This window comes from Triturus cristatus, chromosome 9, assembly GCF_964204655.1.
Source record: "Triturus cristatus chromosome 9, aTriCri1.1, whole genome shotgun sequence".
Lineage (NCBI taxonomy): Eukaryota > Metazoa > Chordata > Amphibia > Caudata > Salamandridae > Triturus > Triturus cristatus.
Genome location: NC_140592.1, coordinates 1292932301 through 1293220658, shown reverse-complemented (window position 1 = coordinate 1293220658; position 288358 = coordinate 1292932301). Strand labels below are relative to the sequence as shown.

Here is a 288358-nt window from a genome sequence, read left to right as displayed (position 1 = left end):
TAATGCGAATGCGGGGCGAGAACCCCAAACTGCTGCGATGGTCCATCTCGCTACAAGGGATGGACTTTGACGTCGAACACCGGCCCGGCAATGACCACGCCAACGCCGACGGCCTGTCCCGCTTCTTCCGCCTTGACGAGGAGAATCCCCAAGGAGATGGGTGACTCTCCATGCCTTCGGCTGGGGGGGACGCCTGTTGGACCCGGCCTCGTGGCGTGGTCCTTAACCCCCCTGGACTGTGGCCGTTCCCCGCCCCGGCCTTCACGGGCCACCCGTCTGAACTGCTCCAAGGCCCTTCACCTGGAACTGCACGTGGTCGCATGCTCCTCATGGCTCCGCCATCTTGTTGGCATCTACGTCACCCCGTACACCAGCCGGCGCGACCCCGCTCAACCCGGCCTCGACCCCAGCGAAGCCCCGACCTCGAGGCACCACGGACTGGCCAGGGGGTGCCGCAGGAACCATTCATCGCCCCCGGCGGAGGACGGTATCGTTGGGACCCCCAACTGTCCTCCCCTCTCGAGGTGTGATCGCCCTGCAAACTCCCATGGGCCTGGTGCCTCTCCTGCTGGGCGTCTGGCCACCTCCACCCGGCCACTCCGCCCCCTTGGGCGCAAGGGTCCGGACATCAAAGGGCTCCAGACCTATATCTGGGGCGACCCCACCACAGCTCGGCAGTTGTATCCCGGAGTCGAGAGCCCTGCTGATCGAATCGCGGCTGACCCTACGGAGAAGAACTCTTGTCGGAACCATCACGAGCCCTGCTGACTGCGTCGCGGCTCCCTCTTGTGAACCTTTCCTGAACCACCTGGAACATCGGAGCCCTGCAGACGCCGTCGCGGCCCCACCTCGCTGAGACCTTCCTCGGAGCCCTGCTGACGACGTCGCGGCTCGAGCTGAGCAGAAACCGTCTTGAGAGCCCTGCTGATTGAATCGCGGCTCTCCACGAACTGTACGCCAGAGCCCTGCTGACGCCGTCGCGGCTCGACCCCTCCGAGATCGGAGGTCCTCCAGCTTGAGGATAAGAACTGGGCCCCAGGTACCCTCGTACCACATTCCTGCCAAAGACTGTCCCGCTACCCCTACCCTTCCAAAGAGACATTGAGACTTTTGGTGGATCCCTCGATCCCTTCGTGTAAATATTGAACTCGTAACCTTTTATTGATGATAAAGAATTGCTTGTCTTGAGACAACCTCCTTGAGTCCGGTGTGGTGGTGTTACTGTGCTAGTACGTGATAGGAGAAGGATCTCTCAGGAGACTTCTCGGCAGCGCTCGGCTACTTCGTGCAGTGCGAGGGCCCCCCTTGGTGGTCTCACCGACTCCTCGGGGTCCGCCTTCCAACATTAGTTTGGTAATACTTAGAACTCTAAGAGTTCCTAGGAATTTGCCTGTGTTTTAAAACTTTTGCGTCTTCGATTATTACTTCGCTACTAAAGGAGATTTTTATGTGGTAAATTGTGATTCTCCCTCGTTTTTAAACTCCGCATAAAAGTCAGAGAAAGCCTTCTCCTGATTTCGAGCGAAGAGTCAGCAACTGCTAACAGGAGAATCACTACGTCTTTCCGAAAACCTCCCCTTCCAATAACCTTTAAACAACACAGAAAGGTTATTAGAAATATTGCCCAAAGTCCGAGCCCGGAGCTAGGCTGGGAAACCTTCGTGGCAGAAGCGACGCGTGAATAGCTGCGTACGCGTCTAAAACCGAGGTTTAGAATTATTTTCCCAATAACACTTTCGTTTTCAACGCGACGCGAGGACTCGCGCGCTCGCGTTTATCATTCTGCTAATTAACCCAGCACACTTCGTTTCAACAGTTATACTACCGTCTTCTTCCAATCGCAGTGCTGGAATGAATGCGCTCGTGATTAGATTTCCAAGAACGATTTCCTAAGAACGTTTGGGGTGACTTTATTCCTGTCGTAACGCTCGAATGAAGAGCGTCCACGTCAGACCTTTCTCAGAATCCCCAAAACGTAACCTTTTTAAACTCAGCTTAACTGACAGTAAATTGTTAGCTTTTACCTCAGACAATCATTACATTAATCTTTTTAACTCCAGGAAAGGAAATGCTTTTTGAGTTGGCAAATAGACAAATAAATTTTATAACTCAATGAATTCTTATTCTTAATTGATATTACTCAAAATAACCTGAATGTGAAGAGAAGTGTCATACACCGACGAAACTACCCCGCACATACGCAAGCTACCCTAGCTGACTAACACAACGCAGGAACTCTGATGTTCTTCCTTCAGCTTCTTCAGTGAAGTGCACAGTAGAATGTTGGCGCACACTTCACCAACTACCCTGAATCCTAAAAGACTAGACTGCTAACAGCAGAGTGCTGTAGCAGTATGTGCATGTTGGCAGCCATCTTGGAATTCCACCTATGCCAACATGCACCCCAACTCAATGGATTAGGACACCTTTGGTAGTTTTGTGAACAGGAGATAGAAGCCAGAACAGCGTTACTGGGAGGAAACCTCTTGTGGGTCCTGACAGTACCCCCTCCCAACGGGGTTTCCTCCAGACGCGGTTTGGTAGGGAATTTGGTATGAAAAGCTTTGATTAAACGAGGGGCATGGATATTAGTACTCTTTTCCCAGGAACGTTCATCAGGTCCATAACCCTGCCAATCAATGAGGTAGAAAAGTTCGTCATGTGCAATTGTAGAATCTAGGATTCGTTTAACTAGATACTCAGCCTCACCATTAACAGTCAAAGGGTCAGGAGGGGAGGTCCTGCGCAAACCTGGATGAATCGGTTTGAGGAGAGAAACATGAAAGACAGGATGGATTTTGCTAGTGTTAGGAAGGGACAATTGGTAGGTGACTGGATTTATAACCTTCGAGATTGGATAAGGTCCCATAAAACGAGGTTGAAATTTACGGGAACCTTTAAGTCCAAGATTTTTAGTACTCAACCAGACCAAATCCCCTACATGCAGTTCAGGTTGTTTTTTGCGTCTGCGATCAGCGAAGTATTTGTAACGATCATTCGCTTTAGACAAGGACTGAGTTACTGAGTGATGGATCTTAGTTACTTGACGATCAATATCCTGAGCAGCAGGAACCTCAACGTCATTAAAATTAGCATGAGAATTAGGATGTCTGCCTGAGTTTATGAAGAAAGGAGAAAGACCAGTGGAAACATCAGTAGCATTATAGTGAGCATATTCTGCAGTCCACAAATGATCAGGCCAGTCACCCTCCTCGTCTAACAAATACAGTCTGAGGTGCTGTTCTAGACGTTGGTTAGTGCGTTCAGTTTGGCCATCGGTTTCAGGATGGAAACTTGTGGAATACCGATGGTCAATATTAAGGCCTTTGACATAGGCTTGCCAGAAGCGAGATAGGAACTGGGAACCCCTGTCAGAAATAAGCACTCTAGGAATGCCATGCAGACGGATAACATGTTGGTTAAAGAGTTGAGATAATTGTTTAGCAGACGGAGTACCTTTGAAAGGTATATAATGGGCCATTTTACTAAAAGTGTCAACAACCACAAGAATGGTATCATACCCTTGGGACGAAGGCAGATCAACAATTAAGTCTAAAGAGACTGTGTGCCAAGGATATGGGGGAGTTGGCAGAGGTTGCAAGAGACCTTTGGGAGCCTGCCTGTCAGATTTTCCCCGTGCACAATTGTCACAACTCAGCACATATAGGCGGATGTCACGACACATGTGTGGCAACCAAAAATATTGTTTGAGTAAGTCTTCAGTCTTTAAAACACCCTTGTGTCCAGCCAACGGGTGGTCGTGACATTCCTGCAGAGCCTTAAGTTGAAGTTCTTTAGTGGGTAAATACAAGGTAGAGCCCACATAAGGAAGGCCATGGCGAATAGAGCGTTGTGAGTCTTCTGCCGCCCAGTGCTCCAGGTCAAGGTTAGTCGAAGATCGTCGAACCAGCTGCTCAAAGGGTGCTAAGGAAATGGTACCAATAAATTTTCCACCCGGAATAATTTGATGATTTTCCGCGACCACAGTTTGATTGTCTGTGTCAAGTCGAGAGAGGACATCAGCTTTCCCATTCTTTGATCCGGGACGAAACGTGATGACAAAGTCAAAATCAGCGAAATAGAGGGACCAGCGAAGCTGACGTGGAGTGAGGGTTCGAGCAGACCTTAGAAATTTTAAGTTGCGATGGTCAGTAAACACCGTCACAGTGTGTTTCGCCCCCATTAAATAATGCCTCCAGTTTTTGAATGCATCTTTGATCGCAAGGAGTTCCTTTTCCGTAATGGTATAGTTACATTCCGCAGGATTAAGCTTGCGGGACCGGTAGGCCACCGGATGCAATTGTCCAGTATCCTTGTGCCGCTGAGAAAGTATTCCTCCAATGGCGAGGTCAGATGCGTCCGTCTCGAGATAGAAAGGTTCGGAAGGATCTGCATGCAGCAATACTGGTGCTGTGGTGAAACTATGCTTCATCGACTGAAAGGCTGCCTCAGCTTCTTTGGACCAGTGAAAAGGGACTCCTTTCTTCAGAAGACGCGTCAAGGGAAGAATCTTGTGTGAAAATCCATGAATGAAACGTCTGTAAAAATTAGAGAAGCCAATAAAGCTTTGGACTTCTTAAATGCAGGTAGGGGACTTCCAGTCTGTGATTGCTTTCACCTTTTGCTCATCCATTCGGACTCCAACAGGAGATAGCACAAAACCCAGGAATTCCACCGTATCTGTATTGAAGAGACACTTCTCCAATTTCACATATAAGGAGTTCTCCCGTAATTTTTGTAAGACAGCTCTGACCAGGCTTCGATGCTCTTCTACCGTGTTAGAATAGATCAAGATGTCATCAATGTAGATGATAGCACAGCGGTCAATAAAATCACTTAAGACATCGTTGATGAAATATTGGTAGGCTGCTGGAGCGTTACAGAGACCATAAGGCATCACCAGGTATTCATAAAGGCCAAATTTGGTCCTGAACACAGTCTTCCACTCATCGCCTTCCCGGAGTCTAATCAAGTGGTACGCTCCTCTTAAATCAAGGCGAGTGTAAATTTTGGCTTCTTTAACTTGATCAATTAGTACCGAAATAAGAGGCAAAGGATAGCGATTCTTAACAGTTATCCTATTAATTGCCCTAAAGTCGATACAAGTCCTGAGATCGCCATCTTTTTTAGGTACGAAAAAAATGAGGGGATGAGACGGGAGACTGTGAGGGTCGGATAAATCAATTTTCCAAATGTTTTGTTAGGTATTCTTTCAAATGGATATTCTCCTTTTCGGTCAAGGTGTAAATCCTTCTACAAGGTAGATTAGCCCATGGTTCCAAGTCGATTTTACAGCCATAGGGCCTGTGAGGGGGTAAGACTTCTGCTTTAACTTCATCAAAAACATCTGCGAAGTCCTTGTAGTCATCTGGTATCGCGGTAGTATGAATCACGCACACAGAAACCCCACTAGCACACAATGGGGTGGCTGCACCAGGTACAGATGAATGCGCGAATCCATCGAAACAGTGGCTCGTGCAATAGTCTGAATTCAATTGAATTGTTCGGGCTCCCCAATCAATTAAAGGATTATGTTCCGTAAGCCATGGTAACCCTAAGATTAATTGAAATTGAGGAGCATCAATTAAGTTAAAGTGCAGAGTCTCTTGGTGTCGTTCAACAGTGGTCATGTTCACCAATTCTGTGTGACTCGTTATTGGCCCCGAAGTGAGATCAGTACCATCCACCGCTCTAACTCTCTCACTCTTTTCCTTCTTGATGGATTGCAGACCGATCAGAGTGGCAAACTTGTGGTCACAGAAATTACCGGTTGCCCCCGAATCCACCATCACTGATATTCCTGACAAAATTTTATTTCTGAACTTTAAGGTCACGGTCATCACTAAATGAGGAGAGGAGACTTGTAGCGTGTTTGCCAATTGATGATTTATTGGAGTCATTTTCAAATTCGCATCCACAGGTTCAACTCCACTAACCTGTGGTGCCTCTAGTTTCCCTTCTCCTTAGCTGGCAACTTAGGTCTCTTTAAGCAGTTTTTGACAAAATGCCCGCTTCCTCCGCAGTAGAGACACAATTTGTTCAGCCGTCATTTCTCTTTTTCTTCTTTAGAGAGGGGACCTCTAACTACCCCAATCTGCATAGGTTCTACTCCAGAGGAAGTCTCAACTGCTCGTGGGGATTCAGTCTGAACACGGTCAAAACGAGGAACACTCTGCCTAAATTCCTTCCTCCGTTCGCCTTTCTGTTCACTCTGCCGATAGTCAATCTCTAAGGTAAGATCCACTAAGGCCGAGATGTCCGTGGGGCGATTTGGGATTTGAGAGAGCGCGTCCTTTAGTCCCTCTCGCAACCCTCTGTAAAACACTGCCGCTCTTTTGTCCTCAGGCCAATTGGTTTCGACCACCAACTTGTTAAATTGGGCCAGATAGGCGACCAGTTCTCTGTTTCCCTGTTTTAATTCCAATAATTCATTATCGGAGGCTTGAGATGCAGTTCTCCTGTCAAAAATTCGAAGGAATTCTTGTTTGAAGTTGTCTAGATTGTATAGGACCGGATCATCCTTGGTTACCAACGGCATAGACCAAGAAGCAGCGTCGCCACTGAGATATGACAGGATGAATGCCACCCGGGACTGTGCATCGGGAAAAATCGTTGGGCGGCACATAAAGTGTAAGGAGTATTGTGTTAAAAAAAATTGAGCCTTATGGGGGTCTCCATTGAATCGTTATGGAAGGGCTAAGGGTATTACAGGGGACAGTGAATGGATTACTTGAGTTGGGGTGAAGGATGAAGAGCTAGGGTTTTGGCTCTGAGTTCCAAAAGACTCAGTTGGTTGGTTAGACCCAAAGGTTGGTGTTCCAGTTTTAAAGGTAATTAATTCTTGTCTCAAAATTTTATTTTCTTCTCTAACTGCCTCCAGATCCCTCTGTATACTCCCCAGAATCTCGCCTAAATTTTTTAAATCGATGCCTTCCGCCATTCTGCTCAGGTGCTTGCACCAACGTGGGCACTTCACTCTGTCAGGAACTCTAACTTGTAACCATTTAATTACACAGGAGCAGAACGACGATAGGTCCCAATGCCCTCCTCAGAACACTTCCTGTAAGGTTCTTTGATCCGTTCCAGGTAAGTTCCAAGGGGGGAAAGGGGTTGGGACGGAGAAGAGACAGCTCCAAAATCCGCCTGTAGCTTCTTCTTTTCTTCTTACAGGTCTGACAATAATTACATCAAAAAATTAGCACTTACTTTACACTTGTTACGAATCTTACTCCTTACTCTACATATATTCCTTATCTTACCAGAGGGACTTTGGATGCTTGCTACTCTTCTTACTTCTCTAATTCGTTATTTGCTTTGGAGAGAAGCCTTCACTCTACGCTCTTCTTGTTAAGGATCGTGCTGCTCAGGACTATTCTTTTATCCCTTACACAAGGTAAAAAATATCATTAATGTAAATTAATTTGCGTTTACAGAAAAAACAATGTCTTCCTGAACTCTCCTCAACTTACTGTGCAGGGCGTGAATGAGTTGGTGTATCTGGGTTCTGACTATTATGGGGAAACCCCTGAAATTCTTTTTTTCCAAAATTAACTGGTGGAGATTAAGCCTGGGCATAGTATTTTGCTTCGCTGACGGAGCATGCAAAGTTTGCACTACTACGCACTACGCAAAATGCACGTAGCACAGTGCAAAAACTATGCTACAACACGTAGCATAGCAGTAATAACAACAATACCCACATATGCTTTGCTAAAGCAATTTTACATGCTAGAAAGCATAACCAATTCACAAAAGTGAACTATGAATATAAAGGTTAGGCAATGAGAGAGGTGATGATTTTGGGGTCCCCCCCCCTAACCTAGGGTGAGGACCAAGCAGATACCTTGAACACAAAGAGCATATCATGCTGGTGAACGATTCCTTGGTGGTCCCTTCCTCCTAGGACCACCCCGAGCACAGTTATGGGCAAAAATACAGTCCCAACCAAAGGCCCTGCAAAGCATTATGGGACAAGATTAGCAGTGGGCAGTGAATATTATAGTGTCCAATATCAAAATAATTCTACAAAGAGCTGCAGTTCAACTAGTCGTTACTAGATGTCCCTCACGAGTCAAATGCAAAAGCATTGAAATTATTGTTACATCAAGCTGCAGTACCATTCGTCGTTACTAGATGTCGCTCACGAGTCAAATGCAATAGCATTGAAACCCTTTCATGAAGCTTTTGCATTTGACTCGTGTCGACTCCTGAGAGACCCCGTGTGGAGCAAAACTCCTCGAAAATTACCAGGGCCCGCTGAAGATCACTTGGGGCTTCGAAATGATCAATGTATCGTCCGCAAACATTAAAATAGGGATTTTTTCACCTAGTAGTGGTAGATTCCAAGCAATTCACTATTTCGTTAATATACAAAGAGAATAGAGTAGGTGACATGACGCAGCCCTGGCGCACACCTCTCTCTACTGGAAAACGACTGGTAACCATACCCTGGGCGCCCCATAGTATTTTAGCATAATTATCCTCATGCAATCTGATAATAAGTGTTAGCAGTTCAAGAAGCATCCCCAATACCTGCAAAATCACCCATAATTTAGAACGGGGAACAAGATCAAATGCTGACTTTAAATCGACAAAGGCGGCATACAACCTGCCTTTGCCCATGACCACCGTCTTCCAGTGCAACAGAATAAAACGAAACACCTGGTCGATGTTGCTAGTGTATGCCCGGAAGCCAGCCTGCAGGGGGGATAAAATGCTATGCTCATCTACCCATTCCTGGATTTTATTAATGATTAACCTCCCCATTGTCTTTTGCAAGGAATCTATTAAACTGATGGGCCTATAGTTACCTGGCTGAGATTTATCCCCCTTTTTGTAAACGGGGATAATTTCTGCCTCTTTCCACGAGTCAGGTACTGGCGTGCCTTTAGCAACAGCGTTAGCCAGCAACAAAATGTACCTACTCCATCTTATTTTATCATAAAGGAACATATCTGCAAAAACGCCATCTGGGCCAGGCGCTCTGCCTCCTACTACAAGTGCTACATTGACATTGGTACTACAAAAAGCCTTATCCGAATACAACAAGTAAATAGGGTCAACCGAGTTTAACTCAATGGGACTACAAGCGTATTGGGGTTTGAAATAATTGACCCAAGCTTCCTGCGTTACGTGATTTTGTGGCTGTTCCGGTTAGCCTCCTCTGTCCCACTTTACTATATTCCAAAATTACTTGCTATCACTTGAGGCACAAGCCTCCTTAAGCTCCTGCCATCTTTTCTCATCCCAAACTTGCTTGGCCTTTTTCTGGGTACTCCTATATCTCTGTCTAGCTACTCGCACTGCGGCGGGCTCGCCTACTTTAATAGCATTCCCTAATGATTCTCTAGCCTGTCTACATTCCTTGTTAAACCAGCGACAGACTTTCTGATTTATAACTTTTATATATCTACATTCTCTTGCGGGCCCAATTTCAGTCTTATAGCCTGGATGTCATTATTCCTAGTCGAGAGCTCCTCAATGATAATGCCTAATTCTTGCCGGATCCAAATTATCAGTCCCCCTGAAGGGCACCTTTTGCGCCTCTCACGGCTGGAATATGCTAGTTTAAATAACCTGCACAATGGTGTGGTGCCACTAGCCATGTTTCCTGAAAGAGGCAAATATCATAACAAAGTATGAAAGCATACCACTCGGGAGATGATCTCTTTGAACTCATCCCTGCAATGATCCACGATAATTGGGTTCCTCTTTGGAAAATATGACCGGGTGATAGTGGCTCATTTAAATTGTTAGGTGACATACAACTAGTCTCACGCTGGCTCTCTATCAAATGTGGAGTCATAATTATGGTCCTTGAGAACCTTGCAGACCCACCAACATCTCTACTTGGGAGATTAATAATTGAAGGACTATCCCTGGTGTTTATTGAGTCTCCAGTGTATTCTGGGCGTTCCTCTAAGTCAATCATTGCTCTCTAGTGTGGAGCATCCTGTCTGTCTAATGAATATCTGTCCGACGAGATGTCTAGGCTGACTACTCAGAGGAGATTGTCTAAATTGGATAGATGACAAATCGGGAGGGCAGGTTCAGAACTCGAGAGCAAAAAGATTTGACAAGATCCTCCCTTTTGAAAGTGAGCTCAATGCAATCTGCCTGATGAATGGGGGAAGTAAGCCTATGCGCCTTGATAATGTCCTCCCTGATCACAGAACGGCATCCCCTTACATGCCATATCCAGTGAATGGCTTTATTAGTTAGTGAATCCGCATTTTCTATGCCTTTGCTGGTGTCATACTTAGGAACATTCACCATGTAAATTCTATGCGTGTTAAGCGCCTTGTCAGCATTCTGTTCCCCCCGCCCAGTTAGGGTACTACACTGTGGAAGTTGAAATTGGGAGGACGAGTGTTTCTACCATGTAATAACTGGTCCCTTGTGGTTTCTCTGCTACAGTGATTAGAAGTACCTGGGTTCGAATAAGACACATGCTTAGGAATGGATGGTAGTGATGTGGGCTTTGAGGCTTGGCCACCTCGGGAAGCGGAGGACTGCCTTTGTGATTACCACCCTTGAAAAGGGCGGGCTTTTGCTCTCTCTAGATTAATAGATTTTCTAGGTAAGGAAGGATTGCTCGCCATGGGATTAGCACATTCTATACATGAGGACCCCCTGTTTCGATAAAAGTCTAACCAAAATGGTTAAGTCCTCAATCATTACTTTCATTGTCCCTATTTCAGACCTAAGCATGTGGACCAGGTGGATCACATCCTGGGAGTCTGTGTTGTGACTTGCGGCTACCCCTATAGTACTAGCTGGAGGTGACTCGGATGGCTGGGGCCTCTCTTCCTCCTCACTATTCGACAAGGCCGTAAACCTGTTTGTACATATAATTATGGGGTCAATATGTTGGAGATTATTACCAGCTGGACTAGGGGGACTAGTAAGGGGGTCGCCAGTTCTCCCTAAGCCCTGAGTTCCAGCTCTTGTCTTTCGCCTCGAGCTGCAATTTACAACAGGGAACAATTGGAAGGACACAAACACGCAGTACCTCAGCGTCCAAAGGGTTTTCCTAGAGTAGTCCAAACCCAGATGGCAGGTAAAAGAGGGGTGGCCCTGCCCTGCCTTTTCCTGTCAATGACGGGCAAGGACGGACCCACCCTTGACCCGTGCTGGTTTTGATAGCGCCTCCAGGTGATGCGGGCGGCTCCTGCCGCAAGTATTGCTGGTCCCAGTAGTGCCCCGATTCTGCTGGACTTCACAGGGCTGGCTGCTGGCAAGATGCGGGACCCAAGCTGCGGGGGACCGTGCTGGTTTTGAAGGCGCCTCCAGGAGCTTGCGGGTGACGCGGGTGGCTCCTGCCGCAAGTACTGCTGGTCCCAGTAGTGCCCCGACTCTGCTGGACTTCACAGGGCTGGCTGGTGGCAAGACGCGGGACCCGCGCTGCCAGGGACCACGCTGGTTTTGAAGGCGCCTCCAGGTGCTTGCGGTTGACGCGGGCGGCTCCTGCCACAAGTACTGCTGGTCCCAGTAGTGCCCCGACTGCTGGACTTCAGAGGGCAGGCTGGTGGCAAGACGTGGGACCCACGCTGCGGGGCACCGCTGTGGATTTGAAGGCACCTCCAGGCACTTGCGGGTGACACAGTTGGCTCCTGCAGCAAGTACTGCTGGTCCCAGTAGTGCCCCGACTCTGCCGGACTTCACCAGGCTGGCTGGTGGCAAGACACGGGACCCATGCTGGTTTTGAAGGCACCTCCAGGCGCTTGCGGGTGACGTGAGCAGCTACTGCCGCTAGTACTGCTGGTCCCAGTAGTGCCCCGACTCTGCTGGACTTCACAGGGCTGGCTGGTGGCAAGACGCGGGACCCGCGCTGCGGGAGACCGTACTAGTTTTGAAGGCACCTTCAGGCGCTTGCAGGTGACACGGACGGCTCCTGCCGCAAGCACTGCCGGTCCCAATAGTGCCCCGACTCTGCTGGACTTCACAGGGCTGGCTGGTGGCAAGACTCGGGACAGGGGCTATCAGGCTGTGCCTATATCCAAAAGGCCTAACATGAAAGAAGAAACTTACGCTACAACATGAATGGCCCCAGACTCTTGTGTGATGACCATGTCCTCCAACTACAATACAGACAAGGTTGAAAATTGAAATGAAATTGTGCAAGCTACTTAAGATGAATTATGAGTTTAAAGAGTACCGCATAAATTAATACATGATATACGGCCTACTTAGTCATGCAGTTTAGGTGTGATGTACCTTCAGTGTAAGAGACAATGTAAATTGAAGGAGATTCTAAGACCAACTGTGTAATTTACATGGTACCCACATTAGTATTTTGAGTAAATACATGGATTGCTAGAGGGAACCACCACAGAAGGGAAACTGGGAAAGTAACTGGGGAGGGTAGCAATGTAAAAGCAACCATATTCATGTTCCAGGCAATGTCCCTTGATCCCTAGAAAACCACACCTGGTACAAAAAGGACCCAATATACTCTTGTTGTGTATTAAACTGTCTAGAGAACTGTGCTGTCACAGGACAGGAGGTGGTTAACAAAAAAGTAGATATGTGATGATGGGCTTGATTCATGGAATGAAGACCATTTTAATTAACAATGATGATTTGGGATTCTTTGATAACTATATATGGAGGAAGTGTGCGTCATTGATGGGGTGTTAAATTGGGGAACCAACTTAAATCTGGCCATAGATTCGGTCCTTGAAAGATATAGCATGAGAGACCACAGAGCATTTGCTAGGAAACCAAAGGTCATTCTCTGACTATGTATTAGATGTTCTGTAGATGACAATGAACTCACAAGTGAGTCTATAGTCGCATTACACAGAGAGCGTCCCTTATCGACCAAAGCCTTATCTCTGTCTGGGCCTCAGGGTGAGTTCAAATGGACAGCTCTGCATCCTTTAGCTTTGCTGTGAGGATCCCTGTGAAATGGCAGCTGAGGCAGGAACTGTGATGGTCATGGCGATTCAAACCTGGTCCCATTACTGCTATGATTCCAAGGGCTTCACTCACTCGCTAGAGTACGCCAAGTCCTCGTGTGTTTCCGGGGGCCCAATCACTGAAGACCTTGGCCGGTGCAATATGGCATTGGACAAGCAGTGAATACCAAGAGTTCATGCTTCTGCCACGAGCTGCATGTGGCCATTAATGGGCTCCACACTCTGGAAGTGGTGTCATCCACCAGGCGTGATGTCATCCCAAGGCTAGTATAAAAAGACAACTGAAACAGGAACATTATTGCAACGTTTGAGGTTTGTTATTAGACCATGACTGCGCAGGTGACTTCTTGCCTCTAGTATTAATGAACTGTCATGATGTATATATCGAATTAAAGTGAAACAGCATTTACCTCAAGAACTAGATTTTTTGGTTTCTCTTAGAGTGAAGAGTGTTGTAGGAAGTGGTGGGCATTCGTGTCATCTCAGAGAATCATAACAGGCCTCAGAGAAACTCAATTCGGATTCGAAATGTATGACTAAGGGCTATCTTAATGTTATTAGGATACAATACAGCAAGAACCACAAATAGAATAAATTACAACTTTTATCAGAGGGACTTAGAACTCCTAAAAATGGTAGGAAGTTGTGTAACGAATTCTTGGAGGAAGCTTCTGAAGCACTGTAGGACAGTCCCACAGGCCCACTTACATTAGAATTAGAAAGCAGGTTAGCTGAAGTTTACCAAAGCGGCTGAACAGACATTTGACTGCTTGGCATCCGGTGCAACTCCAGAAAGTATGGGACTGTAGAGAGAGCAGTTGAAGCAATAGTGGAGTGACCAACCAGGCATGTAAGGTATGGCGAAGAAGACTTTATTTTCGATACAGATCTACTCAACAGCTTCCAGCCTCATCCTGGTTCCTACAGCCGCCAGCCAACTACTCTATATTCAGCATTCCAGAAGGTCTCCAACAATATTCCGCAGTACCATCTTTACAAAGGGAGAACACTTCTCCCTCCCTTCAACAAACCTGTGGAGAGATAACTGAGGCTACTTGTCATCGGCTGGTTCAGTATCCAGTAGTATACACATGATAGTCACTAAAATTAATGGGATAACCCGTATAAATGAGCACGCCTCCAGTGTCACATTCACCTATCTTCATGCCTGTAAAACTTCACTGGACTCACCCACCACTTCACAGTGCACAGCCATCTCACGACCATCTAAAGCATTTGAGGATTCACTTGCAACAAATTCACAAGCACCTTTGACGCGCTGACCTAAAGATGACCTCAGACTCACGTCACTTCTTCTGCCCCCTTCAGACTTTGGAAACTGAACTGAAATTGACTGCTCCACACTGACCTTTGGCACAATTTTCATTACCTCCAGTGCTGCAGCATCATTCATTTTTCCCATTTTAAATTGTGTGTACCACAGTAAAAAATTAGAAATGGCGGTTCGATTTATACAGTAAACACGTTTTACGCGGATTGTGTTGCTAACAAACACCCTAATACACTTGGCCGTCTTTTCTATACTTTTTGCTTACCGTGCATCTTTTTCCATAACACACTCTGAATATCCTTTCATAGCTGTTCCTAACATTGTAAATTCGCATCTTACGAGGGCACAAGTTGTTGGTGGGTTTCCTTCCAATTATTGAAAGGGACCCTCCATTTGGTGGAATGAGAATTCAGCAGCTGGGCTATACTAGACTGGGAGCTAAGTGCAGACTTGGAAACAATGGCAGCAATCAACCCCATTCCTTTATTGGAGGACTTGCAGAGTGATGCACCAAGGAGTCTTTTTGGCAAAAAGCAGGAAAGGGATTAATTTATAGCATAAGTTTCAATATATTTTGGATAAAAGCTGGGATTCATCTTTGCTTTCAGGAACGACGTGGGACTAACCAGTTGACTTTCTTGCCTTTCCCGGCCCAACAACTCGCCGGACCCGCTGCGCGGGTCCCGCAGCGTCCAGTGAACACCGTAAGAGCGCCTGGACGGGGTTGCCTTCACCGGGGTGAGCGCATCTGTACAGGGCTGCGAGCAGCAGGGGACTCCATTGCCCAGGAGTCCCTGCGAGCCCCATTGCCTACACCTGGGCTGCTCTCCCTGCACGACACGCCCCCCTGCATAGCTGTGATTAAAAGCAGAACACCAAGCTCCCATCCCTGGGATTCATCTTTGCTTTCAGGAACGACGTGGGACTAACCAGTTGACTTTCTTGCCTTTCCCGGCCCAACAACTCGCCGGACCCGCTGCGCGGGTCCCGCAGCGTCCAGTGAACACCGTAAGAGCGCCTGGACGGGGTTGCCTTCACCGGGGTGAGCGCATCTGTACAGGGCTGCGAGCAGCAGGGGACTCCATTGCCCAGGAGTCCCTGCGAGCCCCATTGCCTACACCTGGGCTGCTCTCCCTGCACGACACGCCCCCCTGCATAGCTGTGATTAAAAGCAGAACACCAAGCTCCCATCCCTGGGATTCATCTTTGCTTTCAGGAACGACGTGGGACTAACCAGTTGACTTTCTTGCCTTTCCCGGCCCAACAACTCGCCGGACCCGCTGCGCGGGTCCCGCAGCGTCCAGTGAACACCGTAAGAGCGCCTGGACGGGGTTGCCTTCACCGGGGTGAGCGCATCTGTACAGGGCTGCGAGCAGCAGGGGACTCCATTGCCCAGGAGTCCCTGCGAGCCCCATTGCCTACACCTGGGCTGCTCTCCCTGCACGACACGCCCCCCTGCATAGCTGTGATTAAAAGCAGAACACCAAGCTCCCATCCCTGGGATTCATCTTTGCTTTCAGGAACGACGTGGGACTAACCAGTTGACTTTCTTGCCTTTCCCGGCCCAACAACTCGCCGGACCCGCTGCGCGGGTCCCGCAGCGTCCAGTGAACACCGTAAGAGCGCCTGGACGGGGTTGCCTTCACCGGGGTGAGCGCATCTGTACAGGGCTGCGAGCAGCAGGGGACTCCATTGCCCAGGAGTCCCTGCGAGCCCCATTGCCTACACCTGGGCTGCTCTCCCTGCACGACACGCCCCCCTCACCTACCTAATTTCCAAACTTAAGCAGCCACTCATCCGCAGCGCGGGAGCGCGCGGGAGCGCCCGGGGCTAAGCCCGGGCAAAGGGCGGGCCGTCTAAGGCCGTCCAAGGATGTGCAGGGACGGGCCGGGCCCTTTCTCTTACTCTCGGGATTCGAGGACTCAAAGTATGTTTTAGTTATCAATGTGATAAGATGTTGAATGTAGTTATAATGTGTAATTGAAGTTTTAAACTTTTATCTAATTTATATTTTAAATTGTACACATTATTCCTTATTTTTAGTCTTATGATGTCCTCATCACTAAGAAAGGGTAGGCGGGTTACAGTAAAGTCAAGTAGTGTTAAAGCCACTGGAACCTTAGATGATTTTATCACCCGTGCCACGGGGATATTAGATAAGGAAATTGCTCTTACTGAAAAGCGTTTGTCTCTGGACTTAGTTACGGGGAAGCGTTCATCTTTGGGTCGGTTTGCATCTGTGGTCACTCCTGAAAAGAGCATAATAAACGACTTGGAAGCCAGCCCAGACTTAGCCGTTACTTCAGATAATCAAGAAATATCTATGGGCGATGTAGTGAACGGTCCAATAGAAGATTGTTCTGTATTGAGCAATATTGAGGATGGGATCCAACACCCTAATTTGACCCTGTCGGGCCCCATTTCCCTACAATCCAAAGCTTCGGCCTCTGTTCCAGAAGTCACAAAAACTAGTAAACGTAAAAGAGGGGGAGGTCACTTGAAGGGAAGGGTCATACGTATGGGAGACCCTGGTGATCTGACTCATTGCTGCCAAAACAACAACAACAAAGCTTTGTTAACACATATTGAGAAGCTGGTAAAAAATCTCTTGTTACCCCTTATTGAGAGAACACAAATAGTTAACCTAAAATTGGACCAATTAGAGCACTTAATATCAGTTAACACACATTCGCTGGAAATTTTGGCTAACAACAGCAAATTTCCACAGGCCCAGGGGAATTGTATTGAAATAAAGAAGGGGGCTCATAAAACCTCTATTCAAAAACCAAGTAATCCGCCCCAGCCTATTGCATCTGTTGATTCCCAGCGAACCCCTGTACGATCAGTCCCAACTAGACCTGCACTGGTGGCTGATGGGGACTCTCAGTCAATACCGATTATGGCTATAGCAGCAGCACCGAGCTCAATTACATCTAAGCCAGTAGCCTCATCTCAAGTTAAACAAACTCCACTGAGCGGCCCATTAGTTCTGGATGAAATGGCACCTCCAAGTAAACCAATATGTGTGAATATACCCCCCGAATCTGCACCTTTTATGGCCATCCTGACAGGTGTCCCGGTGGTCGCACCAAATAAACATGAATCAAATCAGGACCTATCAAATAAAGTCATATTCTGGCTCAACAACAATAGACCACTCCCCCCAGCCTCTAGTACAAAAATATTAAACGTACGAAGGGTCCCTTGGGTTGGCCCAAGCAAGAAGGATTTAGAGGGGGGTTGTATTCTAATTAATTTTAGGGACAGGTGGGTCAAGGACTTAATCTGTAACAAAGCAAGGTTTGCTAGAATGGGGGATATTCAATGTATAGGTCTTGAATATTTTTATCCCAACTTGCATCATCTTCCCCCTAACCCTCGCTTTCCTGGGTCGAGAGTGCAGGGTAATAATTACTCTGGATGGACTCAGATTAATACTATATCTCGACCCCCTCAAAATCATCCTGGTTTGTGGTTCCAGGGTGATGGATCTTTCATGGGGCCAACAAGTTTCAAAAATTTTGGGCAAACCCCCTATGACCAATCAAGAAGGAGATTCCAGGGGGAGGAATACCTAGGGTGGATGCCAAATAACAATATTCCATTAAGAAACCGATTTGACCCACTGGTGGGAATGGAGGGTTTAGATTGACCATTAGACAAGAAAAAGGAAAGCATTTTATCTACCACAGATTTGGTCATGGGGGAAAACGGGGGGATAAGGCAGGAGGATAACCAGGTGGTGGACGCTTTCGACCACAATGCTCAACCTAATATGCGTTCGGATAGTCAAACTGTTAGCAACTTAGCCTGTGAGCTAAACCCACCAATTACTGGGCCTGACCTGGAAACTCCAATAAAGTTTGTGGACAATAGCCTAGGGGAACCTGGGCTGTGTCTAATCTCATGGAATATTGCAGGTCTTGCGGGTAGAATGGAGGATGAAGCTTGGCTGGAGCATGTGGGTGGTCAGGATATCCTGTGCTTTCAGGAGACATGGAGCAGAGTGGGTGGGGAAATTGATGGTTTTCAATCTTTTAATGTTTTGGCGGTCCCATCACTAGCTGGGAGGGCAAGGGGTGGGTTAATGACAGCTCTATCCATCAAACTAAAGAACCTGATAACCTCAAAAATAGTGGATACTCCTTGGTACCAGTTGCTCTTGTTGGAAAATTTGTTCCCAGAGCCCGTGTTGTTAATTAATTGGTACCATAATGTCTTTGATAGAAATGATGTATCTACAATCCAGAGTTTGGAGGAAGCAATATGTAAGGCTCGTAGTGATCGAGCTTTATTAGTAGTTATTTGGGTTGGTGATTTTAATTGTACACTGTGCAAATTTGGTGGCTGCAATGTCTGTGGTATCAATGATCTAAATGAACAGCCCTTGATGCATTTTAAACACACGCCCCAGGGGGACGCTTTAAATAATATCATTATTCTAAATGACTTATGTATGGTAGAGCCCTGGGCTGCCCCAAATATATCGCCAATACCAACCTTTCAGGGAACAAGAGGTGCAATGAGTACTATTGATTTTGTATTTGTGTCTAGTAACTTTCTTCATTATGTTAATAGGCTTGAGGTAATCGCAAGTGCCGTAAGCGATCATAATCCTTTAATGCTATCCTTGAGTGCCCCTGCTAGTAGAAAACATTTGGTTTGGGAGCAACCCATAACATATAATAAAAATCAGGGAGTTACCATGAAGTGGGGGAAAATAAATGCTGAAGGCCTTGAGGTAGAGATTCTGAATGTTTGTAAAACTGAGATCGAATCATGCCTGTCTCTGACGTCTGATCCAGACAAGGTCATTGGGAGTTTTGAAAAATTATGTGGGCACGTGGCTGAGCACCTTAGAAAACCAGTGGGGAAAAAGAATTTAAGGTGTTTTAAATGGTTTGACTCCGCATGCTCTGCCTCACATAAATCCTTAAAAGCTGCCCTTACACAAAAACCAAGAAATAAGGAACTGATAAGATCGACCAGAAGGGCTTATAAAGAGGCCATCACAAAGAGGAAGCAGGAGTTGAAGAATCGAGCCTGGGACGATCTAGAGAAGGCCTCTGAGCTAAAAGATAGTAGGCTCTTCTGGGAAGTAGTAAATCGTCCCTTGTTTAAAAATGACACCAAAGAAAGTATACTGACGCAGATTACTGGTGAATCTTGGGAAGTTCACTTTGGTAAAATCTTTAATCCCAAAGCATTATTACTTTCGGATTTGTTGGATGATGTAGGGGATTTGGTGGTACCATCTTCAGCTTTGCTTCTTAGCTCTTCACTTACACTGGAAGAGGTTGAAGTAGCTTTGAGGAAGGGCATATCATTAAAAGCCCCGGGCCCTGATGCCGTCCCTTTAGACTTTTTTAAACATAATATTGAAGCTTGGGCACCTTTATTACTGAATGTTTTTAGGGCTGTTGTTCTTGGTCGCATCCCTGTATCGTGGAAGGTGGCAGTGGTGGTGCCGATTTTCAAGAAGGGCGATAGGTGTGATCCCCGATGCTATCGCCCTATATCCTTGATCGATGCATCATGTAAACTATTGGGGAGGGTTATTTTGGCCAGATTAGAAACATGGGCTGACTCTGTTGGTCTAATTGTGAACTCCCAGTATGGATTCAGAAGTGGGAAGGGGACAGTTGAGCAGTGCCTGAATTTGGCGCTAATTATTGGCAAGTACATGAAGGCAAGGAGTTCTGCAATTTACCTTGCCTTCATGGACTTGTCAAGCGCCTTTGACACTGTTTGTAGAAGCAGGCTGTGGCAGATGATGGACGATATGGGCTTCGAAGAACCCCTGGTGACACTTCTCCGCAGACTACACGCAGCAACGTCCGTGGCTATAAGATTTGGACCTGGGGGGGAAACAACTAAACCTATTCCCTCAACTGAGGGGGTGCGTCAAGGTTGCATTTTGGCGCCTTTCTTGTTCCTAGTATACACAAATGGACTAGAAAAGTACTTGTTGGACCACTGTTGTGATTTTCCGAAGGTAAACGGTAGGAGTATTCCTATACTCTCATATGCAGACGATACTGTTTTAATGACCCTCACTGGAAACAGTTTGCAGTTGTGCCTAGATGCCTTTAACACCTTCATGCTGGATCTTGACCTGAAGGTAAATTTTGGAAAATCTTTTGCAATGGTCTGTGGTCCTAAAGGAACAAAACCTAGAAAATTTGTGGTGAATCACTCTACTATTGAAAGGGTGGAGAATTTTAATTACCTTGGAAATCTTTTCAATAGCAAACTAAGTTGGGCTCCTTTAATGAAGGCTCGAGCCCAGAGTGCTACCCGCTCCATAGAAGGTCTTTTTCGCTTCTGTGGTAAGTTGGGTCAAAAACCTGTTGCGCACCTTAAAACTCTTTATATATCTAAATGTTTATCTGTGGCTACCTACGGGGCAGGAGTATGGGGGACCGAAAACCCCTCAGTGGTACAAGTGATGGAAAATAAATTCCTAAAACGGGTATTACTGATTCCATCGGGTTCATCGAATAGCTTCTGTCATAATGAAATGGGAATGACCAAAGTGACTGACATCATTCGTCTGTCACCCCTATTATTATGGGGCAAAATATGGTTATCTGACGATTTGCAGCTCTCGAGAGAAATTCTCTCAGACTGCTTGAGCCTGGATAATGCAAACAAGATCCCCTGGTTGTCATACGTCAGGGACATGTTGAATAAGATAGGTTTGGGTCATGTTTATGAAAATCCTGCAAACATCCAGGGAAACATAAAAACCCAAATTAAGTCAAATTACTGGAAGTTTTTAGGCTCACGGTGTCTGGGAGGCCCTATTGGCTATGTACCTAAGTTACAGCATCAATTTTATTTAACTTTTACAACTAATGTCCAATGGCGGTTTTATCTCACGAGGTTTAGGCTAAATACCCTCCATTTTCTTTTCGCCTTTCCTAAACAAGGGGGTTGGTGTGAGCAGCTACCCCCTTGTCCCTGTAATGACAGAGTTAGCCAAAGTACTATACATGTTGTCCTGTTTTGCTCCTTATATCAAGATCCTAGGATTAGATTTATTAAACCTGTCCTGAAGGGGCGGCAACCATGCACTTATAAAGAAGGCTATGATTATTTGCTGTCATTATCTTCTGTTGATACTTGCTGTGCCATGTTAAATTTTATAAGAGTTTCACTTCAGATTAGGAAACGCTATGGATAAATTAGCTGTAGAACTGTGCTTTGCCATTGGATTTGTATTTATGCTGTATGATGGATTTTTTTGAATTATAATTTTTATTTTATGGATGGATCACCTTATTTGTGTATTATGTTTTTTAACTTTGTGCTTTTATGATTCATTGTATGAATCGAATAAAGAGTTTTGAACCGAACCGATTAATTTATAGCATAAGTTTCAATATATTTTGGATAAAAGCCAAAGCATTTACTGTCAGTTCTGCAGACAAGTAGGTTGATGTTTTTCAATAGTACTTCACCCATCACACAGCCAAGCAGTATTGTTTCTTTGCAGAAGCAAATCATTGATTTATTATATGAAAATGACATGTTGGTCACTAAGGCTGCTTTCAGGTACTGATAGAGTGAGGAGCTCTCAGCTCATCCTACCCTGCATTGAGTACAGCAGGGGTAGGAGAGGGGTCTAGATGTGCTACAATGTGTTGACTATCATTGATGTAACTACCCAGGTGGTCAGTTTACTTGAAGATTTCAGACCCAAATGGAGCTGTGAACTCTTCTGCACTTCTCTGTGTCCAGGGTCCCCCATGCACAATGGGAGTAGGATGATTAGCAGTAGACGCGGGGAAAGAGAGACGCTGGATATCACCACTCTGACTCGTCACTCTGCTTGATGCGGACATTTACTGAGTCGTCGTAGACTCCTAAAAACAAGTTTGATATTTCCAATACCTTATCTTTGTATACATTAATCAAACACTTGCTTTAAAATATGATAGACAACCACAGTATTTCTATGCCTCAGACTCTCTGGGATGCGGGTGGAACTCTGAAAATCCTGGAAAATGAAACATAAAAGGTATCTATGTCATTGGTATTACTCAAGTTATCATAAACCTCACTCCCTTCTCACGTAAAGAAAACTACTTTTATTTAGTGAGTATATGCTCTTAGGTTCTGATATACATGTATTGTTAATATTTGAGCTGTAATGTAAACATTCATCACAATTATATAACGAGGTCAGAACCAAATTAATATTTTTTCTACGAATGTCCAACTACCTTCAATACAAATATGTGCATCATGAAATATCCACGGTCTTTAATGTATTGAGGATCCTTTCCATCGCTCAAATTCAAGTCTTATTCAAGATTTTGAACTCAAATGAGATCCACATGAACAATTGCAATTAAACAAAATAAAAAGGTATTATTATGTTATCTTTAAAATAACAAACTGTAAAACAATCCATTGCATTATATGAAAAAGTAGGCTTTGACAAGTTATTCAGTGCAAATGCAAGAAGTATTTAAAACATTTAAAAACTCGGATACAAAACATTTCAATAGGAGGAGAAAACAATAAAAGAAGTACTTTAACTGTCCCTGGGCTCAATATTTTAAAAGTAGAGGTCTCAAAAACCTACAGCAGTACAAAAACAGAGCAGGACAGATAAAAAGTACATGGCTCGAATCCTACACCTTTGTTGCAAAAGTTGCGTACATTTACTGATTTGAACCATTTTGTGGTAAACACTTTTAGGGCCAAAATATTTAAGCTGATGATCCAGAATCGTTTTACACCATAGTCCATATTCCAAGTCAGGTATTGTTGCAGTTTTCTCAAAAGAAAGGAATTCATTAACATTTCAAATATTTCTTTTTTAATGCACAATTCAACATCTAAACGTATACTTAAGTTAAGAGAGGCCTGCTTACGATAAGATTTTAAATGAGCTTCAGACAAAGAGCATATATATCTCTCGTTTAATTCAAGCCAGTTTAGAGCATGTTTAAAGTTCCTATAAAACAAGGAATTTTCTGTTTTTTATTTATCAAATCTCAATATGCATATAATTTCATGAATTCATATCACTTTTCAGGAGACGATAGCCCCGTCAAATCACTCCTCTCCGGCCTTGCATAAATGTACTTTTTAGTCCAAATTTTAACCCCATGGCTGAAGTGGCCACAAGAGTACTGAAATAACAAGCTTTCTTTAAGATCTGTCCTTGAATTTGATCTAAATATCCCATTTTGCCACATCAAATAATTTTAACGCATACAATAAATTGGTATTTTATCCCAGAAAATATATGGGCAAAATGTCTTTGCCCCGCTGCTTTCTAAAAGGCACTCAACCCCCAGCCTGTGATTTAGCCTTGCAGATGCTACTGCAAATATGTTCAACATCATTTAGGCAACTAGATATGATTTTCCCCCCAAAAATAAAAGACTTATTTTTTTTTCGTTACCCAGGTACCTGGCATAATTTGGGTAGTACATGGGCATACGGCCCTCGTTTGATTAACTCCAACGATATGGTGCGAGGAAGCCATAGGAGAGAGATGACAATGTCATAGAGAGAGAGAACGACAAAAGGGAAGCTCCAATCTTGGAAAATGATCCCTGTGGGGCCTGTAAAAAGACAAAATCTATATCCCTAAGGAACAAGTCCACCCATCAAAACGTAGTGAAGGCTCTTTACACCATCGTTGCCTTCTTTCAAAAGGAGGATGCTGGCATAGGTGGTAACAAGTCACAGCTGATGAAGCAGCAGGCTGCCCCAGCCTGCCTGGTTGTAAGGAGCCCCACAAAGTGCAGACAAGAGAAACATCAGCACTGCCAGCGGATGGTGAGAACTCTACTACTCTATACGGGGACTTTACATTACCTGATGTCAATGTAGAATTGATAAATAAAGTGGCAGAAGGGTGAGTCCTGCCTGCCACCCCCCTGCGGCCCTTCAGCAGCACCCCTGCGGAGATACTGTGAAGTGCTCCAGATACTTCAGCCACCCCTGAATTAGTTACAGGTTAATTCATCTTCCTGGTTTTATGTCCAATATTCTGAATCTCTCAAGTGCCTGCAAAGAATTCTGTCATCCATTCTCTACTTGTTAGAAACATCAGCTAAATGATTTAGGCGACACTCAAGATATTCTTTTAAAGATATTGCTGGAAGCCAAAGGAGAGGAGCTTGTCATAGACATTCAACCACCTCCCTTCTTTATGGCAGTATGCTGATTCGCTTTCTCTGAAAATGAATGTCTCCTAAAGCAAAGTTCTGTGCTTTTATGGTAAAAGATTATGTAACTACCCCAATTATGCCTGGTACCTGGGTAAGGAAAACTGGAGACAATTAAGTCTTATATTTTTTGGGGGAAAATCCTATCTAGTTGCCTAAATGATGTTGAATAATTGATAGGACAAAAAACTGAACTAAAGCTACGTCAAGGCCCCAACCGCTTTACAGGCCATTCACACACCTTTCATACATGATACACACAAGACCATTCACACCACCAGGCATGAAACCAACACATTACAACATTCACAAAAAGGGAAAAGGTACACCCTGCTTGAGAAAAACAGAAAAGACAAATATTTCTACACAACCACCTATTCTTCAAGCACACAGACATACTGGTTGGATTTGGAACGAGGGTGAGTGATGGTTCAGTTTATACAGCACCAATCCACGCACACCACCAGCCAAGCGCCAATCCACGCACACCTCCAGCCAGGTGCCACTCCACGCACACCACCAGCCAAACGCCAATCCACGCACACTGCCAGGCAAACACCAATCCACACACACCGCCTGCCAAGCGCCAGTCTACTCACCGCCAGCCAAGCGCCAGTCATCGCACACCGCCAGCCAAGCGCCAGTCCACGCACACCGTCATAAATTATTTTTCAAACAAGAAAGAAAACCCAAACCAATTGCAACTGGATACAAAACTATAACTACAAAAACAACAGCAGTAACTAAAGACATCATTCTATTGCCAAACGTGAAACTGAACAACGATATAAAACCATACAGACCAGGCAGTACACTATTAGACTCACGGTTGCTCCCAAAAACTCTTTTGAGTGTGATACAATCTGAAACATGAGGGCACACACAGGCCAGGATTAGAGGGACAATCGTCACAGTGCATACGAACACCTCTGCGCAAGCAGACTCTACATCTCTCACAGAGATTGGTTTTTTTTGGCGTGGGAGGAATTAAATCAGGAAAGTGGTGATCTTTCAATCTAGCCACATTCTCCACCACTCCAACTCTAGGAACACGTGCCTGTTCCACAACAACAAGGCTGCCTGTCACAGACTCCTGAAACTGTACAAAAGTCAACTTTGACGCAGGAGAACAATCCTTGTACACAACAAAAGTATTGGAAGTTGCTAAATTGAAGAGATGGATGGCCAACTTCTTATACCAAATGTAAGCCTTACGAATAGCAGTGTAAGGTTCCAACCTCTGATCTATTCTATCGACACCACCCATGTGCTGATTGTAGTCTACAATGCACACAGGTTTGCGCACTTCAGCAGCCTGACCCCAAACAGTCACAGGTGAAGTATTCTCATCATTCATTTTTTAGTCAGCATGTACACATCCCTCCTGTCCACAAATTTCACAGCTAGCAGTTCCTCACTACGCAGGGCACTGCACTGACCTCTGAAGCTTTTTGCAAACAAGCTCTTTTGGGTAACATTTACGGTTAGAGCAGATTGTGCCACAAGCAAAAGTGTCCACTTTGAACAATTCCTTAAACAATTGCACAGCAGTGTAGAAGCTATCAAGGTACAAATGGTGGCCTCTGTTAAACAGTCCACTAGCAAGATCCCACACAATTTTCTCAGAAACTCCAAAAGTGGACGGACAACCAGGGGGGTCAATAGTGGAAACCCTACCAGTGTATACCCGCAAATTATAGACATATCCTGTCCTACTCTCTGACAACATATACATCTTAATTCCATAACGTGCCCTCTTGCTAGGAATGTACTGCCTAAAAACCAAATAGCCCTTGAACAGGACCAAAGACTCATCAAGAGATATTTCTTTGCCTGGAGTATAGATCTCTGAAAATCGATATACAAAGTGATTAAGAACAGGCTGAATCTTAAAAAGACGATCACAGTCAGGGTTATCTTGTGGCAACGCCAAAGCATTATCAACAAAATGCAGCATCGGAAGCAAAAGTAAATACCGATCACGACTCATAATTGCAGGAAATATTGCCGTTGCCATCAAGGGACTGGTAGACCAATATGAAGCCAGGGATGGCTTCCTTATCAAGCCCATCAAAGAAGTTAAACCCAAAAACTTCTTCATCTCATCCAGATTAGTGGGAGTCCACTGGGTAGCTCTAGAGCGGGGCCTAAGTCTGGCACTGTTGTCCCTCAAAAACTGTTCAGCATACAAATTAGTCTGTTCAACAATCTCACCCAAAAATGCATCATCCGTTAACCACTGAAAAAACTGTAAAGGCAAAAAATGTTCACAATCCACTCCACACCCTGCATCACCACAAAAGGCAGGCAGCACCGGCTGCACCATGTTTGGATCAATCCAGAGTCCAGCACTTCCAGTAGGAAGCCTAGCAGCCTCAGGCTGCAATCCAGATGCCTCTTGCACCATCGGCACATCAGTGTCCTCCTCTAAAACAGGCACTTCATCCGCACTGAGAGTAGCTTCATCCGCACTGAGAGTAGGTTCATCGTCCGAGGATTCCATGTGGAGTGAAAACTCACTGCCTGAATCTTCCCCTCCCTCCTCTCCCTCAAACGCACTGTCAGTCTCATAATCCTGCTCAGTGGAAGATTCAAGCAGCATACCAACCACCTGCTGAGCAGTAATTCTCCGGCTAGCCATAATACTTACTAATAAAGGTAACTTGTAAAACAAGTCAACAACAACAAACCCTTTGTAAAAAAAGAAATAAACAAAATGTAGCTTTATCACAAAGACCTATATACTCCAATACTATATCACTCACTTGCCAGAAGCAGCTAGACTCACCACCACCTACTCTGCACCGACACAGTAAGGACCAACAGTATCCCACTAAAAAAGGAAAAAAAGAAAATTACACATAAGACAATGCAAAACACATCACAAAGAATTTCATGCACAAAACACTAACTAAATATGCTGCTATTATGACACCACTTACAAAAAATTCATCCATGCATGACAATAATACTCATTTGGAGTAAATACAACAAAAACAATTTTCTTACCAAAAAAATGCAAATAAGCAAAACTGCAGAACAACCACTGCCGAAACCGCAAACAGGAATCAAAAGCTTTACATTAGAATAAAAAGGAGAAAAAAAAACATTACAATCACATATGCAAATAATGCACCAGTCCCCACACAATCCACCAGCCAAGCAAACGGGTAGGTGGGCCTAAGGGTATAAATAAAATATTCACCCCCGTAAAAGGGAAGCAACCCTTGCCTAAGAGGCCACTCCCCATCACCAAACATTTAAAAACCCTGGTGTCTAGTGGCTTCTGCCACCTTTGAGGGCAGATGGGCATAAAAACATACTGCTGATCTGCCACCCAAAGAGGGCAGACATGGCCCCATTCATTCTCCCATAAAGGGGAGTGACCCTTGCCCAAGGGGCCGCTCCCCAACATAACAAAAAAAAATCCCTGAAGGCCTACTGGCCATATAAAAATAGAAATCCGCCGATCTGCCCCCCAGGGCGCAGAAATGGCCAAATTAATGCTCCCCGAAGGGGAGTGACCCTTGCCCAAGGGGCCACTCCCCACAAATTAATCCCTGGTGGTCTAGTGGGCAACTACATTAGAAAAATGGCGAGATCTGCCCCCTAGGGGGACGCAGACAGCCAAAAACATTGCCCCCTAGGGGGAGAGGCCCTTGCCCAAGGGGCCACTCCCCACAAAATATTACATGGTGGTCTAGTGGGCCACTAAATAAATAAATATCTGGAGATCTGCCCCCCCCCTGGGGGCAGACAGCCAAAAACAATGCCCCCAAGGGAAGCGACCCTTGCTCAAGGGGCCACTCCCCATAAATGTATCCCTGGTGGTCTAGTGGGCCACTTTAATTTAAAAATAATGGCACGGTCTGACCCCTAGGGGGGCAGACACAGCTAAAACATATTGCCCCCAAATAGGGGAGCGCCCGTTGCCTAAGGGGCCGCTCCCAGCCAACAGCTGATCAATTACCAATAAAGAAAAACAAAATCCCTGGTGTCTAGTGGGCATTCCTGATGCACGATCGCATGATCGTGCAACAGGAATGCTCAAAAGAGGCATCAGGGGAAAGGAAAACCCTTTCCTTTCCCCTGATGCCTCTTTTTTAAATTCCCCCCTCCCACGAGGAGAAACTCACCTCCTCTCCGAAGACGCGCTGGAAGCAAATGGCTTCCAGTGCGTTGGGAATCACCTAATGACGTCAGTACGCCTCGTGTGCTAATGTCATTAGATGATGTGGAGGGGGGAGGGGCGGGGGAGGCAGGGGAAGGGCTTCCCCTGCCATCCCCGGTGGGGGGCACCATAGAGGGCCACCCACTGGGGGAGCGCCAGTGCATCCCCCGTGGGTGGGTTCTAGGATGGCCGGGAGCCGTCCAACGCACACGCACACCGTGACGTCCGACAGCTCCCGGACATCCGGTGCACGGAAGGGGTTAAGAAAGGAAGGCAGCAGGGGCAAAGACAGCAGGGAATGGGAGGATGGAGGAGGCGTCCGTGGACCGTGGTGTCCTGGCTTACCCCAGGCTTCCACCTCAAATTACCCAAGACAGTTTGCAGCCTGTAACCTCAGGGCGGTAAAAGGAGCCAAAGAGCCAGTGGCTAATAGACTGCTATTACCTCTGGAGATGGCCTCGAGAACCGCAAAGTTCTCAGCGCTCCACTTATTTATTTATTTTTATTTATTTTTTAATATATGTTTATTAGTTTCAACAGGTACAGGAGCAGCTGATAAATGCAAATTTGGTACAGCATAATAGAATCAAACAAACCCACCGTAAACCTCCCCAGGCAGAGCGTGATCATAGGTCTAGTACATTCGGATGATACCTGTGCAATAGTAAACTGTCTTATGTAAGACAATAACAATGATGGCAATGGATAGGCGCTTACATGTAATCCGCTATTAACAACAGAGAAAGAGGCATAAAAGACCCAAGGTGACATGTAAGGACAGCATAAACCAGTTCAGCGGGCGGATACATCCACAAAATCCGTTGGTCTTCAGATGTACAGAGTGCAAACAATTCTAGAGACTCACAGCAGGTCTGGTCGGGACAGCAGATATGCTGTAAGCGGGGCCCAGAAGTCCTTGGGTCGAGAAGCGTCTGGTAACTCCTCCTGATAAATCAACAAATGGTCCCTGCAGTAGAGCAAGTCACAAAGCCATTTCTTTACCGTAGGAATTGTCTTAGCACCCCAGCATTGCGCAACAGCCCTCTTCGCAAATAAAGTGGAAACTGCAACAATTCGCCTATTACAGGGTTTAAGCCGTTTAACATAACCGAGTAAACATATTTCAGGAGTGCAGTGCACTGGTTCCAACACGACATCAGTAAGCATTTTCACCACAGCAGTCCAGAAAGCAAATACGCCCGCACACATCCATTCCATATGTAAGAAATCTGCATCCCCCATTCCACAGCGCACGCAGTTAGCAGTTCCCCGCCAGACCATACCTACAGAGTTGTGAAGGGGTGCAATATAATTGGTGTAGGAATTTGAAGTGAATAATTCTGAGATTGCAGTTAGCTGTAAGACGACCAGTAAGTTGGCAGCACGCCGTCCAGACCTTCGGTGCAAGAGTGGTACCCAACGCTGCCAGCCAGCGTAGACAAGAGGGGTGATCGCCCTGGTCCCGCTCACGTAAAGGAGCATTATAAAGTTTAGTGATTAACCCCTTACGCCCCTCTCCCGTCAGCATCGCCTGCAATGCCCGTAGAGTAGTGGGCTCGGCGGGGTATTCCGGATAAACCGCACGAATAGCCTGTCGGACTCTGACATATGTAAAGCCAAACATAAAGCCCAAATCCGTACCATTCTGCGCCTCCTGCAATGTTTTGAATTGACCATTTCTGTATAAATCACCCAACCGAGAGATACCCACTTTAGCCAACTCACGTAGGGCCGACGTCTCTCGTGTCGCAGAGATCTCAGGGTGTGAAGCTAGGGGTAGCAAGGGAGCGTATAAATAGGATAACTGGGCCCATTTTGCAAGCATTCGCCATGCCACGCCATGCACTGTACGTGGGCCGCCCGAGCCCCCCGACAAGATCGCCGCCTGCAGTGGCATTGGTAGGACAGCATCCGATTCAATAGCCACATGAGGCTGAAAGCGCTGGGGAAAATGCCAATAGTTACACAAACTGCGCCTGAGCGCACAGATGGTATCATCGAAGGTCGGGGGCCTCGAATCCGCCCCGGTCAAAGGGTTGTACCAGAAGGTCCCACCTGCAACGGTGTTTCTTACCGCCCCATACAAACGTCAGCAGTGACGACTGAAGAGTTCGAAACATTGGCACATTCAATTTTATAGGAATATTAACAAACAAGTAAAGCAGTTTGGGGAGAAAGGCCATTTTTACAACCGCTATCCTGTCTGCCAAGGAGAGGGGCAAATGTGCCCACCGCTCAGCCAGTTCAGTGATGTGCGTGACCGTGCGTCCATAGTTCTAAGATATAACCGTTTCCAGATCCCTGTTTAACCACACCCCGAGATACTTTACGGGATCGAACGTCCAGGTTAATGGATATTCCATCTCCACCTCTTTCGTGTGCGCCGTAAGGGAAACACCACAGATTTTGACCAGTTGATCAGAGACCTGAGAATCTCTCAAACTTTACATACTCCTTGAGCAGTGCAGGCAGGTACTCATCAGGTTCACAGACATAAAGTAACATTTTGTCCGCATAGAGGGAGACTACAAGTGGTCTCTGCCGAAACCGGAAGACAGCCGTAGTGTGTTTTTGACGCAATTTGCAGGCAAGGGGCTCAAGGCAAGCGAAAACAGCATAGGTGACAGGGGCCACCCCTGCCATATGCCTCTCCCAATGGAGAACAACGAAGACACCCACCCATTAACCCGAACACGGGCCACAGGGGAATCGTACAGTACCCTAAGCCATTGTAAGAAGAAAGGTGGGAAGCCCATCCTAGTCAACACCGTGAACATAAAAGACTATTGTAGGGAGTCAAAGGCCTTTGCTGCATCTAGCAGCACAGCAACTACTTGAAAGTCAGGATCAAAGTAGTGTAAGGTAGAGAAAACAGTGCGCAAATTGTGAGCCGTGGATCGCGCTGTGACAAACTCAGACTGGCCAGGCAGAACCAGAAGAGGGACCAGCGGTTTTATCCTAGTGGCGATCAGTTTTGCCAGAATCTTTGCTTCAATATTAATGATCGTGAGAGGCTGATAAGTCTCACACTGATTAGGGGCCTCGTCAGGTTTCAATAATGTAACAAGCAAAGCCTCCCGGAGGGAAGGTGGCAGCGTCCCCTTCTCATAGGCTTCCGCATATACTTCCAAAAGGCTAGGGGAAAGTTCTGATGCATAAGCCTTATAGAATTCGCTGGGCAGCCCGTCTATCCCCGCGGCCTTACAGGTCAGAAGGGACATTATGGCCTCTTCTTCATCAAACGGTTGCATAAGGTATTCGCAGTGTGAATTAGATAGCCACCCCAATGCAACATCGTCCAGGTATGCGTTGATCTCTACAGTTTGCGAAGAAGCCCTAGAGGCATAGAGACGGGTGTAAAACTGCAAGACGGTATTGCAGAGCTCTGTTGTCGAGTAGCGGGCTACCCCATCCTCGTCTAGTAGTTCTGTTATATGCTCCTGACTGCGCGGCTCTGTTAGGTTTTGCGCAAGGGTGCGACCAGGACGGCCTCCCTCGCCATAGTAGCGAGCAGTTCTCCTGCGGGAGCAATGCAATAGCTCCTGGTCAACCGTATTGTTATGTTCCGTGACAAGTTCCCGTATTGCAGCCAGTTTAGCAGTGGAAGGATCAGATTCATGCTCATGTTCTAATTTAGAGATATCAGATGCTAATCTTTTAATTCTCCTCCGAATATCACGCATCACGCCGGATTGGGCCCTAATGCAAATTCCTCGAATGGTCACTTTAAAAGCTTTCCATAACATCCCCACGCTATCCACCGATCCCTCGTTCTCTTTTTAAAAAGTTTTTAATCGCCTCAGCGATAGTCCGCCGGAATACTGGATCAGTAAGCTTAGAGGGCTGTAGTCTCCACACAAAGGGCGGTCTCTCACAGGTGGGAATCTGTAATTCAAGGAGTACAGGGGAATGGTCAGAAAGAGTACGGGCTTCCTGGGTCACCGCTACTGGCCAAGTACAAACTATCTCCGAAACAAGCCAAAAGTCTACCCGGGACCAGGACCCATGAACAGAAGACACAAAGGTACTCTATCGGCCAGCGGAGTGACGGCTATGCCAAACGTCATACAAATGACCTGCATCTAGCAGCCCCAACAGTACTTTTGCAGCTTGTTTAGGCCTCGTCTCACTGCTGCCAACTCTATCCAATATAGCGTCCAGACAAACGTTGAAATCATCTCCCAAAATGGTTGCAGCAGTAGGAAATGTAGAAATTCTACGCCACACATCGGAGTAGAAGGAGGGGTCATCCGTGTTAGGGCCGTACACATTCACCAGCAACATACTCGTGCCACCCAGTTGCCCATGCAGGATCACCACTCGTCCACATTCATCCGCGTCAGAGCGAATCACAGTAAATGGGACACCTTTTCTTTACCAGAGTCAGCACACTCCTAGAGTAGGTAGAGTAAGAAGACGCAACTCTGTCACCCGCCCAGCGTGCACCCACTTTCTTTGCTGAATCATTGGTTAGGTGAGTCTCTTGCAATAGGGCTATTTGCACTCCCATGCAATCTAGATAAGCAAATACTGATCTTATCTTTTTAGGTGTATTGAGCCCGCGTACATTCCAAGTAAGAAACTTAACTGTACTGTTCATAGTTTAAAACCATCAACTGAAACCCGAGTAATAAGACATGTAATACATGACCGAAGTACCACGGCCCACCAGATCAGCGGATGACCAGTCCAGCTATAATAATATTCTGCCTTCCCAAAGCAAACCCTCCCCGACCCCCCACCCACTTCAGCATCCCCAACTTTCCAAAGCCAACCCGATACAATACCACCCCCCCAACATACCCAAAAAAGACAGACCCCATTAGAACAACAACTCAATAGCGTGGTGTGGGGAACTTCCATACGGGGGTCTTCAGATTGCTACTACCCTCCCACTTCGTCGGAGGTGGCTGATCAGGTCTAGAATCTGTGTTACAATTTTCGTTCGAATACTAACACATAAGGCATCCCCAGCATACATCTAGGTGCCGATCACGATCCGGCAAAAACTGGGTACGAACCGTCGGACGGAGCATATTCTCCGTCCGACGCGTACCCGGTCGTCAAAATTTACAAACAAGGAATTACGATTCACACGGGAACACCATTTCCGTACGAATCGTAAAAAAGCCCGACCGAACAAAATAAACCTACAAATGCGATCCGGGAAAGCGCCGACCTGACGTCGGGACGCTCGCAGCCTGCCATTCACGAACCAGGAATTACGATTCGCACCGATGTCATCCCGCACGGTGAATATTTTCCGGCTGCCAAAAACTGCCGGGAAATCAGGACAACGCGAACAAGGACCACCAGTACGAGACGGACAGACAGGACGACGCGAACAAGGAGGACCAGTACGCGACAGGACGACGCGATCAAGGAGTACCAGTACGTGACGGACAGACAGGACGACGCGATCAAGGAAGACCAGTACGCGACAGACAGACAGGACGACGCGAACAAGGAGGACCCGTACGCGACGGACAGACATGGACCCGAACCTACGTGTCATCCCGGCCCTCATAGCAGTCGACCTCCTCTACAGGTTCCGACGCAGACGCCGCAGAAGGTCAGAATAACTAAGGGAGGGGGGAAAGTGGGGTGGGGGTGGCAGGACCAGGGCAGGCCACAAAACCCCCACCAAAGTCACACAGCACACATGCCCAGGACATACCTGACTCCCATGCCCTGGTCACTACGAGGGGGTGGGGGCGTGTCCAGCTAAGCCAGCGACCGCCACAACGGAAGTCCGACACGACGCGAACCGGCAACACAACCAGACAGGTACGTCCTGTACCCACGCCTGAAGAGCGTGGGTACGAGTCGTACCACGCCCACACCCACGTCACCCCAACAATGGAGGGACGGCTCGTACCGACGTGGCAAAGGCCTGGGTACGGGCCGCACAAGCATCACATAGCGTGGGGACGGATATGTACGGACCCTACCCCCACCCCGTATGCATGGAGCGTACCCCCACCCCAACAGTGTAAGTACGACACGTACCCCCACCCACGTACGTATGGAGCGTACCCCCACCCCAACAGTGTAAGTACGACCCGTACCCACACCCGCGTACGTATGGAGCGTACCCCCACCCCAACAGTGTAAGTACGACCCCTACCCCCACCCGCGTACGTATGGAGCGTACCCCCACCCCAACAGTGTAAGTACGACACGTACCCCCACCTCTAATGCATGGAGCGTACCCCCACCCAACAGTGTAAGTACGACATGTACCCCCACCCGTGTACGTATGGAGCGTACCCCCACCCCAACAGTGTAAGTACGACCCCTACCCCCACCCGCGTACGTATGGAGCGTACCCCCACCCCAACAGTGTAAGTACGACCCCTACCCCTACCCGCGTACGTATGGAGCGTACCCCACCCCAACAGTGTAAGTAAGACACGTACCCTCACCTTGAATGCATGGAGCATACCCCCACCCCAACAGTGTAAGTACGACCCGTACCCCCACCCGCGTACGTATGGAGCGTACCCCCACCCCAACAGTGTAAGTACGACCCGTACCCCCACCCGCATACGTATGGAGCATACCCCCACCCCAACAGTGTAAGTACGACCCCTACCCCCACCCGCGTACGTATGGAGCGTACCCCCACCCCAACAGTGTAAGTAAGACACGTACCCTCACCTCGAATGCATGGAGCGTACCCCCACCCCAACAGTGTAAGTACGACCCGTACCCCCACCCGCGTACGTATGGAGCGTACCCCCACCCCAACAGTGTAAGTACGACCCCTACCCCCACCCGCGTACGTATGGAGCGTACCCACATCCGTGCATGTCATGAGCGTACATATTGTGAAATTGGAGAGGTGGGTGCAGAGTCCTCCCAGCAGTGCCCTGAGACAGGAGGGGTGGGTGCAGAGTCCTCCCAGCAGTGCCCTGAGACAGGAGGGGTGGGTGCCTAACACTCCCAGCAGTGCCCTGAGACAGGAGGGGTGGGGGCCTATCACTCCCAGCAGTGCCCTGAGACAGGAGGGGTGGGGGCCTATCACTCCCAGCAGTGCCCTGAGACAGGAGGTGTGTGTGCAGAGTCCTCCCAGCAGTGCCCAGAGACAGGAGGGGTGGGTGCAGAGTCCTCCCAGCAGAGCCCTGAGACAGGAGGGGTGGGTGCAGAGTCCTCCCAGCAGTGCCCTGAGACAGGAGGGGTGGGTGCAGAGTCCTCCCACCAGTGCCCAGAGACAGGAGGGGTGGGTGCCTATCACTCCCAGCAGTGCCCAGTCACAGGAGGGGTGGGTGCAGAGTCCTCCCAGCAGAGCCCTGAGACAGGAGGGGTGGGTGCAGAGTCCTCCCAGCAGTGCCCTGAGACAGGAGGGGTGGGTGCAGAGTCCTCCCAGCAGTGCCCTGAGACAGGAGGGGTGGGTGCAGAGTCCTCCCAGCAGTGCCCTGAGACAGGAGGGGTGGGTGCCTAACACTCCCAGCAGTGCCCTGAGACAGGAGGGGTGGGGGCCTATCACTCCCAGCAGTGCCCTGAGACAGGAGGGGTGGGGGCCTATCACTTCCAGCAGTGCCCTGAGACAGGAGGGGTGTGTGCAGAGTCCTCCCAGCAGTGCCCAGAGACAGGAGGGGTGTGTGCAGAGTCCTCCCAGCAGTGCCCTGAGACAGGAGGGGTGGGTGCCTATCACTCCCAGCAGTGCCCAGTCACAGGAGGGGTGGGTGCAGAGTCCTCCCAGCAGTGCCCTGAGACAGGAGGGGTGGGTGCAGAGTCCTCCCAGCAGTGCCCTGAGACAGGAGGGGTGGGTGCAGAGTCCTCCCAGCAGTGCCCTGAGACAGGAGGGGTGTGTGCAGAGTCCTCCCAGCAGTGCCCTGAGACAGGAGTGGTGTGTGCAGAGTCCTCCCAGCAGTGCCCAGAGACAGGAGGGGTGGGTGCCTATCACTCCCAGCAGTGCCCAGTCACAGGAGGGGTGGGTGCAGAGTCCTCCCAGCAGAGCCCTGAGACAGATGGGGTGGGTGCAGAGTCCTCCCAGCAGTGCCCTGAGACAGGAGGGGTGTGTGCAGAGTCCTCCCAACAGTGCCCAGAGACAGGAGGGGTGGGTGCCTATTGTTAGACCCGGCCTCGTAGCATGGCTCTTCCTGTCCTCGCACTACCTAACCTGGTACCAGGGACCCCAAGCACACGGCCCAGCCGATCCTTCCCACCAGAACACACACACGCGACCTGGGCCTCCCCGTCCATGGCCTCTCTCCTTTCGGCCACCCTGGGCACGCGTGCCCACTTCGTGCACCAAGATGGCCGCCCGGCCCCAGCACAACCCGGGCCTAGAGGCGCCACTCCGGCTGGAGGACATCACGCTTCCAGGGGATGAGAGAGGGAGGAGCAGTTTCTATCGCACCTCTGAACTCCCCTGGGACGATGGGTTTCGATCGGCCCTCCGGCCTCCCTGAGGGCTGGCTCCACGCCTGCTGGGTGTCTGGGACTCCTCCCGACCCGGTCCTGAAAGGATCAAAAGACAATGGCAGGAAACCTCGACAAGCGACCCCCAGGTGACAAGACCCCTGCCTGCACAGACCCCGGACATCAAAGAGGGGTCGACCTATAACAAGGGGTGCTCTGGGACTGTCCGGCAGATTCGCCTTGGAACATCTGAGCCCTGCTGAGTGACTCGCGGCTCCCCGAAGATCGTAAGACCTCCGAACTGGTACCTGAACCTGCTGAGTGACTCGCGGCTCCCCGAAGAACGTAAGACCTCCGAACTTGTGCTTGAGCCCTGCTGAGTGACTCGCGGCTCCCTGAAGATCGTAAGACCTCCGAACTTGTGCTTGAGCCCTGCTGAGTGACTCGCGGCTCCCTGAAGATCGTAAGACCTCCGAACTTGTGCTTGAGCCTGCTGAGTGACTCGCGGCTCCCCCAGACTCTCTTTGGTCCCGCCGGACCCCACGACGACAGCATATCCCCCAGCTCGAGGATTGTGGGCTGTGCGCCGGGTACGCTCCTGCATTTGATCCATATCCCCCCAAAGACTGTCCCGCTACCTCCTACCCCCGCCAAGACTCTGTGAGCCCACGCTCTGCTTGTAAATATCTGCCTTGCTGATCATAAAGATCCTACCACTTCGATTTGATAAAGCTTGAATCCTAAGAACCCTCGGTGTGGTGTCTCTTTGTCGTGTGGTGCCAAGTGTACGATCCTAGATACGAGATTCCTCCCCTGCGGAATCTCCCGCCAGTGCCCGGCTACGATACTTTGAGGGTGGGTCTCAGGACAGTCAGGGCCCCCTCCGGGCTCCTCTGAGGTCGCCTTCTAACATTGGTGGAAAGCGACGGGATTAGGGCCCATAACCTAGAGATCGTACCGTGAACGACTGACACACTACCGACAAAGATGGCAGAAGGAAGCGCCATGAGCCCCGCAGAAACCAACACCAACAGGGTGTTCCAGGTCGAACAACTAGAAGAATACACGCACAAAGAACTGAAGCAATTCTGCAAAGAACTTAAAATCGCTACCACCGGTCTCAACACCAAAGAAGATTTGCAGAAAGCACTGAAAGCTTGGGTGGATGCCGGGGCCTCCCGCCCAGAAGGCGTGGGGGAGCGACACGACGAAACAGAACCCACCCAAGGCGAAAGCAGCAGCAATCAGGTGCGAGGCTTCGTGCCAGACGGGGGCCTTTCCCCGGAAGAGGTCGCAGACAGAGAGAGAAGTCGCAATCACGAACTCGAGTTAGCCAAACTCAAAATCGAAGGCGAACTGAAATTAGCGGAAAAAAAGCTAGCAGTAGAACAACTGCGCGTACAAGGCGAATTGGAAGAGAAGAAGCTCCAACGGGAGCACGAAGGAAGGAAGCTCCAACTAGAACACGAACGCAGCTTGAAGGAGATCGAGCTCAAAGCCAGAAACGAGGAAGCGAGGCCCCCGGGGAACCGAGAGGCGGCCTCCCCGGCGGAACAGAAGGTCCACATCCCCAAGGACGTGGTCAAAGAATATTATAAAAATGATGACATTCAACAATGGTTCAGGGCCTACGAGGTCGCCATGACCTCTCATCGGGTCCCGCAGAAGGACTGGGGGGCAGGGCTGTGGGGACGGTTTCTGAGCGAAGGAAGGGACACCCTGCTCGACCTACCCCTCTCCCTGCAGACCTCCTACAGCCACATGAAAGAGGCCCTCCTCACTAGGTACGGCCTCACCCCAGAGATGTACCGTCAGCGATTCCGGGACTGCAGGAAGATCCCGGGCACCACCTGGGTGGAGTATGTAAACTTTTTCAGTCGGGCCTTCGATGGGTGGATCAAGGGCAGCAAGGTCACCACCCTCGAGGAACTCACCGACCTCATGTTGTGGGAACACCTGGCGGCGAACTGCTTTGTGGAACTACGCCAGCATCTGCTCGACAGCAAACTCACCGATCCCCGGAAGCTGGCTGTGGAAGCAGACCGCTGGACCAACACCCGGGTCCCCCGGAGCATTGTAGGAGAATACCCCCGAGCCAGTCAGGGACCACCCCGCCAGAGAGGGGGAGGGAACCAGGGAGGGCAGAGAGAGTCCCAGTCGAGTCCCCCGAAGGCCCAACCTCCACCTTTCCCGGCGCCCCCCCCACCAGTCTCCGGACCCCCTGGGAGACGGGGGCACCGGGTAACCATCACTTGTTTCCGTTGTCAGAGGCCCGGGCACTACGCCAATGACCCGGAGTGCCCCATGGCCCCCCAGGTCCCCCTGCTGCAAACCCTGCTAGACAGATAGCCAACGTAGCCCTGGGGGAGGAGGCTGAGGACACCGGGGAGTGGGAACCCGCAGCTATGGCCCTAGTATCCCTGGGAGATAGAGAGATGGTCCCTGGTAGCCTCCTGCCCTCCAACACGAAGAAGTACGGGCAGCTCGTCAAGATCAATGGCCACCAAATAGAAGCCCTGCGAGACACCGGGGCCAGCATCACCGGTGTCCTCAGGCACTTAGTCCCCGAGGAGCAGATCCTACCCAACGTCTTTTGCCCCGTAATTTCCGCAGATAATAGAGAGAGTATGTGTCAGGTAGCCCTGGTGCCGTTTGAGTGGGGAGGGGTGATAGGTAAACTGAGGGTTGCCGTAAGAACCTCCCAGCCGGTCGACTGCCTCTTAGGGAACGACCTGGAGAGCTCTCCCTGGAAGTACGTCGAGCGCAAGGCCCACCTAGCTATGATGGGACTCCCCGAGTGGGTGTGCGCCACCACCTGATCTATGTCCGCCCGACTCACCCCCCTGGGGGAAGTCGAGGACCCCCCGACCGAGGGAGTCAGAGCAGTCCCCGCCGAGGGTCCTCCCGTCCCCCCATCGGGAGGGTCAGTCGCCAGCGACGAACCCTCACCGTCCGACACCACCCCGGTCCCCGAGTTAGGCGATCTGGCCGAATTGGCCCCGTGGCGCCACGAGGGCGGGCCCACCCGGGAGGAGTTCTGCCGGGAGCAAGCCACCTGTCCTTCCCTGGTCGGACTGCGGCACCAGGCCGAGGGCCAAGCCGCAGGCGACCAAACCGGAACGCACCGAGTCTATTGGGAGAATAACCTCTTGTACAGTGAGCAGAAGTCGGTGGAGCTAGGATCCGGCCGGGTGCTGGTGGTACCCCTACGCTTCCGAGACTTCCTCCTGGGCTTGGCCCACGACGTCCCCCTCGCCGGCCACCTGGGTCAAGACAAAACCTACAGCCGTCTCGTGACTCACTTTTACTGGCCTAGGATGAGAGTAGCTGTAGAAGCCCACTGCAAGTCCTGTCCTACGTGCCAAGCTAGTGGGAAGATTGGGGGGAAGCGCAAGGCTCCCCTCCAACCCTTCCCGGTCATCAGTACCCCATTCGAAAGAGTCGGAATCGACATCGTGGGGCCCCTGGATCCCCCCACCTCCCAAGGTCACCGTTTCATTCTGGTCCTAGTGGATCACGCCACCCGATACCCTGAGGCGATCCCCCTACGCACCGTCACGGCTCCCGTGGTGGGCCGAGCCCTGATGGGGATCTTTTCCCGGGTGGGTTTTTCCCGCGAGGTCGTGAGCGATCGCGGCACTAATTTTATCTCAAAATACATGACGTCCCTGTGGCAACAATGTGGGGTGTCCTATAAGTTCACCACCCCGTACCATCCCCAAGGGAACGGCCTAGTAGAAAGGTTTAACTGGACTCTGAAAGGGATGATCAACGGCCTAGAAGAACCCCTCTGGCGTAAGTGGGACGTCCTGCTCCCCTGCCTCCTGTTCGCTTACCGGGAAGTCCCACAGAAGTCCTTGGGGTTCAGCCCGTTTGAATTACTATATGGACACCCCGTCCGAGGTCCCCTCAGCTTGGTTAAGGAAGGGTGGGAGGCAGCACCCCAGTCCACCCCACGAGATGTGTTCCAATACGTTCTGGCCCTCCGGAACCAGACCAGGAAGTTCCGAGAGCTGGCCGAGGCCAACCTGGAGGCAAGCCAAGAAGAAATGAAGCGCTGGTACGACCAGAATGCCACTCTGGTCGAGTTCCAGCCGGGCCAGCAGGTATGGGTCATGGCCCCCGTGAAGCCTGGCGCCCTCCAGGACAAGTGGACCGGGCCCTTCAAAGTGATTGAGCGGAAGAGTCCAGTCACGTACTTGGTGGACGTCCAGTCGCCCCGGGATCCCCTGCGGGTCCTACACGTGAACCGCCTCAAGCCTCACTTCGTACGGACAGAACTGAGCCTCCTGCTGGCCACCGATGACGGGGCCGAAGATGAGTCCGATCCCCTCCCGGACCTCCTGTGTGTCAAGGAGAAGGATGGCTCCGTGGAAGGAGTGAACCTCTCCCCATCCCTCACTGACCAGCAACAAGCGGACTGTCGCCAGCTCCTAGGACAATTCTCCGACCTCTTCTCCCTGATCCCCCGAGTCACTGACTGGTGTGTCCATGACGTGGACACCGGGGACAGCCCGCCAGTAAGACACCGAGCCTACCGAGTCCCTGACCGAGTCCGGTCCTGCATTCAAGCTGAAGTCTCGAAGATGTTGACCCTGGGGGTGATCGAGCCATCCGATAGTCCCTGGGCCAGCCCCGTGGTCCTAGTTCCGAAGGCAGCGGCCCCCGGTGTCGCCCCCGAGCTCCGATTCTGCATGGACTACCGGGGGCTCAATGACGTCACCCGGGCCGATGCCCACCCCATCCCCCGAGCCGACGAGCTCATTGACCGACTCGGGGCGGCCCGGTTCCTCAGCACATTCGACCTCACCTGCGGATACTGGCAGATTGCGCTCACAGAGGAAGCCAAGGAGCGGTCCGCCTTCTCCACCTCAGATGGGCATTATCGCTTCCGCGTAGTGCCCTTCGGAATGAAAAATGCCCCGGCCACCTTCCAGCGACTGGTGAATAGGGTCCTGGCCGGGATGGAACAGTTCAGTGCGGCCTATCTAGACGACATCGCCGTTTTCAGTTCCGGATGGAGTGAGCACCTCCAGCACCTCCGGAGAGTGCTAACCGCCCTGCGCCAGGCAGGCCTCACAGTAAAAGCCAGCAAGTGCCAGATTGGGCAAGGATCAGTAGTCTACCTGGGGCACCAGGTCGGGAGCGGTCAGGTCTCCCCGCTACAGCCAAAGATCGACGCCATCCTAGCCTGGGAACCACCCACCACCCAAACGGAGGTCCGAGCCTTCCTGGGCCTCACTGGCTACTACCGAAGATTCATCCAGGGGTATGGCAGCCTGGTTGGCCCCCTCACCGAACTCACATCAAAAAAACAGCCCAAGAGGGTGCAGTGGACGACTGCCTGCCAGGAAGCGTTCGATGCCCTAAAGAAGGCCATGTGCACGGCCCCCGTCCTCCAGGCTCCCGACTACTCCAAGGAGTTTGTAGTCCAGACCGATGCCTCCGAGCATGGCATTGGAGCCGTCCTGTCTCAGGTGAATGACCAAGGCCTAGACCAGCCCATCGCCTTCCTCAGCCGGCGGCTGTTGCCCAGAGAACAGAGGTGGAGCACCATTGAGCGCGAAGCATTTGCCGTAGTCTGGGCCCTCAAGAAGCTGCGCCCTTACCTGTTTGGCACCCATTTCAAAGTACAAACCGACCATCGGCCCTTGCGATGGCTCATGCAGATGCGAGGAGAAAACCCCAAGCTACTGCGGTGGTCAATCTCCCTCCAGGGGATGGATTTCACCGTAGAACATCGCCCTGGTACGGACCACGCCAACGCTGACGGCCTCTCCCGGTTCTTCCGCCTCAGCGAAGAGAACCCCCCAAGATGATGGGTAGTTCTCTCCGGCTTTCAGCTGGGGGGGACGCGTGTTAGACCCGGCCTCGTAGCATGGACCTGTCCTCGCACTACCTAACCTGGTACCAGGGACCCCAAGCACACGGCCCAGCCGATCCTTCCCACCAGAACACACACACGCGACCCGGGCCTCCCCGTCCATGGCCTCTCTCCTTTCGGCCACCCCGGGCACGCGTGCCCACTTCGTGCACCAAGATGGCCGCCCGGCCCCAGCACAACCCGGGCCTAGAGGCGCCACTCCGGCTGGAGGACATCACGCTTCCAGGGGATGAGAGAGGGAGGAGCAGTTTCTATCGCACCTCTGAACTCCCCTGGGACGATGGGTTTCGATCGGCCCTCCGGCCTCCCTGAGGGCTGGCTCCATGCCTGCTGGGTGTCTGGGACTCCTCCCGACCCGGCCCTGAAAGGATCAAAAGACAATGGCAGGAAACCTCGACAAGCGACCCCCAGGTGACAAGACCCCTGCCTGCACAGACCCCGGACATCAAAGAGGGGTCGACCTATAACAAGGGGTGCTCTGGGACTGTCCGGCAGATTCGCCTTGGAACATCTGAGCCCTGCTGAGTGACTCGCGGCTCCCCGAAGATCGTAAGACCTCCGAACTGGTACCTGAGCCTGCTGAGTGACTCGCGGCTCCCCGAAGAACGTAAGACCTCCGAACTCGTGCTTGAGCCCTGCTGAGTGACTCGCGGCTCCCTGAAGATCGTAAGACCTCCGAACTTGTGCTTGAGCCCTGCTGAGTGACTCGCGGCTCCCTGAAGATCGTAAGACCTCCGAACTTGTGCTTGAGCCTGCTGAGTGACTCGCGGCTCCCCCAGACTCTCTTTGGTCCCGCCAGACCCCACGACGACAGCGTATCCCTCAGCTCGAGGATTGTGAGCTGTGCGCCGGGTACGCTCCTGCATTTGATCCATATCCCCCCAAAGACTGTCCCGCTACCTCCTACCCCCGCCAAGACTCTGTGAGCCCACGCTCTGCTTGTAAATATCTGCCTTGCTGATCATAAAGATCCTACCACTTCGATTTGATAAAGCTTGAATCCTAAGAACCCTCGGTGTGGTGTCTCTTTGTCGTGTGGTGCCAAGTGTACGATCCTAGATACGAGATTCCTCCCCTGCGGAATCTCCCGCCAGTGCCCGGCTACGATACTTTGAGGGTGGGTCTCAGGACAGTCAGGGCCCCCTCCGGGCTCCTCTGAGGTCGCCTTCTAACACCTATCACTCCCAGCAGTGCCCAGTCACAGGAGGGGTGGGTGCAGAGTCCTCCCAGCAGAGCCCTGAGACAGGAGGGGTGGGTGCTGAGTCCTCCCAGCAGTGCCCTGAGACAGGAGGGGTGGGTGCAGAGTCCTCCCAGCAGTGCCCTGAGACAGGAGGGGTGGGTGCAGAGTCCTCCCAGCAGTGCCCTGAGACAGGAGGGGTGGGTGCCTAACACTCCCAGCAGTGCCCTGAGACAGGAGGGGTGGGGGCCTATCACTCCCAGCAGTGCCCTGAGACAGGAGGGGTGGGGGCCTATCACTCCCAGCAGTGCCCTGAGACAGGAGGGGTGTGTGCAGAGTCCTCCCAGCAGTGCCCTGAGACAGGAGGGGTGGGTGCAGAGTCCTCCCAGCAGTGCCCTGAGACAGGAGGGGTGGGTGCCTAACACTCCCAGCAGTGCCCTGAGACAGGAGGGGTGGGGGCCTATCACTCCCAGCAGTGCCCTGAGACAGGAGGGGTGGGGGCCTATCACTCCCAGCAGTGCCCTGAGACAGGAGGGGTGTGTGCAGAGTCCTCCCAGCAGTGCCCAGAGACAGGAGGGGTGTGTGCAGAGTCCTCCCAGCAGTGCCCTGAGACAGGAGGGGTGGGTGCCTATCACTCCCAGCAGTGCCCAGTCACAGGAGGGGTGGGTGCAGAGTCCTCCCAGCAGTGCCCTGAGACAGGAGGGGTGGGTGCAGAGTCCTCCCAGCAGTGCCCTGAGACAGGAGGGGTGGGTGCAGAGTCCTCTCAGCAGTGCCCTGAGACAGGAGGGGTGTAACACATGTGTGTGAGGCTGGAAGTACACACATGCATACTGCCTACAAGGGAACATGTCCCCATGAACTCATGTCAACAGACTCCATACGCATGTACAGTGATCACCAAGGATGCCACGAATGTTGCAGGTGGAGACATGGCCCTGCATGCATGGCCAAAGTAGAAGGGCTCCGTCAGACACACAGCTCATGTAGACACAGCTCTGCGCTAAAGATTGGGAACACCCTGCAGGGAAGATATCAGGGTACACAGAGGGAGGAATACACCCTGGGACAATTGCACCATGCAGTAACCGCTTACATGAACAAAGAAAGTTAGCTAACACCTTGTGATGGCACACAGATCCCAGGGTCCCCCCAATGAGCAGCCCACAACTACATTTCCCACACACCCAACACATAAACACCACCCAAAACCATGTAGCAGCCCCACCAACACCAATACCAGCATAGCAGTAGTGTCAGAATGAAAAAAAAATAAAGCTTTATTCAGCATGATCACAGTGTCCGTGGATCGCAGGCAGTTAAATATTCACAAAGCCCATAGGGCAGTCAATAAGTCTCAGCTGGATGGGGGACACAGTGGGATGCGTGTCCCCTAGCTTGCCTGCACAGTTACATGCCGTCATCTTCCACAGGGGTGAGGGCATCAGGGGGGGGGGGAAGCACCAGGCACCGCAGGGACATCAGGGCAAAGGGTAGGCGTTGTGGGTGCAGGGATGGAGGACTCCACCACAGGGGGTGGGGCAGGGCCAAAGGCAGAGGCCAGGATGGCACTACACACCTTTGCAAGGTCCTCCAGGGATTCCCCTGCACCCGAAGGATCCACAGGCCCCAAGGAGGGGGGGGGTCAGAGGGATGGGTCGCAGCGCCACTGTGGGAGGGTGTAGACAGGGGGGGGGAATCAAGCACCCTGACCGGGGACCTCCTTGACCGCTTGCGGGGTGGTGTCACTGTGGGGCTCAGGGACAGAGCGGCCATGAAGGAGTCTTTGGGGGAGAGGTGGCCAGGAGAGCTGAGGGGAGGGGATTTGGAGGGAGTGGACTGGGTGGAATGCGGACTCCCACTCTGGCTGCCTGTCACACGTTTGCCCCCCGACTCAGTGGGTGTGCCTACCTCACCCTGTGTGTGCGTGTCAGGAGGAGTGCGGTGGACCTTCCCTGCTGGTGTGGTGCCTGTGTCTGTTGATGTGGGTGCATGCCGACGTCTGGGTGTACGTGGGACAGGCATGGGAGTGGGAAGTGTGGATGGGGCAGGGGTAGGTGGTGGGAGGTCGCACTGCAGGAGACCCACTGCTGCAGTCAGTGTTGAGTCTATCGACCGAAGCAAGCTGCGTTGGTCAGCCTGCGATGAATGAATGCCCTCCAAGTATGCCTCGATGTTGTTGAGGGTCTGGCCGTGGGCATGGAGGACATTAAGGATCGCAGCCTGACCAACCTGCAGCTGCCGCTGGATGTCCACAGACTCGGCATAGGCGGCAGCAGTGGAGACCGGGGCAGGGGGTGCGGTGCCTGGCATGAAGGAGACATGCGGTGACCGGGCACGCTGGGAAGGGACACGAGCAAGTGGGAGGCGGCTGATGGGAACGGAGGGGGTGGTACGAGGTGTTGTTCCGCTGTCAGCTGCTGGTGCAGCCTCCGCCCACTCGGAGACATCCTCCTCGGACCTGTCAGCTTCGTATTCTGACGTGCCAGTCGACAGGTCCTCGGCCACACTCTCCTCCGCCTCTGTCCCACTCGATGTGCCAGCCTCGATGTCACGGCTGGCACTGGTGCTCGGTCCCTCCGCCTGGTCTGTGTCCATGTCTCCCTCTGTGTCCCCCGACGATGCTGTGGGCAGGGTGGAGAGACAGAAAGTAATCAGACACCTGTACACATCTGTCACATGAGTCCAATCTACATAGGTTACATTGCATAGCCTCAAAAGGAAGATCCCTAACATCTACTAAACAAGGTACCGATGTAGGGCATGAAACACACAGTTGGTTGAGCCACCATGCCACTGAAATACCATGGAGAGCATGAGACAATAGCAAATTACAGGAAATGGAGTCTGACATAGCACCCAGGCCCTGGGGACAATCCAGCACTGCATCTGCACCACACAGCGTTGGCGAAAATAGGGATGACCTGGGACCATATCCATGAACTTGAGACACATGCTGCATAGGTAATGCTGAAAACATGCCCAACATGACTGGGTCACTGCACCTTGAGTGTATGTCCAGACAAACATCACACACTGCCCAGACCCAGCAAGTAGAAATCAGGATTTGACATATAGGCTTTGCCCGCCCCAACCACCCCCTACACGAGGCAAATAGTTGAGACACAGGTGGCACCAACATCTCATAGTCTGGGTGATAAACACAGGGGCAGGCAAAATGCAAGATTGGACGCCAGACACCCAAGGTGCGCCTGTACAAATAATGAGGTACCAGTGCCCATCCTCAGATGAGTATAACAAGACACACAGGCACTGGCAACTGTGAGTATGAAGAAGGACATTCAGGTCAGGCTGCACAGTGGACACCTGTACTAAATTTCACGTCTATATACATGGTGTCAGGGGACAATGGCACAGAGCACAACCTAAGCTGTAGACACTGAGAGTGTCCACGTTTTGGGATGACACATACAACACCGAGGAAAAGGTGCCCCAGGGGACAGTAGTGGCCACACAACTCCATGCTCCTGAATGGTAATGACTGCAACACACGCCACCATCCCTGCACTATACGTATCGCACACTCATGCACCGCATGTCACAGGCCACTACATAGGACATGCGCGCTGTAAGGCATGACACTTGAGAGACTAACTCCCATGTCTGGACTCAGCATCAGTGCCAACTGACATGGAACCCACATGCAGTGAACCGGACAGGGCACAGGCAAGGTCCCAAAACCAGTTACACACCACCCCCACACATGATGCTACAGGCATAGTTCTCGTGGACAAAGCGCCAGCCTACATTACCTTGTGAAGGAGTGACTACACACAGACCAGGGAACACATTGCAAGGAGGGGAAGGGTGGCAGGAGCGCAGCGCTATACTGGGGCAAACTGGATCTGCACAGCACCTTTAAACCCTGGCAGTGAATTCATGCTACTGTGCCCTTACAAATGCCGGTGACACACAACAAACACACATGTACCTACCCCCTTCCGGCTGCTGCATCTCCTGTAAGCGCCTCTCCAAGTCTGGAAAGACCACCGGCAGCACACGCCTGTGGAGGTGGCTCAGACGGCGGCGCCCGCGGTTCTTGTGGCTCTCAGGTGAGTCCCCCAGCAGGACCCGTGCAATCCTCCGTGTCCAGCACCGGATATCCTGCCAGCGTTTCCTCACCTGGGACAGGCTCCGCCTCCGACCATCCACACCCCTCACGGCACTGACGGCGGTCAGCCAGATCTGCTCCTTGGCAGTGGCGCCTACCTGTGAGGAAGAACAAGTGACACCACATCAATACACCAGCCACATGTCACAGAGAGACACATGAGAAAAAATTAGCTGGTTACAACAAGGCATGTCATGCAGCCAACGCATTGCACCTTTGTCATAGGGACATGATCCTCTGGGGAGGGAAGAAGCAGTACGTGCCATTGTAGGTACACAGGTGGAATGATGGCAATGTCACAATCAATGATCAAGGCTCACACTGTGCATCACACCCACCCCTCCTGTCTCAGGGCACTGCTGGGAGTGTTAGGCACCCACCCCTCCTGTCTCAGGGCAGTGCTGAGAGTGTTAGGCACCCACCCCTCCTGTCTCAGGGCACTGCTGGGAGTGTTAGGCACCCACCCTCCTGTCTCAGGGCAGTGCTGGGAGTGTTAGGCACACACCCCTCCTGTCTCAGGGCACTGCTGGGAGTGTTAGGCACCCACCCCTCCTGTCTCAGGGCAGTGCTGGGAGTGTTAGGCACCCACCCCTCCTGTCTCTGGGCACTGCTGGGAGTGTTAGGCACCCACCCCTCCTGTCTCAGGGCAGTGCTGGGAGTGTTAGGCACCCACCCCTCCTGTCTCAGGGCACTGCTGGGAGTGTTAGGCACCCACCCCTCCTGTCTCAGGGCAGTGCTGGGAGTGTTAGGCACACACCCCTCCTGTCTCAGGGCACTGCTGGGAGGACTCTGCACCCACCCCTCCTGTCTCAGGGCACTGCTGGGAGTGTTAGGCACACACCCCTCCTGTCTCAGGGCACTGCTGGGAGTGTTAGGCACACACCCCTCCTGTCTCAGGGCACTGCTGGGAGGACTCTGCACCCACCCCTCCTGTCTCAGGGCACTGCTGGGAGGACTCTGCACCCACCCCTCCTGTCTCAGGGCACTGCTGGGAGGACTCTGCACAGACACCTCCTGTGTCTGGCCAGCACCTCAAAGCAGTCACATGCCACAGGACACTGACGCCACCTCAGCAGAGTACACAGACACAGGACATTCACCTGCCATTGCCAAATGCAGATACAAACCTCACTGCACATGTGCCACTAGATCGGGGGGGCTCACAGGTGTGGGGCTGGCTCTGCACGTCAGACACACAGCACTGCCCCCTGCTCACATGAGATGTGCAGGGCATATCCAGGCCTCACGCATCTGGGGTGGTCCACTACACATATGCACCCACACAAATGACATTGGACTTACACACACAGATGTCCAGGGGACGAACACATCATGTGGACACTCTCAGCATAGGTACAGTGGACAAACACTCATCTGTAGGTACAGTCACCTGTCACACTGGGGTAACCACAGAATCACAGGAGGACTGTAGTAGCTCCATACCCTGGAGGATTAGACAGGCACAATGTGTAATGCCACATGCAGTGAATGTCACAGTAAACACAATGCAAGTGAGGAGAGCAGACATGCACCACAGCATGCTCTGGCTGGGAGACATCAGGCATCCCCCCCTGGGACCCCCCCTACAGTACATAGCATGTGTGTCACACCAGGACACAATGCCAGAAGTCACAGTCACAACAAAGGGACAGTCTGTGCCAGTGGCCTATGCACTCACCTGATACCCTGGTCGCCCATACAGAAGGGGGTACTGTGGGAGGATCACATCCAGCAATGCCAGGTTCTCCTCCAGGGTGAATGGCTGTGTCCTCTCCACAGCCCTTGACATGGTTCCAGGGAATCAGTAGCAGCAGCTGGGTCGACAAATTCAAAGATGTGCAGGCAAGTGCTCCCTCATGGGACCTTGCTGCCTTATATCTGCCTTTCTGCCCTGTCTCATGCACAGGAGTACAGAGTGATTGGTCACTCACATTTGCATCCTATGTTTCCACCAATCCCTTCAAACCTAGCAGTCTGTGTGTACTCTATCGGTTTCATTCTCCTGCATGATGTCAGCCCCCCAAACACATTGCAACAAAGTAGATTAATTCCAACTGACTTCTGCTGTGCACCTTGCAGAACAAATTCAAAATTTGAACTTGGTCTCCATGACAACCAGCATGCATGTAGGCCTTAATACTTGTCCCCTATGTAATTTGGAGCTTCACACACAGGTACGGTGCGTTCCGGGGCCCTAGGGCACCCCAAATGCATTGCAACGGCCCGTACACGCGTGCCTACGTTCACTATCACTATGGGTGTGCTTGCGTATGCGTACTCGTAGTGGTACGGGCCGTACACACGCCTGTACGCTCCCTATCACTATGGGTGGCCTCGCGTATGCGTACTCGTAGTGGTACGGGCCGTACACACGCCTGTACGTTCACTAACACTATGGGTGTTGTCGCGTATGCGTACTCGTAGTGATAGTGAACGTACAGGCGTGTGTACGGCCCGTACCACTATGGGTGGCCTCGCGTATGCGTACTCGTAGTGATAGTGAACGTACAGGCGTGTGTACGGCCCGTACCACTACGAGTACGCATACGCGAGGCCACCCATAGTGATAGGGAGCATACAGGCGTGTGTACGGCCCGTACCACTATGGGTGGCCTCGCGTATGCGTACTCGTAGTGATAGTGAACGTACAGGCGTGTGTACGGCCCGTACTACTATGGGTGGCCTCGCGTATGCGTACTCGTAGTGATAGTGAACGTACAGGCGTGTGTACGGCCCGTACCACTATGGGTGTTGTCGCGTATGCTTACTCGTAGTGATAGTGAACGTACAGGCGTGTGTACGGCCCGTACCACTATGGGTGTTCTTGCGTATGCGTACTCGTAGTGGTACGGCCCGTACACATGCCTGTACGCTCGCCATCACGATGGGTACACATACGGCAGCACTCCCATAGTGAAATGGTAACGTACACAGGCCCTCTTCGCAGCAGTACAGTGGTTTTCACACATCACAGTGGTGACAGGCGGCACACAGGTAGGGATAGGGCGGACATACTTGCCCATGGATGGACAGACTTGTCCATGGATGGACAGACTTGTCCATGGATGGACATACTTGTCCATTAGTTGACATCGAGGCATCGTCTGTGCATTACTACATGTGTGGGGCACAGGTGTGACGGCCTGTGATGTGGAACATGACCCCTGAGTCCAGATGTATGATGAGATGTGTACAGATGTACTGTGTGATGGTGCAATGTGTGCCAGGCATGCCCTTGACTCCTTTGACATGTGTGCATGTCGTACTGCACACTTGGGGTGAGCGTCACTGGCATGGCACGGACACCAACACACGGAAGTGTCCCCTGATGCCCGGTACAGGGGTTACCACACCTGACTTGTCACTACCCACGGTGCACAATGTGACTATGTCATGTATGTGTGGGGGCTTCCCATCAGGTTGATGTTGGAGCACCCTCAAAAGCTGCAGCCGTGGAGGAGGAGCCTAGCGCGCAACCAAGATGGCCGCGTAGGTGCGAGGCTCCCGAGGACCTCCGCAACCTCCCACGACTATCCTGAATTTATCCTGTCTCGGATGAGGGGAATGTGTTGGTGAGCCTGAGCTGAGGTGGCACCCGTTTCCCGTTGTCAAATCGGACCTCGGACACCGGAGTGAGCACCGATTGAAGTCTGCGGCCTTCTCCTCGCCAGACCCCGGATTTGCGCTGAGGGGTGACCCAGTGACAAAGTGAACAACAGCGGCGGGCCGGGCCTGGCGAGTCGCGCACCCCGCGCTTTCGCTTTCGCACCCCCTTGCAATCACTGCAGGGTTGGGTCGCGGGGCTCCTTGTGTTGGTGTGGTCTCGCTGGGAGACTTGGCCTGCCCGCTGGCTGTGACCCACCCCGCCGATCGGGGGTGGCCCCCCCCGGAGCTTGTGGCCCTGATTGCCTGCCCTTCACGACGTGACTGGTGCGACCGGGAGACTAGTGGCCATGGCCACCAAACAAGATGGAGACCGGGCAAAGACCAAGCCGACCCGGCGTGGCACCACCCATCAGGCCAACAGTATGGACCGCTATACCCTCCAGAAGGGATCTCCCGGCGGACCGCACAAATCCCCTGAGGACCCTCCTGATGCCCCGGACCTGCCCACGGATCTGACTCTGCGGGATGTCATGGGCGCCATTGCCGAGATGAAGGCCTCGGTAGGCCAGCGGTTCGACACACTGGCACAGAAGATCGACTCGGTACTCGTGGATGTTGGCCTGGTGAGGGCTGATCTTTCCAAGACCAACGACCGAGTTGATTCTTTGGCCCACACCGCATCGGGCCTTACTACTGATGTGGCGGCGCTACAAACAGAGGTGCGCCGGCTTAGTCAGGCGAGCGCGCTTATGGATCGGCGCCTGGAGGACTCCGAGAGTCGGGCCCGGAGAAACAACATCCGCATCATCGGAGTACCCGAGGGACGGGAGGAGGCGGCGGCGGACCTATTTGTGGAGGACCTGATCGCTACCCATCTCCAGCCACGGGGGCTGAGTAAATTCTTCGCGGTGGAGCGGGCCCACAGGGTTCCCGGGGGAAGGCCGAAGGTCGGAGCCCCTCCGCGGCCCCTCATTGCCCGGATTTTCAACTTTCGGGACAGAGACGCTATCCTGCAAGCCTCCAGACTGTTGGGGCCGGTTAAGCTTGACAACATGGAGGTGAACTTTTATCCGGATTTCACCCCAGCGGTCCAGAAGCAGAGACTGAGCTTCCAAGGCGTCAAGCGCCGTCTTCGGGACTTGAACCTTAAATACGCAATGCTCTTCCCAGCCAAGCTGCGAGTGGAGGTAGAGGGTCGCATGCACATTTTTGATCGCCCCGAAGCGGCCGGAGACTGGCTGGACACTCTGTCTGGGGATCGTGATCTGGGGGGCGGGGGGGGGCGGCGGGGGGAGACGGCACACTGGATCGGGACTGAGGGGGTGATGTTGGGCTTCACTCTGGACAAAAATGTTGCCACTCTCGATTAAGCATCTGTCTGTATAATTTCCCCTCCTATGGAGGTTGTGTGGGGTCCCTTGGGGGTTCTCCCTCCTCCTCTAGGGGACTTAGCTAGTTTTTATTATATATATGGGGCGACAGGCACACTGCACGTTGGGGGGGCTGTTCGGGCTCATGCAGGGGTGCAGGGAGGGGGGAGTTTTGTTGGGGTGGGTGGGTAGGGATGGGGGGGTGTTGTTCGTTTTCACCACAAGGCAAAAGTATCATTGTGCTAGCTCTATAGTGCTCTCGGGGGGACGAATGGTGGCTCTTGTCTATGATGGGGGGTAGGGAACTAACTCTTTTGTCCTGGAACGTGAATGGACTGGGGGACAGGATTAAACGTGGGGTGGTCCTGCAGTTTTTGAAGCGAATCTCGCCCGATGTAGTTTTTCTGCAGGAGACACACCTCATTGGCAACTCCTTCCGCGCCATGAATCGGCGTGGCTATCGCCTAGTGGCCCATTCGGGCTTTACGTCTGGCTCAAGGGGTGTGGGCATCATGGTTAAGAACTCGCTTCCGCTGGAGATTGATGAGGTGCTCCATGACGACAGGGGACGTTACGCGGTCTTGGTGGGAAGGATGGAGGGCAAAGTGGTGGTTTTTGTGTCAGTATACGTCCCACTGGGGCTGCAGTCGACTACCTTTGCGGACCTGGGGCGCCTCCTCCTTGGCCTTCCGGGGGGGATTCTGGTGGTGGGGGGGGATTTCAATGCGGTGGTTTCCGGGACTGTGGATCGTCACCCCCCTAGGGACCTCCCCCGGGCCCAAGCGTGGCTCTCTGGTCTATTGGACACTTTGGGATTGGTGGATTGCTGGCGTTTAAAACATCCCACGCAGTTACAGTATACCTTCCATTCGGGGGCCCATGGTAGTCTCTCACGACTAGATTATGTCCTGGTCCCGGCGGCCTATGTTGGGAGGGTGGGAGAGGTGCGCCATTTGGCACGGGGTATCTCAGACTATTCCCCGCTCCTGTTACACCTGGACCTTTTTCCGAGGGGTGAGGGTAGGGTGGTCCCGATCAATCCCTGGTACTTGCGCGACCCCACTATTCGCGCTGAATTGATTAAATCCCTCCAGCGCTACTTTGACGAGAATGTGGGGTCCGTGCCTTCGGCTGTCTCACTGTGGGAGGCATTCAAGACAGTACTACGAGGAGAGGCCCTGTCCCTCATTTCCCACACCCGGAGGCGCGAGCGGGAGGAGGTGACCCGGGTGGAAGCTGAGATAGCCGAGTTGGAGGGTAATCTAGAAAGTGGGGTGACGGATGCCGTATTGCATGTCCTCCAACTCAAGCAAGCGGCCTATAGGGCCCTCGTCACGGAGGCAGCCAGGGGCCTCAGTAGAGAGCAACAGGGGAGATTGTATGATGTGGGTGATAAGGCTGGTAAATTGATTGCGTGGCTGGACAAAAAGGAGAGAGCGAGTCGTGTAGTCCCGCTGATTGAGAAAACAGACGGTGTGTGTGTTACTGAGCCGGAAGAAATTGTCTCCTGCTTCGCGGACTATTTCCGTGGGGTGTATTCCCCGGTGTCTTCCTGCTCTGAAGAGGATTCCCGTACCCTGCTCAGGGATATCGCGCTGCCTTCCCTTTCGGAGGAGGACAGAGTGTCGTTGGACGCTGCTCCAACCTCCGACGAAATCGCCCTCGCCATACGTTCGGTCGCTTCCGGCAAGGCCATGGGTCCTAATGGTCTCCCCATCGAGTTGTACAAATTGAGACCGGATACGCTGGCACCACATCTCCGATCGATGTTCCTGGAGGCCCATTCGGTGGGCTCCCTCCCGCTGGACCAGCGTCTGGCTACAATCGTGGCTATCCACAAGGAGGGGAGACCTCGGGACCGGGTTACATCCTATCGGCCCATTTCGCTACTGAACGCGGAGCCTAAAATTCTCGCCAAGGTCCTGGCCAGTCGGCTGGTCGGCGTGGTGGGCGAACTGGTTCACCAGGATCAGTCCGGCTTTATTCCCCATCGTAACACAGCTCTTAACTTGCGGCGTTTGCATGGGGTGCTTGCACGTGTTCAGTACATACGGGAGCCGGCCATTTTGGCATCCCTGGACGCCACCATGGCGTTTGATACGCTTGAATGGCCATACATCTGGGCGATGCTTGCGAAGTTTGGCTTTGGCGCAGGGTTCATCAGTTGGGTCAAATTGCTGTATTCGGGCCCATTGGCGCAGGTGGTGGTGAACGGTAGAGTATCGGCTCCGTTTGAGCTGGGCCGGGGCACGCGGCAGGGCTACCCCTTATCGCCGCTCCTTTTTGCGCTTGCCTTGGAGCCCCTGGCAGAGTGGCTGCGGTGGGAGCCTTCCATCCGTGGTCTCCGTTGGACCCCCGAGCATGAGGACCACGTATCCCTATACGCCGATGACATCCTCTTGTACCTAGCTTCCCCACGTAACTCACTTATAGTACTGGTTGATGTTTTGCATTCATTTGGTCGTAACTCCGGCCTTGTCATCAACTGGGCTAAATCGTGCGTGTATGTTCTCTCTGGGGAGGCGCCCATTCTCCCGCGGGGCTGTCCGATCCAGATCGCCCCGCAGGGATTTCGGTACCTGGGTGTCTTCATTACTCTGGACCCGGAGGCCCGGTATGCCTCCCCCCCTCCAGCGCCTGAAGGAAGATGTCACGCGCTGGCGGCGCTTGCCGCTCTCGCCGCTCGGCCGGGCGGCATTGTTTAAGATGATGTCTCTGCCGCTCTTCCTCTATGCTTTGCAGAATACTATGGACCCCGTCCCAGCGCGCTACTTCCGTGAGGTGGAGAGTTTGCAGCGCCGCCTGTTCTGGGACGGGAGGCCGCGTATCGCCCTGGCGAAGCTGACGCTCCCATGGTATGACGGCGGGATTGCCCTCCCGGATATCAAACGATACTATTGGGCCTCCCAGCTGGCTGCGATTAATCACGGCCTGTATGGGCCCGCTTTAAACCCGGCATTCGAAATGGATAAGATGCTACTCCCGGGTGGGGACTATAATCGAGCACTCTACTCCAGCACGCCCAACGCTCGGCTGACCGGCCCCACGCGTGTCATGGTGCGAGTGTGGCACGCGGCTAATGTGGCGATGGGGTGGAAGGATCGTCTGACCCGGGCGTCACCACTATACGCGTCCGAGCAGTTGGGCTCCCTGTGGACCTCGAAGGGCTTCGAGAAGTGGGACATGATAGGCATTAGCAAGGTGGGGGATCTCTGGACGAGGGGAGGATTTAAAACGTTCGAGATGCTGCAGACGGAGTTCCACTTGCATGGCAGGGAGTACTTTCGGTATTTGCAGATTCGTCATGCACTGGGCTCCGTCTTCCCGGACGTTGCATCCATCCCGGAGTGTTCCCCCCTTGAGGATAGAGTGCTGGATGGACACGTTCCGGACAGCACGATCTCACTAATCTACAAAAAACTGATCAATGACCGCACGGGATTGCTGATTGCCCTTCGTGAGGCTTGGGTTGCCGATGGACTGGAGCTGGACGACGAGGACTGGACCTTTGCGGTGGCCTCCCCGAAAGAGGTGGCCATACCGGCCCGCCTTCGCTTCGTCCAGCTCAAGATACTCCACAGAGTCTACATGACGGGGCCGAGGCTTCTGCGTATGGGCTATGCTGTGGACGGGTTATGTAAGCGTGGGTGTGGCGCTTTGGGGACCTTTCTGCAAATATTGTGGGAATGCCCGGAGGTGGAGCGATTCTGGCGTGGTGTGCATGAGGTCCTGCGTGTGGTTACGCATGTGGTGCTGCTACCCGAAGCGAGGAGATGCCTGTTGAATGTGTGGGAACCTACCGACTACTCGGCGCCAGAGACGTGGTGGGTGACTCTGGGATATATGGTGGCCAAGCGTGATATTGCTCAACTGTGGGGATCTCAGAGGTCCCCGACTGTCTCGGCCTGGAAGGAACATATGGATTGGTGCATGTTTCGGGAAAAGGTGGTGTATGTTGCGAGAGGTAAGCCTGGGACATGGGTGAAAGTCTGGGGCCCCTGGAACGCCTACCGCGGGGGAATCTGTACTCCACCGTTATTGCCCGATCCGTCGCCTGCCCCATCCCCGTAGCCGACCCATCTTCCCTGTTCCGGGCATTGAGTTTTACCCAGCCCCAATCCTGATCTCTTCCCCTTCTTGCTACTCCTATGGATTGGTAGGGTCCCCCTCTCAGGGGAGCACGTGCTGCTATTTCTGATTGTAGAGTGCCTTGTGGTTTTTGTTTTTTCTGGTTGTTATTTCAGTTTAAAATGAAACCGTACAGTGGGGTCCGGATGGTGTGGCTATCAACGCTGCTAACTCCTGTGCATCTTCCTTAGCCGCAACGCGCGCTCTACAATGTGTATCATATGCTCCTTTTGTTTACTAGCGGCCGGCCGGAAGGTTGTAGGCCCATCTTTGTATATTTTTTGAGTTTTGTAATAAACGGTTTAAAAAAAAAAAAAAAAAAAAAAAAAAAAAGCTGCAGCCGTTGCAGCAACCAACATGTGTCTGTGTGTAGATTGACATTGCACACTGTTCCGCACACCATGCCACATGTGGTATCGGATGTGAGGTGCACATGTATGCATGGGACACGGAGTAGCGTGACAAGGACATGTCTGCATCCTCACAATGAATGTGTGCTGAGTCATGACATGTGCACCTTCATGGCAAGGTGTGTGGGCTGTCCTAGTGTGATGTCATGTGACCTGTGGCTCTAGTGTTCCGCTGCCAGTCTCTGCAATCGGCATCCTACTGCTGCTGATGTGTGGGCGTATGTCACTCCTGTCTTGCGTCTGGCTGTTCACTTGCACTGGGACACAGCTATTCCCATGGCGTGGCATGGGGAGGTTCTCAATCTCCGTGTGTAGCTGGCTCTTGGTAGGAGTGTCACCTTGCATCCATACGTGTCCTGGGCATGTAGCACATACCTGACTCCCTATGTAGCATATGTGTATTGACAGATTAACATGTGCTCAGTACATATGAATTGTTGTCGTAGTGCACTCACTCTTCCTTGTCACTTCCAAATTACTGCAGAGCGCCGCCTCTTGCCCGACCAATTCCGGACTTGGCTGCCATGCAGGAGAATGACAGCATCCGGCTCTACCGCTTCACCCAACCGTTGATTCTGGAGTTGACGGCGAGACTGGCACCACACCTGCAACCGCAGCACAGGTATCCTACGGCACTGACACCCCAGCTGAAGGTAATGGCTGCCCTACATTTTCTTGCCACGGGTACCTTTCAAAATACCATAGCTCATGTTGGTGGCATGTCCCAGAGCATGTTCTGCCGTGTGCTGCATGATTTCTTAGAGGCCATGTTGATTCACCTGGATCACTTCATCAAGTTCCCAACCCCTGAACAGATGACTGCGGTCAAGCGTGGATTCTATGCCCTGGGAGGGATGCCCCATGTCATTGGGTCCATAGATGAGACACATGTAGCTTTGGTACCACCACACGCACGGGAGGTGGCGTACCGCAATCGAAAGCACTACCACTCCATTAATGCCCTTGTGGTGTGTCAGGCCAACATGGTGATTTCACATGTCTGTGCTCGTTTTCCAGGATCAGCACACGATGCCTACATCATGAGGCGTAGCAGGATGCCTGAAATGATGATGCAGCTGCGCAACGAACGGGCATGTGTTGTTGGTGGGTACAGTCTGTCTGTCCTGTAATTTTGCATAACCTACCAGCACGACCGCTTCACCAGTTCTAACGATGTCCATGTGCTTCCCATGTAGGGGACGCTGGCTATCCCAACATGCCTTGGCTGCTCACACCTCTCCGCAACCCCATCACGCCGGCCCAGCTCCGCTACAACACCGCCCATGGCCGGACAAGGCGAGTGATCGAGAGGACGTTTGGCCTGCTGAAGAGCCGTTTCAGGTGCCTACACAAGACCGGCGGCGCACTCCCATATGCCCCGGCGAAGGTCTGCAAGATCTTCATGGTCTGCTGCATGCTGCACAACATGGCAGTTGAAAGAGCTGTGCCACTCATCCTGAATCAACATGACGAGGACCATCCACCCGTGGAGGACGAAGGGCTTGGCAATGGGGCTAGTGATGTGGAGGATGTGGAGCCGCAAGAGGACATCCGGACTCGGCTCATACGCGACTTCTTTGCTTAGTGGTGAGTACCAGTGTCTGAGTGTGCACGCATTGGTCCCCGTGTGCCATGTGTTGTGATGTGTGTGTCCACCTGCATGTATGGCACGTGACTCAGAGGTGTGTGTGGGTGTGTCACTGGAGTGATGGTGGCAGTGATGGTTGTATTTCCTCAGTCATAATTGTGACCTAGCATGTTGTCATCCATACATGTGTCGAGTAAATGCACATGCAAGTGGCTGTGCTTTTTGTGGCTGACTACTTGTGTGTCTCTCTTCCCCAGGTACTTGCGCATGCCGTCTGCTGCTTGCATTGTTGTGGCACTGCTATTCATCATGGACATGACATCGTGGGCTGACTCAGCGTTACAGGCACGGACACGTTTGGAAGTCTCCATAGGGTAAGGGATGCATCTGGGGTGTATTGGGTGTGGCAGTTGTTCACGATGTATGCACATTGCCCCGGTCGATGTTTGGTTCCTCTGCAGCCATGTAGCATCACCATGGGACACGACATGCAGCTGTGTACACCTGAATAGATGGTCTGCCTGGTTGACAGTCATCAGTGATGGGATAGGGGATTGTGATGATGGCATCAATGTGTGTGACACTGCCCTCGGACACGTACGGTTAGCATTGGCTTGACATGGTGTGGGACTTCCACATCAGCAGATCTATGGTGTATGGCAGGCTCTCCGTGAGCAGCTGTGGGTGTTCAGCTGTTAGCCGACGCTTGTGTGCCAGTTCCATGGCGAACACGCTTTTGTGCTGCAGAAGGGGGGTGCTAGTGTTGGACCCACATGTTACTCCACATGATGTGTTCATGTGTACTTCAAGTTGCCTCTGCAATCCCGAAAACATGACTAATAAAGGTGTCCCTATGCCTCCAAGGTGCCTCTTCTCAGTCAATGCGGTGTGTTGCCACGGTGCATCCAGCATGTCTGGCATGGTATTCCCTGATTGTGGCTATGTGTCAATGTGTCGAGTAGCAAGATGCAAGCTGTGTGTGTGGGCTGAGACTGTGTATTGGGCATGATGTCCATGACTGTGTGGGTATTGTGACATGTGCCATCCCCATGCATCCAACGTTGTCCAGGACCCCATTCTCTGCATCCACCGGACTCAAGCTTGCAGGACATGGTTCTGCCACCTGTCTACACATACCTGGAAGCCCCCCAGGACACTGGACTGGATCCCTGACCTCTGCGCATGACTGTTGCTATACTCAATGTGTCTGTCTGCACGGTTGTTCGGCCACCCCCTCAGCTGGTTGGGCCCATCACGGGTGTGTATGGTGCTCCATGTCTGTCTTGCCTAATACACTGTGACCCATGTGTCCTGTGCCAGACTCAGGCCCCAGGGTGTGGATGGTTGAAGACAAAAGATGACTCAGGCATGTTTAGACTTTACAAGACACATGTTAGGTAATAATGCAACCAGCAGGCATCTACTCTTCATAGTGTGATTTATTATTGGGGGGGGACGGGACAAAGTGAGGGGCTTTCCGGGAGTTTGGAATCCAAAGTTCTGTAGGGGAGTTGGTGTCCTTGCCATTTGAAATCCTCAGAGTCCATGCCACTGTCTTTGTCAACATTGGTCAGCCAGTGACCAGCAGGGCCATGTGGCAGAGAATGTCTCTTGATGCTGTGATGCTGTTGCTCCATTGGGCCAGGTGCCAGGCCAGGTGTCCTGGGAGTTGGTGATGTAGCGCCGACCCTCACGGTCCTTTCCGTGGACGACCCGGCCTCCTGCGGGGACCCTCAGCAGCAGGCCGTGACGACGTCTGGGATGCTCCATCGGATGTTTCCTCCTCCTCCTCCTGATCCCTCCCTGTGGGTGGTGATGTTCTCCGCCTTCTGGCACAGGGAGGGTCGGCCATGTTGTCGGCCATCCGACGGAGTGTATCGTGAATCCCCTGGAACACCGTCACTTGCTCAGCCTGTCTGTCCTCCATCCTCCGTTGGTGTTGCAGTAGACTGGCATGTTGCTGGGCCTGCTGGGTCTTGATCCCCTCGAGGATGGACACAACCTGGGCCATGCCCGTGGTGTCCTGCCGGTATGTGTCCATGATGTTACGGACATGGGCAAATACCGGTTCCCCAGCCAACTGGTCAGGCTCGCGCCTCCGCCGTCCTCCACTCCCACCACCCCTGCCCACTTGCACCTGGCCTGCCCTTGTGGGTACATCGGGTCTCCGGGACCCCTGAGGGGTGGCATTGGCGTTGTCACCTGCCTCCTCCTGGGTGCCCGGGACACCGTGTCCCTCCTGGCCAGCCTGGCTGCATTGTGGTGTTGGGGCAGGGATCCTGGGTGTCTCCTGGGATGTGGCAGGAGTGGGGGTGGTGGTTGGCCCAGTTGTACCTGACGCAGGTGCTGCAGGTGGTTGGACACCAGAGGGGCCAGGTCGGTCGGGGTCGTCCACAGAGTGGTGAGAGTGGTCGCTGCCGGTGGGATCGGGCTCCTGCAGATCCGGGTCCTGTGAGTCTTCCCCCCCAGTGTTGGGGGGTGAACCACGACGTTGACCTGTGTGTGAGAGAGACAATGTTAATTTTGGTGCATGCAACATCCATGTTTCATCTGTTTCAAAGTTGGGACATTTCCTCTTGGAATTTGGATCTGTTTTGCATTCCACTCACAGTGCACTTGTGCATGGGTGTGTCCCTTGGGCACCACTTTGGCCCCTTTAACTATGTGTGGCACGGTCTTACTTGCTGCGTCAAGTGTGACTGCAGTCAGCAGTGGAGTGGGCAGGTGTGGCGAGCCATGCATTGGCGCCTTCCGTGTAGCACTGTACATGTGCACATGGAGTGGATCCACACACTTATATGATCCAGGTAGCTGTCGTTGTGCTCGTGAACAGGTTGTGACATGGCCCTGTGTCTTGCCATGGTGAAGAGGGGGGGTTCTGGGACTGGCCACCCTTGTCTACATGCACGCAGTCTACCTGCTGACGAGCAGACATTCGCACACGCCACACGGCTGATTTGCTCTCCCTGTGTCTCGCTCCCTCTCTCTGTCCCCCTCTCCCTCCCTCTCTGTCCCCCTCTCCCTCCCTCTCTCTGTCCCCCTCTCCCTCCCTCTCTGTCCCCCTCTCCCTCCCTCCGTGTGTCAGCCTCCTCCCTCTGTCCGTCTCGCTCCCTCTCTGTCCCCCTCTCCCTCCCTCCGTGTGTCAGCCTCCTCCCTCTGTCCGTCTCCCTGTGTCTGGCTCCCTCTCTGTCCCCCTCTCCCTCCCTCCGTGTGTCAGCCTCCTCCCTCTGTCCGTCTCCCTGTGTCTCCCTCCCTCTCTGTCCCCCTCTCCCTCCCTCTCTGTCCCCCTCTCCCTCCCTCCCTGTGTCTCCCTCCCTCTCTGTCCCCCTCTCGCTCCCTCTCTGTCCCCCTCTCCCTCCCTCCATGTGTCAGCCTCCTCCCTCTGTCCGTCTCCCTGTGTCTCCCTCCCTCTCTGTCCCCCTCTCCCTCCCTCTCTGTCCCCCTCTCCCTCCCTCCCTGTGTCTCCCTCCCTCTCTGTCCCCCTCTCTCTCCCTCTCTGTCCCCCTCTCCCTCCCTCCGTGTGTCAGCCTCCTCCCTCTGTCCGTCTCCCTGTGTCTCCCTCCCTCTCTGTCCCCCTCTCCCTCCCTCTCTGTCCCCCTCTCCCTCCCTCCCTGTGTCTCCCTCCCTCTCTGTCCCCCTCTCCCTCCCTCTCTGTCCCCCTCTCCCTCCCTCCGTGTGTCAGCCTCCTCCCTCTGTCCGTCTCCCTCCCTCTCTGTCCCCCTCTCCCTCCCTCTGTGTGTCACCCTCTGTCACCTCAGCCCAGCTTCCTGGGCACACACTGTTAGCAGATCTTTGAGTGGCCCTTGGCTTGTTGATGTGAGTTTGTTTCTGATCTCCAGGCACCCATTGGGTGTGATGTGTGTCTGTGCGCTGCTGCTATGGTGGTGTGTGCTGCCACTCTTTCACAATGTTGGCTGTTCATTAGCTGCTGTCATGTGCAAAACAGTGCCTTCACCCCCATGTGTTGATGCAAGGCGTCCGCCATTTGCTGGCGAGTCTTTCCTGTGTGGGGACGCAGTGTTTGTCTGGCTGTGACCTGGGCCATATGGGCAGAGGGCATTGTTGTCTGCTTCTGAGTTGCACTATGTGATTTTTGGGGCCCACCCTCCCGCCATCCGGGTTACCGTGTCATGTGTTGGTGTCTTCTGTGGCCTGTGACTTGACATTGTCCAGCTGGGTGCATGGGGCATGGTGGCAGGAGTGGCATGTGCGTGCTCATGGAGTGTGGTTGAGTCATGCGATGGCTTGGGGTGGTTGCGTGCCTGTTAGTGATTTTGGTTGTGGATGCCGTTCCCCCCATGTGAGGTGCGTTGTTTGTGTACTCCTCCGCAGATCGTACCACCTGTTCTGGCATTCCTGCCTGGTCCTTCTGGTGTCTGCAACAGCATTCACAGCATCGACGATGGTCTGCCACATGGCTGTTTTAGCTGCCATGCTGGTGTTTCTGACCAATGTTCCAAAGAGCTGTGGCTCGACTCTGAGGATTTCATCGACAAGAACCTCCAACTCTTGGTTACTGAACTTTGGATTCTTGGTAGTGGGCACGGTGAGTGGTGTGGGTGTGGATGGTGGGGGTGTGTGTGGATGGTGGGGGGTGTGTGTGGATGGTTGTGGGTGTGTGGGTGTGGTTGTGCAGGTGTGTGTGTGTGTGAATGTGATGAGGGGGTGTTTGTGAAGGTGGTTGTGTGAAGGTGTGCAAGTGTAAGGTGTGGTGAAGCTTTTAGTAAGGTGCTGTAAGTTGTCTGTGGTGTCTGGCAGCAGTGAGTCTGTTGCAAAGGCTCATGGTTTGTGTGTGTGGGCCCTTTTTATTGGTCCATTGGTGGGTGTGGCTGTGTTTGAAGTTTGGGTGGGTGTGTTATAAGGAGTGGTGGTGTTTAGGGCCTCTGTTTGTTTTTGGCAGTTGCAGGTCAGTGAATGTGTGTTTTATGAGTGTTTGTTGGCCATGTTTAGTGGCTTTGTGCCATTCGAATAGTGTATTCTTGTGTTGTATTGTATTGTCCTGGTTGTGTACGTGCGTTTTGAGCGTGTGTACGGTGTGTAGATGGTCCATTTGGTTGTACGGTGCTGTCCTTGTGTGTGGCTTGGCACGACTCGTACATGCGGTTGTGATGTTGGGGCATGGGGTGCGCTTCGTACTTAGGAGGTTGTGGTGGGGGTGCGACTGGAACGTACTGGGGTGTACTTAGACGGTGGTACGACACGTACAAGGGTGGGGGTACGACTCGAACGTACTGGGGTGTACTTAGACGGTGGTACGACACGTAAACGGGTGGGGATACGACTGGAACGTACTGGGGTGTACTTAGACGGTGGTACGACACGTACAAGGGTGGGGGTACGACTCGAACGTACTGGGGTGTACTTAGACGGTGGTACGACACGTACACGGGTGGGGGTACGACTGGAACGTACTGGGGTGTACTTAGACGGTGGTACGACACGTACAAGGGTGGGGGTACGACTCGAACGTACTGGGGTGTACTTAGACGGTGGTACGACACGTACTGGGGTGGGGGTACGACTGGAACGTACTGGGGTGTGGGTACACGGGGGTGTGACACGTACAAGGGTGGGGGTATGACTGGAACGTACTGGGGTGTACTTAGACGGTGGTACGACACGTACACGGGTGAGGGTACGACTGGAACGTACTGGGGTGTACTTAGACGGTGGTACGACACGTACAAGGGTGGGGGTACGACTGGAACGTACTGGGGTGTGGGTACACGGGGGTGTGACACGTACAAGGGTGGGGGTACGACTGGAACGTACTGGGGTGTGGGTACACGGGGGTGTGACACGTACAGGGGTGGGGGTACGACTCGAACGTACTGGGGTGTGGGTACACGGGGGTGTGACACGTACAAGGGTGGGGGTACGACTCGAACGTACTGGGGTGTGGGTACACGGGGGTGTGACACGTACAAGGGTGGGGGTACGACTCGAACGTACTGGGGTGTACATACACGGGTGGGGGTTCGACACGTACACGGATGTACATACGGGGGTGTACATTAACGGGGTGTACGACTCGAACGTAAGGGTGCTGGGGGGAGTGTTTGGCGCGTATGCGGGCACATATCTCCATGGTTGCAATGGGAGTTCGGTGCGGACGGTGTTTTTACCATACGGTTGTGAGTTGGGACGCACGGGTAGGATCGTGATTCCTCGGTCGGACTTGACTTTTCACATTTGTACGGTAAATAGTCCGAGGACGTGTCGGACACATTTTCCGACCCGAGGACGTGTGGGAAATCATTCCCGATGCGGTTCGTATGGACTTTTTACCATGCGAATCGTGATTGCCAGTTCGTACGGCACTTGTACGATTCGTACGGTAAAAAGACCGGATACAAGTCGCACGGGGAATTTTTTTACCGGATCGTAATTGGCACCTTAGTGCATTAGAACTTGCCAGGCCCAGCAATATAAGTGGAAGTGCACATATACATCTACAAATAAGCAAGGCAACCATTAGAATAACTCTTAAAGCCAACACAATAAGTGCCCTCAGTAAATAATATCAATAGTCCTTCCCATGCTCAGCTTCGGCCCCGCGCCGGTGTCTCTTCAGTTGCTTGGCGTAGTTCATCGCTGCCTTAGGGGTGGAGAAAACTCTGAAATTCCCCTCTGACCCCACACGGAGTCACGCGGGATACAGCATGGCATAGGGAATGTTTTCGGATTGCAGAAATGTTTTGACTGCACCATACTCACGCCTCGCAGCCTGGACTGTGACAATAAAATCGGGAATGAAGGACAAGGTGTTCCGCTGATGGTACCTCTCTCCCTGGCCAATCGTAAGATAGTGACCTGGTCCCGGTAATTCAATAATCGTGCTATTATGGGACGAGGTGGGGCTCCGGGGACGGGGTGTGCCGTAAAAGAGCAGTGGGTGTGCTCCACGACAAACATGGAGGATAGGTGCTCGGAGCCAAATATTTCCGTGAGTAGGGTCTCAATGAAGTACTCCATTCTCACAGTGTTCGTCGACTCAGCCAGGCCCGTTCTGCGAATATTATTCCTCCTAGACCAGGCCTCCAAATCCTCGTTCTTGGCCTGTATGAGGGCCAGCACCCTCTCCATGTTAATGGCCTTGCTCGTTACCTCACCAAGACCATCCTCAGCATTAGAGACCCTCTGCTCCACCTCACCCATTCTCGCAGATTGTTTTCTAGTTGGGAGGACATATGATCCAGCCTATGATTTATAGTCGGCTTGCTTCCCTCTATAGCCTGGAGACTTCTGCATGGCCAGCAGCGTGGACTCCAGATTAGGTGGGCCGTCTCCCTGTCGATCAGCCTCAGAGTCAGAAGCCACTTTCTGTTGGGCCCTGCCCGATTTTGCGCCTCAAACATGAGGCGGGGCTGCAACTTATGCGGCTTCCCCATGGTAAGTGGTAGGGAGTACAAGATATCAACAACCACCCAGGAGTATTCCAAAGCAATGAGTTTTGAGTGAGTGGCTTGGTAATGTAATGCAGCTAGTGTATAACTATAGGTCATTTGCCATCAGACTTCCATACTCGCGCAATAAACACAGTGCTACACTCCTGAGACTTAGAGAGGACCCAACACCCACAGCAGGCTCAGATGCAGTCCTACCACAGTGCAGGGATTCCCCAGAGATCCAGTGGTGCAAGTTTCCAAGAGGCAGGTAGAAATAAAAATACTCAACACAATCCAGCCACAGGTTATTTACAGCGAGACCACCTCCAGACCCTTTAGAAATATCCTGCAATGCAGTTGCTCCCACTGTCTGGCCAAACGCACCACAACTGACAAGGCATAAGCAGCTGAAATAAGCACGCCAGTCCCCTAACAGGCCCCCAAGGGATATCAATAGGCAGTCTTTTGCACGCACATATCTGCAAGGAGGCGGCCAGGCTCTTGCAGTATCGTCACCCAGGCCCAGGAATATGGATAAATTAAGCTGATGAGGAAGCGGGGTGGTCATGGGGGCCTAGGTCCTAGAAGAGGTGAGCGCTGGGCCCCAAATTCCAATGCACTGCCTCAGAGCCAGTCAGCACAGCGGGACAAACCACTCCGCCATCAGGCGCCAGGCAGCATGTCACACGGGGCCCACACCACCAGGCCCACGATGCAGGGCGCCTCTTCCCATGGTAGTGCCGGCGAGAGGTGGAAGCACGCGTGAAGAACCGCACTCCAGCGGTCACGATCCGCCTCCTCTCTGCAGAATCCCAGCAGCTTCTTGTAACAGGCCGGGCGCCTTCAAGGTCCGTTGCTCAGCTTCGCCGAACACTCCGCAATTTCGATGCCAGGGTTGTCAGCATCGGGCAGTACGTTCACCAGCCGGGGCTCCGCAAACACAGTCCGCCCCCGTATCGCAGCGGGGCGGCGTTATGGCCCAGTTCACAACGGCACCCCAACGGCCGCCATTTTGCGCTCTCATCGTCAGGACCTGTCACAGCCGTTTTCAGCCGATTGCTGAGGCGCTGTCCAACTGCAAGGACTCCACTGCACACCGGGATGCCGCACTGTGCAGATCAGTAGGTTGTGATGCTAGGTTGCCCAGATTCCAAGCAGATATTGGGCGGATTAAGGATCAGCCGGGCAGAGCTGCACTAAGGCACAGCAATCTTGCCACGCGCCCTCTAGCGCCCCCCCATTTTATTTTATTTAATGCTATTATATGTTGCTTGAACGTTAAACGAAGGTGTCGGAGCTCTTTACAAAAGGACCAGTTAGATTACATAAGGACTTCAGAGTATACGTGTTACAAAAAAGATACAAACAGATGCAAACAGAAAAACTCTAAATTCACATAAGAATGGTAGTAAGTACAAAGGTCTACTACAGATACTAGTGGTTAGAGTTACATATATACATGATGCAAATTCACTCAAGATTACATTTTAAGAAGCGATCAGGGTTGGACAATTATGTATTATAGCTGGGAACAAAGAGACATTGGAATGTTGGAGCTCCGGGCATATACCAGCCATTATAAGCCCAGAGCTACTCCATTGTTTTCAATGGAGCTTCCAACATTCCAATGTTCTAATACATATTTACAGAGCATGAACTTCTTGCTGTGGTTCAGCCAGGCCTTCGGGTGCTGTTGCACTCACGGGCAGTGGTCTTGGGCCTGGAGGGATCCCCGAGCTGGTGATGGCCATACGGGTAGAAGGCCGGGTGGTGGTGTGCAGAGGCAGCGTGATTGGATCCCCGGGCTGATCTTGAGCTCGTGCTGGACTCCATCTGTGGGAAGGGGGAGGATGCTCAGGGCAGGTGGATCTGTTCCACAAAGTCAGGTCTCCCGCCGGGCTCAAGCACCCGGGACTTGCGTCCTCTTCTCAGCGTCCTCGTGCTCCTCTTTGCAAAAGGCTTTAAGGGCGTGGGGAGCCGGAGGAAAATTGTCTTCTATGGCCTCAGGGTCTCGGAGTGGCATGAACTCCATGTATCCTTGGCTCTCCTTCACCTCCGCGCTTGCACTGCTTGTGTCGCTCGGGGAACGATACTCGTAGTCTGGTACACTTCTTTCGACTCCAATATACGTAACTTCCTGTTTAATCAACCATGCGCGAAGTTCTTCTCCATGTTGCACAATAATTTCCTTTGCTCACATAACTTAGAATCCATTTGTGAAATATATAAGTTTAATGTCCTCTACATGGCTCTAAATAGCGTGTTTATCTGCCCTAAATCACAACTAACCATTTGAGCCCTTGGTCCCTTTTAAAAGATTTGCATAGTCTGCAGTTTTGTCCTTGCTTGTCCTGCACCAGTAGCAACTAGCGCAATCCCACCCTGGATTGGAACAACTAGTGCATGCTCTCATTCTTATCTTTTACAGCTACTGGGCTAGCAACGGTAGGCAAAATTCTGCCACACACAAGTTCAAGCCAGTAGTCGCTATGGTAGAGCATGGAACAAACTTAGGAGAACTTGCCTAAATAATCTCTCATCCTTGTCCCTACTAGCCATTGATGCAGGCGACTCAGCAGAGGAGAATTATCCTATCCTGGAGAAACATATTTTGGAACCCTTTGATTCAGTTATCCCTTTAAAGGAAATTAAATCTAATCGAAACCCTATGTACCATGGTATAATGCTTCTCCAAGACTGCTAAAAAAGCGTTGTAAAAAGTTAGGAAATGACGTATAGCCTATACAGAAGAGGGGAAAAGAGTCCTTAAGGATATCCTAAGTGAGTACAAACTAGACATTTTAAAGGTTAAAACAGAATTGTATGCCAATGCCATCTCAGCAGCCGCCAATAGCACAAAGAAGGTAAATTCACGGTAATTGGACTGAAAGCGTTCACTGTTGATATCTGCCTTTTAAGATAAGACCATGGCAGCACACCTAGGGTAAGAATCTCTAGGCTGGTTCACCAGTGAACATGTGACCTGTGCACATGTGTGAAACTACCATCTTGCACTGCTTGGTATATGCGCACAGAGGATTGGTACTAACCTGCAGTAGGTCTTATGATGTGAGTGGACATTCACAGAGTAGGTCTGTAGTGCTTACACCAAAGATTTGTGGTGATTACACTGTATTATACATTGTAGGTGAAATCTGCCCTAAGGTACAGTTTCGCTCTACTTTCGATCTACAGGGTCCAGCGAGGTATCAATCCAGGGATAAACACACACACTATTGTCAATTTACAGTCCCTAACAACTCACAAACACACTTTTTGGCACTTCAGAGTTGCAATATTTTTGTGGCTCAGCTGAGAACCAGATTCCAGGCCTTTGCCAGCCCTACTGAACCAAGCTAACTATGCTCCCAAGTAGATGGAACAAAGGCCTCCCCCCAAAAAAAAGAAATTAACAGTGCTTGACCTGGAAAGGGGTGGGGCGAATTCTGCATCTGATAATTAGCTTGTCTCACTGCACATGTTCTGGGACATCCCAGGCCCACTGGATCAAAGGAAGAGAGCCAGCTCTCTGGAGCCAATAAGGAAGGTCTCTCCTTTGATGTTTTGGTGGGAAGGGGTCAGGCAGCTGTGCCATCCAGGAGCAGTGTTGAGGCTCTCAGGGGAGCTGTTTCCATCCATCTCCCGGCAGCCTGTGCAACAACAAGTGCCCATGGGATTGCAAAGTGTAGATTCAGCCAGCCATATTGCCCACCGCCTGCTATGTCGGTGTGTGTGGACAGGGGAGAGGCACGCCAGTCTCTTGCCCCTTGTACGCAAGGAACACAGACAGGAGAGGGTGCACACCTCCTGCCTGTGGGCAGGCACAGAAGAGCTTGCTCCCACCGCGGCAAGAACAGAAAGCAACTTGCTGGTTCCCGTATGCTACCCGAAAGGTGTGTGAACGTATGTGAAGCTGGCTAGGGCCAAAGGAGCTGCTGTGCTCCCCATGCAACCTCCAAAATCTTCCCAAGCTGTTGGCTATTGTTGCCCTAGATGGAACAAGGGCACACAAAAACAACAAAACAATGCAGCACAAGGCAATATAAAGGCAAGCAGCAAAGCATCCTACCCTCCACATGTCATCAGCCCAAAATGAAAGATTAGGATGCCAGCTTATATACACCCCTGGAAAGAACCCTAGAAAGATCAAAGCGACTTATAACTCAGCCCTTCATGCTGCACTCTTCTCTCCACAACACCTCTGAAAGGTGCATAAGGACATCCAGGAGGCTGTGCCTGCCTAATGTGCCTAAGGAGTCAGAGGTTAATGCCCCGATTACTTACCGGTAATCTTCATTACTCCGTGTATAGTCTTCCTCGCCACATGACTAACAAAGTGAGCTTCAGCTCCACATCAGAACCCTCCAAAGCAAAAAAAGGTCAGCCTCCCATGCCTCCCATCCCTCCCCAATATGGCCGACCCAGTGAACCCATGACCTCTATAAGAGGCGGGCCGGCCCAACCCAACAGCCTGAAACTACCAAGCATAACCATGAAGCCGATAGCCAGACAGGGAGGGAGGGATGGGAACTCATGTGGCGAGGAAGACTATACTCGGAGTAATGAAGATTACCGGTAAGTAATCGGGGCATTACCTCCTCGTTAGTCTTCCTCGCCACATGACTAACAAAGTGAGCACATACCAAAGCCAAGTGGCTTCATGGAAACTCACAAGAAACCAACAGACCAGAAAGGGACCCCAACGGAAGAGGGAAACCCAAAAGGCCAGACGAGCGGAAGAACCACCCAAGAGAGGCAACCACGAGCAGGACGAACCAGCCCGGGACAGAAAGACAACGGGAAGCCCGAAGACCCGGACCCCCGAAACACGAAGTGCCGCCAAAAAAAACGAGCCCCCACCAAGATCGAAGGAGGACCGAGAAGAACGGCACCAGACCGCACGGAGCCAAAAGCAACCGCAAACAGGAGCCCGAACAGAAAGCAGCAAGCCCGGTCCAAACACCCGCCCAAAGCGAGAGGGGAGCAAAAGGAGAAACAGGCGAACCACCCCCAAACCCAGGACCGGAGGCAATCCAGGGCAGAAGCCAAGGAACCAGATGGAACCAACCCAGACCGGCAAGAGCTGCAAGAACAGACGGAGGGGCAGGAAGGAAAACCACACCCCACCCGAACAAAAAAAGGAAGGTCACCCAAACCCCACCAGCAAGGAGAGGCAGGCGGAACACGGACCACAGCCGACCAAAGGATCCCCGGAAGGAAGTGCCACAGCAACCAAGAGCCCCGGCCGGCGCGAGGCAAAACAGCCGGGCCGCAGGAAACCACAACGAAGCGACCCCCCCAACAAAGACACTGAAGCCCAAAACAGGAAGGCGAACACCCACCAGGGAACCTCCTGCACCAGAATCAGAAGGAAGGGATATGCAGAACGAACGAGCGAGAAAGCCCAGTGCAGGGGAGAAGCAAAACCACCCCCGCAACGTGCCCCAAGCAACAAACGAACCGACGAGGCGAGAACCCAGGAGTACACAGGGGAAGGCCACAGGCAGCAACCCATCAAAAGGTGAGAAAGACAGAGGAGTCGGGCGGAACGAGCCCGAGAAAAGCCAACCCCCGCAGGGAACAAGCCCGAGCCGGCAGGACCCAGTGCCCCAAAACCCGGGACAAAGAAGAAGAGGATCCAAACTGCGCAGGGAGCGCCAAACCGCGGCAGGAAACGAAACCCCAGACCCGAGCGAGCAGGTGCCCACAGAGGCACAACATGGACCACTGAGCAAAAAAAACACCCAGATCCAACCTCAGCAGAATCGGGACGCACCCAGGCGAGCCAGACCAACAGGCCAAAGAGCCCGCCCAGGTGGAAAGCCGCGAGCCCGGAGCAGAAGGCAGAAAAACACCAGCACCGGGGTTGCAAACCGGAAGAAACCGAGGCAAGCCCGCAAACCCCCCTGGAGAACGAGGCAGCGCACAAACCAACTAGGCGAGCAACGAGATGCCCCCGCGGGGCAGGGGCGAAAAACAAGCCAAGAATGGCCAACAGAAAGGCGCAACACCCGAACCAGTGCAGATAGGGAACCCAGCAAGCCCCACAGGCCGAAAAGGACGCCAACACCCGGGAAGGGGAGACCAGAACACAAAGACCACCGTCAACCGCACCGGCAGACCGGGCGGGGAAGGGAGCCCCCGGGGCAAGAGAAGGGACAGCCGAGAAAAAAACCCCAGAACACCCAGAACAACCAGACGGGGAGGACCCCCAAGAGACAGACCGGGCAACACCGGCCGACACCCAGGGTCAAGAAGCTCAAAACCCACCCAACGGAAGGACCTCACCAGGGCAGACAAAGCAGTCACGACCAGCCGGGGGGCCACAGAAAACCAGACAAAGGGGGATCGCCACCCAAGGGAGGATACAGCTACAGCACGCGGGACAGGACCCACACAGCCAGGAAGGCACGCCACCAGTGACCGGAGACCACGGGACACACGACAGGGCCGAACCCTGTCACGCAAACCCCACAGGACAGAGAACTGGGCCCGTATCCAATAGAAACCGAAGCAAACTACCCAGAGAAAAATATCACCAGGTAACACCAGGCACAACGAGCGCTCGGGAGCGCGTGGGGGAATACAACCGCGACCACAACCGGCAAAAGACCCCCCCCCAGAGCCCTCAGAAAGAGGCAGGAGAAGCGAACACGCACCACACACACCAGCCGAGAACCGTGACAACAGGACGAGGAGGGTGCAAGGGGCGCTGGCTGAGCCACAGAGTAGGAGGAGGAGGGGGGACACCCCCGGCCTAGCCCACGGCAAGCGCCAGACTCCAGGAGCCAAAGCCAAAGCTCACCAGGAGACTACAGAAGCAGGCCGAAAAGGAAGAACAGGAGCAAACAGGGGCTGCCCCCAACAGACCTGCAGGTGCCCACAACCCCCACAATCCCCAAACACGGAGAGCTTCTTGGTCGCAGATTCCGATCCATTTGAGGCCCCTACAAGAGACGCATGAGTCCCTAGAGCCACCAGCAACCAAACCACCCAGCCGTACCAGGACAGAAGCGGGAAGAGCCCGGGGCAATCAGCGAAAAACGCCTCACGAAGGGGACAGCACACAGCGAGCCCCCACATACGAGAAGAGCCAAAAAGTCCGCTTTTCAAACAGAGTCAAAGCCCCAGGGTCCGCTAGAGCAGGACCACCAACCTGAGACCCACCTACCCGCTACAGCAGGCACCACGCAACCGGAGAGACGTGCGCAGCAAAGGAAGGACCAGAGGCACCGTGAACACCTAATCATCAGGGGAAGTGCCTCAGACCCGAACCAACCAGGACTGAACAGGACAGACCCAGCACAACAGCAGAGAGCAGGCAGAGGAAAGGGGCACACAGGAAGGGAGGACCGCCGGACCAAAACCGGAAGCGAAGGCCGGGCAGGGGAAAACACACACCCCACCAGGCCAACCACACGGGAAGAAAAAGCGAAACAATGCCATTTTACCGCGGCTGCGGGACTCGAACCCCAGGCCTGTGAGAACCAGTACAACCACAGGAACAAGACGTACCAAAGAGGCATAGCTCCTGGCACACAAAGAGACGGAACCGTGAGCGCCGGCACCCAGACCGGAACCTAGTCCCCCAGCGACACGGGTGGCCAATGCAGACCCCCCAAAATAAAGGAGCGACGGCTCAAACCCAAAAAGCGCGGAAACCACCACTCCCCTCCAAGCAAAGTGCGAAACCGCACCGAAGGCACCAGAGCGTGCCACACGAGCACCAGGGAGAGACAGTGCCCAGGGGCACAAGACCACGAGCGACCCCGCCGAGACCCGAACACGGCACCCCAGTAACGAGGACGACCGTACCAGCAGCAGGCTACGAAAAGCTGGGAGGGAACGGAGACCTCGCACCAGCGCAGCCCAAAGTCTGGAGACGCCGGGGAATGAATCCGGGACCACAGATATGCCAAGCATGAGGAAGGAAACCCTGAATCAACGAAAGCATAGGAACTAGTGGCCATAGGAGACAGAGAAGTGAAGCACAAACAGACAGCGAACCCGACCTAAGGCGAAGATGCGCCGCACACGAGCACCGCATACACAATACAGCACACAGACAGGCACGGGGAGAACAAGAGAAGCGCCTAAAATCATAGGACCTGGACGCGTGTAAACAAATGAAGCGGACCATGATAGGAAGAGTACCACACTTCCACCAATAGCTCAAAGTGACACATAGGCACGAACCCCGGGATCCCGTACAGTGTAAGTCACTCCCCACATACTCGAACCGCAGGCCCATCACCAACAAACAACAAGCACACTCACCGGAGGAGGCATCCCCGCCGCCCAGCACAGCCATGAACTTGCGGAGCAACAGCATACCACCACGGCAGCCGGAAACAAGGCGGGCCGGCCAGCCGGAACCGCAGAACCGGAACGAACAGGCCCCGCCCCTCGGAACCAGCGAGGAACACACGCCGCCAATGGCCACAGGGGAAACAACTGTATGAAACACGGAGGTCTCGGGAAGAGAAACAGCACCCGCCGCGCAGTAGACCCCCGCAAACCAAAGGTAAGACGTGGAGACAGGGACAAGGGGGCGCGGCCAAGAAACTGGTAGCAACAAAACCGTCATCCGAAGGGATCCTCCAAGCCGCCAGTGATCACAGGCAATAGTACACCCCTGCAAGTCCCGGACCCTTGCCCCATAGACTTCCCGCCACCTCTAGCTCCTAAGAAAGAGGCGCTTGAGACCTGGATTCAAACACGCTCACTCAGCGCACGATCACGCCCAATCCCATAGCAGCCCAAAGAGGACAGAAGGCACAGGGAACGAGGAGCGAAACCCACGGGGCCTCATACAGAGGAAACGCCGGACCTGAAAGGCAGCGGCAAGCCGGGCAGGGGAACAAGGGAGAGTACGAGAAAGGTTGCACCGACCACAGTAATTGAGGTAGAGGGCATCACAACACCCGGTAGACTGTGCTCAGAGCAAGAGGTCAATACCTCAACCACCAGGTCAGAAAGACTCAATTCCCAACCGGATAAGCAGTGAGATCAGCCCGGAAAACGAAAGCACACCCCGCCCGCTGCCCCAAAGGAGACAGCGGGGCCCAAAACACAGAGCCCGCTAAAGCAGGGCATAAAGTAGAAATGGAGGGGGCGCAGGGAGCCCAAAAGCCTGCCCAGAGCCCGCTAGAGCAGAGCGTCGACCGGACAGCGCGCGGGCCAGAAGGTGGGGGAACCAGAGTGTGAGCCCGCTGGAGCAGGGCCTCCCCCCCCAGGGCTCCGGGACCTGCTGGAGCAGGACCTCAGCCCAACTTACCTGATCAGATGCTCTGGAGTAACTGCAGCGCAGAACTAAAAAAACAGGCTGTTGGGTTGGGCCGGCCCGCCTCTTATAGAGGTCATGGGTTCACTGGGTCGGCCATATTGGGGAGGGATGGGAGGCATGGGAGGCTGACCTTTTTTTGCTTTGGAGGGTTCTGATGTGGAGCTGAAGCTCACTTTGTTAGTCATGTGGCGAGGAAGACTAACGAGGAGGTAATGTGTTGTAAGCTGCCTGAGAACAGCTATGTCGTTGCTAGGTGAACTGCTTTGCAAGTGTCACTATCCCATAGGTACTCACAAACATTTTCCCAGGTGCCACAAAGAATGGTCTGTGGTGTGCCTGAGGGCCGCATTGATGTCAGGTGGGTAGGCGTAGGGATTTACAGTGAGGGTGGGTGGCGGCAGGGGAGGATAAGGTGGGAGTAGAGGAAGCAAAGCATGTACATGGGCTGGTCAGTGAGTCATGGAGCTACTTTGAAGGTTTCATTCAATATTGCCTCATAATTAAGCCCCAAGTCTCTAGAATAGTCATAGATTTGACAATACTTTGCAGGCTTCAAAAAATCTACCAGCCCACTCACAATTTTGAGTAAAATATTTAGCAGATCAAGCTATGTGTAGCACCTACTAGTCCTGTCTGGTGAGTAATCTGAGGCTGGAAAGGAACAGGTGTTCTGTTCACTCAAAAAGTGAAAGTGAATGAGCAATGAAGATGACATTAAATCTTGTTTTTATCCTCATACATTTGCTGTCTGTTCAAAGAAAGAGGTGAAATGTCCGTTTGCCTTTTAACTAAGTGCTGCTTGTAAAATGAGGTTTAATTTTCTCTCTTACTAGAGTTACATTTTTTTTCAGGTGAGCTGTCTGAAAATGTCAGTTATTTTCCTCTTTCACATTACATTTAAATAAATAGTCTGTAAATTAATATTAGAAATATTTCTAAATAGATCAGGAATTACAAAAACATTATTTTTGTAGTTAATAAGGTTGATGCAAACAAAGAGTTAAATAGCAGCAAAACAAACTTTTCTTGGTGATGTGCAATGACACATATTTGCAGAAACTCTATTTCCAAACATTATTGTTTGTACACTATATAGTTTTATTAGCAAAGCTGCATGTCAGTGGGAAAGTTTGTGGCCATTTCAATGTAAAATCTGCTGATTACAAATGACAGTGTGCTACCACGTAATCCTTTAGTTATGTATTTATTAAAAGTGATAGTTTTTAAACATGCTTTTAGAAACATTCCTGCCCCCACCCTGGTGAAAATGCTGTTGTTGGACCCGGCATCGTGGCGTGGTCCTGAACCCCCCTACTAGACCAAACGGGGGCCACCCCAACCCTTCGTGGCCCCCCGGATTGTACCCCGCTACCCGCACAAGCCTTCACGACGCGGCCCGCCCCGGCCTCAGTCCCAGCAAAGCCCCGACAACGAGGCACCAAGATCTGCCCAGGGGGGGTCGAGTGGCCACTCCACAGATCCCAGATGCTGATCGGATCGCGGCTGACCCTGCGGAGAAAGACTCATTGCCTGGACCTCGGGACTCGAGCCCTGCTGACTACGTTGCGGCTCCCCCCCTTTGCTGAGAAGAAGACCCTCACGGAACATCGGAGCCCTGCTGACGTCGTCGCGGCCCAACCTCGCTGAACTAACCATCGGAGCCCTGCTGACCTAGTCGCGGCCCACCTTCGCTGAACTAATCATCGGAGCCCTGCTGACCTCGTCGCGGCTCCCGGAACCTCCCCAGCTCGAGGATTGAGAACTGGCCGCCGAGTATCCCCGTACCAGGCCGGTACTGAGACTGTCCCGCTACCCATCCCTAAAAAGACCCTGAGACTCTTTCGGATCCCTCGATCCGCCTGTAAATATTGCCACTGAATCCTGCCGTTAATACTGATAAAGAGTTGTGAGAATCGATACTCTTGTTGAGTCCTGTGTGGTGGGGGGGTTGCTTGGCTGTTCCGATTAAAGGAGAAGGCCCTCGCCTAGGAGGCTTCTCAGCAGCGCTCGGCTACTTCCCTACGGAAAGGAGGCTCTCGGGGGCCCCCGGGGGTCGCCCTTCCAACATTTGGTGGTCAGCGGCGGGATCCGAGCCGGACGCAAATTGTACAGCGAGTAACTCACCCACCACCTACCCAGACACGGAGTAACCATGAGCAACCAAGAGACCACCCCAACCGCGGAGTTCCGACAAGAACGGTTAGAAGAATATACCCATAAGGAACTAAAACAGTTTTGTAAAGACAAAAGCATTTCGACCACCGGATTAAACTCAAAAGAGGACATGCAAAAAGCCCTAAGGGCCTGGGTAGAGTCCGAAGCAGCTTCGCCCCAAACCGAAGAAAACCCGGTACCAAACGTGCCCCTACAACCGACCGCAGCCCCAGTAAATGGGGGAAGAACCAGCATGGAGACCGGCCTCTCCCCGGAGGAGATACGAGAACGGGAGAGGGTCCGGACCCATGAGTTAGAGCTCGCCCGACTCCGCCTGGACGGCGAACTCCTACTGGCCGAAAAGAAACTGGCCCTAGAACAACTGCGGTTACAAGAAGAAATAGAGGAGAAAAAGCGGCACAGAGAACTGGAAGAGAGGAGGCTGACCCTCGAGCATGAGCGGAGCCTTAAAGAACTTGAACTTAAGTCCAAAAACGGAGAGACCGGCACCCCCAGAAACCAGGAACCTCCTCTGCCGGCCGAGGCAAAAGTACATATCCCCAAGGATGTCGTCAAAGAGTACTACAAGAACGACGACATCCAACAATGGTTCAAGGCCTACGAGGTGGCCATGACCGCCCATCGGGTACCCCGAAAAGATTGGGGTGCCGGCCTATGGGGACGGTTCCTCAGCGAAGGCCGGGACACCCTGCTGCAGCTCCCAGACGAGGTGATGACCTCGTATGACCACATGAAGGAGGCCCTGCTCACCCGCTATGGTCTAAGCGCCGAAATGTACCGCCAGCGCTTCCGGGACTAGAAGAAGCTCCTCGGTACCACCTGGGTGGAATATGTAGACTTTTTCAGCAGAGCCCTGGAAGGGTGGATCAAGGGCAGCAAAGTCACCTCCTACGGACAGCTGTTCGACCTCATTGTATGAGAACACCTCTCCAACAACTGTTTCATCGAGCTGAGACAACACCTCCTCGACAGTAAGCTGACCGAGCCACGGAAGCTTGCCGCCGAGGCCGATCGATGGGTGAACACCCGGGTCCCTCGGAACTCGATGAGTGAGTACCCACGGAACGCCCCGGGGCCCCCCCGGCAGCGCGGCGGAGGAGGAGGATCGAACAGGAACAGAGAATTTCCAGCAGGGCCACCCCGGAGCCCTCCTCGGGGACCGGCCCCAAACCACACGTCCCCGTCCCTCGCCCGAAGAGGGGCCCCCCTAGCCCGACCCTGGCCTCGACCAACGGTAAACTGCTACAACTGCCAACAGCCAGGGCACTATGCCAGTGACCCGACCTGCCCCATGAACCGACGAGCCGGGACCACCGGGCCACCCCCCGACAGTTGGCGGCCGCAGCCCTGGGGGAAGGGGGAGAAGAGGAAGAGAACCCCGGCGCCGGGCCAACCGAGTGGGAACCCGCCGCCATGTCGTTGGTCTGCCTGGGCAGCTGGGCGATATTGCCCCGGGCCCCCATCCCGAGCAACACCCAGATATACCAACAGTGGGTCACCATTAATGGACGCCGGGCCGAAGCCCTCCGCGACACCGGCACCAGCGTGACACCCGTCCGCTGCCACTTGGTGACCCCCGAACAGATCCTGCTTAATGTACTGTGCCCCGTCCGGTCGGCCGACAACACCGAGAGCCTGTGTCAAATGGCCCGGATTCCCTTCGAGTGGTGGGGAGTGTCGGGCATGCTGAAGGTGACCGTCCGCGACGACGCTCCCATAGACTGCCTCCTGGGGAACGACCTGGAAAGTTCCCCCTGGGCCCAGGTCGAGCGCCGAGAACATCTGGGAATGCTGGGACTGCCCGAGTGGGCCTGCGCAACCACCCGGTCCATGACCGCCCAGGCCACCCGGCCAAACGTAGCTGCTCCCCCCAGAGAGCCAGAGGGGCCCGAATCACCACTTCCCTCCGTCTAGGAAAAAGCTGACGCGGACTCCGGGCCGCACGAACTCACCCCGGACGAGGTCGCCGCGCTCGGCGACCTCCCCGAACTCACACAGTGGCGCCAAGACGGTGGCCCCACAAGGGAACAATTCCGCAAAGAACAGAAGACCTGCCCCTCCCTCGAAGGGGTCCGACAGCAAGCAGCCGCCCAAGCCACCGGAGACCAAACGGGGACTCACTGGGTCTACTGGGATAAGGACCTCCTCTACAGCGAGCAGAAGACCGCAGAACTGGGGGCCAGCCAAGTACTAGTGGTCCCCCTCCGATTCCGAGACTTCCTCCTCAATCTGGCCCATGATGTGCCCCTCGCCGGGCACCTGGGGCAAGACAAAACCTACAGCCGCCTGGTGACCCACTTCTACTGGCCCCGAATGCGGAAGGACGTGGACAATCATTGCCGAACCTGCCCGACCTGCCAAGCCAGCGGGAAGACCGGGGGAAGGGCCAAAGCCCCTCTCCAGCCCTTTTCAATAGTAACCACCCCGTTCGAGCGAGTGGGGATCGACATCGTGGGGCCCCTGGACCCTCGAACCTCCCAAGGGCATCGCTTCATCCTCGTACTCGTCGATCACGCCACCCGATACCCTGAGGCCATCCCTCTCCGAACCGTAACGGCCCCCGTAGTGGGCCGGGCCTTGATGGGAATCTTCTCCAGAGTGGGGTTCCCCCGGGAGGTCGTGAGCGACCGAGGTACGAACTTTATCTCAAAGTATATGCGGTCCTTGTGGCAACAATGCGGGGTCACCTACAAGTTCACCACCCCGTACCACCCTCAGGGGAACGGACTAGTCGAACGATTTAACCTGACCTTGAAGGGGATGATCAAAAGCCTGGAGGAGCCCCTGAGGCGTAAATGGGATGTCCTGCTGCCCTGCCTCCTGTTCGCCTATCGGGAGGTCCCGCAGAAGTCTCTGGGGTTCAGCCCCTTCGAACTCTTGTACGGACGCCCTGTCCGAGGCCCTCTCAGCCTGGTCAAAGAAGGCTGGGAGACTACCGTCCAAGATGCTCCTCCCGACGTCTACCGGTACCTCCTGACCCTGCGGAATCAGACTCGGAAATTTCGGGTACTGGCCGAAGCCAACCTCGAAGCCAGCCAGGAAGAAATGAAGCGCTGGTATGACCAGAACGCCTCCTCCATCGAGTTCGAGCCAGGCCATCAGGTCTGGGTCATGTCGCCCGTGGACCCCTGTGCTCTAAAGGACAAATGGACCGGGCCCTTCAAAGTGGTAGAGAAGAAGAGCCCCGTCACCTACCTAGTTGACATGGAGTCCCCCAGGAACCCCCTCCGGGTCCTCCACGCCAACAGACTCAAGCCCCACTTTGCCCGAACCGAACTTAGCCTGCTGATGGCTACAGACGATGGGGCCGAAGACGACTCCGAACCCCTACCCGACCTCCGAAAAGGATGGCTCCGTAGAGGGGGTCATCCTCTCCGCCACCCTGACTTCAGAGCAGCGCCAAGATTGTCAGAGGCTGCTGCATCACTTCGCTGCTCTCTTCTCCCTCACTCCCGGAGTCACCCAATGGTGCGTCCACGACGTCGACACCGGGGACAGCCCCCCCTGTGCGACACCGCGCCTACTGAGTCCCCGACCAGGTGCGGGCCTGCATCCACGCCGAGGTCTCTAAGATGCTGGCCCTGGGGGTCGTCGAACCCTCCGACAGTCCATGGGCCAGCCCTGTGGTCCTGGTACCGAAAGCTGCCGCCCCAGGCACCACCCCGGAACTCCGGTTTTGCGTGGACTATCGGGGATTGAATGCCGTCACCAAAACCGATGCCCATCCCATTCCTCGGGCAGATGAACTGATTGACCGCCTAGGAGCAGCCCGCTACCTTAGCACCTTTGACCTCACCGCCGGATACTGGCAGATCGGGCTCACCCCAGGCGCCCAAGAGCGTTCTGCTTTCTCCACCCCCGATGGCCACTACCACTTCCGAGTGATGCCCTTCGGCATGAAGAATGCCCCGGCGACCTTCCAAAGACTGGTGAATAAGGTACTGGCCGGGCTAGAAGCGTTCAGCGCCGCCTACCTGGACGATATTGCGGTGTTCAGCAGCCACTGGGCCGAGCACCTGAGGCACCTCTGGGAGGTTCTGACCGCCCTCCAAAGGGCCGGACTCACAGTAAAAGCCAGCAAGTGTCAGATAGGCCAAGGATCCGTAACCTATCTGGGTCATCAAGTGGGGAGCGGCCAAGTGGCTCCCCTCCAGCCAAAGATCGACGCCATCATGGCCTGGGAGCCCCCAGCCACCCAAACCGCTGTGAGGGCCTTCCTGGGTCTCACGGGCTATTACAGGCGGTTCATTCAGAACTATGGAAGCATTGCGGGCCCCCTCACGGAGCTCACATCCAAGAAACAACCCAAGAAGGTGCACTGGACGCCCCGCTGTCAGGCGGCCTTTGAGACCCTCAAGACAGCCATGTGTACCGCCCCGTGCTGCAAGCCCCCGACTACAGCAAAGAGTTCGTGGTGCAGACTGATGCCTCGGAGTACGGAGTCGGGGCTGTCTTATCCCAAGTGAACGCTGAAGGAGTTGATCAACCGGTGGCCTTCATCAGCCGGCGCCTGCTGCCCCGGGAACAGAGATGGAGCACCATTGAACGAGAAGCCTTCGCCGTGGTGTGGGCCCTCAAGAAGCTCCGGCCCTACCTCTTTGGCACCCACTTTCGGGTCCAAACCGACCATCGGCCCTTGCGGTGGTTAATGCAGATGAGAGGCGAGAACCCGAAGCTGTTGCGATGGTCCATCTCTCTGCAGGGGATGGACTTCACGGTAGACCATCGGCCCGGCAACGACCACGCCAATGCCGACGGCCTGTCCCGCTTCTTCCGCCTCGGCGAGGAGAACCCCCAAGGAGATGGGTGACTCTCCCTGCCTTCAGCTGGGGGGGACGCCTGTTGGACCCGGCCTCGTGGCGTGGTCCTGAACCCCCCTACTAGACCAAACGGGGGCCACCCCAACCCTTCGTGGCCCCCCCAGATTGTACCCCGCTACCCGCACCAGCCTTCACGACGCGGCCCGCCCCGGCCTCAGTCCCAGCAAAGCCCCGACAACGACGCACCAAGATCTGCCATGGGGGGGTCGAGTGGCCACTCCACAGATCCCGGAGGAGGAGAGTTTCGATGGGGCCTCCAGCCGTCCCCCAACGCCTGGTTTCGATCGCCCTCCGGCCTTCCTGGGCGCTGGCTCCCCCCTCCCGCCTGGTGTCTGGGCCCTCTCATCCCGCCCCTCCGACCCCCCAGGCACGAGGGTCCGGACATCAAAGGGCTCCAGACCTATATCTGGGGCAGCCTGAAACCAGGACGGCAGTTGTATCCTGGAGTCAAGAGCCCTGCTGATCAGATCGCGGCTGACCCTACGGAGAAAGACTCATTGCCTGGACCTCGGGACTCGAGCCCTGCTGACTACGTCGCGGCTCCCCCCCTTTGCTGAGAAGAAGACCCTCACGGAACATCGGAGCCCTGCTGACATCGTCGCGGCCCAACCTCGCTGAACAAACCATCGGAGCCCTGCTGACCTAGTCGCGGCCCACCTTCGCTGAACTAATCATCGGAGCCCTGCTGACCTCGTTGCGGCTCCCGGAACCTCCCCAGCTCGAGGATTGAGAACTGGCCGCTGAGTATCCCCGTACCAGGCCGGTACTGAGACTGTCCCGCTGCCCATCCCTAAAAAGACCCTGAGACTCTTTCGGATCCCTCGATCCGCCTGTAAATATTGCCACTGAATCCTGCCGTTAATACTGATAAAGAGTTGTGAGAATCGATACTCTTGTTGAGTCCTGTGTGGTGGGGGATTGCTTGGCTGTTACGATTATAGGAGAAGGCCCTCGCCTAGGAGGCTTCTCAGCGGCGCTCGGCTACTTCCCTACGGAAAGGAGGCTCTCGGGGGCCCCCGGGGGTCGCCCTTCCAACAGCTGTTAATGAACTAAGGGCCATATGCATGAACACATTTTCCCATAGACACAGAATGGGCAAAACCCTTTGATGCATCTGGCCCTAAGAGGCAAGTCAGGGGTCATGTGTATCCTATATGTGGCTAGATTTGCATTATATATGGAGAGAACGTTTAGTCTATTAAATCAAACAAAAGAGTTTTTTGTACAGCAGACATGCTGAACTCGCACATTTGAAGGCGCTCTCATATGTGATAATGAAGAAAATGACGGCTCAATGAATTAAATTATTTGCCACAATCACATCATTTGAAACTTGTTTATGGGTCAAGAGCATTACAAATAGGTTGAGTAGATTATTTAAGTCTCTAGACCTGCAGGTGAAGTAACATTTTTAAGATTTTTTCGAGGCCTGCTGTGTTATGCTGTATCTGACTCACTATCCCTCTACCACACTTTGGGGGTAAGACGCCTGTGCTTGCTATCGCTATTTTGGGAGAGTCAACTGTGAAAAGGAAGTAACATGATTATTGAATTGGAATGAAATAGGATTGCACAATGTGTAACCTGAAAACTGGGATCAATCACTGCTTCCCTCCTTAATCAAATTGTGTGATCCTAGGCAACTATTTAATTTTACTTTGCCTCCTTTTTCTTTATGATTACATGTAAGAGCCCTTTGAAATATATGAGTTCAGGATATGCGCCGTACAAAACCTTTTCTAGTGTTTGATTTCCATGTATAATAAAACCGCAGGCCAACTAGAGGGTTCCACTTGACAACTCACTTGTCTCTTAGTTCACTCTTGGCATTGTTGTAGTGATATAATCTGATGTACTAACGTGAAACACTTCTGCATGTTCATGAAATACACTTTGTATTTTATCATATTTATACACGTTTGTTGCAAGATGTTTTAAAAAATGAACATGTGCCTAAACTTAAGTGGTGTGGGACACCTTGTTTGACTATTTTCTTTTACTTTAATTATCAGGAAAATTAACACTCGCAGGATTATTTAACATCTTTCTGCATGTTAGTGCTCTCTCAAGTAAACAGCAGCACAGTGCCGTCATTCACCATTGGGCCACATGTGAAGTTCAGAAGGGCTGCAGGCGGCCCCAGGGCTGTATGTATTTTGAGCATTAGTGCACTATCCAAACGAGCATTGACACAAAATTCCTGCCCTCTATCTCATATGGCACAGAAATCTTGAATGGCAAGGACGCTACAGGCTTGAACCTGGAACAATCAATTATTTTTAAGAAACTGTTTGCAATCCCCGCCACATTTCGCAAGCCCAAATCCGACTTGAGTATGGTCTAAGAAACCAGATCCCCGACAAACAAGGCACACTAGTCAAGTACTACTGGAGGATGCGGAAAGCAGAGGAAAACACACTTGCACACTATTGTTGGGCAGAAATTGAAAAGGAAGCCAGACTCAAAAATTCAATCTTCGAAGCTCTGAAGGCCTCACTCTCAGCACTGAAGTTAGAGGAGGCATGGCTTACAGCTCCTACCTACTCGGGCTATAAATCACTGGTCTACAATGCCATAAAACGGCATTCTTTATTATTAGACAAAACTGCCCTAGCAAAAAACAAACACGCCTGGGCCGTGATACAGTCATACCAGAGGTTGCAGCCCCAATCCTATCTGCTAGATCACTTTCCACAAAAGAAAAAAACACTTTTTCACTTTATTAAGGCTTGGGTCATACCCATCAAAGGACCTGACCCCAAAATGGAAATACGTATGGCAATCAAAGGAATGCCGCCTGTGTGGAGCTTGGGATGAGTCCTTACTGCACTTACTATGCATCTGCCCTGCTTTGACAGAAATGTGCAAAATGGGCCTTTGGGAGCCCTTCAGGAAGGAACAAATAAGAACTTGTAGAGCATCAGCGATTCACTGTGTCACAGGCTCATCTATCTCACTGTCCTGCAGAGACATTAAGTTCCTAAAAAACGCAGCAAGAGAACTGGCCAGTGCAGAACCTGTTTACCAACTCATGCAGCGTTAGAACGTCTGGCTCCGAAATCACCTGATAACTCTGCTTAAATGTAACTAAAAAAAAAAAATGTATATATTCTCCGCCTTTTTCATATCTTTTACAAAAACAATTACAATGTATATCCTTGTAAGTTTTATTCACGGTGGGTTTTCCACCCTTTTATGATTTTTTTATTAAATCAAATAAAAGTATATTTGACTTGACACAAACTTGTGGGTTGAACAGTACAATCAAACAAATCTACATTGGTACACATTAAAATGTTCTGTGGTGTTGTGGCAGATTGACATTGATTGTACCAGGGTCAAGGTATACAACTACAGAACAACAGTGTAAGGGATTATTAGACATATTAGAAGCACTGATCATGATCACACGCAAGCACAATCCCACACACACACACACACCCTTATGTTACCTTCAAGACTGTGTACATGCTTGTTCCTGAGGACCATTAGCCATGAGTGTCAACAGTACATGATGTGTAGATGTGCTTGGTAACATACAAATATGTGCCATTCCTTCAAGGATATTTCCACTTGCCACTAACTTATCCCATGAGGACTCTGATGATGAGCGCCCACCATGCTCTACTAGCAGACAAAGTTCACGCACCACACCAGCCAAAAGTGGCCCATCCAGTCCCACAAAGATGGAACCATCAGCATTCTCCAAATGCAGCCCCACCACCGCCACCAAGACACCACTCTCCGCACAGACCAAGAACGGTCCCTTCACTACCACCAAGAAGGCACCGTCCACACTGGCCAAAAAGGCACTTTGTTTTGCAACTGTTGCTCCAGTTGGGTTTACCATTGTCAGAGCGACAATGGTAAGCCCAACTGGAGCGACAATTGTAAATACCAGTGCCATCATTACCTAGGCAATTAGCACTGCCAAATCAGTGGGAACCACCAGGGCCGCAATTATGGCAAGCACTGCTGTAGCATCTGTACCTACCACCACTCGTACCTCAGAGGCAACCAGTAGAACCACCTCTCTGGTGTCATCACAGCCACATGAGCTACACTCATGGTTGTTGCACCATCAAAAAAGAAAATGTGAAAGAGAAGCACCCCAGACCTTCCTGGTCTGCACCAGAAGCAAGTCCTCCGTTCTTCGTGGGTTCCGCTTGCCAAGGCTTGGTGAGTCCTAGTTCGACTTCGACGCCGCCGACAGCAAGAGCCTTCGTGGGACAGCTCGCCTCCTGGTCCTGGTCGTCCTCGACGTCTCCTGGTACCCGTGGCTGCAGCGACAAGCTTCACCTTTCACCTGCAATCTTCACAACATCGCCTGGTTCCTTCCTGGTTCCACGTAGTCACTGGCTAGTGACCTTGACTCTGTCCCTTCTGCTTGCAGGTCTCCTCTCTTCTTGATCCCAGCCTTGGGATCCGCCGGACACTCTTCACTGACTGCCTGTCAGCAACTTTCCTTCAGGCATCCATAGAAGTCCACGACGAAACCCGACGCAAGTTCACACCTATGCACCCGCAGCCCGTGGGCTAGGTAACTTGGGTACTTCGGTGCTCACAAGAGTAGTGACTATCCTAGGGTCTAGTTTCCGAGTCTCGACTCTCTAGCTGCTTCCGAAGTGTCCTCAAACTGTTAATTTCTAACTGCTAGTAATTCTATCGACTTTTACGCATTGCGCGTGAGTGTTTCCACTCTGCACCTGAATCCCGTGGGCCTTCCACTTCCTAACTGTTGCTAGTGCAGTGTAGCCCCAGCGATTCCTTAGGCCTAGGCCTATCCTATTTCCGTGACAGTGGTCCTTATACCACTTTCTTAGTATATGGTTTGCGTGGCCCCTAGGGCCTAACTGTATTACTTACCTGTGTAACTTAATGTATGCTTAAATAAGACTGTGTTGTACTTACCTCTAATCTCATAAGGGTTTGACTAGAATAAATACACTTTATTTTATATATATATCTGTTGTGGTGTCCTTTCATTTAGTATTCAAGGGATTACATATGGTATCACAGCTGGCTTCACGTGCCATTCAGAGTTTAGCCTAAGACTGCTCTTGTCCATGCTACCACTAGGATAGCTGGTCTATAAGGTTGACTTTACAACCAATCACCATAAGGGTTGTTTGGACTGATACAAGGTGTACACTAGAACTAGTGACATCATATATCAGGCCAACTTCTCACATTGGTGAGCAGCGGTTGGGATCTGAGCTTGCTGTTGTAATACCATTGTAATCTTGAGATACTAAATTGAAAGATCACACAGATATTGTTTAGGTACATATAACATAGATTATAATACTTAAGTCCTACTGGACTTAGTGGTTGTAGGTTGAAGGGAGTAGCACACCCTGACTACAACTACTAGAGAGGTTTAGTAGATACAACTAGAGTAGGTAGGTGCACACACCACACCCTCACTAGAATCATGCCCCTGGATGGAGATCACACTGATACTCCCTCAGGAGAGGAGAATCCTGGACAGATTCCCTCTAGATATGATGCATTCACTTTCCAGGAGATGAGACAACTGTGTACCTCCAGGAGATTAAAACAAGGTTCCAACCCTACCCTTAGACAGCTAGTGGAGCTTCTGGAGGCCTATGATGCTGAAAGAGCTGCCAAGTATGGTGCCATAGCTGTAGATAAGGGCCTCCCCTCCACAGAAGAGACCCCTGACTTAACTGATACAGATGAGTTAGAAGAGACCTCAGAGGAAGAGGGAGGTAGCAAGACCCCAGTCAGAAGACTTAGTCAGGCTAACTTAAGCTTGCATGGGAGCTTCCCTTACAGGCCCCCAAGTAATCTTAAAAAGAGAGATAGGAGGGGTAGATCTCCCTCAGGGGACTCTCTCCACTCCTATCACTCAAGAAGCTCCAATGCTTCATCCCACAGGGGATGACTTCCCCCCAGAGGAGAGAGCATGAGGCCAGAATGAAGGAAGCCAAACTGAGGATTGAAAGGGAAGAACTTGCCCTTGCCAAAGAGAAGCTTGCTCTGGCCAGAGAGCAAACATTGTGTGGGTCAGAACCCACTGGTGGCAGCAACATTCCTAGAGATAGGGATAGGTCTTATGACCATAGAAACCTAAGCAAGATAGTCCCCCCATATCAGAATGGGGATGACATCCACAAGTGGATGACTGCTTTGGAGAGGGCCTGCAAAGTACAGCAGGTACCCCAGAGTCAGTGGGCAGCTATCTTGTGGCTCTCCTTTTCTGACAAAGGTAGAGACAAGCTCCTCACAGTTAGTGATGAGGATGCTAACAATTACAAAGTCCTGAAGAGTGCTCTGATAGATGGGTTTGGCTTAACCACTGAGCAATATAGGTTGTTGTTCAGAGACACCCAGAAGACACAGACACAGGACTGGTCTGATTTTGTGGATTGTGCCACTAAGGCTTTGGAGGGTTGGGTAACTGGCAGCAAGGTGCAGGACTATACAGGATTGTACAACTTGATTATGAGGGAGCAGATCCTTAGTAATTGTCAGAACCAGCTTCTCCATCAACACCTGGTAGACTCAGATTTGACCTCTCCCCAAGAATTGGGAAAGAGGGCAGATAAATGGGTCAGGACCAGGATTAGGCCTAAAAATCAGGGTGGTGACCAAAAGAAAGATACCACCAAGCCTCAAGAGAAGGGTGGGGATAAAACAAAAGAGAAATCTTCCTCAGGGCCCCAAAACTCCACACAGGGTGGTGGGTCCCAAGCTCCCTCCTCTACCACAGTTAAAAAGCCTTACTGCCATGAGTGTAAAACTCCTGGGCATTGGAAAACTGACAGCAGTTGCCCAAAGGCTAAAAACAAAACTGTTCCTCCAACTACTCCTGTCACCCCACCTATTACTGTCAGCAGTAATCCCCCAGGTGGTGGGAGTGCCCCCAACTATTTGGTTGGGTTTTCTTGGGGAACACAGGGGGACCCTGGCTTAGCCAATTCCCCTACAGCAGATACTCTTGTCTGTGATGGTGGCATGGGGTTTGCCAACTTCACTGCCTGTCCCAACACTTTGGGTAGGTACAGACAGGAACCCTACATCAATGGTAGAAAAGCTGAGGCCTACAGAGACACTGGAGCTAGCATCACTATGGTGGCCCATAGGCTAGTTCCCTCTGAGCAGTTTTTGCCTGGTTTCTCATACCGGGTAACTAACATTGATGGCAAACAGAACAGTCATCCCATGGCAGAGGTATGTCTCAGCTGGGGAGGTGTCACTGGCCCTAAAAGGGTGGCAGTGTCCCCAACCTTGCCCGTAGACTGCTTGCTGGGGAATGACTTAGAACTCTCAGCTTGGGCTGGAGTTGAACAAGACACCCATTTTAAAATGGTAGGCCTTTCACGAAAGGGTAGTAGGGTTGTGCCAGCCACAACCCCTGTCCAAGTAGATTTCCTCCCTGAAAAGGTTGGAAGGGCAGTGGTAGCCACAGCCCAGGCAAAGACAGACTTCCCTGTAGAGATTGGCAGAGCTGTGACAGTCACAGCTCAACCCCAAACTGAGTGCCTCCCTGAAAAGGTTGGCAAGGCTGTAATGGTCTCAGCCCATACTCAGACTGACATAGGTGTAGTGAAGCCTGAAACTATGGATCACTCCACACAAACAGAGAGTAGTGGGGAGGAAGAAAAGTCTCCCTCTCCCCAGACATTAGGAAAAGGTCAGCCTCCTCAGGGATCTGACCTCACCCCTTGTGAAGGAACTGCCCCAGAGGTAGCCAGGCCTGGCCTGGCAGAGCCTCTGATGTCAGTGGACCTTTCCTAGGTGGGACCCAGTCTGGTGCAGGTAGCCTGCCTCTCTCTACCCTGCCTCAGTCAGCCCAGGGCTGCAGAGGTCAGGGAGGCCAGTGAACCCCAAGAGGGCCCCTGTCCACAGGAACCCCCCCATCAAAAGAATGAGGATTGCCTGGCTAGTAGCCCTAGCCAGGTGATGGTTAAAAACATTCCTGAGGGATCTCCTTTACAGGTAGTTAGGGGCCTCCCCCAGAGGGATTCTGTTGGGCACAGGCAAACCTGGGACCTTAGGGCCCCAAACCTGACCTGTCCCTCCAGTAAGCCCACAAAAGGGACCCAGCCTCCAGCTTTAGGTAGCCAGAGGCTGACCCTGAGAGCACAGTGCAACTCAGTGAAAGAAAGAAAGGCATCCATGGTGGAGGATGATTGGAGGAAGCTGAGGCCTCACTTTGAGGACACTCACTTCAGTACTCCATCTCAACACCAGCCTTTTACTTCGCAAAGACACACCAAAGGTAGAGATTCCCTATGGTGGAGACCCTATGATACCTTTAGGGTGAGGGATTGCTTAGTGGACCATGAGACAGTGGGTAACCATGCCAGTGCTGGTTCTTCGTTATATGGCCATATGGCCACTTAGGCAATAGAGGCTTACCTTGGCAAGGCCAGCCTTATCTCCTTTCGTTTGGGGGGGGGGGGGGGGGTTGTGTAGGAAGGTGGATATCTGACTATGGTTACCCCCAACTTTTTGCCTAGTGTCTAGCTGGTTTTTCGACTTAGTTGGCCTGCGATCCTGCCATTCAGGGTCTCAGGCTGTCTGCTCTCTCTTTAAAATGGACTCCATGTACCCTAGGTACATACACAATTGGTAAGGATCACCTTATTGGACCCTGTACAGTGTACCCTAGGTACCCAGGGCATAGGTGTACCCTAGGCCTCCCAGGGGCTGCAGCATGTATTATGCCACCCCTGGCCTGGACTGCCAATCAGTCACAACTGGCTTATCCCTCAGCTGGGGCAAGGTTGTGTAATCACCCCTTGCTTAGATATAGTATACCTATATCTACCCTTAAAATAGACACATGTGTACCTATCAGCCACTCCTATGGCAGGCCTTAACAATCCTGGAGGCAGAGTGCTTGGTAACATGTGAGATGGTGCTCTAGCATGAGCTGAGCCTGTCTGCAGCTTTCGGAACCATGTCCTTATAGCTGTTCTATGATATAGCCTACCATATACTCTTAAAGTGCCTTATAATCTTAAACGGTTATGGTAACTATGGTTTGGCTTTATCAAAACATGTCGTGTAAGGTGTCTAACACTTTGGAATAATACCCCCATACCATTACTGGTGATGAGGATATTATTCCTCCCTTCTAGAGGGAGAGACATGTTAAAATCCTACTTTGCTGTTTAACTCTCACCAAAGCCTCAGCATCACAAAATGGATGCTGCTGCCACAGACACGAGTCTGACCTCCTGCTGCTGGGAGTCCTCCCAGCCAGGGAGGCCTGGACAATAGGTTTCCTGCTTGGGGAGGTGCTAGCACCACCCCAGACAGGCCTTAGTGTATTGGGGCAGGGAGGGCTGAAAGGAATGAGACATGCCTGGGGCACACAAGGTGTCCCGTGCATAGTCCAGTTCAAACCGGTGCTGGGGCACTCCAGCCCCAGTCCTGGCGCGAAACTGGACAAAGGGGAGGGGGTGTAACCACCCCCCTCCCAGGTCCCACCCATAAGGCGTGACCTAGCAGGCAACCCAGCCCCCCAGATTAGTATAAGAGTGGTAGCTGGGCCCCAGGAGATTAGATTATCCTGAACCTGCAACTTGAACAGAAACTCTGGACCTTCGACATTCGACGAAAGAAGAAGACTGAAGAATCTCCCTTGTGGCCAAGGAGTGGCTACCCTGTGCAAACAGGCACCATCAAGAGACTACCCTTTGCTTTGCTGAAGTTCTACGAGGGACCGACTGCAGAGCCCGACCAGAGCCTTGACTTCCAGACTTCTCCGACCCTGATCCACATCCACAGCCGAGCTGAGATCCGTGGAGGCGACGAGAGACGTGGGACCGGCTACCTGGGAAAAGTGGCGAGTATCTTCCAGCGCAGCCTCTGAGGCACCCTCGAAGTTGTGCACCGGGGATTGAGAAGCCCCAACCCCAAGCACCATCTGCACCGAAGATCAGCCCCCCACACTCCACGAGTCCTGCGTGGGGCCCTTCTGCATTTTTCCTGCTTGCCGCGTCTGTCCGGTTGCTTGCCCGTTGGCTAGCAGCCTTTGTGACGACACACCTTGAAATCTTCACCGCTGGTTTGGCTCCTCCAGACTGGCTCCCGCTTCTTTGCAAAAGAGAAGCACCCCAGACCTTCATGGTCTGCACCAGAAGCAAGTCCTCCGTTCTTCGTGGGTTCCGCTTGCCAAGGCTTGGTGAGTCCTAGTTCGACTTTGACGCCGCCGACAGCAAGAGCCTTCGTGGGACAACTCGCCTCCTGGTCCTGGTCGTCCTCGACGTCTCCTGGTACCCGTGGCTGCAGCGACAAGCTTCACTTTTCACCTGCAATCTTCACGACATCGCCTGGTTCCTTCCTGGTTCCACGTGGTCACTGGCTAGTGACCTTGACTCTGTCCCTTCTGCTTGCAGGTCTCCTCTCTTCTTGATCCCAGCCTTGGGATCCACCGGACACTCTTCACTGACTGCCTGTCAGTAACTTTCCTTCAGGCATCCATAGAAGTCCACGACGAAACCCGACGCAAGTTCACACCTATGCACCCGCAGCCCGTGGGCTAGGTAACTTGGGTACTTCGGTGCTCACAAGGGTAGTGACTATCCTAGGGTCTAGTTTCCGAGTCTCGACTCTCTAGCTGCTTCAGAAGTGTCCTCAAACTGTTAATTTCTAACTGCTAGTAATTCTATTGACTTTTACGCATTGCGCGTGAGTGTTTCCACTCTGCACCTGAATCCCGTGGGCCTTCCACTTCCTAACTGTTGCTAGTGCAGTGTAGCCCCAGCGATTCCCTAGGCCTAGGCCTATCCTATTTCCGTGACAGTGGTCCTTATACCACTTTCTTAGTATATGGTTTGCATCGCCCCTAGGGCCTAACTGTATTACTTACCTGTGTGACTTAATGTATGCTTAAATAAGACTGTGTTGTACTTACCTCTAATCTCATAAAGAGTGCTGAGGGTTTGACTAGAATAAATACACTTTATTTTATATATATATCTGTTGTGGTGTCCTTTCATTTAGTATTCAAGGGATTACATATGGTTATCACAGCTGGCTTCACATGCCATTCAGAGTTTAGCCTAAGACTGCTCTTGTCCATGCTACCACTAGGATAGCTGGTCTATAAAGTTGACTTTACAACCAATCACCATAAGGGTTGTTTGGACTGATACAAGGTGTACACTAGAACTAGTGACATCATATATCAGGCCAACTTCTCACACTCCCTCCAAACAAGCAGCCCTAACCAGGCAACCCGCACTCTCTTGGCACTGGCACACTCCCGCCCCAGCTGCCCTAGAGTGCCTGATCGTGTGTAGCCACAACCTTACGTTTTATCACTGATGTTATATCGGGGTATGATGACACTCATCTAACTCTACTGCTGAGTGCCCGTTGCACCATCGCAAGTATGTCTTTGCCTACTCAGACTGGCTGCAAAGTTTGATGACATTGGCAGCCCAGTCCCGGGCGAAAATAGAAGCTTTACAGTTTCTGGTGCTATCGACGGTACCCGTAGCCTGATGGAACAGAATGCAATTCCCTTACTCCTGTTGAGCATGAACCCACAACCAATTGCTCACCATGGTTCAATATATTCCTGCTAATAATCATTTCCTAGAAGAATGTTGACAAATCTATGTTCTGCAATGGTACTACTTAGCAGCCTGCACCATTCTGCCAGTGCCGAAAAGACCTTTGTCATGCTGCCTGGCCTAATCCATCTGGCCCTGCTCTAGAAGCGCCCGCTTCGGCCTTAGGTCAAACAATTCACCAATAACATAGCTTAGCAAAGTGTGCTGCTGGGTTCTGCCTCTTCATCCATCGCAACCAATTATGAATCAACCCTCATCCGGCCCTGCAGCAAGCAGGACTAGGACTCAAAGCGTCACACCAGGACTCAGTCACAACCCCCGGAACGGACGTGCTCCCCCCAACCTACTGATCCACAGACCGCTTGCATACTGCTCACAGTATGGCTGAGAAGAGAGGCTGTTGATTTAAAACCCTTTTAGATGAACATTAGACAGACCCGACAGGGAGCATCATACGAAATGAGGACGGGACCACAGCACCCGCCTGTGAATCAGCCCCGGTGATTTTTTTCCTGACCCCTCCTAAGACCTTGGAGATCACCATCAACAACATGCAGTGGCCAGGTGGCAGGCACCCAGCGGGACCTTCCAATCCCAGATACTCTCCAAGTCCTTGCCGCCTGGCGGCGCTCCCTGCTGCAGGAAACTTGCTGCCCCACAAGTCGCCTCTCTTGGCCCGTTGGAAATTAAGCGCTGAAATTGTGTGATCACCTCTCGAGGGGGGGGTCGGTGGAACGTATAACATGCGTCCCGAATGTACAATATACGCAAAGGTGTGCAGGCGTGTAGGTATCAGAACCTAACAGTGACTGTGCATTGGAACTAGTGTTCAAACTACGACCTATAGAATATGCGTGGTGCTATGCAGCACAGCTTGGCCCATCTGATCCACTTCACAAACCTTGGAAGCAGGCCTTTACTGGTTACCCTCAGATCCTAGCCGTGCACACCTAACCCAGGGGGTTTACTTACTAACGAAGCATTAGTCCTAATGCTAGCAAGCTTACTGCTCAGTGTCCCCGGACATGAAATGCTAAATCCACCACAAAATCTACGTTCTCCGACCGCAAGTGAAAGGATAATGTGTTCACCAAACCAATGTAAACTAAAATTGCAAGCAGCACTTGTCTGGGGACATTCAACCTCTGTCATGAAGCGCAGCAACGTGGCAATCAAGCCTGGGGAGCTGACACGCCTCTATTTCCCTTGAACTCCAAGAGGCCAAAAGAGGCAAAAAACCGCCCCCACCCCCCCAGGCTAGAAGGATAGCTTGGGCAGGAGGAAAGCTGAATGTAACCGACGAGCCAAATCCTACTACAGGGGAGCACACGGTTACTGCGAAAATGGGTACTCCTACCTTCGACCGGATCCAACAAAAGACCGTCATGATAGCCCTAGTGGTATAGGTTCCACTGCCCCACTCATGAAATTACCGGGCACCCAGAGTGAACGGCTAACATAAGACACCAACGGAGCAGAGGGAGCCCTGCGCAGGGTTCAGGGATCGTGTAACAGTTAACTAATCTGCAGGGCTACACAGCTCGCTCAGGCGATCACTATGGCAAGCAGACCGGCCACCAGCACACCGCGCCTTTACTAGGTGTTACGCGCACTGAAAAGTGTGACTGATCACTATTCATGGCGTTATCTCACGCGCATTGAGAATACATCTCAATATACAAATGTGGATGATGTTACGTGCGATACTGAGCACGTCATGCATCCCTATATTAACTACAAAATAAGCACTCCCTACAACAAGCCCATGTATTGGCTAACCAGCTGAACCCACAGAAGCGGAATAAAAGAGGGTCACACGTGCACGTGCCGTGGGCCCACTGGAAAGCAACAGCCATATGACGCCTGACTGGGATGTACACTCCTTGCGCTGGCGGTGAAGCCAACCACCTTCTGGCCAGCTGCCGCTCAGGGCCCCCCTCATTGCCTACGAGACCCTGAACCACAGACCTTCCTTACACTTTTACGGTCTTGGGGCGCTGGCCGTTACCGCACAGCTGGAAAGTGCGCAACACAGCGGCTTCGTTGACAAGGTTGAACGGTTAACAGCCCCTCCCCCTGCAGTCTTCCATATCTTTAGAGCAGGAAACCGGAGAAGGCTGGAAATGGGCAAAGGAACCTGGGCGACGCAACAACAACTTGATTATGCCTGATCGTTTCCGTAGCGCGGACACGGGGTTCCAAGCTCATTACGAACGGTAAACCCTTTGAACGGTGAGTCCACATCTTAGCTGACACATTCATGTATTGTTGTATTGCGCACTTTGAATCCCTGGCGGTTGTTCCCTTTTTATTGGCGCACACTGTTTGGAATGGCTTTTAGTAGCTAAAGAAACAATAAAGAATTACTTAATTAACTGTGCTTTTAAAATGTGTTATCTAGGCTATTGCTTCAAAATCCCAGCTAATTAGGCAGTCTAGAAGGTGCTTCAGTGTATCGAATGTTGCACAGTGACTTGGGTGGTGGTGGGGCATAAGGCCACGGATTGTGGTTCACTGTTCTAAGAGTGATTGTGGAGTGTGCAGAAGGCCGGAATTTAGTTTTGACTTGTGTCTGACGTCTATTACTTATTTTTATACAGGTGCCTGACCTGCTCAGATGTGTCTGTACAGCTGACATTTTGTCCTGAATTTGCGTCCGATTTTGACCCTTTGTCTTGAATTTTTAAAGTAACTACCCATAATCCGCCTTCTTGTCAGATGGTCACCTTAAATGTCTGTGTGTCAGACATCACTTAAAAAAATACCGAAACTTCTGGGGGATCCGCAGTGGGGAACCGTCCCATCCCCTCATTATTCGTAGGTAATCACTTCTCTTTCAGTGTTATAATCATCCCCGCCATCTCAATAACTCGCCGTACATCAGTAAATACCACCCAGGCCGTCCATAGCTTTCTGATCATCTCTGTCACAGACGTCGCACGGTCTCCAGCTTGGCCCCCAGTGCCCCCACTTGACTCGTCTCGCTCCTCTGGCCCCGCCTCTGTTGGGAAGTCCCTTCCGTAGCTTTCGCTTTCGGTTTGCAGTTCTACTCAAGTGTATGATGGCAACAGATGGGAAAAGGATCAGCAGACACGGCCTAGAGTGTATACACGCCAGCCATTGAAGGAGGGGAAAGGTAGGCACAAAGGGCAGCGCGCAACAAATACACCGAGAAGGAAAGGGAACGAGAAGCCGGGAACGGCATCTGTGGACAGCGCAAAGCCGGGGCTGCCGGCGCCGGGGCTCGCACGATGGCGTTTCTACAGGTGAAGACGGAAGCCAAGCAGAAGGTGAGAGCCGCTGGGGCCCTTCCCAGGCGGCAGTGGCAGCCACAGGGGGTAAAACTAGTGACTGGGGGGCAGCACGTGCCAACATCCAGGCGGGAGGCTCACATTTCTTTAACCCAAAAATAACTACTTCAGATTTCCGAAAGTTAAAGCCATCGGGGCAATTAGTCATTAAACGCCAATGAGGGCTCCTGGGGGTGGCATTCGTAGAATTTCCACCCCCCCCCCCCGTACATCAGCACAGTTCAGGACAGGTAGGTGGTCTCGATTGGCTGGCGACCGACAGGAGCTGCGCTAAGTGCGAATTCCATAGTGCGCAGTATAGGAGCCCAGGGAAAGGTAGGCACCAGTTCTTGTGACTCCGCCCACCCACCCTTAGACGTTCCATTAATTGGTGAGATTTTGTGTGCAACTAATTGATTTATGTTCTTAATGTCGCTTGGACAGGTGGCAGAATTGGAAGAGATCAAGACAGGTAGGAAGGGTTGGGGACATTCAGACTAGCTTCGGACAGAGGGAAATAGGAGACCGAGGAATGAGGCACGAGGTAGGCAGGTGACGGAGATAGGGGTTGTGGAGGAGGATTAGTTAGAACAATGTTGGGGCAGTTTGTTGTGGGGAATTGTTTATGGGCGGGGGTGATAAAATTTGTATTAGTGAGGCATTATTTGCATATCTGTATTAAAATGTAAACTGCTTACCTGTCCAATAAAGCAGCCCTTTACCCCATGTTTGGCCTGTGGACGTGCTTATTGCCCGATTTTTATTTTCGAAATCTCCCTGTTGATTGCGATGTACGGGTCAGGCCAGGGTGAGGAGACATCTGCACTGGACACTTGGTAGCAGCACCCACACAAGGTACCTACGCAGCCCACCCGGAGTCCACACGGCAGCAGGTGCACTTAACACCTTCATGGTCACGGGGTGGCGCTACACTCGACGAGCGGCCTGCCAGTGATTGCGGATTGGCGCATGCTTGTGACGCATAGCGAGGCAGGCTTGTGACATTTAGGGCCATATTATCAAGAACATCGATAACATCGCCGCTTTAGCGGCAGGCAAGCGGCGATAATATTATCGCCGTTCTTGATAATATGGCCCTTAGTGTGGGTTTTAACATTTGAATCATATGCACTAAAAGCGCAGCATGCCGAATGCTGTTGACAGAGTGACTCAGGAAGTAGGCGCAGCAAGAAAGGGCATACCCAACCTTAACCTTCTTAAAGGGGGTCACTGTGGGAGCTGTTAATGGTCCGGGGTTAATCAACTGTTCACAACACGCATGGACAAAAACAATATGTCTCGCCTTTGGGACTTATTGGCTTTGCCAATGGTTTTTAGTGGTGCTGTAGCTAAGGTACTTCCTACCATTTCCCCAGGAACCGTAAAGTATGGTTTGTGGGGCAGCCGAGGGCTGCATCGATGCCAGCAGGTGGGGCCCAGGGGGCAGGTCGATGTAAGTTGGGTGTGGTTGTACTTAATGTGGGCTGTGAGTCGTGGAGTTATTTCGAGTATGGCTATCATTCCATATTGTCCTCTAAATTATGCCCCTAGTTTCTAGAGGAGACAGATTTGACAGTATTCTGCTATACTGCATCTCAGACTCTGTCCCTTTGCCACACCCTGGGGTAAGCCTTCTCTGTTTGCTGTGGCTACCGTTAGCGAGTTAAGTGTTCAAAGGAAGTAAGGTTATTGAATTGGAATGAAATGGAATCTTAAGCCTCATAATCTCTTTATTTATTTAGTCTCTTACCTATAAACATTGGGAATACTTAGAAACAGGCTCAGTTAAGGTAGAATGTTCTATAACCCCCACCCCCTGCTGTGTGAAGACTAGCACTACTAGTATTGGTGGTAAAAGGCGCACACCATAATTGTCATTCGAAATATCCGTGCTCACACTTCCTTTCTCGCGTTTGAGTCAATGCTTAATTTGTGCCGGTGATTGCCTGTGGGGTTCACCGGCGCTCATTTATAGGACCTACACTTGTTTTTCCTAACCATACATTTCAAGAGGGAAAAGCACACAATGGGGAAAGGAGGAGGAAGAGAAAGAAGGAAAAAACGTCCCCAAGGGAGAAAGCAGGACCCTGGAAGAGGGAGACAAGGGGTCAGGGAGTGGCTGGTAGTGGATTAAAGAGGACTCGGGTGGATTGAGGACTACGCAGTCTTGGTATTCAGTGTGCTGACATTTAATTGCGCCTGCAGCGGTCTTCTGAGCAGCAGTTTGGACACCAGCAATTATTATAAATTAGGCACTGGGATATGGTTCATTTACTTATAAAGAGTGTGTTCAGCAGGGTTTAGATGTTTCTGTTGTGATGTGCATGCATGTTACAGTTATACACAATGGTCCACTGCTAGCAAGAGCTTAAGCACCCTCTGATGTCATCATGGGAATGTTGGGGCTGGTGCTTTGGTGAAGAAGGATGCAAGTAAGTTAAATGGTACAGAAATTCAGTGATTTAAACAAGTGTGACTGGAGCCTGTCAGCACAAAGTGCTCTAGGCTAGGGGCTCCTATTTTTTCAGTTACCCTGATAATACCTTGGTACAAATAGCCTCTGGTTTACCATCCGGGAGTTCCCAGGTGCCTAAAACCATAAACTGGGTTCCTTCCTTCACTTTTAGAGCTGCATGTTTAGAGGAGGAATGTTGGTAACTAGAGCTAAAATGAACCATCAGGATCCTATGTTTGGTTGCATTGAAGTAACATAGCACTTTCTCTGACATTTACATATATACAGGTCAGACAGAGAAAGTGATGAAAGATTGGACCGCATGATATGTTTAGTGAGCCTCAACAACTGTTCAAGCGAGCTGAGAGTGTGGGAAAGGTACGCATGATATGTTTAGTGAGCCTCAACAACTGTTCAAGCGAGCTGAGAGTGTGGGAAAGGTACTAATCTCTGAAGGCAATAACTTAAAACCAAATAATGTACTTGGTTAAATCTCAGAAATTAGTTGCTTACGTACTAAAGGGAATTCTGATAAAATGTCAAGTGAGGGAGTCTCATAAGTATCAAACAAGAGCTGAAATAGTACTGTTTAATAGTAGTGCATTGACTATGCATTAAAGGTGTACCGATTGCATTCGTATTCAATCTGTGACCTCCTTTGAGAGCGTGGCCGCATATATTCTGTTGCGGGCCAGACTGCACAGTTTACTGTGGATCGCAAGGGCGCTGGCCAATTTAGCCACAGTGGGACTCCATCTTCTGCATTACCATACGGTGACATACGTGTAAAATGGGATTACCCTTCAAGTCATTTATTTCATATATTTTATTGAGTGTTTGTATGGGATTATAGGATGAAGTGAGAGGAGTGTTGCATCTAATTGGGAAACATCGAAACAAAGAAAAGATATCATGTTCTACACAACATTAAGGCTTTTGACCGTCTTCTGCCCAGTATACATTTTCTAGTATTGTCACTTCTCTGACTTTTAACTTTGACAAAATTGCTAATTTTAACGTTAACATTTTTTCTAACGCCACGCAAGTGATGTTATTGATTTTAAAGTTTTCCCATAGTTCCCGTTGCCTTAACCAACAGCAGAGGTGTTACCTTTTTCTATGAGGTTTGACTCGATGGCGATGCAGCATTCGTTTAAAAAGATGGCACAAAAAGTGAGCGAGCCCATGGTTGGGCGTTCATCCCAGATTTTTCATGGTTGGTGCGGGTGGCGACAGAGCAAGGATGGATCCGCAACACAGAGGATCAGGTGTCTCCAGAGAGTGGAGGAACTGACAGTGAAAGAGGGAGAGTCCCAGCTTTGTGTGATGTGGACACCTGGTCGGGTACTGTGTGGACAAGTCCACGGACATGCGTCTCCCACGGTCTCTTGAAGCACCAGTGAGTGTCCTGGAGTCAATGTCAGTCTGTGTGAAGAATTAAATGAAATCTGCTCTTGAAAAAGTGAAAACCTCAGTAAAATAAATTGTAATATATAAAATATTCCCGAAAAGCTTTAAAATTACAGACTTGTCCATGGTGTTGACTGAATTAAAAGGAATGCTAAAAAAGATCTTTTCTTTGGGCCATGTGAACATATCTTCTGTAGGTACTGCCCTTTACCACTCGTATACCAACGTCACATTACTGGTGTGCTACCAACGTCACATTGATGGTGTGCTACCAACGTCACATTACTGGTGTGCTACCAACGTCACATTAATGGTGTGCTACCAACGTCACATTACTGGTGTGCTACCAACGTCACATTACTGGTGTGCTACCAACGTCACATTAATGGTGTGCTACCAACGTCACATTAATGGTGTGCTACCAACGTCACATTAATGGTGTGCTACCAACGTCACATTAATGGTGTGCTACTAGTTGCACTTGTTGTCTGTAGTCACTTAACAATCTCAGGGTAACGGGCTTGAGCACCCAAAGCCTAAATGCACTACATGGAAAGGACTGAAAATAGAGGACTGATAGGCAATGCAATGTCATATGCTACTGCACTGCTAATTAACCCTCCGGCCTATTTCAAAGTACCCTACTCCATGGCCTCCCATACTCCACACTGGAACCCCTTAGGGCATTATACACACCGTAGCACATCTCATACAGGGCCTAGGAAATATGATCACTTCACACCTATCCATATGGAACTCTGTTGACTCTTCATGGCAGCCCACACCATCTTCAAAACCAGCTGCATAATTTACAAAGCCATCACGGCTATCACTTCAGCTTATCTTGAAAACAAACTCACCATCTCTGGTGGTTCTTTGCATACTCGCAGCCAGGACACCATCAGATTGCAGACTAAGAAGTGTAAAAAAGAAAAAAACAAGACAACAGGCCTCTTTCATCTATGCACCGAGGATGTGGAACAACATCCCCATATACATCGGGACCACCCCAGCACTTCGTCAATTTAGGAGGAAAATGAAGACATACCTCTTTAAAGAATACTATAACACAGTGTATTAACCATCCACAACTCGGCCTTCTCTCATTTTAATTCTTGATTTTAAGCTTGCATTTGACCATGTACAGTGCTTTGTTGCCTTTTGGATAGGTTTGTGCTATAGAAATCCCGTAAACAAACCTACATATACATTGTGCCAGCATTATGATCTGTGCTCCTGACTGTTGCTGCAGCCTGGTCTCTCTTTTGTTCTAAGAACCCCGAAATTGGCTCTTTGCATAAGGCAGGCCTCATTCTAGAGTGGCACATCGGGTGAAAAACAATGGGTTGGAATGTGAGTCGAAGCGATTACCAGTGGTTTAGACTATTTGCCAACATTTCTTTGTCCACCTTTTGTGTTTTTGGTGAAACCCCCAAGGTGTCAAGTAGTATCCCAAACTTGGGTCCCTTGCGCTCCGTGACAAAGGATCCAAGCTAAAGCTCTTTATGAGACCAAAAAAGGCCAGAACAGGTCTGGGTTACTTGTGTTCCCTTCTGAAGTGTGCTTTAGCAGGCAGCTTGGGATGTACTCCTCTCATGAGCAGCTCAGCCAGTACTGACTTTTATAAGGTGGGCATCTGTTTTGAGTGGCACAGTGGACAAAGAACAATGAGTTTGAATTTTACCCAAAGCGACTGCCAGTGGTTTATACTATTTACAAGCCTTTCTCCCATCTTTTGTCTGTTTTCAGGGCTAGTGTGTGCCAGCATCCCACATCACCCTACCTAAAGGTTTTGGTGGTGTACCCATTGCCCTCTCCTACCGCTTCACCTTGCCCAAAGGTAAGGAGGAGCTAAACAATTGTACAATGCTTTTCAACACAACACTGTGGGCCACGGAGGAGGTGGTGATCTGCACTCATCCCTTCCCCCTGTTTTCAAATAGACCATGGGTGATGGCAAGTAGGCCAGCGTGGAAATTAACTTCCCTGTCATTAGGCAAGTCATGGGTATTTTGTGTATAGCCCAGTGGTCCTGGGCAGGGGCTGAAGGCCTTATTATGTTTTGTCTCCTCGGCCTGTGAGACAGTCCAGGAAGACATATTCATAAGTGGATGGGAATACTGACTCATGAATAATGCAGCTTCGACACTCCTGATACGTTTTTTTCTTTAGTTTCATTTTTTTTTCATTCCTGTTAGACACGGGTAGCGTGGTGCAGAGCGGGCGGGCCAAACTCCGGAGGAAATGTGTAAAGCATCAGCGTAGCACACACAGGCGACACACCAGGCACACTACAAAAAGAGACCTACGCCCAGTTTAGGTAAAAAAACAGCATATGTATTATGCAAAACACAGCAAGAGGTAATCACAGTGGTAACACTGTGCCAACTGGCACCAGGTAGACATGTACAGCGGGGGACTATTTACAGGGCAGGCCCAATCGGGCCGCTGCCAGAACCATCACAAGAGTACGTGGAATAAATGCAAGTCTCAGTACTAACCGTAAGGCAGCCAGTACCTACTGGCAAGATCAGGAGCTTAGCATCCTCACATTAGCATAACTGCAACATCATTAGCGCCACAGCATTATCATGAGTCCATTATGCCCAGTCTTAGCAACATTGCCATAAACATAAAGCATTATCCATCGGCATGAACCTGTGGGCATAAACGTGAACATTAGGGGCACATTATGCACAATGACCATCAGTGTAAGGGCATCCACACATTGGCATAAATCGTGAGGCTCCTCCCTAGGCATAAATGCAAACCATTCGCATAGGACCTATACATGAGGCCTAGAAAGAAAACATCCCTGCATCATATCAACACCACAGTATGAGCATGGGAACATATGGGCATGGAGGCATAGACATAGAGCATCCCCTTGGGCATAACAATAACAGCAGTGGCCACAACCACATGAGCAGGAGTCACCTTATTCATGGCCCCAACGTTGTAGCCATGCTGAATGAGACCCACAAGTTATGGGCTAGGTATGAGTCCCTCTCCTGGACTCAACAACAGTATTGCCCCCTCGGTACAGTTGCCCGCGCTCTCGCGGTGCAACTGTGATGAGCAACAGGACACTAGCACCAATGGGCGTAGGTGCGAGCCCCACTCTGAGGCTAGGGAATGAAGAAAAATGCCCCAAAACATTGCATGTGGGAGCCCCTCTTCTGGGGCTCTCCAGTTACCAATGACGTGGCCCACAAAGTATCGGCACGTTGGATCCCCCTCCGGGAATCTGAAGTCCACAATGCCCCCAGCCGTTGCAGCGGCCCACTGTTAGGCGGGGCCGCTGTAGAGTCCCACCGCCGCAGGGGGCGGGCACCGACAATGTGCCCTACAACACCCCCCAACCATCAACAGGCTGAGCCCCTCTCACCGGCTCCCGGGGCAGGCTTCGGACATCTCTTGCTGCAGGCGCAGCACGCGGGGCTCTCCTCCGCTCCGGGGAGCCCCGACCACAGCAGCACTTCTTCCGACTGCACCCGGGCCCCCTCCTGGGACCCGGGACTTCGATTCGGAGCCCGCGGGGCTCCGGACATCCTGCTTCTTCTTTTGCAGGCCGGGCCTTCCTTGGCGGTTCCCTCTCCTTGTGGCTGTGATGTCGGGGAAGTCCTGGTTGCCGGGCAACACCCCTCGCACCTGCACCAATCACAGCGCGGCTCCCATGATGTCACGGGGGAAGCCCGCGCTGCTCCTTTCACGGCTCCCTGGCCGGCGGCGGGGACTTTGCGTAAGACCTGAAGTGTGGGGTGGGCTCCCGCCTTCAAATAAAAACCACTGCGGGGTAGGCAACCGCGCAACTGCACAAATGCGGGGTGGGCACCCGCGAAGGTCCACTATACGTGGTAGGCTCCCGTTACGTTTTAAAAAAGAAGCCAAAACCGCGGGGTGGGCTCCTGCTGGTTTTTAAGTATGCAGGACCGCGGCACACACGCGGGGTGGGCATCCGCGACAGGCAGCAAAAAGCGGGGTAGGCTCCCACTATATTTCTCCCATTGACAGCTCTCCCGGGCAGCCTGCGGGGGCTGCGGCGGTGATCTTGAGCGCAGGGCGCTTGCGGACTCAGCGCCGGATTGCCATTCCAGGTCCGGGGCACACAGCAGCACGCTGACACAGTGCTGGAAACCTCTGGCAGGGTCTTAGGCTTCACAGCGCGACACGGGCATAGCGCTTGACGTAAGAACAGGTGCAGGGGCCCAGCGCTTCACAATACCTGAAGGAATCCTCAGCAGAGGTAGCACTCTCAGGCTCACAGCGCGTCGCAGTCCCAGCGCTGTGGGTGGGTTTCAGGTGTCAGCTCCTCACCTCCTGGGCAGTAAGATACAGCGCTCTTCTTCTCCAGGCGCTAGCCAGCAGGCAGGGCACAGTTGTAGTGTTCACGAGGCGCTAGGTAGGAGAGCATCAGGTACTACTGGGCAAGATCAGTGGTCAGTGGGCACTCATCAGAACAGGGCCACCCACAGTTCCTAGGAACAGTCATCCCTCATAACGTGGCACTCCTCCTGGTAAAGCAGTCTATGCTACAGCAGCGGGCTCTCACTGGCCCTGTGGACAGCAGAGGAGTTACAGTTGGGCACAGGGGCCAGCACACAGGCCAATGTGGCGGTACCTCCTGGCAGCATGTCCCCTCACAGTCAGGTCCACGCTCAGTCTTGAGCACATGGTGGCACAGCCCCCCTATATATGCACCCCACCTACCAGAGAGGGCTGTAAGCTTCTGGAAGGTTCCCTGGGGAACCGGTCCCAACTGGTTTAAGGGAAGGTGTAGAGCACCCTGAGTGCCAGGCTTCCCTCCAAAAGCTGGGGGTGCTGGGAAACAAACGACTAGACTGGTAACCCAACTCAGTCAGGCGGCACATGTGCAGACAGGAATGGCGTCCATTTTAAAAGTGACATTTTACAAAGGTGCATTCCTACAATGGTGGAAATACAGGTGCGTACACCATTGCATAACATTTAACATTTGTATTTCAAATACATCAACATGACATGTTGATTCCCACAAAAGCGAAAAAATTCAGGGAAAAAGGGCCAAGTCCATCAATTCCTCCAAATGTTTGCCATATACTTTGACATGCACATTGAACTCATTCATTTTGCTGTATAACTTTAAAATAAACTTATCTGGTTTTAACCAAACTATGAAAAGGCACTGAATGATGGAAATGTTGCTGTCCCATAAAATAATGTTGACTATCCAGTCATCCATTTAGGAGATATGTATGCAAAAAAAACTTCTATAGGGAATCCCATTTTATGGGTGAGTGAAAAGACCCCTTATAACTTTTGAACTGTTTGACTAAATTCACACCAAATATTGCATGCTCATAGCTGTCAACCTAAATGTTTCTTCCTCCCAAGCTTGGTGCAGGCTACTCAAGGGGGACTTTATTAAAGATGCTATGGAATGAGACATCAACCTTCGCACCTGTATGTTTGTGTGCATGTAGAACAGCAAGTATGCAGATGTGCCGAGTTTAATATGCTATTTGTTCCCATTGTTGAGTGTGGGGAAGGGCCATGACTCGCCCTGTGCTTCAGCCTTGTTACATATCACACTTCACCATGCAGCAAGATTGCAGCTCGCATGTAACCAGGCAGCCCGGTCTGCAGTGTTCTGTGGTGCCCAAAGTACACCGAATCCTGTGATCCACAGCCTAGACTAAACTTCACACCTCACCCTGCTGGTCAGACTGAGTAAACCCACATCTCACACTGCATCCTAGAACTTGCTGTGCTGCCTAGCTCCTCCTTTACTCTACCTTGGTGGCTAGACTGCACCTCACACCTCTCCCAGCAGCACATGCTGCACTTCACATGTACCCTTCATACAAGACAGCTCCTCATCTTTGCTTACAAACCTCTGGTCCTGAAACATTGCCCCAAGTCCGATTGCATTTCAAACATCACAAGGCTGCATGTCACAGTCGCACTCCATTCTGTGGTCAACACTGTACCTCATACCTCAAGCTGTACTGCAGACAGCACATCATAACTTGTTAAGCAGATGCTGCCCGCTTTGTGCTTCATACTTCATACTTCTAAAAGTGTTCCTCTCTTTGTTCACAGGTGGAAGGATTTTGGAAGGAATTGAACGCAGAGGTAAGAGGCGGTCCCAGAGTGGAATTCCACCCCAGAGTGCCTTTAATTGGAGATTCTTACCAACAGTGCCCTCTGTATGCGGTACCTTCAATTATTGCCCTTAGTCTGAGCCTCCTTCCAGCAGTGCCCTCAGTGCGAGCCTGTTTCCAGCAGTGTCTTCAGTATAAGCTTTCTCCCAGCACTGTCTCAAGTGCGAGCCTCCTTCCAGCAGTGCCCTCAGTGCGAGCCTGTTTCCAGCAGTGTCTTCAGTATAAGCTTTCTCCCAGCACTGTCTCAAGTGCGAGCCTCCTTCCAGCAGTGCTATCCGTCCGTGCTAGCCTCCTTCCAGCTGGGCCCTCAGTGCGAGCCTGTTTCCAGCAGTGTCTTCAGTATAAGCTTTCTCCCAGCACTGTCTTCAGTGCGAGCCTCCTTCCAGCAGTGCTATCCGTGCCAGCCTCTTTCCACAAGTGCCATCAGTGCGAGCCTCCTTCCAGCAGTGCTATCCGTGCCAGCCTCTGTCCACAAGTGCCATCAGTTGGAACCACCTTAACCACCTTCCTGTAGGGCTTTCAGTGGAAGCTTTCTTCCACCAGTGGCCTCAGGGCAAACCCCCCTTTATCAGTGTCTTCAATGTAAGCATACTTTCAGCTGTGCCCTCGGTGCGAGCGACCTTCCAGCAGGTCCCTCAGTGGAAGCCTCCTCCCAGCAGTGCTTTAAATGTGAACTATCCTCCAGCAGCATCTTCAGTGTTAATCTACTCCCAGCAGTTCCCTAAGTGTGAGATTCCCTCCAGCATTTCCCTTGAACAACCTTCTTCCAGCAACGCCCTGTCTCTGTGGTTTCTTCTATCAGTACGGCAGCCTGAACAGGTTGAGCTTCATCTCAGCTGTTCCCTCAGAGTACTACCCTTGCACGCAGCAGTGCCCTGTCTGTATTTTCTTTTTGCTCCCGTGCCCTTTGGTCATCAGGTGTTTTTGTTTTTCTTTAGACCCAGGCCCTGGTTGGAGCTGACTTTCCTAAAAAGATCTGCGAGCTGGACAATTTGTTGAAGGTGTGTAAGATCTCCTTGCCATTTCTCCAAGTTAAATTTCCACTCCTTCCTCCCAAAGCACTAATTCAGTTGCATGGCGATGATGCCCAAGTGGTGCAGCTAGCTGGAAGCCCTTCTGTTTCAGTTCAATTCCATTGTCCTTACTGCTGGACTCGTGTTCGGGATGGAGTGAACTAGTGCTCTTGCAGCAGACCCAAAAAGCCTGGTTGTAAGATTCAGTGCCCTAGCTGGAGGAGCGGCAGAGCAAAATTTGACAGACTGACTCACATATGGAGAACATTCCCAGGTATGCCCCATCACACCTCCCTTTGGGCAAGACGACTCAACAAATTGCAGACCCCCTAAATGAAGTGGAAGAAGCCCTTTTATTAGGATAAGTTCCTTAAGCCAACTATTGTGTGTACATTAAATTTAAAAAACGTAGAAATTCACTGAAAATAACAAGTTAACAAGACTCTATAGTTAGGTGAAAATGTCAGTTGAAACATACTGTTCTAAACAAACAAAACCACTGAAATTTCTCTTTTATAGTACTCTCAAGTAATTCTAACTCATGCCTTTATGTAACTATAATTCTCCACCCTGCCATGCAGTATTGTTATTGTTGATGTCATTTTGGATGTTGCGGTGTTATCAGTGACGTCATAGAACATGTCATGAGATATGTAATATGTGAGATATAATTAGCAGTGCGTGGCGAGGGTATGAGTTATAGTTACTTGAGATAACTATAACTGGTGAATTTCAGTGACACTTTCACTTAACTATAATGTCCCTTTAACCATTGTGTTTTCTTGCGTGAATGTACAAGATGTAAAAAAAAAAATTTTAAGTAAGATATTACAGTTCATAACTACCACGTCACTTGAACTTTGGTTTTTCTGTGAACTTGTGTGTTTTTTAACGTAAAGTAAGGCATCAATTGCCATGCACAGCGTGGTTTGGTTGCCCAAACACTCAACGCGCACAGCCTATGACTGTGAGTGGCGCGGAGTTGGGCAGGCACCCAACCCCCGGGGGTACCTAAATCCCCATTTCTGTGGTCTATGGCGTGGGGTTAGGGGCATGGCTTGGCCTGTGGCCAGGTCCTTTACTCAAACCCTCTCCCCCATAGGGCCATGTGCAGAGTTGAGCGCAGGGGCTTGATGCAGGATCAGCCGCTTCAGGCGTGCAGGACTGATAGTGTGATGTAACCATATAAAGGGTGTCATTTTAAGTAAGGCAGGCCTACTGATTTTGTCATAGGGTTAAAAAAGCAACAACAAAAAAAGTGGGCATATTGGCTTTATCATGGGGTCAGCTTATCAACATATATAAAGCAAACCTATTTTCTTTGACAAAAAGCCAATAATAAATATAATCAAATGTATATTTTATACATTCACACATTACAGTGCTTAATTAATGTGATTGTCATAAAATATTTACAGTAAATCCTTATTAAAAAAAGTATTTGAGTTTTTTAAAAATGTTTCATATCACAACGTACAGCCATAGAACCCAACACAAGGGGTCACTGCATTCCAGCTGAAGATCATACAGCTCCAGCGTGGAGTGATTTAAAAAAAACATATGGTTAGCTTTCATGGGGGTCATGGATTCAATGACCCAGGAGATTAACTTTTTTTTTGTTCTAAATGTAACTGGGGGCTGCTGCACTCACTGCAGCCCACCACAACATTAAAAAGAATGATTGGCGGTGCCCCGTTCCTTCTAGGGTCAACACCAAGAAGAAAATATATAAAAGAACAAAGCTCTAATGCATTGCGGACTGCTCCTTTTACGGAGCAGTCAGTAAGAAATGAACACGGCTCCTGCCACTCATTTATGATTATTATTATTTTTAAAGTGGGTGCCCACCTGGGGCACCCAGAATATGTTCAAACGTAGAGGGTCGCGGGGGGAGCCACAATGGCCCCTGCTAGCTCCCCAGCCAGCCCCAATACAGGTTCCAGCCAGCGGGAGACAGTATTGTTTTGTTCCCGCAGTCGGTGTCCAACTGGGTACCCACAACCTCCTTGATTTATTTTTTATTGTAGTGGAGCATCAGGGACCCAGCGGTCGCCCCCAGCCACCACTTTGGCGGGAGACAGACAAATTCTTATTTTTTTTTAATGCCTATAATGTAGGCAAAATCATTGGGAGCTGACGGCTGGATCTTTAGTCAATAACTTTTGGGGGTATGCTTGCACTCTACCTGGCAGGAAACAGCAGTGTCCCAAGGGATGGGGTCCCTAGGACACTGCTTTGATCGGGCCCGGCGGATAGGGTGCCTCAGGCCTCCTAGGGACTCCGGGGGGGGGGCCCAATGCACCCCTGCACCTGGAAAAGGCCCGGGGATGGGTCCCTCGAACCCTTAAAGAGGCTCGGGGAGAGGGCCCCCTTCTCCCCATTATAAGAATGGCTCTGGAAGCTTATTTTGCTCCTGGTGGCAAGCTCTAGACATTCTGAGCATTTTCAACAGGCCTCCTGACCTCTAAGGGGGCGTATTCTGCATGGAACTGGATTTGTTGGCTCCCTGCTGCAGCCTTCTCTTCTGCCTGTTCCTGGTGCTGCTCTTTTGCTGGTAGGGGCGTATTAGGCACCTCCTTTGTAATTATCCAGCAAAGCACCCTCCTTTAAGCACTCCTCACGCCTCAGTGCCTCCTGGTTGTCTTGCAGAACACCTGTGAGGGAGCAGTGGAATTCAGGTTTTGTCAGCAACTGACCCTCCGGGGGCATATGGGAGCCACAGCCACCGGCCCTGGAGGGACCCATCATAATCCCTTGTCAACTGGAATCAAAATCCTTAGTCCATCATCGCAGGGCATCGGTTAGCTTCTCTTTTCAGTTAGGCATATTTTCCACCATTATCCCCTGCATTCTTCTTAACTGCATATCTGCAGCCAAACACGTGTTAGAAATAGCTGAAACCATTCTAGCTGACGGTATTGACATTGCTTTCCTAGCGGAAACCTGACTTAACGCACATTCGGCCCCCACACAACACTTACTCACTCCCCCTTGTTTTTTGTCATTAGACAGGACAGACCAAAAAGAATAGGAGGTGGGCCTGCAATAATCCACAAAAATAACATTTGCCGTAACACATTGGTAACCATGGACTACGCAACCTTTGAATATCTCTCAGTTGAACTCCCGTCAATTGGCTCTACTCCTATCATAGTTCACACCATCTACCACCCCCTGGTGATTCCCTTCTTTTTCTGAAAAAATAACCAACCTAATAATACAGTTCTCCCTTACTGACACCAAATATGTGCTACTAGGTGACTTTAACGTGCACTGGAACGACACTGAAGACGCCATAGTCCTTAATCTGATAAACCTCCTTGAAATTAATGACCTTAAGCATCTCTGCAACATAGAGACCTACAATAAAGGATCTACGCTTGATGCAGTAATCACTGGAAAGTAACTTGTCTCCCTTTGATCCATCATGCCCATCGAGTGGTCTGACCACCACCTAAGTTTTGAGGCACTCAGCGGCGCTACGTAGGACATGAGGGGGAGAATGGCCATGCTGAGCCCAAAGCACACAAGGGTTGTTACATAATGTGCACAACATCTGGTAGGCACAAAGCTATTGCGTGCCTTTATAACATACTGCAGGAGGACGTTTTCGCCCCCTTCATGATCTACTAGACAAATGGGCAACAGATATAGGTACCCCATTGTCAGATGGAGATTGGGCAAGAGGGATCACTAGTACCCACCGGGTGTCGGAGAAAACCCGTTTTAATTTAATAAACTTCCATTACCTGCACTGGGCATATCTCACCCCAGGCAAGATAAACATATTTTTCCGTACTACACCGGTGGCATGCCCTAGATGTGGTGAGGTGGGTGCTTAGCTGTTACACATGTTGTGCGACTGTCCCACCTTACTGAATTCTGGACAGACTTAGTGACATCTGTTAATGATATCACTGACCGCACTATCTCCTACTACGTGCCTTTTGGGTCTTTACCTGAGACCGGCCAAGCGCAAGGTGACCACTAAGTATATGGGCCATGTGCTAATATTAGCCAAGAGGCAAATACCCATTAACCGGTGAAGTGGTTTAGCGACCTTGAATGTTGGACAGAATATGAAGATATGACCCTTATGAGGGATTCCAAACGTGGGAGGGTCCCAGTGGAGATGGTCAGAGCCTGGGGGGGTCTACTGGAAAAATCTAAACGGGGGATGCCCCTGATCACGAAGGTGTCCCCATGCCCTAATTGGGCATGCTGATCATATGTAAGTATCACATATGTTCCCCCAGATGGACATGCCATCAGACCCGCCACCAACACCTGCTGTATTTCTGGGCATCTCGCTGAGCGAAATACCCCCCACAACTGAACATGCTTTCCCCCTGTATCTTAATAGCTGTTGACTATTCAAGGACTTATCCATGTTCCTTCCTTTGGGGGGCTATTGGACTAGGTAAGAGGGTGGAGAGGTTTGAATTGTTATTTTGGCTTTCATTGGGATGCCATTGGTGATGCTGACACGGCGCATTGCTGAAGTGTTTACTATCATGCAGTCAATGGGGGGGCTCTCAGAACCTCGAATGGGATGTTTGCTGTTTTATTTGTATGTATGGATTGTTGCTGCTTATGCTATGGCTCCTCAGTTGATGTATATCATCACTGGCTCGTTACCTTGTTACCTCTTTGTTTCCTTAGTGCAGATATGGCTGCACCATGTTAAGATTTCATTTTAGCAGATACAAGATTAATGGTGGGCATTGAACACACCTTTCTGCTGCTGGATGAAGGTTTTCTACTGAGGACATGAGATGTTCGTGGTGAGATGCTCTTTGCTCAATTATTGCAGCCAGCATCACTCTGCCCTGTTCATTGCCTTGAGATGCTATGAAATGAACTGGGCTGATAAATGTATTTTTACTGTTCTACCTGGTCATAGGGAGACGATTGATAATAAAATATTATATGCATACTATTAGCTGGCGGGACTTTGGTAAAGCTAACTGTGCTGCTTTATGTACTGTGTTGTGATCCAGGTAAGAAGATGCATATGCCAGGTAGGATTAACTTCTCTTTAATACAACAACTCTCCCAGAGCAGACGGACGCTGTCTGCTCAACTTCACAACTCCACATTCTCTTTTTCAATCAAACTTTATTTCCTCACGTGTGTCATTCTACACACGCGAGGAATTGCAGAGGATTTTAAATCATAACATATGATTTCCTTTACAAATGGATAACTATGAAATAAGTAAAAGAAAAATAAATAAAACATAAAATACATGTAACTAAGAAATAAACTGCACCAGCAGGCACAATAACTATGTACAGGTTGCATAAAAACATTAATTAGGTGAGTATAACATTATAAACAATTAATAATTGCACACAAAATCTTAGTATTTTCCAGGGAATCTGATATACCTCTTTTCATCGAAACCTGTGGTACTCGTTTCCTGACTTTCATCCATGCAAGTTTCACCACGCTTAAACTGCGGATCCCCTCTTACACCACCATCAACCCCTTGGACCTGCACATCAACCACTTTGGCCAATCTCCTTTTATTCCATCTAGACCCATCACATAACTCAACATAATCCTTCTGACTCTTTTTACAACCTTGGTATTAGAGAACGCAGATTTGCCTTTTCTCACACACCATGGCAATTTAACTTTCACCCTTTGACCACATTCAAATCTTTGGCCCTACACCTCCCATCAAAATAATTATTATACCTAGCTTGTTTTTCACTCACCTTTTTATGAAGGGCTTCTATATCAACATTCACCCCTCCTTGATCTGGTCAGGATACCCATCATGAATAAACATTTTCTCCATAAACTTTACAACTGATTTGCTTGTGACATCTCCCATAAATTCTACTTAAAACCATTTTGAGTAATAATCTACCATGACAAATCTACTGCAATTACCCAATACATTGATGGTACCCATAACATCTATTTCAAATTTTGACCAAGCCATCTCAGGATATTGTACCGGCTGAACGGGTTGGGAACAGGTTTTCAAACTTGTATCGCTGCTGGCGCACAATTCACAATCCTTGTCTACACTTTCAACATCTTTATCCGCGCCTGGCCACCAAAGCAACTCTCGGAACCTTCTTCTGTTCTTACTCCGGTCAAGATGCCCTTCGTGACCACACTCTACAACCTTAACTCCTCAAACAATGGGAGGATTGGTCACCCATCTGGTAATTATCGGAGACAAAATGCCTGACCCCCTTAGTGGAAAAAACATGTTCGAGGCATGTGGGCTGCTGAATTCATATCTGTGCATAGATCGCCGCCTAGTGTTGGGTCCGGATGTTTGCACGTTGTTGTCCTGGAAGAGTCTTCGAAGTATCCTGGGATAGGTGACTCCTCCCCTGGACTACAGTGCGCATGGGCATCCTCTCCATCCTCAGATTGTTTTTTTTCCGCCATTGGGTTCGGATGTGCTTATCTTGACTCAAGTTAGGAAAAAAAAATTCTAGGCCAAAAGGCCTTTAGTTCGCGTCGGTACTGTTCCCGATCGGTATCGATAGTATCTTGTTAGTTTACTAACTTCCAGAACCAACTTTTTCGCATCTTACCCAACCATCGACCCGTCATCGACGATGGAATCGAGGACACCATTCAAGCGGTGTCCTGTATGTAATGCGAAATATCCCCACATCGACGTCCATCCGGTGTGCAACAAATGCCTTTCACCGGATCACGACGAATCTACATGTATGGCCTGTGCCCGATTCCGATCCAAGAAGACTCTCCGGAATCGACGAGCAGCGAGACTCGAAGCGCAGCAAGCGGCACCGGCCCCGGCCGACATCTTCAGCGCCGAGAACGAAGATGTCGAAGACGTGGAGAACCTACCCTCCAGTCCCGCTTCCGAACATGACTCCGGATCGGAAGACGTCGAAGAAAGACTCTTTCGCAGAGATGAAGACGACACCGAGGTAGGAGACTACAATGAGGCCTTAGGGGCCGAAGAGAGTAGCTCCGGAGACGAGCAAGGCCTACCCGTACAGACTGAGGATATCCCAGTGCGCCAGTGTATGGCTCCGGTCGAGGGATCGCCTTCGGGCCTTACCCAAGACCTATCCCGCAGTTCTTCGGCCCCGCCCTCTGGCCCGGCCTCGGACATTCAGCGGCAGCCATTAATACCCAAACCGGCTGGTTTCCCTTCTTCGAAACCGAAACCAAAAGCTGTATTGGTTCAACTGAAACCGAAACCGAAAGTGACGCTGGTCGGATCGTGGCCCACCACACCTTCGACGCCAGCAAAACCCGTCGGCACCGAGCGCACCAAACGAGACTTCGGTGCCGAGCTTGCAGCGGCCGACGTCGGAGTCGACATACGGAAAAAGACCTTCGGTGCCGCCAAACCTACTCGGCTCCCGGCACCGACGCAATCGGCTCCGAGCCCAAAGGTCAAACTGCCTGCTGCGTCTCACACCGCTTCGACAGCACCACCAAAGGCACACTCATCGAAGACGTCGACGGCCATTACCGCCCCTCGACTCGATGACTCACCGGCACCGAAGAAGTCCACGCCCGCCTCTACAGAACCGGTCGGCGCAAAGGAATCGATGGCGCTCCAGGTGCGGCCCGTTGCTGCGCAACGCACCAAAAACAAAACAGTCCTCCAGGACACGTCGGGCTCCGAGCCGATAGAAGCTCCAACAGCCTCTTCGGCACCGGCCAACATTACTTTTGGCCTGCCGCCATCCACGGCCCCGAAACTGTTCCAAATCAGGACACGGGTCACCCACACCACGATCACGCCTGCCAAACGCTCTCCTGCGGAGACGTCCCCATCACATCTCATCGACGCCGACACCGGCAGGATGATGCTCCACAAAAGGAGAATAACTTCTGAGCCAGCTTTGGACTCCTTCCGGATCCCGCTTAAGAGAAAGCTGCCAGTGGCTTCAGAACCAGTTCTTTACGAACCTCTCCATTCCCCCTACCAGGATCCACAGTCCTTCTCTCCCACACACTCCAACACAGATGTTTTGGAGGACTACATGGGTGGCCACGTCCCCTACCCCGGAGAGATGGACCCTGAAGGCCAACAGGACCCTGATCAAGCTTGGGATGACCCTGTAGACTCAGGTGCACCTATGGATGCACAGGACCCGCAACTCTATGGAGCAAAAACATCTCCCACAGAGGACACTGCCGCGTTCAACGCTCTAATTGAACGTGCTGCGGCCAATCATGGGGTGCAACTTCACTCTGACACCGTCGAGGACGACTTTCTCATGGATACTTTCGCATCCTCAGAAAGGAATATAAAGACTCTGCCCATGTTGAAGGGTGTCCTCAAACCAGCAAAGGACATCTTCAAGGAACCCACCAGGGCAAGAGTAATAAACCCCAGGATCGACAAGAAATACAGATCGGCGCCTGGGGACCCTACTTACATTAGAGGCCAGTTACCTCTGGATTCCATTGTAGTTGCGAATGCTCGCAAGAGGGCACACTCGCAAACAACAGGTGATGCTCCTCCCCCGGACAAAGAGTCCAAGGTGTTAGAGACCTCCGGCAAACGGGTTGCCGCCCAGGCAGCTAACATATGGCGCATTGCCAATACTCAGGCGCTCCTCGCTCGCTACGATCGAGCGCACTACGACACATTAGAACAACTACTCCAACATCTCCCTGACCAATTCAAAGAAGGTGCAGAGATCCTCATCAGGGAGGGACAACTGCTCACAAATGCATCCATTAAGTGTGCACTGGATGCCGCGGATACAGCTGCCAGAGCCATAAACACTAGCGTCATGTTGCGACGACACGCCTGGTTGCGAATCTCCGGATTCAAACCTGAGGTACAAAATAACATCCTCAACCAACCTGTCAACCCCGACTACTTATTCGGGCCGGAGGTTGACACCACCCTAGAGAAAATAAAAAAGGACACAGACACTGCAAAGTCCATGGGGGCCCTACAAACGCAGTCCTTTCGGAGCGGCTCCTTTCGTCGCCCCGGAAATAGAGGAGCAGGTAGAGAACAGGGGTCACAGCAAACATACAACAAGGGCAACACACAAAGCACCTACGATAAAAACACCCGGGGTGGATATCGTGGCTCCAGCACAAAGGGCAGAGGACGCGGCTACGGCAACACCAGGTCCTCCCCCAAGAACAAGCAGCGACGCCCTCTCCCTTCCTCCCGACCACATAACACCTGTCGGGGGAAGGCTACAAAGGTTCCTGTCCACGTGGAACTCCATCACCACGGACAGGTGGGTCAAAGATATTGTCAAATACGGTTATTGCCTAGAATTAACCTCAACTCCACCCACAATACCTCCAAAAAACCGTCCTATGTCCTCAGAGCACTTAACGCTCTTACAGCAGGAGGTGCAAAGTATGCTACTAAAAGGCGCAATAGAGGTCGTACCCGTCCACGAGCAAGGTACGGGGGTGTACTCCCTGTACTTTTTAATACCAAAAAAGGACGGGTCACTCAGACCTATATTAGACCTGAGACCCCTGAACCGGTACATTCTTTCGGAGCATTTTCACATGCTCACTTTACAGCAAGTCCTCCCGCTGCTCAAGCAGGGAGACTTCCTGGCCACACTGGACCTCAAAGATGCGTATTTCCACATACCCATTCACCCCTCACACAAGAAATACCTCAGGTTCACTGTTCAGGGGCAGCACTACCAATTCAAAGTCCTTCCCTTCGGCGTGACAACAGCACCCAGGGTGTTCACAAAGTGCCTAGCTACGGTGGCGGCACATCTACGGAGGCAGCACATACACGTCTACCCTTACCTGGACGACTGGCTCGTTCAGGCGAAGTCAGCCCAGCAATGTGCCAGCCACATGTCCCGCACCATTCACCTCCTTCACAGTCTGGGGTTCTCACTAAATTACCCAAAATCCCATCTCCAGCCCGCACACGTACAACAGTACCTAGGTGCGACTATAGACACTCTGGCGGCCACAGCTCAGCCAAATTTAGTGAGAATCAACAGCATGCAAATACTGATTTCCAAGTTCAAACCACAACACTCCCTTCTCGCGCGAGTGTTCATGCAGTTGATAGGCATGATGGCCTCCTGCATTTTCATAGTCCCACACGCGAGACTACATATGCGCCCGCTTCAGGAGTGCTTGGCACGTCAGTGGAATCAGGCTCAAGGACAGTTGAAAGACCTAGTGTTGGTGAGCGGTCGGGCATACAACTCTCTGCATTGGTGGAATCCACAAAACCTTTGCAAGGGCCGACCGTTCCAAGAGCCTGTTCCACAAATAATACTGACAGCGGACGCGTCTCTCCAGGGATGGGGAGCTCATGTACTCAACACCACAGTGCAGGGACTATGGACAACACAACAGAAGAAGATGCACATCAACCTTCTGGAATTGATGGCAATCTTCCTGGCAATGAAAACATTCAAAGTACACTTGTGCAACAAAGTCGTGTTGATCCGGACGGACAACATGACCGCCATGTACTACATACAGAAGCAGGGAGGAACACACTCTCCACAGTTGTCTCATCTGGCTCAGAGCATGTGGAAGTGGGCCATTCAGAGGAACATGTTCCTCATGGCAGAACACCTCCCCGGCAAGGACAACCAGATGGCGGATCTGCTCAGCAGACACAGCCACCAGATGCACGAGTGGGAGTTACACCCATCAGTACTCCAACCGTACTTCCAGCAATGGGGTCATCCAGAGATAGACCTATTCGCCACAAGCGAAAACGCAAAATGCCAAAGCTTTGCCGCCAGGTTCCCACATCCGCAGTCGCAGGGCAATGCGATATGGATGAACTGGTCCGGCAGATTTGCGTACGCTTTTCCCCCAGCACCACTGATACCGCTGGTGGCACGCAAACTCAGACAACACTCACTGACACTCGTCCTGGTTGCTCCAACGTGGGCACGCCAGCCGTGGTACACCACCTTTCTCGAACTTTCCGTGGTGCCGCATCAAAGGCTGCGGGTCAAACCCGAGCATTTGACGCAGAACCATGGAGAGATTCAGCACCCAGATCCGCAACAGCTGAACCTGGCAATCTGGCTCCTGAAGTCCTAGAGTTTGGCTACCTAAACCTACCACCTGACTGTATGGACATCATTAAGGAGGCCAGGAGACCCACTACCAGAGCTTGCTATGCAGCCAAATGGAAAAGGTTCGTCATTTATTGCAATAATACTGACATTAACCCGCTAGACGCATCCATCCAAAACATTATTTGTTACCTATTACACCTATACCGATGCAATCTGACATACACCTCTATACGTGTCCATTTGACCGCAATATCAGCCTATCTACAAACCAGGCAGCACCTCTCTCTATTCAGAGTGCCTGCCATCAAAGCATTCTTGGAAGGACTCAAACGAGTCATCCCACCTAGCCACCCACCAGCCCCAATGTGGAACCTCAACTTGGTCCTCACACGCCTGATGGGTCCACCCTTTGAACCTCTACACTCATGCGAGATTCAATTCCTTACCTGGAAAGTAGCTTTCCTAGTAGCGATAACTTCTTTACGACGAGTTAGTGAACTCCAGGCACTAACCGTCCAAGAGCCATTTATACAGGTTCACGCCAACAGGGTCGTACTACGTACCAACCCCAAATTCATGCCCAAGGTGGTATCGCAGTTCCACATGAATCAAACTATTGAACTGCCTGTTTTCTTTCAAAACCCACAGACTGTCGCAGAAAGGGCACTCCATACACTAGATGTAAAGAGGGCCCTCATGTAATATATCGACAGGACCAAACCCTTTAGGAAAACCAAACAACTTTTCGTTGCCTTTGCCCCACACCACAAAGGTAACGCTATCTCCAAAGCAGGTATAGCCAGATGGATCGTTAAATGTATTCAAATTTGCTATCAAAAGGCTAAACGCACTTTAACGATTCCCCCACGAGCCCACTCAACACGTAAGTTAGGGGCCTCCATGGCTTTCCTAGGAAACATTCCTTTGCATGATATATGTAGAGCAGCCACCTGGTCCACTACACATACATTTACCAAACACTATTGTGTAGATGTGCAATCAAAACAGCAGGCAGCTGTAGGACAGGCTGTTCTCAAAACTCTTTTTCAGACCGCTGCAGCTGGCACTGGTAGCCGCCGCTAACAAGAGGGCACTGCTATATATTCTATGCACAGATATGAATTCAGCAGCCCACATGCCTCGAACTGAATATGCTACTTACCAGTATGCATCTGTTCTTGGCATGTAGGGCTGCTGACATTCATATCGCCCTCCCTCCTCCCCGGCGCCTGTAGCAGCTGCAGCTCTCAGAATTACTGTAAAGCATGGTCATCACTTTCTGTATCTACTCCATCACTGCCACAATGGCGAAAAACAATCTGAGGATGGAGAGGATGCCCATGCGCACTGTAGTCCAGGGGAGGAGTCACCTATCCCAGGATACTTCGAAGACTCTTCCAGGACAACAACGTGCAAACATCCGGACCCAACACTAGGCGGCGATCTATGCACAGATATGAATGTCAGCAGCCCTACATGCCAAGAACAGATGCATACTGGTAAGTAGCATATTCATAACGTGGGGTTTGTGATCAGTCTTCATAACAAATGGTATGCCCCATATATATGTCTTGAAAGGCCCGACAGCCCAGGAAACTGAAAGGGCTTCCCTCTCAATTACAGAATATCGTTTTTCTCCTTCAGACAATGTACATGAAGCGTATGCAATGACCGCTTCTTCACCATTTTGTATTTGAGATAACACCGCACCTAGACCCAAAAGCACTAGCGTCCGTTAATACTATAGTTTTACATATGTTAAAACAATTCCAATATGGTGCATTAGCAATTTCCAATTCAATTTTCGAATTATTTTTGACACATTTCATACTCGCATGATTTTTTTAAGCAAACTTCTTATACATTTCGTCTTATCAGCAAAGTTTTTTTTACAAACCTGGCGTAAAATTCAATTACTCCCAAGAAGGATTTTAATTCATCCTTGCAAACCAGAATTATGGTATTGACAATGTTATTAACTAACTCTTTGTGAGGTCTAACTTCATTGGCATTGATAACGTGCTCCAATAAGTTACACTGTTTACTCTCAACCTACACTTCTCCTCTTTAACTGTTAGGCCATTATAAGGAAGTCTTTCTAAAACTCCATCAATTGCACATCATGGTCCATACATCCCTACCGCAAAAATCAAAATGTCATCCTCGAAATAACTAACTCAGGCATGTCTCTTAATTTTTTTTGCATCAGTCAAAAACAGAAGACGCAGATGGCAAACCTAATGGCATTCGTTTGAATCCGTATGCGCCAAATGGTGCGATAAAAGAGGCCAAATGTTTAGATTAATCATGCACCTCGTTCTGGTGATATGCTGCCGATAGGTCAATGGTTGAAAACCATTTGTTTTTACCCACGGTAGCGATCATGGTATTTATGTTGGGCAAGGGGTACCTATCAACCCAAATAGCGCTGTTTCAATCGTAAAGGTCCACACATAATCTAATAGATTGATCTGGTTTCCTCTCCACCCCACAATGGATGCTGACCAATCTGACGATTCTATATCCTCAATGATACCGGCATCCACCAGTTCTTTTAACTCACTTTTGACATCATTCTTCACAGCCATTGGTACATTCTGTACCTGGTGGACTAGGAAGACAACCCCGGCGTAATACTATTTGATGTTTAACCGCTTGAGTGCCCATGACGAGATGGTCTCGTCATGGGCCGCGGTTGCGCTGTGCCCATGACGAGACTATCTCGTCATGAACCCCGCCCGCTAATGAAAGGGCCGGCACAGGGCGGGGAAGGGGCGGGGCACTCAAGGGGTTAAAACCTTTTAACTTGCCCAGTTTATTAGTAAACACCTCAGGAAATGCTTGTGTAATATCCTTCCTTTGAAAAGTCGCACTCACTTATGCAATGTCTATTTCTTGGTCCATGGCATCACCCAGTACTACTTGTTCACGCGCCCCTGGATGTAAGTGTGTGCCCATTTCAGACTGATGAACAAGGCCTAACAATGGGGCGCCTTTATTTGCAATGTATGATGCAGATCAGAGCTTCCAAATCCCCTCTACTTCCACGGACGGAATGATTTCACAGTCACACGCACACTCACACATCATACGCTGGTGGGCCCATAACACCAACACGCATTCTATCAAGCTATCCGTGCCTGTAAGGGGAATAAAAACTCACACTGAGTCTTCCTAACCAATCTGCATTTCTCTGAAAGAGGAACCACTTCACCCTAACAGTCCCTCCCTCAGACCGGTCAAATGGATCATCTAGTTGAATTCAGGTTTGATACACAATATAAACACACTAAAATATTCAAATAAATCATTCACTAAAATAATCACCCGACACATTTATTAAAATAATGCTTTTTCTTTAGCTAAATGAATTGCAGGTTAAAACTTTAGCAAAACGCAGCATCATCTTTGTCATATTTACCTATTCTGGCTATTTGTCGTTTTCTAAGTCAGAACTGGTCCTCAAGGCATCAGTCAGCAATTCAGGCTCAGTCATAGGAGTCACCGTCCTCTCCGTCAGCGTCGGGACCTCGGGTCATAAGTTCAGGAAGGAATGGTGGCGCTAACCTCTCTAGGCTACTCATATTTATACCAAAAATTACAATATTAAAGTTACATTTCCAAATTCTTGTGAATTTGATTGGTCCATCCAAATTGGAAGATCGGATTCCACTGCAACATGTACATCCTTTCTCATACGCTTTTCTCCTGCAAAGTCTTGATTGTCATTGTAAAATTGTTTCGACAATTGTTGCAAGCAAAAGGGACACGATCCTGGCAAAAAAATGTTTCTTCTTTGCGGCACAGGTCCGGTTTGACATCTCTAAATGTTCTTTATCTTTGCAATTCCTGCATGTTTCAGGGTCGTCTTGGCATTCATCCCGGACAGTCACCATGACATATCTCCTCAGTTCACGAAAGGGACAGGGTTGCAGTCAGTGCAAATGCATCGTTTTTTCTTAATTCGTCTACTCGAGGAAAGGCTGCGGTTGGTGGCCATTTTATGGCAGGCCACAATTGTCAACTTAAGTAAAAGAACATAAAAATCGTAATTAAAACATGGAAATAATTAAAACAGTGTTATTTCCCAACTAATACCCATATGTGTATGCATTTATCTAGCCATATGCGACACTTAAAGCCATTAGTGCATGTTTATTTAAGCGCAAAATCACAATAACATCACATAAGCAACACGTATCATAATCAGTATGCGTACTATCTTAATTCACTTATTATTTTAGCCATGCAGATGCATTCCCACGTATATTCTTTCTGTTAATAAGGTTGGTTTAGTAAAACGACTTCACACAATTAATTATTATAATTAATGACTAGTAATTTTAATATAGACATACGAAAATGGAACAGGTATTTCACTTTAGCTTATTTTTCCTGCTCCAGCAATCCCCCCTTTGGTGATTTTATCACCAAAACAACACCTAAAATTTTCAAATTTTCTTTACGTTTTTGGAAGATTCAAAATGTCTTTTTGCTCAGATTTTTATAGCCTCGTTTCTCTTTCATCTTCTCTTTTTGAATCTATATACAAACTTTCTCTTAATTCTTCTAATTCTATTTCTTGTTTTTCTCTTTCATTTTTCTTTTCTCTTCTTTTTACAATTTCTCGTTTAGTTTTCGTTTTATTTCTTCTATATCTACAACACATACATCCTAATCTAAGAACTAATAATACAACAATCACACAAGTTAATGGAAATAATATTTTACCAAATATGGTACTACCTATTTTAGCTATGAAATTCTTAATAGCAATCAGTTTATCAGCCATTCTAGTCCAGATATTTTCAGCTTCCAGTGGTACTAATTCTTCATGCAAATCAGTAATGTTTTTGATATAGACCCTTAGATCTTTGCTTTCGTCAGGAATGTAAGTGAAACAATGTTGAACTTTCAGCATTCCACAGACTCCACCCTCTTTTGCCAATAAGATATCAAGGGCAAGTCGATTTTGCATCACCATAGCACGTAAGGCAACCATTTCAGTGTCTATCACTAGGAAGCCTCCAGCTGTGTTTGTGGATAAACGATCCACAACTGTTGACAATTTCCGAATGCTAAGTGCATTCAAAGTTATTCCCACTGCTGGTATCAAAGCTCCAAAAATATCACCTATAATTTCTGTCCATGTTTCTCTTTTACCACGTGTTAGTATGTTAGTTTCTTCAGTGTTATCTACTCTATCCATGTGAAAGATGTTTGGAAAGACCAGGCCAACATAACATGTGCCATACCAATGATCAGGCAACCTGTAATAAGCCTTGTTCCCACAAATATAATACAATCCAGGAAAGACTGGATCTTCTCCTCCTCTAAATCCCCAACCGGTTGCAATAAAATATGTATCATGGCACTCACTAGTCCCTATAAAATAAGTATCATATTGGGATTTCCTTCTTGTGATACATAATTTCCCTTTCTGTGACGCATCTATAGCCATTGTTGGACTGGCTCCATTCTTTAATTCTTTCTCTTTTTCTACATTCCATAATGGGTCACTTATTCTTTTCCCATCAGCATTCTTGTGTATCCCTACTCTCCTTTCTTCAACCATGTCTAGGAATATTTTCTCTTCTCCCTTCAAACTGCAAGTTAAATTGTTTCTATAAATGTAGTCTAATGTTAATTCTTTAGTTTCTATAAAAATTTCTCCTAAAATGTTAGCTTCCTTAGCAGGATTCAAATTTTTGTTCATTGGCAATTGCCCTAAAATGTTATCTACATTTGATAAATTGTAATATAATCTCCCTAATTGATAAAATATACTGATTAACACACTACATGAAATTCCATACGTAGCTGGAAGGTGATGATAAGTCACTCCTCCTGAAACAGAAGCAGGTAATTGCATACAGACGTAGCAATCCCTTACATCCATTGTTTTGACGTATTCATATAACAATTTTGAAAACACATTGCTAGAAAAATCATTAATAGACCTATCCTTATGTACATGTATGTTACTTATGCTATTTGGAACTACCTTCTGGATACCTTTCCCTATGTTAGTCGTGTTCTCAGTGTGTCCCTCTAAAGTGTCTAAAGTTACTTTGAAAGAAATTAGTAGAGCAAGCACGCTCCATAGAAGCATCAACAATCCTGTACAACAGCAGCACATCTTGCACCACCTTTTCATGAAGGTACATCTATTCTGGTTATTCTCTGTGTTAGCCATCTGGTCAATTTGACCGTGTCTTTTGACTTAGCCTCTTCTACTCCACTACTGTACTTCTAGGGCAGCAAGTACCCAACAGGGTATTACAGTCTGTTAAATTCTATTTTACTTCTTCACTTTCTGTTCCAGCTGACTTCTTTGGATTACTCAGTCTGGTCTCTCGTCACTTTTCACTCCTTCACCATTATCATCAAAATGCAGAAAGTCCTGATCAACCGCTTCTTCTCCAATATCGGACAAGATAACTCTCAGGATTCCCACAGTTTCTTCTTCCTCAACCACTCTTAGTAAAGTCTCCTCCGGATTTATTTGACTGTCTGCCTCTTCTCCTTGTTCAGGCAGTGCCACATACGTCCATTCTGGCGACTTATACTTCTGGTTGGGTTTTCTGATTCTTCTGTTTTCTTCAGTTATTTCTGTTTCTCCTTCTTTGGCTTGGTTCTGACTTGACACTTCGTTCACCTGTTCAGCTTTTGATGGTTCGACTCGTGTCAATCGATATCTCAGTCTCTTTATCTTGTTGGGCCAAAGGTCTCCTTTAGCATTTCTCTTTGATTTTACTTCTTTGTTTTTCTCCTTGATCCAAGTTCTCTTTCTCAGAACTCGACCTTCAGGTGTCTCATTTTCACTTTCATCAGATTCTGTCTCGATTGCCTCTTTTTCACCAACAGTTTCTTTTTCAACAGCAGTTTTCTTTTCAACAACTGTTTCTTTTTCAGCAACAGTCTTCTTTTCAGCAACAGTCTCTTTTTCAGCAATAGTCTCCTTTTCTTCAACCTGAGATTGCCCTACTTCTGTCCCTCCTCGGGTCTCCGGCACGCAATCTTCTTTCTGTCTACTTGTCCCTTCACCTAACTCGGTGTTGATGTTCCCTACACCTCCTCGGGGGTTTTCCGCAGAAATCTGTCCCTCTCTTTCTACTTCTGTCCCTACTTCATCTACAATGATTATCTCAGGTGAGACTTCTCCAGTTTCTTTGTTTGCTTCAAGAGTCACTTCTGTTGTAATGTTCTTTTCTTTTCTTTCTTTCTTTCTGTGTTCACTGCTGGTAGTTGGGACTTCAGGCACTTCCTCAGAATCTGGTCTTGTTTCTGGAACTTGCAATGTTTTCTTCAGAATTCCTTTTCGTGGGTGTAAAGCCAATCGTGGCCATCTTTCCCCCCTTTCAGGATTTCTTCTTCTTCTTGTAGTTTCACTATCTGAATCGTCACTTGATTCTGATTCTTCAAAATACTCTCTTCCAGTGCCTTCTCCTGGACTTGGAACTCCCAGAGTGTGACTTGCATGTATCCAGTTTTTCACTCCGGCACACTTCACAGCAGTCGTTGTGGTCAGGACGACTTGCCTTGGTCTTCCCCACCTTAGAACCAAGCAATTTCTTCTTCGGTGGACCTTTATTCTCACCCAGTCCCCTGGGCTCAAATCATGGGCTGGTTTCTTTTCAAGTGTGGTGGCGTCTTCTCCAACCTGGTGAAACACAGAATGGACTGCGTCAGCCAGGCCTTTACAGTAATCCAAAATCATGTCATCAGTTATTGTCATCAGCTTGTTGACGGGTAAAAATGCATGTCTCATGGCACGTCCCATGATGATTTCATGTGGACTCAAACCTGTTGTTCTGTCTGGAGTAGACCTTATTGTCATCAAGACTAGAGGCAAGACATCAGGCCATTTCATTCCAGTGGCTAAACACATTTTACCAATTCTGTTTTTGATGGTACCATTCATTTGTTCAACCACACCAGAAGCCTCTGGTCGGTAGGCACAATGTAGCTTCTGCTGTATGCTCAATGCTTCACAGATCAAACACGTGATCTCATTATAGAAATATCCCCCTCTGTCTGATTCAATGGTCACTGGGAACCCATACCTTGGGATGAATTCTCTCAACAATAGCTTTGCTACTGTTATCCCATCATTCCTTCTTGTGGGGAAAGCCTCCACCCACCTGGAAAACAGACAAACTACCACCAGGACATATCTCAACCTGTTGACTCAGGGCATCTCAATGAAATCTACCTGCATTCTGGTGAAGGGTCCTCCTTCCCTGCCTATTGTTCCTAGGCTCACCACTGTTTTCTTTTTCTTTCCAGGATTGTACTGCTGACATATCAGGCATCTCTGACAGAGACTCTCTGCTATTAATCTGAACTTTGGATTGTACCAAGTCTGCTTAAAGGCTCTTATCATAGCATCCCTTCCCAGGTGTCCCTGGCCATGATACATCCGTGCCATGGTGGACAACATGCTATCTGGAATCACTGGTCTTCCATCTCTGTAGACCCACACATGGTCTTTTTCCCTTGGGGCACAGCCTGCTTTTACCCATTGTTTCATTTCCTCATCTCCTGCCTCATCCTGCAACTGCTTCACTTCTTCCCATGTTTCCACAACGTTAGCAAACATTAAGGAGCAAGAAGACATTTCTCTTTCTTTACCCCTGTTAATTGAGTAATTGTTTCTCGCACAATACTGAGCCATGTCATTTGCAAATCGATTTCCGGTAGTAATGAAATCTTCCCCTTGGCTGTGAGCAGCACATTTTACAACAGCCAGTTCTTTAGGTAGCTGTATCGCCTCAAGCAATCTTTCAACCACTTCTGCATTCTTAATGGGAGTTCCACTTGAGGTCAGGAAACCTCTCTGCAGCCATAATTGGCCGAAATCGTGGACAACCCCAAAGCCATATTGGCTGTCAGTCATCACAGTCACTCTAAGATTCTTTCCAATTTTACAGGCTCTTGTTATTGCCATTAGTTCAGCCACTTGAGCGGATTTAACTCCTTTCAAGGGTGATGCTTCCACCACTCCATCCACGGTGCATACTGCATATGCTGCACTCAACACACCTTCATCCGTTCTCAGGCCAGATCCATCCACAAAAAACACATGATCACTTTCAGGCAGTGGCAGATCTCTTATGTCTGGTCTTGGTTTTGTACAGTAGTCAAGCACATCCAGGCAATCACACTTCAGCATCTGGCAACAATGTTGCTGGATTCACATTCACACATCTCTCCAGACTCACATTTGATGCACCCAAAATGACTTTTTCATACTTAGTCAGCCAACTATGTGACATAAATTGTGTCCGGCTCCTTGTTAAAAGGATAGCCACATCATGAGGTACGAATACCCGTACAGGATATCCCATTATAATTCCCTCACTTTGTTCCAGGCTTCGACTTGTAGCAGCTACTGCTTTCAGGCAACCTGGTAAACCCACAGCTACCGGGTCAAGAGCTGATGAGAAGTACGCAATGGGTCTTCTCAGTCGTCCATGTTTTTGAATTAGCACTGAAAGTGCACATCCATTCCTCTCACTGCAGTACAACTCAAATTCCTTTTCATAGTCTGGCATACCCAGGGCAGGTGCTTCACATAGTCTGTTTTTCAATTCTCTGAAAGCTGCCATTTGTTCAGAATTTAATTCCAAAGGGTCTTTCACTTCACTTTTGGTCAATTTTATCAGTGGCTTGGCAATCAGGGAAAAATTACTTATCCACTGACGACAATAGCCAACCATCCCTAGGAACATTCTCACCTCTCTTTGGGTCATTGGGGCTCTCATTCCCTTGATGATTCTGATCCTATCAATTGTCACCTTGTGGTAAATAATTTAATTACCGGTACTTAATTTGATGCGGAAAAACTATAACAATAGCTCAGTAAAATAAGAGGCAGAATCCGTGGTATTAGAGATTCGGAACGGGCTTTATTCCTATACAAAGGAACATAATTCGAATTATGGGCCTTCTATTCCATCACCACGAGAGTTCAGGAAGGAAGGAGCAATACATTATTGACAGGTAATCATTTTATAGAAAAGGCATTACAGTGAAACAGATGCAGGAGGCGTAACAGTTGATATCAGAGATAAAAGCATACATACGTAACTAAAGTGGGTGTAACTAGGCGTAACTAAAGAACGTCATTAGATATGATGTCATAAATGGGTGGTTCCATGAAAGAATTTCGCAATGTCAGCAAAAATACTTGGCAGAGATGCGCGCGCAGCAGCATGACGTGTGATTGACGTGTAACTAGAGGATGAAAGGGACTTGACATTTAGCTCTACATGTGGAGACAAAAGTCTGGGGTTATGTCAACCTAATCCCAAATCATATCTAATATCCTATGTTTAAAGAACTGTGTTATCCAAAAAGAGAGGTCTCTTTAGGATAGAATCTTATTCTATACTGACTATACTGACTGTTAGTGCGTGTACAGGCGTCTAAGTGTCTAAACTAGATGCGAGGGGGTAGGAATATTCCATGGTAACAGGGCTATGAATTACTTGCATGAGGACAGCGAGGCCTGGTCCTTTGCACGGTAGCTGGAGGAATGTTTACCTAAACTACTAGACAGGAATGCATCGGACGAGGAGCGGAGCAGAGCAGATAATCTTGAAGGTGAAATACAGTTTTTGGCAGGCAGATAGGCCGAGTCAGACACCGTTAGCAGCGCAGGGAGTAAGACAAAGTTCATGGTCACAGATGCAGGCTCAGACTGGAGCTTTCAGAGGCAGAAGGCAGAAAAAGGCTTAATGGCAGAATCAGGGCCTACTCGCCTGGACTGTAAAATGGGATAAATGAACCATATAAAGCCGGTGGCCTTTCATACTTAGGAATAGAATATCCGGCCCATTCATGGCGGATCTGAAAGAGGACATGCTGACGGTGGACGCACATGTGTTTGCGTCTTCATAACTGGAACTGGAGGGAACATACATGTACTTGCGATTTATACATGAAACCGTTGGGGTCCAAGATAGGGGACATAACCGACCATAAAAATCCATATTTCCACATTCCCTCCTTGTCCCCTACTTGCCCTTAGGAGATATCAATCTTCATCAATCCATCGATCTGTTCATATAACATCATTTGTTCTTCTTTCTTCTTCCGGGATTTTGAACGAAAACTTGGATGTGGGATACACGAGGTGGCACATAGACCACAAATCGCTGGCCCACATTGTAGACATAAGCAGCAACTGAATAGTATGAGAAAGCCAATACCCAGGAAGGAGAGCATTCTCCATCCCCAGGCTGACAACACGCCCCAGAACCAACTGGACCAGGTCCAGGTGCCTGGACTCTGGTGTATCTGGCTTACAATCTTATGAAGGCGGGTTATGGCTTTATATACTGACGGTGAATTTTCTGGTATGAAAATGCAACAACTTGATCCGATGACCCTACAAGCTCCGCCCCTATCGGCCAGGATGACGTCAAGGACAAGACGATTTTGAAGCACAACAATCCGCATAGCAGACTGCTCTTCTGTTAAATTGCCTAAGGCGGAAATAGTTTCGTTCACTACTGCTTCAAGGGTTCTGGTCAATCTACGTATCAACTTACTATTAGTGACTGTACCTATATAGGGAAAGAAACCTTTATTGAAATCTGTGTATTTTTCCCATGCTGTTTCAGTGTAATCGACTATCGGGAGATCTCTCTGCTGCCTATTGTGTACTAAATGAGTATTTCTATGATAATCAGGAGGAGCTAGGAAAACAGGTGGTAGAAGGAATGCTATGTAACAGGTACCATCCCAATCTAAAGGTAGGTGTATATATGCGGTCTGTCCACATATAAAGTAGGAATGACGAGAAGCTCTAAATGTAGACTTGCCTTGATCACTGAATTTTATCACAGTGGTGCATTTACTATGGCCCATGTGTATGGAGCCATTCTTTCTTATGCATAGTTCCCCTTTAACTGGGAATACGGACATGGCGGACAAGATTGGTGTAGCTTCAGATTCAACGTTCAGGATCATGAGGTTAAGTGTAAAATTACCTAATCCATATACCTCATTTTCTAGATCAGTTCCTGTTCTTTTGGGAAGTCCCTCCTTGTTAGGGTAGCAGACTTTAAGCAAAACTAAGTTCAGGTTTCCCCATACCCAGTTGTCTTGATAAACTGCTGAGTTTGTATCTAAGGAATTAATTAAACTAAACCATGCTCCACAGGAGCCATTGTGTGTGAATGGATATGGAAAGAGAGGCAGAATTCCCTTATAGTTCTGATAGGGAGGGAGTCGGCCACATATCCAACAGTTTGTAGCATTGCTAGTCTGATGGGAATGATGTAACATACTAATAAAAGTGTTGTTGCGCAGCGCAAATCTATATGACAACTCATGCGGGGGTAATTCACTAAAAGAATGTTCAGCAGTAACATTGTAAACATGTTTAAAAATAGGATAATACGTGTGCAACAATATACTTGCAGCGATTATTAAAAGACATAAGAAAAACAAAACTAATAACGTCACTGTGCAATGACTACGCAGTGATTTACAGTACGCATGTTTTTTCAACTTCATTTCATTATTTCTTTCTCTATTCCGGTCCAGAGGATACATGTCAGAGACAAATTCAACCGATTCACCTTGGAGAGGACTTAAACAATCAAATTGTCTGACTGACTGGACCTTAATTTTAGTCTGTATAGTTCTGAGTTCGTTTGCTCAACCAAAGGGAGCTTTGAGTCTGTCTTTGAAGAAACACAGGGTTTAGTCTCTATATCGGATGGTAGTCCATGAAATTTCTTGATATGACTCGAATGTATCCAGCCTTTGCGACCTTCGATCTTCACGGCTGTCCTCATGGTGAGCAGAACAAGTTGAGGCGATTTCCACCTCGGATCCAGCTGAGTCTTCCGGTCAAAATTCCGCACTAACACCAAGTCCCCGGGAACTACGTCGTGGGGTTTCACCTCGGTGTTGTCGGGAAAGGCTGCAGCTACCTGTGAACGACAAGATTGTAGTGCAGACATCAAGGAAGCCAGGTAATCTGTCAGCATATTACAGTCAACGTCAGTGATTTTACGAGGTATAGGCGTCCCCCACATATTTGGTGGTCTACCGAAGATCACCTCATAAGGGGATAGCCCTGTTCGAGAATGTGCTACCATTCTCATGTAAAAGAGTGCAACTGGTAAGGCTACTACCCAGTCGACACCTTTCTCTCTACATATTTTGGACAATCTAATTTTCAAAGTTTGATTATGTCGTTCCACGAGACCTGCTGCCTCGGGGTGTCGGACACAGTGAAATCTCCATTGATAACCTAACAAAAGTGAAACGTGTTTCATTAGTTCGGATGAGAACGGCTGGCCGTTATCTGAGTAGACAGCACGTGGTAAACCGTACCGTGGGAAGAATTCTCGAACCAACTGTTTGGCAGTAGTCGGGGCAGTGTAATCTGAAACCGGGTATGCCTCTGTCCAACGGGAAAGAGCACAAACAACTACAAGAACATATTTGAATCCTCGACATCGTTCCATCTGGATATAATCCATCTGGAGGACTTCAAAAGGGTGATCAGGAGGCTGAAATCCACCCTGTTCTACAGGAATGCTTTTACCTGGGTTAAACTGACAACAGATCATACAGGTACGAACCTTTTGTTTAGCTGCTGCTCGTAAATGTTTGTTGAACCAAATGTGTTGAATGCTGTCTAGCATAGCTTTTTCTCCTAGGTGGGCTGGACTATGTATTGTATTAATGATAACTTGGACCATTGAGTCGGGAAGAAACCATATAGATTTTTCCTTCGTCATCCATCCCTGATCGGTTTGGATCCCTCCTAATTCAGTCCATTTCTTTATTTCTTCTGGTGTAGCATGTGTCTGTATGTCAATTACGTCAAGAGCGGGATCCTTAACCATCATGCAGTGTGTTGGTGTAGGAACTATTGTCTTTGTCATGTCAGATGTGTGAGTTTGAGCAGTCTGTTTAGCTGTTCTGTCAGCTAGATCATTGCCTTGGGAAATGATATCAGTAACTTTCGTATGAGCTTTACATTTCATAATTGATATTGCAGTGGGTAGATGTATTGCATCTAATAAGGCATGAATGAGGGGTCCGTGCTGAATGTGGGCACCGTGAGAAGTTAAATAACCTCTCTCTCGCCACAGCACGCCGAAGTCATGTACAACTCCGAATGCATAACGTGAATCAGTGTATATGTTGACTTTTTTATTTGTGGCTTGAATACAGGCTTGTGTCAGAGCGATGAGCTCTGCTGCTTGAGCTGACAAGGTATTAATACAATTTGTTTCAATAATTTCAGTGTCTGTTGTGACTGCATACGCGGCCACTAGCTCTCCTGTACTTGTTCTCATACATGAACCATCTACATACAACGTCAGGTCTGGGTTTGACAATGGGACGTCTGTCAAGTCTTGTCTGGGTTTCGTCGTGATAGTAATAACTTCAATACAATCATGTGCTAGTGGGTCTGTTCCGTTTACTGGCAAAAGTGTGGCAGGATTCAATGTACTACAACGTCTGATTTCTATGTGTGGCTGAAACAATGTCAGTTCATAACCGGTGAGTCTCGCTATAGTCAAGTGTTGTGTTCGCGTGCGGTTCAAAAGAACCTCTACTGCGTGTGGTACTTGCACTGTCAATTGATGTCCTAACACTATGGCATCGCTTTGTCTGATTGCTAAAGCTGTCGCTGCCACTGATTTCAGGCACGCAGGCAGAGCCTGAGCTACGGGATCTAGTGTACTAGAAAAATAAGCACATGGTTTGTGTGATCCTGCTTGTTCCTGTGTGAGTACTGACAAGGCAGTACCTTCGCGTTCTGTAACAAAGAGTGTAAACGGTTTACTGTAACATGGTGTTGCTAGGACAGGTGCTTGACATAAAGCTTTCTTTAAACTTTCAAAGGCGTGTGTATGTTCTTGAGTCCAAGGAAGGACAGTCGATGTGGCTGCCTCCTGTGTTGTCAACTGAATGAGTGGTTTTGCTAGAAATGCATACTGAGGGATCCACTGCCTACAATATGAAGTGAGGCCTATAAAAGCCCGCACCTCCTTTTGTGTCTTGGGTAGTGACATGTTATCAATTAACTGTATGCGGTCGGGTGTAAGCTGCCTTCCCTATATAGATTTTTCCTTCGTCATCCATCCCTGATCGGTTTGGATCCCTCCTAATTCAGTCCATTTCTTTATTTCTTCTGGTGTAGCATGTGTCTGTATGTCAATTACGTCAAGAGCGGGATCCTTAACCATCATGCAGTGTGTTGGTGTAGGAACTATTGTCTTTGTCATGTCAGATGTGTGAGTTTGAGCAGTCTGTTTAGCTGTTCTGTCAGCTAGATCATTGCCTTGGGAAATGATATCAGTAACTTTCGTATGAGCTTTACATTTCATAATTGATATTGCAGTGGGTAGATGTATTGCATCTAATAAGGCATGAATGAGGGGTCCGTGCTGAATGTGGGCACCGTGAGAAGTTAAATAACCTCTCTCTCGCCACAGCACGCCGAAGTCATGTACAACTCCGAATGCATAACGTGAATCAGTGTATATGTTGACTTTTTTATTTGTGGCTTGAATACAGGCTTGTGTCAGAGCGATGAGCTCTGCTGCTTGAGCTGACAAGGTATTAATACAATTTGTTTCAATAATTTCAGTGTCTGTTGTGACTGCATACGCGGCCACTAGCTCTCCTGTACTTGTTCTCATACATGAACCATCTACATACAACGTCAGGTCTGGGTTTGACAATGGGACGTCTGTCAAGTCTTGTCTGGGTTTCGTCGTGATAGTAATAACTTCAATACAATCATGTGCTAGTGGGTCTGTTCCGTTTACTGGCAAAAGTGTGGCAGGATTCAATGTACTACAACGTCTGATTTCTATGTGTGGCTGAAACAATGTCAGTTCATAACCGGTGAGTCTCGCTATAGTCAAGTGTTGTGTTTGCGTGCGGTTCAAAAGAACCTCTACTGCGTGTGGTACTTGCACTGTCAATTGATGTCCTAACACTATGGCATCGCTTTGTCTGATTGCTAAAGCTGTCGCTGCCACTGATTTCAGGCACGCAGGCAGAGCCTGAGCTACGGGATCTAGTGTACTAGAAAAATAAGCACATGGTTTGTGTGATCCTGCTTGTTCCTGTGTGAGTACTGACAAGGCAGTACCTTCGCGTTCTGTAACAAAGAGTGTAAACGGTTTACTGTAACATGGTGTTGCTAGGACAGGTGCTTGACATAAAGCTTTCTTTAAACTTTCAAAGGCGTGTGTATGTTCTTGAGTCCAAGGAAGGACAGTCGATGTGGCTGCCTCCTGTGTTGTCAACTGAATGAGTGGTTTTGCTAGAAATGCATACTGAGGGATCCACTGCCTACAATATGAAGTGAGGCCTATAAAAGCCCGCACCTCCTTTTGTGTCTTGGGTAGTGACATGTTATCAATTAACTGTATGCGGTCGGGTGTAAGCTGCCTTCCCTCCTTGGACAGCGAGTGCCCAAGGTAAACAACTCGCTGGACACAGAATTGCAGCTTAGTAGGGGACACCTTGTGCCCCTTTTCGGCCAAAAATTGTAAAACCGTCAGTGAAGCCTTTTCACATTCAGGTTCGCTTCTAGCGGTGATCTGCAGATCATCGACATATTGAAGCAGGGCAGTGTTGACTGGCATGTGGATACTGTCAAGTTCTCGTTTCAGTGCTTGGCTATAGATGCTGGGGCTTTCTGTGAATCCTTGAGGTGCGCGTGTGAATTTAAAGCTTCGTCCATTTAAACTAAATCCGAACAAGTATTGGCTTTCCGGATCTATTGGGACGCTGAAAAAGGCATTCTTGAGATCAATTACAGTAAAGAATGTTGCTTCGGAATCAATGGCTGTCAGTAATGAAGAAATGTCTGGAACTACGGGGTATTGTGGTACAATACATTTATTTAATTCGCGCAGATCAATAACCAATCGATATACTGGCGGGGCTTTTGGATCAGTTCGTTTAAGAATCGGAATTATCGGGGAATTACATACATTGGAGCCGGTTTCCACAACCACTCCTTGGGTAATAAGCTCGTCAATGATTTGCAGTAAAGCTACTACAGCATCTGGTGGTAACTTGTATTGTCGCATTCGTGGTAGTACCACTCCTGTCTTTAGTGTGACTCGATATGGTGTAATGTTCATGCAACCAACATCTGTAGGGCCTTGTGCCCATAAATGTGTGGGTAAAGTCTGCAGTCGGTGATCCATATCTCGGGACACGTAGTGCCCCTTGAAATCACGTAAAAACAATCTTACTCCTTCCGGAGAACAACATATTATAGCTCCTAGAGCTTTCAATGTTTTTATACCTAACAGGTTTTCTGGACATGATTTAGTAAGCAATAAATCTGTAGTTCGTGTCAAGGGACCAATCGTAAGTGGAAGAGGCTGTGACACTTCGTTAATGATAGGTTTTCCTGAAAAACCAAGGGAAATATTCTGTGAGCCTGAGAGGGGTGCCCCTGGAACTTCACTACGTTTTATGGTTGTTCGGCTTGCCCCTGTATCAAGTAAAAATTTTCTATCTTGGCCTAATAGTTCACTGTGTACATAAGGTCCTTCTTGATCTACAGGGACCTCGATAAGGGGTAAGCCAACTTCCCTCTCTAGGCTGTTTCATGAGTATCGTTGATAATCAGGATAGTCATACTGTGCAGTCTGGTACATCTGTCGTGTCGTTGTTGGTGTGGCAGCAATAGGCTGCGGCGGTGGAGCTGGCATAGACTGTTGCGGAGCTGGCATGGCCTGTGCATGCTGCGGAGCTCCTGGTTGGTTCTGATCCTGTCTAAGTGGTCGTGGTCTTTCTTTTGTATTACCTATGGCGATATTATGTTTTAAAACTGGACAATCGTGTACATAATGACCTGGCTGTTTACAATAGTTGCATGTCCCCTTTACAGAACCTGCTGAAACACTGGACTGTGTCATACCCTTTTTATGACCGTCAGCTGGAACTGTCTGGGAAACTAGCATTTTCATTTTCGTGTCTTTCATGCGTCTTTGTTCATGTTCTTGTTCCTCTCTAATTCTATTGTGATGGTACTGTAGCATTTGTAACATTTGTGACGGAGTGTTACCTTGCCAGGTACTCTCGAATTTCAATACTCTATTCTTAACTTGGGGCAGGGCATTTTCAACTAATTTTGTCACAAACAGATGTGGATACGATTCGCTACTTGCTTTTATTCCACTATTTATACCAAAACATTTTTCGAATCGGGCATAAAAATCACTAGTGTCTTCATCTTGCTTTTGTTTACAGGCTGAGATTGCACCCCAGTCTTCCTTTTTCGTAGTTAATAAACGTGGCAGTACCTGTACTAGTAAACCTGGTAGTATTTTGGTCTTGTCCCCAAGCCCTAAACCTGGACCTCGAGCTGTTTCTTCGTTTTCTAATGCTGTCCAATCTATCTTTTGGTCTCCCACCTCCCAATCCTTTTCTTTCAGTTTTTCATAAATGCCCGCCGGCATTAATACCTTTAATATTTTCATAATGTCGGGATAGGTATACTCTCCCATGAGCAACATGTCTTTAATTTCACGGTGGAAACCCGCTGGGTCTTTGTCATGACTGGGTACCACTTTCTTCATTTCTAATAGTTCCATTTTAGATATGGGTGTGTATACAAACACACGTTTAAACTGATTGTCATCACCTTTTATCGGGTGGACTTCGCGTAAGGGATTCTGTCTATCCATATAATACGTCGTTCTTTCCTTGATGGGCAGTGAGACATGTTCGGGGCATACAAAAAGAATATACTGCTTTCTGGATTCTAGTATTTCTCTAATTAACTCAGTACCTGAACCTCTCCATTTATTCGTGAGTAATTCAGTCAATATATCAGGTAAGGGACCAGGATCGGAGTGTTGGCTTTTATATAATGTAAGGAGTTGTTGAATCATGTAGATACCAGCTAAACGCTGTTCATCTGGGTTGAGGTTCAAAAACGTGTGTGCTAGTGTATCATCACTATATTTTCCGGGACTGTCAACCCAGTGAACGGCTGACCTGGCTAATTCTTGTTCGTCCATAGAATCGAGTATATGATAACCCCTTCGTTCTCGGAGTAATTTGTCAGCGGCTTGGAACGAATGTTTGGGGGACCTTATATTTATTATAGGTGTTTGGAAATTTCTGTTATTATCTGGACGTATCGGACGTATCGGATCAGTAAAGCATCTGGTATTATTGCATGATCTTCCTCTACCTACATAGGCCATTGTTTCTAACTGTCCTGTGGGCAGTTCTAATTCTTCCTCCTCTTCGGTTTGTTCAGGCTGGTCTACTGCTAATCTTTCTTCGTGTATTCGTTCTACTTCTTTGCGGATTTTTCGGCACATAGCTATTATACTTAATCGTTTATCATGTCTCCCTTCTGATATATTCCGACTCCATGTGGTAAGAATCTGCATTTCTTCCGGATTTACCCCTGGTCGGTCTTGATTTCTGACCACACAATTTATGAGGAAACGTAACAGTTCTCCCTGTATCTCCACTTTCTGGTACTCCATGGCTCTATTAATACTTTCAGAATCTCGCCCTGACTGGACAAAATGATATATATTTTCTAAATGTGCAGTCATTCCTGGTAGCCTCCCTAAATATATTGCAGCTCGTCGGATACGTAATGAGGCCAGCAGCATTTCATCCTTTTTGCCGGGCACAGGGTCATATCTACAATCTATTAGAAGTTCCTTAAGCGTGTCTGGAGTTACTAGTTTGGGCGTACGTTGGTGAGCTAACTCTTGAAAGGAAAGTTTATTTACTCTGGGTGGCGTGGAAAATATGTTTGTTGTACCTCCTGTAGCACCGCCTGGGGTGCTGGGTGTAAAAGGATTCGTTGAACGTGATATAGCAACCATAGGTGTGGGTACAGCTGTAGAAACAGATGTGCTTGCCGGAACTTGTGTCGGAATTTGTTGTTGCGGAGGTACAGACGGAGGGTCTTGGCGTTGAACCCCCTCGGCAGGCGGTCTATGTGGTGCAGTATTAGCATACTCGGGAGCTGCGTCGTCTAAATAAGAGGAAAGGAAAACATCTTCTGCGGTTCTGGGATGCCCTTTGGGATGTGCTTTTATCGGAAACAATGGGGGTGGCAAGTCTTTGGGTATCTCCAGAGTAGCCTTAGGTAACCCTTCGGCCAGAAGAGGATACATACCATTCATAAGGGCATTTCTTTGTCTGTCTACTTGTTCTGCTTTTGCTCGGGTACCTTCTTCAATTAATAGATTCTCTCGGACTTTATCGGAATTCTCCTTACTCTTCTCTTCCTGTCTACGTGTTTTTTCTGTACGTCTATACGATTCTTTACGCCATAATTCAATGGCATCTTTCTGTGATTGTCTAGCTTTCTTTTTCCATAATTCTTCCTCTACGTTCATGATGCAATCTGCGTCCCAGGTCCCAGCTGCGGGCCACCTCTGACTTTCTGGGAATTCCTTGGTGTAGTCTACCCATAAATCAAGAAATAATATGGCGTCTAGGCCATGTTTATGATACATGAAGTACCCTGGAGTGTCCCTAGGAGGAATGGGAACAGCTTCTTCGAGTACCCCTTTTCTAGTTTTGATCTGTCTTAATTTCGAAAAGAGCGGCATATTGAAAACTGATCTGATACCTAATTCTGAACACGTTTAATACAACAAAACACAATAATGAACAGTCAGAACGTATTTAAAACATTTAACATTTAATGAACAACAATGATGGCCATTTAGGGAACTAGTCACTAAGCATGATACTCGACACTAACTAGGTAATTCTGAATTATATACTAGACATACTAGATATACTGCTAAACAGTACAGATACACTGCTGAAACAGTGCAGACCGGATTTGTGTACCCAAACCCGTCTTGACCGGCACAACCTATGTGCACGTCAGAACGCCTCCCCGACAATGGTACTCACCGGGTAGCTCGGAACGGAAGGCCTCGGAACTGAACTGAACTGGACTCGGACCAGACTGGACTCGACTCGAAACTGCGGAACTTCGGAACCTGGTGGGCCTCTGTATACCTCGGATCTTGCTCTCTCAGCTAGGCTCTGGTCGGGATACTTCGCACTTCTCACCGCCTCGTCTGGGTGTTGATCGCAGCCTCAGTTACCCCCGCTCGGCAGGAGGGAGATACAGGAAATCCTGTGGGTACGCGTTGTTGTCCATCCAGCTGTGGCAGGAGACCGGGCCTGCAACGCACCTCCGGCGCGTGAGATGAGAAAGAGTCCCTGTTCGGGCGCCATTCATGTGGTAAATAATTTAATTACCGGTACTTAATTTGATGCGGAAAAACTATAACAATAGCTCAGTAAAATAAGAGGCAGAATCCGTGGTATTAGAGATTCGGAACGGGCTTTATTCCTGTACAAAGGAACATAATTCGAATTATGGGCCTTCTATTCCATCACCACGAGAGTTCAGGAAGGAAGGAGCAATACATTATTGACAGGTAATCATTTTATAGAAAAGGCATTACAGTGAAACAGATGCAGGAGGCGTAACAGTTGATATCAGAGATAAAAGCATACATACGTAACTAAAGTGGGTGTAACTAGGCGTAACTAAAGAACGTCATTAGATATGATGTCATAAATGGGTGGTTCCATGAAAGAATTTCGCAATGTCAGCAAAAATACTTGGCAGAGATGCGCGCGCAGCAGCATGACGTGTGATTGACGTGTAACTAGAGGATGAAAGGGACTTGACATTTAGCTCTACATGTGGAGACAAAAGTCTGGGGTTATGTCAACCTAATCCCAAATCATATCTAATATCCTATGTTTAAAGAACTGTGTTATCCAAAAAGAGAGGTCTCTTTAGGATAGAATCTTATTCTATACTGACTATACTGACTGTTAGTGCGTGTACAGGCGTCTAAGTGTCTAAACTAGATGCGAGGGGGTAGGAATATTCCATGGTAACAGGGCTATGAATTACTTGCATGAGGACAGTGAGGCCTGGTCCTTTGCACGGTAGCTGGAGGAATGTTTACCTAAACTACTAGACAGGAATGCATCGGACGAGGAGCGGAGCAGAGCAGATAATCTTGAAGGTGAAATACAGTTTTTGGCAGGCAGATAGGCCGAGTCAGACACCGTTAGCAGCGCAGGGAGTAAGACAAAGTTCATGGTCACAGATGCAGGCTCAGACTGGAGCTTTTAGAGGCAGAAGGCAGAAAAAGGCTTAATGGCAGAATCAGGGCCTACTCGCCTGGACTGTAAAATGGGATAAATGAACCATATAAAGCCGGTGGCCTTTCATACTTAGGAATAGAATATCCGGCCCATTCATGGCGGATCTGAAAGAGGACATGCTGACGGTGGACGCACATGTGTTTGCGTCTTCATAACTGGAACTGGAGGGAACATACATGTACTTGTGATTTATACATGAAACCGTTGGGGTCCAAGATAGGGGACATAACCGACCATAAAAATCCATATTTCCACAACCTTTCTCAGACCTTTCTCAATATTGTGTCCTAGGTACTGGACCTCTCTCTTGCAGAACTGTAATTTGGCTGGAGATACCTTTAATCCTCCATCTGCCAAGTGATTCAACAAAGTAATGGTGTCTACTTCACAAGCTTCACGTGTTTTTGATGCTACAAGTAGATCATCAATGTACTGGACCAAAACTGAATTTTCAGGCATTGTCAAACTTTCCAGAGATTTCTTTAGCAACTGATTAAATATTGAGGGGCTCTCTGTATACCCCTGTGGAATTCGGCACCATGCCAAAATACGCTCTCCAAACCGAAATGCAAAAATCTGCTGGCTGTCATAATGCAACGGGATTGAAAAGAAAGCATGGCATAAATCAATTACTGTGTACCATTCAGCATCATGGGGAATCTGATACAAAATTACTGATGGATTTGGCACAATAGGACAACATGGCACAACAATTTTGTTAACTTTTCTCAAATCCTGCACTATTCTGAACTTCCCATTAGGTTTCTTCAGTCCCATTATAGGTGAATTACATGGACTACTCAGTATTTCTCTCAATACTCCCTGCTGGATCATCTTTTCAATCAAAGGGGTTATTCCTTCAATTATTTCAGGTGTCAATCTATATTGTGGGATATTTGGGTAGCTTATCCCATATTTCACAGAAATTTTCACAGTATCCACATTTCTCATCAGACCTACATCTTCTCCTGTAAAATCCCAGACTGCTGCTTTTACTGTCTGTTTTAATTCTGGGGGCAACTCATCAGGATTAAATACTGCATATGTTCCAACAGCCTCACTCTCATTGTTGTCCATGGTCACTCTGTATAGTACATCCTCATCTGGTGTTTCAAAGGCTATTCCATCTGGTGTACAGAAAATGGTGCAATTCATTTTGCACAGCAAATCTCTACCTAATAAATTCACAGGACTGGTATCACACACCACAAATCGGTGCATGTCTGAAAATGTCCCTATTCTAACCTTAACTGGTTCAGTAAGGTAAGTCTTGATCTGTGTGATCTGTGTGTTGGACACACCTACTACTTGGATTGTTTCATCCGAAAGAGGAAGATTCTTCACATCAGCTGACCTGACAGTAGATCGTGTAGCACCAGTATCAACTAAGAAAGTGATGCTCTCATCATTTATTTTCCCATCTACAAAAGGTCCTGTCTGGTCTATCTCTAGAGTTGCGCCAAGTACTCACTCTTCTTCCTCTCTTCGGCACCGTCAAAAGTCTCCCTCTGAATCACTTCCCTCATTCCTCAGCCAATATTGTGACACAGCGCTCGTACGTTGTGATTTGTTTACCTGTTCTTCGTTGTGAAATCCTGAGTCTTGGCTGTACTTCTGGGGACCACGGCTGTGTGGCAAGGGCGGTTTTGGCACCTGATTCTGCTGCTTAACAGCCTTCTGCTGCTGCTGGCCACCTCTCTCACTCTGCAACTGTGAATTCAATGATTGATTTTCAATATTAGCACACGGAGGATTCTTACACTCGGATTTCCAATGCCCTAATTCCCCGCAGTTGTAACAGGGGAACTTTTTCTTGGCCTCTTCTATATTGCCTCTTCCCTTTCCTGGGCCAAATCTTGGTTTGTTTCCCGGATTATTTGCTTGTTCGACTAGCTGGGCTTCCTGACTTTCTGCAACCTTCACTTGTGCCCACATTGCCTTTTCTTTCAGCTTTCTTTGCTTTGCCTCAATTTCATCACTGAAATATTTAGCATGTCTCAAGATTTCATCAATCTTTTTACTCTGCCAGTCCACTGTGTGCTGCCTTATCCTTTCGCCAATTTCAGGTCGCAAGCCATATACAAATCTATATACAAAATGGCTCAGATCCTTCTCACCCAAGTGTTCATCTCCACTAAACTGCTTAAAAGCCAGTATTAGTCTTTCATAGTAAGCATGGACTGATTCTTTCACTTCCTGCTGTGTTTGGTCTATTTTAACCCAGTCTGTTTCTTTGGGAGGTACCTTGTTCTTCAGGAAAACCATGACCTGCTCATATTTCTTCATTACCTTGGGATCTGGTGCTCCTGTTTGGGGATCTCTGGGATATTCTTTTGTAGGCAAATCTATAACTATCTTGCATTCTGCCCACAAGTCTGCTGATACAATTATATCAAATAGACTATTCAGGTCAATCCATAGTACCTTTGACAGCTTCACAAATCTGTCTACCTGTCTGTACCACTCGACGGGCTTTTCTCTCAATCGAGGGAAGTCATTAGTAAATGACAAAATATCTTGTCTGGTCCACGGGACATGTACATATCCTCCTCCTGGAATCTCTCTCATAGGAAATGCTGTCACTGACTTCTCCTTTTCTCTCATAGGGAATGCTGGGAAAGCTCTGCCTGATGTTTCTCCTTGTTGCTTATACCACCTACTTTTCCATTTCTCAACATCTCCCCACTTCCTCAGCAAAGTGATTATGTCTCTAATCTGTCCTATTCGGCCTGTAGTATTCAGGTTCTCAATATCCTTATCCGTGAAATCCACCCGGTAAGGCTTCTGTAAACCCTTTACCCGGTCCTTGTCAATTCCCATTTCACTCGCTATTTCCATCAGCCTGTCATGAGTGCTCTTTGCTCTCCATGTGACACTCTTGCACAAAAACAACAATTCTTCATCCTGGTAATTTTTCAGCTTTTCTGTAGGGATCGTTCCTACTATTAGCTCCTCTAATACCATGCGTAATTTAGCCACATCAATGATTTTTGATTGTTTTTCCTTTTCTTGCAAACCCTTCAGCCATTCACTCAACTCATCTGTAGTTATCCCCATGGATTTTTCTGAACTCACTGGTTTATTCACTCTTTGAGGCTCTAATATTGTACCTCCGGTCATTCTGTTCCTTTCCATACAATCGGGACTCATAAATGGGTCTTTCTGCTCATTTATTCCGTTTTCACAAATTTTGTGTCTCCACGGATTTTCTCCTGTCCTTATTGGGGCCTGTTCTGGCTGAACACTTTGCCTATTGTTCACATACGGAACTGTTAGACCATGTTCACTGATTTTCTGTTTGTCAAAAACAGGCATAACGGGACCTATTGTTACAGGAACCGTGACTTCTTCAAGATTCTTGGTCAATTCCCTTATTTTCTCTGTCAACTCTAGTGTGGTTCTTGCTAGTTCCCTTGTCTTTTCATCCTCCGCTTCGTTCTCCATTTCTTTCTCTCTCTCTCTAAAAGATTTATTTCCTTTCACCTCTGGTGTCATGACTTCTGTCTTTATTGTTCTCAGGGTATCTCTCATTGGGGCACTTGGCATTCCCATCTCAGGTTCTCGTCTATACGGAGGTGGATTCTTGAAAAACAGGTCATCTAGGATGTCATCATCGGACTCATTCGCTCCATATCTCCTAGTTTCCACATTATTCCTTTTCTCTGTACATTTTACCCCTTCTGTCTCCCCTTCTGTTCTTACAGGAAACAGCCCTTCGGTCATGCTAGCATCTCGCCACCTTCTCATCCGATCATGATGAGTTTCGCGATCACTAGTCCGCCCAAACATATGTCTATACCGGTTCCCACTCCTCTGTCTTTCTTTCCCGTTCATGCACTTCATCTTCCCATTCGGCCAATGCTTCAAACTGCGTCGGCCTAGGACGTGGCTCTAAGCACATCATACTCTCCCTCAGATTTCTCAACGTCGCCACATTAAATGAGCCATGTTCTGGGAAAGCTAAAACTCCGTCTTCCTTTGTATATTTCACCCAATTGTCCAACCATATACAGGTATGATACCCATATTTCGCAACCATGAAGGATGCAGGAGTTCTTGTTGGAGGCAATAATTGCCCTTCCCTTGTCACTATCTCCTTGTCTTTATCAAACCAAGTCCTCATTTTATTAAACAAAGACTTCTTCTTCTTTTCCTCAGTATGGTAATACATTTTCACTGTTTTCCGTAACTCCTAGTCCTTTCTACAACTGTACGATCTTTTGTCCAATAACAGCGCGACTCACACCAACGCACCAATCCGGAGCGTCTACGTCACTGTCTCAATCCACAAATCCCAGCACGACTCACACCAACGCACCAATCCTGGAGCGTCTACATCACCCTGTACTTCTTCCAATCCCTGCGCGGCACACACCCACGCACCAATCACAGCGCTTCCACTGTTCTAACCCACCGTCCAATCACAGCGCGGTCTTCCTGACGTCAGCAGCGGCTGCAGCAGCTCCTGCTCCTGTCTCCTGTCTCTCGTCTACCCCTCCCTTACAAGACTACTCGGTAGACTTTGTTTCGGCTTTTAAGATTCAGTTAGTTACAACATATCAACATCTCCATTGTCTGCTCCGCTAACCACAGAATAGTAAAAGACCTTTCTCACGAGAATTCCGTCTTTCCCGGGAACAGCGCTTACCTCTGCTCCACTACAGAATCGTTACTTCCGTTGATAAAGTAGCACATCCCTCTACTCTACCCTTCTAGCAAGCATCAATTAACTATTTCCTCCCGGAATGCTCCTAGGAGTCTTACAATTAACCAAAATGCCTTTACATTCACGCACTTTCACACCAGAAAAAATGTAGCACATTCACACAGAATCCTGCCTTTCCGAGAACAGCGAACAGTCTGTCCTACTACAGAATTATAACACACGTTAACAAAGCAGCGCTTACCTCTGCCCTGTCCTTTTAACAAGCTCAGAGAGTACCTATTACCTTTCTAGTGAAAAGCGTTATCGGAATGCCAAAAGGATCCCTGATACTTAAGACCAGAACTTCACAGGTAACCTTCACTATCATACACACTTCTCTTATACCGAAAATACGTCTCTAATGGCAACACACGGCGGTGCCACCGAATCAGACACAGACAATGAGACGCGCAACTTCACTTGTCACACGTTTTCCCCTGCATGCGTACAGGGCCAACAATTCCGCCTTTCCCGAGAGCAGCGCTTGCCTCTGCCCTACTACGAAACTGTCTCCGACTTCCTACGTCCCAGAAGCCGTACACTCTACATAGAACTCAATACGACTTCAACATATAGGGTTAGTACATATATCAATACACATCAATAAGCCTATTTACACGCAAATTCATCAAACCAAGACAATAGATAACCATTCTACTGCTACCAAGAAACTGATGCAGATCAGAGCTTCCAAATCCCCTCTACTTCCACGGACGGAATGATTTCACAGTCACACGCACACTCACACATCATACGCTGGTGGGCCCATAACACCAACACGCATTCTATCAAACTATCCGTGCCTGTAAGGGGAATAAAAACTCACACTGAGTCTTCCTAACCAATCTGCATTTCTCTGAAAGAGGAACCACTTCACCCTAACAGTCCCTCCCTCAGACCGGTCAAATGGATCATCTAGTTGAATTCAGGTTTGATACACAATATAAACACACTAAAATATTCAAATAAATCATTCACTAAAATAATCACCCGACACATTTATTAAAATAATGCTTTTTCTTTAGCTAAATGAATTGCAGGTTAAAACTTTAGCAAAACGCAGCATCATCTTTGTCATATTTACCTATTCTGGCTATTTGTCGTTTTCTACGTCAGAACTGGTCCTCAAGGCATCAGTCAGCAATTCAGGCTCAGTCACAGGAGTCACCGTCCTCTCCGTCAGCGTCGGGACCTCGGGTCATAAGTTCAGGAAGGAATGGTGGCGCTAACCTCTCTAGGCTACTCATATTTATACCAAAAATTACAATATTAAAGTTACATTTCCAAATTCTTGTGAATTTGATTGGTCCATCCAAATTGGAAGATCGGATTCCACTGCAACATGTACATCCTTTCTCAAACGCTTTTCTCCTGCAAAGTCTTGATTGTCATTGTAAAATTGTTTCGACAATTGTTGCAAGCAAAAGGGACACGATCCTGGCAAAAAAATGTTTCTTCTTTGCGGCACAGGTCCGGTTTGACATCTCTAAATGTTCTTTATCTTTGCAATTCCTGCATGTTTCAGGGTCGTCTTGGCATTCATCCCGGACAGTCACCATGACATATCTCCTCAGTTCACGAAAGGGACAGGGTTGCAGTCAGTGCAAAAGCATCGTTTTTTCTTAATTCGTCTACTCGAGGAAAGGCTGCGGTTGGTGGCCATTTTATGGCAGGCCACAATTGTCAACTTAAGTAAAAGAACATAAAAATCGTAATTAAAACATGGAAATAATTAAAACAGTGTTATTTCCCAACTAATACCCATACTATCTTAATTCACTTATTATTTTAGCCATGCAGATGCATTCCCACGTATATTCTTTCTGTTAATAAGGTTGGTTTAGTAAAACGACTTCACACAATTAATAATTATAATTAATGACTAGTAATTTTAATATAGACATACGAAAATGGAACAGGTATTTCACTTTAGCTTATTTTTCCTGCTCCAGCATGTACACCTTACCAAAATCTCTTTGTTGTTATCTGCAGTTGCTGCAATAAAAAATCCCAATAATTCTACCGACTCACCACTGTATAACTTAAATTTATAGGTTTGTATAAAATTGTGTCCTTAAAAGCTTTACACTTTTGAAAATCATCTTCTGCAACGATGGTATATCTTGCTCCTGAATCCACAAGCATGCAAAAGGGCTGACCATCAATTTCAATGATCCATTTAGGATCTTTCACGCACAACATTCTATCCTTCTCTGGATCAACAAGGGAAGAAAGCAATGATCGGTCATCCGATGCCCTAGAACTTTTACCGGCATCCTCATCCAACACACACAAAATCTGATCAATACATCCATCCTCAACGTTCTCAGCTTTGTCACCCTTATTACCTGCCCCTACAAATTTAGATCCTGAACCTTTACATACACTTTCTTACCACTTAAATAGTTTACTTTTCTAGCAGGACACGATCTATCATTTGCCCAAAGGTTCACATTGCCACATCTTAAACATGCGCACTTTTTTGTGAACCACATCGCCTTCCTTTAGATTTGTCGATTTCCCCATCAGATGATTTCTCATTCTTAAGTTTGTTGCCAGTAAGTGGTTTCTCACCTCCTAGATTTGGTTCTAACAACATTAATCTTCGATTCATCATGAACACAATTATCTTTCACTTTTTCTAGTTAACCGCTTTAACACAATTTTTAGTTAATTCTTCACCCCTAGCTACATCTAAAGCTTCCAATAATGTATGATTTTCAGCACACCATAATTGTTTTTGAATTGCGGCATTGGACGTATGCGTCATCAACTGGTCGCGAATGCATTCATCCTGATTACCAGTGAAAGCACAATTCACCATTTATGCTCCCGACGCAGTCACAAACGTGTCAGTAGACTCATCACTTCTTTGCTTACGAGAAGAAAACGTGTAGTGTTCTAGAATGACATTAGTTTTGTTCCCAAAATATAACTCCAGCTGCTTCTTAGTCCTTGCATATAATAACACACTCTCACCTTCTTCCTGAGATGGAATATCTGGTAAAGTATGATAAATTCTTAAATCTTCCTTGCCTAACGAATGTACCAAAATGGCTTGTTTCCTCTCATCAGCCATTCTCTCATTACCTGCTGCCAACATGTACATTTTGAATCCATCAATCTATTCCTCCCACGGAACTAAAGGATCACCAGAATTAGATAAAAATGGTGGGAGGGAAAGCAAGATTTTGCGATATTTTTATAATGAGTAATAAATGCTATATATTGTAGGGGTTAGGTTGTGTACTCCTAAATATGAATAAGATATAATGTGTTAAAATATATAATCATCCAGTAGTAGGTGTGTGTATCGCCATGAAACAGTTTACACACTTCTCACAGGCAGCTATGCAGATAATTATTTTTCTTTTCATTTATTTCAAAATAATGTATCCCAACTGTGCTCAGTTGCCTTTAAGGGACAGCCGCTTTCAGGTGTTTGTATCACCGTAAAATGATGCACACTAGACTCTGACAATTGCAGGCATGCGCACTGTGAATTGTATCCAGCTCCCATACACACAGGGAAAACGGAAAGGAACCGTTTGTAGGTGTGTGCATCACCGTGAAATGATGCACGGTAGACTCTTGCAGGCTACCATAGCACGCCCACTGAGAGTTATAACCGGCTCCCAAATTCACGAGAAAATACAAGATGAGCAAAGGACGAGATGTGCGCTGTCAAACGCGTCCCTCGTTACTAAAGAAATGTCTCCTGCGTCATTCTGCAAATCGACATCACAGATGTCTCTGTTGTCCGAGATGCGTGTAGGGTGATCACACTAACATCCGCCGCATGCGCAGGAGCTTGAGCGATGTCTTGCCAGCCAGACACCGAAAATAAGTCCAAACAGGCCAAATTTTGCTCCGGGATCCCAGAACAGCAGCCGCATCCCTCTAATAGATCAATGCATACAACGCATGTCTCACAAGCACCGTAATACGAGACCCGGACTTTAGAGGCAGACCGGAACTGAGACTCCTGTGCAAATCCTCAATCGTGGGTTCACCGGGAAGTTGTCAACTCGTTGCCACAAATACTTGTTGTGATCCAAGTAACAAGATGCCTATGCCAGGTATGACTAACTAACTCCCACGGAGCTGCCGGCCGCTCAACTTCATAACTCCACATTCTCTTTTCCAATCAAACTACAATTCCTCACGTGCGCCGTTCTACGCACGCGAGGAATTGCAAATCATAACATACTGCTATGTATGTGTTATGTTTATTAAAATCATAACAAAATTCAAAGTTGAACCTGGCCGTCCTGCCTCCTCTATGTCAAAGTTCAGTTTCAGAATGGGTCCATGCAGCTGTTTTTGAAGAAACTTTGCCATCTGCGGCACATGCTAGGAATTTATCCAGCTGTTCTGACTTCTAAACAAACGCCTTCATCTTCCAAGTTAATATATGAATTGCATTTTGTTTTCTTCTAAAAGCAGCTCATGGCCCCTGAGAACTGAACATGTTCATGATCCAGTCCCTGGACCTTCTGTTTGAAGATATCCATCTTCTGTGGGTTTGCGTTTCAGACATCACTGTGTAAACCTAAGAATAGTAGTGTTCGGTGCAGTGTTTTGTGGGAGGGCACGGATTCTGGCGCAATCTGTTTGCAGTGTCATTTGTTGCTACAGTGCTTATACCTGAACTTTCAGAAAGCTTTCAAAAAGTCAAGTTCTGTCCAGCCATGCATGAAGGAGGATGGAATCATGGAGGTTCTCCTTGCCTTGGACAGACACACTGCTGAGAGTTCAACAGGGAACCTGCTGGCCACTATGCAGCACCATGCAGTGAACACTGAGCCATGCTCACAAAATGGGAATGAAAGTGGGTCTTAGTGCCCAGGGTCCTTTCTAATGTCCACAGGGGCCTGCTACGTGGCTTAGCACTGCTTAAGAGGGTCATAGCAGAACAATCCATCACAGGAAAGTGCTTAAAACTAGGGTCTGAATTTATGCTGTTTTGATACCACAAGGCACCAAAGCCATAAAGGTGCAGCAAAATCCAATGGTTTCCAGCTTCTACTTTGGTGGTGTTTTCTTTGTTAGAAAAGGTTTTAACTAAAAACTGGAAGCCCTAGTTGTGATGAAAGCGCCTATCATAAAATGCTGTGACAGCTTCTACAAATAGATATTTGTAGAAACACTGCAAAAACATGCTATTTATTTCAAATAAAAGCAGGAGATGACATATCCCATAGCGAGTACTTTCCCCACAAAAACAGACCCTCATATTGCATGCCCAAAGCAAAAGGTCCAAAGGGTGCATAGGCACCGTCAAAAAGCCGACTTATTGTCACATATAACTACATCAGTTCTGCATTTAGAGATTTACCCAAGCCACCTTTGAGCCAAGACAAGTGATAAATTAGTCTGAATTCTCCCAAAACCTTCTTAGGGTGAATGCCTAGAGATGAAATTATCTATCAGGTTTTATTCAGCAATCAAAAAGCCACACAGTTCTACCTTAATGCACCTCTTTACCTAATTTTGTTCTAAAAACATGTGGCATTTACTTGACTGATTTCAAGTTGTCTGCATAGCCCCTTTCTCTTGTAACCTAATACCTCAGCCTAAAATACTCTCTAAAACCCCATTTCAACAACCTAGTCACTATCCTGCCAGGATAAAACAGTATCTATTTACACAGGGCCTGCACCTCAATTGTTGTAGGCACCCTTTGTAAGGTGCTGCTCACGTCTTCCATGCACCAGTGACCAATACCACACATTGGAAACTTCCTTAAACATTGTGCGTCATTGTGCTTTCCCATAATTAAGAACATTTATACTTAATTTGCTCTGGTGCACACACCGCTACTGAAGCTCTAACATCACCCTGCACTCAGAACCAGTTACCCACCCCTTCCTGGGTGGGATGCCCCAGAAAAGGCATATCTTTGGTAGTACAGCCACTTGCTGCAAGTAAAGCCGGCTCCAGCCTGACTCAGGCCATCCATTGTAGCCACAGTTTACTATCCACCTCTTCCCATGGCTTGTCTGGATAGACACGCACCTGGGATTTAAACTCTTTGTAGTAGCCAAGCTAAACTCCCACAGCCCAGTTCAGTCTTGCGAATTACATCTGTGAATGTGAACATCACCATCGACCTCTGGGTATTTTTCATAGAAAACTGTATCTAAGATAAAAAAAATGCCAAAGTCCATGGTTCAAGATTAGTCGATGCCAGTGGAAGCCGAGCCAACTCCCGTTCCTCCTCTTTGGAAGCTCCTATTGCCTCAATTTCCCAATGCACCAGCTTGTATATGCCACTCCCCTTTCCAGAAGCTTCTGCCCCATACCCACAGACAAATGCTCTCCCAGAGGCCTTGAAACTCCCATATAGGGCAGTTTCCTCATATGTTCCTTACTGTTTCTCCCTCAAACCCTTTATTACCACCTGTATTTACCACCTTCTCTCCTACCTTTAACAGACCTTTGTTAGAACCCTTGTTACCTGACCTCACCACCTCTGCTTGGGGAAATTTTGTAACATTGTGCACCTCACCCATAACCTGAACTCTATACTCACTGCTTTATCTAAACTACCAAGTACACCTGTTACATGCCCCTGACTCTCCCCCATGATACCTTCCCAGACCCCACAGACTTGCACCAAACCTGTTCCATAAACCCACGTTTTGTTTCCATTCTTCCCACAAATTATGTGTAACAAGTTTCATCTTGGCACCAGAAATCCAGTTCTGTTCTTGCAATTCTCTCTTTCTTCCCACCCCCACATTTTCTGACCATTTTTCTGTCTGATGAACAGCTTTCTTCTGTAAAACTCCAATACTCCCATCTTCATTAGCATTAACAGCTCCACCATCACCTGCTATCAACCATCACCACCTTCTTCTTTCTTAAAGCACTTGCACACTATTTCCCGCCCAACTCACATTTCACCTTCTTCCAACTACACTTCTGCGCAGTAGTCCGGTTCCAAACCTTCCGCTTCATCACAATTCCCCCACGTGCTCAAGCTGCTCAGACTTGGCCCATTTCCACCTCTCACTCTCCTCTTGTTTGCCTCCTATCACTGCACAATTCCATCATCTAATGTAACACAATTGAAGATGACTTGATGCATCAGACGGGCCACACTAGACTGCCCCACGTTAGTGACCCCAAGCCGCTCACGCCTACACCTGGATTTCCAGGCATATGCCCAAAGCCATGTCTGCTTGAGGAGTCTTTGATCCTGGGGACAATATCAGCTGCTCCCGCCTGCCCCTACCTAACCTCATGAGGGGATCCTAAACCTTCACCTTCCTGTCCCAACCATTTTTCCCTGACACTGATCGCCACTACATTCATTCACTGTAATCATCACTTCATCTCCATCTGACCTCTCCTATGCTTACTTCTGCCCCTCCTCTTCACACTGTATCTTCTAGTGTTTCTTGCCTTCACCTTACGTCCTTTACCTGGCCTACTTTTGCTGCACTGTCGTTAACATCACTGTGACCTAATGACTGACTCTTTTTCTTTGGTGGAGGGACCGTTTCACCCTCCAATAACATTGATGAGCACCGTCTTGCTCTCCCTTACAGCAGGACTTTGATGTTTCAGATAATACACTCTCGAGAGTCACCTGCTAGCCGGCACACCTCACCACACGTGTGCTGCAATGACGAGGCTGCCTCCCACAGACTCCAATGTCTCAGCAGACACAAGCTCGGTGGCTCCTGCATCCTGGATATGCATCGCGGACCTGCGGGCATAGACAGGGATGACTATCTTGCAGGAGCCCTCGAAGCATCCAGCACCTTCACATCTTGCCCATCCCTACAGGAACAAATCTTACAGTACCACTGCCCCACAGGCATGGCGGCCGCAGCTCCCTCCACTGCACAACGGCTTTGGTGATCCTTGCCTAGCAACAAATACCCAGAACCTGCGCCTGCTCCAAGGGGACTAGCAGGCCGTAACGAAAGCTGCAACCCACTAGCAGCTTCCCTCCTGGGCCTAGCAAGACTAACCCATGCCTGGTGAGAAACCCCGGGATACACCAAGTCCATCCTACTAGTATCTCTGAGGACATGCAGATCCTTGCACACTTTCCTCGACAACTGAACCAGCTAAGGCTGAGGCCTCTGCAGAAAACTAACTTAAATGAGGTAACTGCAAATAACTCCTTAGCTGCTGAAGCTTTTCCCACCCCAGTCCTGAGCCCTTTTTAGGTCTCGCCTGAGACAGCGCTTTAGCGCTGCTCTGGCGAGACTTATAGTAAGCGAGTTTTGGAAGTGCAAACAGTGGCTTTTCAGGCCTCCAAATACAGTGCATGTGCCCTGGGCGCGCGCACCATTTGGCAGCCTGAAAAGCACTGCCTGATCACTTGCTTTGATGTCCTCAGTGAGCCGCGCGGCCACTGAGGACATCAAAGTGCACACCATTTGCCACCCCCTTGTTTTTTCCTTTGATCCCTATCTTTCCCTTCCTCAATCTCACCCTCTCCCTGCCTTTTACAACTGCGGCCCGCACCACTGCGCCCGCCCCCACTCCCCCCTCCCTCCTCGTCAGCTTCAGTGCGCTCTTGTTCTCTGTCTCCCAAACATCATCCAGCAACGATGCCATGGCTGGTTTCACTTTCTTTGTTTAATCACTGTGGCCTTTTATTTACTCCTCCCACCTGCCAAACAGCATCCAGCAGCATTCACCATGGCTTTTTATTTATGTAATAGAGCGCCCGTAATGCTAGCCTCAAAAGAACACCCAGCCAACCTCCCTAACAGCATCCAGCAGGGATCGCCGTGGCTCCCCTCCCACCTCCTAAACAGCAATAAGCAGCAATCGCCGTGGCACTCTATTTATTTAAGCGAGGTTCACCATTTTCCCAACCACCTCTGATTTCCTCATTCCGAACTCACTCTTCCCTCCATGAAAGAGCAGTTCTTAGGATACGGCGGAGAGCCGACGCCAGGACCTCGCACTGTGATCCCCCCTCCCTCCCACCCGTTGCATGTGTAGGTGCGTGACCCCATTCCCCCTCTGGCTGCTTACAACAGTATGCAGTCATAAGCGGCGTGCTGTCGCTTTAAATTTGCCCTGCACCTACCTTACTGACTTGCTGCTGCACTTTCAGTCAGTCCCTCAAAGGATCATTCTCCCGTCTGTGTTTTCTCCAAGTGGCAGTAATGGATGCAGACTTTTGAGAAGTAGGCAGGCCGGCGGCACCTTGGGATGGCTGCTCGAGGTCATCAGCACTGTTTGTGTGGAAAAGTTGACCTGCTCCGCACGTTTACCGAGGAGACCGCAGCATCATTGACAGTCACCCGTTTTAAAGTTAACAGGCTGTGTCTACTTGGACGCTAGCGTTCCCAGTGTTAGTGGGGAGCTGAATTACTGTTCGATTTGTTGTGGTTTTTTAAAGCTGTGAATGTACAGAAAACTGCATGAATTGATTTAAATTCTCAGTGGACTTAAGTTAAACTGAAGTGAACTCCGCACCAACGAGTGATTTGTGAAAGGAGTGATTTGTGAAAGAAGTGATTTGTGAAAGGCTGTCCTATTTATGTGTAAGGTATTTTTCTAAACGTTAAGATTTTAGAGATTTGCAATTAACACTGTCTACAAGAGAGTGGGTATAAAATACTATCTATAGACTTCCACAGAAGAAGGTTGGCAATTTACAGAGGGGGGTCATCAAGTAAACAGTGCATAGTTTGTTACAAAAAAAACCCACAAGTGCAGAGGACCAAAATGTTTCTTAGAAGTCTGCTACTGGCGCTCTTGAATGCAGTTTACCCATGGCTTTGTGTGGCACGATGTGGTGTGCATGTTGATGTACTCTCTGGTTTTATATGATGTGGTGTAATGTTAGGTAGTGCAGTATAGTATGATGTGGAGTTCGGTATAATGAAGTGTGATTTGGGGTAGTTTTATATGGTGCGTTTTGAGTTCGGTATAATGAAGTGTGATTTGGGGTAGTTTTATATGGTGCGTTTTTGTGTTATGTTGTATGGTATTAGGTGGTATATGCCGTAGATTGCGGTTTTGGATATTGTAGTATGGCCTGCTGTAGAATTGTATGTTGTATGGGTGGCGTTATATGATGAGCTTTTGTAAAGTGACATAGTGTGTTGCATAGTCTGGTATGGTGTGATGAAGTATTGTATGGTGTTGTATGGTATAAATATGGTACTGTACCTGTAATTTGGCTTACCACTACTTTGTTCAGTCGCAGTGCCACTCAATTCCACACAAATGCACACAGCATAATTCCACTACACAACACATTTCAACGCCTCATAATTCCTCACCACAGAATTCAACTCCACATCACTCCACTACATGCCACATAATCACAACAAATTCAACTTCACAAATTTCCACTCTACTCCATGCCACATAATTCCACTTCACTTAATGCCACTATATGCAACATAATTTCATTACACTCCACACAACACAATTCATCTCCAGATAATTCCACTACACATAATTACATTACAACCTATATAATTACACTTCAAAACACATAATTACACTTAACAAAATGTAACTCCGCAACATGCCCCATATTTACACTCCATATAATTCCGCACCATGCCACACCACACAATTCAGTGCCTCACAATTCAATACCACACAACATAATTACACTCCACTCAATAGCACATTATCACACTTCACTTGAATCTACTCCATGCCGCGTAGAAGCACTCCACATAAATACACTCCACACCATGCCACATAATTCTACTCAACATAATTCCACTCAGCGCCACACAAGTCCATGCAACACAATTCAACTCCACACAATTCCATTCCACAGTACATAATTCCACTACAAAACACATAAATGCACTTCACACCACAAAAATCCACATCATGCCATATAATTCAACACCACGCCACATACTTCCATGCAAAACATGCCACTCCACGACACATAACACCACTACACATAAGTCCCCTACACTTAATACCACATAATTACTATCCACATAATTCCATTGCACAAGCACGCACTGAACCAACATTTCTCATATTGGTTCACTTCAGGTCTTTCAGCACAGTTTCTTTACCATAACTTTTCAAAAAATCCAAACCGCAAACACACTCTCGCCTCTATTTCTTTCGCTGTCTTGTGCGTACACAAATGCAGCCTCTTTATGCGTCTATAATCTTCTCTCCCCTTCATTCCCTTTCTCACACACTCCTACTATTCTATCTAGACTTCATTCACCACTTCATACACAAACTACCTATTCCTCTCAATCTTACTTTCCGTCTGTTTTATACAACCAGCACCCTTTTCTTTTCACCATACCACATAATTCCACTACACAAATACACTACACAATTCCTCCCCACACAATTTCATAACTAACAATTCCAATTCAAACCACATAATTCCACTGAAACCAACATTCATCCTCTCCACTCCAAACAAAAAACATAAGTAAAAACCAAAATATTTTACAAAACCAATAGCTCAAACTCTCGCAAATGCAAGACCTATTGCATTGCAAATGCTTGTTTTCGATAGCATCAGCAAAAGCTTTGCTAATATCATCTTCCCAGCTTTCTGGAATAAGCAGAGATATAAAAAAAAATATATATATATATACATTTTTTTACCACAGTTTCCAAATGTTTGTCTTGCCTAGCCGGAGCATGAACCGTCTCTTCGAGACATGCTATATCCAGAATATGGGAAGAGGATGTGGTCTCACGGCTAGACTGCCGACTTTGGAGCTGGGAAACCAAGGTTCGGGCCTCTGGGTCGACTCCACATCCTGTGATTCTGGGCAAATTACTTAATCTCCGGTTATCGTCCAAAAAATGAATGTGTCCTTGTGTAACGTAACTGGTGCTTATGTAAAGCGCTCCAATACCTCCGGGTCGAGTTCGCGCTATACAAATCTGAAAAAAAAAATACATGGGCTTTAAGCTGCGCTCATCTTCTGCCCGTGTAGTGTGATTGGAGTGGGGCAGATTGTTTTAGATTGGAATGGTAATGAAGCTCATGGAGACGCGCACCTCGTGATCTTTGTTTTAATCATTATTTTAAACCTTTCTTTCGTCATTCAAATTTTGAGAGCGTGCGATACCTGCTTTGCGCTTTGTCTCATTGCGCTGCAATATTTACAAATCCACGAAGGAACCCTTTACAGATTCAGCCAGGCTCCAATGAATCAATTTCATGCTTTACTCTTATTTTTTCTTCATTATTTGACCATATAATTTTATCCACTCTTAACTTATTCTCAATTCATTTTATTCAATCTTTATCTTGACTTTGATTTTTCACAAAAGCGCAGGAGTGCAAAATGGGTTTCACATACCATGACGTTTATTGTAACAACCCAATGCATTTTGGGAAATTAATTCCCCTGAAGAAGCCCGTGCAGCCTGGTGGAATCGGTAAAGGGTTCCTTCGTGGATTTAGATTGGAATGGGGCAGATTGGGAGGATTGAAGTGGTTTGGATTGGATTGGTCAAGGGTGGATTGGATCGGATAGAGTGGGGCTGATTGAAGTGGGGTGGATTGGATTGGTCAAGGGTGGATTGGATCGGATAGAGTGGGGCTGATTGAAGTGGGGTGGATTGGATTGGTCAAGGGTGGATTGGATCGGATAGAGTGGGGCTGATTGAAGTGGGGTGGATTGGATTGGTCAAGGGTGGATTGGATCGGATAGAGTGAGGCTGATTGAAGTGGGGTGGATTGGATTGGTCAAGGGTGGATTGGATCGGATAGAGTGGGGCTGATTGAAGTGGGGTGGATTGGATTGGTCAAGGGTGGATTGGATCGGATAGAGTGGGGCTGATTGAAGTGGGGTGGATTGGATTGGTCAAGGGTGGATTGGATCGGATAGAGTGGGGCTGATTGAAGTGGGGTGGATTGGATTGGTCAAGGGCGGATTGGATCGGATAGAGTGGGGCTGATTGAAGTGGGGTGGATTGGATTGGTCAAGGGCGGATTGGATCGGATAGAGTGGGGCTGATTGAAGTGGGGTGGATTGGATTGGTCAAGGGTGGATTGGATCGGATAGAGGGGGGCTGATTGAAGTGGGGTGGATTGGATTGGTCAAGGGTGGATTGGATCGGATAGAGTGGGGCTGATTGAAGTGGGGTGGATTGGATTGGTCAAGGGCGGATTGGATCGGATAGAGGGGGGCTGATTGAAGTGGGGTGGATTGGATTGGTCAAGGGTGGATTGGATCGGATAGAGTGGGGCTGATTTATTTATTTATTTATTTATTTATTTAATTTGTATGGCGCGTTATAACCACAGGGGTCTCTAAGCGCTGTCTGACCATATTTACGTGATAGATGTTATATTCACTTGAAACCAGCTGTACACCTAAGGTCTGCTCCATGCTTGTTTGAATAGTACGGTTTTTAATTTTTTTCTGAAGGAAAGTAAATTACTCTCCTTCCTGAGCTCTGGATCCAATTTGTTCCATAGGGCTGGGATTGTGTTGGAGAAAGCACGGCCCCCCACCGTGGTCAATTTAAAGCGGGGCTGAGACAGAAAAGTGGCGTCCGACGAACGCAAAGTCCTACCCGGTATGTAAGGGGATAGTCGGGATTTTAGGTATTTTGGTGCTTTACCATGCAAAGCCTTGTGAGCAATGCACATCCCTTTGAAGACAATTCTCTGGCGAACTGGTAGCCAGTGTAACTCCTGCATCAGGGGAGAGGCATGGGCATTTCTGGGTTTTTTAAATATCAACCTAGCTGCATCGTTCATGACTCCCTGTAGTTTGTCCAGCAGCCGCTGTGGCAAACCTAAATAAAGGGAGTTCCCATTGAAGTGGGGTGGATTGGATTGGTCAAGGGCGGATTGGATCGGATAGAGTGGGGCTGATTGAAGTGGGGTGGATTGGATTGGTCAAGGGTGGATTGGATCGGATAGAGTGGGGCTGATTGAAGTGGGGTGGATTGGATTGGTCAAGGGTGGATTGGATCGGATAGAGTGGGGCTGATTGAAGTGGGGTGGATTGGGGTGTACTGCATGATTGTGTTAAAGCATCATTTCAGAAACTGCACTCAAGAAAGAAGCAATGTTGCTTTGCAATAAGATAATACTCATCTTTTAACAACAGCGCCCACCAGCAAAAACAAAAGATAACATGAGTGCAAAGTGGGAAAAGAAGACTTGGCAAAATAAAACTAAGTTAGCTATAGAATAGCAGTTTTGTTTGTCCTGCTGGGCACGTTTTGACAAGTCACACGCCTTCTGCTTGCAAGGCATTGGAAGGTAAAAAGAACAAAATAGTACCTCAATGACGTCAGAAGCAGCGGACAGGCACTGATTAACGTTGAGTCAATCAGTGCTTGGTCCCTACTCCACACAAAGGAGTGAGAATGATGTTAGGCCTGCAGTGACGAATTACAAGGCAGTAAAGAAGAGTGCTACAGAAGCCAACAAATGGCTCAGCAACGGGCGGGTTCCATTAGGTCTGGAACCATGCAATGTTTTGTGAACTAGACGGAGTGCGTTAAAAGACACACTTTGTTTTACAAGGAGCCAGTGAAACTTCTTTAGGGTACTTGTCACTGACATGTATTTGGCAAGCCTCATTCAAATATGAGCAACTGCATTCTGCAATGTTTGAAGTTATCTGAAAGCCGATTGTCACATGTCCATATACAGGGCATTTCAATAATCAATCCTGTAAAGGACGACAGTAACCACTACAGTTTATTGAAGCTGAAAGGGAAAAAAAGACGCACCTTCTTCAGTGACCTAAGTAAGAAAAAGCAGGAGGTCACCACTTTGTTTGTATTCTCCCTGAAGGAATGATCAGTATTGAAAACTATAACAAGGTTTCTCGCTTTGGTCACAGGCTCTGGAGTAGGACCTAAACATTGCTGCCACTATGAGTGACCACAGAAATTGGACTCCCATCCAAAAATGAAGATCTCTGTTTTATTGGAGTTTAATTTCAGACAGTTGGTGGTCATCCATTTGCCAATAGCGTAAATGCACTTATTAAAGCTATCTGATACTTCTTCCGCATCGCCGGGAACCGATACCACAATTTGGGTATCGTCGGCATGTGCTACTGTCACAAAACCAAGGGAATGGATCAACCTAGCCAGGGGTGCTACGTAAATGTTAAAGACAGTGGGACTGAGTGATGACCCCTAGGGAGCTCCACAAGGGAGCGAAAAAGCATTAGAATGAAAATCCCCAAGGGCCATTGTTTGCTCTCTATCACTTAAAAAAGAAGTGATAAGATCATATACTGATCCACCAATCCCAATTTCAATCAAACGCTCTAACAGAAAAATTTGACACCATATCGAAAGCGCCAGAAAGATCCAAAAAGACCACCGCTGCTCTCCCACCACTATCTTTAATAGATATTTGTAAATCAACTCCTTTGTGGAAAAATCCACATATTAAATTTAATTGTAAAGTGTTTGATTAGAAAAAATGGAGAATAACTACTAAATATTATGTTCAACAGCTACTGTGTAATTAGCCCCTTAGAAATAAGGGAGAGAGAATATGGATTATTGACCTTGATGTTCGTGTTTAGAATATTCGCAATGTTTGCATCCGACTCCCATTTACAAAGAAAATTGTTAAGGGGGATTCTTGGTTTAGTAAATGGTTGAGGGCAAACATGTTGAAGTATCTTCTCTGTATAAACAATTAATACAAAACCAGATTCAATAAGAATTGAAAAACCTTATGCCCATCTCTTAAAATTGGCCTGCTTAAAAGAGATTTTGTCTCTTAAGAAGTTTAATCTATGATAAACTATTGGTGTCTAAGGAATGAAACGCTCAAATTCATTGTTAATTCGATTCACATAAATAGGGGCCAGGTTTGGATCTTTCATGACTGTGGAACTTTGTTAACTTCTATGGGGCTGCCTTTTTTTAGGTCTTGCCAGACCATTGTTTAAAAAAAAAAAGTATATGTTATGTACATGCACATATTTTAAATAGCTCTTTATTATTTTACTGTCAAAGATATACGGTATCTCTAAAGCAACGCAGCAAATAGATAAGTCCTTCATATTTCACAAAGGATTGCAAATAAAATACTATCACAAAGAACTCAGTAGAGCAATGAATCATAGGAACCTTATTAACTTGCCAACTTTGAACCATCACATGCATTTATCGATGGTGAAAAAACAAATGGTAGACAAAGAATGAACAGATATATGTAGAAGACAGATGTACAAAGGATGAACAGATGTATGTAGAAGACAGATGTATAATTATGTCAATACTTTCAGCATAAATACAAAAAGTGTGAGCCTCAGAATGCTAGATGGAGACGGGCAACATTTCGATACAGGTGTGCAGCCACATTGTGACATTGATGAAAGCTGGTCCTAAGTTGACACTACCAATACCTCAAACTAAAGGGATAGACAATCAACTACACACACAATGTCCTTTTTCAAGGGGGTCTCATCAGTCTTAGATTTTAAAGCCAAAAGAGTCACATACCAATCCAAAAACGTAACGTACATACATAGATGGGCTTTTGGTCCCTGGACCGGAAACACTTTGCCACTGGATTCAAGCTAGCCTGGCTGATGACGGCTGATTAGCCAGATACCAGTCCCAGGAAGTCTGTTTCCGGTTCAGGGAAAGCATTGCTTGGCAGTTCGGGCTGGACTGTTCCCATGAGGCACAGGGTCCGACTGATTTGCATATGGCTGGGTCTGAACTGGGGTGGCGGAGTGAGCTAAAGAATGATGATGGATTAAACCCAGATCAGTTGACTGGGGGTGAGTGCTTGCGATGTTCAACACTTTGTCCATCATCCCCTTTGGTTTTTCTTAATTGCAATACCGACATGTTTGATAACAATACAAATATTTTTTTTTCTTTTTTTTTTTAAATGTACACTTACTGGTATGAAATGCCAATGCTCTCTGTATTTCCGCACACCGCTTTCCCTCTTTCTGAGTAGTATAATGAATTAAATTAGGATGTTATTATAATTGAGACACTTTGGTAAATTAATTAATGTTTAAGTAATATTTGAAATGTAGATTGAACTATCTGAACAACCATGTGTGTTATTAATAAAAATCAGAAATATGAAGTAACAAGCTTACCTTTGAGCATCTACACGGGAATGTAAAATTTACACAGTCATTTTTGAAAATAGCAGCTTTCATGTTTTTCTGTAACATGACACTATTCTTTGAAGGAGAGTGGGAGGGTGAGCGCGTGACTTGAGATCAGGTGAATTAAGTTCCCGGGTTGCTGCAGTTCCACAGCTTCACCCTCTAAGCAGCGTAGCCACAAACCTAGTGCCTGACACACTCTGGGACCTTCTCTTTCCAGGAGAAGGACTTAAACCTATCTGACTTGGGAGCGCTGAGAGCGGAGCTGGATATCCCCATTCCAGACCCAGCTAAGGATAAGGAAAAGGAGGAAAAGTTGAAAAAAGAGAAGGAGGCGGTGAGTAGCTTGGCACGGGGGAATGGCTGTGGTCAGGGAGAAGCAAAGTATCCATGATAATATTCCTTCTCGTGATGGGAGATGCATTTGAGCCAATCATAGCGCCTCAAGACTTTCTTTTTCTTTTTAAAGAAAGGTGAGGAGACCGGAAAGAAGAAAGATGATGAAGAGGAGAAAGGTGAGATGAAGTTAAGAATGTAACCTCCCCACCATCCATCCTGGATCCGCAAGCCCCTTTCCCACTCCTCACCCCCTAGCAAGATCTGGTCAGACAATCTGTAGTCCGTGAGTCTTTTGGTTCAGTGGCCCAAGTTGTAGGGCGTGTAGAGATAATCACCAGTGCCATGCATTAATGGTTCCATCCAGAAACCAGGGCTCATTCTCCCCTGACACCAAGGGACTGCCACAGAGGCCAATCTTGCAGTCACATCCACAAAGTCATGGTCCATAGAAGAGAGGTGACATGGAGAAAAATGAACTAAGGGGCTAAACCTGCTCGCATCAAAGATCGCTGTTACTTAAGGCCAAGGCACTAAGATCAGCTCCCACCCAGAAACTGATGGCCGTGAGCCCCCCCCAGCATCCCTTCCTAGGGGGAAAGGGAGAACATCTTCCTGAGGATGCGTGGGAGTGTGGTCTTAGACTCTGTGGTCCTAAGCAGCAGTGTGGTTTCAGTGTTTTGGTTCCTGGATGAAGCAATTGTGTCATGGGTGATCCTTGTTTGGAAAGTTGAATCTCTCCCTGGGAGGTGTGCGAGTTTAGCATTCTGGGGGTCTCCGCTTTCTGGGCCTAAGTGATTCTGACCTTTGTGCCTGTTCCCGTGTGGCCTCGTCCTCAGTGCTGTGGTGTGGGAGGTTGGGATGTGCCCTTAATGGTCATGATTCACTCCCAATCTCCACAGGTTGGACTTGGCCTTATAGGTTCAGAGAGACCTCTGGCCTCTTCGCTGAATGTTTAAAGTAGGTATGGGTCTTGTTGGCTTCCGCTTTTCTAAGGTAGTTTCAGTTTGTACTCTCCTTTCTTGGCTGTGTGAGAAGGTTCTTCCTTTTTTCATGTTCACAGCTTGGGGAAGGAAATGGAGCTGGGCAGCTGGTTTAGACACCCTATGCTATACTGTGTGTCAGGGATCCTAAGTGTGTACCAGAATGTATCCTGGGGCCTGTAGTATATCAAAGACCACAGATGTGGACAAAGATCAGGTAATCCCACTCCTCGTGGCCCCCGAGGTTCATGGGGTGGTGCTCTCCTCGCGGCTGGGCTGCCGCTATTACATCATGCTCCTGGGTTCACCACACACTTAGGGAGCCTAAGCCTCTGAGGAAGAAGAATTCGAAACGCGTAAGGCGAGACGAAGTGACTGCTTGAATTTCTCCTGCGTGCGTGTGCCTTTCATACCAGTGAATAAAGGTTAAGGGTTCAACCTTCTCAGCTGTCCGAGTGCTCCCTAAGTGTGTGGCGAACCCAGGAGCATGATGTAATAGCGGCAGCCCAGCCGCGAGGAGAGCACCACCCCATGAACCTCGGGGGCCACGAGGAGTGGGATTACCTACCTCACTGTGGGGCATCTGAGCTGGATGAGGACGGAGGCGCATGTGGGGGCTCATTCTGAGCCTAAATGCAGCTAAGACAGTGCTTCCATCTATGGACTTTAACTTCAACTCCTACAATGCTTCGGACACAGTCCCATCTGGGCAGCCCATCAAGGGGCGTGGCATGGTTTATTAAGGCAGCATGAGGGAGTGTGCACACAATCTTCGTTGATAAGCCTCTGAGGAAGAAGAATTCGAAACGCGTAAGGCGAGACGAAGTGGCTGCTTGAATTTCTCCTGCGTGCGTGTGCCGTTCATACCAGTGAATAAAGGTTAAGGGTTCAACCTTCTCAGCTATCCGAGTGCTCCCTAAGTGTGTGGCGAACCCAGGAGCATGATGATATATATATATTCTTGCTGCACATAATCTCGACCCCTTCATACTTAAACTGGAAGAGCCCCATCCACCCTGGACTCCTTTAAACCCATGATGATACATACCATAGGGGAAGCCATGCATAAGGTAAGATTGGGCTCTGCTGAATATCCGCGCCCTTATCCCATCTTTTCTTCCAAAACAAACCTACTTGGCCCCCATTTCATAGATTTGTTTAATAGATCCCTTCCCACTGCTGAATATCATGATGACTGAAAGGCCCATAGTACAGAACCTGCATTGCTGGCTGTGACTGACATCATCTGGCTAACTTTGGATGAGGGCAAATCTGCTGGCCACATCTTCCTTGACCTCTCGGAAATCTTTGACACTGTATCACATGCCATCTTGATAAAATGGCTGCATGAGATTGGCCTCTATTCTAATGCCCTCAGGTGGTTTTGGTCTTTCTTGTCAGGTACAACACAATCCACCCACCTTCCTCTGTTCAAGTCGGATGCTGTATCTGTTACTTGTTGCATCTCCCAAGGATCGTCCTTGAGCCTGTTGCTTTTTAACATCAATATGGTCCCATTCAGCTGCCATTGAGCTTTGACATTGTACCCTACGCAGGCAATACACAATAGTATTGATTGTAGAAATGCTGAGGCTACAAAATCCGACTTTGTGTGCTGTTTGACATCAGTTGCCCGCGGACGCAGGACAAGCGTTTAAAACTGGACCGCGACGAGACGGAGCTGATCCTGTTCGGGAAAGCTTTTTCTATCTGAAAGAACCAGTAGAGTAGGCCCAACCCTTACTCCCCAGGAAACCGGGTAGGAATCTGGGCATCATAGTTGACAACATGCCATCCATAATATACAGAACTTCTTCACAAGACCTTCAGCTTGCTTCCTATTACGTTAATTGTATAAAACTAATTGTTTTCATGCTATACACTATTCAGAGCACTCCGGATTGCATGATCTACAGTGTACTTAGCAGATCTCCTTCTACCCCCACTCTGAAGTCCTTACACTACCTACCAGTACCAGTTCACTATCGTGCCTTCTTTAAACTGCTGTCATGTCCACAAACCTCTCTATACAGTAGGACCATATTACTTGCGCAGTAGAGTATTTATGTGTAGACTAGCCAGGTCTCTCAGAGCGGCCAAGGAGGACGACATCTTCATGCAGCGCATCCATCGGGCCAGAATGGGCAGTTGTCCCTACATTGACCTTGCAGCTTTTCACTGTAACACTGTTCCATGTGTCTAACATAGAGTCTCACGCTGTTGAGGAAGCTTCTCAAAAATTGCCTTTACTAAAATATATAATAAGTTCCTTCGCTGTTCATTATTTATCCACTTCATGTATTACACCCTTTGGGCTGATCGACTGAATCAGGATATCCATTTGTGGATGAGTAGGCGCCATAGAAAACAAAAGTAACATAACTTAAGTGAAGGTAATCAAGTGAAACAAATGACTAAATCACGTATCAAGTGGGCGAACTGCAATAACTGCCCAAGGTTAGTGGTATATGGATAGTGAGTCTCATTGGGACTGGATAAACGACAAGACTTCTGTCACTTAGATAATCCATTCTTCCTCGTACCCTCAGGCTCCCAAAAACATGAATACGATCTAAACAGATAGTGCTGCCTGACAGTGGCACTGCATTTCTCCTAAAAGCCCGCTCATGGGTAAATATCTCCTTGTATGTAAGTGATGGCCATGGATTTACCTCAAACTTTCTTCAGTGGCTTGTGTCTGGAGCCAAGGGCTCCTGAAAATACGGGGCAGTGGAACAGACTCAGACATCCCACAGTGGAGTGGCGTAGGGGACAGGATGTTGGTGGAATTAGGATGCTATAAGGGACAGGAAGTTTCTTGAATTCTATTCAAATGAATTTTTCAATGTTATAGGTCATATCTAGAAGGGCGTATAAATTGGAGAATATCCATTTAGAGTTAAGAAGGTGACACTGCTAGTTGAAGTGTGGTCTAGCATGTACATTTTATGGCTGGTGACCTTAAGACTAAGAGAGTCAGAGACAACTAACAAGATCAGATTGTCAGACAAAAACAAACACTAACAAAAAATGAAAGGTATTTGACACCTAAAACAGATGCCCAGACTCCATGAGCACCATCAGAATCCGTGCAGATACCCAGATTCCCCAGACAACCAGCAAAGGCCCAAGGAAAAAGAACATGGTCAGATGCCCAGAAACTAAACGTCACCCAGAGATCACGAACATGTTCTTTAGTCATTGAAATGTTATGAGAGCAGGTCAAATGCTTGGTACACTTCTACAAAATACCATCCATAAACAGCTTTTGACAGGAAACATATTTGGTATTATTTTTTTATGAATATGTGCTGTTTATAAAATATTACAGAATAATAGTATTTTAAAAAGGGCGGAAGGGGTGACTGTGTCCCTTTAATAATAGAGCATGAGTAGTGTTCTGTGAATAAGGGTTTGTACCGAGCTCAGGGTTGGTGCGTAGAGGTTGTGAAGTGTCAGGATTAAAGGCATTTACCAATCTCTGTATACGACACAGTGTCTTATTGCGATTTTTTTTGTAAGGGTCCATGGGTTTGAACCGTGAGTAATGATGGGGTTCAGTGCTCTATATAGTGCTTTCGGTTCAAGGGGCTCACATTCTGTGAGGTACAAGGGTCTCTACCATCCTCGTTCTGGTAGAAGGACCGTACAGTGCTCTGTATCAGGGGTATGTGCTTTGTGTTGGGATGTAGAGGTCTGTTCAATGCCCTGTAAGGGTTCTGAAGCCTGGGCTGTGCTCAGTGTTGAGATGTTGTGCGTTGGCTAGGTACTATGCTCACTGTTTGGTTTTATGAGCTTGCATCAGTATTGGGGCTCCAGGGTTTGTTTCTCCCTCAGAGGTGATTTTTAAAGCAACACTGATTAAATTGAATTTTCTCTAATTCCTAGGTCCTCCTTGTGGACCCATTAGCTCCAACGAGAAGATCTTGACCCTGCTGAGCCGAGTAAAGCCTGAAATCCGGGAAGTAAAGGAAAAGCTGAACCTGGTGAGACTTCATAAATACTCACAGAGAGACTCACAGCCTGGGGAACTGAACTTGGGGATGGATGGGAGATGACGGCCTCACTACCTGGGAAGTCTCACCACATGTGGGGGTAGTGTTCTCCCCGTCCAAGAGGGTTTTCACAAATTGAGGTGAGGGAATACTACTTTTGCAGCCCAAAGAGGGTTTAAAGTCCATTGAGAAATTGATCTTTGCTTCATGTTAAGGAGTAAAGAATTGTTTCCTTACTGCCTTTTTCAACCTGGGCCAACCCTTACAAACCAAACTGTAAGCAATGTAAACAAAAGTCTCTTCAGGTGAGCAACGAATCAGCAGGGAAAGGGTACTAAAATGACTGCAGAATTCTGAAAGTAAAACGCAAAACCTAGTTAACCCAGCTAACCAGGACCCGAAAATCTTGAGTTGCATTTGAGTACCCCCATTCAAAGAAGGTAAATCACCCGCTGAGCCAAGCATTTAACATAAAGATAGCTAATTATATAAATACCTCAAAGGGTGTCTGCGTGACTGACAATAAAGCTGTAAGGCAAGCTAAACAGCATTACAGTGGTAGAACATCTGCCCTACCTTTAGATGACTCGGCATCACGCCTCCACCCCTAGATCTGACGCTTTCTGATTCAGGCTTGAAACTCTTGATGATTTGTTCATCCTGAAGAAGGCTGTGGTGAAATCAAAACCACCTGAAAGATGCACTTGACTGTAACAGCAAAGACATAAGTATTAAATGTCTTGGCAGGAGATGGAATCGGACAACACAACAGATACTCCATCACCTCTCCAACCATCTTTGGTTTTGCTGATAGTGTTGAATTTAGCCGGAAGGTGGTCAAAGAGCAAAGAAGGGTGTGGGTTGTCAACAATTGACATATATATATATGCCTATGCTATGTTATGTGGTGAATCTAGAATTCCGGAAGGCCACCAAGGAACATAAGAGTTAGGATGTGGAGCAGAGCACAGCCTGATTACCATGTTTTATATAATTATTGGAGGTCTTATTGTTTTGTTACATCACACCCAGGTATCCAGTTTCTATGGTGTATTGAGCGTTTACCTTGTGGGGAAGAATGAGGGGCTAATTGGACTGTGCTTTTCATTTCTAGTGATGCTGTTGTTAACACATGGCTTTATATCACATGGCTTTATATAGTGCTGTGGTAAGGATGTGAAAGTTACTGCAGCCAGCTCAGGGAGGTTAGTGGGTCAGTAAGCAAGCGAGTCTCCAAGTAGGACCACTGTGGTCGTTTTATTAGGTCTCACCTGGCGCTAGCAGCGCGCATGCGCTGCTCTCGCCATGCGAGGGCTTCTTGGAATCAATACAGATTCCAAAGTCGTGTTTTCGCCCCGCCTGCAGTTTCATTTGTGCGCATCGTTTGGCGTCACGAATTATGCAAAAGACGGGGGGTGGAGCTTGCGAGCTGTAAGATGGCTGCTTGAGCTCTCGGCTCTGTGAAACTGCCACGATATCCGTCATTTATCCTGAGATTGCGGCGGCTGGTAGACTCACGTTCCTGATGCGAGGGGGTCGGAAAGCACCCGGTTTAAGTTTGAGCTGTTCCGGAGGCCATAACTCCTATGCTGTGATCGCTGGTGGGAGACAAGACACTGTGGCCTAAGCCCGGAGTTGGAGCTCCGGTCTGAAGTGCGACCGTGCGGCGGAGGTAAACCCGTCTGCTGTGTTCCCTGCGCTACCAGTGGAGTTGGGATCAGCGAGTCCGAGCGAGCGCTGTTCGGAACCTGTCCGAAGGGAGTATACCGAGGGTGAAGAGGATCCCCCCACACTACCTTGGGTGTACAGAGTGTGCTGAATACCCTTCAACGGCCACACTACTAGTGTGCTGTGCGACATGACTGACCCGGACGCCACTGCGACCCCACATCTCGGATCCCGCCGGGGGATGTGAAGCACTGCTACTAAGCTGGAGAGGCGCTTCCTGACACCTGCTGGGGCGTGCCGGGCTAGCAATATGACCCGGAGAGCCTAGCGCTGGGTGTCGGCTATTTTTTGGTGTCTGTCGGATGGCGAGATGGAGACGGGCCGAGAAGTCGAGCATCTGACTGCAGCCCTTCTACACACCTGGAGACGCGTATGTATGGCTGGCTGCAAACTGAACATAGCGCTCTCGATAGCCCAGGGGGACATTTGCAGTGTGCATCACTGTATGACTTGCACAATCTGGGGGCTGCTGGGCATTCCATCTGAGGTATAGCTGTGACGCTGTGGGCCCAATGGGGCTCTGGTGGACTGTCAGTGGAGTTGTTTTGGTGGGACCGAAGCCCTACAAACTAGAACTGCCCCTGAAAGTGTTGTGCTGAGACTCAGTTGGGGTAGTGCTGCGGACCTCAGTTGGCTACAGTATAAAGGAGTTGTGACAGAACCCACGTGGCCCAGTTTTCACCCTAATGACAAGGCGGACTCTGGTGCGCGTATTGGTGCCCGTGTCACGGTGGACAGAACAATGCAAGATGGGACAAAAACCAACCCAAGATCACGTTTGATCACAGAAAGTCAAAAGTGCGGGACACTTCGGCCGACGACGGGGATCCTTCGGCGGGACCTGCAGCCTGAGGATCTAGATGGGGACATCCGCTCAATGCTAGTGGCGATGGAAAAAAAACTTACAGGGTAGCCTTGCAGGGTTGGGCACTAAAATAGACGCTCTCTCATATCACTTGGACAGGATGTCTGAGAAATTGGACAAGCATGCGGAGCGTCTGGACATGTCCGAAGGTAGGATAACAGAGGTGGAGGATTCCCAAACGTGGATGGACTCTGACCACAAACAACTGGGCAAGGTCCTCCAAATATTGCAAGACAAAGCTGAAGATTTGGAGGCGCGGTCGCGCCGCAACAACATAAGAATCACGGGGATCCCTGAAACGACTCTAACTGGCAACTTGGAGAAGTTCGTAGAGAAGCTTCTGGTCACTCCCCTGGACACTGAGATGTTCTCTAACATGTTCGTGGTGGCGCGAGTGCACCGCTCGTTGGGAACTCGCCCACCCCCAGGGGCGTCACCTAGGCCTATAATTGCACGTCTGCTGAACTATAGGGACTCGGCGCTGGCGGCGGCCAGGACTAAGCAGACACTACAATATGAGGGGTCCAATAACTCCTCGTAGATAATTTGCCCCATTAAAGCGCCAGATGAAGGACCAGCATGTAGACTATGCCGTGCTTTACCCTGCCAGACTGCAGATTTTTACTGATCCTAAGACATTGCAAAGAGCTTTGAAGGAATGGGCAAAGGAGAAACGTTCTAGCCCTGAGAGGGAAATCTTGGAAGGAGCGGTCGGAGGCAGCCTGGATGACCAGGACTGAGACTTAACCTGACTGGGGTGCCATGCAGCGGATCACAAGGCGTAGTGAGCTGAGATCAGGCTGACAATGGGGGGGGGGGATCTTGCTTGTGAACTGAACCGTTATTGTGAGGATGTTTACACATAACTGCTGCTTTCTGTTACAGCCAAAAGATATCATGTCTACTTGCTGGGGGAAGGGGGGATCTCGGAGGCTCCGTTGCATTTCAGATTGGATTGAGCTGTGGGGGTAGCACCTGCTGCAGCGATAGGTTTGTTCCGGGCGGTGGAACGGAGTTGGTGCTGTGAATGACTGGCACACATGCACGTACCATGCTTGCAACATCTGCCCTCGTGTGAATCACGCTGTTTGAGTTCCATATGGGGGTGGGGGGTTGGGAACCTGAGGTTTGCATAATTGGATTTGCATTTGTGTTATTGTTAATTGTTGGGGGAAGGCAGGGAAGGGCTTGTCGATCAGGCAAAGTTGGGTGTTTCCTGGTGTGGGTGGGGGGTGGGAAGGTAATGAGACTTGCAATACGTATTCCAGATGATATTCCACTGTTCGTAGACTCACACTACAAAAGCAGGTTGAAGATAGTGCGGGACGTTCTCCTGCCACATGTTGCACTACACTATGACAGAGACTGGTAGGAAACATAGGGACACTGGCCTTGACACCGTGAGCATGCTCACATGGAACGTGCGTGGCCTTAATGACCACAGAAAAAAACATAAGGTCTTAAGGTATTTTTCAAGGCACAACATCGACACCGCACTATTGCAGGAAACGCATCTTCCCCTGGACAGCCCTATGCTACGTATACCGGGGCTCCATGGCAACATTCATGCATTTACCACTCATGCACGGGGGTCTTGATGTGGGTGAACCCCAAGGCGGCTCTGACATGGGAACCTTTAGAGACGGATGTGTCTGGTAGGTTTGTCATTACTAGATGCAGAGGGAAGGGTTTGGATTTCCTTTTGGTTAATGTCTACGGCCCGAATTACGACAGCCCGGACTTTTACAGACAGATGGCCGATATTATCAACCTGCATTCTGATGGCCAACAACTCTGAGGTGGAGACTTTAATTTAGTTAGAGACCCAACACTGGACAGATCGAATGGCCCGGAAAGGCGCCCTTTGGCAGCAGCTCATGCGCTGGAAAGCGATCTAGTATGTTTTGATATGTGTGATGTATGGTGCCACCGTTATTCAGCTAAAGGGGGTTTCACGCATTATTCTGCATATTATGATATACACACTAGAATTGACTATCGGTGTACTGATAGGCGACTGACTGCGCACCTTAGTGACTGTAAGATACTCCCTCGTACATACTCTGACCACTCCCCGCTGTTGCTGGTTATTGATGCCCCAAAACCACGTATCACTCCTTTCACTTGGAGATTTTCGCCTTATTCATTGCTAGATGCTGTCTTCCGGGAAGAAATGACCGAAGCCATCAAAACATTTTTTGACAAAAATGTGGGGTGAGTTGTCAGCTTTCAAACTGTCTGGGAAGCGTTTATGGTCTATATAAGAGGGGTTGCCATGTCCAAGCACGCAGAAGTACTTAGGTCGCTTCACACACACCTAGCGGACTTAGAGAAGAAGCTTGTGTCCCTAGAAGTGGCTCAACAAGCTGGGAATGGTGACATTGTCACACAGGAAATCAAACAAACACTGGAGGAGTATCATGAAACGGCCGACACTGAGGTCAAACACCTTGGCAAGTACGCCAAGGCCCGAGTGTATGGAGAAGGGGAGCGACCGGTGGCGGTTTGTGCTCGGCTGCTAAAACAACGTAGAGATAAGTCGGTAGTACCTGGGCTCACAACTGCAGACGGGGACACCCTATCGGAGGAAACGGACGTAGCGGACAGATTCCGACAATACTACTCTGACCTATATTTCTCTCTCGGCTGCGGTTCGGAGGAACGCATATTAGACTATCTCGAACATATCAAGCTGCCATGGCTGACGAACACCCATCGAGAGCCCTATTGAACGTCAGGAAATACTTCTTGCAGTATCGAAAATGAGAGCGGGAAGCGCTCCTGGATGGGATGGGCTGACGGTGACCTTCTATAAGACTTTTTTAGAGCTATTAGTGCCACATTTAACTGCTCTCTTCGAGGACATGTGTGTCACTGGTACGATGCCGCCCTCTATGAGAGAAGCGATTATAGTAGTGATCCTAAAGCCAGGTAAATCACCTGAAGATTGTGCATCGTACCGTCCTCTCTCCCTACTGAATGTAGATACAAAAATATTTGCAAAGATATTGGCGAACCGATTGGTACCGCTGGTACCCACTTTAGTGGGTTTTGTATCGGGCAGAAACCTGACTTATAATCTCCAAACAGTGTTCGCAGCCTTACAACATATCAGACAGGAGATCCCCGCTGTCGCCGTCTTTTTAAGTATGGAAAAGGCGTTTGACTCCATTGAGTGGCCCTTTCTCAAACAAGTACTATTTAGGATGGGCGTTGGACAGGTTTTTATACAGCTGATTGGGGTTTTGTATAACTCTCCCACGGCCAGAATCAAGATTGGCAACTTGGTTACGGACCCTATCCCCATTTCCAGGGGCACTAGACAGGGCTGACCCTGTCCCCCATTCTATATGCTCTGGTCTCTGAGCCCCTGACCTGTGTGCTTAGGAAATACCATAGCCACAGAGGTATCCGGTTCCCAGGCTACGAGCTGATAGTATCCACCTACGCGGACGACACATTACTGTATATCCGACACCCTGATAGTAACCTATCCCCAGTGCTCCGGGAGTTGGTACTTTTTGGATCTTTGTCGGTACTGCGTGTTAATTAGACTAAATCTATTATTTTTCCCCTAACACCGGCTACGGTGGCCATTGAGCCAGAATACCCGCTGCAGTGGACCACGGAAGCGGTGAGATATTTGGGAATTCGGTTGCACACTGACTCAGAGGTTGTGTTCTGGGAAAATTATTGGGTTGCAATTAGCAAACTAGAGGACGATATAGCCAGATGGGTCCAACTACCAGTCTTTGCTGGGTAGGGTCTCCATTATGAAAATGATTGTTCTGCCGCAACTCCTGTTCCTCTTTCTGAATATTCCCATGGTCTTGCCCCGGGTATTCTTCCAGTGACTCACGTCCCTTATGGTCCACTTGGCATGGGTGGGTAAACAGCCGTGTGTCAAGTGGAAGATTCTTACACTCCCGTATGCTATGGGAGGACTGGGTGCCCCGGATCTTGTACTATATTATAGAGCCGCTTAAGGAGCACAGGCGTACTATTTGATTCATGGCCCCTTTGACATACCACATCTCCACATAGAGGCGGTTGTGGCTGCTCCTGTGCCGGCTTTGATGTTTACACCTCCGGATAGGCGCACGGGTATTCTCGATTCACTTAACTCCATTACTCACGCTTGGCACTCTTTATTACAACAGCAAGTTGGAGCTATTTTGTATTCTCCTGTGGCCCGGCTGGACTGGTTCCGGTGTTTACCTCCGTGCAAAGATAAAGGGGTTACGATCACGATGAGCACTCTTGGAGCACTGACAATAGGGGATCTCTTCACTGACGGTGTAGCTAAGGGCTGGGGAGATATGGGATCTAGCGATGAGACACCGACACCGTTGATCCGCTTCCAATTTCATAGGGTGTGGCATGCACTCCTTGGGGTCCTAGGAGAGGACATGTCGGAGCTTCCAGTATTGACTAGCCTTATCGCAGCTATGTCGCCTCTCAAGATCGTATCCAGGGTTTACCAGGTTACGATGTCTAATAGACGTCATCAATACACTAAGGCCCGACTGGCCTGGCAGCGCAACTTACAAAAGGACATAACGGACGACATATGGACATATTGCTGCACTAGCACAAAGCACATATCCCTGAACGGGAGACATATATTAATACATTTTAAATGTTTGAACAGGGTTTATTACACCCCGGAGCACTTACATAGGTATGGACTGTGAGATGAATCCACATGCGACAAGTGTAATGCTCAGGCTGCTGATTTTTTTCACCTGGCATGGATTTGTCCAGGGATCTCTCGTTTGTGGGACCTTGTCTTTGCAGAATTGAGCCGTGTAGTGGGGATGCAGTTAACGCCAGAGCCTACACTCACGTTGCTTGGCTATTCCAGACAGATGCCCAAGGGGGTACGGCGTCTGATTGATATGGGTTTGTTGTTGGCTAAACGATGTGTTGCGATCTGCTGTTCACGTGGTCCTCCCCCCACACTCACCCAGTGGTCGCGAGATATGTTATATTGCAGTATGCAAACCGAAAACTACAGTGAACTACTGCCGCCACGTAATAGACCGAAGAGCTTCTGGGAACTGTATAAAACATAAGTGGCTAACAAAGGGGTGGGACTGGCAGACACTGGGCGTAGGGAGGAGGAGGCAGCACAGTACACAGCCCTGGCAGATGAGTAACAGGAGGACCATATTGTTTGTACACTAGGTTGTACTGTAATGGTGTTAGGGGTCGGGTTGCTGCAGGGACTAGAAAGTTGTGTATGTTATAGGGCAAGTTTATTGTTTTTTTTTATGCTGAATGTTCTGCACAGAAATATCTCCTTTTTTTGTATATAAGCTAAGTGCTGTCGTGCAAGTATGGATACTGTATGAGTCTCATGTTTTTGTTCGTATAAAATTTAATAAACATTTTAATAAAAAAAAAAAATGCAAAAGGCATTTTAATACCTCCTGGTTGCCACCCTGTCCGCTTTTGGCCACGCCCACCGGGATTAGATGTTTTACTGGCGGCGGTAGACCCTGTCTTCTAATTAGTGGGTAAGCACTTTTTTATTCTATTCCGCAGCTGCAAACGGTCACAGGAGGCAGTGTGTATGTGTACACTAGTTTTGTTTTGTTCTTGAAGCACGCTATGCATGCTTTCACTTTCCTACTTTCACACCCACCACTAGTGGGACAGGCTGCGCACCCCGTCGAAAATTTCAAAAATGTTTGCCCTTTACGTTGGCCTGCTCTGCGCTCACAAGTGTCCCTCTTTCACTCCACAGCACACACAGAATCTGTTCTTACGAGCCCAACAGAATAAATGGAACGACAAATGCCATTCCACCTCACTCCTATTTCCGATGTCTCGCTGATGGAGTTTACTGACCACACCTTCATATCCGGGAACTGTGTCCCTTCGTGCCGCTGCACTTGCTATTAAAGACATTCGGGAATACATCGAACCGCAGCCATCTTAGAGCTTATAGGTGAACCTAGTGAGAAGGCACAGTGTAGCGGAGCAGTCACGGTCGTGACCCTATTTACGATTCATATAGCGTCAACATTCTGGTTGAACATGTGTGTTTATTTGCCAAATTGGTGGTTGATGCACCGACACGATTAATGCGGCCGACACTCCTTTTACATGAAACCGTAGGTTTCCGATTCCTTATACATTTACGGTCATCTTTGTTTTTACTCTACATGGTCTCCTCTATGACAATCAGCCCAGTATGGTCGCAACAAATGCCATTCCACCTCACTTCCGTTTCCGACATCTCGCTGATGGAGTTTTTTTTTTAAACACATTTTATTTATCAAAGGACACATATGAAGCAGAGCTCTGTAACCCAGAGACAGCTGCACGATCAAGATTCAGTATTACGACTTTGAATTTTCACTAATGAGATCAAGGAGTAAATGAGAGCAATTATTGTAATTGTAAAACATTTGTAAAGCGCAAGGTTACCAAAGTCATGCCAGCGCTAGAGGCCAAAGTTAATGAACTACATATCAATTTATGGAAACAAAAACGTTTTGAAACGTTTCCGGAAGACCAGGTGGTTGGTTTCGCACCGAATGTCAAGGGGAAACAAATGATAGGTGGAGCAGAACCTGACAATACCTTATGTGAAATGCAGAGAGCCTTAAACTGCACTTTAAAATGCTTCTGCGGGCACCCTCTCGCGATGAAAATGGGAAGTTCCAGGCCCATGTAGAAGTCCAGTCCCTTCTTCCATATTGATACCAAAGGTGGCGCCTTCCATGCCCTAGCAATATCCCTCTTCACCAAAGTAAACCCCAACAGCATAAGATGACGTTTATAGACATTGCCTCCAATTCCCTCCAGAACATGTAAAGGCACCAGTCTTGGCAAATGAGGCAAGTCCCAACCCTACACTTCAGAAAGACAAGTCACCACCCCTCTCCAAAATCATGACAAAGCGAGACTGTGCCAAACCGTGCGCATCAAGGTCCCCTCCTCGCACCGAAGGCATACAGGGGAGGCCACCAACCCTGCCCTCCACAGCCGTACCCGCGTAAAGTAGACCCGGTGCAGGTATTTAAGCTGAACTAGTCACAACTGCACTGCTATGGCCGCCCCCGGGGGAGGCCAGGGCCTCGGTCCAGTCCTCTTCATCAAGTGAACCCACATCTTCCTCCCTGGCCCCCTGAGCTTAAGTAGTGTGGGGGAGCTGTGAGTCACCAGGGTTTGGTAAATATTAGATATGTTATGATCGTGGAGGTCCCCCATAAACAGCTTCACCTCAATCGGGCTAGACTCTGCCAATGACTCCAGCCCCTCTATGCTAGGGGAAAGGGTGTGCTGAAACTGTAGGTATTTGTAGAATTGGGTTTTTGGCATCTGGAAATCCCTTTGTAGATCTTGAAGCCCCTGAATGACGTCCCTAGGGTAGAGATACTAATGTTGTCCCAACCACGGAACCCTGACAAAGCAGCCAATTGCGGCAGGCGGCCAGTGTTCCTAGGAGGTGTCTACCGTGTCAGTGTATTCCTCCATGCCATCCTCCGCAAGGCCTGCTGCCAGAGTTGAAAGACCACCTGTGTTGCCGGCGGCAGGGATCTACGCACCGGCGCCGAGTACAGAATCGTATGGAGGGAGAGATCCCCCATAAGGCGCCGCTCCACCGCATATGAAGGGTCATCTCTATCACCATAACACCACTCATTTAAAACAAGCAGGTGCGAAGCCATGTAGTACGATACTATGTCAGAGGTCGCCAATCCGCCGTGGTACATAGAGATAAAACATGTCCGTAGGGCGATTCTGGCCGCAACCCCGCCCATAAAACTGTGCCCAATGCCGCATTTATCTGCCAAAACCATCTAGGAGAAATCGGATAGGGGTAGTTCTGTAATTGATACAGCAAGTGGGGGAGCGATACCATCTTAAAAATGGCCGATTGGCCATAAGTCGATAATGGCATATGTGACCATGTCTTGAGATCTTCCCGCACACACTCCCATACCGGAGCCAAATTCCGCTCCCATGACATGGTAGGTGAATCCGAAAGAAAGACCCTGAGATGCTTCATCCCGTCAGTGACAGCTCGGACAGACGAGGCCGAGGTACCCAAGCCCGACGCATCCCCCAAGGACCAAAGGATAGACTTACTGGGATTCAAATAAAGACCCGATGATTCTCCAAAGATCTGCATTATACGCAGCGGCTCTGTCTTGTCCACGTCAGTAAGAAAAAATAAGACGTCATCAGCGTATAAAGCAATATAATCCGACAAGCCATACTCCCATTCGAAACAGGTCACCTGCGCATCCATGCGCACCCAAGCGGCCAAAGGTTCGACCGCCAGCGCAAACAAGTAGGGAGACAACCGGGTACCCCTCCCGAGCGAAAAAGTGGAGGAGGTGGAGCCCGTGACGTGTACTGACGCAGTAAGATCAGTGTATAGTAAGGGCAAGTAGGACAAAAAGCACGGACCAAGATTCAGTCAGCGTAGCAGCGCGAAGAAGTATACCCAGCTAAGATAGTCAAACGCCCTGTCCATATCTGCCAAGAGGAGCGCCGCCCGCGTGCCGCGCCCCCTGATAGCAGCCACTGTCTCCTGTATGCGACGGATATTATGTCTGGTTGCCCTCTGAGGCATTAACCACATCCTGATCTGGGTGCACCAAGGTGGTAATGTGGGACCGCAAGCGATTGACTAGTGCTTTGGCCAGTGTCTTGGCCTCCACATTTAGAAGCGAAATGGGGCGGTAAGAAGCATGCTGTTCTGGGGGTCTACCGGGCTTATGAAACACCACCACCTCTGCGTGCCTCCAATCCCGAGGAAGGCGGCCTCGATCTCGGGACTCCTCCACCATCCGAAGGTAATGGGGTCCAAGCTGCAGGAAGTATTTCTTGAAAAATTGACAGGGAAACCCATTTGGCCCCGGGGCCTTACCCGAATTGAGTTCTCCCAAGGCGGCACCCATCTCTTCCACTGTAAGTGGGAGATCCAGCTCGGCTCTCGCCTCATCGGACAAAGTCCGCAGCGGGAGGTCATCTAAAAACCGGCCTATAGTATCCTCATGAAGGCATTCTCTGGGGGCAAACAACTCCGCAAAATAGGAGGAAAAGCTCTCAGCAATGTCAAGGGCGTCCGTGAGGGGCCCTTCAGTCGGGTCCACAATACCGGGAAGGGGCTGGGCATGAAACATCCCCTGGCACAACCGTTGAAGCATCTTGCTGGATTTGTCTCCCCACTGGTAAACCCTACTACGCGTCGCCAACCAAATACCATTCCTAAGGAGAGCTTCATAATTCTGTTGCGTCAGCAGCAACTGTTGCCGTATGAGCTCACCCCCTCACCCCTACTACGCCATTCAAGCTCCACAATATTAGTCTTCCCTGATAAGAGAGCCTCCCTCTGGGCCCTGCTGGCCGCCGCACAAAAGGAGATATCCACGCCTCGTAAAGTGGGCTTTAGCGCTTCCCAGAGAAGCTCGGCCCCAGAGACCGACCCAATATTAAGTGTCCGGTATAGGTCAATCGCTCCCTCTAGGCATTCCCTGTAATCCGCCTTTTGGAGATTCCACGTCAAAAGGTGCCAGCGGAAGGGCTGCTTTGTCCAGCCCATCCGAACCGTCAAAATAATCGGCAAGTGATCTGAGAGACCCCTCGGAAAGATATCTGCCTCCACTACCCTACCTGCTGCTACCTGAGGTACAAACAAATAATCGAGGTGAGAATAGGAGTTGTGAACCGCAGAGAGGTACGTATAGCCCTGAATATTCCGATGCAGCCGGTGTCAGGGTTCACCCAATCCAGCCCAGACACCAACAAGGAAAGTTTTGTGACCTGGCTAGCGGCCGCACCCTCCCCAGACCTCCAGCGATCCCAGGCCACATCTAATACGGTGTTCCAATTTCCCCCTACTATAGACAGGCCATCAGGCATATCTGCCCATAAAGACATAAGCCGCTCCACTAGGCCCCACAAAAGCGGAGGGGGGGCATACACACAACCTAGAATCACTGGTTCGTCTCTGACCCTGCCCTGTAGGAAGAGATAGCGCACCTGGGTGTCAGCCCACGTCTTCACATGTGAATATAGAACTCTGCGGTGTATTATGATCGCCACCCCCCGTGACCCCCTTACAAACCCTGAATGGAACACGTGAACATAACCATAACGTTGGAGGCAGAGCGCCTTGGAACCCATTAGGTGTGTTTCTTGGAGCATGAGTACATCGGCATGAACCCTCTTAGCCTATTGAAGTACAGCCCCCTGCTTAATCTTATCCAGGACCCCCCTGACATTCCAGCTCATGATTCTGAGAGTACCAGGGGACACCCGGGAGCCATCACCGGAGTCGGCCATGAAAGAGCACTATAGGAGACGCTGGAGCAGGAGAAAGCAGGTGGTGCATAGGAGGAGATCTAAGTGTACTGTAGCACAGTGCGACCTGTGCAGAAAAACACAAACAAAAACAATCCAACAATCCCCCCACCCAATACTTCAAAAACGATTAAACATCTGTTGCGGCGGTTGGGACCCGCAGACCCCAACTGGGGGTCCCGGCCCACCTCGACCAATGGATCCCCCAAGTTACAGCCCAATGTCAGCAGGCCCCCACTCCATTGGACGGTCCAGCAGAGGAGCCGGCCTGTACATGAACTCCTCCGATCCAAACGGTAATGACAAAGTTACAGAGGACTGCAATCCCCCCACCGATTAGGAAGCCGATAAAGTCTGCTGGGAGGCCATGCCGGGCCGACGTACTGCAGGAGCGTGATCGTCAACTGGACCTGGAACGCCTGCGATCTTTCAGCTTTGTGTGGGGCTGCCCATGAGTGACCTCGCTGGAAGAAGAATCGAACTCCCTCCGAGGAGGCGTCTGGAAACTCAGTCGCACTGACTCGTCTGTCCTCTGAAACACCTCCTCCGGCGAGTCAAAGAAATGCGTGCGGGATCTACACACCACCCGCAGCCGGGCAGGGTACAGCAGCGCATAGGGAAGCTTAAGATCCCGAAGTCGAGCCTTGGCTGCCAAGAAGGACTGTCGCCGCTGCTGAACCAACTTCATATAGTCAGGGAAAATTAATATGCGCGCGTTATCAAAGAGCAGAGGTTCCTTGGCCCTGGCCTGTTTGAGTATTACATAACGGTCATGATAGTTCAGCAGCTTTGCAATAACCGGTCTCGGGCGGGCGCCTGGCGGAGGCTTCTGCACAAGAGCCCTGTGGGCATGCTCAATGATGAAACAATGAGACAGGGACTCCGGGGGAAGCCGGCTCTCCAGCCACTGGGTGGCGAACTGTTCCATGTCCCCCCCCCCCCTTCGCACCCCTCCGGAAATCCCACAAAGCGGAGGTTGTTGCGCCTGGCCCGGCCCTCCACATCCTCCACACGAGTCGCCAGCCCCTCAGGGATGTCTCAAGGGCAGCCACCCGCTTCTGCAAGCCGGCGACCTTGTCCTCCACTCCAGAAACGCGCGTTTCCGTGATGCGGGCCACAGGGTTCCGTAGGTCCTGCCGAAGCATTACATCCGAGCCACCAGCTCCAATTTTTGCATCAAGGATACGTCTGGACTGCGTAATAGCGGCCATGAGCGCAGCATTGTCCGGAACATCTGGTGTAGCCCCCTGAGATACTTCAGGCGCTGCCACAACGCCCTCGGGGGCCGAACATTTGTCCATCGTGAGCAGATTGGCCAAGTCCACCCCCCCCTGTCATTGCGCCCGCGGGAATCCAACCAGCTGTCTGGCCACTCGACCCCAGTTGCTCGAACTGCCTCGCTCAGAGGACTCCGGCACGTCGGCGTGAATATGTAAGTGTCACACCCCTGTGGCCGTCACTGTCTAGTCTCAAACCCCCTCTTCTCCCCCCCCCCCCCCCCCCCCAGGCGCAGAAGGAGGCAGGGCGAAAATGGTCCTCAGGGCTATAGATTTAGGTCCCACACGACCCGAACCGGCCGCTGAACGCAAGACCACCAGCAGGCCCCTATGTAGGAACTACAAGCTGGGAGGGGTCCCCCGCACAACGGCGGCCGGAGAACAGCGGATCGACTGCGAGGCCCTGCTCACTGCAATGGGGTGTCGCAACCAGAGTAGTGGCCACTGCTCCTAGGGTTAAAAACGGAGATCCTGGGGGTCCACCCCTACTTGTCCCAGGGCCACCGCAAATTTTCACCTCCTACCTCTGGGAGAGTCAAGCAAGGACCGCCACAGACTCCAACAGGCCCGCAGTCCGACCCTGCCACCGCCCGCATGACCCAAAATGGCCGCCGATGGAGCTCAGGGGGAGAGGATGGCTCCCCGGTCGTTCTGCGGCCCAGGGGGGGCGCACACCCAGCACAGGGCAGCACAATGGTCGCCTGGCACCAATCACGGTGCCTCCTTTACTCAGCACCCCTGACAATCCGACACAGCCGCCGAGAGTCCAAGCCACCGGCACCCCATGGCCCGACAAGGCCGCCGACAGCCCCGTCTCGGATCCAGCAGGAGAACGGGGGGGGTGAGATACGAGCACACAGACGGCTCCGATGCCAATTCCTGCGGGCTGCCACTGCCTACCTCCCGCTCTGCATCCTCCGCCAGGGCACAATCACAGGTGCCGCAACTCCTCGGGGACCACAGGCGCACCACACACCGGGCACCAGCCTCCACTCCAGGCCACGGCTCCGCCCTGCGTCACCCGGCCGCCGCCTAGGTCACAGCCACCACCACTCTTCTCGCTCGGATAAGGGACAGCTGAAGGCACTGAACGCAGCCCCCACTCGTGCTCCACTAGGGACGTGATCAGCCCAAGATCGGAGGACAGGATAATGTAGGAGAAATGATAAGGCTGGACGGAGCGCGCTTTGCTCATGTCCACCATCTTGGCTTGCCAAGCCATACCCCCTCGCTGAGTTTGCTGACCACGCCTTCATATCTGGGAACTGTGTCCCTTCGTGCCGCTGCACTTGCTATTAAAGACATTTGGGAATACGTCGATCCGATGCCATCTTAGAACTTATAGGTGAACCCAGTGAGAAGGCACAGTGTAGCGGAGCAGTCACGGTCGTGACCCTATTTACGATCCATATAGCGTCAGCATTCTGGCCGCCTTGAACGTGTGTCTTTATGTGCCAAATTGGTGGTTGATGCACTGACACGATTAATGCGGACGACACTCCTTTTACATGAAACCGTATGTTTCTGATTCCTTATACATTTACGGTCGTCTTTGCTTTGTCTTAGATTCAGAGCGCTTGTGTCTCCATCGAATGGGATACAGGATAGACTAAAGAGGAGTTCATTTGTAGATTTACCTGATAATTGGATTAGGAGTGTAGAAGAGATTGTCGTCATTTGATTTAAGTTTCCGTTTTTAGAGCAGCAGGTTATTTGACAAGGTGAATCTTATTTGAAAGATGGAGTTTTTAAAATTTCAAAAGTCATATTTTTGAACCCAACAGTTTGAAACTTTTTGTTACAGAAAAAAAGTGAATCAGTATGCAGCCTTAATACAGGGAATGTGGCCGAGTGGTGCACAAGATGGCCGCATACTTTTGAGCTCCAGCTCCACCGCCGATACTCCTCAGTAATCCTGCCCTTTGGGGACGAAAGGCAACACAGACCACTGACACCATGGTTGTGTGAAACAAGCTGCTTTTTTAAACAGTTGCACATTACAACATAACCTGGGCCTTTGCCTTACAAAACTATACATCTTTAATCACCTACGATAAACTACCCCCGCTCCTAAATTAAAACCCCCCCTCCCTCCCATAACAAGTTCAAACCTCAATAAGATACTTGCATCAGAGCGGCTCAGGTGGGCATTTCCCTCCCGCTAAGACTTTATTTAAACATCCAATGAGCTCTTTCCAACGCATCCCCCCTTTTCATACCCTAGAGATAAAATATAAGACCTTATTGAAACCTACATTTGACCCATGACTGGTTGCCCTAGTTTTTTGCTCTGCCCACTTCATGAATGAGTGGCCCACAATCCAAATCTTCATCCCCGGCAACTACGGCCCAGGAACAGAAAAAGAAACAACCCGTACATTACTCGCCCCCATCTACCTCCCCCCTGATGTCCCTGCGAAGGCAACCTGAAGACCAGCTATCCATCTCCATGATGGTCCTGGGAACCCAGCCCCACCTACTCACTTCCATTGCTGCCCCAATCCTAAAAGAATGAGTCCCAAACTTGCTTGGATCCAGGCCCACGACTCCAGTACCTTACGAAAAACAGCCAGCAGCTGGAAGGCTTGCCGTCATTGTGTTTGAAAACCCTCCCCCCAATGTCCGCCCATGCCGCAAAGTCTCCACCCATCTGACCGGACCAATGTCCACTGACGGATAATTCCTCAAAAGCACATTTTCCCCTTCCTCCTTTGATCTGTTTTGGACTTATACAGCCACATATGTTCCCCATCCTCTTTGAAAAGCACATCGTCCCAAAACAGTCCCCTACTCCCTTCACCCCTCAATCGGTCCGAGACTCGGAAAGCCACAAAAACATCCAGGTCATGATGATTGAAAACAAAACTGATTCCCTGTGTCCCACGCACATCTAGAGGGAGCAGGTGATTTTAGCCAAGATCTCTAATGTCAAAGGCCGGCGTACCCTTCCCCCAGGCCCAGATTCTCTTTCCCACCCCTTAAGCATTCTCTTCCCCAGTTCCCCAGCAGAGGGGGATATCCCCATTACACCTTGTCCATGAAGGCAATGCCCGACAATTTCCCTGCAATGGTCTCACTAGACTGGCCTCTTTCTATTTGGGTTCAAATGAATTGTATGACATATTCCACCCTCTCTCACTCTCGATGCCTCTTCCTGGCACCCCGCTAAGAACTCTGCCTAGTCCTGCAGGTAAGCCCGTCTTGTAGAACAGTCTAAAGACTCGGCTACCAATTGTAGTATCTTCTGTTTCCTACTGACCACAGCTCCTGCAGCATGCGTGTCTTCTCCGTATCCGCCTCCGTGGACAACCCATGGAACCTCACCCACTGTGAACGAGACAAAGCATTAGCAAAGTCATTGTCCACACCGGGGACGTTTCGTGCTCTAAAGGTATGTCAAATCTTAAGCAGTTCAATACAAATAGTCGCTGCAGCTGCCACAATTGTGGCTCCCTGGCAAACTGCCTGTTGACTACCTGTACTACTGACATATTATCAATGTGCAAAAGAACTCTCTTGTACGCCAGCTGATGCCGCCAGAGCAGGATGGCCACTACCAGAGTAAATAATTCCAAAAAGGCGATGCTGCACTCCCCTGTCCTCCATGATCCTGGCCACTCCACGGCGCACCAGCGGCCTTGCCACATTAGAAAATATCTGTGCATCGCATTCAGCGTCTGTTAAGGAAGTCTATGGAATCCCGTTAAATGACTGTAAGAAAGCCTTCCACATCCTTAGATCCTCTTTGAACCCTGCTGACATGATGATGAAGTAAAGGCAGTTCTAACATGGACAATTCTAACTGTCTACAGAAAGTCCTCCTTGCTCTCACCACTCTACAGGTGAAGTTCAGATGGCCCAGCAATATCTGCACCTCCTTCACTGTCACTTTCTGTTTGCCCAGCATGGTACTTAACAGGACCAGTATGCCAACCTTCTTCTCCTCTGGCAGCCGGGCCTCCATTGCTATGGAATCAATCTCAATGCCCAAAAAAGACGGATCTGTACTAGGGCCTGTCTTCTTCTCTGGGGCCAAGGGAACACCTAAGTCAGTCGTCAAATCCTGAAAATTCTCTAGTGACCGCTGGCAGTCGCCGGAACCCGAGGCCCCTACAAAAAAGATTTCATCCAAGTAGTGCGTCATACATTCCTGTCCTATGTGCCAAATGAACAACACTGAAGAAACGTGGTAAAACATCAAACATTGTGGACGAGATGGAACATTCCATGGTAAATGCCTTGTCCTCGAACCACTGGCCCTCAAAATGTATGCCTAGCAACTGGAAGTCGTCAGGGTGTACTGGCAGCAGACGGAAGGCAGACTTAATGTTGCTCTTAACCATCAGTGTCCCCTGTCCAACCTTCTCCACCAAGGTTAGGGCCACGTCCACTGAGAGTACGTTACTGAGACTTGCTCTTTTGGAATAAAGTCATTCACAGACTGGACTTCTAGCCATGGGAGGTGCGCTGTATCAGGCGATACTGACCTGGTTCCTTTCTTCGGTACCACCCCGATCTGAGACACAATGAGATGCTCCATTGGCCAGTCATCAAGAGGACCCGCAATTCTCCCTTCTTGAATTTCCTTGTGTAACTTCTCCATGACCACCTGTGCATGCTGAGATGCAGATTTCAAATTGGAAGCCCAACGGCGCACCCTCCGGCCTTCGTCACCTAGACTAAAACCATCAGTGAAGCCTTGCAAAAGTAACTTAGCCTCTTCAGTCTTGGCATACCGGGAAAGCCAGAATGTGAGTCTATCCAGTATAATGGTAGTATAAGCCCTTCCCGCCATGTCCCAGTGCCCCCTTTTCCCGCCCGTACTGCTGCCCCTGACCTGACCGACCACCTGGGACAGAGCGGTTTTCCCCTGCGCTGAAGCAGGCAACCAATGGGTGCATGCCTGCACATTTCGAGCATTTGTGCCAAAACTTGCTCAGCTCCCTCGTGCAAAAGCCCAAGCTATCCTGGCTGATGAGGGCTGAACGCCCGAAACCGGTCCTAGGATGCATGCTTCCAGTCCAGGGAGGATCTGGCCTGGCAGTTCGGGCTGGACTGTTCCCATGGGGCACAGGGTCAAGACTGATTTGCATATGGCTGGGTCCAAACTGGAATGGCATGGTGAGCAAAAAAACGATGGATTGAGGCCCAAATCTCTGTACTGGGGTGAATGTATGACATTGTTCTGCATTCTGTCCATTAATTATTGTTTTTGCATTTGTCACCCCGAGTGGGACAGGTATGCCCAGACGTGGGTCCCGTGCTCTCCATGCCACTGGAGTCAAGCTATCCTGGCTGATGAGGCTAAATGCCCGAAACCGGTCCTAGGATGCTTGTTTCCAGTCCAGGGAGGATCTGGCCTGGCAGTTCGGACTGGACTGTTCCCATTGTGCGCAGGGTCAAGACTGATTTACATATGGCTGGGTCCAAACTGGACTGGCATGGTGAGCAAAAAAGCGATGGATTTAGGCCCAGATCTCTGTACTGGGGTGAATGTATGCCATTGTTCTGCATTCTGTCCATCAATTGTTCTTTTTGCACTTGGTGTAGTCCCAGCATGCCCACCCCGGTTCCCCTGGTGGCTTTTTGTGGTCCTCCCCACCCTGTGCTGTGTGGGACAGCTCTTAGAGAGCTTGTACACAGGGAAACCTCAAGCACTGGGCCCGACCTCTGCATATGGCGCTTAGGTGCTGTAGGTGGGCATGTCAACGAGTGGAATTGGCTCCACTCTGTGCATCGGTTATACTGCGGGTGGGGTTTCTGAGGCTAGATGAGAATACTCTACAGCCTGAGGATTGGAGGAATGGACTGCGGTCTGTGTGGTGTCTCTTGGCGACTGTTCCTCTGACAGCGCCTTTCAAAGTCTGGAAGAGCTGGAGGTGGCGGCCCCATGGGCGCTCCATTTCTGACCTATTTCGCACTGGTTCTGCGGTATGGCGGTTGTAAGGTACCCTGAACCCGCTGTCCAGGAGTTACTGCAGACTTTGCTGACCTTTGACTGAGAAAGTCAACTGGTCTCCTGGCTGTATAAAATGGCACTGACCATGGGGGTAGATGACTTACCAGCTCTAAGGGATCACTGGGAGAACCTGCTTGGTAGGGCCTTTGTGGGGCAGGAATGGGACCAAATTCTAGAGCACTCATACTTTCACATGCAACACAAGGTTTAAATGTACCCAATTCAACTACCTGCATTGTACAAATCTAACACCACATAGACTAAACGTTATGTTCCAGGCCACTGACCGGTGCAGCCTTCCGGCAGATGCGCGCTTTTTACATAAGTTATGGTATGAGAATGCTCAGTCTTTTGGGCACAGGTAGCGACAGACCTGGAGCACTCCCTTGGTCAAAGGCAACTTTGTATAGCAGAGATATGTCTGCTTAGTTTGTGTAAAATGCGGTCAGAGATCAAAGCGGGCAATAGGTGTCTAGATCTGCCTCTGGGAATAGTGCCTAGAGGTTCGAGGCATGTGGGCTGCTGAATTCATATCTGTGCATAGATCGCCGCCTAGTGTTGGGTCCGGATGATTGCACATTGTTGTCCTGGAAGAGTCTTCGAAGTATCACGAGATAGGTGGTTCCTCCCCTGGACTACAGTGCGCATGGGCATCCTCTCCATCCTTAGATTGTTTTTTTCTGCCATTGGGTTCGGATGTGACTATCTTAGCTCAACTTAGGAATACTTAGTTTTAGGCCAAAAGGCCTTTAGTTTTCGTCGGTATAGTTACCGTTCGGTGTCGACTACTAGCTTTAGTGCTCCGCACCCTCTTCCAACTTCAGACCAGTTTGGTTCGAAGTTCGATCGACGATGGAATCGAGGACTCCATTCAAGAGGTGTCCGTTATGCCACGCGAAGTACCCTCATATCGACGTCCACCCCGTCTGTAATAAATGTCTCTCGCCGGATCACGACGAATCGAAATGCATGGCCTGTGCACGGTTCCGATCTAAGAAGACTCTGCGGAACCGACGGGCAGCGAGGCTGGAGGCGCAGCAAGCAGCGCCTGCTCCCACCAACATATTCAGCACCGAGGACGAGGACGCCGAGAGCGTGGAAGAAGTAGTCTCTAGCCCCGCTTCAGAACACGATTCCCGATCGGACGACGACGACGAAGTGATCTTTCGACGTGACGAAACCGTCGATGAGGTAGGAGACTTCGACGAGGCCTACAGGGCCGAAGAAGACAGCTCTCCCAAAGAGCTAGGCCAATCCGTCGAAACGGAGGCCGAAACTGTACGTCGTCATCAGGCTCCGGTCGAGGGATCGCCTTCGGGCCTTACCCAAGATCAAACACATGGTTCCTCGGCCCCACCTTCCGGTCCGGCCTCGAACACTCTGCAAGAGCCACTATTGCCGAAGACGACCGGGTTGTTAAACCCAAAACCATCCATCGCTCCAGTCCCTTCAAAACCGAAAGTGAAACTGGTGGTGGTCGGGTCGAAGGCGTCGAAACCATCCACTGCTCCGATGCCGAAAAGAGTCGTCGGCTCCGACCGCGTACAAAGAGACTTCGGCGCCGAGCACACCGCAGCGGATACGGTTGCCACCCAGAAAAAGCACGCCATCGGGCACCGCAAGGCACCGAGACCTTCGGCGCCGACACCGAAGGCCATAACCTCCGCAGTCAAGAGGGCCGCCCCGGCTACGACAACGCCTAGCGCACCGGCGCCGACTAAGTCCTCGACTACGCCGACTGTCGATACATCCCTTCAGGCCAGTGACCCCCTTCCTACAAAAAAGTCGAGGCTGGCCTCGACGTCTACTACTAAGGGGCCCATCAAACCACCATCTGCGTTCACTATGCAGCAGGTCTCCGCATCTTTACAACGCATCCGTGACCGGGCAACCCTCCACTCTATCTCGGGTCCCGACACACCCAAGCCCTCCAACATTACGTTTGGGCTGCCACAGGCATCGGCACCGAAACTATTTCAAATTCGGACACGTGTCCTCCACACACAGTCCACCACCTCTGGCCTTACAGAACAAGAGTCTTCGGGCCACAATTTATCGACGCCGACACTGGCAGTTTAATGCTCCACAAGCGCAAGATAACGCCAGTTAGGGAAGAGGAGCCCTACAAAATTCCTCTTAAACGCAAACTGCCGGCGGAGCAGGAACCAGTGCTCCAAGAACACTTCCAACACTTCCATCCAGATCCGCAGTCCTTTTCTCCTACCCCCTCCGAATCGGACGCAATACAGGACTATGGCGGGGAAGATTCCATCTACCCAGGAGACGTAGATCCTGATGAGCACCTACAAGACCCGGATCAGGCATGGGATGACCCCACAGACCAAAGTGTCGCGCCACATACTCAAGATGCGCAACTCTATAACGTAAAAACGTCTCCTACCGAGGACACAGCTGCATTTAATGCCCTCATCGAGCGGGTTGCTGCTCATCATGGGGTGGAACTCCATTCTGATGCCATTGAGGAAGACTTCCTGCTTGACACTTTCGCATCTTCAGAAAGAACTGTCAAAACCCTGCCCTTGTTAAAAGGGGTTCTCAAACCTGCTAAAGACATTTTCAAGGACACCACAAGAGCCCGGGTGTTAAATCCTAGGATTGAAAAAAAATACAAGCCTGCACCCGGTGACCCTAAATACATTAGGGGTCAATTGCCGTTAGACTCCATGGTGGATGCCAATGCTCGCAAGAGAGCCCACTCACAAACGACTGGTGATGCTCCTCTCCCAGACAAGGAGTCAAAAGTACTAGAAACATCGGGCAAACGCATTGCAGCGCAAGCAGCGAACATCCTGCGCATTGCCAATACACAGGCACTCCTGGCACGTTATGACAGGTCACATTACGACACGCTGGAGTCACTGCTCCAACATCTACCAGATGAGTATAAGGAGTCAGCGGAGCTACTCATTAGAGAAGGACAACTCCTCACTAACGCATCCATAAAATGCGCCCTTGACGCAGCTGACACAGCGGCTAGAGCAATAAACACAAGCGTCATGCTAAGACGTCATGCCTGGTTAAGAATCTCCGGCTTCAAACCCGAGATCCAAAACAATATTCTGAACTTACCAGTTAACACAGACTTCTTATTCGGCCCAGACGTTGACACTACCCTAGAAAAGATAAAGAAAGACACTGACACTGCGAAATCAATGGGGGCTCTGCAAACGCAGCAATTTCGTAGTGGCTCCTTTCGTCGCACTGGAAATAGAGGCACAACAAGGGGTCAGGGGTCACAACAGCAGTATACTAAAAGTGGCGCACAAAGCACCTATGACAAAAACAACAGTGGTGGATATCGTGGATCCAGCACCAAAGGCAGGGGACGTGGCTATGGCAACACCAGGTCCTCTCCAAAAAACAAACAGTGACGCCCTCTCCTTACCCCCCGACCACATAACACCTGTCGGGGGACGACTCCAGCAGTTCCTGTCCGCATGGAAGAACATCACCACGGACAGGTGGGTCAGGGACATCATCCAACATGGGTACTGTCTAGAACTAACTTCCACTCCACCCAACATACCACCAAAGCACCGTCCTATGTCAGCCGAACACTTAGATTTACTCCAGCAAGAAGTGCTTGCTATGCTCACAAAAGGGGCAATAGAAGTAGTGCCCATCGACCAGCAGGGCACAGGGGTGTACTCTCTGTACTTCTTAATCCCAAAAAAGGACGGCTCGCTCAGACCTATCCTAGACCTGCGACCCCTAAACCTATATATACTATCGGAGCATTTCCATACGCTCACCCTCCAGCAGGTTCTCCCACTACTCAGTCAGGGGGATTTCCTAGCTACGCTAGACCTGAAGGATGCATACTTCCACATACCCATACACCCTTCACACAGGAAATACCTCAGATTCACTATTCAAGGGAATCACTATCAGTTCAAAGTTCTCCCCTTCGGAGTAACATCAGCACCCAGGGTCTTTTCCAAGTGCCTGGCAACAGTGGCCGCGCATCTGCGAAGACAAAACATTCACGTCTTCCCTTGTCTGGACGACTGGCTAGTTCAGGCCAAATCAGCACAACAATATGCCACCCACATGTCCCACACCATTCACCTTCTCCACGGTCTGGGATTCTCACTAAATTACCCAAAATCAAGTCTCCAACCTGCGCACGTACAACAGTACTTAGGCGCAACGATCGACACTCTGGCTGCCACAGCTCAGCCAACTTTAGTGAGAATCAACAGCATGCAACAGCTGATCTCCAAATTCCAACCTCAGCACTCCCTTCCTGCGCGAGTATTCATGCAGTTGATAGGCATGATGGCCTCCTGCATTTCCATAGTCCCACACGCGAGACTACATATGCGCCCGCTTCAGGAGTGCTTGGCACGTCAATGGAATCAGGCTCACGGGCAATTAAAAGACCTAGTGTTGGTGAGCGGTCGGGCATACAACTCTGCATTGGTGGAATCCACAAAACCTTTGCAAGGGCCGACCGTTCCAAGAGCCTGTTCCACAAATAATACTGACAGCGGACGCATCTCTCCAGGGATGGGGAGCTCATGTACTCAATTACACAGTGCAGGGACTATGGACAACACAGCAAAAGAAGATGCACATCAACCTTCTGGAACTGATGACAATCTTCCTAGCCATGAAGGCATTCAAAGTACAATTATGCAACAAAGTCGTGTTGATCCGGATGGACAACATGACTGCCATGTACTACATACAGAAGCAGGGAGGAACACACTCTCCACAGTTGTCTCATCTGGCTCAGAGCATGTGGAAGTGGGCCATTCAGAGGAACATGTTCCTCATGGCGGAACACCTCCCCGGCAAGGACAACCAGATGGGGGATCTGCTCAGTAGACACAGCCACCAGATGCACGAGTGGGAGCTACACCCATCAGTACTCCAACCGTACTTCCAGCAGTGGGGTCATCCAGAGATAGACCTATTCGCCACAAACGAAAACGCAAAATGCCAAAGCTTTGCCGCCAGGTTCCCACATCCACAGTCGCAGGGCAATGCGATATGGATGAACTGGTCCGGCAGATTTGCGTACGCTTTTCCCCCAGCGCCATTAATACCGCTGGTGGCACGCAAACTGCGACAGCACTCACTGACACTCATCCTAGTTGCTCCAACGTGGGCGCGCCAGCCATGGTACACCACCTTTCTGGAACTTTCCGTGGTGCCGCATCAAAGGCTGCGGATCAAACCCGCACTTTTAACGCAGAACCATGGCGAAATTCAGCACCCAGATCCGCAACAGCTGAACCTGGCAATCTGGCTCCTGAAGTCTTAGAGTTTGGCTACCTAAACCTGCCACCTGACTGTATGGAGATCATCAAGGAGGCCAGGAGACCCACTACCAGAGCTTGCTATGCAGCTAAATGGAAGAGGTTTGTCATTTACTGCAACAACAATGACATTAACCCGCTAGACGCATCCATTCAGAACATAATCTGCTACCTCTTACACCTATACCGATGCAATCTGGCATACACCTCTATACGTATCCATTTGACCGCAATAGCAGCCTATCTCCAGAACAGGCAGCACCTCTCTTTATTCAGAGTGCCTGCCATCAAAGCCTTCTTGGAAGGACTTAAACGAGTAATTCCCCCAAGACACCCACCAGCACCGGTGTGGAACCTCAACTTGGTCCTCACCCGACTGATGGGTCCACCCTTCGAACCTCTCCACTCATGTGAGATTCAATTCCTCACCTGGAAAGTAGCTTTCCTAGTAGCAATCACTTCGTTAAGAAGAGTTCGTGAACTCCAGGCACTAACCATTCAAGAGCCATTCATTCAGGTCCACGCAAACAGGGTTGTCCTACTCACCAACCCCAAGTTCATGCCCAAAGTCATATCACAGTTCCACATTAATCAAACTATCGAACTGCCCGTTTTCTTCCAAAATCCGCAAAATGTCGCGGAAAGAATGCTCCATACACTAAATGTAAAGCGGGCCCTCATGTACTATATTGACAGGACAAAGGATTTTAGAAAAACTAAACAACTCTTCGTTGCCTTCTCTCCACAACACAAAGGCAACGCCATTTCCAAAGCAGGAATAGCCAGATGGATCGTTAAATGCATTCAGATTTGCTATCACAAAGCTAAACGCACATTAACGGTTCCCCCACGAGTCCACTCAACACGAAAGTTAGGGGCATCCATGGCTTTCCTAGGAAACATCCCTTTACACAAAATTTGTAGAGCAGCCACATGGTCCACTATACATACATTTACCAAACACTACTGCGTAGATGTACACTCAAGACAGCAAGCAGCTGTAGGACAGGCTGTTCTCAAAACTCTTTTTCAGACTGCTGCAGCTGGCACGGGTAGCCGCCGCTAATAGGAGGTACTGCTATGTATTCTATGCACAGATATGAATTCAGCAGCCCACATGCCTCGAACTGAATATGCTACTTACCAGTATGCATCTGTTCCTGGCATGTAGGGCTGCTGACATTCATATCGCCCACCCTCCTCCCCGGCGCCTGTAGCAGCTGCAGCTCTCAGAATGACTGTATAGCATGGTCATCACTTACTGTATCTACTCCATCACTGCCACAATGGCGAAAAACAATCAGGATGGAGAGGATGCCCATGCGCACTGTAGTCCAGGGGAGGAGCCACCTATCTCGTGATACTTTAAAGACTCTTCCAGGACAACAATGTGCAATCATCCGGACCCAACACTAGGCGGCGATCTATGCACAGATATGAATGTCAGCAGCCCTACATGCCAAGAACAGATGCATACTGGTAAGTAGCATATTCAATATATCACGCCACTGAACATCACCGCATGGCCCGCCCCACTGTAGATGGTGGACGGTGGTGGGAACATGGGCTGCAGCAGAAGGGGCTGCACTGCGGAATAGTCCAGGGGTCTGCGCAGAAAACCAATCATGGAGCTATGGCAGGAAGTTGTAGTTGGCTTCCTGTCTTGTTTCCCTCAGGATGAGCCAAACAGACAGGGTGGACGTGTGACAGTGTGTGTAAACCATGATAGGCACCCTACCTCCCTTGGGATCCACAAGAGGCCGCTGCCCTTCCTGTGCCCCACTGTGCCCACTCTGGGAATTAAGATATTACGGCCTTTGTTACAGAGATCTGTAGCCAAGTTGACTCTCACTGATTAATTTGTTCTTTCCTAAAATGTTATACCCTTGCTGAAGACGTGTTGGAATGCACACTTTTCTTTCACTATGTGTGGTGGCATGGGGACAAAGGAACAACGTCTAGTGCAGGTGGGACGGGCTGCCTGCTGATGCAGCAGAGACAGATGTACAGGCCGAATGATACTGAATTCTTGAATAACAAGTGCATGTTCCGAGGAAATGCGGAGTTACCTAGCACTGTAACTGCAATATTTCCTACTGCTGCAATGTAATGGGTTTTTTTCCTATTCAAAACCCAATAAAGAAAATTTTAAAAAGTACAGCCTTATTACAAGTGACATGGAATAGGGTGGGGCATTTTCTGTACCCAATAAATTCCAATACCCTCATGTTAAGAGTGTATTCAAGAAAAGTGGAGAATGGCGAGTCTCAGATTAACATGACAAGAGAATCAGCATTTCATTAAAGACACTGAGGCTAACATTATGCATAATGTCCTTTATTATGCCACTCCTCAGCAGCCCCTTTAAAGAACGCTAACACAACAATCCAGAATTGGAACAATAAAGAATCATCAAAAGTCTCTAGTATGGAAAGATCTGCCTCTTTAAATGCAAAACTGAGATAATTAAAACACGTCTTCTTCGCCATCTCACTTATCCACGAATCCTGTCATTACACTTGTATATGAAAAAAAGAACATTAAATTCATAAAACTTTTAACCTTTAAACCAAGACAGTACAAAACCTCACTTTAACTTAACACACTAAAACGTCATAAACTTAAAACCTTAAACTTTAAAAAAAGACACTAAATATATATATATATATATATATATATATATATATATTACCTACTGGCGGTCGCCAGTAGGTAGTTATAGTTAGGACCACGTTTCCATAGGAAAACCTCAACATTCTATTTTGAATAACTTTGGCGCCGGTCGACGAATCCTCGCGAATTTCTCAAAATAGGTGGGGCGCTACGCTCCGCTCCTACCCTGAAAGTCTCGGGGGGATCCGTCAAGCGGGGGCTGAGATAAAAGGGGGGTCCCAAAACGCGTTTTTCCCATGCATTTTTCCATAGGACCTTTAGAACGAGCTACAGCCCGAACGGCTGAACAGAATTACTCAAAATTTGGCAGAGAGGTAGTCCCTAGGTCAAGGAAGTGCCTTTTGTAGGTTTGGTGTAAATCTGTTCAGTAGATTCTGAGAAAATAGCCTTTGAATCAATATATATATCTGTATGCGCGCAGAGTGCGCGCTGGGTGCGCGCACCTTGCCGTGCGCGAGCGCAATTCTGATTGGTTGTTAGATCTTAGTAAACATTCGAATCGGTGGAAGTCAGGAAGCGGCGGCCGCCATTTTGTCTATTGCATAAAGAGGGGGTGATAAACAAAGGGGGAGCACTTGAAAAGGGGGAAGAGTGGGAAGAAATAGACCCAGTAGGCATTGTAAGGGGGTCAAAGTAGGACCTTGTAGGGCAAAAAAAAAGAATAATATTTTGAAAAAAAATATCGCCGAGTGCGCGCACCCTGCGCGCACCCGGAAAAAAAAAATAAAAATTTTTTTTTTAAAAAAATTGCATTTAAGTGTTTAGATATAAGGTGGCTCTAAAAAGAGCCCTTGTGTTTATTGTTTGTTTTTCGGTACCTACAAGTAAGTACCGACGCAGAGTCTGAGGTTCAAGAGGAAGACTCTGTTCCCTTCATCATTGAAGTGCACACCATCTCCTCTATAAATGTCTTGCATGTCGTAACGCAAGTTGTTGTGGTAAATGGAACCCATACCATAGTCACGGAGGAAAGCAGAAACAGATTTGTTGACGTGCTTCCTTGCTTTGTCAATCTGCGGACAAAATTGGTTGGACCAGTTCCACTTTTGCCTTTGGCATATGTTAGAATATACAAAGGCAGATTGAGGAAAAAGCGACATCAATTGCACAAAGGTGTCCTTAATAAGCATTTCCAAACCTACCCCAGTTAAAGTGCCTAGATCATTACCACCACAGTGCACAATAATAAGGTTAGGCTGTGGGAGATGTAGAAAGGTTTTCACCAAAGGCATTAATTGGTGCCACTTTAACCCTCTCTGACCAATCCACTTGATGTCTACATTTGGCAAAGCAAGGTCTCTCACCATACCTCTTTTCTCTGCAAATTTTTCACTCCAGAAGACATAGCTGTGTCCTACAATCCACACTGTGAACATCTTCAAAGGAGATCTGGATGCACTCAGGAGGTGTAATTCAGTAGAATGGTAAAAAGAAATGAAAGACAGTTTGGGAATGGGAGGCATACATATTTTTTATAAAAAAAAAAGAACTGATTGGCTGTTTCATACCATTCTACACTAAAAACTAGGCTGTATGTGTAAATTAATAGAAGCATGTTTTGTATTGGTTCAGAAAAATGTGTTACCAAAGAACAGTACTATGGATTTGCTGTAAGGTTTGAAAAGTCAAGCACTCTTGCTCTGTGGAATTGAAACATTGTGTGGCGAACTTCTGACCTAACTCCACACAGCAGTGTTCCATGAGCTGTTGCCATGGTAGCAGGCAGAAGTCAAGTTGGGGGAAGGGTACTAGGCAGAAGTCAAGTTGGGGGAAGGGTACTTTTGGAAAAGGGTTGGTTTTCAAGCAATAGAAATGTGTGATTACATTTGTAAAAAAGGGGGAAGCAGTGTGATTTGAAATTAACATCTATATGTGTGGAACAATAGAGGGAAAGATTGCCATTATCTGGTTCTGCTGAGTGGAGAGAGGTGTAGAGAACAAAGGTCCTGGCTCTGATAATGTGCTGTGGGGTTTTGAGGTTTCAGTCTGTAATACAAATACATTCAGCATCACTAAGGCTGGTTGCCCTTGCTGGAGTGTAGGCAGTCACCCAGCATACACATGGTTTGTGGTCTGAAAATGCAGTCTGGACATGTGCATTTAAAAAAATGTGAAAAGTGGATTCATAATGTGTCAGTCTGTAAAAGTGATTTTCACTTGCCAACAAAAAAGAGCAGTAAGTGTGCATTCAAATTGGCAAAGATTTTTCGTTTTGTGACTAATGTGAAAACATGACTCTGTGTGCAAATAGGAATTACAGGAAGAGATTTGTTGCATTTTGCTCTGGTGATTTCACAGTTGCATTAGTAGGAAAAAGGGGGAGTCTCTCAAAAAAAAAAAAAAAAAAAAAAAAAAAAATTGGGTGCGCGCAGGGTGCGCGCACCTCAAAAAAATTTTTAAAAAAAATTTAAAAAAAAAAAAATTTTTGGTTAAGTTTATAAGTGGCTCTTAAAAGAGCCCTTGAGTTAATGGAGGGAAACAGGAAGAGAAAAACGCAAAAAATGAAAAAAAAATCTATGGCCTAGTGCATGAATGTGCATCAAATTTTCTCTGAAGGAGATCAAGACTGGTCTCCCCCACAGAAATAAGTGAACCGCAATCAGTGCACCGTGTAGACAACCTCGCCAAACAAGGTGGACCAACAAGAGGTAAAGAAACAGGTGAAGGCACCACCGCAGCTGAAGTGCTCCCCTGAGCTGCCGAAGATGTGCTCGGCTGAGCTGCTGCTGATGTCGTCGGCTGAGCAGGTGAAGAGTTTTCTTCAGAAGCTCGACGAAAAGATACTGGGTGCATTTTGTCAACATGTCTTAACATAGTGTGAATGCTAAAAGAATATTTCTTATTAGGATTCCCACGAGATAAGACTTTGCCACAAAGTAAACAAGTAACTTTTGGTGCATTTACCTTTTTCTCATTCTTGGGAAAAGTGAAAAACTGCCATATAAAGCTGTCTTTCTGCTTCCTGTTCCTCTGCCTCTCAAGAGTGTCCTGCTCACTGTCTGAAGTAGGTTGCTGTTCAGCCATTGTCTCTCAACAACAGAATAGCTCCTTCTCCAAAGGAATCAGAACTAATAATGAGGGGAGTAGGTGTGGTTTGGGAAGAATCTGGAACAGAAAGTACTTCAAACCAATCAAAAGTGATGATTCTTGATCACATGACTTGCCATGAGGGGATTGGGTGTGGTATTGAAACAATTAGAAACTGAAAGTAATGATAACCAATAAGAAATGTTGTTTTATTATGTATAAACCCGAGGTGCGCGCACTGCGCAAGCTCCGAGCGCGCACCCCGTGATGACGTATGCACGAACGCGTAAACGCGCAGGTGCATACGTCATATACGCGCACCTAGCGCGCATACGTTTAACACGCGTATACGCGACTGTTATTGCGCGTAATTTTAGCGTATGCGGAAGTAAACCGCGTCGAGGGCGTAGGACGCATGCGTACGTACGTACGCATGCGTACGTACATACGCATACGTACTGGGTGCGCGCTCCCAGCGCGCACCAACAAGTATATTTGCGTACGTAAATAACGTACGCCGGAATTCATAAAAAACATACGAAATAGTACTAGGAGCGCGCTCAGAGCGCGCACCCCAAGAAATTATAAATAAAAAAAAAAAGAGGACATTAAAGAATTTAAAAAATTATAAAAAATAAATATCCAAATTGAATTATTTAAAAAAATAATTTATAAAAAAATACAGATAATATATAAATGAATATAAAGTAATTTTATTTAAATAAAAAAAATATCTTTAATTAAAAATACATAACTTACCATACAAATTCTCAGAAAAAAACATAGGTTTCAAAAACGAAATATTTAGAGATTAGCATTTAAAAAACCTTGCAAATTCACTGTAAAAACCATGGGTTTCACACACGTTATAGTTAGGAATTAGCATTTAAAAAACCTTGCAAATTCACTGAAAAAACCATAGGTTTCACACACGTTATAGTTAGGAATTAGCATTTAAAAAACCTTGCAAATTCACTGAAAAAACCATAGGTTTCACACACGTTATAGTTAGGAATTAGCATTTAAAAAACCTTAGAAATTCAGTGAAAAAACCATAGGTTTCACACACGTTATAGTTAGCTGGACATTTTACTCGTAAAAAACCAGTGAAATTGCCCCGTTATAGTTAGTTCAGCTAACTATAACTCGCGCGCCCGCAATGCACTGCTGATGACGTCACATATTACATCACTCATGACATGGTCAGTGACATCACTCATGACATCACTGATGACATCTCAAATGACATCACTGATGACATCATCCAGTGAATGTGTGTTTTTCTGAAAATTAAATATGTTTTATACATGTATATCTCAAGGTCGATGGAAGAATAAATGGGTATATAAGTGTCTAAATGGATGATTTGTTTTTGAAAAATTGATTGTGTAACTGACTGATTAAGTGTATCATAGTGAATACATGACTTAGTGAGTAATGTTTAAACATATAAATATCTGTGACAGTCTCTCACTTTGTGTATAAGTGGCTGCATGGGTTGGTGAGTAGCTACATGGGTGTCTATATAGGTTATTAGTTGTTTTTTTGAGTATCAGTCTGAGTGTCTGCATGGTTCGGTGGGGGGTATTACGTAGTGCATAGGTGCATGAATGAGTGACTCACTGTTTGTATGTGTTGAACACAGCATGTCTGCAGGACTGTATGGGTGGATGAGTGTGTGTATGGGTGTGTTAGTGAGTGAATGACTGTCTCAATAGTGTCTTCAGGAGTAACTACATATGTTTTAAACTAGTATATGTGACTATTGTTGTATATAAGTGAGTATATGTGAGAGGGAGAGATTGAAAGAGTTCCTGTATGAATAAGTATGTGTTTCTATAAGTGATTGTTTAAAAGACTAAGTATGTGTAAGTTTCTGTAGAAGCAAGTGTGGTGGTGTGTGTATAACTGTATATGCAGGTGAATGCATGTTTGATTCTTTGTTAGCATGAGTGACTATGTGTGTGAGTAACTCTATGGATGAGTGGCATAATGTAACAGGATGTGTAGGTGTATGAGTACATATGATGAGTGAGTACATGTATGAGTGACTGTATAGGACTGTTGGTGAATGAGTGGATGTGTATGTGGATCTTAGAATTACTGAAGAGGTTGTTGTAACTGTTATTGGTATGTCCTTTTTTTTTGAAAATTTTAGTCTCTATTTTTGAATGTGTGTGTCAAAGGTTATATTAGGGTGAGAGGAGGTCTGCCACTTTATCACAAGGATGATGTCATCAGTGATGTCATCAGTGATGTCATTTGAGATGTCATCAGTGATGTCATGAGTGATGTCACTGACCATGTCATGAGTGATGTAATATGTGACGTCATCAGCAGTGCATTGCGGGCGCGCGAGTTATAGTTAGCTGAACTAACTATAACGGGGCAATTTCACTGGTTTTTTACGAGTAAAATGTCCAGCTAACTATAACGTGTGTGAAACCTATGGTTTTTTCACTGAATATATATATATATATATATTATTTTTTTTTTTAAACCAATATTAATCCACCAAATAACCCCTAGGTAGTGGTGGGCGGCATAATGTTAGCCTCCGTGTCTTTAATGAAATCCTGATTCTCTTGTCATGTTAATCTGAGAATAGCTATTTCATTACAAGATCAGAGGCTAACATTATGCATGTTGAAAGCCCTTCAACACAACTTCTGACATATGCTCGATTGGTCTGAAGTAGTTACTTGCAAAAGTTCCCACGTCAGACCAATTAGCTGCCTTCAAAATCCTTTCCAAACTTGCACCAGACCAACAAACTTTACTTGCCATAGCACCTCTTACAGAATGCGCTTTAAACTTCTCCACATCCACTTCAGCTTCCTTCATTGCAAATTTCACCCATCTTGAAATCGTTGACGTACTTACCGCTCCAAATGGTTTGACAAAGGAAATCAATAACTGACGCACACCATGACCTCTCTTCTCCTGCCTCCTGCACTCATACTCTTTTAAACACTCAACCACGCAAATGTTTTTACAATCCTCAAACCTAGGATAAAAAAATTGAACTTGTTATAGTCTTAGTTCTCTTTCTTATCTCAAAGAAAACACCATCAGGTCCGAACACTCTTATTACTTTCCTCCAAACACTTGATATCCGAAACCCTCTTACAGAAAAGCAAACACAACAAAGTCGCTAACTTTGCTGAAATATTCTTATTCGATAAATACTTGTTTGAAGGCCAATCAATAAAAAGCTTTAAAACCAAGTTCACATCCCATAAAACCTCATACTCACCTCTCGGAGGCCTCCTAATCCCCATACTTTTAAAAACCCTACAAACTAAAATGTTACTACCTACCGACTTACCACTGAAAGATCTGCTGAAATTGCAGGCCTATAACAATTATTAGTCCTATAACTGAAACCCTTCTCAAAATAAATTCTACACCAAAAAATAACTACTTCTAGCACAGGTGCCTCCACGGCATCCAAATTCTTTTCCAAGCACCAACAAGTCCAAAACTTCCAAATCCCCTTATACCTTCTCCTTGTACCTGGGGCCCAAGACTCCTCGAGTAACTCTGCAGCTCCCTGCGAAAGACCTCTGAATGCCCCAAAACGTCTGACACCTTCCAAACAAGAAGGTTCAACACCCCCTCTAAAACAAGAGGCTGCTGTTCTCCCAACCTGTTTGTTAGCAAACCTTCCGATGCCAGAACCAACAGGGGTACCTTGCATGCTAATTCCAAACACGCCTGGAAACCACACCTGGGAAACCTTAAAGGGAGTCACTAGGACCAACTGACATCTCTCCTTCCTCACCTTCAGAATAACCGTCTGAATCATTGCAAAAGGGGGGAAAGTATACCCCCTCACCACTGTCCAACTCTGCTGAAACGCATCCACTGCTTCTGCTCCCGGATCTGGCAACCAACTGTAATAACTCACCTTCTGATATGTCAGTCTTGTCGCAAATATATCCACCTCTAATGGACCCAACTTCTCTTCTATCTTTGCAATATAGATGTGATTCAGCATCCAATCGCTGAAGTCTTTCACATATCTTGAATTCCAATCTGCCACTACATTCAAATTCCCTGATTCCCTGGAAGGTACATTCTTTTGCAATATCCGAAAGATCCTTTGATCTGCAACCTCCCAACCTGTTTATGAAACAAACAGCAGAAACATTGTCCATCTTCAACAATACTGTATGACCCTGAATTTTTTTTCTGAAACACCTCAATGCGAACAAACCTGCTGATAATTCTTGGCAATTTATGTGCATTTTACTTTCCAAATCCGTCCATGCACCGCCTGTCTCCATTCCTCCCAACCGAGCTCCCCAACTGAAACCACTGGCATCCGTCCCCAAGACAAAATCCGGAACGCAACAAAAAATTGCTCTTCCATTCCAAGCATCCAAGTTGTTTAACCAGCATTCTAACTCCTCCTTCGCATCCAAATCCATTTTCACTTTTCCCTTTGTGCTGCCAAGGACACCACACTTTGTGATGGAGTTAAATACATACTTTCTACCTTTGTCCAAGCGCTTTGACTTCCTTTGTCTCTTTCCTCCTTTATTTACATCTTCGTCAGAGCAAGACCAAAAATCATCCTCTGACCTATTTCCTTTTCTTTTGCTATTATTATTATTATTAATCAGATTTATATTGCACATGGCTGCCCCAGCAACGGGCCGTCCCAGCACAGCCCAAACCCAAGACCTGAACCTAAGAGATAGAAATACAGTATTAACCAAGGAGGCCGGGGAAAAGCCACGTTTTTATGGCTTTACGAAAGGCCAGATGATTCTGGATTGCTCTGATGGGGGCAGGAAGCGAATTCCAGAGTTTCGCCGCCAGACTAGTGCACGGTCCACCGATCTCAAAGGGCGCCGAGGTACATAAAACTCAAGTAGGTAAGACAGCCCCAAGGGGGCCTGAAGGGTCAAGATCTTATGTAACACACAAAGCGCCTTAAACTGAATGCGTTTTTCAACAGGCAGCCAGTGCAGTTTAGGGAGTATGTGAGCCACTGAACAGGACTTTGGGAGTGCAACTAGCAAACGCGCTGCAGCATTCTGAACCCTTTGCAGGCGCTTGATGCTGGCCTTATTAGCACCCAAATAAAGGGCGTTCCCATAGTCCAATCTGGACAGAATTGATGCCTGGACGATGGTTTGTCGCACCTTGGGGGGAAAGAAGCCCAGCAATGGTTTTAAACCCCGCAAGAGCCCAAAGCACACCCCTGCCACTGCTTTGGATTGAGAGTCGAAGGTCAGGCCCTGGTCGAGCCACACCTCCAAGTTCTTCACAACCTCCTTGGGAGTGGGGGCGGGTTTCAGACGCTCCGGCCAGCACTGTTCAGACCACAACGCACGATCCTTCCCAAACAGTAAGATCTCAGACTTGCTAGCGTTCAGCTGCAAACAGTTGGCCGCCATCCAATCTGCAACCGCTAAGAGGTCCTCTTTAAACTTAACCAAGTTAGTACCACAATTCTTCGAAAAAGTAATCACCAATTGGGTGTCGTCAGCGTACGACACCAGTGACAACCCCCTACATTTTGCTAGTGCAGCCAGGGGGCGAACATAGATGTTAAACAAAAGAGGACTCAATACTGAGCCCTGCGGTACCCCCTGATGCAGAGCAAACTCCTGTGAGTCAATGGTGGCACAGACACTTGAAAGGACCTCCCCTCCAAGAAAGAGTGAAACCAGCCCAGGGCCACATCCCTGATGCCAATTTCCTGAAGGCGTGTTAGCAAGATCGCATGGGAGATGGTATGAAACGCGGCACTTAAGTCTAAGAGGAACAGGGCCGCTGAGTCGCCGCCGTCCAAGCTGCCCCTAATAGCTTCAGTCACTGCCAGCAATGCGGACTCAGTACCATGACCAACTCAGAAGCTGTGCTGAGATGGATCCAGAATGGAATTCTGTTCGATGAACTCGGAAAGGACGGAGTTGACGTGCGATTCCGCCAACTTCGCCAAAAAAGACAGCTGGGAAATTGGCCGATAGTTGCCTGATTGCGCAGGATCCAAGGAAGGTTTTTTGAGTAACGGGATGACTTTAGCATGTTTCCATGCCCTGGGTATGGCTGTTGATGACGGAGACAGGTTAACCAGGTCAATATCCAATGGAGAGATCAGAGAGTGGAGCTGGCGAAACAGGGCAGGGGTCAAAGGATCCGCTGGTGAGCCCGACTTGATTTTCAGGCAAAGAGCCTCAAAATCCATATGTGACAGGGGAGGAAAGGATGACAAGCTGTTACCCACCGTAGGACCAATGGCCCCCGGTACCTCCACCTTAGAAAGCAGGGCCCCAGCAGGCAGGTTGAGGTAGATCTGCTCAACTTTGTTCACAAAGTAATGAGCCAGCTCATTACACTGAAGATTCGAAGAAATCGGGGACACCGCAGATATGCCCGCACTTTTCATGCCCTTGAGCAGGGAGAAGATTGTCTTGGCAGGATTAGTGCTAGCCAAGATTTTGTTGGCCACATACTCTGCTCGTGATCTCCGAATAAGCCTGTGATACTGCTTAATGGCTGCCCGATATTCCATTTTTGCTGTGGCATCATATGAGCGTCTCCAAACACGTTCAAGCTGCTTGTAACCCTTTTTAGCTGTGACTAATGAATTATTAAACCAGGGATTGGATGGCCCTCGCCTCTTCCCTCCCAATCTAGCTGGAATACAGGTATCCAAACCTAGTGACACCCATTCATGGAATCGTGCATTCGCTAGTTCCATGTCTAAAGGTAGCTGGGGCCTATGACTAGACAGGCAAACAGAGAGCAGGCCCAAATCCAGTTTATGCCAGGGACGTTTCAGTACTGAGGCGGGCGGAGGAGAGCGGCTTTTCCCTGCAGTTGCAGCGAGAATGAGACCAAAAAATGGTCAGTCCACGCCTGCGGGGCCGGCGGGAGAACTTTTAGAGGACTTAGATTAGAGAATATAGGGTCCAATAGATGGCCTGCGACATGCGTACCCTCAAGGATACGTTGCACCAACTGGAAGGCCTCCAGGTCAGCCAAAAAACTAGAAATCTCGGCTTTCTCATAATTCTCAAGATGGAAATTGAGATCCACTAAGATGGTAAAATTCGCGGCCCTACTTGCGTATAACGCAACTTTGCTCAGGAAGTCTTCCCTGAAGCTATTAGCTGGGTCAGGTGGCCGGTAGATTAGAAGACCGGACATAGTGAAGTTGTGGTTCAGCATAATTTTGAACAATGCGCTTTCACAGTCCGCAATATTCTCCTTGCTAAGGCTGCAGGTATAGACATCCTTCACAATCACTGCGATACCGCCCCCTCGCCCCCCACCTCGATTAACTGTCTTCAACACAAAGCCCTGAGGGAGGGCCAGCCAGGACTCAGCCACCGAATCCTGCGTGAGCCATGTCTCCGTTAAAAATAAAGCATCCGGAGCCTCATCCACTAAAAGATCAAACACCTCAGCATGGTGTTTCACAAGCGACCGACAATTCAGGCTAAGGAACTTAAACTCAACAAAATATGAAGGACCGGGAGCCCAGTCCACCCATGGCAGCTGAAATAAGCAGAGCTTACAATTGAAGGAGCTATCCTGGGGCACCCAGCGGGCCGAAGGGCATTTAGTTTCCAAAGGCAGGAGCTCCTCACGCGAATAACTGGTAATATCAGCGGGAAGACGGGCAGGGGTTCTGGCATCGGGCGCAGACTGGCTTGCCTTAGTCGCGCCAGCGGCATGCCCGCTACGCGCGTCCGCTGCGCGGTCGCAGCAGTGCCTTCATTTAACTGCTCCGGTGCCAACAACTATCCCGCACTCCTCCCAAGATGGCGGCCACATTTTCCCTGCAGCCTTTCTCCTCAACACCGCCTGACAGCAGCCCGGTACCCTCCCCGCAATATGCCCTGATACAACAGCCGGTAAGTTAGAATTTAAAAAACAAACGATGTAAGATCGCTGCGGCGATTAATCTTGCCAGGTTAAAATAATGAGCACAATAACAGAGCGCTACACACTACTTCTGGCTCCCGGCTCACGCCTGAGGAGCAATCTCCACCACTTCCCTCATGGAAGACTTTACCTCATTCTGAATCATACTCCTAAGGCAATCCTCACTAACTCTACCTTCCACAACCTGTGTCTGAACAACACTCTCCTCTGAATTAATTTTATCTCTTAAAATTGCTTTTACCTAAAACTCACCTGAAGACTCTCCACAACCAACTCTCCACATGATAAACAAAAGCGATCGGTAAAACAAAATGTCTACTGGTCTTCGCATTGCTTTGTTGTTTAGCAACGCTGTTTTTACTTATTGCCCATTCACCTTAATGTAATACAACCCAATCCAAAATGGCTACCGTGATCTCGCGAGATCACGAGTAGCCGATACAAATCTTTCAATATGCTTGCGTCAAAGTACCGTCACCCCAACAAAACAATAGAATTTGGCAGCACAAGCAATTTGCTTCGTTAACGCTGCCTCCTAATGTGCACGCGATAAAGCGAGTGTACACAACCACAGACTCACGGGAGGGCAGCGCGAGCATACAACGCTCTGATACCGCTGCCCTGTAACCTCGTACGAGGCCTTAAAAACTGCGGGGCAGATTTATGTTGCCTGGCGCATCCCTGCAAATCAGCAAGGATGCGCCAGGAATGATGCGTCACGCAAGTTTACCCTTGCGCCACACATGATGCGCCGCATTTATAATGCGGCGCATCATGGCGCAGGAATAAACAGATGCGTGACGCATCCAATGGCGTAAGGTTGGCGCAGTGCTTCAGTTGCGTCGCAAGCGCGACGCAACTCCAGCACTGTTCCAACCAACCCTATCCCTAACATGGTGCGTCAAGCCTTACGCCTGCTTCAAGCAGGCGCAGGGTTTTGGCGCATCAGCGTTGGGAAAGTGACTCAGTCAAATCTTATAGATTTGACTGAGTCACTTTTCAGGGGCGTTCCTGCGACGGAACGCCCCCCCCCCTATGTCGACACGCCCACGTGAAACCTGACGCAGGTTTTACGTGGCGCAGGGCTTTACATCGTGACGCATCTCCATAGATGCGTCACGATGTAAATATGGCGCAACGTGGCGCAGGGTTTACACCGCCGCTGCGTCACAAAAGTGACGCAACGGTGGCGTAAAAGTGGCGCATCTCCAATATAGATCTGCCCCTGCATGTTTCTTGAATACTTTTTCAACATTAACAATCCAAAATCATTCTAAACTGAAGTATTAGCTATTTTTAAATGTATTAACTTTCCTAAACATAGATCATATTTTTTATGAAACACAAATACCATTTATAGTCAGAACACACTCATATACATTACGCTCTGCTTCTGAAAATTAGAAGCAATCTACATTTAACTCACACACATCTTAATTTAAACTGACCATACAAAATGAAGTGAACCTAAGGTTACTTATCTCATCAGGAGCAGCATTTAAAAGAGGCAGAACGTTCCATACTAGAAACTTTTGATGTTTCTTCTTTTGATGTTTCTTCATTGTTCCAATTCTGGATTGTTGTGTTAGTATTCTTTAAAGGGGCTGCTGAGGAGTGGCATAATAAAGGACATTATGCATAATGTTAGCATCGGGTCTTGTAATGAAATTATTGTATCAAATGCCGCATATATGGGAATTAGTTAGCATTTTTCCCCTGGTATATTTGGGCAGGTTTATACTGCTGGATCTTACCCCTGCCCAAAATAGGGCTTGCACAATGATCAGAATGTACAGGCCTGCCTGTGATTGGGACCTATGTCATTTACAATAAGCTTGAAAACATAAAGGTCAAACTTTACCTGTTGTGGATATTTTTGGGGCGTGGGGTTACACCAAACCTCCTTAACCTGCTCAATTACCTCATGCATTTGTAACAGTTCAGTTGTTGTGTCTTTGTTATAATTATTATTATTAGCAGGGGTATTTTGTTGCACACACATCTGAAGATGATCTTGTGCTCTACAAATAAATAATAAAAATGTTACGTTTTCTAACCAGTAGCCTCTATGTCTTATGCTAACCTCATCAATTAGCCCATGTTAAGCGTCCTAGCTCTAATGCTAACCCCATCAGCGGTGCTAACACTAATGCTTGCAGTATGCCTAACCCATGCCTCACTCTAACCCAAGTGCTAGCCTAAACCCCAAATCTATCTGTCTGAACATAGCCGTAACTAACTTGGATCATTTCATCTATAACCTACTTGTTTCCCAACTTGTTTGGAAGTTTTCAGAAGTTTTCATTTGTTCATAGTATTTGCTTTCACATCTTTTGAGCAAAGGGAGACCAGGTATATGTTGGTCATGGCAGTGACCACTTGCTAGAGAAGCTGACAGAGTAACCATGACGGGCTGAGCCGTTCAGACTAAGTCTGTGTCTGAAGCTGCTTCGTTGGTGTTGCAAAAGGATGGAGATTGCCTCACAACCTTAAGGGAATTCTCAGGGCGTGAAAGGAGGTGAGGAACCTCAAAACCTCAGAATGACACTGGAGCCTGCGTCTCAGTGGCGTGCTGAAAGCACCCTGTGTCCTAGTAGCTGCACTGAGGCCTCACTACAGTCCTGTGGTGTAATGGAGGTGTGGGGGGTTTTTCAAACCTCAAAGAGTCTCGAACCCAATTTCTCACCGGGTCTGATGGATTGACTGTTGTGAGAATTTTCTCATAGGTTAATGGAGGGAGAGCGACCCTGAACTCAAAGGGTTGTCAGAACCGAATCCAGTACCTCCGAGTCCATGTGCGGAGAGCACTTCTAGTCAGAGTGATGATGGAGCCCATTGGGTTCCACAGGGAATTGAAGTGGTCTCTATTGAGGGAGGGCACTGCAGTCTAATGGTGGCGGGGGCACTGTTACTGTAAATTCTCCAGTCCCATGCGATCTCAACACCCTGCTGCATCCTCTTTTTCACTCCATCTTTTCAATTTTCTCCAGGTCTGTATGTGGGTGCAGCTACAGATCCCAAAAATTGAGGATGGTGATAACTTTGGTGTTGCTGTCCAGGTGAGTAACCATTATGTTCCGAAAGGAAAATGAGAATTATGTTTGACCTGGTAGGATATTTTTACACTTGAAGGATGGATAGCCTGCTATCCGAGATCTTGTTAATTTCTACTGGGTACTATCCCGGCACTCCAAGTATTGAGAGGTCACAGTCTCTTTAGTTACAATTACTGCATACAAATGTATTCTTATAGTGAACTCAGTTGTCCTAGCTAAACCCCCTTCTGAGACATTAGAAAGTGACAAGTTATTTATATAAACTGACTCAGAGGAGACAAAACTGTCCAAAAATTATATGATTTAATTCATTTGTCACATTCCACAAGGACCTATACTCTTAGTTGCAGAATACTGTGTTCACAATACTGTATATACATAAATTCACAAATCAGGTTCACAAAATGTAGTCTTGAAGTATGTTTCCACACGTAGTCTTTTTTTTCAAATATATCAATAATTCTCACAAGTGAACTGGAACAGCCGACACGTGTTTCGTTACATGCAGTAACTTTTTCAAGGCTTGAGAATAATAAGAATTGAAGGCGAGATATAAGTCTAATACTAGTGCAAAAAAGTGTCCATCCTCTGCTGTGCGAACGTCTAATCGAAAGTCGTCGATGCGAACTGATTTCCCAGCCTTCAGAAGTCTTTCAGCTGCTAGAGTCAGTCCCGCTGCATATCCATACTGTTAATCCAGTGGGATCTGTTTTCGTAGAGTATTCACAAAGGTCTTTGTTACAAAGTGTATTCACGGTAGTTAACGGTCAAAGTTAGGCTGTTGAGGCAGCACCCGTGTAGTGCTGTTCTTTCCTTTCTGTTAGAGAATATGTCCTTCTATAACAAATGGGTGCTGGCGATCTCCTGTCTAATTCTTCTTAACTATATCCCATGGCAAAAAGTAGTCGCCTGGAAGCACTGTGGTAGGTGCTTCCAATTATCCAGATTTCAGTGGTGAAAACGCCTCGTCCGAGATCTTGTGCTCTGAGATGTGTGTGACGCAAGATTTGCTCTGCTGGCTGATGCCGGTTGCGTGTACCACTGTAATCGGTATACTTTGGGAGATAGTTCAGCTGTCTTAGGCTAGAGCTTCCAAGATGTTTTTTGTTTGTTTGAATCCTGGGTGTTTACGGTTTGTGTGCCCAGAGGGATGTCCCTGTATCTCAAGGCCTCATACTCTGAGATCTTGCCCTAACTGAAATCAGTTAAACAGCAAGTTATTTACAAACACTCTCGTGAGGTGAAACGCGAAAGGATGGCTTTACAAATTGCCTGTTTTTCAAAATACTTTTGGTTTATTTCACAATCTTATTTTTTGTGTGATTTAGCAAAGTTATTTAACAAAAAGACAGAATGTGTGATGATTGAATGTTTAAATCTGTTAGTGTGCTGTTTAGTATATTGTCACTTTTGTTGTATATATATGTTTCAATTATGTACAGTTGTTCTGTCTTTTTGTTAAATAACTTTGCTAAATCACACAAAAAATAAGATTGTGAAATAAACCAAAAGTATTTTGAAAAACAGGCAATTTGTAAAGCCATCCTTTCGCGTTTCACCTCACGAGAGTGTTTGTAAATAACTTGCTGTTTAACTGATTTCAGTTAGGACAAGGTGTTTTGTTTCCTAGTTTATTCGGCTCAGTCCTGCTGGTTATTTGAGCCAAAGCCCAGTTTTGGTTTATAGTATTTAGTGCGGGCGGATGCTCGCGAGGCTGCACTAGTGGTATTAGTTAATAAGAGACCACGAGATTGTTACAACTTATGGTGTTAAGAGACAAGTGCGGTGTGTGTATTATATGTTTGTCCATTTGTGTCTCATTGGCTGTTTTATGTTTAAATACGTTTTTTGATTTCACCCTATGAGCCAGTGGTGCGATGGCAGAAAAAGATGCCTTCGCCTACAGTGAGGAACATATTCAGAACTTAATTCGAGAACCCCCGGTCTTTGCTTCAGCTACCCTAAGTGTCACTGCAAAAACTCAGAACGAATCTGACAAACTCATTCGATTACGCAAAAAACAAATTAGGACGGACTTACATGGTCATTTCCTATTGCAACATCTTAAAGAAGGAACAATTCCATCCGGTTTACAGATACGAAATATCCCAGTAGTTTTTATCGATGATCCGATATATAAGAAAGGATACAGCTGCATCGAGACTAAATGTAGCCGGGATTTAATGGTGTTGACTGTGGAAACAGCCCACAGGCTGTCATTGGTACAACTGCAAGAGATAGCGGACCTGGAAGCAGAAATCAAAAATAACCAAAGTCTCACTGACGCCAAAACTTTACTTGAAAAAGTTGAGAAGGAGATATCGGAGTTTAAAGACTACACAGTCATTCAAAAAAGTAACAAATTTGAGGCGGATAAAAAGAATTTCTCTCTGGAATCTACATACCCGTACTTAAATAAAGATTTCTACATTAACAACGAGTCGAGAAATTATTTACAAAATTACAGAGGACGTTCAAGAAAGAAATTTATCACCTTTTCCGAAACAACATCCTCATCTTCAGGTGGTGAGTCGGATGACAATATAGGGACAAACACAAACCCAAGACTAAAACATCAAAATCAGGATCAACAATTAAACCAAGGGCCGCATTTTTTAGCCCGGGGCCAACGGCAGGGCAGAGGCCGTCTACGCTATTCCCAACCATGGGAAATGAGAACTCGACGTCAATATTACAGGAGCTAGCTCCCTCACCGGTGCTCAATTTGTCCGAAAAAATCCTGACAGAAGCAGAATTGTCTGTTTTATCTAAAGGACTAGGATTCGTACCATCTAGACCAACGGACTTTGTCAAACTCAAGCTGGAAATAATTGAATTTTGTCGGAAAGTCCGGCTCAAAATATTTTTCCTGGACAGCCCCGAAACCTCCACAACAGAGATAACAGGATTAAGGAGAAAATCCTTGTTTTGTCCATCGGGCCCAAAAATCCCCAAGGAGATCAACACTTTCGAAAAGACTATCCTCTCTGGGATACAAACAATGGAAAAGAAAAAAAGCTATATTAGATACAATCTGGCTAAGCAAGAGAAAGATGCATTGTTTGCTCTCAAAAATGACAGATCAGTGGTAGTAAAACAAGCGGACAAAGGTGGTGCAGTGGTGATTTGGGACCTAAATAAATACAAAAAAGAGGCGTTGCGCCAGCTAGAAGATGCCGGCTGCTATCGAAAAATTTCCAAGGACCCAACTAAGGAACTTCAAAATCAACTCTTTCAAATTATTGAGGAAGGGTTCACACAAGGTTTCGTCGGCCCAAAGGAACGGATTTTTCTACAAAACAAGAACCCTAGGACACCGGTCTTTTATGTCCTACCTAAACTTCATAAGAGTGAGATTGACCCCCCTGGCAGACCAATCGTTTCAGGGTGCGAGTCGCTTATTGAACCAGTCGCTCAATATATAGACTTCTTTTTAAAACCTTTCATTATCGACATCCCGGCCCACCTGAAAGACACCACAGCTTTCTTGAATAGAATAACGTCGGTCAAGTTTGATAATAAAAATCAACTGATGGTGACACTAGACGTGGTGTCGCTTTACACCCAGATACCCCAAGACCAAGCGTTGGAGACATTAATGTGGTTCCTTGAGAAAAGAGAACGACCAGTCCAGGTTCCATCGGATTTCATTTTGGAACTCGCCAAATTTGCACTATCAAAAAACTATTTTTCTTTTGAATCACAGTTCTTCTTTCAAATAAGAGGCGTGGCGATGGGGTGTCCTTTCGCCCCAGAGCTAGCGGTGCTATTTATGGGACTCTACGAAAGAAATTTCATCTATGAGAACAACCCGTACTCGGCAAATATTTCCAACTACATGAGATACATAGATGATATCTTTTTAATTTGGACTGGGTCTCAACAACAACTAGATGAGTTCGAAGGATGGCTCAACGAACGATCAAGAGACATTAAATTCAGCTGTTCGGCATCCAACCAGTCAATAACATTCTTGGACGTCAAAGTTGAAAATCTTTCGGGTCAACTAGAAACCACACTTTTTAGGAAGTCAACTGACCGAAATAAGGCACTACATTACAGCAGCAACCATCCTCGAAGCTTGAAACAGAATTTACCCTACGGGCAGTTCCTACGGATCCGTAGGAATTGTTCACAAAAAGATGAATACTTTTTCCATGCCAATAAACTTAAAGACCGGCTACTGGAGAGGGGATACCCAAAAAAACTACTTAAACACTCCCTTAAAAGAGCTTGGTGGACCCCAAGGGAAACCTTGCTGGTGAGCAAAGAGAAGAAGACGGCTAACAGGCCAGTTTGCGTGACAACTTTTTGCCCTAATTCACACCAACTCCGCAAACTAGTCCTTTCTAATTGGCATCTGATCAAAGATCTGCATAACGATTTCTCTACACCACCCCTCTTCGCGTACAAAAAAGAAAAAAGCATAGCGAATTTCATCGTAAGAGCAGCTTTGCCTAAACAGCAACCTCCTACCCTGAGAGGTTTACTAGCCCTACCCCCAATTGTAGGGCACCACAGATGCGGGTCTTGCGTTTGCTGTGAACAAACCCTTGAAGGCGATACATTCACCTTCGACAGCATTTTTTGGAAACATGATAGTTTTACTAATTGTAGGACTAAGAATGTCGTGTACGCAGTCACATGCCCATGCCCCAAACTGTATATAGGTAAGACCACTCAGGAAGTACGACAGCGCATTACCCAACACAAGTCGAGGATTCGACGTAAGATAGAAAACGCTCCGCTAGTAAGCCATTGGAGCTTGCTGAAACATCGTGAAGAAGACTTCAAGTGGACAGTATTGTCCAAAATTGAGAAAGATCCACGTGGTGGTGACCTGGAGGGACTCTTGAGCCAACGAGAGGCATTCCTCATCATGAAATTCAATACAACGAATAACGGTCTCAACGAAATAGCTGAGATATATAGACCAATCACGACTTAAATATGATCTGATGATCGCCCCAATTGCAATGGACATAATAGCGCATGTACTAATTGCGCGACTTCGTAGTATTTGCTCCATTAAGTTCACCGTTTTTTCAATCAAAATATCTTTCAATAAAGTTCACGTCGGCACCATTCCGACAGAAAACTACATTTCCCACTCCTCAGGAAAAAGAACTACAGCTCCCATGAGTCCAATGCATGACTTCGATTCGTCTTTATTCATCGCAATCACTTCCTGGTTACACAAGCAGTCCCTGATGCGGTTGCACGGGCTCGTGGAACGCTGGGAATAGATAAGCAACCAGGTAAGCGACGATGCAACAATTCCCCCTAACGAGGCGGTTAAAACTTTTTAAGCATAGACTTTGGCAGCAGCTAACTAGCACTGGTAATGACACCGTCCTTCATTTTACTTTCAGTCCCTGTCGAAAGCAAATGACTAAAGGTACGACTAACTACAAGCCAACAGAACGCTCGTACGTGTGTTACACCAACTCCCTGGTACGAAGCAGACTACAAATCGTAGGGTGAGCGAGAACTTGAGCACCGGTTGCTTTGTCCATGTCCGTTTGTCTTGTTTCAGCGAGAATGATTTGAAGAGTGGGTACATTGTTATATTTGGTTGTTTACAGCTCCGGCTCTAGCTGATTGAATCGTTCTCAGACGAAAAGCTGGCCAAGGTTACATGCTGACGCTTATTTTCAAGGTGGGTGTGCCAGGCCGGAAGTGGTGGTCGGCTTAAGTTCTTAAACTGTCCATTGGGCTTTGGATTTATCTTTATATTGATTTTATTTGTATTACAGAATGTATTGGTCCTGAAGAGAACCTCACAAAGATAGAGGTTCGAAACGCGTCGACCAGTCGGTCCTCCACACACTCCATATAAAAGCTTTGCCCTCAATGTCCATGTGGGTTTTGAAGTGTCTATTAAGGAAGTAAATGTCTTAATACTCATGAAATACGGACAACAAATTGTGCCCAAAAGGGAGTAGTGGTCAAAGGACCGTTTAGTTTAGTATGTGTCAGTTTCTGGTATGAATGTATTGGCCAAGAATGTGTGATGATTGAATGTTTAAATCTGTTAGGGTGCTGTTTAGTATATTGTCACTTTTGTTGTATATATATGTTTCAATTATGTACAGTTGTTCTGTCTTTTTGTTAAATAACTTTGCTAAATCACACAAAAAATAAGATTGTGAAATAAACCAAAAGTATTTTGAAAAACAGGCAATTTGTAAAGCCATCCTTTCGCGTTTCACCTCACGAGAGTGTTTGTAAATAACTTGCTGTTTAACTGATTTCAGTTAGGACAAGGTGTTTTGTTTCCTAGTTTATTCGGCTCAGTCCTGCTGGTTATTTGAGCCAAAGCCCAGTTTTGGTTTATAGTATTTAGTGCGGTCGGATGCTCGCGAGGCTGCACTAGTGGTATTAGTTAATAAGAGACCACGAGATTGTTACAACTTATGGTGTTAAGAGACAAGTGCGGTGTGTGTATTATATGTTTGTCCATTTGTGTCTCATTGGCTGTTTTATGTTTGAATACGTTTTTTGATTTCACCCTATGAGCCAGTGGTGCGATGGCAGAAAAAGATGCCTTCGCCTACAGTGAGGAACATATTCAGAACTTAATTCGAGAACCCCCGGTCTTTGCTTCAGCTACCCTAAGTGTCACTGCAAAAACTCAGAACGAATCTGACAAACTCATTCAATTACACAAAAAACAAATTAGGACGGACTTACATGGTCATTTCCTATTGCAACATCTTAAAGAAGGAACAATTCCATCCGGTTTACAGATACGAAATATCCCAGTAGTTTTTATCGATGATCCGATATATAAGAAAGGATACAGCTGCATCGAGACTAAATGTAGCCGGGATTTAATGGTGTTGACTGTGGAAACAGCCCACAGGCTGTCATTGGTACAACTGCAAGAGATAGCGGACCTGGAAGCAGAAATCAAAAATAACCAAAGTCTCACTGACGCCAAAACTTTACTTGAAAAAGTTGAGAAGGAGATATCGGAGTTTAAAGACTACACAGTCATTCAAAAAAGTAACAAATTTGAGGCGGATAAAAAGAATTTCTCTCTGGAATCTACATACCCGTACTTAAATAAAGATTTCTACATTAACAACGAGTCGAGAAATTATTTACAAAATTACAGAGGACGTTCAAGAAAGAAATTTATCACCTTTTCCGAAACAACATCCTCATCTTCAGGTGGTGAGTCGGATGACAATATAGGGACAAACACAAACCCAAGACTAAAACATCAAAATCAGGATCAACAATTAAACCAAGGGCCGCATTTTTTAGCCCGGGGCCAACGGCAGGGCAGAGGCCGTCTACGCTATTCCCAACCATGGGAAATGAGAACTCGACGTCAATATTACAGGAGCTAGCTCCCTCACCGGTGTTCAATTTGTCCGAAAAAATCCTGACAGAAGCAGAATTGTCTGTTTTATCTAAAGGACTAGGATTCGTACCATCTAGACCAACGGACTTTGTCAAACTCAAGCTGGAAATAATTGAATTTTGTCGGAAAGTCCGGCTCAAAATATTTTTCCAGGACAGCCCCGAAACCTCCACAACAGAGATAACAGGATTAAGGAGAAAATCCTTGTTTTGTCCATCGGGCCCAAAAATCCCCAAGGAGATCAACACTTTCGAAAAGACTATCCTCTCTGGGATACAAACAATGGAAAAGAAAAAAAGCTATATTAGATACAATCTGGCTAAGCAAGAGAAAGATGCATTGTTTGCTCTCAAAAATGACAGATCAGTGGTAGTAAAACAAGCGGACAAAGGTGGTGCAGTGGTGATTTGGGACCTAAATAAATACAAAAAAGAGGCGTTGCGGCAGCTAGAAGATGCCGGCTGCTATCGAAAAATTTCGAAGGACCCAACTAAGGAACTTCAAAATCAACTCTTTCAAATTATTGAGGAAGGGTTCACACAAGGTTTCGTCGGCCCAAAGGAACGGATTTTTCTACAAAACAAGAACCCTAGGACACCGGTCTTTTATGTCCTACCTAAACTTCATAAGAGTGAGATTGACCCCCCTGGCAGACCAATCGTTTCAGGGTGCGAGTCGCTTAGTGAACCAGTCGCTCAATATATAGACTTCTTTTTAAAACCTTTCATTAGCGACATCCCAGCCCACCTGAAAGACACCACAGCTTTCTTGAATAGAATAACGTCGGTCAAGTTTGATAATAAAAATCAACTGATGGTGACACTAGACGTGGTGTCGCTTTACACCCAGATACCCCAAGACCAAGCGTTGGTGACATTAATGTGGTTCCTTGAGAAAAGAGAACGACCAGTCCAGGTTCCATCGGATTTCATTTTGGAACTCGCCAAATTTGCACTATCAAAAAACTATTTTTCTTTTGAATCACAGTTCTTCTTTCAAATAAGAGGCGTGGCGATGGGGTGTCCTTTCGCCCCAGAGCTAGCGGTGCTATTTATGGGACTCTACGAAAGAAATTTCATCTATGAGAACAACCCGTACTCGGCAAATATTTCCAACTACATGAGATACATAGATGATATCTTTTTAATTTGGACTGGGTCTCAACAACAACTAGATGAGTTCGTAGGATGGCTCAACGAACGATCAAGAGACATTAAATTCAGCTGTTCGGCATCCAACCAGTCAATAACATTCTTGGACGTCAAAGTTGAAAATCTTTCGGGTCAACTAGAAACCACACTTTTTAGGAAGTCAACTGACCGAAATAAGGCACTACATTACAGCAGCAACCATCCTCGAAGCTTGAAACAGAATTTACCCTACGGGCAGTTCCTACGGATCCGTAGGAATTGTTCACAAAAAGATGAATACTTTTTCCATGCCAATAAACTTAAAGACCGGCTACTGGAGAGGGGATACCCAAAAAACTACTTAAACACTCCCTTAAAAGAGCTTGGTGGACCCCAAGGGAAACCTTGCTGGTGAGCAAAGAGAAGAAGACGGCTAACAGGCCAGTTTGCGTGACAACTTTTTGCCCTAATTCACACCAACTCCGCAAACTAGTCCTTTCTAATTGGCATCTGATCAAAGATCTGCATAACGATTTCTCTACACCACCCCTCTTCGCGTACAAAAAAGAAAAAAGCATAGCGAATTTCATCGTAAGAGCAGCTTTGCCTAAACAGCAACCTCCTACCCTGAGAGGTTTACTAGCCCTACCCCCAATTGTAGGGCACCACAGATGCGGGTCTTGCGTTTGCTGTGAACAAACCCTTGAAGGCGATACATTCACCTTCGACAGCATTTTTTGGAAACATGATAGTTTTACTAATTGTAGGACTAAGAATGTCGTGTACGCAGTCACATGCCCATGCCCCAAACTGTATATAGGTAAGACCACTCAGGAAGTACGACAGCGCATTACCCAACACAAGTCGAGGATTCGACGTAAGATAGAAAACGCTCCGCTAGTAAGCCATTGGAGCTTGCTGAAACATCGTGAAGAAGACTTCAAGTGGACAGTATTGTCCAAAATTGAGAAAGATCCACGTGGTGGTGACCTGGAGGGACTCTTGAGCCAACGAGAGGCATTCCTCATCATGAAATTCAATACAACGAATAACGGTCTCAACGAAATAGCTGAGATATATAGACCAATCACGACTTAAATATGATCTGATGATCGCCCCAATTGCAATGGACATAATAGCGCATGTACTAATTGCGCGACTTCGTAGTATTTGCTCCATTAAGTTCACCGTTTTTTCAATCAAAATATCTTTCAATAAAGTTCACGTCGGCACCATTCCGACAGAAAACTACATTTCCCACTCCTCAGGAAAAAGAACTACAGCTCCCATGAGTCCAATGCATCACTTCGATTCGTCTTTATTCATCGCAATCACTTCGGGTTACACAAGCAGTCCCTGATGCGGTTGCACGGGCTCGCGGAACGCTGGGAATAGATAAGCAACCAGGTAAGCGACGATGCAACAATTCCCCCTAACGAGGCGGTTAAAACTTTTTAAGCATAGACTTTGGCAGCAGCTAACTAGCACTGGTAATGACACCGTCCTTCATTTTACTTTCAGTCCCTGTCGAAAGCAAATGACTAAAGGTACGACTAACTACAAGCCAACAGAACGCTCGTACGTGTGTTACACCAACTCCCTGGTACGAAGCACACTACAAATCGTAGGGTGAGCGAGAACTTGAGCACCGGTTGCTTTGTCCATGTCCGTTTGTCTTGTTTCAGCGAGAATGATTTGAAGAGTGGGTACATTGTTATATTTGGTTGTTTACAGCTCCGGCTCTAGCTGATTGAATCGTTCTCAGACGAAAAGCTGGCCAAGGTTACATGCTGACGCTTATTTTCAAGGTGGGTGTGCCAGGCCGGAAGTGGTGGTCGGCTTAAGTTCTTAAACTGTCCATTGGGCTTTGGATTTATCTTTATATTGATTTTATTTGTATTACAGAATGTATTGGTCCTGAAGAGAACCTCACAAAGATAGAGGTTCGAAACGCGTCGACCAGTCGGTCCTCCACACACTCCATATAAAAGCTTTGCCCTCAATGTCCATGTGGGTTTTGAAGTGTCTATTAAGGAAGTAAATGTCTTAATACTCATGAAATACGGACAACAAATTGTGCCCAAAAGGGAGTAGTGGTCAAAGGACCGTTTAGTTTAGTATGTGTCAGTTTCTGGTATGAATGTATTGGCCAAGAATGTGTGATGATTGAATGTTTAAATCTGTTAGGGTGCTGTTTAGTATATTGTCACTTTTGTTGTATATATATGTTTCAATTATGTACAGTTGTTCTGTTTTTTTGTTAAATAACTTTGCTAAATCACACAAAAAATAAGATTGTGAAATAAACCAAAAGTATTTTGAAAAACAGGCAATTTGTAAAGCCATCCTTTCGCGTTTCACCTCACGAGAGTGTTTGTAAATAACTTGCTGTTTAACTGATTTCAGTTAGGACAAGGTGTTTTGTTTCCTAGTTTATTCGGCTCAGTCCTGCTGGTTATTTGAGCCAAAGCCCAGTTTTGGTTTATAATATCATACTCTGAGATCAGCATGTTCCTGAGGGGACAGTTCTACAGTCTGATACAGAGATCTGCATCATCAGAGAGTAGCTGTGCCACATGAGGTCTGAAACTGCAATGTTTATATCTTGAGGGATTGCCATGCTGTTAAAGACCAAAGGCTGTACATTTTGTTCATCTTGATGGATAATTATGTCACTTTAGCCTTTGAGTATTGAGCAGCTTAAGGACTGGCCTAGCGGTCCAATGTTTTAGGTTCTGACTTCCATGTCTGCTGGGGAAAGCCCTGCGATCCAAGGCCTAAGCCTGTAAGACGTGTGACCTGAGAGATAACTTTAGTGTTCATAGAATCTGTAGCTACTCATGCCCTCTAGTGTTTGGCTCGAACACTTAGAAGTTGTTTTTCTTCGAAGAAGTCTATTGAGTCACAAGGTATATAGTGGCTCCTTCCTTAGCTGGCAATGTGCATGGGCACTGAAACCATGCCAGATTGTTTTTTCCTGCCCTCAGGTTTGGACGTCTCTGGCTGGGGCTCGGAGTGCCATGCATTTCCTTGCTCCCGTTCGAGCCCAGTGTTGGATAAGTCCTCAAGAGGCAATAAGGTAAGTAAAAATATCTTTTATTCTAAAGAGTAGCCAATGACCAGGAACAGATACAAAGCTCAAAGTCCAGCAACAACTGACTCTTGCTGCCAGAACCTCAACCCATGTTCCAGAACATGGAACTGAATAACACACTGAATGTAAATAATAGGTAATGGTAACACCCAACCAGAATATTCCTCAACTCCGATATCTGAAAAACCATTGTTGCCTTATTTTCTATCCGTTATTTTCCAGAGACTGATCCGCATCAACTCCTTGCACCTAGAGCCTCTACCCTTATGAGCCCTTGTCCTTGATGACATTTAGCGTCTTTTTCGGCAGAGAATGTACACAGGGTGATGGAACAGATTCCTTTTCAGAACTGTCCTCAGTGTCATGCAAAGTTCTCCTGGACTGACTATCACCAGGTCTGTAACGTTTGTCTGTCTGTCCACCACAATGACAGGATATGTCAGGCCTCCCTAACATTGTATTAGAAGAAGACGCTTCAATATCAATCGGCACGTCACACGATGCTTCTGACGACACCCCTGACGTTGGAACAGCCTACCCTGACAAAGAAGACAAAGAGGCTAGGCCTCAGGACGTATGCTCCACCATTACCACCCCAGAGTCCATCTTTTCCTCCAGCTCCTACCTGAGCCAGAATACCTCCAGGTCTCCAGCAACTCCACACCTTCGGTACCCTAAATGAAGACCTCATTGCTGATCGTGAGTATGACTGAAGTTGATTCTCACACCAGAAGGCCTTGAGTGAAGGCAGAGCACTGGTCTCGAGGAAGTGGCCATATAGCCCTTAGACAGAGACTATCCCTCTAGGGCTCCATGGGATTGGATGGGAACCCATTTGCTCCATAAACCTTCTCCGAGGTGTGCCTTGGGGATCATCGTCTGCACTGGCTGAGAACAAAAATGTTTCGTCTACCTCTCCGAACATACAAACAATTGGCTATTACGTTTGGTGGAAACTTTTCTGATTTAGCCTGCTTTACTTTTCAATAATGGCTTTCTGTATGCTTTTTATTTTCAAACTGTAGGATTGCCTTTTTAAATAAATGATTTGAATGGATTTGAGTATCTTTTTATGAATACATGCTGTAGCATTCCTTTGCATAGCTTTGCTATTATCAGATAGCTTTAGTCGACTTGCGTCTGAAAAGTGGGTGTCACATGGCTAGGTTAGGCCCGAGAAGAAACACTGCCATTTTCTACTTGTACATGTTTCTTAAGTTGCCTTCTCTTTGACACAATGACTTTTGACACACATTTGCTTACGTGACCGCGCAGAATTACTTTCTCTGAAACCACACTGCTTACAAAACCACTTTCGTAAGTACACTATCACGAAACCTTGAACATTTTGTACAAGACCTAAACACACATTGTGCAAATGTTTTGTCATTTGGTCCATAAGGCGACATTGCTATCAATGAGACAATAAACAATGTCAGCTCAGCTTGAGCATCGACTCGGAAGCATAGATGCTATTGTTATAAATACATACATACTTCCGTGCTCAAATTAGAGGAGCACTTTGCTGTCAACGCGAGGTCATTGCGGAGTCAGCGGCTCAGCTAATTCCTGTTAACCCTCTGTGAGGAAGGATGTCCAACCTGTGACGAAGAATGGGGTGTTGGATCATTCAATAGGGGATTCTTGGCAGAACACACGCCCTAGGGAACCAGGTTAGGGAGCACACAGTAGGAGTTTGTTATACCCAGTACTTTTATGCCAGCATATATACACTGTTTTAGCATCATGGTGGAATTATCCATTCTTTTCACAGTTTTTTCTGCTTATATTAATCATTGCAGTGCACATATTTTATACAAGAATCACATATTGAAAATGCCCCTTTGTGCATTTCTTGTGTCTCTCTGAGTGAGCACGAATGACAGAGCGAAAAGGTTCTAGATCCGTTACCACGTTTCTTGGGGGCATCAGGGTTGTCACGTTCTGAGATTCCCAAAACCATTTGTCACCTTCTCTAGGTTTAGGGGTACTTATGGTTGCAGTGTGAGCTAGGTGATATTTTTGCCAACATATCCTGAGGCGGTGCTTAGAATCAGTCTGCTGCCATCCCAACGTTTATGTTGTCCAAAAAATGGACAGTTCCTACTGAAAAGTGGAAACTGTACGACACTGGCACTGGTTGGCATCAACTGACATCCTTGGATCTGACGATGCATATATCCACAGCACTACCCTGTCAAGCCCACACAGCCGGAGATCCTCTCTATGCCGGCTCTCAATGTTTGCCTCCGCTTTGAAGTCGGCTTTGAATATTTCATTGGCGTCGAAAGCACCGTTGAATCATCCGAATACATCCTCAGTGCCCAATCCATCAGTGGCTTAGGAAACCATCTGATCTGGATGGAGGCATTGTCGAAAAAACCCATCCACCCCTCCCAGTCCCTCTGCAACTCACTCGCCAACTTCTTCCACACCAAGATTCCCAACATCTACAAAACTTTGAACACCAACTGCCATAGTCGGACCTCCCCGCTCCTCCCACCATCCTCCTGCCCTACTTCCTAACCGACTGGATACCTCTGCACCAAAACCACAACTTCCATTGTGTCCTCCATACATTCCGGAGCCCCGAGCGGCCCCTGCCTCCACCACGCCTTCAATCTCAGAAATAAAGAAATCGGACCCCCGCTCACCAGCATCATCAACTCTATTCAGATCTGCCTCATTCCCAGAAACCTGGAAGCATGCCGAAGTCAAACCACTTTTGAGGAAACCCACAGCAGACCCAACCGACCTCAAGAAATACGCCCCATCTCACTCCTCCCCTTCCCGGCCAAGGTACTGGAGGAAGCCGTCAACCACCAACTCACTGACTAAGTGGAATCCCCTCCTAATTCAGTTTCTGCTCGAACTACAGCACAGAAACCACCCTTATAGCTGCCATGGACGACATCAGAGCCATACTTGATTGTGGCAAGGCTGCAGCTCTGATCCTCATCCAAACAGTACAGTACAGCTCCAACCACATCATCCGCGGCGTACCCCAAGGCTTCTCACTCAGCCCCACACTATTCAACATCTGTATGACTCCACTGGCACCCACTCTCACAGTATCGATCTCAACATCATCTCCTTTGCCGATGACACCCAGCTCATACTCACACTCACAGAAGCCACGGGCACCACTAGAGCGAACTTCCAGAACGCCATGACCGGTGTCATCGACTGGATGAGAGCCAACTGCCTCAAATTCAACACTGACAAAACCAAAGGTTCGAGGCATGTGAGCTGTAGATCACATGCTTATGCATAAATCGCCATCTACTGTTGGGTCTGGATGTTTGCACTTTGTTTTTCGTCGAAGAAGTCTTTCTAGTCACGAGGTAGGTGACTCCTCCTTTCGATGATATTGTGCATGGTCATCGAATCCATCTTCAGATTTTTTTTTCCGCCATCGGGTTCGGATGTGACTCACTACGCTCCGGTTTGACGCCGATCCTTTGGTTCCTCTCGGCGCGTACAACATTATTGTTTCCGATCGCGTTCCCCTTTCTTTGCGGATCGTGTTATTGCTAAAAACTATTTCGATCGGAGAGCTCGTGGTAGGCCGTTGGGCCTAGCCCCCCGGTTCGACTGGCAGTCGATGGAACAAACTCCCTTTAAGTTCTGCTCTCTGTGCCACGTGAAATATCCGCGCACTGACTCACACTACGTCTGCAACCTGCGTTTGTCACCTGAACACAGTGAACAGGACTGAGACGCAGGCCGAGCTTTATGCTCCAAAAAGACTCTTTGCGACCGTCAAGCCCGACTACGCGACATGCAGAGCCAACACACAGGCTCCATTCCGGTCCTCTTCGGACCTGAATCGGAGGAAGAAGCCGGCGACCCCATTGGAGCCAATGAGGAACAGGAAGACATCTCCCTTTCCGACGATGGCTCTGACCAGGATGAAGACATCCTGCATGGACAACGTACTGTAAGTACAGTCCCTACCTCGCCCCAACTTCCAGTCCCACTGAAAAAGAAGGCTCCGGACCAACCCGTGCCCTCGGGCCCCGGTCTGCACCGAGACCACACTTCCAACACCCCGCCTCCAGGCTCGGCACCGAAGCCCTCCAAAAAAGCCTTCTGGCTCCGAAAAGCCCCATGCCAAATCGGACACTGAGCCAAAGTCTTTGGGGTCGAAGACAAAGTCCGGCACCGAGCATCACCACGCAGTACCGAAAACAACTTCAGATCCGAAAACACCAACTAAGAAACCATCGGCGCCGAAACAGACTGACATCAGTATCACCTAAAAAGCATACTTTCGGTGATCCGCTCGAGAAACCGGATCCGAAACAGAAAATTCTGGCCATACATCCAAAAACTGGACATATTACCACCAAAGTGACTTTGAAGAGGGGTGCTACAACAGCAGAGTAATGTCACATTCCATTAAAGAAGAGAACTGTTGGGACAAATCCTTCCCCTCCTCCTCTTCCTCTTCCTCTTCCTTCACCACCTTTACCCCAGTCTCTGCCTGTGCCAACTTCAACAGAGCACTCACCACCACATACACCTGACAATCAGGGTGATGGGGACGATGATGATGACAATCAGCCCGGACCTACAGATGAGTGGGATGACTATAACACTGACTCGCCCACTGACAACGATCTGGACTTGTATCCTACCAAGCCCTCTCCACCAGATGACAGTGTAGGCTACATTGAACTACTAAGCAGGGCTGCTAATTACCCATGTGGTACAACTCCATTAAAAAATCCCTTGAACTGTACTTCATTTTTGAGACATTCAGTAGCACACAGAAATCTACACACATGTTGCCCATATTAAAAGGAATGACCAGACATGTAGACGACATCTTTAAGGATCCTGTCAGAGCACGTATCCTTACCCCTAGGGACAACTACCCTTAGACTCATTAGTAGTTTCTAATGCACGTAAAAGGGCAAGCTCCCAGACTACTGGAGACGCACCACCCCCAGACAAGGGGTCAAAACTCCTTTATGCTTCAGGGAAAAGGGTAGCCTCCCAGGCAGCTAACTTCTGGCGCATATCTATCCGTTTCTACCCCAAGAATACAGATCTAAAGCGCAAGACCTGGTACGTGAGGGACAATCCATTTTTAATAATCAAATTACATGTTCCCTAGGTGCATGCTGCTGATACATCTGCCAGAGCGGTGAACACTAGTGTTCTTCTAAGAAGACACGCCTGGCTGCGCATATCAGGGTTTAAACCAGAGGTTCAGACCTCAATATTAAACACACATTTTGATAAGGAACACCTTTTTGGGCTGGTGGTAGACTCTACACTTAAAAAAATGAAGAAAGATACTGGAGTGGCTAAATCCATGTTAGCCCTTCAGTCTCCACAAGGCTGTGGTTCCTTTCGGTGCTCCTTTTACCGAGCAGGGTCCAAAAATACTTCCACGGACACTGCGTCCACCTATAAGGGCGATAATCAATCCTCAGGTTCCAGAACCTTCTTTAGAGGCAATTACAGAGGAAACAGCGGCAAGGGCAGGGGTAGAGGTTCCAATACACGTACCTCTCTCTCCAATACAAACAGTAAGTTGCCCATAGTTCCCCCGACCATTTAACACCTGTGCGGGGATGACTCACAATTTCTACCAAGTGGCAGTCAATAACAACAGACAAGTGGGTTCTTCAAATTATCTATTCTTGTTACTGCCTAGAGTTCATCAACACTCCTCCAAACATTCCCCCAAAGTCGTAAAAACTTTCACCAGATCACATATACCTTCTCAAGCAAGAGATACAATCCCTACTACTAAAACAAGCCATAGAGCCCATACCACCACAACATCAAAGGTCGGGCGTCGACTCCTTTTACTCCCTAATTCCCAAAAAGGACGGCTCTCTCAGACCCATATTAGATCTCAGAGAACTAAATCTTTACAGTCAGACCATTTCTACATGGTAACACTTCAACAGGTACTACCTCTTGAAGGGCAACTTGAAATGAAATAACATTTATAGAGCACGGTGGCTACCATGAGGCCTCCCAGCGATACGGACGACACGGCAGAGAACTGAGCAGTGAAAGTTACATACAGTTCCTAAAAAGCCATATTTTTAAAAGCTTTCGGAAGGCTAACAGGTTGGGCTCTTTCCGAAGATGAAATGGAAGAGCGTTCCAGAGGATAACGGCGTTATAGAAAAAGACCGTCCGCCACATCTAGCTCTCTTTATTCTGGGGGTTAAAGAGAGAAAGGCCGCTGTTGAGCGGAGGTCTCTCCTAAGTTGATAAGGGGTGATCAAGGATTGGATGACCGCTGGGCCGGTTTTCCAAAATGCTTTGTGGGCCAAGCACATGGCTTTGATCTGAGTCCTTTCCCGGATTGGCAGCCAATGAAGGGACTCTAGGGCTGGCTTAGCAGATTGCCGGCGGGAGATCTGTAGAAGCAGGCGGGCAGCGCAATTCTGGATTATCTGGAGCTTATTGAGGGTGTATTGTGGGGCTCCCCGATATAGGACGTTCCCATAGTCCAGACGGGAAAGGACAAGGGCCTGGACCATGATCCTTCTGGCTTGAAAAGGGAGAAAGGGAAGTATCTTGCGAAGCATCCTAAGCAAGCAGAAACAGATGACTGAGAGTTTCGTTGTTTGATGATTGAAGGTGAGTGAGCGGTCGAGCCAGATGCCAAGGCTCTTGATCTGTTCTTTGGGGACTGGGGAAGACCCAAGACCCAAATTAGTGTTGAAGGAGGGGGAGTTGCCCAGGAGCATAAGCTCCGTTTTGTCCCCATTAAGTTTGAGACATGAGAGTTCCATCCATCTGGCAACCTCCTCTAGGCAACCGCCCAGGGTGCTAGATGACCTCCCGGGGTGATTAAGAGCCACCATGAGCTGCGTGTCATCTGCGTAGGTGATGGTTTTTATGCCAAATGGATGGACAGTATCCGCCAGAGGTCTCATATATATATATTGAATAGCGTGGGGCTCAGGGAGGAACCCTGAGGAACCCCACAACTAAGAGGGAATTGATTGGAGACTACATCTCCTTCGAAGACCTTAAAAGAGCGTCCACTCAGGAAGGACTGTAGCCAGGTTAGTGCAGTGGCGGCCACTCCCAGATATTTGAGTCTGAGGACAAGGGTGTTATGATCCCCAAACTGGGGATGAAAACCGGTCTGGGAGGGATGAAGCAAATCATTTGATTCCAGAAAACTCACCATGATGGTGTTTGTGTTTCTCAAGAATTTTACTCACCCAGGGATGGAGAGAAATGGGGCGGTAGTTGGCAAGGTCATCCTGGCTGAGATTGGGTTTCTTCAGCAGGGCTTTGACCATGGCACATTTCCAGGCTGGGGGAACAGTACTAGCTGAGATGGAGGGGTTCACGAGATCAAGGATAACAGGACAGATGATATCTGTGGCTCGTGTAAGGATATGGGGGGGGGCAGAGTCTGTGGGCGAGCCAGATTTACATTTAGTGATGATTGGGCTCAACGAGACCAGATTTAGAGGCGGAAATTGCTCTAGTAAGAATCGAGGATGAAGTTGTGTTTCTGGCAAAGGTAGCAAACTGTGATGGTTCTGTGGGATCGGAAAGGAGGTATTGATCTTTTGGATTTTCTGTAGAAAGAATTCTGCCAGGTTATTGCAGCGAGTAAGAGCACCGTCAGTTGAAGGCTGTTTCGAGGGTAGTTTGGTGAGGGTCTTAGCAATGCGTAAACATTCTTTGGGGGAGTTTGCAGATAAATTGATCTTGTCTTCATAAAAAGCAGTTTGAGCAGCTCTGATTTCACGTTTGTAGGACCTAATGGATTCTCTATATTCCAGTTTGCTAATGTCTGAGTAGTCTCGTCGCCATCTCCTTTCAAGTCTCCTGCAGGATTGTTTTAGCTCTCTTAGCTCAGGGGTGAACCGGGGGTGGTATTCTTCCTGCTGATTTTCTGGGTGGGTTTCAAGGGGAGTACCACATCCAGTGCGTCTTGGATCCATAGATTAAAATTCTCGATGGCCAGGTTAAGATTAGGGTCGCTAGCTGGTCTAGTGGTTTCTAAGATGCTTTTCCACAAATTCAGTGGGAAGTTTGGACCAATTCCGTTCTTGTACTGATATTATATTAGGAGGGGGAGAGGGTCCGGGCATTTTCCAGGTTAACGGGATCATAAAGTGATCGGTCCACGGGAGTGGGACTGGAATTCCTACCTTAACCTCGTTACAGTTGCTAAATATAGGTTCCAATAGATGACCCTTACAGTGGGTGGGTTTCAGTACTTTCTCATTGAACTGTAGCGCCAGGAGATTTCCAGTCAGTTCGTTTGCCATTTTGTCGGTTGGATCATCTAGATGGAGGTTTAGATCCCCTAGCACGGTAAGGTTAGAGGGGGCTAAAGCAAGTTTGGCGATGGTGGTTGGGAGAGCATCAAGGAATTGTCTGGGGGCGCCTGGGGGGGCGATAGATCGGGAGGCCAGAGAAGGCGACTTTCTTTCTACTCTAGATTTAAAGGACGCCTACTTTCATATTCCAATACATTCGGCTCTCCGCAAATTTCTAAGGTTTGTGGTAGCAGGTCAACACTACCAATTCAAACTCCTCCCATTCGGAGTCACTCCTGCCCCCAGAGTCTTCACAAAGTGTCTGGCGGTAGTAGCTGCACATCTCAGAAGACAAAGCATACATGTCTTCCCCTGTCTGGACGACTGGCACATCAAAGCCAGCACATACCAACAATGCCGCAAACACACTTCAGAAACCATTCAGTTGCTTCACCAACTAGGATTTTCAGTCAATGTGTTAAAATCACATCTTCAGCCCCAAAAAATTTAGAATTACCTGGGAGCAGCTCTGAATACTCAAAGGGCTCCAGCGTTTTCCAATGCAGCCAGAATTTGAAACATTCAGGTGCTTATTCTCAAAGTTCAAGCCCCTCAATCACTTCCCGCTCGAGTGTTTATGCAACTCTTGGGAATTATGGCATCTTACATCATGATCGTTCCCCACGCCAGATTACACATGCGTCCACTTGAAGAATGCTTGCACAGTCAGTGGAACCAGTCGCACGGTCTATTAACCGATCTAGTGTTGGTAAGCGGCCGCACTCATCGCTCTCTGCAGTGGTGGAGCACCCAAAATCTGTCAAAAGGGTGGCCGTTCATAGACCCAGTTCCACAGACCGTATTAACAGCGGACTCGTCTCTCACTGGCTGAGGAGCTCATCTTCAACAACACACAGTGCAAGGGCTGTGGAGCCACCAGCAAAGGTTGCTCCCCATCAATCATTTTGAGCTCATGGCAATCTTTCTAGCTCTCAAAGCTTTTCAAGATAACCTGTCGGGCAAAGCTGTATTAGTCCGAACAGACAACTTGCCAGCTGTGTATTACATACAAAAACAGGGGGGACACACTCTCTCCAACTGTCCCACTTAGCCCAAGACATCTGGAGGTGGGCTATTCACCACAATATTTATCTCCAAGCGGTACACCTCCCAGGAGTGGACAATCAGATTGCGGACCGCCTCAGCAGGCAGAGGTATCGAATACACGAGTGGGAACTTCACCCTCAAGTTCTCCACCCATACTTCCAAGCCTGGGGAGTCCCTCACATAGACCTGTTCGCAACACCCAAAAACGCAAAATGCCAAAGCTTCGCCTCCAGGTATCCACACCCGTTGTCTAAAGGCAACTGGTCAGGGATATTTGCCTACTCTTTTCTGCCTCTCCCACTCATTCCATCAGTGGTTCGGAAACTCAGACAAACATCCGTCAAGCTAATACTAGTGGCTCCAACATGGGCACGTCAACCCTGGTTCACAACCCTGTTGGAACTCTGTGGTACCACATCAAAAATTACATTTAACTCCCAGTCTCCTCACACACAGCCATGGAGAAATCAAACACCCAGATCCCAAACAATTGAACCTCGCGACCTGGCTCCTGAGGTCATAGAGTTTGGTTATCTGAACCTTCCACCAGACTGTATGAACATTATCATGGAAGCTAGAAAGCCTACCACAAGAGCTTGCTATGCAGCCAAATGGAAGCGATTTGTTATCTATTGCAATAACAATAACAGCAACCCTCTAGATGCTTCCATACAAAACATTACCTGCTACCTGTTGCACTTACAATAGTCGTCATTGGCCTATACATACATTAGACTACATCTCGCTGCAATTGCAGCCTACCGGCAAAATAGGCAACATTTATCGCTCTTCACAGTGCCTGTAATCAAAGCATTTATGGAAGAACTGATAATTAATATAGTCCTCACAAGGCTAATGGGCCCACCATTTAAACCCATGCACAAATCTGAGCTACAGTTCTTTACTTGGATAACGGCTTTCCTCATTGCAATCACGTCCTTGAGGATAGTGGGTGAACTTCAGGCTCAAACAATAGAAGAACCCTTTCTCCAGCAACACAAAGACAAAGTAGTTCTTCGCACCAATCCCAAATTCCTACCTAAGGTAGTATATATATTTCACATTAATCAGTCGGTTGAATTACCTGTTGTCTTCCCTCAACCTGTCTCTGTTGCAGAACGAGCTCTAGACACCTTAGATGTTAGAAGAGCACTGTTGTATTATATTGAAAGGACCAAATCTTTTCGTAAGACCAAACAACCTTTTGTTGCTTTTGCACCACCTCACAAGGGCAATCCTATATCCAAATCAGGTATTGCTAGGTGGGTCATTAAATGTATCCAGATTTGCTATGCAAAAGCCAAAAGGATTCTAACTCTACCTCCTAGAGCACATTCCACTCTTAAACTAGGAGCTACTATGGATTTTCAACATCCTTATTACTGACATTTGCAAAGCTGCAACATGGTCCACACCACACACATTCACCAAACACTATTGTGTGGATGGGTTAGCCAGACAACAGGCTAATGTGGGCTAAGCAGTACTTAAAACGCTGTTTCAGACAACTTCATCAGTTACAGTATAGCCACCACTTAGGGGAGACTGCTGTATAGTCTATGCATAAGCATGTGATCTACAGCTCACATCCCTCGAATATAAATTGCTACTTACCCAGTATGCATCTGTTCTTGGCATGTAGAGCTGTAGAATCTCATGCGCCCACCCACCTCCCCGGGTACCTGTAACTGCTGTAGTTCTCTTGATACTATTCATACATACACATGGCCATCTCTATTCTTTACTACTACTCCATTCTCTCACCCTCTGCGGAAAAACAATCTGAAGATGGAGTCGATGACTGTGTGCACTATCACCGAAAGGAGAAGTCACCTACCTTGTGACTAGGAAGACTTCTTCGAAGAAAAACAAAGTGCAAACATCCGGACACAACACTAGATGGCTATCTATGCATAAGCATGAGATTCTACAGCTCTACATGCCAAGAACAGATGCATACTGGGCAAGTAGCATTTTCCTTCTCCTCTTCGGAAGACCCTCTCACCGTGGGACGAATCCTGGTGGCCCTCTGCCCTCGGGACCAGCACCCACCTAATCCACCCACACCCGCAATTTTGGTATCATCCTCGAGCGCAAGCTCTACATAAGACGTTAGGTCAACTTGGTTGCCTCAACCTGCTTCAACACTGTCAGAATGCTCTGTAAATTCTTTAGGTGGATCCCAAGCGATATCAGAAGAATACTCACAAAAGCCCTCATCACCTGTCGATTTGACTACAGGAACGCCCTCTACGCCGGAAAAACCACCCTCCTCCTCAAGCGCCTCCAGACAATCTAGAATGCAGTAGCAAGAATCATCCTGGACCTTCCCAGACAATCACCCACACCTCCGTAGCCTGCACTAGCTCCCCATCAAGTAGAGATGCCACTTCAAGCTGCTCATGCACGCCTACAGGCCCTTCAAAACACAGGACCAGAATACCTGAACAACCGCCTGACCTTCCACCAGACACCTGCAGTCTGCCTCCCTGGCTCTCACCACCTTCCCCCGCATCCACCGTACTCAAGCCGGAGGACGCTCTTTCTCCCACATCGCTGCCAAGGTCTGGAATGACCTCCCCATCCATCTTCGAACCTCTACCTCTCACGCCAAATTCAACAGTGGCCTCAAAACCTGGCTGTTCGAGTAGCTCCATTCCTACGCAGCGCATAGATGCACCCCGGGGTGATTAGCTTGCCCTACAAATACTGATTGATCTAAAATCTGCATCGGCACCCAAGTCTTTGGTGCCAAAGACACCTTCAGTGCACAGCTCCAAGGATTTGGAGCAGCGCAACAGCTTCAGGAGAAATTGAAAGCAAGACAAAACTGCCTTTTTATTCATCCTTGCACCTGCATGGTTTCCACAAGACTTCCTTCACCACCGGTAGAGACTTTGCCTCGCAAGCGAAAGCCTGCCCTTTAAGAGGATCTTCTATTGGACCTTCCCAAATGCTTGAGGCCCATCCTCCAGCTCTTCCTTCCTCACAACCATCCCTCACCGCCAAATTCTTCAACACCACCATATTCACAGAGGGTTCCCTTCATTCTGTGCCCAGGTGGCCCCCATGACAAACCATTGGATCAGTTTCCCACTAATGACCTGTGGAAAGACCATGATGGTGAACCTCTGGGAAATCCAGTCTTGGATCCTTACCCAGCTAGGTCATCACCTCCTGATGACACAACATATCATGAGAGCTTCCAAAGGGCAACTACTTTCCACAAAGTATATATGCACTTTCTCCATCAGAACAACTATTTCCTTGTGGAAAACTTATTTAAATCAAATCAGAAAGTGCAATTTCTGCCCATGTTCAAGGGAATGCTGACACATTCAAGGAACCAGTCAGTTGGTCACACCTAACACAGATGAAAATATAAACTCTCCCCCAACGACAACCCCCACTATACACCAGGGGTGACCTTGTTTCAGATTCTTTGGTGTCCATACTGAGCTCAAGCTTGCTAACTCTTTATGGCATGTGCAGTACTCCCTCGCCCGATAAAGAGTAAATAACCCTATGCTGCTGGAAAAAGAGTGGTGGTCAGGGTCACCACCCTTTAGCGAATGTCTAACTCCAACAAAGCGCATTGGGATTAGACGAGTGATCTCATAGAATGGCAGGCACAATGACCCAGTAAATGGCTCAGAGAGGCATGGCACTTGTCGAGAAGGACAAAGAGAAGTTTACAAGGATACAGGATAGAATCTCCCTGCTTAATACACACATTAGGGTATTCCATACTAAATACTGAAAAAAGATACAAACTTGACTAAATAAAGAGGGGTAGGGCCATTATATCCTATCCATTTGTATCTATACCGGAACACCTGCTACTAAAGGGATCCGTGGGTTGTTTAAGGCATTTTTAACTCCTAGATACCGCAGCAGAGAAAATATCCAAAGTGCTTCCAGGAATACATGGTTTTACTGGAGCGGGGTTTGCATCTCTTCTCAGTGTTTTGTGTTGTAATGCTCTCTTAAAACATCTGCCTGACCAGTTTAAGCAGCGGGGGGGGGGGGGGGGGGGTAATAGTGGCAGAGGTTAAAACCATCTAAATAGCACCATCAGGTGTGCCCTGGACGCTGCAGAAACTACTTTTCGGGGGCGTCAACACTAGTATCGTAATCTGGCATCACACCTGGCTCTGCATTTGGAGATTCAAGCCTGAAGTTCAACAGCATTTGATCAATCTGCCCTTTGATAGGAACTGGGTTGATGAAATGCTAGAGAAAATTAAAAAGACACAGGCATGGCCAAGGCTATGGGTGCCCTCCAGTCTTCCACACCTAAAAGCTCCTTTGGAAGACACAATACATGGCTAGTTCCAAAACCACCTCTCCTGAGACTACCTCTTTCCATCAGAGACGGCAGCAACAGGCCTTCCAGCAGTACACACCACGGGGCTACAGCAGGGGTGGTTAAATAGGTAGGGACAAAGGGGGCTCTCGCCATCAAAATTTGACTCTGCCCAATGCTCTCAAGTGGAGGATCTATTGGACGGTCCAGTGTTGGTAAAAGCCAGCATACATCTCTCTCTGCAGTTGTCATGTGATGCAGATTTGTTGAGTGCACTATCGCCAGGGAGGGTCTCCTGGCGCTGAGCAGGTGTGAGTCTAGGCAGGGCGCACTATCACCGAGGAGGGTATCCTGGCGCTGAGCAGGCGTGAGTCTAGGCAGAGCGCACTATCGCCAGGGAGGGTATCCTGGCACTGAGCAGGTGTGAGTCTAGGCAGAGCGCACTTTCGCCAGGGAGGGTATCCTGGCACTGAGCAGGTGTGAGTCTAGGCGCACCTAGGGTCTAGTGGGAATATTCAAAAAGCCAGGTCTTCCACTTTTTGCGCAATTCAAGAAGTGAGAAGGAGGCACTTACGTGTAGCGGCAGTTGATTCCAAGGTTTAGGAGCAATGTAGGAGAAGGCTTGACTGTCAGATCTGTTTTTCCGTATGCGTGGGATTTATGCAAGGAGTCTGGACGAGAGGAGGTGTCTGGAAGGTTTGTGAAAGCAGATGTGATTGTTGAAGTATGCTGGGCCCATGTTATGTAGTGCCTTGAAAGTGTGGATTAGGAGTGTGAACTGGGAGCATGTGGAGCTCCTACAGGTGTGGCGTGATACAAGTGCTTCTGCTTGGGACTGATTCTGGCCGACATGATGTTCTGGTGAGTTTTTTGTTGATCCCGGCATAAAGGGTGGTTCGAGGAATGTGGGCTGCTGAATTCATATCTGTGCATAGATCGCCGCCTAGTGTTGGGTCCGGATGTTTGCACGTTGTTGTCCTGGAAGAGTCTTCGAAGTATCCTGGGATAGGTGACTCCTCCCCTGGACTACAGTGCGCATGGGCATCCTCTCCATCCTCAGATTGTTTTTTTCCACCATTGGGTTCGGATGTGCTTATCTTGACTCAAGTTAGGAAAAAAAAATTCCAGGCCAAAAGGCCTTTAGTTCGCGTCGGTACTGTCCACGATCGGTATCGATAGTATCTTTGTTAGTTTACTAACTTCAAGAACAACTTTTTCGCATCTTACCCGACCATCGACCCGACATCGACGATGGAATCGTGGACACCATTCAAGCGGTGTCCTGTATGCAATGCGAAATATCCCCATGTCGACGTCCACCCGGTGTGCAACAAATGCCTTTCACCGGATCACGACGAGTCCACATGTATGGCCTGTGCCCGATTCCGATCCAAGGAGACTCTCCGGAATCGACGAGCAGCGAGACTTGAAGCGCAGCAAGCGGCACCGGCCCCGACCAACATCTTCAGCTCCGAGGACGAAGATGTCGAAGACGTGGAGAACCTACCCTCCAGCCCCGCTTCCGAACACGACTCCGGGTCGGAAGACATCGAAGAACGACTCTTTCACAGAGATGAAGCCGACACCGAGGTAGGAGACTACGATGAGGCCTTAGGGGCCGAAGAGAGTAGCTCCGGTGACGAGCAAGGCCTACCCGTACAGACTGAGGATATCCCAGTGCGCCAGTCTATGGCTCCGGTCGAGGGATCGCCTTCGGGCCTTACCCAAGACCTATCCCGCAGTTCTTCGGCCCCGCCCTCTGGCCCGGCCTCGGACATTCAGCGGCAGCCATTACTACCCAAAACGGCTGGTTTCCCTTCTTCGAAACCGAAACCGAAAGCTGTATTGGTTCATCAGAAACCGAAACCGAAAGTGACGCTGGTCGGATCGAAGCCCACCACACCTTTGACGCCAGCCAAACCCGTCGGCACCGACCGCACCAAACGAGACTTCGGTGCCGAGCTTGCAGCGGCCGACATCGGCACCGACACACGGAAAAAGACCTTCGGTAACGCCAAACCTACTCGGCTCCCGGCACCGAAACAATCGGCTCCGGCCACAAAGGTCAAACTGGCTGCTGCATCTCACACCGCTTCGAAAGCAGCACCAAAGGCACAATCATCGACGCCGTTGACGGCTACTACCTCTCCTCGGCTCGATGACCCAGTGGCGCCGAAGAAGTCCACGCCCGCCTCTACAGAACCGGTCGGCGCCAAAGAACCGGTGGCGCTCCAGGTGCGGCAAGTTGCAGCGTCCTTGCAACGCATCAAAGACAAGGCAGTCCTCCAGGACACGTCAGGCTCCGAGCCGAAAAAAGCTCAAACAGCTTCTCCGGCACCGGCCAACATCACTTTTGGCCTGCCACCATCCACGGCCCCAAAACTGTTCCAAATCAGAACACGTGTCACCCACACCACGATCACACCTGCCGAACGCTCTCCTGCAGAGACGTCACCATCACACATCATCGATGCCGACACCGGCAGAATGATGCTCCACAAGAGGAGAATAACTTCCGAGCCATCTTTGGACTCCTACCGGATCCCGCTAAAGAAAAAGCTGCCAGTGGCTTCGGAACCAGTTCTTTACGAACCTCTCCATTCCTCTTACCAAGATCCACAGTCCTTCTCTCCCACACACTCCGAAACAGACGTTTTGGAGGACTACATAAGTTACCTCGTCCCCTACCCCGGAGAGATGGACCCTGAAGGCCAACAGGACCCTGACCAAGCTTGGGATGACCCTGTAGACCCGGGTGCACCTATGGATACACAGGACCTGCAGCTATATGGAGAAAAAACGTCTCCCACAGAGGACACTGCCGCATTCAACGCCCTCATTGAACGTGCTGCGGCCAATCATGGTGTGCAACTCCACTCTGACACCGTCGAGGACGACTTTCTCATGGATACTTTCGCATCCTCAGAAAGGAATATCAAAACTCTACCCATGTTGAAAGGTGTCCTCAAACCAGCAAAGGACATTTTCAAAGAACCCACCAGGGCAAGAGTAATAAACCCCAGGATCGACAAGAAATACAGGTCGGCGCCTGGGGACCCTACCTACATTAGAGGCCAGTTACCTCTGGATTCCATAGTAGTCGCGAATGCTCGCAAACGGGCACACTCGCAAATGACAGGGGATGCTCCTCCCCCGGACAAAGAGTCCAAGGTACTAGAGACCTCCGGCAAACGGGTTGTAGCCCAAGCAGCTAACATATGGCGTATTGCCAATACTCAGGCGCTCCTAGCTCGCTACGATCGCGCACATTACGACACATTAGAAACATTACTCCAACATCTCCCTGACCAATTCAAAGAGGGAGCAGAGATCCTCATCAGGGAGGGACAACTCCTCACAAACGCATCCATTAAGTGTGCACTGGATGCCGCGGATACAGCTGCCAGAGCCATAAACACTAGCGTCATGTTGCGACGACACGCCTGGTTACGAATCTCCGGATTCAAACCTGAGGTACAAAATAACATCCTCAACCAGCCTGTCAACCCCGACTACTTATTCGGGCCAGAGGTTGACACCACCCTAGAAAAAATAAAAAAGGACACAGACACTGCAAAGTCCATTGGGGCTCTCCAAACGCAGTCCTTTCGGAGCGGCTCCTTTCGTCGCCCCGGAAATAGAGGAGCAGGTAGAGGACAGGGGTCACAGCAAACCTACAACAAGGGAAACACACAAAGTTCCTACGATAAAAACACCCGGGGTGGATATCGTGGCTCAAGCACAAAGGGCAGAGGACGCGGATACGGCAACACCAGGTCCTCCCCCAAGAACAAACAGTGACGCCCTCTCCCTTCCTCCCGACCACATAACACCTGTCGGGGGAAGGCTACAAAGGTTCCTGTCCACGTGGAACTCCATCACCACGGACAGGTGGGTCAAAGATATTGTCAAACACGGTTACTGCCTAGAATTAACCTCCACTCCACCCACAATACCTCCAAAACACCGTCCTATGTCCTCAGAGCACTTAACGCTCTTACAGCAGGAAGTGCTAAGTATGCTACTAAAAGGCGCAATAGAGGTCGTACCCGTCCACGAGCAAGGTATGGGGGTGTACTCCCTGTACTTTTTAATACCGAAAAAGGACGGGTCACTCAGACCTATACTAGACCTGAGACCCCTCAACCGCTACATTCTCTCCGAGCATTTCCACATGCTCACCCTACAGCAAGTCCTCCCGCTGCTCAAACAGGGAGACTTCCTGGCCACACTGGACCTCAAAGATGCGTATTTCCACATACCCATTCACCCCTCACACAGAAAATACCTCAGGTTCACTGTTCAGGGGCAGCACTACCAATTCAAAGTCCTTCCCTTCGGCGTGACAACAGCACCCAGAGTTTTCACTAAGTGCCTAGCTACTGTGGCTGCACATCTACGGAGGCAACACATACACGTCTACCCTTACCTGGACGACTGGCTTGTTCAAGCAAAGTCAGCCCAGAAATGTGCCAGCCACATGTCCCGCACCATTCACCTCCTTCACAGTCTGGGGTTCTCACTAAATTACCCAAAATCACATCTCCAACCCGCACACGTACAACAGTACCTAGGTGCGACCATAGACACTCTGGCGGCCACAGCTCAGCCAAATTTAGTGAGAATCAACAGCATGCAAATGCTGATTTCCAAGTTCAAACCACAACACTCCCTTCCCGCGCGAGTGTTCATGCAGTTGATAGGCATGATGGCCTCCTGCATTTTCATAGTCCCACACGCGAGACTACATATGCGCCCGCTTCAGGAGTGCTTAGCACGTCAATGGAATCAGGCTCAAGGACAACTAAAAGACCTAGTGTTGGTGAGCGGTCGGGCATACAACTCTCTGCATTGGTGGAATCCACAAAACCTTTGCAAGGGCCGACCGTTCCAAGAGCCTGTTCCACAGATAATACTGACAGCGGACGCGTCTCTCCAGGGATGGGGAGCTCATGTACTCAATTACACAGTGCAGGGACTATGGACAACACAACAAAAGAAGATGCACATCAACCTTCTAGAACTGATGGCAATCTTCCTGGCTATGAAAGCATTCAAAGTACACTTGTGCAACAAAGTCGTGTTGATCCGGACGGACAACATGACCGCCATGTACTACATACAGAAGCAGGGAGGAACACACTCTCCACAGTTGTCTCATCTGGCTCAGAGCATGTGGAAGTGGGCCATTCAGAGGAACATGTTCCTCATGGCGGAACACCTCCCCGGCAAGGACAACCAGATGGCGGATCTGCTCAGCAGACACAGCCACCAGATGCACGAGTGGGAGTTACACCCATCAGTACTCCAACCGTACTTCCAGCAATGGGGTCATCCAGAGATAGACCTATTCGCCACAAGCGAAAACGCAAAATGCCAAAGCTTTGCCGCCAGGTTCCCACATCCGCAGTCGCAGGGCAATGCGATATGGATGAACTGGTCCGGCAGATTTGCGTACGCTTTTCCCCTAGCGCCGTTGATACCGCTGATGGCTCGCAAACTCAGACAACACTCACTGACACTCGTCCTGGTTGCTCCAATGTGGGCACGCCAGCCATGGTACACCACCATTCTCGAACTTTCCGTGGTGCCGCATCAAAGGCTGCGGATCAAACCCGCGCATTTGACGCAGAACCATGGAGAGATTTAGCACCCAGATCCGCAACAGCTGAACCTGGCAATCTGGCTCCTGAAGTCCTAGAGTTTGGCTACCTAAACCTGCCACCTGACTGTATGGACATCATTAAGGAGGCCAGGAGACCCACTACCAGAGCTTGCTATGCAGCCAAATGGAAAAGATTCGTCATTTATTGCAATAATAATGACATTAACCCGCTAGACGCATCCATCCAAAACATAATTTGTTACCTCTTACACCTATACCGATGCAATCTGGCATACACCTCAATACGTGTCCATTTGACCGCAATATCAGCCTATCTCCAGAACAGGCGGCACCTCTCTTTATTCAGAGTGCCGGCCATCAAAGCATTCTTGGAAGGACTCAAACGAGTAATTCCTCCAAGCCACCCACCAGCTCCAATGTGGAACCTCAACTTGGTCCTCACACGCCTGATGGGTCCACCCTTCGAACCTCTACACTCATGCGAGATTCAATTCCTCACCTGGAAAGTAGCTTTCCTAGTAGCGATCACTTCTTTGAGGAGAGTTAGTGAACTCCAGGCACTAACCGTTCAAGAGCCATTTATACAGGTTCACGCCAACAGGGTCGTAGTACGTACCAACCCCAAATTCATGCCCAAGGTGATATCGCAGTTCCACATGAATCAAACTATTGAACTGCCTGTTTTCTTTCAAAACCCACAAACTGTCGCAGAAAGAGCACTCCATACACTAGATGTGAAGAGAGCCCTCATGTACTATATCGACAGGACTAAGGTCTTTAGGAAGACTAAACAACTTTTTGTTGCCTTTACCCCACACCACAAAGGTAACGCCATCTCCAAAACAGGTATAGCCAGATGGATCGTTAAATGTATTCAAATTTGCTATCAAAAGGCTAAACGCATATTAACGATTCCCCCACGAGCCCACTCAACACGTAAGTTAGGGGCCTCCATGGCTTTCCTGGGAAACATCCCTTTGCATGATATATGTAGAGCAGCCACCTGGTCCACTACACACACGTTTACCAAACACTATTGTGTAGATGTGCAATCAAAACAGCAGGCAGCTGTAGGACAGGCTGTTCTCAAAACTCTTTTTCAGTCCGCTGCAGCTGGCACTGGTAGCCGCCGCTAATAGGAGGTACTGCTATGTATTCTATGCACAGATATGAATTCAGCAGCCCACATGCCTCGAACTGAATATGCTACTTACCAATATGCATCTGTTCTTGGCATGTAGGGCTGCTGACATTCATATCGCCCTCCCTCCTCCCCGGTGCCTGTAGCAGCTGCAGCTCTCAGAATTACTGTAAGCATGGTCATCACTTTCTGTATCTACTCCATCACTGCCACAATGGCGAAAAACAATCTGAGGATGGAGAGGATGCCCATGCGCACTGTAGTCCAGGGGAGGAGTCACCTATCCCAGGATACTTCGAAGACTCATCCAGGACAACAACGTGCAAACATCCGGACCCAACACTAGGCGGCGATCTATGCACAGATATGAATGTCAGCAGCCCTACATGCCAAGAACAGATGCATACTGGTAAGTAGCATATTCATTACCGGAGTCCAGCTAGCTTGTGACCAGGGCATGTGTGACAGTTTTCCAGATGCTGATTGGAAGCCGTTTGAATCTCTTCCTCAGCCTACCAGGGTATGGAAGCATGAGGTGGTGACAGCATTGACTTGGATGATCATGTCGAGTTTGCTGACGATGATCCTGAGGTTCTTCACATGGGTGGTGGGTGTCAGTCCTAGCACTGGTGAAACTGCAACAGCCTTTTGTAGGGAAGGCGTTTTCTAAACCCTGTCATGCAAGTCACCACTATCACAGACGCCTCAAATGGCTGGAGAGCACATCTCAATCTCACTACAGGACAGGGAGTGTGAGCGCCACATCAACAAGGATATCACATCAATTGCCTTGCGTTGCTAGCAAGCCAGTTTACCCACCAAACCTTCATCCTCTAATTCGGTCAAAGTCGTACTAGTTAGGACAGACAACATGTACTATGTAAAAAAGCATGGCAGCACTAATTCTTTAGCCCTCTGCCCTCTAGCTCTGAACATCTGGCATTAGGGACTCCCGACCCTGCATTATTATGATGGTGAAGTACCTTCCAGGAGTGGACCAAGACCCTGTGTACTTGCTCAGCAGGATGCACCAACAAGTCCATAAGGGAGAACTCCACCCACAAGTCCTCCACATCCACAGTGAGGGCGCCCCACAAATAGATATATTGCCACACCTGAAAAGGCAAAATGCCCAGGCTTCGCCTCCAGGTAACCACATTCATGGTCCCTGGCCAACGCACTGTAGATGTACTTGTCAGGGATATTTGCTGACACTTTTCCGCCCCTTCCCACTCCTTCCATTCATAGTGTGCAAGATGTGGCAAACTTCTCAGACTCTCATCATCATAGCCCCCACCTGGACCAGGCAGCCCTGTTACTAAGCACTCCTAGAATGTCTGTCAATCTCCACGAGAAGCTTCCAAATAGGTCAGATCTTCTCACCAGGAACTGAGGCCAGATCAGGCATCCAGAACCCAAGCAATGTAATCTAGTGGCCCCGGCAGTGGAGGTCCCAGGGTTCGTTTATTTAAGTGTCCCACAAGAATGTAGGGACATTTTGTGCGAGGCCCGTAGGCTAACTACACAAGCTTGGGATGCACTCCAGTGGAACAAATGTGTCTCAAGGAGAAGTGTGGCTCAATGGTCAGAGCGGCAGACCCTGATGCAGAGGTCTGGCCCGGATCAGGGTTCAATTCCCGCCTCGGCGGGTCTTGGGCTCAATTTCCCCGGACCCGATAATTCTCGCCTCAGTGCCTATTCTAATCATGGGTCCCACTCTGCAACTCTGGGCAATAGCTTGCTTAATCTCCACAACGGCCCCAAAAGCGCTAGGATGCCTGGCTTCACCTTGGGGGTGCCCAGGAGTGGGCACTTCACAGGGAAAGGCCAGGAAGGGTTCCACAGCGGTATGTGCACAGCGCCTGAGAGACCCTTTTGGGGGTGTGCGGAGCGCTATATAAATGCACTACATTTACTGCTGTATTCCTATTCTCCTGGACCCGTTAAAACCTACTGTCCAGGTGATATGCTACTTACTCATCTCCAGACCTCAGACTTTGCTTACACTTCCACATGCCTTCACTTTGCTGCTGTAGCAGCTTACATACAAAATAGTAGGCACTCCTCCCTCTTCTATATACCAGTAGTTAAGGATTTATGGAAGGCCTAAACAAAGTCATCTCAACCCCTACCCGAACCACAAAGTAGTCCTTACCTGACTTGTGCGGCCCCCTTTTCGTCCCTTCCACTCATGCCCTTTCCATTACCTCTCCTGGCTTTCTTATTGACAATTACCTCTCAGGCGCATTAGAGAACTGCAAGCACTCACTTCACAAGAACCCTTCGTTCAAGTGCTTAATGACAGCCGAGAACTCAGGACAAACCCTAAGTTCCTGCCCTAGGTGGAATCCCCTTTCCACCTTAACCACGCAATAGAACATCCAGTGAGAAAGAGGGCGCTACACACTCTAGATTTTAAATGTGCTGTCGTGTATTACATTGGCTGGACTAAGCCTTTCCATGGGTCAGACCAGCTGTTTGTGTCCTTCACAAAGCCTCACAAGGGTCAGCCTATATCCAAAACAGGTATCACTAGATGGATATTTAAATGTATTCAAACCTATCACAAAGCCAAGGGAGTCCTCCCTGTTACACTCAGAGCACACTCTACACAAGAGGAGGCGTCACCTATCGCCTTCTTAGGGAACATTTGCCTAGCAGACATATGTAACACATCCACCCGGTCAACCCCACACACATTTACCAAACACTATTCTGTGGATATCCCCGTTAGACAACATGCTATGATTGGCAAGACGATCCTGAGGACCTTATTTCAGACATCTGCATCATCCACACCATGGCCACCACTGGAAGGAGCTACTGCTTTGCAATCTATGCAGAGCATGTGTATCGACATCAACACATGCTATGAACAGAACATCTTACCCTGAAAGCACATGTCTTTGTGGCATGCAGTGCTGTAAATTCACATGTGCCCGGAAGTGTGTGGTTCTGATCACAGATCTCTTTTCTTTTCCAATCAAGCTCCATTCGTAATACCTGTGTACACCACACTCTACTCGCCACTCCATGCTACTCTCACCCGCTGTGCAAAAAACATTGAGTCTGTGCCCATGTGCATTGCCAGCTAAGGTAGGAGTCACTATATACCTTGTGAATCGAAAGGCTTCTTTGAAGAAGAACAACGTGAAAGTGTCTGAGCCCAACACTTGATGGCAGGAGTATGCAAAGCATGTACATCTACAGCACTAGACGCTAGAAAGAGATGCTTACAAGGTCAGTAACATTTTCCATCAGATACCTGAGCCTGCAATATGTCTATCTTGAAGGATGGTTTTATTGTCAGTAGGTTCTATATATCCTGCACAATCACTCTGCTGTCTGAGCTGTGTATCCCAAGGTGTTGCTCTGATATTTTAGACCCAATATTTAAATCGGGAAGCACGGCCTGTATATTGAGTAATCCCAGCTTGGATCTGCTGGTAGTAGGCCACGGCTGTAAGCTTTATGAAGCTCAGTGGACCACTCCGTTCAAGTGCAGACCTTTTTACTTGTGGGCATCTTAAGGGAGTCTTTGCCTACTTAAGCTTGACACTTCAAGCTCTTTGAAATCGCACTACTGTGGGAGACCTAAACTCAATATATCCACATATAGACAGAGTTTTGTAATACGTAGCAACAGGTAAGAGAGTAAAGCTTTTTAATTAGTGATACCCCCAGAACAGCGACATGAAAAACTGTTCTTCTTCACCTATCAGAAAATACAAATGTTCAACTATTATAACATAGATCTTCTCATGCAGCAAGGAGACAGTCTTGAGCCATGGTGCAAGGCACATTTGAGACACCCAGGAAGACAAGAGATCACAAGAAACAAAATTTCACCATGTAAACTTTAATGTTCTCTGAAAACTTACTATTGTCTCAGCCTACATGCTTGTTGTATCTTGAGTGACAGCAATGGTATCTTTCCTAATTCTGGAAACATGGTATAGCCTGAAGACGACCTCTTCCGTCATAGACTTAAGCTTGTATGGTCTATGTAAGCTGAGGCATAGTGCTTCTGCGAGATGTGTGTGCTCCAGATCCTGAAGAAGGGCTGAACTGTCCAAGTCTGTAATTTCTATATATTCCAAGACATGTCTCTGTCTTTTCTATAGGAAAAAGTGTTCGAGTTGATGACAGGCATTCGCACCAAGCTGGAGAGCTTCCAGACACAGATTTCCAAGTGAGTTTTGGATCCATTGTAAGTAACAGAAGGGGCCGCTGGGGTCGAGGGTGGCTGTGGATTTGGTTCCAGATGTAAGTAAGGGTGTTGTAGCATTTTGTTAACCCCTTTCCTTTTACTTTTTTCAGGTACTTTTTAGACAGAGGGGATGCAGTGGCCAAAGCAGCGAAGCAACCACATGTGGTGAGTCCAGATCCTCCGCTCTCCGGGGAGAAAGTCAACCCACCCTTCAATGCCCATGTAGACTCTGTAGATCCCATAGTACACAATTGAACATATATATTCTTAACTACTCCTTTGTCTCCGCCACTTTGCTCCAGGCTCATAAGATATCCTCCTAGTTGTAGACTTGAGTGATGAAAATTTGCACACAAAAAAGAAAAAATAGACACAAAAATGGAATGGAGCGCTTGGCTCCAGTGTACATTGGCAGCAACCACGCTTATTGCACCCTTAATATGCTCCAGTGCTTCACCAGATCCCAATCATTTTCCTTCACTTTGAAGTACTGAAAGCTTTTCTTGATTTAAATTTAAATCCATGCTCGTGCCACCTCCTGTTTTCTCTGCTGAGGCGCCAACAACAAACTGGGCAATGCTTAGGCGCCAATCCAAGTGTCAAAAGATGACCTACGCTGTTGGTGGCTCTGATGCCTGGGGTTCTAGCTTGTCTAACGTTACCAGTGTCTTCCCTAAGGACCATCTACCGGTGACTACATAACACAGAATTGAGCAAGTGCAGCAAAAGCTGAGCAGGACAGATTTGAAATCCAAAGTCTCCTTTGGGGCATATTTACAATAGAAGTGACGGAGCGCGACATTAGCCTTCTTAGCTTAACGCCACTCTCCGACACTTCTGAAACGCAGGGCTGCATCATATGTACAACACTATGGTGCAGCCCTGCATTTCCCCCTGCGCTGGCGCTATATTTAGCTGCCTAGTACCAACGCAGACACCCTTGCACTGTAGTGCAACGGTGTCTGCATTGAGGGAGAATTTGTTTATGTGCAGGAAGGTGTCCCTTCCTGCACATAAACAATCTTTAAATGGTATTTTGTAACTTGCATGGCGCTGCTTAAGGCAGCACACTCAGAAGTTGCAAAACGTTGTTTTTTTTTAATGATCGTGTGCATGAAGGGACACCTTCCTGCACATAAACAATCAATGGCGTTTCGCTGTTTCCATGTGTGCTGCACATCGCAGCACACATGGAAACAGCAACAACGAGGAGAAATTAAACAGTTCGAGGCATATGAGCTGCAGTTTGTACACTTAGCATAGATCGCCATCTGGTGTTGGGCCCGGATGTTTGCAGTTTGTTTTTGTTCTTTGGACAGTCTTTGGAAGTCACGAGTTCGGTGACTCCTCCTTCGGTTCGTAATGCGCATGGGCTTCGGCTCCATCCTCAGATTGTTTTTTTCCGCCATCGGGCTCGGATGTGATACTTCGTGCTCCGGCTTCGAACTTCTACGGTTCCAGCCTCGACGGAAAATCCTCGTTTCTTCGAGTTTCTTCATCATCATCTTCATCTCTCGAAGCGGCACTTTTCTCCATCCCGTACATCGGCACCGGCCTTCGGGCCCTCCTCGACTCCGGCCCCGCCTGCAAGTCTTTTCGATCAAAGAAGACCATCCGGGATCGAAGAGCTCGACGCACCATGGCGCACTCATCGTCCGCAGCTCCACCGGACATCTTCGGAGACGACGCCGAAGCTTCGGGGCAACTACACACCGAGCAGGAGGACGACGTCGTCAGCGCTTCCGAGGCCGACGACTCCGACGTGGAGGACATCACACCGGCGCAGCGGGTCGTGAGTACTGTACCCCCTCCCACCCCCGCGCCCAAAACCAAAGAGACTCCGGTTACACCCTCGCCTGCAGGCCTGGGCAAAACCAAGCACACAGCTTCTATCACCCCACCTTCGGGCCCGGTGTCGAAGCCTCAGAAGTCTCACGGCAGCTCGGGCTCGAGCCAGCCGACGCCTGGTGCCGAAAAACACCATCCGGCACCGAAGAAAGTGATACCCAGCTCGACTCCGAAGCCACAGGTGCCGAAGCCTGGACTCTCGGTGCCGACAAAACACAAACACAAATCTGTCGGCACCGTCGCTCCGGCGCCGAAAACTCCTTCGACGCCGAAAAAAACGGTGGTTCCAAAAAAGCATGGCGCACAGAAACCATCGAAACCCTCGGCTCCGAAAACATCGGCGCCAGCGGACGATTCGGCGCCACTGGATCTCTTTACACCAGACCCTTTGCAAAAGACTCTATTTAAAGATCCAAAGACTGGGCTATTGGCTTTAGTTGTCAAGAAAAGACGACTTGACACCCCGGCTCCTCCTCCACCGCCCAAGCGGAAGGACTCTGCTACTTCTCCTCTCAGAGTGCCCTCCCCACTACCTCCTCCTCCGCCTCCTCCACCCCCTCCCCCTCCCAGGTCTCCGCCACCCTTACCTTATCACTCCCCGACCCCGTCCCCAGATCCGGATTTCGGGGATCCACATTATGACCCAGCGGACGCCCCAATGGACCCCACTCCACCGGGGACCCCAGACGCATGGGAAGACTAACATAACCCTGACATACCTGATATGCCTCAGGACGACCTATACCCATCCAGGCCGTCTCCTCCAGAGGACTCCTTAGGTTTTCACCACTTACTGCAGAGAGCAGCACACTACCATGGGGTGGAAATGCATAGTGAACCAGTGGAAGACGACTTCCTACTGGACACATTTGACATTCAGGACAAGTCCACGTCTATCTTGCCCATGCTTAAAGGCGTCACCAAGCATGCTGCAGAGGTGTTCAAAGACCCTTTCAGGGCCAGGGTATTGAACCCTAGAATAGAAAAAAAGTACAAGGCGGCACCCACAGACCCTGCATACATCAAGGGCCCTGCTCCCTTAGATTCCCTAGTTGTGTCCACAGCTAGAAAGCGGGCTAACTCCCAGTCCTCAGGAGAAGCCCCACCGCCAGATAAAGAATCCAAACTTCTAGACGCGTCTGGCAAACGCACCGCCTCCCAAGCTGCAAACATGTGGCGCATTGCAAATACACAAGCGCTACTTGCGCGCTATGACAGAGCACACTACGACGAGCTTGAGGCTCTTATGCAGCACCTCCCCGAAAAACACAAACGCAAGGCTCATGACCTAATACAGGAGGGTAAACTAATTACTAACACCTCTATTAAGTGTGCCCTCGATGCAGCTGACACTGCTTCTAGAGCCATAAACACTAGTGTCCTGCTTCGTCGTCATGCCTGGCTCAGGATCTCAGGGTTCAAGCCTGAAGTCCAGGCGTCCATACTAAATCACCCCTTTGACCAACAAACTCTCTTTGGGCCAAAGGTGGACGAAGCATTAGAAAAGATGAAAAAGGACACAGACACAGCAAAGTCTATGGGGGCACTACAATCACAAGCCCCCAAACGCTCCTTTCGACGCTCATCCTTTCGTAGCACAGGCAGAGGCTACTCCACCGATAGCGCCTCTACCTCCTACAAGTCCCCTCCTCAAAATACCTTTTCAAAGGGCAACCAAAGGGGTGGTTACAGAGGCAACAACAATAAGGGCAGGGGCAAAACTAACACCACCCGTTCTGCCACCCCGCCCGCACAATGACTTCCCTTCGCTCCCCCCAGACCATTCCACTCCAGTCGGGGGCAGACTACAAAACTTTATACACGCATGGGAGTCCATAACATTGGACAAATGGGTGACCCAAATTATTCGGTCAGGGTACTGTCTCCAGCTAACATCTACCCCACCCAATATCCCACCAAGGCACCGTCCAATGTCTCAAGAACATTCAACACTGCTCAAACAGGAGGTGCTCTCCCTCCTCCAAAAACACGCTATAGAGCAGGTCCCCGTCAATCAGCAGAATCTAGGGGTCTACTCTCTGTATTTCCTAATACCGAAAAAAGACGGGACCCTGAGGCCCATTCTGGACCTCCGGCCTCTAAATGCATACATACATTCAGACCATTTCCACATGGTCACCCTACAACAAGTCCTCCCGCTCCTTTGTCAGGGGGACTTTCTTACTACCTTGGATCTGAAAGACGCATACTTTCACATTCCAATACACCCTTCTCACAGAAAGTACCTCAGGTTTGTGGTGGACGGTCAACATTACCAGTTCACAGTTCTCCCCTTCGGGGTCACCACCGCACCATGGGTGTTTACCAAATGCCTAGCAGTTGTAGCAGCACACCTCAGACGTCAACATATTCACGTCTTCCCTTACTTAGACGACTGGCTCATAAAAGCCGCGTCCTACAACCAATGTGTGCAACATACCAACAGCACCATTCAACTGCTCCACCGGCTAGGCTTCACGGTGAACTACCAAAAGTCCCACCTCCTACCATCTCACACAAAGCAATATCTCGGGCCACTATAGACACCTCCAAAGGTATTGCCTATCCAAACTCAGCCAGAATCGCAAGCATGCAAGCCTTGCGCAAAACATTCCTTCCTCAACACTCTCTTCCAGCAAGAGTGTTTATGAAGCTCATAGGAATGATCGCGTCCTGCATTTTTATAGTGCCCCATGCAAGACTCCACATGCGTCCACTTCAAGAGTGCCTAGCACGACAGTGGAACCAGGCCCAGGGTCAGCTGACGGATCTGGTGTTGGTGGACGGCCGCACCCATCACTCTCTGCAGTGGTGGAACACCACAAACCTTTTCAAAGGGCGGCCGTTCCTGGACCCGGTTCCTCAGGTGATTCTAACAGCGGACGCATCGCTCTCCGGCTGGGGAGCGCACCTCTTACACCTCACAATGCAAGGTCTATGGACGCCACAGCAAAAATCGCTCCACATCAACCATCTGGAGCTCTTGGCGATCTTTCTAGCCCTAAAATCTTTTCAAAAACAGATTTCGGGCAAAGCAGTCCTCATTCGCACAGACAACATGACTGCAATGTATTATATCCAAAAACAGGGGGGGACACACTCTCCCCAGCTCTCCCGCTTAGCCCAGAGCATATGGAGATGGGCAATTCCCCAAAACATCTTTCTCCTGGCACAGCACGTTCCAGGCGTACAAAACACCATGGCAGATCTGCTCAGCAGACAAACGCAACAACTACACGAATGGGAACTGCATCCACAAGTTCTTCACCCATTCTTCCAAATGTGGGGTCATCCTCAGATAGACCTCTTCGCCACCCACGAAAACAACAAATGCCCAAGCTTCGCCGCCAGATACCCACACCCATTGTCCAAAGGCAATGCGATATGGATGAACTGGTCAGGCAGATTTGCGTACGCCTTTCCACCTCTCCCATTAATTCCATTAGTGGTAAGGAAGCTACAGCAGCACTCCCTCACACTCATTCTGGTAGCCCCAACATGGGCCAGGCAACCGTGGTACACCACACTACTACAGCTATCAGTGGTACCACATCAAAAACTGCATCTATCCCCATGCCTCCTAACCCAGAACCATGGAGAAATCAGGCACCCGGACCCAGCTCAGCTCAACCTTGCGATCTGGCTCCTGAAATCTTAGAATTTGGTTACCTTAACCTTCCCCCTGATTGTATGAACATTATCATGGAAGCCAGACGTCCTACCACTAGAGCATGCTATGCTGCAAAGTGGAAAAGATTTGTAATTTACTGCCGTAACAATACAATCAACCCTTTAGATGCATCCATACAGCACATCATATGCTATCTGCTCCATCTTCACAGGTGTAACCTGGCATATTCATCCATACGCCTACACCTGGCAGCGATTGCTGCTTATCTACAAAACAGACAGCATTTATCACTCTTCAGAGTGCCTGCTATTAAGGCCTTTATGGAAGGCCTTAAACGAGTAATTCCTCCCAGGGCACCACCTTCCCCTGTATGGAATCTAAATGTAGTTCTTACACGGCTAATGGGTCCACCCTTTGAACCAATGCATAAATGTGAGCTACAGTTCCTCACCTGGAAAACAGCTTTCCTCGTATCTATCACTTCCCTTAGAAGGGTTGGTGAAATACAAGCGTTCACTATACAGGAACCCTTCCTACAAATACACCACAGCAAGGTCATACTTCGCACAAATCCGAAGTTTCTGCCCAAGGTCATTTCCCCCTTCCATCTCAATCAATCGGTGGAATTACCTGTCTTTTTCTTGCAACCTCAATCTGTTGCAGAGAGGGCCTTATACACACTCGATGTTAAAAGGGCTTTGCTGTACTACATACAAAGAACGCAACCCTTCAGGAAGACTAAACAATTGTTCGTTTCCTTCTCTCCACCACATAAAGGCAACCCCATCTCTAAATCAGGGATAGCTAGGTGGATTGTAAAGTGTATACAAATTTGCTATCAAAAGGCAAAGAGAACATTATCTGTTCCACCTAAAGCCCACTCTACTAGAAAGTTAGGGGCTTCTATGGCTTTTCTAGGGAACATACCCTTAGATGACATCTGCAAAGCAGCCACATGGTCAACACCGCACACCTTCACAAAACATTACTGTGTAGATGTGCATTCCAAGCAGCAAGCTAGTGTGGGCCAGGCTGTACTAAAGACACTTTTTCAAACCACTGCAACGGATACCGGTGGTCGCCGCTAAGGTTGGGTACTGCTATATAATCTATGCTAAGTGTACAATCTGCAGCTCATATGCCTCGAACGGAATATGCTACTTACCAGTATGCATCTGTTCTTGGCATGTAGAGCTGCAGAGTTGTACACGCCCACCCGCCTCCCCGGCTACCTGTATCCGTTCCAGTCCATCTTATTTAGATTCAACACACATGGGTTTCTCACTGTTATTACTACGCTCCATCATTTCCCTGTTGGCGAAAAACAATCTGAGGATGGAGCCGAAGCCCATGCGCATTACAGACCGAAGGAGGAGTCACCGAACTCGTGACTTCCAAAGACTGTCCAAAGAACAAAAACAAACTGCAAACATCCGGGCCCAACACCAGATGGCGATCTATGCTAAGTGTACAACTCTGCAGCTCTACATGCCAAGAACAGATGCATACTGGTAAGTAGCATATTCCTTTCTCATCGTTGTGCCAGGGTAAGACCAGGTTTTCCTTGGTCTTAATTTTGGCGCTGCCCAATGTTGACGCCGCCCTTGTAAATATGGGGCAGTATAAAAATCAATGGGTGGAACACCCACTACAACACCCATTACTCCCCCTTTTCACACTAAGTATAGTGTGAAAGGGTGCCGTATTTACAAGGCAGCATTAAGCCACGTTAAGGCTGCCTTGTAAATAAGGCAAAGCTCCTATTGCCACCACAATGTCGAGAAAAGTGACTTTGCGGTGGTGAGAAGGACTTGTAAATATGCCCCAAAGTCTCCATGAAGTAAAATGTTTGGCCAAAGGAAGAAAACCCTAGCAAATATCTTGTGACAAAAGTAAACCCCAGGAGTGGCTGGCACTTCAAGCTACTACTCAAGCAAGAGGGATCTTTGTGGACCACCAAACTCCTTTTCCACTTCACATGCTCTAAGTGGCACCAAGAAGGTGAAAGGTGACATCCTTATGCAGATTGGAGTGTAAAACGGAGGGTGAGACGACCATGAGAATGGAATATAAAGCCATATGGAATCAGAAGAAAACCAAAGGACACTGAGCACATTTGTTGTCAAAAGCAGGCTAGTGAGAGAGGTGGTGAGTGTAGGAAGCACAAAAAGAAGACTGGTTACTGTTGGGACAAGAATTTCTTTAGCAAAGTAAAGGAGCATGTCCCCTGCCTGCCTGCCTTCGTGTATCTAATATACTGACATTTAATTTTGGCCCTATTTATCATATGCACGGAGGCCTAGGCCTGTCCCTGACTTTGGGAGGTCCTTTACTTGTCCTGTGATCTGGATGGGAGCACCAAGTGTGGTCTCATTTGTGACACAGGACTGCTGTCCCAGTCGTGGGTTTAATACATAGATTGATGATGGCTTCAATGTAAAATATCTGTAGTGTGACCGGACCTTTATATTTGCATCACTGGAGTAGAGGCCTGCCAGCCCATTTGTGTAGAGCTCCGTTTCAATGTGCGTGTGAAAAGCGTGTTGTGTTTGCTCAGTGTAGTGCACGCATGGTGTCTGCAAGTGAACCAGAGTAGTGGAGGCCAGTGGGATCCATCTTGGATGCCCCAGGCCTTGCCTCGTTCAACATAGAGGGTAAGGACTGTACCTGCAGTGGAAGAGTATCCTTACATTCCTGCAGACGACAGGAGGAGGCTTAGACATTGAAGTGAGGAGAGTAGAGACTGATCTCCTTTACATATTCTGTGAAGCCTTTTGGTTAGAAAAGAGCTGGAAATGAGTCTTTCAGAACACGGCCCTTTGGTTAATAGTAGGTACAAGAGGTGGGACTGCAGACTCGGTTGTGAGGTGTTGTGAAAGGAGAGGAAGCCCTCAGGGGAGGCCTGCCATTTTGTCTTTCCCCGATCACTCTTCAGTTGTGTTGTCGGCAACCAGAAGCAGAAACTCCACACCTCTTTGTGCCTTTGTTATGGGTGCTTCAGGGTGGAGATTGCCCCAGTACTACCGGCTATGTGAAACATCACTCTACACAAAGGCTGTCTCGGGGAGGACAGTCTGAGAAGGATATTTAATAAAGCTACCTCAAACAGTTCTGTGGTGTGAGACTGTTGATCCACATCTCCGGTCAAAGGGTTTTATGAAAGTGGGACCCAAACCACCCCACTTTGTTCCAGTTCCAACTCCTCTATGACCAAGGAAGGGAGTTCTCTGCAGTGTAATCAGAGGGCTAGTCATGGATCCAGCACTGCTGTCTGACCGACAACCAGTCTTCCTAGTGTGAGGGGACATTATCTGAAGTCTCGATCTTGTGCTGGGGAGCTGTGTACCTGCCCGAAAGCACCTAGAAGCCTGCCTACTAAGAGAGGAAAGGAGACTGCCTGGCCATGTCGGAGAAGAGACTGTTCTGAAAAGTGAGGTCTAGCGTGTCCCTGGTGGCCATGGAATGTGCAGAAGAAGCAGAAAAACACAAGAGCAGAAGACCTGGGGGCACCACTGATGTTCTCTTCCGTTCCTGGTGCAGACTACGACCCCAGACACCCGGCAGGGCTGCACCTGCAGAATTGGCGAAGGGCCAGTCAGGCTACACATGCTGTCCATTCGGCTCAGTTGTGGGCTACAACTTCCAGTTGTATAGGAACCCCCCCTAGGACCAACTTATGATCTAGTTGGGACCACATGATCAAGACTGCAGCTCGTCCGACGATTGACTGCACTGGTCACAATGGGCCCACTCCATCCATGCCACAGGATCGCAGCTAAGACTGCCAGTGTGCCGCCCTGCCAAACTGTAAGGTGACTGTAAAAAGACCTTAAGAGAGAACTCTTCCTATGAAAGGGTAAGACTTGATACTGAGTGCATTGTAAACTGTGGGTGATTGAACTGCACTTCAATCTGATTCACACTGCTCCTAATAACCTCTAGAGATGAGGGAACCCAGAAACGGGGAAAGAATCTGGAACAGAGACGGAGCGAGGTGGGTGTAGTGCCTACAGAAGGTAGTACCCAGAGACAACTAGGATTATTGTAATGTTTATTCTTTACTAAAACTATGTGATCAAACTTCTTATCATTCTTGTGTAAAGAAAAACACTGGGCTAGACATTTGCCTTATTGTGTGGTCTCTTGGCTGATTGTTGAGTTCTGAGCTCGAACACTCCCAAACTTACCTCCCTGAGAAGATCAACTGGTCGCCCTCGCCCTGAAGAAGGGTTGCAGGCAACAATAAATGGGTTTGAGACCAAACGGTGCCCTCAAAGATAAAAAGGGAAAAAAAATAGGATTCAGCCATCCCCTTTGGGACCTCGCATGCTGGCTAACAGTGCTCAGAAAAATAGAGCAGAACACGGACTCAAGAAAAATGTGTTAATGAGGTTGTTACAAAATTGGAGCCAAGTGAGCGCCGATGGTAATGGGTAAATATCCTCCATAAGGACAGCAGGGTAATTGATACATTTTGCAATTGAGAAAAACACAGACATGGTAACTACAAAACGAATAGAAATATAGATGGGGAGAAAATAAAATAGTCACTGCACCAAATCTGCAGGAGAAAGCCTGAGAAAGTAGAGGAAGCATTAATGGGGTTTGTATTGAGATGCGTGCAAACCTATATTTGGCAGTGACTACATAGTTACACACTAGAGAACTGAAGGGCATTCTGATTGTTGATATGCCAATCCTCCCTTAGGAAATCAAAACTAATAAATGAGAGATCTAAAACGGAGTCTTACAATCTGTCTATATAACAAGACACATACAGGGAAAATATGAATGAATGAATGAGTAAAAGAGCATTTGTATAGCTCATGGCTACCAGAAGGTCTCCCAGCGCTGGACAAGACTGATCGAATAGAGCGGAGGTGGATTATGGGAACAGAATGGTTTTTCAAGTGTCTTCGGAAGACTAGGTGGTTGGGTTCCCTCCGTAACGGGAGTGGCAATGCGTTCCATAGTTTGGCAGCATTAGGAGAAAAAAGACGGCCACTACTTCTGGCCCTCTTGACTTTAGGGACCGACACCAAGTGGAGGTCGTCCGACCGGAGATTCCTGTTAGCTTTATATGGGCGAATCATAGGTACAAATAATGGAAGTCCATTCCTTGAAGGGACTTATGAACAATACAGAGGGCTTTAAAATGTACCCTTTCCTTCACCGGCAGCCAGTGCATTGAGCGAATAGATGGTTTAGCTGAGGTACGATTGGATACACCCAGTAGCAGTCTGGCTGCACAGTTTTGGATCTTTTGTAATTTAGTCATGACTGCCGTTGGGGCTCCTAAATAAAGTGCATTGCCATTGTCGATCCTCAAGGACTGGACTAGGACTTTCTTGGCTAGTGGAGGAAGAAGAGGAAGCACTTTCCTAGCCATTCTGAGCAGGCCAAAACAGGTGGCCACTGTCTTTCTTGCCTGCACCTTGAAGGACAGGTTCTGGTCAAGCCAGATGCCCAGTCTCTTTATTTCAGTTTTAAAAACTGGAAGTGGACCCATGCTTGCTGGCCACAGGGACTCCAATATAGCTGGGGCGGGGTTACCCAAAATCATAATCTCTGTCTTTTCCCCGTTCAGCTTCAACTGGGAGGCATTCATCCATTTAGAGACCTCAGTTAAGCATAGATAAAGGGCCTTGGCCTGCTGAGTTGCTTGGTTAAGAGCCACGACTAATTGGGTGTCGTCGGCGTAAGTTACCATTTGAATTCCAAATAGTGCAATGATTGCTGCCAAGGGGGCATATATATATATATATATTAAAAAGAGTCTGGCTTAATGACGAGCCTTGGAGGATGCCACATAGCAGAAAGGAACAAAGCCATTTCAGGGCCGTAGCAGCTATTCCTATTTTTTGGAGACGGTGGATAAGAGTACGATGGTTTACCATATCAAATGCTGCACTCAGGTCGAGAAAGATGATGGCTGCCGACCCTCCGGAGTCCACAATTTTTCTACTTTCCTCTACTACAGCTACCAGAGCGGTCTCCGTGCTCTGTCGTTGACGGAATCCGGTCTGAGAGGGGTGCAGGACACTATGAGATTCCAAAAATGTGGAGAGTATAAAGTTCACATGTTTCTCTGCCACTTTGGCGATCCCAGGAAGGAGGGAGATAGGGCGATAATTACCTAACTCCACCGGGTCCAGGTTAGGTTTTTTCAATAATGACTTTACCATTGCCCTTTTCCACTTAGGGGGCACTACTCCTGTGTTAAGGGAAGTATTAATCACTTTTGCTACAACAGGGGCGACTGTGGATACTGCCTTTTCCAAAATGTTCATGGGTGCCGGATCCCTGGGTGAGCCACTTTTCACCCAAGATAGCAGGGTCAAAAGGGTTTCTTGGGGAAGAGGGGGAAAGGACTCCAACAGATGACTAGGGAGAGTGGCGCATTGATCATCGCGTTCGTCCTCGACATGAGATAGCGATTTCAAGATGTTATGAATTTTAGTGCTAAAAGATTCTGCCTGTTTATTGCATCGTTTACCTGATATATCAGGGGCGATAGGGGGGGCAGGGATTTTAATAAGTTTCGTAATGATAAGAAAGGTTTCTCTAGGAGAGTTTGATGTCAAAATAATTTTTTCCTCATAAAAAGATGCTTGGGCCTACTTAATTTCTGCTCTGTATTTACAGACGGCTCTTCTATAATCGTCCTTCTTACTGGCAGAGAAGTCTTTCCTCCACCTTCTCTCATGTACTTTACAACATTGCTTAAGAGCCCGCAATTCCGCAGAGTACCAAGGGGATTTATAGGAGCTGGTTTTTTTCTTAATCAAGGTTTTTGGCAAGACCTGATTTAGTGAGTCTTCAATCCAGTTGCAGAAGTCCTTATCAGCTGCAACTGGACAGGAATCCGGTACAGGTCTGGTCTTATTCAATACTTGAATCCAATTGTCTAGATTGAGCTTGGACCAGGGCTGACCTAAGGTCATTAAAGGTTGGACATGGGAATTGAGGCTCCTGGGGCACCATGAAAGGGCAATAAGGAAATGGTCGGACCAAGGGATGGGAATGGGATCATCTCCTATAAGGTTCTCTAGATTGGAAGACACAGAGTCAAGGCAGTGTCCTTTGATGTGAGTGGCGTTTGAGACCTTTTGCGATAGCTGCAAGGTCGCAAGATCTGCTATTAATTTGACGGCTGTTACCGCTTTTGGGTCGTCAAAGTGCAAGTTAAAATATCCAGGATACACTTCTTCCAGCGTATTTGATGAAAATGGGTCAGGAGTAAATAAAGGTTTTCAGAAAGAGGGGGGAAAGGCCTTTCTCTGGCAGGGCTCATGGTCAGCTTTGGAGAAATAGAACATAGAGTGATTGCTGAACTCCTTTCGATTCACAGCAGTTGGAGAAAATGAGAGAAAACAGCTAGGATAAATATTGGCCATGCTGAGGAACAGTTTCTGTAGGAAACTGGGTTTCTTGTTAAAGGTGGCAAAACTCTACTCAAGAAGCAACTACAATTCCTGTGAAGGTGAAACACAAGCAACCCTCAAATCTGTGCTCAGCCCTCTGGTAGCTTGGCACAAAAGCAGTCAGCCTTAACTTAGAGGCAATGTCTAAAATATTTATTCAACACTTCAAACAGTAATAAGATAAAAACACCACACAAGGAAAATCCCGCACAAAATTAGAAAAATAGAGTAGAATTTAATGAATTATTTGAGACCAAATAGACAAAAATTCAATTAGTAGAAATGGAGATATGCAGTTTTAAAGATTTCACTGAAAACAGTGCTTAAAAGCACAAAGCTCCAGATGTGATTATCTGGTCCTGCCAAACTGGGAGCAATATACAAAGACCAGCTGCCGGCTTACTCCTTGTCATGTGACCAAGGATACAGGCTACAGGCACAGAATGGTTAGGACAAGAAAATGGCAACTTCCTAGAATTGAAAAAACAAATCTAGGACTGAAAGTCTTAGACAGACTTCGCACTACCCCGAGCACTCAAAATGAGTGTTACACAATGTTAATCACAAATTTCAATCTCAAGTTAGTTGCTCAAATAAACAAAGTAATCTGATAAACAGCGTATATTCAAAATGTTGTGACACATAGTACCCAAGTGACTTCATGTAGATTCGGGACTTCAACTTGTTTTATTCACTGATGAACCACTTCAGTAAATTTGTATTGAAATCATCAATTCGGTAATGCATTCTGATGCGGGTTTCATAATTCCCAATGCATTACGGGTGCACATTCACCCTTCGTCAGGGGAAATCTATAATTAAACATGAATATGGTGACAATATTTACGCTGTATTCATGTTTAGATGTTTAGATAATTTGAGTTTGAAATTTTTGATTAACATTGTGTAACACTCATTTTCAGTGCTCGGGGTAGTGCGATTTCTGTCTATGACTGTCAGTCCTAGATTATTTTTTTCAATTTCGAATGGGTGGCGGGGTGTGGACGCACACCAACATTGATTACATTTGATTCATTGAGAACTTTTGGTTAATTTAGGAACTTGAGTGCATCATCGCTGCTACATTTCTCAACTTTCTAGAATTGCCATTTTCAGAACTGTGACTTAAAATCCGACTTTACCATTAAAAAAGGGTTTTAAATTACAATTCTTTAGATACCAAAATGTAACATTCCTTTCTGCTCCCAATTGAAAGTTACTACTTAATAAATGTAATATCACAGTAGGGAAAAATACATTTACGAGTTTTTGACTACCAGGACATGTAAAACTTTAAAATACATGTTCAACAGTTTAAATACACTGCAGCCTGACCTCTGGGCTGTGTAGGGCCTACCCTAGGGGTGACTTATAGTCTATAGGTTTGGGCCGCGCAATATGTTTATCTTGCCAGGTCGAAATGGCAGTTTAAAACTGTACACACAGGCTGAAATGGCAGACCTGAGACATGTTTAAAAATCTACTTGTGTGGGTGGCACAATTAGTGCTGCAAACCCACTAGTAGCATTTAATTTACAGGCCCCAGGTACATGTAGTACCACTTTACTAGAGACTTACAAGTAAATTTAAATGTGCCAATTTGGGTGTAAGGTAAAGGAGAGCGTACAAGCACTTTAATGCTGGTTAGCAGTGGTAGAGTCCTAAGAGCCAACAAGAACGGGTTCAGAAAATAGGAGGGTGAAGGCAAAGAATTTGGAGATGACCAGCAGAGAGGGTCAAGTCCAACAGTTTCTATCAGTCAGCTTAATGCCTTGTAACACTAGAAGAACACAAGTTATGAATGGCCAACCTATTATCCACCCCACCCCCAGATCCCTGCCCCAGCTTAATGAATTAACAGGACTTAAAAGTGAACTACTAAACATATACGAGTCCAGCTGAAGGAAATCTTTCTTGCCTTCAAGAATCATCTTCTTTCCCTCGATAGTAAAGGATGTTGATTACGGCAGACCACAACACAGCAAAGTTCAGCATTTCAAAAGGAGCACATATTTGCACCAATGGATTTTAGCCATGGAGGTCTGTTTATGGATAGTGAGTCACTGGGTGCTACAATGATCACTACAGTTTGTTGGCTCTTCTAACTTTAAGGAGGTAGCCTCAGTGATGGATCCATGCTGGACATAAAACACGTCATTGTAACTGCTTCTCCAGCCTAGGAATCACTCTGCCTCCTGGGTGAGAAACAGGGCGGCTGGGCCATAGGGACACCAAGGGCGTCGATCCATTACCTCGCTATATCTCCATGGCTTGGCATGATCCAGCATCTACATGAAAATAAATGGTCTAATAGTTTGTTTGCATGTAAAAGCTGCACTATTAAACTTGCCAGCAGAAGAGGGCTCCACTGGATGTATTGCGTATGTGTAAGGCGGGGGCTGTTACAGCCCAGCCTCACACAGACTAAACACATATCGGAGATGCTGCACTAGCGTCATGTAGTGCAGCATGTCAGATAATGGAGCTTCAGGGCTTGTCAATCAGACACCATCTTGTCCTATCAGGAGTCAAAATAGTGAAAAAAGGTGTATGTGGATACTGACAACTCTACTCTGGCTTCTGATTAAATAAAAGAGTCGGGAATAGTGGGCCTGCTCTCTGCCTCTCTTGGGGACCATTAGATTTAACGTGGATGAACCCCCATTTGCCACCCCTCCCCCTGTTTACACTGGGCCAGAAGGCAATTCAATAGAATTTTTACCCACAAAGGGGAGCCACCGTAGTTTCCCTCCTGATTGCTGCCCTTAGCTTTCAGTATAGAACATGGTAGTTGATAAACGTTGCACATGTAGTTGTGCTGCTGTTTGTGTCATCCTCATGTTCCAAGCCAGCAGCGTTCTAGCCAAAAGTGTTGTAGAGATGACAAGCTAACAGGAATTTGCGAAATCCAACATTGCGATAAGTTACCTGCTCGGCTGTGTCCGCTCTCACACTTGAAGTGCTTATGCTTTTTTAATGCCACAGTAGAAAAAAAGAGCATCAAACCAGGCACGAGGGAAGCTCTCGCCTTTCTCTCATCTTGACTTCAGGACTCCTCTGGCGGGATAACAGAGGTTATGAGGGGTAAAGGGAGGAGGCAGGAGTCTCTGAGTCACTCAACTGATTTATGGTGAGACCCGGCTAGTGGTGAGATTGTTTGTCCTCGGCCAGCCTTGGCAGAGGCCTATGCTGCGGGTGCACATACCACAGCTGGCTGGCTGCATGCTATGGGTTCAATTTGTGCTGGGCTGGGAATACAGGCGAGCTTGCGAGGCTAGCCTATGATCCAGGAGACCAGTGCTGTATGGTGGATTGTGTAGAGGCTGCACCCACTTCAAAAGTCAGGAAGACCGGGTGTGTTTTTATAGGCTATTCTCTGGATCTAAGGAAGCAGACAGGTTGTTTTGGGATACTGGTCTGAGATCCGCGAAACCTGCCTGTATGCTGCAGGTCGTCTAAGGGCTGCATCCCCCAGACTGCCCCAGAAATGGGGAAACCTAGAATGCTTTTGGGGACTAGTTAGGCAGATTGCCTGATTTGAGAGATTGCCACGAGAACAGGGAGACCAGTCTCTGTTATTGGGTGTGTATCGGCCACACCCAACAGTGAATGGTGTGCCTGCGTGAGCGCAGAGGGAGCTGTGTGGCTCTAGGTGTACACTGGATGAGCTGTATGCCTTCATGAGTGAGTATTGAGCCCTTTAGAGTGCAGGGTGAGCAGTAGGTGCTTGGGATGGCCCCAATGATGAAGCAGGTCACCTAGGGGCAACCCTGGGTGAGTGAGGGGACTCTAGAAAATCATTTTTCTTTTCTAAATTGTTGAGGCTCGCCAATTTGGTGAACCCACTGTCTGTTGACTTAGGCTAGTTTCTCATGATCCATTATCTATGGATCAATTGAGTGGACTGTAAGGAATAAGTCATCTTGAATTTCACATCAGAGAAAGGTGCTCCTTATCTTCCCTTCTAAGACCATAATGAGGGGAGCGCATTTACTTACATTTTATCTGTGGTTTGCCATTTGGCTGCCTGGTATGTAAGAGGGTGTTTCTGTATACTATTCAGCAGGGGAAAGGGGAAATAGAAATTATATTAAGGACTTTTTCTGTTATTTAAAGCCTTGCCCGTCCTCGTCAAAAAGCCTCACTGTATTCGGGAGTTGAATTTAGGTCTTACTGTTTTGGGTAACAACCTCCTTAAAAGGGCCATAAACGGATCATATTGGTGATCTTACACTGCCAACTTGGTAGTTTGTATTTTAGCTATGAAGATTAACATCGAGCGAGCCTTTATGATGTTAATACCGATTAGGATGTGCACGCCACACATCCTTCTCATCCAAAACAATGTTAAGCTGCTAAAATAAAGAGATCTTCCTCCCCACCCATATCATGATCCTATCAGAAACCAAACACCTTATATGACCTTGCTATGTGGAGAGCTTAAAGTTCTCCTATGATCGTACTAAGGCTTGGGCTCCGCCGCCAGACTCTCAGACGGCTACTAAGAGTGTATAGTGTGTTTCGCCACTGCTATGCACTTTTAGCACTTTAGGAGTCTTCTGCAGGGATCTCAGATTTCTCATTGACCAGAGTGATGGGGTCCGGTGTCCCTGAATTTTGTGAGTGAAGTCTAATCAGACTGTTCAGTGTTTAATATTAGGGCTGCTTGGTAGCGCTACTGTTCAATGAGCATCCAAGACCACCATTACTAGCTGGGTTTGTTCTGTATGTGGAGGTCCGTGCACAGATGGTATCAGTCTCTGGAAGGCAACCATGCCCCATTCTTGAGCAAATAAGTCGTTTTGCAATTATTAAGCAGCAGGGAGGGTCCCATGGGAGTTCTATGTGGAGCAGCCTTTGCATTCTGTAGATATTTTCTAAAAGTCAGCTTTAGGTCTGTTTTGTCAAAAGTTGTCTGTCTGTCTTTCCAAAGTACAACCTTTTAACATCATCCCCACAAGTTAGGAGGAAAAGGGACTTTTCTGTGCAGTAACAAGTTAATCACTGTGTGAACTCCTCTGCAAGTCATTAGTCTCATCCTTCCACATCAACCCACAAATTAGTATCTTTTTCGTCTATAACTATCTGTGAACAAGACTGTGCCACGGAGATCCGGCAGACATTTCAGATCTTTGAGGCTCGCAGCCGCACATTGGGCCATCATTCTGAATTATTTTTAGCTGTAGACAAAACTGTTCCAAGTCTGCTGTCCAGCAGCCAGGACATCCAACGAGCCTGAATGTCAGCAGAACAAGTTCCAGCAGTAGAAAAAAACAAAGCAGTAAATAACTTGAACTATGCCTTCCCTTCTCGATTGGACTCTCTTCCCCTTCCAAACACCAAGCTGCAGCTCCTGTTTTTTGACAGGGCACTGTACTGGTTGAGAGGGGACACACACCACCTTATAAATATATAACTATGTAAGAATCATTTTATGAACTTTCTTAATAACATGGCTTAATATTTGTATCCTACTGTATTGCCACTCGGGTGTCTTCACGAATAAACCTTATATGACTGAACCTGCTTCATGACATGTGACCAACCATGTATCTTAACATCTAATTCAATGTCTGTGTTCATAATATGCTGTCCGTGCCCAAGGGAATGATGTAAATGGTTTCTGTCTCTGCCCTGCCCATGACCCTGCGGGCACATGTATCTTATTTGATCTTCTTGTGGTCTTGTTCTCAGGGAGACTACCGTCAGCTGGTGCATGAGCTTGACGAGGCTCACTACGCCGAGCTGCGAGTGATGGTGATGGAGATCAGGAACACTTATGTAAGTTCCATTTCTAACTCAGCCGCTCTAAGGGGTCAGTTTGTATGTGAAGCCCAAAGCTGAATGGAGAGGAGGGCTGGCTCCTACAGGCATGTCCCCTTGCAGCGGAGCAGAGTAGCATGCTTGATGTGAAGCCCAGGACTTACTTCACAAGCTAGCTGGAATCTCATCCTAACCCATAGCATTGAGAACCTTTCCCACCCCAAGACCCCAGCCCTAAAAAGAGAATGGGGTGATAGTGTGCTTGTGTGGTGGAAGTGTATGTCTGAATAAAGATGTGATGCGGTGAGGGTAAGGGTAAAATACTTGAAATTAATGCTTATTCCGAATGACGTCTCCTTTCTCTTAATATTGTAGGCCAACCTGTACGACATTGTCATTAAGAACTCTGAGAAGATCATCAAGCCGCGAGGACGGGACAAGGCTCTGATTTACTGAATATACTGAGCACCCACCAAAGTCTTCATTTTTATGTCTCGTTGCCTTACTAACAAGTTTCATTGCACTCTACTACCATTGAGTAATGTCCTGATCCGTCTATTTCCCTTTCTTCACTTTTCCATTTATGCAGAATCAAGAACTCTTGAAATCAGGTCACAAACACATGCACTTAATAATTTAAGATGTGTAATAAATAAATATGTGGAAAAACTACAGAACAAGCGCTCCTTGTATCTCCCTTGTTGTGTGCTTCCTTCTTAGGGCTTCAGCCACATCTACACTTGTGCCTGGTGCTGTCATTTTTCTTGCCTATGGATCTTCCTGTTGACAGTGAAAGTCTCATGCACTACCATTGGCCACAGAAGCCAGATTGGCAATCTCGCAGTTGAGGCGCTGGTTGGTCCAGTCACTCCTGATGATCAAGGTGGGCGTCAGAATCTACCAATTGCCTGTTTGCTTTGGATTCTAATAGAGTCTTGCCGATGTGACGGGTTTGCTCCCACTTTTGCCACATGATCCTAGAAATAAGAAAAAGGGGTCAAGTTGGGATACAGTGACCATAGAGAGGCAATATTCTAAAAAAAACATGAAACGAAGATGAAACTTTAAAGACAAAAACGAGCCACTGAACAATGCTAGAACAGGCTTGAGTGCGTCCCTTTTAAAGCTCCACATTGCTTGGAGTAAAAGCATCTCATAATAGTTATTGAATTCCACAGACATTTATAGACAAACAAATTAAAGTATGTACAGTGGGGGCTCCTCCGCTAAGGTGGAGGAGCGTCACCCTACTTTTTTCGTAGTGGAAAAAAAAGGACAAAATAAGTACGTTATTATCATTTTATTTGTTCCTGTTGCGGCGTCTCAGCAGGCAGATCTGCTCTGCTCTCTGAGCAGAGGAGTGGTGGTCACTATGTAAGTGCGCATGATTGTTGTACCGTCCCTCTCGGGCTGGCTAAACATTCATGCGCACTTTGCATAATCTCCATGCAGACTGTATTACAGCCTGCGTTGAGAACATGCCCAGGCCCCCATTCCCTGGCTGAGCGCCGGACCACGGCTCTCAGGCCAGTGAAGCATTGTGATTGGCTAATGGGGAGCCTAGGTGCTTCCTGTTTCCACAGAAGCCAGGAAGAGGACAGAGGAGAGGCTGCAGCCTGCTGGCAGATAAGTGATATATATATATAATATATTTTTTAAGCCACTTCCCACCCCACTACTGCTTCCTGGGTGCAGCCGCCACTGATTATGTAGAGACATCAAGGACCTATTGTTTCTGCTTCTACCAAGACCTCCTATGTCCTGATGAGGCAAGTCTGGGCAAGCAGAAAACTGTCGTATAGAATGAACCGATGGACACAGGCAGCAGACGTGCACAAGTCAAAACCATCAAAAATATAAGAGTTAGCTAGTAACGTCATAACGAGACCAGGAAAAGAAGGATTCACAGGCAGTGCAACAGCAGCATAAGAAAGGCGTTTTCAAAAAATCCAATCTGCATCGTCTATTTGATAATAGAGTATGGAAAGTGTGTACCACATATCCTCTTCAAGAAAAGGCTGCTTACAGATTTAATTTCACAACAGAGGAAGGTAACACATGTACCCGCTCCAAAAAACGTCGCTAATAGTTCTTATTTCATGATAGAGGTAGGTGAGCTTTTGACACGTTAGCCCAGAACTTCCTAACCTTTTTAGAACCACTTCTTAGAGCAAACTTTGGCGACCCACCTAGCTTAAATGGACTTGAGGCGGGTGATTTCTTTAAAGTAACTAAGCATCGTTTGGTAGCGCATTGTCATTTACAGACAGCTTTTTTTCCATTGATCACTAAATTTGTTCAGACCTACAACCTTACTAATAAAACTATATTGCACACAAAGGATAATGTGTGGAAATCTGGTTTTGTTGAATATTTATTATTTCTGCATCACCAAGTAAAGTGCCTTGATTTGTTCGGATCCTATTAAAATCTTTGTTTCCATCACACATCAGAATGACCAAAAAAAGTGCTTTATTTTTGCTTTCCAAACTGCTTAATTTGTACAGTGTATTTACAATTTGTTGTGTTAAGAAAAAATTACAATCTACAGCCATTCCTTTCACAGCTCATGTACCCCCCTCCAGCAAAATTGTCAGATAATTCACTGTACTTTTCATTCTATCACTGCAAAGTGAGAGGAGTTTGTAAACACCAGCACCACTGTTAAAAAGTAAGCAGCAGAAGGCTTACCACATTTCACCTCCGTCTTTAAAGCGCAGCTAATGTCACAAGATAAATACAGAGGGGCTTATTTAAAAGCCCCTGGGGCCGCTTGTGTGTCATTTTTAATATGGGAAAAAGTGACGTACCAGCGGCGCAAGGAGCTTTTGAATAAGACCCAGAATTTGAAGATTTTATTTATTACTTGGATTTTCGCAACTCACCAAAAATCTGTTCACGATCAACCAGTTGGTCGCAATCTACAGTTTGGGAAAAGCTGCGTTAGCCTCTTCAAGAAAAGGCCGATCATGATTTCTGTTTCATGATGGAAGGCGAGCAAGGAACCAGTTAGCCTCCTCAAGAAAAGGCCGCTCATAGTTTCAGTTTCACGATGGATGAATGCGAGCATGTAACACGTTAGCCTCCTCAAGAAAAGGCCGCTCATAGTTTCAGTTTCACGATGGATGAATGCGAGCATGTAACCCGTTAGCCTCCTCAAGAAAAGGCCGCTCATAGTTACAGTTTCACGATGGATAAATGCGAGCATGTAACCCGTTAGCCTCCTCAAGAAAAGGCCGCTCATAGTTTCAGTTTCACTATGGATGAATGCGAGCATGTAACCCGTTAGCCTCTTCAAGAAAAGGCCGCTCATAGTTTCAGTTTCACGATGGATGAATGCGAGCATGTAACCCGTTAGCCTCCTCAAGAAAAGGCCGCTCATAGTTTCAGTTTCACTATGGATGAATGCGAGCATGTAACCCGTTAGCCTCTTCAAGAAAAGGCCGCTCATAGTTTCAGTTTCACGATGGATGAATGCGAGCATGTAACCCGTTAGCCTCCTCAAGAAAAGGCCGCTCATAGTTTATTTACGATTGAGGAATGCCTACCATTTTGGAAGCAGGAGTCCGATGAACCCTTGCCAGACGACCCAGCAGGAGCTGCACAGGAGCAATGTTTGAGCACAGCATTCAAATGTAGCTTAGTAATCTATGGTGAGATTCACAACTGGCCTCCCGAGGAAGATATGCATGCAAATGAGGCAAGCATAAAGGCAGTGTCTGGAGTCATCTCCAGCACGCCTGAGTTTTTCACAGGTCTTTAAAGACCATTTGCATATTTACATTCCTTTGTAAACTGGATACCGAGACACTCTGCCTATTCCTTACATTTGTATTTTCCATTTACTGCTGTATTGTGAAAATACATATCATACATTAAGGCGATAATGTGACTTCTCTGTCTTTGTTCCCTTTAATTATCAGTCCTGGCTCATTCAGGCAGCCCTAGAACACAACTAAAAGTGCTTTCTATTTATATTTGCTGTTCGAAGTACGCACAGATAAGTGCTGAAAATAGGCCTTTAGGTACTGTTTATTTTTGTACCGTCTGCGACATCAAAATAATGAGCTGGCAACCCTGATCATAAGACTGGAAGTTTGTTGCAGAATCAGCACATTGTTTATTTCCTTCACCCTCGATCCCTGATTAATGCCATATTGTCAATAGTTTAACTTATATCTGAAACCCTACGCCACTGTCAATAACATGCTGATTTTATTCAAGTGTCTGGGAATGCACCCTGCATTCAGACAGCTCACTCCTGATTCTCGCCCTTCACTTTCTCGCTCACCCTGCTGCACTCATAGTGCATAGTTGTGGATTTCCTGCATTTGCCACATAATCCATCATCTGCTGCATAATTTGCAGATTTAAAAAAAACATGTTTCTAGCACAAACGGTTCAAAAGTTACTAAAAATGCAGCAACACGTTACCTCATAATGGAAGGCCCTTTCTAATGGTTGATTGGTCACATTTCTGTTGCTTATTGCTATATGTGGGTGTTAATGTGGTACTTATGAGGGACAATAAAGGCCAGGACAGTGTTAACAAGTGTAAAAATTGCAAACTAATGCAAAAATACTATCACAAAATATGCAGCATTATGCAGCATAATTCGCCTTTGCGTACTGCAGAATTGAGTCAACCATGCTTGATAATTTGGCCTTCTCCTGACGCATAATTCCATTGGCCCTGTTTGTAGTGCTATGAGGTCCCAGCCTGTTGCAGAAAGCACTGTGAATAAGTCATTATTTTAAAACAGTATTTACATACTCTAAGCTAAGCTGCAAAATTAAGCAGTGATTGAGATAAAAACAAGTTCCTACAAAATATACATTAGTAATAAGTAATCAAACTGTAGCTAATGCAGACATTTTTTAAAGTGTCTCCACTATTCCAGATCTCATCTGATAACACCCTTCCATTACATCTCAAAAAGGTAAATTATGCGCACAATGCGCCACATTTTGTGATTAGCATTACTTCATTATTTTGTTATTTTAACTCAAGGTAACGCTGTCGGGAGAAATATTCACCTCATTAGTACCAGTTTAACACCCAAATACAGCAGTAAGCAACCACAAGATTACCAGTCAATCTTTGCAAAGGACCTTCCACTGCTCCGAAACACTTTGTCATACTTTAAGAAACTTTTGTTCCGTTTGAACTAGAATCACATTTTTTGTTGTTGAAATCTGCAGATTATGTAGCAGATGTAGTAAACTGATAAATATGTGGAAAATGCTGCTGCAGAAGGAACTCATAATTCCAGTGGCCCTGGCTTTAAGTGACTCAATCAATTAATGACTGGTCAGAAGGCTGGTTTCTTTTTTAACGTTCTGCACTACCACCCACACTTCGATTTCAGGCAGAGGCATCTCGAAGTCAGTATTAACCATTCAGGGACATTGTGAAAGCTGAGTCCATGGAGTGGCGGGTAGAAGGCCAGCAGGGTTGCAGGGTAAGGAGTAGTTTCCTACCTGTAACTCCAGTTCTGCAGTAGGGGTATCTCTGTGATAGTCATAATCATGTGAATAGTCCCACCCATGTGCGTGGACCCTGGAGCATTTCATTAGATATATTCTCTTAAGTTGTCCTCTTCTGCAGCCCTGCATAGACACTTAAGAGATAAAGAAAGACAATAATGCAGCCTAAAAACAACTAGGCTACGCTGGCCATTACTTCATCCTGAAGTGAAAAAGATAGCCAGGTAACAGTTAAATTTAACTATTTTACTGAGTTTCACACATAGAGAAACTCCCCTTCTCAAAGATCCTTTTTTCATGCTAGAGAGGAAGGGTTGGACAGACAAGCCCCAGAGGCTGCCATTATGTGTCTGTAAATGGATACTGTTCCTTTTAAGAATCCTTCCAGAGACCCTCGGTATCCCATGATGCACAGCCAAAGGCTAGTTACTTTCAGTTCTTTTTGAAGGCATATAAAGCAAGGTCTGCTAAATTCTGGACATACTGTTTCATCCACCGGGGATGAGGGCGGGTTGCTTATGACTATCGCAGAGATACCCCCTACTACAGAACTGGAGTTACAGGTAAGAAACTACTCCTTCTGTAGTAGGGGATCTGTGTACAGTCATAAGCTTGTGAATAGAATAGCAAGCCCATCCCCAAACAACAAACCCCAGCGGTGGAAGAAACAAACAGACCCACTATTGTGCAAATAGATTCCTCAGTGAAGCCTGCCCAACCTGAGCATCTGCCCTGGCATCAGAGTCCAGGCAGTAGTGTTTAGTAAAGGTATGGACTGACTTCCAAGTGGCAGCCCTACAGATGTCTGCAATGGGGACGTTACGGAGTAAAGCCGCTGTAGCAGCTTTACCTCTGGTAGAGTGAGCCTTAGGCTTACTAACTAGAGTCTTGTTGGCTTTCTGATAACTGAATACAGGACACGATCCACCTGGAGATGGATTGCTTGGAGGTAGCAAGACCAGTCCTGACAGAGCCATAGTTAACAAACAACTGATCCGATCTACGAATCTCCTCAGTCTTATCTAAGTAGAACTTCAACACCCTTCTAACATCGAGAGAATGAAGGGATCTCTCAGCAGGAGAAGAAGGATGCTGAAAAAATGTGGGTAAAGAAATCGTTTGATTCACATGAAACTCTGACACTACTTTTGGAAGGAATTTAGGGTGGGTCCTCATGACTACCTTAGAAGAATGAAACACTGTGTAAGGCTCTTGACAACAGAGAGCCTGGATTTCACTCACCCTGCGAGACGATGTTATGGCTACAAGGAAAGCTGCCTTCCAGGACAGATGCTGGAGAGAAGCCTTATGAATGGGCTCAAAAGGCTCCCGCATCAGTCTAGAAAGCACCACATTAAGCTCCCACGGAGGTGAAGGACGCCTAATGGGAGGAAACACTTTCTTCAAACCTTCCAGAAAATCTTTGATGACAGGGAGTTGGAAAAAGGAAGTTTGTGAAGGACATTTCCTATACACATTTTAAGCTGCTAGGTGAACTTTAATGGAATGAAAATTCAGGCCAGATTGTGCCAAATACAGCAAATAAGGAAGAATGACTTCCTCCTTGCAGGAGGTAGGATCTGCATTCTTAGAGGCACACCAAATGCAAAATCTCTTCCATTTATATGCGTGGGAAGTCCATGTAGATGGTCTTTTCACTTTTAATATCTACATACAGTTCTGAGGGAGATTTAAATGTCCATACTGCACTAGCTCAGGAGCCATGCTGCCAAATTCAACGACGAGAGGTTGGGATGCACCATCTGCCCTCCGAACTTCGTGAAAGGTCCGGCCGACACGGAAGCCGAAGGTGCGGCAGAAGAGACCGGTGTAGTAGATCGGTGAACCACCACTGACGGGGCCACTCCGAAGCAATGAGGATCATCTTGACCCGTGATTGGGAAAGTTTGATCAACACTGTCGGGATCAGGGGAATGGGTGGAAAAGCGTAGAGAAAGCTGTTCGACCAGTTGATACACAGTGCATTCCCCAGCGTCCCTGGCTGGTAGAACCTGGAGGCGAAGTCGCGGCATTTTCTGATTTCCACTGTGGCGAACAGATCGACCTCTGGAGTTCCCCATCTTTCGAATATTACTTGCACCACCTCGACGTTTAAGACCCACTCATGATTTTCGAGAACGAGTCTGCTGAGAGCGTCTGCCTGAGCATTTTGCACACCCGGGAGGTGAGTCGCTGTGATGGTCAAGTCCCTGGCCAGAAGCCAATGCCAGATCGCCTGGGTGAACCTAAGATCTGGGGCCCTTAATTATGGGTAGTTTTTAATGTAATTCAGGAAGGGATGGATCCCCCTGAGACTTGGCTGGGTGCAGAGGTGATACCAATATTCAAAAAGGGTTCGCCTCTTCTCCCAATCAATTACAGACCGATCAGCTTGATCGACGTCTCTCAGAAGGTGTTTGCCAGGATCATTTTGGATCGCCTAAAATTATGGATGTAGGACAATAATATCCTCTGCCCCCTCCAGGCGGGGTTCAGGGCTAAAATGTCAACGGTAGACCAGATTTTCAGGCTGCAGCTCCTCTTTTGGAATACAGTAACAATGGGGGGCGGCAGTCTGTATCTGGTCTTCGTTGACCTTAAAAGCGCCTTCGACTTGGTTCCCAGAGAGGCACTATGGAAGGTGCTCAAAGAGTTGGGACTTCCGTCTTATCTCTTACTCCTACTTAGGAAATTACACACTGGCACCTTCGCCCAAATTAGATTTGGTAAGAACGGGGAACACATAATCGCATTCCGGTTAATCGGGGAGTGAGGCAAGGATGCGTGTTAGCCCCAACACTATTTTGCATCTTTATTAATGGCTTAGTGGATGTTATAAATAAATGCCAGAATATCGATGCCCCTAAGCTAGCAAACAAGAGTATACCAGCAATGATGTTTGCAGACGACACCTTGCTCCTCTCAAAATCCCCCATGGGCCTGCAAAAAATCCTGGATGCCTTCTGCGAATTTTGTAGGGGTAGGGGTTTAGAAATCAATATACTAAAAACAAAATTTATGGTTTTTAACCCCAGTAAGAATGTCCGCTCTAATCTCTGCATGAATGGTGTACCGATAGACAGGGTATCAGAATTTGATTACCTGGGTCTTACCATAAATGAAAATATGACATGGAAACCCCAAGTGGCCAGATCTAATCTGAAATTATTACAGACAGCTGGGGGTTTGGCTAAACATCATAGAAAGTCCTTCCACAAACCCCTGACCCCGGCTATAGAGATTTATAAGATGCAGGCCAGAAGCTCAGCTCTCTACGGGGCTGAACTATGGGGGCACTTGAACCTTAGGCCAATTACACATACCGAAAATAATTTTCTGAGGCAATTGATAGGACTTCCGCGAACCTCCCCTCTGCTGCCCTTGTATATGGATCTGGGGGTGAGACCTATCGCACAAGAAATTGCAAGGCGTCCGCTACTGTATTGGCGACGTCTGTGGGCAACAAACGAGCTGGCGGAGTACAGAGTCGAATTGCAAGAGGTACTCAGCCTATCTGGGGCAGGGAAGCTTCCTTGGCTTATGCATATCAAGAAAAGCTTAAATGAAATAGGCTGTCCCGAGCTATGGGCAAGTCCTCTAATTGCCCACACCAGGGTCACGTGAACATATTTATCCACCATGTACTGGAAGGCGAAATTTGATAACATCTCAGAGGACCCCAAGATTGTCTCTGTAACTCGCCAGTTCCTGGATATAAAAGCCATTTACCAACTAGAGCCGTGCTTATACTTTATACATCCAACCATTGCCAGGAAACTCTATTTGCAGTTTCGTCATGGTTGTCTCCCCCTGCATTCATTTGTTAATAAATGGTCTAAGGATGTTCCCATGGCCTGCCCTGCCTGTGGTCTAGCTGAGGAAACAGAACTGCATGTTTTTTTTGTTTGCCAAGGCTACTCTAAGATCAGAAGAAGAGAATTACAGCAATTCTGTAAGAATCTAGGTGCTATCCATTGTATAGATGTGTTTAGGCTTTTAAAACATGACACCAGCATATAGTATTTGCTACCTCACGATTTTCACGATTTCTTGCTGCAATGTGGTGGGCTCGTCTGCAATTTTTAAAACCTTAATGAAATTTATTTTTTTATCTGTGGTCATTGACAAATTGCGAAAGATCTTTTCTCTTTTATTAATGTATTTTACTCTTTTAGATATTCCTGCCAAAATCTTTTTAATCGTTGACATGAAAAGTTGTCTTTTATGGTTTCATAACCCAAATAAAGATTTTCTACTACTAAAAACCTGCATCAGGCTAACAATAAATAAAGTGTTGGAAGGTACGGGAGATGTGAAGTTGTAGAAATGTTAAAATGACACTGCATTCCTGAATTACATATGGAAAGCCACACGAGGGGACAGAAAGATCCTCTGAGAAGCCAAACTGTTGAGGGACTAGAGAGTACCCAAAAACAAATTAGACTCCAAGAAATATCACATGACACCAAGATGTGTCTACTGACTGAATTTAAGCCATCTGGGAGAAAAAGCAGCCCTCCCATATTAAGTTTTTAAAGAAGGGATTGAAGGGCCAAAGAGGTTCACAAACAATGTCAAGCGATTGAAGCCCTCGAGGAGGCGGACCACTGCCCTGATTAACAGTCGGTCAGAGGAGTAGGTGATATTTATTCAGGGCGCAAGTCCTAAAAAAAGAAGTGGAGGGACTAACCTAATTAATCAGTATGCAAGAGGCATCGCGGCATGTGACATCACAGCGCGTGACATTACAGGAAGTGGCATCACAAGAAGCAACATCAGATCTTAAGCCCTTACATAGATGTTCAGCATGTCTATCAGGAGCACATTTCGAGTATACTTGCAAACCCTCCTGATTTAGGCAGAAGATTCACACTTTTGTAAGCTTCATATAAACCAATGTTGCCTTTTGTCAGCGTAAAGCTTCCTCTACCCACAGTGCTTTAAAAGAAAAAATTGTGATATTTAAATTATTACAACGCCTCCTCAGGGGTGGTATGCGCTATATAAATGATATTTATTTTGTGCAAACGCTGGGAAAGATCAACACATCTGACTTCTTACAGTGCATGCATATCTCCTTAACAGAACCTGAACAAGGTGAAAAGCTGCCTCTCAAGTATGTGTGAAGTGATAACAAGGTGTGAGCCTTTGTTTCCCCTCTGCTGCATTTGCATCAGGCGTGAGGCTCCTGACTGCTGCCAGCCAGGAGACTCCAACAAAAGAAGGCCTGATGACCCATCAGACTCGGCCTTTGTTTTGGGCCCAGCAGGAGTCAGAACAAGCATTTGCAATGCAATAGGTCTTGCATTTGCGAGAGTTTGAGCTATTTCTATTGTAAATGACATTGCCTTTTATTTATGTTTTGAAACATAAATAAAAGCCATTGTCATTTACAATGCCAATAGGTCAAACTCGCGTAAATGCGAGACCTATTGCATTGCAAATGCTTGTTGTTACCGAAAAGCCCTTTCTACAGCGCATACTGTACAGTACAGGTAAAGCACGAGATGTTAAACGTATATTTAATTTAAACAAATATTAAACGCTGCCACAGTTTATTAGTACAGAGGGGCTGCTTAAGAGGTGCAACCTGATATTTAGATATATTTTGGCCTATTTTGCTTTTTTTTTACTTTTAGAAATTTACACAACATAAAAGTTTCTGTTTTGTGCAAAGGTCGGCAGAGCGTGACGCTGGTGCCTGAACCCAGGGATTTCAGTGGCCCATTGTACCTAAATGATGGGTGTTTTTTGTATCTAATCATGAGCTCCAGGGGAGGATTTGTCCATCCTAGCAAAGGAGTTTTGGTGCTAGAAAATAAGGGAATGATGTCTGTTGTGGGCTTAGGCACAGTCAAGCAGGCATTACGGCTCAGTGAGATAAAAACGCGCCAGTGATCTGTTTGGTGGTTGATGCCCTGACTCTGAACCTGCCAAGGCCAATGTAGCGTCTAGCCTTCCGGGGTGGTCAATACATTGAGTACCATGTATTGCATAATAATAACACTTACCATGGGCCACACCTGCAAACACCGGGTCAAATTAAGCACTGCATGCATCCCAAAGCATGCTTGCACAGTGTGTCAAATTCAGTGCTTTGCCTAGTTTGCAAAACACTATAGTATACAAAACGTGGAGTGTGTGTGTGTGTGCGCACACACGCACCTAATACCCTTAGCTATCTCAGTACACTAGGCCAAATCCGCAACAAGACCATGGAACCGGAGTCTATTAAATGAAATTAAATGTTATAACTGTTATAAATAACTAAGTCGAGCATATGGCTCTGTAAAGTTTTGAATTCGTGCCAGAATTGTGTGTGTCTGGGCTTAACCCATGTGGTACGCATTCCCAGCATTAGCAGCGTGTCCTATCTTTTCACACCAGAAAATTGCAACATTCCTGGATTTTCTGTGCCCACAGGACGTGCTGTAATAGGCGTCGATATAAACTCAAACATAAAACAGATTTCTCTCACCCGGCCCGAAGTATCTGTAATGAGGTAAAGATGAAAGGCGGAGAGGGTTCTTGGGGATTTCATGCTGCTGGCCGGCGGCATCTTACAGTGTTAAACTGATACTGCACACTCTGTCCTGGGATATCAGCCCCACGGAGCTACACTCGCCGTGCCAACTTGCGTCTCCTGCCATGAAATGTCACTCAAGTTTACTGTTTATCTCGATTCCGTCTCCCATCCTGTCATCAGTAGATTATTTTTTTAGTTCGCGTGGAGAGAGCACGTCTCAAACCCAGGGTGCTCATAAACGTTTAAACGGGAAAGCCAATAGTTTTGTAAATAAAAAGAAATGACCTTGCCCAGGTTTCTGTATCTGAAAGGAAAGCTTGATTCAAGCAGAGGCTAACCCTTCCAAGGCCTACGTGCATAGAGAGCACATCAAATATTGACCACAGTGGTACTCACATTATAGCTCCACGTGAGACGACAAGCCTGCTCTGTAAAACGAGCGGTGTGAATGGGAGTTCAACCCGCGCTTCCGAGATGTGAGGCTGGCGCTGGGTCACACATGGTACTTGGGCGCTGCCTCCAAAGGAGGAAACTGAGGCGGTTGGGAATGCCGATAGCGCAGGAGGTTGAGCACCTTTCAGAAAGACGTATCAGGAATCGGGATACTCCCTCAAGTCAATCCAGCTGCCCTGTCCATTTTACCCCTAAGGAACTGTTCAAAGATGGAGTTTGCTTTGAAGGGACCATCCAGTGAAAATAAAAACAAGCGCTCGCCATAGCGCTGTTTATATTTGCATCGCGCTTTCACTTTCAGTGAAAGCGGAAGCATGATGCAAAAATAAACACGCGGCGCCCTGTCTCCTTTTGAGAGGCCCATCAGGACTGGATCTCAGATGCTTGTTTACATAACACGCCTCTGAGATAAGAAATTGCTTCACGACAGCCGTGAAGCAGGAGACTCAGTCCAGATGGGCCGTCCCAAAAGGACAAAGGGCGGTAACACAGAAGTCTCATTTTCAATGGGAAGCCATCGTTTACCATAAATGGTGACGCTACCCGATGAAAATAAGGGGCGGGGCTTCAAGCCCCCTTCTGAAATATACTCACCCATAATATGTCTCGCAGACGCGAGCAGCGCATGCGCGCTGCAACGCAGGTCTGCGAGACCTAAACAGCCTTTGTTCCAGTTTTGGTGTGATTGCACTGGATAGTGACTTCAGAGCAGAGGGGCCCTGTTTCTGAGTGCTTTCTCTTGCTTGTTGGCTCGTTTTTCATTGTTTTCATGCTTGCCACTTCCTCCTCCTACCCACATCCCACCTAGCCCCACCCACGGCCTGCTAGAGCCCCTCCCTGCACCTAGAACCTTCTTAATGGACGCCGCGTTACAGCCCCCATTGAGCAGGTCCCAGGTTCAGCTCTCCCGTACTGCTGCATCCCTCTCGCCTGCTTCTGCCTCATTTTACTGCTTTTTCCTTCCTTTCGCCCCATTTTTCTGAGTGTTTTCTTCTGCTTTTTGCCTCGGTTTACTGCTTTCTCCTTCCTTTTCTCTCATTTTTCGGTGTGCTTTCTCCTGCTTTTTGACTCATTTTGACGGCTTTCTCCTTCCTTTCCCTTCATTTTTCTAAGTGCTGTCTTCTGCTTTTTGCCTTGTTTTTATTGCTCTTTCCTTCCTTTCCTGCTGTTGATCTGAGTGCTTTCTCCTCCTTTTTAGGTCAAGCCTGAGCCAGCGCGCTGGGTTGGGTGCTGTAATTAAGTGAAGCCCCGCCCACATTTTTTATTGGCTTGTGTCTTTGCCCTTCCTAAATGCTGGCCTCTGTTTGCTTAATAGGCTTGTTAGGACCTCATTATGACAGCAATGTCGTCATTTGTGTCCTCCCATGGCTACTGGCCCCTTTACTTGATTGCTACACGGTTGTATGTTTTTGTTTCCTGTTGTGCTTTACTTTGTTTCCGCCGTCCATGGCTGAGGCGCAAACAGCGTGTTACAATGAAGGAAAGCGCGCAGGCATGGTCTTGTATAAACGACTGATGATTTATTCTTCAAGACAGATCACTTGTTACATGTTATAGGAAGATGTTCTGTTCCTTATTAATGCCCCACCAGGAGCAGCGTCCTCGCTGCTCAGCCACCTCTCACCAACTGATTCACCCTTCCAATCCAAACCACCCTCAACATTACATCTGACCTCATCAAAGGCAGAGCAGGCAGGCAGAGAACAGTGTAGGGAGAGTGCACTGAGAATAAGCACATTACAACACATCTCCCCCCTTATAATTATTGAAAACAATCAAAATGTGTAATGATGAAACAACACACACACAGCATAGGAGGATGCATTAATAGCAACTAAATAACATCACCCCCCCTGCCATAATGATCATATACAATAAAAATGCATGAAGATAATTAACACACATTTGGTAGAAAAAGAGGATGCGTAACCTAAACATTAAACACCATCTTTCCCCTTGATAATGATCATAAACAAATTGCAAAGCTAGCATGAAAACTCAAGCTACAACTATGGGTACAAAACACTACACCCCACAACGTACCCACTGTGCCTCATACTAAGGCACAAGACTGCGGCAGAGCAGGGATCTACAACCCTAAACTGCACCAACTATGGCAAGACAGATCTACCCCTAAGACATATCTAAGACTAAATCCCTTAACCCTAACCAAGGGTAACCTTAAACCCAAAATACCTTATGGGTAACTAAACTAGCAAATCAGGGTATCCCTAAACCCTAAAACACTCTCGCAATAACTATGAGTATCCATAACCCATGACAAATTTAGGGTATCCCTAAACCCTAAAACACTCTCGCAATAACTATGAGTATCCATAACCCATGACAAATTTAGGGTATCCCTAAACCCTAAAACACTCTCGCAATAACTATGAGTATCCATAACCCATGACAAATTTAGGGTATCCCTTAACCCTAAAACACACTCGCAATACACTATGGGTATTTATAACCCATAACCATTTAGGGTAACCTTTAACCCTAAGCAAATCCAGTATGTCCTTGAACCCAAAATATACTGGCCAAACCACCATAAAATTAACTGACAATACACCCATAAATATTTCATGGGTAACTAAAGACTAAAGACATCATGGGTAACTTTGAACCCAAGAAAAACTGGCCACAACAAGGAATTCAACAACAAATGCACACAGTCATACACCAATGACAGAAATCCCCCAATAATAAACAGTAACCAATGACCAAACCCCACATCCTAGGGAAACAAAACCCACCATTCAAAATATAAAAACCAAAACAGTGTCACATTGCTGGAAATAAAGAAAAGGAAAGTCTCCGACTCCGGTGAGCGAACTGTCACCCGAGATCCTTGTCCAAAATAGATCTGCAAACCTGTATTTTCAGCACATAACATCCAGCTTTTAGACAGTAGTCAATTTGAGCGCAGCTATTGGACCTTTGCACACACTCCATGACAGGACCAGGATGAAGAAAAATGCCACCTCAAGAAACACCCATACCAAGGAGGAAGACCGCAGATTTCGACATGAGTACCTGTGACATTTTCCTGCTTTGAAACTACGAAAGAAAACTTCAATGTGTCTCTGTTTGCTCGACAAAGCCTTGAAACCAGTTCCTCCACTATCTTTTCCTTAATGCGGCACAATTGTACAGCGTTGTCCCCCAACTCCATCTGGTTTTGTTCACACTTTTTGCGGCAACCAAAACACACAAAAAAAACGTGGTTGGCTAGACCTGACCGTTCCCAGATAGTCAGAAATGTCCAAAACCACAGGCAATCTAGTCTTTTGGGGAAGCACTCACCCAAGTCCATCATCTGGCACGTCCAGAAATAGGGCTGACCGGTCTTTTGGTCACTGGTGGGGCTTGTGGAGTGCAAGATTACTTCTCTTTTTAGGTCTCGCCTGAGCCAGCGCTTTAGCGCTGCTCTCGCGAGAGCTATTGTAAAAGGGGGATCTGGAAGTGCAAACAGTGCTTTTCAGGCCTCCAAATACAGTGCATGTGCGCCGGGCGCGCGCACCATTTGGCAGCCTGAAAAGCACTGCCTGATAACTTTCACGGCCGCTTTGATGTCCTCAGTGAGCCGTGCGGCCACTGAGGACATCAAAGTGCACACCATTTGCCACCCCCTTCTTGCTTGTTATTGTCTAGCTAGGTGTTAAAGCGCTGCCTCGTGTGGTTTCTATCTATTTTGTTTCTCCTTCCTGTTCGTCCTTGTTTCCTTTGATCCCTATCTTTCCCTTTCTCAATCTCACCCTCTCCCTGCCTTTTACAACTGCGGCCGCACCACTGTGCCCGCCCCCACTCCCCACTCCCACTCCCTCCTCGTCAGCTACAGAGCGCTCTTGTTACTTGGAGGCGTCAAACACTTCATTAGTACCACAGCCCAAATAGCGGCCCAAGGGATGTTGATTTAGGCAGTAATCCAACTTAATATTTAAACTGAGATTTAGTCACATGTATTTTTCCGTCTCCTCCTTTTTGTACTATTAATAAGTACATTTGACGGATGGATTAAGCTGGTACCTCTAATCTACTTCAAGAATTCACTTCACCCCCCTTCTGTTGTTTATTGCTGGATTTCGTTGTTAACCTGGTTCTAATGCGGTGAAACCTCTCCCAGACTGCGTTAACTTGTGTGGAAATGATAAAATAAGAAAGGAATAATCACAAAATGTGCCGCATTACAGTGCATAATTTGTCTTTTCTTGCTGTATAAATTAGTCAACCCTGCAGCATAATTTGCTCGTCTTCTGCTGCGTAATTCCAGTGACCCTTTCTGTACCATGCATAACATACCTGGTGTACAATTACACACATGGAGAGCCCTTCACATGCAACCCAGTATGGAATTTACAAGTATTTCCGGTAGTGCGCTTAGAAAGCATTGTGAGTTCCTAAAACGTGTAGGTCGGCACCCAGGCAGGGCCGTAAACGTGAAACCTCATATTTACGAATTATTTTCGGAATCTTCCTTAGCGCCTCGAGGAGCTTCGGCGCTTTCGTCAGTTTCCTGCCGCCAGCGTCAGTCCAGCGTGCTCCAGTGTGAGGTTAGGTAACCTGCTAAGGCCCCTGCTGTCAGTGGCTCTCCCACAGGGGGATTACCGCCGATGCGATTTACACAGATTAGAACAGATCCCTTTTCAAAGTTGACATGTGGGCGAGCGGGGCCTCTGCTGTCCCAAGGGCCTGGGAAGCCCTGGAGGGCAGATCAGGTTAAAACCCCTCCCTTTCCCCACTCTGCACCCTAGAGAGGCCACACTGCTCTCGCCGGTTCACAGAACAGAGAAAACGTATTAACGTGCCCCGAATATAGTGCTTAACGCAGCTGCCTGTTTCTGACCTTTCTATAGCCGGTGTAACTACTAGTTAATATAACGCTACTCAAGGCATCGACCCCCGAAGGATGAAAGGCCAGGTTTACCTTGTCAGGAGTCAGGACACGAAACGTGACACATGCAGGTCACGCAGATGTCAGAGATGGGCGTTCCACTCGCCCAGCTACTTGGTATGTTTATCAGTTATTTGTATGTTGGCGCTATTTAGGAATGCTAAAACTGGCTAACCCCGCCCCCACGCACATGATCCCTCCACATAGGAGTGATTTCCGACACCTCAACATAGCACGTTATTGACATTTTAAAGATGTCACAGAGACTATCTCAGATCCCAGGCAGGAGCACCGGTTACCTCACAGACACAAATCCAATCAGGACACGGGACTTTTTTATAATTCAAAATATGGAATTACAATTTAATGTACTGTAGTAGAAACACTGTTAAGGAACAACATATGTATATAAAGTGCAAATAATGTTGGTAAAAATGATATTCATATCTATAATAGAGTTATTATAAATATAAAATCACAAAAGAAGATTATAGCGTGCTACCCATATTAAGTCAGGGCCACTGGAATTATGCGGTGTTTCAAATGCGGTCATTTTCGCATAGTTATACATTTGTCGCATTTGCCTCATAATCCACCTTCAGCCGCACAATCTGCTGATTTCAACAAAATAATATTTTGTTTCTAGCTTAAATGGTTCAAAAGTTACTAAAAGTGCAAAAAATGCAGCGACACGTTGCCGCTCAGTGAAAGGGCCTTGGCAAAGGTTGACTGGTCACCTTTCTGTTGCTTATTGCTATGTTTGGGTTTGAAACTGGTACCAATGAGGTTCAGCCAATTCCCACACAGTGTTACCAAGTTTAAAAATGAGAAACTAATCAAGTAATGTGCCACATTCTGCCACATAATTTACCTTTTCTTGCTCCCGTAATTTAATCTACTCTGCCACATAATTTGGCTCTCTTCTGCTGAATAATTCCAGTGTCCCTGCCTTAAGTGAAGCAAAATGAGTGATTAACATTTGTTAAGGACACACGGCTCTCAGTCGAAAGAATTAGCCTCACCTGCCCAGATCTCATAAATGAAGGTCAGTCAAGGAACACACAGAGGGCTGTCTCACATAAAGTGAGCCCTTGAAGTGTTAATTTAAGACAAGTCTCTTACACTGCTTTGATCTGATTGGAGTCTTAATTGTTAAAGAACTGAAGGGGCGGTATTTTACCACCTGACTCTGGTACATGGTTGTCACTGGAAATGTAATCTGCTGTTTATGGCTGGAAACGCAGCAGAATTTACTGTCGTCTCTACAGTAATTACAGAGCACCGCTGAACACAGCACAACATACCACAAAACAAAAATAACAAGCATTTGTAATACAATTGGTCACGCAGCTACACGAGTTAAACTATTGGCATTGTAAATGACAATGCCAATAGGCATTGTTATTTGCAATGTCAATAGCTCAAACTCGCGTAAATGCGAGACCTAATGCATTGCAAATGCTTGTTTTTTATGCGCTTCTTCAGTTCCAAGTCCATCCAAGGTAGGCTCTTAAGTTTCACCAGTCCAAAATACACGCAGGTTCTTTAAATCGTCGCCAGTGTTACAATGAAGGAAAGCGCGCAGGCATGGTATTGTATAAACGATTGATGATTTATTCTTCAAGACAGATCACTTGTTACATGTTACAGGAAGATGTTCTGTTCCTTATTAATGCCCCACCAGGAGCAGCGTCCTCGCTGCTCAGCCACCTCTCACCAACTGATTCACCCTCCAATCCAAACCACCCTCAACATTCCATCAAAGGCAGAGCAGGCAGAGAACAGTGTAGGGAGAGCGCACTGAGAATAAGCACATTACAACACAGCGCTCAAGGCCCACAAGGCCCAGGGCAGAAAGCTGGCCATGCCGCCACTGACGCTGAGCCCGCCCGAGGCCCTGCTGCCTCCGCCGCCCTTCTCCTGGCTGCGGCACTACACTGAGAACCTCGGCCTCTGGGGCATCCTGGAGGACGGCGGCCTGCGAGGCGAGCAACGGTGGGTGCTGCTGAGGGGGGTGCCCTGGACCCTGCCCCTGTCCTGCTGGAGCCCGCACCACGAGGACATGCGCAGGGCCTCCGAGACGCAGCTGCAGGGGCTGCGCCAGGGCCTAGCCAAAGACTAAGGAAGTGTTGTTCATCGTCCCGGAGCAGATACAGTGCCCTGGTTTGAGCATAAGAAACTTGTACAACATCACAAAGGGGCGATTGCATTCCTTACCTCATGTGGTGTATAGTGCCTGCGCTCGCCAAAAAGATGCTCGTGGCACAGTAAACCACAGGGAGAAGTGAAGGGCTTGGGAAATGAGTGGGAAGACACACCATTCACAGGTCTGGCACTTTTGTGTGTGTGTGTTTGTGTATGTGTGGGCGTACGTGCGCTCATGTGTGTGTTTGTGTATGTGTGTGCGTACGTGTGCTCGTGTGTTTGTGTGTGTGTGAGTGCATACGTGTGCGCTCGTGTGTGTGTCCTTTTTCACAGCAGTGAGCTAGTGATTTACCCGAATTGGAATTTGTTCTCTACGTCATCTCGTTGCCTTCGCCCTTGTTGTGTCCTGCTGGACACAGTCTAGTGTTTCTGCCAGCCACTCCCCCGAGGGCTGGCCCACACACACCCCCTCACCCATCCAACACGGGTGTCACCAGTCAGGTGACCCCGCAAATAAAAGAGCCGGAGTGCACGTTCTCTGGGGGAGTTATCAGTACCACATTCCAGTGTCTGCGTGGTCTTTCACTCAGCATGTGGGCCTAGGGCCCAGAACATAACAACTGGCGACGAGCGGGTTTTGCCCGCGTGTGCAGCCGCCGCTTGTGAAGGTGGCGTGAACGGAATGTGCTGTTTGTGTCTAGGGCACCCCCTGCAGCTGGCGCAGCCCAGCGGAAGTCCTGTGGGGCGTGCGAAGAGCCCCGGGGTGTAAGTGTGGTGATCGGGAGCCCACCCCGCACCTGAGGTGTCCGTCAGTGCATGGCGGCACCCAAACAAAACAAAAAAAAAACTGCTGAGGCTCCGGCGTGGCGAGAGAGGAGCCGGTGGCGAGCCCTGCCATCAACCTGCAGAGCCCCCAACCGAAGCCAACGCCATCGCCCGCCATGACCCAGCGGATGCGGCCAGCAGGACAACGAGGCGAGACCCCCATCGTGATACTGGAAGTAAGCGGGTGGTCCGTGGTGTGAAGTGCCCCCAGGGTTACAGTGGCGCGACGGAAGAAGCGCCTGCTGGCGAAGAGCGGATGAGCGCGGTGTTGGACTACTGACGCACCCGCCGCCACCGCTGCTGACTGCCGTGAGACCGAGGAGGCCCCAACTGAAGTGCCCATAGAAGCGGGAGCCTACCCCGCATGTACGCTGGCGGGCGTAAAGTGAGCCCGCAGGTTACAAGGAAGACAGCGAAGTGGTGCCCCCCACCTCCGCAAAAGAAGAGTCGGAGAGACCTGCCCAGTGAGTGATTCCCAGGCGGCAGCTCCAGCCCCCACGGAGCTCGCGTGCTGAGTGAGAAGCTGCTGGGTGGGAGCGGAAGCGCGTGGCTGGACCCGGCACGAGGCCTGCATCTCAGAGGAAGCCGGTGATAATAATAATTTAAAAAAAAGAGCACGGCCAGCGAGGCGAACTAGTCCCAGCAGCCCAAGAGGTATGACCCCCCCCCCCTTCTGTCTACTGAAGTGCCCATCAGCATCAATGCCTGCCACCGAGTGCACGGAAAAAGTGGCACTCCCCCCCCCACCCCCAAGATGTATGGCTCAATCCATAACGTGGCCCAAGCAAGAGCGCTTCCCCAGGGAAAGACGCGATAGGCATAGGTGTTGGCAGCCTACCGACTGCCCGTCGTGCCTGTGGATACTTTGCTGAGGGGAGAAGAGAAAGGCTGCTGTCCCTGCCGAGAAAACTGTTGTGCCCCGGGGAAGGGGAGGAGAGTGGCAGGCTGGCCGTGCATGAGGGAAGACGTGGTGTGGCCAGAAAGAAGCTCGTATCATCATACCAGGACTGTGCAAACCCCATATCGTAGGTAGGCACATACATTCAATAAAAAACCTGGGGTGCAAGGCCTAAAGAAAAACAAAGTAAACTCACCGGGCAAAGAAGGTATGGCTGCCGCCCTTTGGGCATTTGTTTTCAGAGAAAATAAACTGTACGGCTGTTCCTACCTGATCGTGGGTTTCGGAAAGCTGCCTGCCTGTTCCCTCCAGTTCGTATTTCTGCACTCTTCTTGATGTGGTGTGTTCTCACAGCGCCATCTGTCTGTCGTTTTGCGGTACTGCATCCGGTCCTGACAGCGCATTTTCAATGAGGAAAAGCAGCCTGGCATAACAAGGACAGCCTCGCTAGGATTGCTGCGCATTACCGGCCTAGGCGAAGCTGAAGCACTAGAAGGGCTACAGTCCCTCAGGGCAAACCACTCACCACTACGTTGCACCCTGTACAAGGGAGAGAGAAAGGACTGCCTGAGTCATAGGCCCACCAAAAGATACTGTCTGTAGAGCCTGCACCAAGCGCTACATTGCAACACAGCCAAGAGCAGAGGCACCATGCATGAGAAGGATAAAGGCAAAGACGTGTCCCCTAGAGGGGAAGAGCCTGTTTTTGAAAAGAGTGAGAGAGCCCAGACTGTGATAAGAGAGGCAGTGCAAATGAGCTTACTTATAGTGCCCACAGTGACTGCTAACTCTCACGAAGGACTCCTGAGGCTAAAGCTGCACCAGCCAAGAACTCTATCCTGGCAGTGAAGAGAAAACGTACGGAATTTCTCCTAAAAGAGAGCATTCACGCTCCTGGTAGCAGGACGTCATCACTATGAGACAGTGCAAACACACAGGGCACAAGCAGACAGGACCCATGAGGACTAGCTACCAGCCCCATTACTGCTTGAGCTGAGAGACAATAAAGCCCATGAAGACACGGCCCACAGAAAAGACCCCCAGGTTGGTGGA

General features: G+C 48.2%; 1 protein-coding gene across 1 annotated transcript; it reads left to right on the top strand.

Moving 5' to 3' along the window:
• Nucleotides 1-97464: 97464 nt before the first annotated feature.
• On the top strand, nt 97465-268414 carry LOC146799803 (proteasome activator complex subunit 1-like). The gene is made up of 11 exons (XM_085627485.1): nt 97465-97751; nt 107698-107730; nt 108698-108760; nt 163964-164080; nt 164213-164258; nt 168951-169048; nt 211096-211164; nt 247323-247390; nt 247519-247573; nt 266006-266092; nt 266450-268414. Exons 1-11 carry the CDS (start codon nt 97713-97715, stop codon nt 266528-266530), a joined length of 756 nt encoding a protein of 251 aa, XP_085483611.1. The 5' UTR covers nt 97465-97712; the 3' UTR covers nt 266531-268414.
• The last annotated feature ends 19944 nt before the right edge of the window (nt 268415-288358 follow it).

What these genes read in the sequence shown, in the direction of transcription:
- LOC146799803 (XM_085627485.1), top strand. Translation starts at nt 97,713, where the DNA reads ATGGCGTTTCTACAGGTGAAGACGGAAGCCAAGCAGAAG. An exon ending in GGAAGGAATTGAACGCAGAG is followed by an intron (nt 107,731 to 108,697) that starts GTAAGAGGCGGT and finishes GTTTTTCTTTAG; the next exon opens with ACCCAGGCCCTGGTTGGAGC. An exon ending in TGGAGATCAGGAACACTTAT is followed by an intron (nt 266,093 to 266,449) that starts GTAAGTTCCATT and finishes TTAATATTGTAG; the next exon opens with GCCAACCTGTACGACATTGT.